General features: G+C 43.6%; 1 protein-coding gene across 1 annotated transcript; it reads left to right on the forward strand.

The window, feature by feature from the left end:
• The first annotated feature begins 22,709 nt into the window (after positions 1-22,709).
• Positions 22,710-195,880, forward strand: GLDC (glycine decarboxylase). The gene is made up of 25 exons (XM_030193778.1): positions 22,710-23,110; positions 24,893-24,971; positions 63,067-63,202; positions 86,290-86,454; positions 87,845-87,922; positions 97,480-97,627; positions 99,363-99,559; positions 106,476-106,572; positions 117,431-117,536; positions 121,212-121,351; positions 126,135-126,215; positions 134,251-134,348; positions 139,684-139,768; positions 139,870-139,911; positions 141,479-141,621; positions 143,315-143,390; positions 151,940-152,065; positions 154,046-154,195; positions 163,285-163,397; positions 164,222-164,363; positions 165,867-165,978; positions 175,572-175,667; positions 185,489-185,661; positions 192,031-192,111; positions 192,991-195,880. Exons 1-25 carry the CDS (start codon positions 22,814-22,816, stop codon positions 193,132-193,134), a joined length of 3,105 nt encoding a protein of 1,034 aa, XP_030049638.1. The 5' UTR covers positions 22,710-22,813; the 3' UTR covers positions 193,135-195,880.
• The last annotated feature ends 8,854 nt before the right edge of the window (positions 195,881-204,734 follow it).

Raw genomic sequence — 204,734 nt, forward strand, 5'->3', positions numbered from 1 at the left:
TTCACATATGTGACACATTAGACACTACAGTTTTCAGCTGAACAAAGGATAAAACCCTATATATCATTGAATTGTTGCTAACAATGTTAAAAGGGAAATACAGACGCAATGGTGGCATCTGCTAGGTTGCAAGAAAGGGGGAGCTGCAACATTTGCATTTGAGGCCAATGACAGAAGAAGGGACCAGTTGTGGGATTTTCAAATACTCAACTTCCTGGTTCTCAACTCTTCATGATCCAGGGGCATAGCTAGACACCCAATTTTGGGTGGGCCTAGTATCAAGTTGGGTGGGTAGAACCCTGCCCCACTGGCAATCTGGTCTCTCCCTCTCCCACACGCTCACCTGCAGATGATCTGGTCTCACAATCCCACCCCCACTCTGCAGGCAATCTAGTCTCTCAAACTCTCCCCCCCCCCCCCCCCCCCCCCCCCCCGTGTACTTTTTAAAGATCAGATCTTTTCCGGCAGTGAACAGTGTGACTGATACACCCTGTCTGTGCCAGCTCCACAGCCTTCCTTCTGATGCTACTTCCTGTTTCCACATGGGCAGAGTACGTCAGACGGAAGGCTATGACACTGGCACAAACAGTGTGTATCAGTCACACTGCTTGCTAACGGCAGATCTGCTTTTTAAAAGGTACATGGGAGGGAGAGGTGTTGAGAGTTTTCAGCTGACGGAGTTTAGGGAACCCCCGCCAGCAACATCATAGGTCTGCTATAACTGGGTGGGCCTGAGCCCTAACCTGCAGCAGACATGGTTGTTAAGAAAAGCACAAGCATGCTGTCTGTGAAATTTTCAGTGACACATCTCCCAGGTGTTGATGACACATCAGTGTGTCCCAGACACACTGGTTGAGAACCACTGGCTTGGGATATTCCATCAAAGCCTTCAACCAGTTAGCGTAATCATTACGAAGAGCTGCAGACACTGTAGAATACATCATTTAGACTCCTGCCCCTCGCACAATGAAATGGCCTAGTGGTTAGAGTGGTGGACTTTGGTCCTGGGGAACTGGCTTCAATTCCCACTGCAGGCACAGGCAGCTCCTTTTGACTCTGGGCAAGTCACTTAACCCTCCATTGCCCCAGGTACAAATAAGTACCTGTATATAATATGTTAGCTGCATTGAACCTGCTATGGTGGGAAAGCATGGGGTACAAATGTAAGAAAAGTAAATAAATTAATTCCTTAGCCTCCAGAGAAATCTCAAAGCAATCTAACCATTTGGAGCAGTTCTGAGCTTGGTTCTTTGGGCTGTAGTTTAACTTTAGTCCATCGCTACTGACAGGCAGCACTGACCAGCCAAAAGTATTGGTGTAACGCTGATTGGCCAAATAGAACTCCTAAGGTTAAGGCGGCAGCTCTGTCCATTAACATTAACGGAGAGGGTGGTGGACGCTTGGAATGCCCTCCCGTGGGAGGTGGTGGAGATGAAAACGGTAACGGAGTTCAAACATGCGTGGGATATGCATAGAGGAATCCTGTGCAGAAGGAATGGATCCTCAGAAGCTTAGCTGAAATTGGGTGGCGGAGCAGTTGGGGGGAAGAGGGGGTGGTGGTTGGGAGGCGAGGATAGGGGAGGGCAGACTTATACGGTCTGTACCAGAGCCGGTGATGGGAGGCGGGACTGGTGGTTGGGAGGCGGGAAATACTGCTGGGCAGACTTGTACGGTCTGTGCCCTGAAAAAGGCAGGTACAAATCAAGGTAAGGTATACACATATGAGTTTATCTTGTTCGGCAGACTGGATGGACCATGCAGGTCTTTATCTGCCGTCATCTACTATGTAACTGCATGTGGCAATCATCAGCGGTCTATATTCTCAGTTTATATTGCAGACGCACACACACTCCCAGAAATGCTTCTTTGTAACCGGGTTAAGAACGTGTGTGCTATGACAAAAAAAAAAAACAACAACAGTACGACACTTATACCTTGTTACATTTTTCTAAAATTCTTCCCAAGCTCCAGCTCCCACTACCAAGGATGGATTTGTCTTTAATCCTGACGTGGCTCATGTGGAACGATTTTCTTGGGGTAAGAATGCAGGGGAAATGCCTCAGATTATTGTGGGATTGATGCTGCAAACAAATACAGCAGCCATATTTTCCTCATTTTTTTTGGAGGCAAAGATGTTCAAGCACAGACAAAAAGAAAAAGAACTTATGACAGTTTGTAACAAATAGCTTGAGTGGTGAAACAGTGTCCTCGTGTAAACTTTCCTGCAGTACGCTGTTATATATATTTTACGTGTAGCAAGATTGACATCTAGTGGTTAATTACATTCATTGCAGGACTCTTTATGAGTATTTTTATAAAACATTGCTCCTCATGTCAAGATTCACACAAGCAAAATGACTATTACATTTCAGGAGTTCAAACATGTGAAAATCAAGCACACAGAAACCCAGTACCTACTTTTATGCAGTATACACATAGGCATTCCTGGAGTCCTAGACTGGGCAGAACTGGGCAGCAGTTCCATGTACATACAGTATGTACTTTATAAAACACTGACATGGAGTAATTTTACTACACAAAAAAAGTAGGGATGGACAAGTAGCCATCCAGAAAAGGAAAAAAGGAACACTCTTGGAGGTAGATATAAGATCAACAGCTGGGGTGCCCATTTTCTAGACCTCAGTGGGTGTGATCATCCAAGGTGACTCACTGGTCAATCAACAGGCTGGAAACTAGAGCAATCTGGTTGGCACAGCTAACCTTTCAAGGCCTACTTCACGGAAAGGCTGTGTGTGTTCTGTTGGCTAATGCTATGGCAGTGGCATATGTGAATCTTCACTGGAGGAGGAGACAACCAAGACTCAGCTGTAGCACTGGAGGTGACACTGATACTGATGGCCTGGGCAGAACAGCATGTGATGGCTCTCTGCAGCACAGGTGGTAGGTGTGAACAATGTGCATGCGGACCCTGGACAACTCACCCTTCATTGCTCCGGGTACAATATACTACTTAGATTGTGAGCCCATGAGGGACATTGCCAGTACCTGTAAAGAAAAACTGTAAACCGCTTAGGTCTAGGCAGTATATAAATAATGAAACCTAAATAAATACATAAGATCAACTTTACTGATGTCACCAACTATGTCAGGATTCTACATGCAAGCAGACTTGACACGGGCCCGTGTTTTGGCGCCTAAGTGCCTGCGTCAGGAGTCGTTCAATCTATGACATCAATAAAGTTGATCTTATATCTACCTCCAAGTATGTCCCTTGGGTCCTTTTCTGAAAGGCTACTTGTCTATTTGTACTTTTTTGTGATGCATGTTCATCTGTATGGCTGCTTTGTCTTTTTGCTTCTGTGATGGCATAATCTTACAACACAATGCCTACATGGAAAGTCCAAAAAGCAGTTTTCATAAATACAGTGTGTAGTAGATGTCTGTGTGCTTCTCTGAAATAAGCCTCTTGATGTAGACCCATACCCCTGGATTCTGTATAGCACACCAAGAGATCCACACTGAAATCCAACCATATTCTGTAACAACCCTGGGGTAGCGTAGAAGGATTGGCCGACAGCATTGTTCTCTCTAAGCTGACCAGGAGTCCTCCATTTACAGTCCTGCCAGTGGGGGGGGGGGGGGGTGCTGTTTCACTATCACATTTTCAATAAGGATGGATAGGCAGGCTCTGCAAGACCCCAAAGAACCCTGCTTGTCTCCGGTGGTTCAAAACGTAATATTGAAGCACCCCATCCCACTGGCAGCAATGTAATTGGAGGACTCCTGCTCAGTTTAGAGGGAACAGTGGTCGAGAGGATTTAGTGCCAGTCTTTTGTGGTTTAAATAACAGTTTTGTGCTTTTTTTCAGTGATTGGAACAAGCACCTGTGACTTTTAAAGACAGACAGGAAGTAAGGGCTCATGTGTATACATTCAAAACAAAAATGAAAGTTCCTGCATACATCTATGTATGAATATCAGCCTCATAATTTTATGTGCAATACATTTTTGCAAGGCTCATATTTATGTGCTGAACAACAGGCCCAGATGTGTGCTGACATTTTTGTTTTCTTTAGGTAGGCATCAAGTGAGCCGGCCCCTGAGTGCATGTGTCTGGCAGGTTTCCCCTGATTATCACTCAAGTTCTGTGCACTTGAAATTAGCATTTCATTGTCTTACTGCATCATAGGGTTTTCATTCTGTGGTGGTGCATTGAGCCATCTGTGCACAGCTCTGCTTTGTGGCTTTCTGCCCCCCCCCCCCCCCGAAAAAAAAAACTAGTATAAAGCAATCAAATATAATACTTCAAAAAGTGCTCATAATTAGAGGAAAAAACTGCTGGTTTGAATGCAGAGTCTTAAATATCAGGAGACTATCATTCCAGATAAGTGTTGCTCTGCTCAGTATTTCTCTACTTTAAATGCTTTCATTGAAAATTTAGTGCTCTTTGGCTGACTTTGCTATAACTCTGTGGCTTTTCTTTTTTTTCCTTTGTTGAAGTTTTGCCATTTAAAAATCAATTTAAAAATAGCTGTGAGTGAATTGCAGTGGTTTACTGCAATGATTAAAACCTGTTAGTGCTGTTTTTTCAGTCACTTATTATTAACACTTAAACCGTTTTTTATATTATATTTGATTGCTTTAATACCAGTTTGGGGGCTTTTCTTTGATGGTGAGTCCCTCTAATTACAGTTTATTTATTACTCACAGTTCAAAGCAGTCTCTTGAATTTTCTTCACAATAAACATCCCTTTTTAAGCAGTCTTTAAAGTGTGCTGGGAGCCTCCACCTTCCCTTCCCTCTTTTCCTTCAAAGACCCATCCCCTCAGCTACTCCCCCTCAATGATGCTGCTGGGAAACACAGGGGTAGATATTCAACCTGTGGAGCTCAGCATTTTCATGGCTGCTGTCAGCTTATATATCCGGATATTCAATGCTGGGCCATGTCCAGGCCAGAAGCGTAGCCAGGTTGGGACACCGGGGGAGCGGAGAGGCACGCGTGCGCACTGCGTAGGTGTGACAGACTACCTGAAAAACAAGCACTAGCATTATCTGAAGTCCTTTTTGGGGAGCAGTTGCTCCTCTGGCACCCCACCTATCTACACCTCTGGTCTGGATACTGAATATCCAGGCATGCGCAACCGGAGAAAGCACAGCCAGTTAAGTGCAATATTCAGTTAAGTGCAATATTTATTTATTCATTTATTTATTTCTGACATTTATATCCCACATTATCCCAAATGAGTTTGAGTTCAATGCGGCTTACAATAAACAGTATAGGATACATAACAAAGAATAATGCATAAGAAAGTAATTTGTTGTAAGAATCCAATTTTACAATACAGTATCGTAAACATACTGGGATAGCTATGGATGTTTAACATTTAGAAAATCTATTATGAATGAGAAATTGTACATGAAGCAAGTATTTATTTTGTACATTTGATATACTGCAAAATTGAGCCTGGGGAGGCAACTAAGCGGTTTACACCATGACTAAAATGCACTTGAACAGTGCTGACTAATGTTGTAGAGGATCCAGAGGGAAAAGGATAAGCAGAGCGGACAACAAAGTGTAGAGTGGAAAATGAAGGGTCGTGAATGAAGAAGGAGGCTGAAAAAAAAGGCAAAACAAAGAACCATCCCCACAATTGAAGGCTTCTAAGAATAAATGAGTTTTAAGCAGGGCATTTTTTGAGGGGGTACTTGGGGGTACTGAGTACCGGCACCGTTTCCATTGTCTGCCAAAATTGACCCATGGACCCCAAGTTTTAATGAAAGAACTCAGGCTCTAGACACCAATTCTGCCTTGTCCTAGGTTCTGCGACTGGTTGCAGGGGGCCTGGCTATGGTGGGGTAGGTCCCTCAGTGATCACTGCAGCCCTGAAGGGTGGCCTGGCATTTGAGTACCGGCACCTTTTTCGCTAGAAAAAAATGCACTGGTTTTAAGTATCAACACTTAAGCAGTGAAATGCCCAACTCAACCCTGGGAACACCCACAAACTAGCTGGTTATGGCTTAGGTGCTAACCAGGTATTTTTGTCAGCACCACTGTCCAGTTAAGTGCCACTGAATATGTCCAGTTAGCCCCAGACAAGTGATTTAAATGGCCAGAAGTCATTTGTGGCCACTTATATTGCTTTGAATATCCACCCTATATTTTTTTCCCCAATATTCCCAAATGCATTTGATATACCATCTTTCTATGGAACAACCAAAAGCACAAATGGCCCTTCAGGAACAGGATAATGGGAAATTCAGAGTTATTCCCTCAGTCCTGTGGACACGAAAACAGCTGTCAGAAAAGGCTGTCAAAGCAGTAAGACAGCAGTTTTCGCGTTCACAGGACTGAGGGAGTCGCTCAGATCAGACGAGCATATAGTTCACAATTAGCAGCAGGTGTGCATTGCTGAGCCCTGTTAGTGGCAGATCTGAAATTTCCTTTATAAAGAATTCTGCATTGTCACAACTGTCAGGAAAGGTCCAGAGTAGTGAGCCCTTGGGCCACAGCCAGTGATCGGCAGCAGCAGGTGAACCATCCAAACAGGAGGCAAGGCTGAACACGGACAGGCTGGTAAAAGATTCAGGACTCTTAAACAGGATCCAGGATTCTCAAACAGGCTTAGTTGGAGCATAAATCTGGAACGGACTTGACTTGGCTAGAACCGGATGCTAGAACGGACTTGGCTTGGCTGGAACCGGATGCTGGAATGGACTTGGCTGGAAGCGGATACTGGAACGGACTTGGCTTGGCTGAACCGGATGCTGGAACGGACTTGGCTTGGCTGGAACAGGATTCAGGATTCTCAAACAGGCTTGGCTGGAACAGGATTCAGGATTCTCAAGCAGGATTCAGGATTCTCAAACAGGTTTGGCTGGAACAGGCAGAGTTGGAGTAGAAGTTGAAGACTGGCAAGACAAGAACTAGCAGGGCTGGGACTGCAACAAACACACACAGACGAAAACTCATCTGAAGACCTCTGTTGCAAAGGCAAGCCTGAAAGTTCAGGTGCTTCATAAAGGCAATTACAGATGAGGTCACAAGCAAGAGTGAGGCTTGACAGCAAAAACACCAGAATACGGCTTGGCTGGAAGAACACCACAGCGAGGCTTGGCAGCAGGAACACCAGGGTGAGGCTTGGCTGCAGGAACTCCAAAGCAAGTCTGGAATGCTGGAAGATCAGAATAGGACTGGAATGAATACTGGAACATGTTTGGGAAACAGGAAGAAGACAGTCCACAGTAGCCATAGGGCCTGGTCACCCAGAGGCGAGGTGAGTATAGGCATGGGATACAGTCACAACCGTGACATGCATATTGTTGTGAACCCTGATGCAGGCACAGAGTCACTGAAACACGGCCATGTCGGGTCTTTCCAAAAAATAATTTCCCATTATCCTGTTCCTGAAGGGCCATTTGTGCTTTTTGTTCTGCTTTGTCTGATTGGTATACTTTGGACCCTCTCTTTTTCTTCTTATGGTACCACCAAAGCAATTTACATATTACATACAGGTACTTTATCCCTGGTGGGTTTCCCCTCTAATTTCTCTATTTCCTGTCCTTAGGGACTCTCTGTTCCAAATATCTGATACACCACAGTGCACATATCTATAGGAACATCTCATTTGAAGCCAGCTAGAAGAACACACTTATTTTCAGTAGAGTAAATGAGACTGATTTTCAGACAGTTTATTCCACAATAAAAACTGGACTTGACATGAATCGTGGACATTTTTACCCTGCACGTCAGCAGACTGACTTTGTGAATTCTGTGCTGTTCAGCTTGTACATTTTTAGTGCATTACTTTTATTGGTTTGATACTTCTTAGACATTGTAAGATTTTCAGCTACCAAACCACAGGGGCTCGTGAGGCAGGCCTCTGCGGCCGAAACACTATTTGTGTCGAGTCCGGTTTTTATTGTGGAATAAACTTCTAATGTGAACTCTTTGAGTCCGTTGGATGTTTTTTCATCATCTTCATTGTCTCCTTTGCTGTGTTTGCTTGACTGTTGCAGAGGAATTTTAGTTCTTCTGTACTTGTTGATTTTTCAGACAGCCCAGTTTAACAAGTTAAATACCTCTTTAGCTGTAAAAAAAAAAAAAAAAAAAAGGCTTTAAAAATTGTCCTCCAAACCTTTTCAATGATGTGATCTAAATTTTCAATGAGACTTGTTTATACAGTTCTCTTGCTTTGACTGGATGGCCTAATTGTTGTGAAACCTCTTTTTTAATTTGCCAACAGTTTCAGATGTCAATGTTAACATGTCCTTTTGACTTTATTCAAGATGAGAGTTCAGTACAATGCATTATTGCAAAATGTAACACAGATAACAGCCTTTTACTGAAGAAATGAGCCTACAAGACTGGCAAGATGAGAGAATAAAATTCAGATTATGGCCAAAGCCAGGAAAAAAAGAGAATTTTATCAGCAAAATTATAAGTGACTGGAAAGCAGTACTAGGAAGTGGACAAAAATATACATAGAAAGATCTATTTTCCACAAAGCCCCTAAATAAGTGGGTATGCACATACCTGCCCAAGCTGTGTGTTGTTCTCAAAATCTGACTCTGTCGAGCCATAAATGTGCATGTGTACTTTAAATCAGCAATGGCCCAAGGGTATCTAATGCCCTAGGCAAACCTTCAGACTTGTGCCTGCTCCCTCAGAGATGGCTCAAGGCCCTATTCCCCACCTCCACCTCCAGAATTCAGTATCTCCTCTTCTTTTGCTTATCCTTCAGAATCTCCCCTTCCCTTCTCTTCCCTACCCCTTCAGGTGTCCGGTATCTCCCCTTTCCTTCCCTGAGCCCACCCCCCAAGATGTCCAGGATCACATCTACCTTTTCCTTGCCTACAATCCATAGTCCTACCCCACTAAGTGATCAATCTCTGCCGTCTTAGTTATTCAACATCTCATTTCCACTTTCGTACCCGCTCCTGTGTCCAGCATCTCCTTCCTCTTCCATTCCCCCTGCCTCCATCATTGTCCCTACCATCACTGTACCTCCTCCCAGATAGAAGAAGCATAAGCAAATTAGCATGGCATGAGACATTCCAGCACAGGCCCCACAAAATGTTTCCACATCCCGCCCCCTCCTCCAATGTCAGAGAGAGTGGAATGCAGTAGGACCTGTGCTGGAAGACTCCATGCCATACTGACAACAACACTGCTGATCACCTGCCTCACTAGAGTTGGGTCATCCCCTTCTCCTCCCCCAGATTCTGATGCTCTAGGTAGGTGCCTGGTTTACCTAGTGTCAGGGCCAGCCTTCTAGAAATAGAAATGTATGCTACATACAGAAAGGACTCCAGAGGACGGCTTGTTTGACAAAACATGACCTGTGTAGGGTCCATCTGTACAACATATGTTTACAGAACTGTGATTGCGCATCTGCTGGATTATTACATGCACTGACATAAATATTTGTGAATAAACTTTTTATCATCATCCTGGAACAATATTTCTGATGGGCCAGGAGCTGGACCTCAGTAAACAGACACAAATAGAGTGGAAGTGACATAGACCTAGAACAATTTTCAGAAGTCAAAGTGACGGGGCTGGATAGGATGTATTATAGGGTATTGAAGGAACTCAGGGAGCTCCCTTTGATGCTTCTTTAGAGTTGAGAGAGGCACCAGAGGATTGGAGTTGGGCTAATGTGGTTCCTCTCCTTAAAGTGGAAGTAAGGAAGACACTGGAAACTACAGGCTGACCTCCATGATGAGTAAATTAATGGAAACACTTCTGAAAGAAAGGATAGCGTAATTTGTGGAATCCAGTGGATTACAGGATCCAAGGCAGCGTGGTTTTACTAGAGGTAGGTCATGTTAGACAAGTGATCAATTTCTTTTGAGTGCATGAGTTGGACCAGGCTTTTGCATAGCTCTGCACAGTGACTCAAAAAAACTGAGTGTCCTTGGTTTGGGCTCTCAAGTGACTGGGTTACAAACTGGTTGAGTGAGAGGTGAGAAATGGTAGTGGAAAACAGTGTTCTCTCTGAGGATAGGTGCTCTACCATTGGTGTCCCAAAAGGACATGTTCTTGGTCTGGCTCTCAGCAATTTTGTAAGCAATGTTATGAAAGATCAGGAAAAGTTTTCCTCTGCATGCGATACCAAAATCTGCAACAAAGTAAACACCCTGAAAGGTGTGGACAACCTGAGGAGGGATCTTTCAAAATCTGAGGAACAGTATAATACTTGGCAGCTAAACCTGTCGTTTCTTCCTTTATAACATCGCCAGAATTCGCCCTTTCCTTTCTGAACACGCTATCAGAACCCTCATCCACACTCTCATCACCTCTTGCTTAGACTACTGCAACTTGCTTCTCTCAGGTCTTCCACTCAGCCATCTCTCTCCTCTTCAATCTGTTCAAAACTCTGCCGCACGACTAATATTTCGCCAAAGTCGTTATGCCCATATCAGCCCTCTCCTGAAATCACTGGCTCCCTATCCGTTTCCGTATACAATTCAAGCTCCTCTTGTTGACCTATAAGTGCATTCACTCTGCAGTCCCTCACTACCTCTCCACCCTCATCTCTCCCTACACTCGATCCCTAGAACTCCATTCACTAGGCAAATCTCTCCTAATTGCACCCTTCTTCTCCATCGCTAACTCCAGACTCCGCTCCTTCTATCTCACCGCACTTTATGCCTAGAATAGGCTTCTTGAGCCATTACGTCTAGCTCCATCCCTGGCTGCCTTCAAATCCGGGCTAAAGGCCTACCTGTTTGATGCTGCTTTCGACTCCTGACTTGTAACTTTTATCTTATCCTTATGTGTCCTTCTGTCTGTCCTTCCCTTATCCTTTTTGGTCCTGTCTGTTTGTCCTGATTTAGATTGTAAGCTCTTTTGAGCAGGGACTGTCTTCTTCATGTTCAATTGTAAAGCGCTGCGTACGACTGGTAGTGCTATAGAAGTGATTTATAGTAGTATTAGTAGTAGCTAAGATTTAATGCTAAAATGTAATGCAAAAACCTAAGGGAACAGTACAGTATAGTGGGGTCAAGTAATTCTGTTTACAAAAGAGCAGAACTGCAGGATAATCATCATATCTTAAGGTAGCCAAATAGGTAGAAAAGGTGATGGCAAAAACCAAAAGGATGCTTCGGTGCACAGGGAGAGGAATGGCCAGCAGAAAAAGGAGGTGGTAGTGCCTCTGTATGAGTTTCTGGACAGACCTTACTTGACATATTGTGTAGAATTCTGAAGACCACACTTTCAAAAGGATATAAACAGTCAATCCAAAGGGAGGCTACTAAAATAGTCTGTGGTCTTTGTCATAAAGAGTAGGAGGGCTATATTGAAGATAGAAATAAATAAACAAACAAACAAACACTTTGGCAAAAAAGACAGGAATGAGGAGCTATGAGACTTGTACATACATAAATATATATATATATAAGCATCACTCCATGGGATAGATGAAAGGTCTATCAAGCCCTGTACCCTGTTTCCAACAGTGGCCAATCCAGGTCACAAGTACCTGTCAAGATCTCAGAACAGTAAAATGGATTTGATGCTGCTTATCCAAGGCTTATGGACTTTTCTTTTAGGAATGTGTCCAAACCTTTTTTAAAACCTGCTAAGCTAACTGTTTTTTCCACATTCTCTGACATCAAATTCCAGAGTTCAGTTACACATTGAGTGAAGAAATATTTCCTCAGATTTGTTTTAAATTTACTACTTACTAGCTTCATTGCATGTCCCCTAGTCCTTGTATTTTTGGAAAGAGTAAACAAGTGATTCACATCTACCCGTTCCAATCCACTCAGTATTTTATATATCTCTATCAGATATCCCCGCAGCCATTTCTTCTCCAAGCTGAAGAGCCCTAGCCCAGGGGCATTGAGCGAGCCCTGCAAAATGCCCAGGGCCCAATGGTAGGGGCTGCCTGAAGCTGCACTCGCCTGATCTCCCCCATGTACGCAGGTCTGGCATCATGCCAGCCCCCTCCCACCCACTGGGCCTCCACCTGCTGCAGGTCTGGCATCATGCCAGCCCCTCCTACCTGCTCGGTCTCCACCTGCTGCAGTAGGGATCCTTGTAGAGAAAGCTTGAAAGCTGCTGCACTGGCCGGCGGGCCTTTCCTCTGCTGCATCATGCCTCTCTGATGCAACTTCCTGTGGGCAGGACGTGGCAGAGGAAAGGCTCTAGTGGCCAGTACAGCAGCTTTCAGGCTGTCTGTGCTGCGAGCGGGAGCAGAAACTAGGATATAGAGCCCTGCCTAGCTCTGCTGCTGGAGCTTTCTCCTCCAAATTTAGAAATGTATAGCAAAGAATATTGATTGTGCTCAGTCATCCACAGGACTGGTCTCTATGTGTACATGCCTATGTGTGCACATAGGTGCAATTTTAGCTTGTATGCATTTAAGTGCTACTCTGTAACTGCACGTGTATCTTACATAGCATGTGTTAGACAGCTAGATGTACACCTGGGTGGAGTCTGAGAGCAAGAGTGGGTCTTACACTTAAGGGGGTAAATACTATATATGGTGCCAAAAAAGTGCTATTTTACAAAATGCACTTAAAGTTAGGCGAGACTTATAGAATAGCGCTTATGCCCAGGAATCACGCCTAACCTTAGGCATTGCCATTTGCACCAAGTAAACGTGATGCAAATACACATGCATAAATTTATATGTGCGGATGTCCTTATTCTCTAATTATGCATGTAACTTAAAGAAACACCCCCGATGCACCTATGACCTGCCCATTTCCACACCCGCTTTTTTGACTCACACTTAAAATTTAGGCATGAATCCTGTGCTTAAATTTATGTGCGTACATTTCAATTAAATCTAATTAGTGCCAATAATTGCTTGTTAAAAAGTCAATTATTGGCGCTAATTAGATTGTTATTCAATTCAATTGCGCATGCAAATTGGGCACACGCCCAAATTTGTGCACACAATTTTTAGCAACTTTTATAAAATGAGGGGTTTGATGTGCATAACTTATATTATTCTATATCTCCTGCTTAAATTTTAAGCACATATCTAACTTATTACACTACCATTCTAGAAAAGGAAAATAGACACCTAAATACAGGCACACGGTTACAGAATTGCCCTCTGAATGTCCAAAGTCAACTAGTGTGAACAAATCCAGCCAGTGAGAAAAGAGTCCAATGGGGGTGACCAGAGGACTATTCCAGTGAATGAAAGACGCTGTCCAAAAGAGGCTACACCACCTAGTTCTAAACTGTATTATATCTCATCAAAATGTAAGCCTCTAGATGTAAAAGTTGGTCAAGGAGCTGCCCAGGTTCCAGAAGTGGAAGATATATCTCGGGACAGTCTTGATTTGACAGTGTTTCAGGAAAAAATCAGATACAGTGACTTGTGCAACTCTCCTTGTAACCTTTGTGTTTCCGCAACATAGAGATCATATTATGAAACTTTATTTTTGCCATAGACAGAAGCTCTTATGAGGACAAAAGATCTGAATATTTCCTGATTTAACAAAGTAGGAACATAGGAAAAAGTTTCTACAAATGAGTCAACAGGCTCTTTTGCTTGGTGCCAAATGTTTATTATATTTTCCATGTCAATGTTATGTAACCTATTCCTCAAAAAATATATATCTTTTTTGACTCAGAGCAATTGAAATTGAAACTGTTTGTGGATGCAAAGAGGTCACAACTTTCCCTAGCTTTGAGGGTAGAAGCTCAGTAGCTTATGTAGTGTGTATGTGTTAGCTTATCTCAGTCTTACCCCCACCCCCACCTTTTTTTCAAAGCCACGCTAGCAGCTGCCGGTGCGGTAATACCAACACAGCCCATTCAAAGTGACACAGTGAATGGACTGTGTCGGCATTACCGCACAGTAGCAGCTTTGTAAAAAGGGAGGGGGAGAGGTAGTTTACATTTATTTAATTTCCTGTTATTTACTTCAGGCTTCAGGGATTTTATTTCTTTGTACTTGAATCTCACTCTCTCTCCCCCCTCTTGTGGACTGATGAGACCTGTTTAGTTTCTTTGGGTGTATATAAGATAAGTACATGCCACACTGGGAAAAGACCAAGGGTCCATCGAGCCCAGCATCCTGTCCACGACAGCGGCCAATCCAGGCCAAGGGCACCTGGCAATCTTCCCAAACGTACAAACATTCTATACATGTTATTCCTGGAATTGTGGATTTTTCCCAAGTCCATTTAGTAGTGGTTTATGGACTTGTACTTTAGGAAACCGTCTAACCCCTTTTTAAACTCTGCCAAGATGAAGATTCATTTTCTTTCTTTCTCTTTTTTTTTTTTTTTTTTGTGTGTTGATACAGTATTTCTATTATGAAACAGGATAAAAAGAAGCGCCAGCACCTCATGAAGAATGCAAGAAGAACAAACAGTGAGGAGATGCAGTCAGTTTCCGAAAAACAAGCAGGCTTTATTCCTATCAGCATAACACAACTCAAGCACAAGACCCGACATGGCCGTGTTTCAGCAACAATAATGTCATCTGAGTTCTCACGATGGATTGCTGGGATGTAAAAACTTACCCACCAATCAGAGGTATTCAAATGGCAAGCACTGGCAATAGTGATCTCCTAGAATGCTGAACCTAACCAGAGCGTTGCACCTCAGTTTACAGCCGTGTCTGGTCTTGTGCTTGAGTAGTGTTATGCTGTTCGAATAAAGCCTACTTATTTTGCAAAAGCTGACTGCATCTCCTCACCGTGTTTGTTCTTCATATGTCTATTATGTGCCTTATCTTTTTTTCTGCTTGTTATAATTTTATATGCAAAAAAAAAAAAAAAGATGCTGTAAAAAAAAACAAATAGAGCCATAACCAGAAAGGCAGATGCAGAATACAGTGCCAGAGAGAAGCTGTGTGCAAAGACCACAGAAATTGAAGGAAACCAGCACAAGACCACTGAGCTGCTTCAACTTGAGGCTTTCTTTCCTTTTTTTTAATTTATTGACAGGACGTCTATGAGACTCAAGAAGATGAAGGAGAGCCACACCTGCCTCCAACTTTGCTGGAACTTCACAGCAGAAGGGGCCCAAGAAAGCATGAGTTCACCTTTAGCAACCACACATACTCCTTTGCGGTACACAACTTATGGCATCTTTGGATGATTTACCAGAGTTCTGGCAGTAAGTGTAACAGTGCATTCTTACACTGTAAGCATGATTGCATTTTGGTGAGGGACACCATTCTAGGGGACCAAAGAGTGAGATAATTTGGGGAAATTAATTTTGAAGTTAAAGATTATAATACAGACGTTTCAATCTGGATTGGATGAGAGCAGTTATTGGGTTCAAAAGTATCTAAGGGGCCCTTTCACCAAACTGTGGTACAAAGTGGCCTTAGCTATGTGCTTATGCGGGTCATTCCCAGGTACTAAGGCCATTTTTACCACATAGGTAAAACGGTAAATGTTTCCATTTTTTTAAATGTAATATTTGCAACAATTTTCCCATTAGCACGAAAGCCTCTATCGCCACCTATTTTGTAGGCAGTAAGCAGAGGCGGTCCTACCATTAGGCCAGGGTCCTCAGGTGACACTCTTCTGAGGCAACATCACCTCCCACCCTTACTTCCTCAACCCCTTTCTACCAATTTACCTTTTCTTTCTTGTTTTTACAAAGGTGGCAACAGCAATTCTGAGAGGCTGCCCTGCCACCGGTCCCAGCCCCTTCTGTCTACTGTGGCCCACTTCTGAGGAAACAGGAAGTTATGTCAGAGAGACGGCAACAGTAGAGAGAAGGGGCTGGGACTGGCAGCAGGGGCAGCCTCTGGGAATCGCTGCCACTGCCTTTGGAAAAACGAGAAAGAAAAGGTAAATTGGTGGAAGGGGCTGGGGAAGGAAGGGGGAGATGGCAAACCGTGGTGGTGGGGGGGGGGGGGATGGCAGCAGCAGCTCATTCCATGCCTCGTGAGGGGGGCGTGGAGTGGTGGTGGAGCGGCGGCTCATTCCTCACCTCAGGGGGGTGGCAGCAGCTGCTCATTCCTTGCTTCAGGGGGGGTGGCAGCAGATCATTCCTCGCCTCAGGCAGCACATTGTCTAGAGTTGCCCCTGGCAGTAAGGGCTCACATGCTAACCACAAGCTAATCAGTTACTGCACAGAGATATAGCCACTGTTCCTTCTAAGCTGAGTGGGTGTTCTCCAACTACACTGTGTCATGTCCCCTACCTCAACGCAAGCGGCGTCCTCGGGCTGCACAGGGGCCGTCGACATGCACACTTGACTGGCACAGCCCTGAGCCATGTGTGTGTAGCAGTGGTGTAGCTACGTGGGGCCGGGGGGGCCTGGGCCCCCGTAGATTTGGCCCTGGACCCCCCTGCCGACGACCCTCTCGACCCCCCTCCCGCCATCGCCGTCACCTGCCTTTGCTGGCGGGGGACCCCAACCCCCACCAGCCGAGGTCCTCTTCTTCCCGCAAAAGGCTTCCTTCTGTTTCTGATGTCCTGCACATTGTATGTACAGGACGTCAGACTCACAGAACGAAGCCTTGCAGATCAGCTGATCTGCAAGGCTTCATTCTGTGAGACTGACGTCTTGCACGTACAATGTGCAGGACGTCAGAAACAGAAGGAAGCCTTTTGCGGGAAGAAGAGGACCTCGGCTGGTGGGGGTTGGGGTCCCCCACCAGCAAATGTAGGCGACGGCGGGTTGGCAGCGGGAGGGGGTCAAGAGGGTCGTCGGCAGGGTGGGGGGCAAAGTTGGTGGTGGCGGCGGGGTCAGCGGCGCCAGCGGGGGGGGGGGGCAAAAATGTGCCCCCTCACCTCGGGCTCTGGACCCCCCTCCCGCCAAAGTCTGGCTATGCCCCTGGTGTGTAGTTCTTCTATGGCTGCAAGCTCCTTGATTGCTTTGCTTCCATGCACCTGGCTCTGCTCTCTCTCTCTACCTGGCTTCCAGGCTCCTTGATTGCTTTGCTTCCACCCACCTGGGTCTGCCTGTACCTGGATTACTCTTGTGTCTGCTGCCTGCCTACCATCCTTGCCTGTACCTGGATTACTCTTGTGTCTGCTGCCTGCCTACTGCCTGTACCTGGATGATTCTTGTGTCTGCTGCCTGCCTACTGACTCTGCCTCTATCTGGATTATGCTCTTGAACTGCTGCCTGCCTACTGACTCTGCCTGTACCTGGATCACTCTCTTGCCTGCTGCCTGCCTGGCCATCATGTTCATCACCCTGCTTCCTGCTCCATCTCGTAAGCCCTGCAGGCCGCTCGCACCTAGGGGCTCAACCTCTGGGGAACAGCGGTCAGCGCAGGTGAAACCCGGGGTTGTCCGGCCGCCAAGCAGAACCTGGTCCGAGTACCGGGCTCGGCAGCGCTCTACTTGGTACAAGAACTCACAGGTCTGACACATTGCCACCAGGAGGGGATGGTGCATCAATATTGTGTTTTCAGTTGGTAGGGACAGTCAAGTTCCCTGGAGTCATGCACAGCTTGCCTGTCCCTCGCTATTGAAAATATGATGGTGAAACAGCACCCCCTGCTGGCAGGACAGTAGTGGAGAACTCCCGCTCCGCTTAGAGGGAACAGTGGATGTAGCTGCGCTAACAGATTAGCACAAAATGTGCCCCCAACGCTAAAGAAGAAATGTTATTTTTTTAGTGCTAGTGCGCACACATACAAAAATTACTGCGGGACGCCTGAGCATGTCCCAGAGTAAGAACGTTTTGCTGCAGTTAGCACGCGTTAGCGTTTTCCGCAGCTTAGTAAAAGGACCCCTAAGTGTGTTATAAGCTCTGATACTACAGTTTGAATAGAGTTGATTAAACAAAAAACCTTCACATTCACCTCGGAACTCTCATTCCCGTAATATCACATCATTCATACCTTCAATCACAGAAAGATATATATCATATGTCTTTATGCCTCCTTATCGCCCTCTAAGCTCCCATTGTTTCCTTCCAATGCTTCAATGTTTGTGCTCCATTGTTACACTCCAAACGACACTTCAATTGTTTCGCATAATTATGCAAAATGTAATCCACAACCAATCTGTAACAAATTGTATTTCCAACATCTAACTCATATTGTAAGCCACACTGAACCCGCAAAAAGGTGGGAAAATGTGGGATACAAATGCAATAAATAAATAAATAAATATACATTCCTAATTGTATTTGCTGAATTCCTTTTCTATTTGTTTGAAATGTAATATTTGCAACAATAAAAACTAGAAATACAGAAATGAAAAATCAATAAACTATATGAAAATCATGCAGTGAAAATTAAAAAAAAAATTGATTGATGAATCGAATCCTTGAATACAGTCCAAAGTTCTGTTTTGGTTGAATGACCTACAAATAGAGTTACACTTATTGCTTCCACGTCAGGCTGTTGTCCTGCTACACTGTATCCAGATGGCATTATGGATTGCCCTAGCTATCTAGCAGTGGGGTGGAAGGAAAGAGAATAAGCCTCTTCCCCTTGCCTTGTACACATCAGCAGAAAAGGGCTATAAAAACATCTGCATTGAAAACACCCTGGACACTGGCAGGAGCAGGGATGCTCTAGCTTTCCTGAGGGGGACAGACCTCATCAAGCTGCTTCTGTTACTGACTCTCCTCCTTCAGGGCCGCCGACACAGCCAGGCCTGGAGCAGGATCGCCCCCCCCCCCCCACCTGGGCTACCACCATGCCATGCCCCCCCCCACTCGGCTGTCCCCCCCCCCCCCCCACATTCTGATCGCCGCCTCCACCCTCCTCTTTACCTTCCAGCGTCTGATTGCTCGTCCCTCAGTCTGTCTTCTCCTGTGCCTGTGTGCCGGGACCTCAATGATTGCATTAACAAGATAACCCGGGTCACCCAGGTTATCGTGTTAAAGCAATCATCTGGGTCCTGGCACACAGGAGCAGGAGAGAGACAGACCCGGAAGCAGGCAGACAGGAAGAAGCTTGATGGCGCTGGGCCCCCTCTGGGAATTTTGCCCCCCTCTCAGTAGCCCTATTCTCCTCTGGCTACAGTCCCTTTCTTCTGTCTCTTATGTCTTACCAAATTTCCCATTCCTGCTCACTTTGATCTCCTCCACAGCCCATTTGCATACTCTGGGGCCAATGCTGAGAACCAAACACGGGCCCTAGAGGTGATTAGCACTGGACTAGCACCTGTATGAGTGAGTGCAGAATGCTCAGAGGATCTAGCGTGGGAGACAATGTGCGGGCCAAAGATTAGCGCAAATAGCATGCTAATGCTGTCAAACGGTTGTTAATGAGGTCATTTTCTATTCCTTCCCAATGCTCAAAGAATAGCGCACAAAACTAAGCTGCCTTACCGCTGAAAAAATGCCAGCTCGGAGCAGACTTTAGGGTGTTTGAAGAGAGGATGTCTCATGATTCTTTCTTTAAAATCTGCTTGTTTTTATATCATTTGGAAGCAGAAGGAAGCCCATGCAAGCCCCTAAGTGCTGGTAGTGAGAGACGAATGTGTAGGAGTCAGAGCAAACACAAAAGTGAAAGCACACACTGGCGTCTGTTTCCAGAATTGAAATAATAAGCCAAGTAAAAAAATATATATTTAAATAAATAAAAATAAATTGAAACACTAATATTTAAAGGCAAAAGAAACAGACGCCAAGGTATTTTTCACTTTTGGGTTTGTCAGGTGCATGCACATAGGAGCTGAGCTTACTGCAAAATTCTTCTGTGCATACACCAAACATGTCCCCCCCCCCCCCTGCTTTCACTTTTACAACGCACATATAATTTGAATACCATTTTCTTTGAGCATTGGCGAGCTAAATTTCTGCACTGTTCCAGTGGTATGGTTTATGCCGCAGGAGTTCTGAGCATCAGTCTGTCTTTTAGCTTTTCCCCCGCCTCTCACCTCTTCCTCAGTTTTCCAGATCCTTCACACTATCTCCTGCCCTCTCCCCACCTTTCAGTTCCCATGCAAATCCCTAGCCTTGACCCCACCCTGTTGCTAATGCCCTCTTGGTCCCTCACCCCCATTCAAATATTGTACAATATTCCCAACTCACACTACCAGCTCCCTGCTCCACCCTTACATTCTAGCTTGCAGCATCACACCCTCTAGATTTACAATCTGATCCCAGCAAAAGTCCGCTTGCTCCACCCTCCAAACCTTCTTCCCACCACCTGCTCATGCTCCAGTTGCTACTCCTCCCAATCTTGAATCCCTCAGTCAACACTAACCCCATCTCCCAGTTCCTGCTTTCCTAACTCACCCACCAACCCATGGTTCTCAGCCCTCCCCAATTCATTCCTGTGTGCTGCTCAGTTCCACCCCACCCCCACCTCTAATGGCCTAAGTGTTGCTGCTTTCCTCCCCTCCCTCCTCTGCTCAACCAATACTGAAAAAAGGTGCAGAGCTGCGCTTTTGTCCTTCTCCTATGTATTTTTGAAAGTTGTTTGAACTACATTGGAGGAAGAGTGCTGGAGCCTGGAGGGAGAAAAATGATAGAGGTCTATAAAATAATGAGTGGAGTGGAACGGGTAGGCATGAATCATTTGTTTACTCTTTCCAAAAATACTAGGACTAGGGGGCATGCAATGAAGCTACAAAGTAGAAAATTTAAAACCAATTGGAGAAAAAATTTTCTTCACTCAACGTGTAATTAAACTCTGGAATTCTTTGCCAGAGAATGTGATAAAGGCAGTTAGCTTAGCAGGGGGTTAAAAAAGGTTTGGATGGCTTCCTAAAGGAAAAGTCCGTAGACCATTATTAAAATGGTAAAAATCCACTGCTTATTTCTGGGATAAGCAGCATAAAATGTATTGAGCTTTTTTGGGATCTTGACAGGTATTTGTGACCTGGATTGGCCACTATTGGAAACAGGATGCTGGGTTTGATGGACCTTTGGTCTGTCCCAGTGTGGCAAAATGTACTTATGAGAAAGTGCACAACATGCTTCCTTGTCTGGACAGACCACAACAGGAGAAGGTGTTCAGAGTAGCAACCCCAGATTCTTTCAGCCCCCCCCCCCCAGACTGGTTCGAGGGAGTGTGGGTGACACATTGGCTTTTCCTCACAGCCCCTTCTACCACATTAGAATTGAGAACGATGCATGGTGGTGGTCTGATAGTGCTCCTGCCTAAGTTATAATGTTAGAGGCAGGTGCTTTGATGTCACTATGGGATGGAAGATGTTACCCCTAAACAGTGCTGGGCAGCTCTAGCGTACCAAGGGCAGGGAGGAGGGGGTGGTTTGCCTGAGTGCTGGCAGTGAGGGGGTACATGGAGCAGGTGTGCACTGTTGGCTCTGCCGGTCCCCTGCCCCGGAACAGGAAGTTGATGTCTGAAGGGGGTAGGGGACCGGCAGAGCCGACAGTGTGCACCTGCTTCACGCATCCCCTTGCTTGGAGGAGGGGGAATGCGCTGACCGCGCTCTGCTCGGGGGGGTGTGCTCTGCTCTGGGTGCCACATAAGGTAGGTACACCGCTGTTGGGTAGTAATATGTTATTAAGTAATATATTAGCAGTAATATATTACTTTTAAAGGTAACAAGTAATTGTGACTATTACTTTTGTGCAAATGTACTGAAATAGCTTTAATCATTACTTTTTCCACTAACGAGTAATATAATGTCTCATTACTTTACGTAATCATAGTAAATTTATTAAACAAGCAACTAGTAACTGTAATATATTACTTTTACAAAGTAACTAGTACCTGAAATGTATTACTTTTCATAGTTATTCAACGTATGACTTTTATTAAACAAGTAAATAGTAAGTGTAATATATTACTTTTACAAAGTTGGGCAACACTGCTGCTAAAACATGGTTTGCCATCTCAACCAGAATCAGCCCACACCTGTATTGGCTGGCACTGTGGCTCCTGTTCTCCTCCCTCCTACCAACTTATGATTGAAACATGCTGTGCAGCTCTTTACCTATGTTGCTCTGAACAGTTCAAACATCAGCACAGGGACTTATGTGGTTCAAACTGATCATGTAAGGCTCCCTGATTCAAACACAACACGTTTCAATTCTACAGTTGTTGGAGGAAGGAAGTGCCCTGTTACAAAAATACACAAGTAACAGAAGGTGTTTTTGAGATGAGCTAGTCTGGGAATATGAAGTGTGTTACCAAAGTTCGAAAGTATGAGGTTTATATTGAGATTCTAACCTATTCCATACAGTCTCTAGATTTCACTCTCGTGTTGAATAATTCACTGAATTATAATCATAAAGGTAGTCGTACTGGGTGGCTGAAACTGCCTGGGCGTTTCTTTGTATGTAAAGAACTGTTGATATATATTTTTTTTCTGCACTATTTTATACATCTGATATAAACGGGAGGAAGGGGAAGTCTGTGATGTCACTCTGGTGTCCCTCCCCCCATACCTGGCTTGCCCCCTCTATTGCCTCATCAAATACTGTGCCCTATGCCTAGAGACACCTCGGCAGGCGCCCCACTTGCTTTATTCCCTCCAGCAGCATTTAAGGAGCTGCAGATAAAAGCCCCGACTCCATTCTCCTGCCTGCCAGTACTTTGCGCTCGAGTTCCATTCAAACCAGTTCACCAGGTTTGGGGGACGCTCAACCACCCTAAGGCAGATGGCTTTCCTGGAAAACTAAAGCAACCTGCGGCAACCTGCACAAGGCGCGAGCACACTGTCACATGTTAAGCCCCAGAGCAAGAAGAAGCGCGCGTGTCTAGTCTCTCCGCCTGTGGCAGGCTGGGGCTGAAGGTGGGAGGGGGTCAGGGGGGGCCAATGCCAGCTCCCCATTGGCTGCCTCATGGGGGCTTGTCGGGTACGTCATCCCTCTCCACTGAGTCTATTGGTTGGGGTGGTTATAAGGAGGCGGTGGCGGGAGTCGCAGGATTAATTAAGAGAGACGCTAGGAGATCTACAGGTGCTTTATGAGGAACTTTCCCTCGAGTGTGGGAAAGAAAGCGAGCGCCGCTACCTAGCAACAGCGCGCATCTCATCATGCAACGCTACACCAAGTCCTGGGGAGTCGCTACGCGCAGAGTCTGGCACCGACCGCCTTGCGCGGGCAAACTGCTTTGGGACCGGGGCACCGGTGACATCCAGGAGCCCTGTAGGAGCTGGTGGCAGGCGGCGTTCAGAAGCTGTAGCAGGGGTGTGGGGTCGGCGGCCGGGGCTGGCTGCTCCACCTCTAGGCACATCGAGCGGCTCTTGCCCCGGCACGATGACTTCTCCGAAAGGCACATCGGGCCCGGAGACAAGGAGAAGCGGGAGATGCTGCGCACCCTAGGGTTGGAGGTAAGCTGGTCCTATAGCATCACTTCTGGTTTTAAAGTAAAAAAGAAGTTGGCTTTGGGTGTACACGAGGGTCTGTCTCCCTGTGGCTCGATGTAATGAATGGGGGTCAGGCTCTCTGAGGGCCATTTTTTTTGTTTAAGGGACTTTGCACTTAACGTTTGTACAAGATTTGTTCTCCGAATCAAAGTGCCTTTCTGACCTGTTGCTGTGCCCAGAGCACACAATGTGAATCTGTGGGAGAAGTTAGCCAGCCTGAAAAGATGCGGCTTAGAAATTGGGAACTGCTGCTGCTTTGATCGCGATCTTTTTCTGCAGGCTGTGTTTCTTGACCAGTGGTGTGCTGCTAATTATCCGATGGAGGAGCTCTCACCAACTCGGTACCACCTGATGCTCTTTGTTTAAGTGAAATAATCGAGGCCAGAGGCTCCCTGGTCCCCCCTTTCTGGCCATTGCCCAGTGAATGCTGGTGGACCGCCTCCTCGGCGGGAGCTGAGTCTTCCGAAGTATGTTTACTGTGAGATGCAGGGTGTTCTGTCCTCCGACAGCCTTGCACTAGTTTATAATGTGACCCTAAAATGTGTTTAATGTTTTTACTGTTATTCTCACTTCTAAGGATTTTCAGTACTGCTGCGGTTCTTACTGCAAAGATATGTGAGCAATGCATTGTAGTTCACAGGCAATGCAGCCACACTTGCCTGTCTGTGTTCTTACTATCTCTGTCCTGAGAGGTCAGCCAGGTATGACCTTTGCCTCCAATCGAGGGCTGTCCTCTAGGACCACCCTTGCTACCTGATGGCAGGCTCTGTCCCCATTGGTCTCTTTACCCCCTCCTCCCTGGGCCTGTGTGAGCCTTCATGGCCTCTGTCTCATCTTCATGAGGCATTCTCCATCTTGCTTCAGACAGCACTTATCCTGCTAAACTCCTTGGAACGAACTTGGTTTTTTACCTTGAATATATCCTCCTAATGAGATATTGCACTTTCCAGTCACCCAGCTCTGAGCTACTTCTACCTGTTCAACTATTTTCCCACCTCTGCAATAAAGCTGCCTTTCTTCAGATTTCTACCTCCAACCACTGATACAGCTCTCAGAATTATGGAGTCTCTGTGCAGGGCCGCTGACAGACTGGGCTGGGCCCAGGGCAAGGCTGCCCCCAGGGCCCTGTTTTCGCTGCCCCCGAGGTCGCTGCTGCCGCCACTCCCCCCTGAGGCCGCCGACCCCCCTCCGCCTCCGGGCTGGGCCCCCTGCATTGAAATCACAGCGCCTCTCACCTCCATGTGAAAGTGCTGCAGGCAGCAGCAGATCGCCTCCCTTCGGGCCTCCTTCCCTCCCTGTGTCCCGCCCTCGTGGAAGTTATGTCAGACGAGGGAGGGAAGGAGGCCTGAAGGGAGGCGATCTGCTGCTGCCTGCAGCGCTTTCACACGGAGGTGAGAGGCACTGTGATTTCAATGCAGGGGGCCCAGCCCGGTGGCAGATGGTCAGCGCCGGGCCCCCTTGGAGGCCCGGGCCTGGGGAATTTTGTCCCCCCTGGCGGCCCTGTCTCTGTGCCCTGGGGCAACACTTCTGAACATCTGACTGTGAGTAAATTACCTATATGTATGCAATAAAGGAAACTTCAGAAAATAAAGAGACTTCAGGTGTGTTCTGGTGTGCCAAGGTTATACTTCAAGATATTGAGACTTTACAGTTAACAAGTCTTGAGAGACTTGACACAGGGTGCAAAGATTTGATTTGCCCATGATAGCGGTTTGATGTTTGGTTACCTTGTCTTTAAATCTTTAGAGTATCGATGGCTTGATTGATCAGACAGTTCCTGCCAGTATCCGGTTGAAGAGACCTTTGAAAATGGATGACCATATCTGTAAGCAATCTTTGCTTTTAAGATCTTGCAGTGTAGCCAAAAAAAAAAACAACAAAACAATTGAACTGAAACGCTGTTTTCCCTTCCCCCACTGAAAACAAATACACCATTAAATGCCATTCTTATTTATAGGTATACTTGCTTCTGGTTTCTTTAATGTAGCATGTGAAATGAGTTCCAATGAGGCTTATTTTCGAAAGAGAAAAACGCCCAAATTCCGACCTAAATCGGGAGATGGACGTCTTTCTCTTGTGGGTGCCCAAATCGGTATAATCGAAAGCCGATTTTGGGCGTTTCCAACTGCACTCCGTCGCGGGAACGCATAAAGTTGACGGGGGCGTGTCGGAGGCGTGGTGAAGGCAGGACTGAGGCGTGGTTATCGGCTGAGCAGAGATGTGCGTGCTCGGCCGATAATGGAAAAAAGAAAGGCGTTTTCAGAGAGAATTTAGGTCACTTTTGTTGGACCCGTTTTTTTCACGAACAGGTCCCAAAAAAGTGCCCTAAATGACCAGATGACCACCGGAGGGAACCGGGGATGACCTCCCCTGACTCCCCCAGTGGTCACTAACCCCCTCCCACCAAAAAAAAACGAATGTTAAACACTTTTTTCCCAACTTGTAAGCCAGCCTCAAATGTCATCCCCAGCTCCATGACAGCAGTATGCAGGTCCCCGAAGTAATTTTAGTTTACTTAGTGCTGTGCGGGACCCATGCAGAGAGGAAAAATCGGAAGGAAAAAAAAAAACAAGCAAGTGCAGTCAGGGACGTCTAAATTACCAGGATAGTAAAAGGGGAAATCGAACCAGCAACCTTCTGATTACAAGCTCAGTGCTCTAGCCAGTGAACCACATTATTCAGGTGCTTAGATGTCCTTCCCTTTCCATTAAGTCCCTCCAAATTTCTGTCAGCCAATCATCGCTGTTTAGCTGACACAGATGTCAGCTAAATGAGCTGTGATTGGCTGACAGAAACTTGGAGAGACTTAATGGAAAGGGAAGGACATCTAATCAGTGGTGCACTGGCTAGAGCACTGAGCTTGTAATCAAAAGGTTGCTGGTTCAAATCCCCCTTTTACTATCTTTTAATTTGGACGTCCCTAACTGCACTTGCTTGCTTGTTTTTTTTTTCTTCCGATTTTTCCTCTCTGCATGGGTCTCGCGCAGCACCAACTAAAGTAAAATTGCTCTGGGGACCTGCATACTACTGTCATGGAGCTAGGTATGATATTTGAGGCTGGCATAGAGGCATCTCAGGGGGACCAGTGCACTATGAATGCTGGCCCCTCCCACGACCAAATGCCTTGGATTTGGTTGTTTTTGAGCTGGGACGCTTCGGTTTCGATTATCGCTAAAAAACAAAAACGCCCAGCTCAAAAAACGCCCTAATCCAATGTATTTTCGAAAAAAAAGATGGACGTCCATTTTTTTTGAAAATACAGTTCGGCCCGCCCCTTCACGGATCCGTTCTCGGAGATGGACGTTTTTACAAATGGGCGTTCGCGTTCTATTATGCCCCTCTATGTGTCACAAGCAATTTACTGGTCTTGATACGTTTTGCAAAGAGATGTCCCTTGGATACAAGTTAATCTGAAACCAGTTATTTGGGCATCTATTCCAACATTGTTAATGGCTTGTCTTAATCCTGAAAATGGTTTTCTTTAGGAATAATAAGAGAGGGCTGATGATGTGATTATACAAATAGCTGCCATATGTACAAAAGAATCATAATGGTTATGATGAGATAGGAGGGCTTTTAGGCTGTGTTCCTGTGAAAAGTGAGTATGGTTGAAGTAGTGACCTTTCTATCTACTTGCATGTCCGTGATGGTACTGGACCATGTGCTAATTCTGCCAGCAGTTTCTATTTTAGGCTCTCCCTCCCAGTTATTTAAATGATTTCCAGGTATTTAAATGACTTCCAGGTTACAGTTTAACACTATCATAAAAAAAAGCTGGTTTGCTTCATGCATGCCTGCTGTACTACAATATAGCTCAGCTGTGAGTTTAAACTTTAGACCCTGCAGCTTCTGTGCAGTTCGTGGCCAGTTCAGTCTGGTTATTTGGAGATTACCAGTTGCAGCAGGGATGTAGGGGTTAGAAAAAAAAAAAAGCTGATCTGGCACACAGCCAGCCCTCCATGCTGTACAAGTTTCTTGGAGCCCGCCGCTCAAAGGTTCATTCAACTATGAACCTAGCGCAGGAAAATTACTGTGGTATGTTCAGAGTAATGAGCAGCATGCCAATTAATGCTGTGTTAAATTCATGGCAGTAATTAGCTGCTCTTTCCTTTGCACTAACTTTCCTGTCTGTACCTGAAAGCGGCAACACCTGACACCTGTTCCCACCCCAAACGTATGCCTGGTGTCTAGCAGTACCCACCCCAACCTGACTTGACCCCTTCTCCCCCTCCCCCAACCACCAGGAAATTTCCTTAATCAGGGAAAGAGGGGCCGATTCGGGTCGGCAAAATTGGGTTGGAGGGAGGGGAAAGGGGTGTCACTAGACCCTTCTACGCTGACCTGGACCTGACTTTAATTTTCTGGTGCTAAATGTGTCTTGAGAGCCTTTTTTTTTTATTATTTAAGAATTGCTACGGAGGCATCGCCCTCAGGTGAAGCTCTCTGAATAGAATCTTCCAGAAGTTGCAACAGTGGTGGTCTTGTGCTATTGTTATGCTGCCACTGTTCCTTTTTGGCCACAATGTCCTGGGCTACCCTGTCCCACGGGGATATAAGTGTTTCATGTGAAGATCTCAATTGTTTGTACCAGGGCCGTAGCCAGACTTCGGCGGGGGGGGGGGGGGGGGTCCAGAGCCTGAGGTGAGGGGGCACATTTTAGCCCCCCCCCCAGAGCCGCCAACCCCCCCACCACCACCGCCACCACCACCACCACCTTTGACCCCCCCCCAGTGCCAACCCTTTCGACCCCCCCCCCTTCCTGCCGCTGCCAACTCTCCCCCGCTGCCTTCGTCGGGTACCTTTGCTGGCGGGGGTCCCCAACCCCCACCAGCCGAAGTCATCTTCTCCGGCGCAGCCGTGTTGCTGATCTGCAAGGCTTCTGTTTCTGTGAGTCTGACATCCTGCTAATTACTGCCATGAATCAGCAGATCAGCAATGGGGCCGCGCCGGAGAAGAGGAACGTGCAGGACATCAGACTCGCAGAAACAAGCTTTGCAGATCAGCAACGTGGCCGCGCCGCAGAAGAGGCCTTTGGCTGGCAGGGGTTGGGGACCACCGCCAGCAAAGGTACCTGACGGCGGCGGCAGGAGGGGGGTCGAAGGGGTTGGTGGCGGGGGGGCAGGGCCAAATCTACGGGGGCCCATTCTCCCATGGCCCCACATAGTTACACCCCCTGGTTTGTACTTAAAAACAATCTTATTTGCTTGGCTACAGCCTGAGCCTCCTGCGCCTCAACATTGGAGGGCTTATATGCTTGAGCAGTTGCATATGGAGAGCTGAGATTTAAATAGCTCTATGGGTGAGACCTTTGTAGTCAGCTGGGAGCCATTTTGGCTTACCATACCACATGAAGCACGCAGTGGACTTTTAAACTTTTAAACAACTATCTTGCAAAAATTGTGACCTTTCATGGTTTTATTAGGACTTCCCAATTTCTCCTAAGAACATTTTGCTGGGGAGGGTTGTACGGAGTGGGAAGGGAATGGGATATGGTTTTTGCACTTTGTTATATTCAAGTTCCCGCACAGGGCCTGATTTAATATATGGCACCTAAAATTAGCATGCGCTAAACAATTACGTCTAAACATATTCTAAATACTGCACGTAAATCTACACACGGTATTTACAATACACTTAGGCGTAGTTAATGTGACGGAACCTATGCACATCCATTTACGCCAACGAAAAGCTGGTGTAAATCCCTGCGTGTAGATCTAGGCGCAGTAGCCCATATTTTATAACAACTTGCGTAGATTTTGGAATGCCCATTTCCACGCCATTTTTGCCTACGCACGTTAGAATTTAGGTGCAATACATTACAGAATACGCTTAGCAAATGTACATGTGTAAATTCTGATTTTTGCCAAATTTCTCAACCTGCATTACCCCAGCTGCAAAGGACTTAAATACAAGCTGATGCACGCCACTACCTCCTCTTACAAGAGCACGCAGATATGGAATGCATTACCTACAGACCTGAAAGCAATCAAAGAAACAACTATCTTTCGAAAATCTCTGAAAACATTCTTCTACAAGGCCTACAATGAGAACCTATAACCTCACTAAGTCCATTCAATTATGAACACACACCTTCTATAACTACCCTAACAACTCTCTTCCTTCTTCCCTCTCCCCTTCCTTAATCGCTACACATTACTAACTGTATCTGATATCCTGTTATGACAATGTCTATCAAATCTATGTAAGCCACATTGAGCCTGCAAATAGGTGGGGGAATGTGGGATACAAATGCAATAAATAAATAATAATAATCATTGCTTAAGAGCTGTTAGTGCTTAACAGCTTGTTAAAACAATTAATCTATGCATGTAATTATAAAATACATCTAAGCGTGCTATATAGAATCCAGGGGACAGTGACTGCTAAACTACTGAAAAACCCTTTATGTGGTTGTGCGCTAGCAGCGCATTAACCCCTCCCCTTTTATGAAGCTGCGCTAGTGAATGGGCTGTGTCAGCATGGCCACATGGCAGCCGCTAGCACAGCTTTGTAAAAGTGTGTGTGGGGGGGGGGGTGAGTAAGTGCATTTAGTGCACATTAGTAAAAAGGCCCCGTCTGAACTACTGTTAGTTTCAACATGTTTGATCATCCAAATCCTAACTTCAAAGGCTGTTTCCATTCTTGTGCACTTCCTTTTAATGACCTCAATTTATAATGCCATTGACCTGTCATTCTAGAAAACTTGCACACCCAAATTTAGGCTTGGTGTACAAATTTGGTAGCCCTCATCTACCATCCACTGCATCTCATCACCCTATCAATCCCAGATCCATCCTTTTCTTCCTTTCCCTGCCTCCAAGCCATTCTTCCATCTCTTACCCCACATTCCATGTCCTATTGCTTCTTTCACAATCTTGTTAACCCCATTTCTACCCTCTCAGCCCCTTCAGAGACCTATCCCCTCCCATTTACCCACTCACACCCCCTAGTCCCATCCATCTTCTATCTGGAAAACAGTATCTCCTGTCCATTTGACTTTTCTTCTTTTGTGATGTCCACTGTCACTCCTCTGTGTCCCTGTCCCTATTCCCTATTCTTCCCATATTCAGTAGCTACCCTCATCCCTCCCCCCCCCCCCCGTGTCCATGTTAGTCCCCGTATCCAGCTTCTTCCTCTTCCTCCTGCACCCCCACCCCAGGGCCAGCATATCTCACTGTCCCCTCCATGGATCCAGCATCTTTCCCAATCTCCCCAACACCCCTGTCCCAGCATTTATTGCTCTCCTCCCCCCCCCCCCCCCCCCCCCCAGTCCAGCATCTCTTCTTCTCTTCCTCACCTTCTTACCCAAGGTCTGGCATCACTCTCCCATACTCACCCTCCTGTTGTGATGTGGCATCTTTTTTTTACCCTACCCTCCTTTTCCCCCATAACTGTGGGTGCGACATCTATCTCTCTCCTTTCACCCCTGTGGGGCCTGGTATCAGTCTTTGCCCACCTGCAGTCCTCCCATCTTCCAGCTGTCAGTAGCCTCAGCAATGAAAACACGCTGCCTTCAGCCTGCCCTGAAAGCCTTTCTCTCCCCATGAACTACTGTTCCTGTGTAGACAGGAAGCTGTAAAGAAGGGCTTCCGGGGCAGGCTGAAGGCAATGCGTTTTCATTTTTGAGGCTGTGGGCAGTTGGTGAGTGATACCAGGCCTTATGGGGGGTAGAAGGAGAGAGGGGGGATGCCAATTGTGAGAAAAGCAGAGTGGCGAGCCACGTTTTCTGAGGCTTCAAACTAGGTAAAGGCAGCTCGTTTTGGGAGGGGGGACGACAATGCCTGCCTTGCCCCCCAAACTACACCCATGCCCATTCCACATCTATACCCCCTAGCAGTTATGCACTAAAGAAATTTCATGGTAAGGTTATAAAATACTTCAACTAAGTGTGGTTACACAAGTAACTGAAAATTAGTGCTAACTCCAATTCTAGCCAATCATTGATAATGCCAACTAGCACCGAATTTAACAATAGATATGTGAAGAACTGGCAGTATTCTATAACCTGGATGCATAATTTTGTGTGCTAAGCAGGAAAATAGGTGTAATAAGATTATAGTGTTGCGGGGATATAGTATGTGCACACATCTTGTGTTAGGAATATGTGAATTTGTGTGCACTTATCTGGGAGCCTGTTTTATTAAGGCTCATAAGAACTTGTGTTGCCTTATGTTTCAATCTTATTTTTATTATAACATAGAACAGTAACATGAAACAGAAATACTAGTATCAATCATATAAACGTTGAAAGTTCCTCCCCTTTCTTGCCTTACCCACCCACCCTCTCCCCCTTACTTGAGCTAACAAGACAGTCTTAAACATTCAAAAGTCTATTGCGTGCAGTCGGTGACAACGCGTTCCAAAAATGGTCCCAACTCTGTTGAAATTGTAATCCTGGTGGAGATTGAGATATCTTTGATTGCAAAACATTCCATGCATACCAGGGCAATCATATGGGCCCGCCATTGGGACATATAGGGGCATTGTTGAGAGAACCAATCCACAAGGTTAATTTTCTTTGCCATGAGTATAGAATGGGACACAAAGGATTTCATGCCCTGAGGTACTGGAGCAGACTACCCCACCAAAAAGGAGCTCAGGTTGGGCATGCCACCCACAGGACCAAAGATAGGAAACCCATCGCAAAAGTCTACGCCAAAATGCAGCAACCACAGGGCATGTCCAAAACATATGGCTCAGTCACTCCAGGAGCCCCACACTTCAAGCAAGCTCCAGTTGCTGAAAGTCCCATAGGAAAGGCACATCACGGTGCCATATAAAGGCAAAGAGCAAATTTGTTCAATAGTTCCCAATGGGCAGATGCTGTAATTTGGCGTCATATCGAGAGAACATGAGTTTTAAACAGAGCCACTGATATTTGAGTGGAGAGGTTTGTACTCCATATAGCTGACAAGCGTGCATAATCAAGTTCAGGTATGGCATCTCTGATGTGTTGGTGATGGTAAGCAAGGGGAACTTTTTGTTCTGCCCTCATGTAAGCAGTAGGAATCTCTTCCTGGACATCTTCTGCAAGGTCCTCCCAAGACAAGCCTTCTACATAATAGTGTAGTTGATGATGATAAAAAAGGTCTGTGGCACAAAGTGCAAATTCTTGTTGATGAGTTGAGAGAGATTTCATGTGCCCCTCATCCGTCACTACCTGAAGGAGATAAACAATGCCCAATAGTCTCCATCTGCAAAAAGTTGAGTAAAGGTTTCCTGGTGGAAAGGCAGGATTACCACATATTAGCCAAAAATAGAGTGACTAGAGGAAAAGTGGTGGTGTTAGCAAATCCAGCGTCACACCGGTTTAGCAGAAGGAAATAGTTACAGAGGGAATCCTACCTCCAGAAGTATGGAGAAGACAACTAAAGTCAACATCAGCAGCCAGGTGAGTTTCCAAGTCTGTAGCAGAGAAGTCATGTGTAGATTGAAACCAGTCATTGATATGTCTCATACCACTAGCTACAGTAAGATGTCTAATGCTTAATATACCTAGCCCTCCATACTCCACCATTATTTGCATAGTGCCCACAGGTAAACGTGTCCTTTTCCCTTGCCAAAGGAATCTTTGTAAATGCTGATTTAAACATTTGTCATCTGAAACTGTCAGATACAATGGCAATAAATGAAACACATAAAACCGGCAAGATATTAGAAGCATATAGTGCATTCTGGCCCAAGAGAGAGAGAGGAAAAAGCATGCCATTCCTGAAGTTTCACATGCATATCTGCCATCAATCTCGCAACATTCAACTCATAAAGTTGAGATAAATCGGAGGTGATATACACTCCCAAATACTTAAGGGGGCCATCTAACCATTCCAAAGGGAACCTTCCCTCCTAATTGTGTCTCATAGTGGCCAACACTAGGAGTGCCCACGATTTGTGCAAATTCAATTTAAATCCTGAAAATTGGCCATAGTATTGGATTTTGTGTAAGACAGCAGGAAGGGAGATCTGTGGGTTAGTCAATATCACCTACAGGTCATCCGTGAAAGTGAGTGTTTTGATGTGATTGTTTAGCACCTGTACCCCAGAGATGTCCCTGTCTAGCTTTAGGGCATGCAACAAGGGCTCCAAGGAAAGCAAAAACAAAAGTGGAGAGAGAGGACACCCCTGTTGTGTTCCCTGCAAAATAGGGAAAGGGCAAGTCTACCCCATTCACCAACAGAGAGGCACGTGGCCCTGTGTAATTCATGAAAATATCTCTGGAACTCAGGATCTTTATATAGAGAGGTAACGCCAACCCGAGGTGGAGTGGTACTACACGGGAGCCTCCACATCTATCTACACTAGTGCAAGGTCTGAGATCTCCACTGGTCCAATAACAACTGAGGCTACAAAAGTGAAAAGGGAACGATCTACAAAAATATAATCCAGTCTCAAAGTACCATTGGTCTGAGATAAGTGGGTGCAATCTTCTGGGTGAAGGGAGCATTGGGCATCAACCAAATTCAGTGCCAGTTTCTGAGGGCCATTTATAGAATCTGGCCCTAATTGCCTAAATGTGTGGTAAATACGCCAATATCTTATATACTGTATATTGTACAGGGAGGCGCACACACATGGACAGTCTAGCGGGACATGGGCAGGACTCGCACTTACATACATAACTTACTCAGCTCTAACAGGATCTTTTACGAAGGCGTGCTAAACGTTAAAGATGCCAGTGCATTCCTATGGACGTTTCTAACGTTTAGCGTGCGCTAAAAACGTGAGCACACCTTAGTAAAAGACCCCCTAAGTTAGGTGCAAACACATCAGCCATAAACACATTCTTGAGGTTATGCTAATTTTCTATCAAGGAACCTATGTTCCTCTACAGAATGGGCGCATACCAGGTGTACAGTTACACCACTGCCCCCTAAGATGTATGATCTACATGCAATATATTGGTGATCGCACTTCTGTTCTGAAAATACAGCTGTCCCTGTCACAAACAGCACCACAATTTGGCTAGCTGGCCTTACTGTTGACAGTCTGAGTTGCTGTAGTCTCCACAGGCTTGGAGACTATTCTTTTGTCCTTTAGGGTGGTCCATTCCCTTTGCAAAGCTTGCTCTCGCATTACTTGTACTATAGCTGTTCTGGGTAACAGGCATCTTTTTGGAGCACTGGACTTGATTTGAATTCTTTACTTTTCCAAAGGCAAGTACAATCTGGTGTATTAGGTAGTCTGCAAGCCCTTTTGAGCAAGGTCTAAGTTTTGTACCTGAGGCAGGAGAAAAGTGGCTTGCCAAAGCTCACGAGAAACATTAGTGGGAGAAGCAATGAACTTGAGCTTAAGTCAGTTCTCACATCCCCAGTCAAGCTAGCACCTTCTTCCAAATTCGCTCCATGGTGCGACCGCACCTTGAGTATTGTGTTCAATTCTGGTCACCGCACCTCAAAAGAGATATAGTGGAATTAGAAAAGGTGCAGAGAAGGGCAACAAAGATGATACAGGGGATGGGACAACTTCCCTATGAGGAAAGGCTGAAGAGGCTGGGGCTCTTCAGCTTGGAGAAAAGGCGGCTGAGGGGAGATATGATATAGGTCTATAAGATAATGAGTGGAATGGGTCGATGTGGAGTATCTGTTTACGTTTTCCAAAAATACTAGGACAAGGGGGCATGTGATCAAGCTGCAATATAGTAAATTTAAAACGAATCAGAGGAAGTTTTTCTTCACTCAATGCGTAGTTAGACTCTGGAATTAATTGCCGGAAAAAGTGGTTAAGGCGGTTGACTTAGCGGACTTTAAGAAAGGGTTGGATGGCTTCCTGGAGAAAAAGGCCATAGAATGTTATTGAATGGATGTGGGAATAATCCACTATTTCTGGGATGGGCAGGACAAATTGTTTGTTCTTTTGGCCGCTGTCGGAGACAGGGTGTTGGGCTCGATGGACCCTTGGTGTGTCCCAGCATGGCGATGCTTATGTACTTATGTAGAAGTAAAGTTTTAGAAAGATGAGGCCTCCTTGTGCAGAGTCGGTGCATGGAACAGTCTCCCACCCCTTGTTACATAGTAACATACTAGATGATGGCAGATAGACCTGTATGGTTCATCCAGTCTTAGGGTTACCATATGGCTCCAGAAAAAGGAGGACGGATTGAGCCAGCCGGGTTTTACTTCCATTGCTTTCAATGGAAGTAATTGAGCCAGCCGGGTTTTACTTCCATTGCTTTTAACGGAAAGCAATGGAAGTAAAACCCGGCTGGCTCAATCTGTCCTCCTTTTTCTTGAGCCATATGGTAACCCTATCCAGTCTGCCCAACAAGGTAAACTCATTTCACATGGTATGTGATACTTCATATATCTATACCTGGTCTTGATTTGTCCTTAATGTGCGACGTATACACAGAAGAAACAACTCTCCAAGGTACACAATGTACAGCGAAGATGACACGAGGATGAGTGGACAACGTTCCAATCAGTAAAAAAATCTATTACAGATTATTCTGGACTCGACATAGCTGTGTTTCGGCTGGCTAGGCCTGCGTCAGGAGTCTATTAAAATAAACAAACATATAAAAAACTTGATTTCTCCTTACCATTTTAAGGACATGGACTGTAGAAGTCTGCCCAGCACTGTCCTTGTTACATTTTGTTTCATGTATAAACCAGCACATCATGTATTGCCTTATTTTGGGCACTGAAAGTTTGGGCTAGGTTTTCAAAAATAAGCTATGCTAGCTTGAGGCAAAGCCATAGGAAAACTCCCTTCCGCTCTCCTCCCCCCCCCCCCCCTTAAAGTTGTGATGGGAATGTGCTGGAGGGCTGCATAATTGTAGCTCTGATGGTGGAGGGGTGGCAGTGTTCCAGTCCCTCATGTTCTTGTTTGCAATCTAACTATGTGATTGATTCAGGACTTCACAGCTTAGGCATGCTGGCATTTGTGAAAAACATGTTTGTGTGGAGCAGGGTACCTGCTAGACCTCATTAATACTGCTTGTTTAAATCCTTCCACAAAGCCAAATCTTTCACAGTAGGAAGCAGAGGCCATAATACTTCAACGGAAGAGAAGTTGCCTATGCCGTGAAACTTGTGACAGCTAAGAGAAGGAAGACTGCGTTAATTGGCATGAGAAATCCTCTTGGCAGATTGAGCTTCATAAAGTGAGCAGAACCCTGCCCAAGCTCTATATAGAGAGAAAGTGTCCTAGATATACAAGCTGATACTGTTATCTGGACCTAGGTCACTTGGCAGTAAAAGCTTGAATTATGTGTATCTTAAGCTTTAGGTTTGGCCATACAGAAAGCTTTTTGGCAGTTCTATGTGCATTTCAGCAATATTCCGACTATATAGGCAGTTATTTCTCTGAACAATTCTGGCCATTTCTATCCATGGGTACAGAATCCTATGGCGGCTGAGTTTGATGTATGACACCTGTGTAAATTTGAAAGGAATTTCCCACATTTCCCTGCTGTATCTAAACTTTGTCCCTTCTGAATTACGGTGAAATGTGAGGTACTAAAGCAGCATTCTAAGCCTGTAAAGTAGAGAGGTGTGGTAGCCGTGTTAGTCCACTCTTAAAGGTTATCAATAGAAATCAAACAAAATAAAACATGGAAAAGAAAATAAGAAGGTATCATCTTATTTTCTTTTTCATGTTTTATTTTGTTTGATTTCTATTGATAAGCCTGTAAAAAAATACTCCCCCCCCCCCCATCCCAAACACATTTAAACCCTGGAAAAGCAAAGCAGGCATGGAATTTTTCTCTCCAAACAATTTTGCTGAGTATTCCAATATTTTTATATTTTTGGGTCATATTGGGGAAGAGACACCTGCTTAAGCGACAGTTTATAAAGAAAAGGCATCTAGTTTCCTTTATAAATACTAGTCTAAGTAGCAGCTATAAATATCCATGCAAATGTTTTATCATGTACATGCATACTTGTGAGCTTCACTCATGAGCTGCCCAGAACTCTGTCTCTATGCATGCGCATTAGCTAAGTACATGCCATATCATATGTCAACTAGTTTGTATAGAGTAAGGGGTAAAATAGCCCAAAGTATATGCCCCCTTATAGAACTGCCCCCGTTAAGTCTCCAAGTTCATTTAATCCACTTTCCAAGCTTGCCCAAAGCGGAGATGAGATTAGCAAAACCAAAACTCAAACGTCAGTAGGGCAGAGGTTTATGCTAAATATTTGAACAGCATATAAGTAGTGATATTTATGAATATTACTGGGCTGAGTTTGACACAAGGATATGTTCAAGTTCCAGAAACAATATTCGTTTGATTGAAATGGTCTTGGGGTATAAAGTAAACAATTCTTGAGACACAATGTACAAAACAATGTTCCTTCATTTTGGAAGCTCTATTTTTGTTTTTGAATATTTGAAAACTGGCATTTAGATATCCATTTTGCATGGACATCCAAATCCTGATTTTTATAAAGCCAGGATATGAATGTCTATAACTTTAATACATCCAAGTGGTTTGGGTGTGTTTTAGATGGGACTGGGGAAGGGTCAAAATATGGACATCTGACTTCAAAAGTGGAAGAGACATCTATGTTTGAAAATACGGATGTTTAGACCTGGTACTTGGCATGTCCATGTTATAGAAAAGGTGCTCTGAATGAGCAACTGTCCATTTTAGAGACTAACAGGCTTATTTTCGAAAGTGATCGCTGGCGATCTTCCGACATAAATCGGGAGATATCCGGCGATCTCTCAAAAGCGGCGAAATCGGTATAATCGAAAGCTGCTTTTTTGACACCATCGCCGCTTTCCCGTCGCTGAGTCGGCAAAAGTTCAAGGGGGTGTGTCGGCGGCGTAGCGAAGGCGGGCATGGGCGTGGCTACCAGATGGCCGGCTTTTGCGGATAATGGGAAAAAAAGCAGCGTTAAGCAGTATTTTACCGGGTTTACTTGGTCCTTTTATTTTCACGACCAAGCCTCAAAAAGGTGACCCAACTCACCAGATGACCACTGGAGGGAATGGGGGATGACCTCCCCATAGTCCCCCAGTGGTCACCAACCCCTTCCCACACTAAAAAAATAAAAACCTTTTTTGCCAGCCTGTATGCCAGCCTCAAATGTCATACCCAGCTCCCTGACAGCAGTATGCAAGTCCCTGGAGCAGTTTTTAATGGGTGCAGTGCACTTCAGGCAGGCAGATCCAGGTCCATCCCCCCCTACCTGTTATACTTGTGGTGCTAAGTGTTGAGCCCTCCAACCCCCCCCCAACAACCCACTGTACCCACATGCACCCATAAGGGCTATGGTAATGGTGTAGAGTTGTGGGGAGTGGGTTTGGGGGGCATTTGGGGGGCTCAGCACCCAAGGTAAGGGAGCTATGCACCTGGGAGCTATTTGTATATTTTAAAAAAATTTTTACAAGTGCCCCCTAGGGTGCCCAGTTGGTGTCCTGGCATGTCAGGGGGACCAGTGCACTACAAATGCTGGCTCCTCTCACGACCAAATGCCTTGGATTGCGCGGGGTTTGAGATCGCCAGCATTTTTTCCCATTATCGCTGAAAAACAAAACCAGCCATCTCAAACCCGGCAAACTCTGGCATTTGGCCGGGCTAAACCGTATTATCGAAAAAAAAGATGGCCGGCCATCTTTTTCGATAATACGGTTCCGGCCAGTTGTTGCGGCGCCGCCAAAATAGAAAGCCAGCAATCTATTTCGCCAGTGCTGTTCGATTATGCCCCTCTAAAGCAAATCATTTCCTTAATCCCCCAGTGGTTGCTGTCCCCCCTAGCAAGGGATAGAAGGGTCTGACAGCTTCAAGAATGATGGAGGTTCATGGTACTGAAATCTATTAACTTCTTAATAGAGCTCCATGTAGACTTGAGAAACAGCCTAATGGTTAGTGAACCAAGAGACCCAGGTTGAAATCCCACTTCAGCTCTTTGGGCCTGATGCTCAGAACTCCTGCGGTAAGCCAACAGCGCCGAAACTACACTGCCAGAACAGCACAGAAAATTAGCTCACCAATGCTCAAAGGGAATGATATGCAAATTATATGCGTGCTGTTAAAGTAAAAGCAAAGAGGGAGGGAGGACAGGCTTGGCACATGCGCAGAAGTTTTGCAATAAGCCCAGCTCCTGTGTGCACGTACCAGGCAATACTGAACGTGAAGCATACATTGGTGTCACCTTTAAATATAAACTTTTCAAAAAAATTTTTTTTTACTTGAAAGCATTATATGTAAATGCAGGAAAGAGGCACCAATGTGTGCTTTCACTTTTGGGTTTGCTCAGAGTTGTGCACATTTGTTTCTCACTACTGGTGCTTAGGGGCTTGCATGGGCTTCATTCTGCTTCAAAATTAAAGAAAAACTGACAGATTTTAAAGAGAATCATGAGAAAAAATCTTAATGCCTGCTCTGAGTTGGCGTTATCTTTTCAGTGTTAAGGGCAGCTCTGTTTTGTGCGCTGTTTTGAGCATTGGCAGGGAATAGAAAATGACCTCATTAACATCCATTTGACTACATTAGCATGCTATTTGAGCTCATCTTTGGTACACTTGTTTCCTGTGCTAGAGCCTCAGAGCATTCTGCACTCACTAATAGCCTCTAGTGCCCGCATTTGCTTCTGAGCATCGGGGCTGCTGATTTTTCTTTTACGTTGAGTCCTCCAGAGACAAATACCTACTGCACCTGAATGTATAAGAAACCTGCAAGCTTGAAGACTGTCGAAGCTCTGTATATTTGGGTACAGTAGGTATTTTTCTGTCCCTGCAGAGCTCACAATTGAAGAAAAAAAATCACAAAACTGAAGTGGGACTTGGAACCTGTGTCCCCTGGATCTCAGGCCACTACTCTAACCATTAGGCTTACCTCTCTGTTCTGTATGGCAGTCTGTGGCCACTTGAATGCTTCCCTGCTGCTACAGATGTCCATGTCCCTTGTTTGTCCTGTTCATAATTTTGGACATTTCAGTTTGTAAAATGGATGTTCATGCTGGATGTCGCCAGCACGTGGACATCAAGAACAGGTTGTATGTTGGCAGATCTTGTTTTAAAATACTTGAGAAATAGATGTCCATATTCTAAGTTGGGCGCCCTTTCTAAAATTTATTTATTTGTCAATTTGTTATATTTATATCCCACATTTTCCCAGCTATTTGTAGGCTCAATGTGGCTTACATAGTACCGTAGAGGCGTTACAGACTCCGGTGTAAACAAATACAAAGTGATGTTGTGGTAAGATAAAGTTCATGTGGCACAGCCACACTAAGGAATCGTACAGCAGAAGAGTTGTGTTATGTCCATTACGTTCTTTAGTTTTGTTGTGTTGCACAGATCAGGCATTTATGTTGGAGTGGTAGGGTATGCCTTTTTAAACAGGTTAGTTTTTAGTGTTTTCCGGATGTTTAGGTGGTTGTTCGTAGTTTTCAAGGCTTTTGGTAATGCATTCCACAGTTGTGTGCTTATGTAGGAAAAACTGGACACGTAAGTTGATTTGTATTTGAGTCCTTTGCAGCTTGGGTAGTGCAGATTTAGGTATGTTCGTGTTGATTCGGATGTGCTTCTAGTTGGTAGGTCGATCAAGCCTGTCATGTATCGCTTCACCTTGGATAATTTTGTGAACCAGAGTGCAGATTTTGAAAGCACTGCGTTCTTTGATTGGGAGCCAGTGTAGTTTTTCGCGAAGGGGTTTTGCACTTTCAAATCACGTTTTTCTGAAGATAAGCCTAGCTGCCATGTTTTGAGCGGTCTGAAGTTTCTTTAAGGTTTGTTCTTTGCATCCCGCATAAATTCCATTGCAGTAGTCTACATGGCTTAGTACCATTGATTGTATCAGGTTGTGAAATGTTCCCCTTGGGAAGAATTGTTTCATGCGTTTGAGTTTCCACATTGAGTGGAACTTTTTCTTTATTGTGGATTTCACTTGGCTCTCAAGTGTTAAGTTGCGGTCCATTGTAACGCCGAGGATTTTCAGGCTGTCTGAGATAGGGAGGGTGTAATCTGGGGTGTTGTTAATTGTGGGGTTATCTGCGCTGTGTAGGGATGAGAGGATGAGACAGTGTGTTTTTTCTTTGTTTAGTTTTAGTTGAAATGCATTTGCCCAAGAGTCCATGATATTCAAGCTGATCTTGATTTTGTTGGTGATTTCTGTCAGTTTAGATTTGTAAGTAATAAAATGCTGTTTAAAGACTGATTCAGATTCAGTGTGTGAAATAGTAAAATGTGGTAAAGTTGTCGGTTTTACTGGAGGGGTTACTAACCTGTAAGCAAGCGTCCCAAGTGCTGCTCATACCCACCAGCCACCCAGCTATATACATGCCTAATGATTGAATCGCCAATGAAAATGGCCGTCCTAACCACTTGACCTGAGGAGAAGCCCCTGACATTTTCCATGTGAGAGAATATTGCGTTCCCTGGAGGACAGGGTCCTGGCTATAGGATCAGTTCTGTCATACCAAGGTGATGCTGTCTTTCAAGGTGACATCTCCTAGCATAGAGAAATATGAGGGGATACGTCATATAGAGCTCAAGCCTTAAACTGAAAACAGTAGGCAGAACTGAAAACAGTAGGCAGCCAGTGAAGTCTCTTAAGGATTGGAGGGATGTGATCTAACTTGGAGTCCTTGCACAGAAGCCAGGCTGCCATGTTCTGAAGTTGCAAGTGCTTGAGCTGGTACTGCAGGATTCCTGTGAAGACCACATTACAATAGTCTGAGCAAGACATGATCAAGGCAAGAAGCAGCAAGTGCAGAGTGTGAAAATCAAAATAACTCCAAACCGATCACAATTGCCCAAGTACCAAAAGATCTAACTGCACAACTGAGGAAATATAACCTAGGAAATCTTATATACCGTATCAACCGCAAGACTCAGAATGGTTTACATAAAAGGATCTCATGGTATATAATAAAAAAGCATCAAATGATAATCAAGAATCCAAATGTACAGTGATACATAATAAAACAAAAATCACAAATTTAAGTATAACAATGAGAACCAAGTTTTTACTAATTTCCTATATCTTTTAACGGTTTTTATTCAGGATCAAAATAAACATACAGCATACTGCTGAACAATAATATAAGGCAAAATCAACTATCAAGTACTCAACAGACAACACAGAAGCAAAAATATATAACAATAAACAAAGCACCATACAGCATGAGGTAAAAGAAACTTAAGGTCCCAATTTTTGTAAACAGCCCGCTACCACCCATCTCATGACCCTGAGCCTTTGAGAATACAACTATGATGGCCTGTTTTCTTGACTCTTATGACTCCAGGCCATCTTATTGATATGAGCATGCCCAAGATTCCCTAACCTCAACTTCTCCCCCCCCCCCCCCCACCCCGCCAGACAGGGGACCCCCAAGACAGCCTATTGTAGGCGATAGCCAAATTATGATATGCTCTGGAATTTCAGTACTGCACTTCTGGCCATGTGTGAGAGAGTGTGTAGATAGACTACATGCCTTGTTATGGAATTGCTTTCTCCAATACCAAAAAGAGGGAGGCACATCTTGCAACCAATGGTTAAATATAAACTTCACCAATGCAAAGGTTTTGCTAAGAAATAAATGGGAAGGTTTATCAGGAATCCCATAAGCTTCCCATTTAGCCAATAGAACTCCCTTCCAAGAAAAGACTACATATTGACCGAAAAGAGTCTCCAAGTATCTATGAATTTTTCTCCAAAAAGCCTGAATACTACTACATCTCCAGAAGGCATGAAAAAGTATTGTCACTCCCCACTGACACTTGGAGCATTGTGCAATAGGCATGAAATATGCGGTATTGACACTCTTGGAGTTCAGTGCTAAAAACCTGTTTCAGGATAACCCTTTATCAATTTATGAAAGTCCACCCCCTCTAAGTCATATCCAAGGTCTCTGCTGCATTCTTCTTTGAGAGAAGAGACTAAAGCCTTATGTAGCTCAAACACTGAGATCAATTCAGAAACATCTCCTTGTAAAAAGTCTCTAAGCTTCCAACCTCAACCTGTTTATAAAGCTGCCTGATCTAAATTGGCATAGAAGTGATGCAACTGCTGATAAGCAAAATAATCTTTCTGAATTAGTCTTTGCTGTAATTCTAAGAATAGAATCTTCTGTTCTCATTAAGGAGCTGTTCAAGCATCTTTCCTTTCAAATCACTGGTGATTTGACATGGAAGAGATTCAAAGCATACTGAACAGTTTCAGCTTATCAGTGTGGGTTCCTTGAAACAGCCACAGTGAAACATGGTTCACTTTGGGACCCATGAAAGGCTGCAGTGGTGAACAAGCTGTTAAGATAAAATTTTCTACTAATTTATTTATAAATGTTCACAGTATTTTGGGGGGGAGGGGGGAAAAGATTTGAACAAAAATTTCAGTTGGTAATGAGCACACAGGTATGTCACAATGGGGCTCATTTTCAAAACATTTACATAGTAACATAGTAACATAGTAGATGACTGCAGAAAAAGACCTGCACGGTCCATCCAGTCTGCCCAACAAGATAACTCATATTTGCTGCTTTTTGTGTATACCCTACTTTGATTTGTACCTGTGCTCTTCAGGGCACAGACGGTATAAGTCTGCCTCGCACTATCCCCACCTCCCAACCACCAGCCCCACCTCCCAATCACCGGCTCTGGCACAGGCACAGACCGTATAAGTCTGCCCAGCACTATCCTCACCTCCCCACCACCAGCCCTGCCTCCCAACCACCGGCTCTGGCACAGACCATACAAGACTGTCCAGCACTATCCCCGCCTCCCAACCACCAGTCCCGCTTCCCACCACCGGCTCTGGTACAGACCGTATAAGTCTGCCCAGCCCTATCCCCACCTCCCAACCACCAGCCCCGCCTCCCGATCTTGACTAAGCTCCTGAGGATCCATTCCTTCGGCACAGGATTCCTTTATGCTTATCCCACGCATGTTTGAATTCCGTTGCCGTTTTCATTTCCACCACCTCCCGCGGGAGGGCATTCCAAGCATCCACTACTCTCTCCGTGAAAAAAATACTTCCTGACATTTTTCTTGAGTCTGCCCCCCTTCAATCTCATTTCATGTCCTCTCGTTCTACCACCTTCCCATCTCCGGAAAAGGTTCGTTTGCGGATTAATACCTTTCAAATATTTGAACGTCTGTATCATATCACCCCTGTTTCTCCTTTCCTCCAGAGTATACATGTTTAGTTCAGCAAGTCTCTCCTCATACATCTTGTAACGCAAATCCCATACCATTCTCGTAGCTTTTCTTTGCACCACTTCAATTCTTTTTACATCCTTAACAAGATACGGCCTCCAAAACTGAACACAATACTCCAGGTGGGGCCTCACCAACGACTTATACAGGGGCATCAACACCCCCTTTCTTCTGCTGGTCACACCTCTCTTTATACAGCCTAACAACCTTCTAGCTACGGCCACCGCCTTGTCACACTGTTTCGTCGCCTTCAAATCCTCAGATACTATCACCCCAAGATCCCTCTCTCCGTCCGTACCTATCAGACTCTCCCCGCCTAACACATACGTCTCCCGTGGATTTCTACTTCCTAAGTGCATCACTTTGCATTTCTTTGCATTGAATTAAAATGCCAAACCTTAGACCATTCTTCTAGCTTCCGTAGGTCCTTTTTCATGTTTTCCACTCCCTCCGGGTGTCCACTCTGTTACAGATCTTAGTATCATCCGCAAATAGGCAAACTTTACCTTCTAACCCTTCGGCAATGTCACTCACAAATATATTGAACAGAATCGGCCCCAGCACCGATCCTTGAGGCACTCCACTACTTACCTTTCGCTCCTCCGAGCGAATTCCATTCACCACCACCCTCTGGCGTTTGTCCGTCAACCAGTTCCTAATCCAGTTCACCACTTCGGGTCCTATCTTCAGCCCATTTATTTATTGCATTTGTATCCCACATTTTCCCACCTCTTTGCAGGCTCAATGTGGCTTACAATACATCATGAATAGTGGAAATAAGAAGAGAATAGACATTTGGTATTACAGAAGGATTTTGGGTTACATGATAATGAAAAACATGATAGTAATATAACAAGAGAACATTTTAAGACAGTTTTGGATACATGTGGGGGAGTTCACATGTGTTAATCTTTATTGTGTGTCCTGAGATGGGTCTTCAGTAGTTTGCGAAAGTTGGTTAGATCATAGATCGTTTTTAGGTTGCGCGGCAGCGCATTCCAGATTTGTGTGCTCATATATGAAAAGGTTGATGCGTGCATTAGTTTGTATTTTAGACCTTTACAGTTGGGGAAATGAAGATTAAGGAATGTGCGAGATGATTTTTTTTAGCATTCCTGGGTGGTAAGTCTATCAAGCCTGACATGTAGGCTGGGGCTTCGCTGTGGATGATTTTGTGAACTAGGTTACTTAGACTTACAAAGTTCCCTAGTAACCTAAGTGCTTTGAAAATACACCTCAATGTTAACTAAGTGTGCAATGATTAAATAAGTTCTGTATGGACATGCAATGGACCTGCTTGGTCTGTGATGGTCCATTTCAAATGATGAGCACATCTGGTAATATTTCATTTAAAAGTCTGATTGATGTATAGCTGTGTTCTACTGTGGGATGACTGATTTTTACATATTTTCCTTCAGTTTTGTACTGATTTTTGGTTCCTCTCCTGCATTTGATTTACAGGGCAAACAGTGCCTGCTCCCATTGTACTGGTGTAAATTGATCAGACACAAATATCCAGTCTCTAAGATGCCTTAATAAACAGGCCTGATCATATTTTTTTTTGGGGGGGGGGGAAAGGGGGGATTTATTAACCGCTTTTATGAAGAGATTCACCCAAGGTGTGGTATACAGCAGGTACAGTTTAACATAAAATTTACAATTTTGTTAACAGCATAACAATAGTAAAATAACCAAGTATAAACATAAATACAATAAATGAGGCAAACTTGAAAACAGTAAATTGAAACCTAATAATAAAACTACCGTGAAACAGTATCAAGAATATACACATTTAATGATACTGAAATTCAAATACCATACAATGTTAGCATAATACTAATAAGCATGCATTAGAACATTCAACTAACAGGTATGTTAATAATTTTCTACAATACAGCTTATCATATAGCTGAAGGACCAAGTACAGAGATATGGGAACAAGATGTATGGTACAGAGTCAGTTGGGATAATTTGATGGTTAGCTAAATTCAAGGCAAGTTCTTTGTATAGTTAAGCAAGAGATAAGGAACTGAGCTAAGTTAGGGTGTGTTGCAAAGTAGTCCAGGTGCAGAATGAGTGTATAGTCAATCACCCTATGTATTAAAGGCTTGGGGAAAAAGCCAGGCTTTCACCTGCTTCCTGAAGTAGAGGTAGTTTTGAGATATACATAGTCCCCCTGGGAGTAAATGCCAGAGTGTGGGGGGTATGAGTATCGCATCATACAATTTCTTTTGAAGAGGGTACAGATAGTGATGATCCTTGAGAGGATCTTAGAGGTATTAAAGGTGTGTAAAGGGCTAACTTATTCTTTAAGCATTCTGGCCTGTTTTATCTGAGAACCTTGAAAATTAAACAGTAAATTTGGCCCCGTAAGGTACTGGTAGCCAGTGTAGTTTTTGCAGGAAGGGCGTGATGTGGTCACACCGCTTGCAGCCTTCTATCAGTCATGCTGCAGCCTTCCGATTTAGTTGGAGCAGATACAAACTCTTTTTGGTTTGGCCAATATACAGGGCATTACTAGTCATGATGTTATCATGGCATGGTTTAAACAGGGTAAACGAAGACCTCCTTGTGACCAAGAGGGGCATAATTGAAAGGGGCGCCCAGGTTTTCCTGAGGACGTCCTCGCAGGACGTCCCGGCGAAAGGGCGGAGAAACCCGTATTATCGAAACAAAGATGGGCGTCCATCTTTTCTTTCGATAATACAGTCGGAGACGCCCAAATCGGGAAATTTAGGTCGTCCTTAGAGATGGTTGTTCCCGATTTTCGGCGATAATGGAAACCGAGGACGCCTATCTCAGAAATGACCAAATCCAAACCCTTTGGTCGTGGGAGGAGCCAGCATTTGTAATGCAGTGGTCCCCCTGACATGCCAGGACATCAACTGTGCACCCTAGGGGGCACTGCAGTGGACTTAATAAATTGCTCCCAGGTGCATAGCTCCCTCACTTTGTGTGCTGAGCCCCCCAAAACCCACTCTCCACAACTGTACACCACTACCATAGCCCTTATGGGTGAAGGGGGGCACCTAGATGTGGGTACAGTGGGTTTCTGGTGGGTTTTGAAGGGCTCACATTTACCACTACAAGTGTAACAGGTGGAGGGGGGGTAGGCCTGGGTCCGCCTGCCTGAAGTGCACTGCACCCACTAAAACTGCTCCAGGGACCTGCATACTGCTGTCATGGAGCTGGGTATGACATTTGAGGCTAGCATAGAGGCTGGAAAAAATAATTTAAAAAATTTTTTCTGAGGGTGGGAGGGGGTTAGTGACCACTGGGGGAGTAAGGGGAGGTCATCCCCGATTCTCTCCGGTGGTCATCTGGTCATTTAGGGCACATTTTTGTGGCTTGGTCATAAGAAAAAAGACCAGGTAAAGTCGTCCAAGCGTTCGTCAGGGACGCCCTTCTTTTTTCCATTATCGGTCGAGGACGCCCATGTGTTAGGCCTGCCCCAGTCCCTCCTTCGCTATGCCTCCTATGCCCCTGTGAACTTTGGTCGCCCCCATGACGGAAAGCAGTTGAGGACACCCAAAATCTGCTTTCGATTATGCCGATTTGGGTGACCCTGTGAGAAGGATGCCCATCTTGCAATTTGTGTTGAAAGATGGGCACCTTTCTCTTTTGAAAATAAGCCTGATAGTATTATAAAGATATTCCATGTGCATTTCTGGCTTCTTTCTACCCCCAAAAATCTTCCTGTGCAGTCTAACAACCTCAAATCTTTTTGCAAGAGATGAATTGGTAAAAAAAAAAAACTAACAAGACATAAAGCCAATGAGGAAAAAAAAATCACCATTTTAAAGATTAATCTACCTATTAATGTTAAAAGTAAATGTCTCCATTTTTCAAACTGGTTTAGTGTCCTGTAACAGCCTATCTACATTCAAACGACAGATATCCTTTAGCTCCATAGATAACACCCCAAGGTAATAGAAAGATCTTCCCGCCCACTTCAGTAGAAACGGTTCACGCCATCCTAATCCACATACCTCTTCCCTCTGCATGGCCTCTGATTTCTCCAGATTTAGCTTAAAACCTGAAAAATCCCCTTACTCAGTCATGCATTCTAACAGCGCAACAACTGAAGCAGCAAGTCATCAACGAAGGCCACTATTTTAAAAGTATCTGTGCCTAACGTAAGGCCTTGTATGTCAGGATTCCTATGAATGTCTCGAATCAAGAGGTCCAAAGTAAGAACAAACAATAGGGGTGATAATGGGCAGTCCTGTCTGGTACCATGATGTATAGAGGGGGGAGAAAGCAATCCATTCACCCACACCCAAGCCTGAGGAAAAGTATATAAAGTGCGGATCACATCTTGGAAAAATCCACATATCCCATATATATCTAAAACCCCAAACAGAAAATCCCTTGTCATCTGGTCAAAAGCCTTCTTGTTATCCAAACTTATTAGCATGGAGGGGGGTAGGTTCACCATGTGTTAACTCTAGAAGTAAGAACCTTCCACACATTCTTAGTGATAATGGAGATGTTTAAAGATACTCAAAGAACACACTCAAATCCACTTCACTAATAATATAAGACTGCTCAATTGCAAAAAAAAAAAAAAAAAGTGAAAGAAAACACAACACTGAAAAATCTCAAAAAACTCAAAGAAGGCGGAAAAAAAGAACTCATAAAATTGTGGCAATAAGCATTACAGCACACCACTCCTTCTGCAGCTCTTTTTTGCCTAGAGTGAAAAAGTAATCATGGCTCAAAAACCTCCTTAAAAAGTTGTTTGTTCACATTCTAAACCTGTGTAAATCTCACTAAGGCTGTAATAGTAGTTTTGGTGCTGAAACCTCTCCTAAAGCTGGACTGTCTAATGTAAAATAAACCTGTTCAAGGAAGGCACTAAGCTGTTGAATAACTCTTTTCTTTGTATAATGCTGCCAATTCCAGAGTGGAGGAGTGGCCTAGTGGTTAGAGCACTGGTCTTGTCATCTAGAGGTGGCTGGTTCAAATCCCACTGTTGCTCCTTGTGATCTTGGGCAAGTCACTTAAACCTCCATTGCCTCAGGTACAAAATTAGATTGTGAGCCCTCTAGGGAAATATCCAGTGTACCTGAATGTAACTCATCTTGAGCTAGGGTTACCATATGTCCAGATCATGTCGGGCAACTGGGTGGGTTTTGCCAATCTGCCCGTTTGTCCGGATTTCTGGACGGGCGGGCCATCCTATAGGAAATCCGGACAAACGGGCAGATTGCTAGCCTCCCCTTCCCTTACTTACTACTGCCCTGGTGGTCTAGTGACCTCTTCCGCCTTCGGGGCAGGAAAGAGCCCCCTCTTTCCTGCTCAGAGCGCTGCCCTGCATGCATCCTTCCTGTTCGTGATCTCTGCGCCGATTCAAAATGGCCGCCAAGAGTTGACGTGCGCGCTTCGTAAAGGCAGTGCGATGATGTCACGGGGGAGGGGTCTGCATATGCTGGATGGTCAGATTAGCAAAGGCCGGATAATTGAGACTGTACTGTATATGAAGAATTGTGAACAGATATGAAGTGATTTTATAAAAGGACACCCAAATGATCCCTAATAGCGTGCAAATTCTCACACATTTACACCTGCTCTAAAGATTTAAATCTGCACATACATTAGTCCCACCCATACTCTGCCACTGGGAATGCATACCTGCTGGCCAAATAAGTACATGCTCTCTCCTCACTGCACATTTTAGTTGCCAGTGCAATTATTTATGCAAGCCCTTTTCCTTGTAAAAACCATGCAGATAAAAGCTTTATAAAATTACTCCCTTAGAGGTCGGCAAAATGTGGGAGTAACCCCCCCCCCCCAATATACCCGGTGTATTACAGCACTTGATTACACCATACCTTCACTCCTAGACTTAAACTGTATCAGGACTTCCCCTGTCCTTGGAAGAAGCATTATATGGGCAGGGCAGGACTCTGGGGTGTTGGTTTCTAGTTTAATATTTATTTAATGATATTTGTATCCCACATTATCCTAAACAAGCTTGGGTTCAATGTGCCTTACATTCAAGAAAAACATCAAAAATGTAATAGTCAATTATACCATTTTAACATATTAATTGTGTGTTTGTCATGAAGCTAGGCTAGAGTATTAGTTATCTTGAAACATATAAGAGACGGCAATATTAGTTTATTGTCTTTTGATAAGATATGTACTTAGAAGATTATCTGAGATTCCGTAAATTACTAAAGGCTTTTCTATTAAGTACCTTAATTGCTTGGGTAGAGAATTCCATAGTTTGGTACTCCTGATATGTGAAGCCTGCGACAAGGGTTTGATTTGTAAAAAAAAAATAGCTATGCAGTTTGAATAATGGAGCGTGAGGTATTCTCTAGATGTACCTCCTGTAAGGGTGTGGCTGCAATAGTGATTGGTTTGAAGTTTAGGCTGTACTGAATGTGTGCCTGGGGTGCTAGGAGCAAGGCTGCTTTAACCACTTATGGGCCCCCTTTTATTTTTTCCATATTAAACTGCCGTTCCCTCCCCCCCCCCCCCCCCAAAGTAAATCCTGTAGACACAATCCTTTTTTAAAAAAAAATGTTTTGCTTTCATATCAGGATATCAGGCACCCAAGAAATGGAAGCACCCAAGCAGGACAAAGATACTGGGAGGTATTATGCAGTTTTATTACTGCATGACATGGATCCATACTTGATTGGACAGAGCACGCTTTTGATATTTATTTAGTAGATAAATCTCTCTTATCTGCCCCCTTCTCCTCTACTGCTAATTCTAGACTCCGTTCCTTTTGTCTTGCTGCACCTCACGCCTGGAATAGACTTCCCAAACCTGTGCATCTAGCCCCGTCTTTGGCCGTTTTCAAGTCCAAACTTAAAGCCCACCTCTTTACCACTGCTTTTGACTCCTAACCACTACTCACTTGCCCTGTCCATATCCTCACCTGTTTATTCCCTTACCCTTAATTGTTCTGTCTGTTTACCTGTCTTATCTAGATTGTAAGCTCTTTGAGCAGGGACTGTCTTTTTTGTGTATGGTGTACAGCGCTGCGTATGCCTTGTAGCGCTATAGACATGATAAATAGTAGTAGTAGTAGTAAGATGAGAATACATTAGCTGCTCTGCACAATACAATCTTAGTGGAAGATGGAGTATTCATTGTGGTGTAACTGATTCTTGGGTTGAGTGTTTTAGGGGTTGAGGGACCCTTTTACAAAGGCGTGCTGAAAAATGGTCTGTGGTGGTGTAGATGCGTGTTTTGGATGTGCGCAGAATCCATTTTTCAGCACATCTGTAAAAAAAAAACCAAAAACCTTTTAAAAAGATTTGCTTAAAATGGATGTGTGGCAAAATGAAAATTGCCGTGCGTCCATTTTGGGTCTGAGACCTGCCAGCCATTGACCTAGCGGTAAGGTCTCGCACGGTAACTGGGCGGTAATGGTCTACGCACATAGAATGACGATTACCGCCTGAGCGCCGGAAAATAAAAATATTTTCTGGCGCACTTAGTGGATGCGCATCAAAAATGAAATTACCGCAAGGGCCATGCAGTAGCCGGGCGGTAACTCTAAATTGACATACATTGGGTGCACATAGACGCCTACTCGGCTTAGTAAAAGGGCCCCAGAGCCTTTTAGGTTTTTCCATCATGTTAATGGAGTTCCTTTGTGGGTTTTTTTTTTTATTGTATTTTATATTCAGTGTAAACTGCTTTGTTCTATAGTTAAGTGGTATATTTAAATTTTTAATAATCATAAATCTCATTATAAACCCAGCAAATGCACTTCTATAACTTTGGCTTCAAGCCAAACATTCTAATAGTGTGCACAGGGCATAAGGGCATTTTCCCTTACTACTCGCCATGCAAAAAGTTTCAAATTCTTGTATTTAGCAATGAGCGCAAGCTGTTGTCTCTACCAGGCATGTTGTAAAGTAGTCAGAACAGCACTAACTGCTAGGATTTGAACCTATCAAACGTTGCTAAAACTTCAGCACACCTATCGGGAAAACAGAGCAAGCTGCACTGTTATAGATCCTGAACAGCAGAAAAGGAAAGCAGACCCACGTGATGAAATAGAACAAAATGTATTCAAAGCAGATACATAAAATCAGCATACAAGGCAGTTAGAGGTCAGTTGAATGCTGATTTTTATGTATCTGCATTGAATACATTTTGTTTTTTCACCACATGGGTCTGCTGTTCTGGATCTTGGTGACGGCTTGCCTGGGTGCTTGTTGGGACTTATCCTTACATAGAAACTACACATAAACATAAACTTTGAGGTAGCTGTGTTAACCTAGGGCATCCAAAATGCTAGATAGATGACACATGACACTTAACACTAGCTAATTTAAGGCTTGAGCTTTCGAGGACCAGAACTCACTGTCATTTTCTGGTAGTAATTAAGTGCTTATATAGTACAAGGTTAAAGAGCCTCGCAGCCACATAACTGAGTGGCAGATTGGGAATAAGACTGGACTGACCAATGCAGTAGAAGAAAGGAGGTGTTAATGTCTTTGTACAAGTCATCAGTGAGCCCTCATTTGGAGTATTGTGTCAAGTTTTGGAGGCCATATCTTTCTAAGGGCATCAAAAGACTTGAGAGGGTTCAGAGGAAGGTGACAAATTGAGGCTTGTGCCAAAAGACATAAGAAGAGACTCAAAGACTTAAATATGTATATCCTTGAGAAAAGGAGGGATAGGGGGGATATGATAGATGTTTAAATACTTAAGGTATTAATATACAAACTTTTTCTGAGAGTTGAGGTACGATGGGCTCTCACTGTGTGGTATTGGGCTGCCCACAAGATCATTTCCCAGTTCTAGAACTGCCTCCTTTATATCTATGGACTCTGCACTACATAGCGTGTGCTAATGCTGTTAGCAAATACAAGCAGCATATAAATAATCTCCGTAGTCCAGATGCAGGGCCTGAGGGACTGCAGAAGTTAGCCATGTTTCATAAAAAGCAAATTAATTGTGGAAGGCATCTTAATGCATATGCTTGTTAGAATCTACAATGAATATTGTTTTAGTACAGTTAATATATCCTAAATGAAAAGCTGAGTTTTCTGTGCCAAATAGCCTTTTATTGAGTCAAAGATTAGGATAGAATGAGTCAATCCATTAATCATATCTATTGCAGGATATTTCCTGTTCCTTATTTCACTGGCATTTTTACTTTCATTCAGATGTATAATCAGTTCCATAATAAACACCCTGGGTTTTGCAAAGTCACATTTTGAAAATTGGCATTGTTAGATGGCTCTGATTTCTTGCACCTCAAATTCACCTTAGATTGTGTCGTTAAGTCCTGGATCTACACTGAAAGCCTTTTATCTTTTTGTAGGAAATCTATTTAGTTTATTCATATTACAAGGTTAATGTATGTAAATACTGTAACAAATTTGTACATGTATCAGATAGACATGGGCTACCTGTAACTGTTCATCTCATGCAATTCCCATGTGCCATGAAGTTGATTTTGTATTCTGTTTTTCTGCCATTACTACTTCATAGCTGTAAGCACACAGTGCTCCACCAACTTAAAGTAATAAATCTTACCAGCTTTCTGGTTATATAATAGACCTACGCTACTCAACAGGCAGCTTGCGTGTCTTCTTGCCTATCTGTCATCCAGGTTGTCTTCCTCAGCTGTGGAAATGTGCTGCTGTCTGCCCCCAAAGACAACACCCTCTTCAGATCTATGCTGTTTTAATAGCTTCAGCCCAATCTCTGATCTCCCTTTCATCTCTAAACTCCTGGGGAAAGCATGCCCAATTATGCACATTTTTGATAGAACATTTGCCATCCAAGGCAGGCAGGCTTTTGGCCTGGCTAGTGCACCGTCTTTACTGGTTTGTCTGACCAATGAAATCAGATGTCAACTGGATGAAGGTGAAGCTGCTTTTGTTGTCCCTTTGGATTTATGTAGAGCAGTTGACCTTCTAGACTATTCTCTTGATTTCTCATCTTCCTAACCTAGGTCTTGGAGCTCTGGGCTTAACTGGTTTACAACTAAACTGAATGGCCGGCACATTTGAATGCCTCCAGCTAGCTCCCCTGTGATTATCCGTGAAGACGGTAGAATTTAAGGCCATAGAACCTTTCCAAGACCCTTCCTGTTTTCAGAGGAAACATGGTTGACTGAAGGTCAAAACAGCAAAAAGGAAATGGTATGACATTGTTGGAATACCAATCCTTTAATTTTGCATTGCCATGGTATACCAGGACCCATAATATAGAAAGTTCATTTGATCTCTCTCCTGTTTTATTCCCATGTGCTAATCTGCCAAATGGCATTTAGTTGTTGTTGTTTGTGTGTTTGTACAGACTAATATTATTTATCCAGGAATCACAATAGTAAATCTGCATGTCGATCCGCTAGCAACTAAATTATTCAGAGACTCAGTTGTGCTTACTGTTCAGTTGCCTGGCTGTGTAAGGTTGATGGAAACCTCTTTATCTGTTCACAGATGCTGCATAAATGAGTTGCCATGAAAATCCCTAATACTTCAGTCAAGGGACTCAGTTTTTAGCCCATTGGCAAATATTTTAATACAACATTGCATCAGTTTAAAAACTGTTTTAACAAAACTATCAAAAAATAAATGGGAGTTTAAATTCTTTTATATACTCTTCCTGGTATAAATACATCAAATAAATATCAAAACACAAATATTTAAAACGTAGCAGATAAGTGGAACTAGATTTTTGGAATAACGGTTCTCATCCCATTAGTAGTGTATATGATATATTTATATACACTTTTTGATAGTTTGTACCCCTGATGCAGCGTGAGGGCGAAACGTGGCCACGTCGGGTATTGTTCCAATAAATGCAGTTGATTCCACTGCTTTGTTGTTTTTTATCTACTGTTTTGTAAGCAGTTGTGTGCCTTTTTGTTTTAAAACTACATGTACACCTCTCTACTTAAAACTACATGTAGAAATTGCCTGATTGGAGCATATTCTGTAAAGGAAAGTAGGCAGCAGTTTTCCTTCGTAAACTACTAGGGCAACAGGTTACATGTGTATAATTTAGACACGAGCACTGGCCATAGAGCTGGTTTTAAGTGCTCATGATGTCTAAACATGCATAACTTAACTATCTTTTTATCTGATATACTGCTAAGGAGAATATTATCATAGCGGTGTACAATATAAACAAGAAATCTCTAATAAAAGAACTGCAATAATTGATATAGCACAGCAACAGAAATAAGTAAGAGGGCAAAGCAAAACAAAGAATACATAAAAAGTTAGCTGTTCCATATCTGAGTAACAAAACAAAAATCCTAAGCCCTAGAGATCAAAAAATGATCCATATATTTGCTGAAAAAGTGAGTTTTGAGAGCCTTTTTAAACTCCATATGAGAGTGCAATTTACAATTTATGTGACTGCGGTTATGGCTGGTATAACTGTATAAGGCGTACTGATGCCAACACAAAATGGGTTCACCCTTGGCATTGGAGCACCTCACAGGAGGCACCCACTTGTGCCTCCCCTCCCCCCCCCCCCCCCCCCCCCCAGTGCTTCTTAACCTTCAGCTACCAAGGTGAATTAAACTTACTCCTCCTGCCTGTCAACCTGAATTGGCCACTGTTGGAAATAGGATACTGGGTTAGACAGACTATTGGTCGGACACAGGATGGCTATTCTTACGTTAACCTTGCAAGCGTTCATCTCTTGTATCAGTGTAGGGTCGGACTGATCATTGGAACACTAGGGCAGTGCCTGAGGCCCCACAGCAGTAGTGGGTTCAGTCCATCTAATTTAATCACTTTTGATAGGTAGGTAGGGGCCCATGGCTCTTATTGCCCGAGGGCCCAGAACACTGTCAGCCTGCCCCTGCATCAGTGTGAAAAACTGCAGGCTCCAGTCAGTACTAGCTGACAACGCCCCTTATGGTGAATAAGTAATAGGCTTAATTTTTAGTTTCCCAAAGTACTCGAGAGAAGGTGATTATGAAATCCCTAAACTGAACTGTAACTTCTTTCATGCTGTGATAATGAGTTCAGCAAACTCATTCTTGCTGCCTCTCACCGGTTTGTTCAAGCTCCTGAGTTGAAGAAGGAAACCAGGTCAAGTGCTGGCATTGGTTTTGTGGGACCAGAGCGGCTGACGTAAGAGCATGGAAAGCATTGTCAAACCGGTTGCAGTGTAAGGAGCCCTGAATAATACGCTTTCCTTATCAAACCCCATTTCTTTCTGTTCTGTAGAACATGGAATGGGATTTGGATTCTTTAGTCCAGCTTTCTACATAAACAAGGCAGCTAAGAGCAGAGTAGAATTCACACACTGCAAGTCGCTTTTGCAGCGTTTACAGTTTAAGAGGGTACCTGAAGCAATGGGAGATTAAGGGAGGTAGTTAACTTGGGAGTAACACACTTTATTTGCCTCTTGACATACATTAAACAGCAAAGTTGTGTTTTCCTGTAATGCATAGTTTTTAATGTAAAGCACATTAAGTACATAAGTATTGCCATACTGGGACAGACCAAAGGTCCATCATCCTAGCATCCTGTTTCCAACAGTGGCCAATCCAGGTCACAAATACCTGGCAAGATCCCAAAAAGGTACAAAACATTTTATGCTGCTTATCCCAGAAATAGTGGATTTTCCCCAAGTCCAATTTAATAGTGGTCTATGGACTTTTCCTTTAGGAAGCCATCCAAACCTTTTTAAAACTCTGGTAAGCTAACAGCCTTTACCACATTCTCTGGCAACGAATTCGAGTTTAATTACACATTGAGTGAAGACAAATGTTCTCCGATTAGTTTTAAATTTACTACTTTGTAGCTTCATCGCATGCCCCCTAGTCCTAGTATTTTTTGAAAGCGTAAACAGACGCTTCATGTCTACCCGTTCACCTCCACTCATTATTTTATAGACCTCTATCATATCTCCCCTCAGCTATCTTTTCTCCAAGCTGAAGAGCCCTAGCCGCTTTAGTCTTTCCTCATAGGGAAGTCGTCCCATCCCCTGTATCATTTTAATCACCCTTCTCTGCACCTTTTCTAATTCCACTATATCTTTTTTTGAGATGCGGCGACCAGAATTTAACACAATATTCGAGGTGTGGTCGCACCATGGAGTGATACAAGGGCATTATAGTGTTGCAGTCGTTGCATCTCCTAATGCATGGAAAGTACAAAATTATGCAACTGGAATAATGCAGCTTTGTGCTGAACTTTGTGAGCTGTCGTTTTTGGGGAAAAATAAGAGCAGTGGGATGCTAAGAAGCAGCCCAGTGCTCCAGAAAACTGCCTTAAAGGGGCTGGTGCAAATGTTTTTTTTTTTTTTAGTTACATTTGTACCCCGCGCTTTTCCCACTCATGTCAGGCTCAATGCGGCTTACATATACAGGTACTTATTTGTACCTGGGGCAATGGAGGGTTAAGTGACTTGCCCAGAGTCACAAGGAGCAGTGCCTGAAGTGGGAATCGAACTCAGTTCCTCAGTTCCCCAGGACCAGAGTCCACCACCCTAACCACTAGGCGACTCCTCCATATATATTGTCATATGGACCTCTTTCCCTCCCTCCCTCCCTCCCTCACTCACAGGACCTACCAGAGGGGTTCCCTGGCATCTAGGGACTAAGGGTAGGTGTGATCCCCAGTGGCTCTTGCCTACTCCTGTACCCCTAGCAGTAGTCTTGTGGTATTACTGGTAGGTTTTGGTGAGGGTGGTATTGTGTGTGGGGGAGTGGAGATGACCAGTTTAGGGGGGTGCTCCACATGCTAATACCTTTTACATTGGCTCCTTTGACGAAGAAGCTACAAAGTAGTAAATTTAAAACAAATTGGAGAAATTTTTTCTTCACTCAATATGTAATTAAACTCTGGAATTTGTTGGCAGAGAATGTGATAAAGGCGGTTAGTTTAGTGGGGTTTAAAAAAAGGTTTGGACTGCTTTCTAAAGGAAAAGTCCATAGACCATTATTAAAATGACTTGGGGAAAATCCACTGCTTATTTTTATTTATTTATTTGTTACATGTGTATCTCACATTTTCCCACCTATTTGTAAGCTCAATGTGGCTTACATAGTACCGGAGAGGCCTTTGCAGGCTCCGGTATTTCTGGGATAAGCAGCTTAAAATGCATTGAACGTTTTTGGGATCTTGCCAGGTATTTGTGACCTGGATTAGCCACTGTTGGAAACAGAATGCTGGGCTTGATGGGCCTTTGGTCTGACCCAGTGTGGCAATACTTATGCACTAACAGGCAGATGATCAAAAGCAAACGCCAGCGCTAGAGGCTGTTAGCGCCATACTAGCACTGGCGTTTGCTACCGCCCCATGATCAGAGCCCTCGAGTGTGTGAAACAATGCGCTCGAGGGCTCTTAGTGCAAGTAGCCTGCAAATGCATGCTAATCAGCGCTTAATGCATTCATCCCCAATGATCAGCGTCCAGCGCGCCAAAGATTGGGTCACTGGCTGCGACAAACCCTACGCCAGCTCTGAACTGGCATTAGGGTTTGCAGATCATTGGAGAGGAATGGTGAGCCGTGTCCAGCATGCATTTGCATGCTGGCAGGCCCCCATTCCCCCCTACAGCAAACCTGCCAGCGAGGGCAGTTGAGGACGTCCAAAATGTGGACGTTTCGGCACTGGGCAGTTAAGGACGTCCAAAATTGGATGTTTCTATGAGAAAGATGTCTTTCGTAGAAACATCCAATTTTGGACGTCCTTAACTGCCTATTGCCGAAACGTCCACATTTTGGACGTCCTCAACTGCCCCGTCGCTATACCTCCGACACCCCCTTGAAATTTGGCTATCCCTGCAACAGGGCAGTTGAGGACATCCATCTTCCGATTTAAAGATGGGCGTCCTTCTCTTTTCATTGGTCTCCAGCCCAGACCAGTCAAACCAGTGCGGGAGAATTGTGCTGAGCGCATGCTGAGGCACAGTTCTCCCGCACTTCTACCCCATAATCAGAGATAATTGCGCTGCTTAAATTTGCATGCATTATCTCTGATCATAGGTCTAATAGCGCCCCGCGCTGTTCCAGCGCTATTTTAGAGCGCTGTTTGGAACAGTGCTGGGCTTTTGATCATCTGCCAGTTAATGTAAGGTTCTGTTAGCAGCCTGATGCTCTGAAGAGCGGCAGTAACACAGCTTGCATGGTTGGTCAGAAGCAGTTACGAGTAGCTATCTACATTAAATTCACTTGCAGTAAAATGTGATGTCTTACTGCACCTTAGTCACTAGCCCCATATAAATGACTTGCTCAAAAGCATCAGTGGGGAAACCAGTTGCTTTCTTTTAGTCAATTGCTCTAATCACTACTTCCTTTATAGAAATTGCATTTAAACTGAATCACTATTGCGATGTCTACCTGAAGCAATGCTTTTATATAGTGAGACTGTATGTTAAAATTAACAAGCACACAGGCTGTGCAATACTAAAGTCCGGAAGGCTGATAACAGCGTGCTACTAGGGAAAGACTTAAATTTACTGCGACATAAAACCCAACTTGGTCATATTTAGCCCTCAGGTTGCATCAGGGGTAACGCATCACATACTGGCACATAATCGGTTATTAAACATAATTTACTTGTTACAGTTGCATAAATAAATGACAAATACATGAATAAATAACTAATTTCATTTTTACAGACTTATGAAATGATGTAGTGGCCTAGTGGTTAGGTTGGTGGTCTTTGGTCCTGGGGAACTGAGTTCGATTCCCACTTCAGGCACGGGCAGCTCCTTGTGACTCTGGGCAAGTCACTTAACCCTCCATTGCCCCTTGTAAGCCGCATTGAGCCTGCCATGAGTGGGAAAGTGCGGGGTACAAATGTAATAAAATAATGTAACTGAGACGCTAGCAGTTCTATGGAGAAGGTGAACAGAAGTGGGGAAAGTGCACAGCCCTGCTGTGTCCCCCTGTGTAATTCAAAGGATACCATATATGCTCCATTGATTTTTAAATATGTCTAACAGCTATCGATATAACAGTTGTATACAGTCCAAATAACAGCCCCCAATCCCCACTTCCTGAAGGGCCCCAAACATAAAGAGCCATTGCACCTTGTTGAATGCTTTTTCCACATCGACCAAAAGCAATAGTGCAGGATCTCTGGCTGTCTTAGCTTGCTCTATAATATGTAGGGCCCAACGAATATTATCAAAAGTTTGCTTCCCTATTATAAAGCCTGCCTGATCATTATGTATGATACGGGGCCAGGATTTTGGTAAAAAGTTATTCTCTCCCCCCCTCCCCCAGCAGATTTATGGATGATGGTAACAGCTGCAAGTCGACAGGAGTACAGCAGCACTGTATTATCATAAAAAGAATTAAAAACTCAGAGCAGAATAGGGCCTAGGTGTTTTCCAAAACGTTTAAAAACGATTAGTGTACTTATCTAGCCTTGGGGCTTTCCTGTTAGGGAAGACTCTTAATCAGCCACATTACCTCGTCACTCTCTATAGGTCTAGATAATTGGTTGGCCTCTAATTGGGTCTAATTGCAACTCATTAAGATCTAAGCTCAATTTATGTAGCTGAGCCCCTACTGCCTCAGAAGGCTTTGGACTCTTATGTAGGAGTTCAAGGGCTACAATCTGGCTGCAAAGGGTGTTTTCTTGAACTGTGCGCTTTCTACGTAAGTAACATAGTAAATGACAGCAGATAAAGACCTGAACAGTCCATCTAGTCTGCCCAACAAGATAAACTCAATTTACATGGTATGTGATGCTTTATATGTATACCCGACTTTGATTTGTCCATGTCTTTTTCAGGGCACAGACCGTAAAAGTCTGCCGCACTTTTCCTGTACTAAAAGTTCTGAAGCTAATGTCGAAGCCCCTTAATATTTACACTCTAGCCCATCCATATCTATTCAGCCACAATCAGGGCGCAGACCCTCTCAAAGAAGACTGGTTCAATGCCCCCCACATCATTCAAGGAGAGGTACTCAAATTATACACCTTTTCAGCTGCTCTACAGGGTCAATTCAGACAGCGAAGTATCATCTAAACACCAATGGCGCTGCCCATCTTGCTCAAGATGTAAAGTGAGCTCAATAGGTGCATGGTCAGACCACGATCTTCTAATATGGATACTTGAGTGGAGCACCTGAATATCCCCAAACCACATATCTATGATGTATTGAGGAATAAAAAGTGTAGTTTTGCTGAGTAGGATTTGCCTGCCTCCACAGGTCGAGCAGGCCCCAGCGGAGCAAAAATTGCCCTCAGGTGCTCTCTGTCTTGACAGACATAATGTATCCGAGTGTTAGAATTATCAAGGGGATGGCTGAAGGGTGAGGTTAAAATCCTTACCCCCCCCCCCCCCCAAGCAAGAGTCTGTGTAGTCACCAGCATCGCCAGGCCTTCTGTATTGTCTGTATTCTTCCTCCCTCCTCCACGAAGATCGCAACAATAAAAGGTGAACTGTGCATTAGGCTGTCCTCTGCTGGCCTAGTCCTCACTGTTCATTTGAATCATGGGTCTAAACAGAGGCCGATGCAATTCAAGTGAACAATCAGGCCTAGGTCAGCCCAGGAAGAGGATGCAGCCCAATGCGCATCTGTTCACCACAATATTCTTACTACTGTGATTGAGGCAAAGAGGAAACACTAGACAACCTGAGGTACCTTGTAGGGTGTAGGAGGAGGGTCAGCAAGAGCAAGATGGAAGAAGCCCCAAGGTGAGGGAAAACATGCCATAGTGGGGAGTAGGGGGTTGCAGGAGCAAGTTGCAGGGAGGGTGGGGTTTTGGATCACTGGAGTCAGGTGAAGGCATATGTGCCATGGAGGATAGGAATAAGCTAGGACTGTGTTCTGGTGTTAGAGATTGCTGGAAAAAAATGGAAGGGTGTGTGCTACTAGGTATGAGTCACTGGAGCTAGCTGGGGAAGTGTGCTACAGGGTTAAGAGGTCACTTGAGCAGGGTGGAGTAGGGGTTGCTAGATCAAGCCAGGGGTTTTGCCACAGGGGTGGGAGTCTATGAAGAAAGCTAAATATATGGTTGGGGAAGAACAAAGGGAAGGTTGAGGTATGTGTGAGAGATGAGGAGGAAGGAGCACTAAGGTAAAATGGGAGTGTGGTGGAGAATAATGATGAATTGTGTGCATTGTATTTTAAAATTGTAATTCTTCTTGCAGAATTCCACCCTAAGACCTGATAACACTACCACCCTTTCAGGGCTTCACCCTCCTCACTTTCTCCAACTGCAGTTCTCTACCCCTCAGCTTTTTCCGTACTCCTCCCCCCCCCCTTATCTCCCTCCAACTCCCAGCAAAACCCCCAATCCTGTATGTCCAAGGTTCCCGCACCAATGCACATATCCTCATCTCTTTTTCTCAAACCCCAGCACATACTCCCAATTGCTTCTTCTCCCCACCTCTTTGAGGCCAGGAAAAAGCAGAGTTGGAGTTGGATCAGAGACCCTGTAACAGCGGCAAACTGGCTAGTAATGCATGAGTAATGGGTAAATAACTATTCCCATTTTAATGAACTCAGCTTCACAGCTTTTTTCCCATATACAGTTTAAGTTAGGCTTTGGCCCTAAATGTTCTGATAAACTAATTTTTGCAAATAGTTTGTCTCAGAGTAGCTATAATATGACCTTCTCAATATCCTACAGTTTGAAACAGTAAAGGCACAGACCTGGAAGTTTTGCTGACAAACTGTGATGCATTTATCAAGACGCAGACTTATTCAACTGTCTCCTCATCCATCCGTGGAAAAGGCTTTGAAGTTTGATTATGGTACTAGATAAGGTTTTGTATTTATAAATCTTTGTTGCAATTTAAAAGAACTATACTGACAGAAAACCAGTGGAGTGAATTAAAGGTCTCTATTGTAATTTGCATCTGAATATTTTTCAACTTGTCCTTCATTCATTTCTTTGAACAGGTGAAAACGAACTACTTGAAACTCTGCATAAAATTGCAAGAAAAAACAAGATTTGGCGGTCCTACATTGGCATGGGATATTACAACTGCTCAGTGCCTCAGGCCATCTCGCGGAATTTGTTGGAGAATGCAGGATGGTAATGAGACTTCTGGAAACTGTCTTTTTTTTTTATATAGGAATTCAGAATCTCTCCCTAGAGACAATGAAAAAGTGCTCGTTCACTCACTGCTCTAGGGTCCCAGTGCTCAGAACCTAATGCCAGCATTAGAGCTGAATAGCGCTGGACTATTGCTGGCATTAATCTGCATGAAATGCTCAAAGGGCTTTAGCACAGGAAACACTGTGTATAACAGAGATGGCTGCAAATTGTATTTAAATGTAGTCAAAAGGATGTTAATGAGGCCATTTGCTTTGCCCTCCCACTGCTCAGAACAGCACGCAAAGCCTGCACTGCTGGAAACTGTCTCTAGCTGGGAGCTGCTGTTGGGATTTGAAGAGAGGATTTCTTGTGTGATTTTCCGTTTAAAATCTGCTGGTTTTGATTTGTTTCAGAAGTCGAAGAAAGCCCATGCAAGCCTCTAAGTGCTAGTACTGAGAAACAAATGTGTGCGAGTCTGAGCAAACCCAAAAGTGAGAGCGCACATTTGATGCCTGTTTTCTGTGCTTAAATATAAGCCCTTTGAGAGAAAACTTTTTATTTTTATTTTTTTTAAAGCTTATATTTAAAGGCACGGAAGACCGGCCCTGATGTGTTCTTCACTTCAGGGTTTGTCTGGGCATGCGCACAAGAGCGGTGCTTACTGTGATACTCTTGTTCGCATGTGCCAGGCACATTCCTCCTTATTAGCTTTGAGCATTGGAGGGCCACGTTTCTGTACTGTTCCTGCGGTATGGGGCAAGCGCTGTTCACTTTAGCACCAGAGCTTTGATCATCGGGGCCTAGGTGCTAGCCCACAATGTGCTTCAAGGATCTTAAAAGACAATTTTAAGTTAGTCTGACTCCCCCTGCACTACAGAACTCAGCCCCTTGCCAACTCAATGGCTTCCCCCTGACCAAGTGAACAGAACTACTGGTGTGGCTCACCCATAGGCTGCTAATCCTTCCTAATGTCTTAGGTCTCTCCTCCCCCTTCGTTCCCTGAATTGGCTTGAGCTGTTTAATTGTCAAGTGGGCATAAGATCTTAAGCTACCTGAACCAAATGTTCCAGAAGGCTTTTCTTCAATGTGGCTTTACAGTTTACATGTTCTGAGCTGAAAGAAAGATCTTAGGTACCATATGCACTCTTAGAGTAGTACCTAATACCCTGTGAGGCCGAAGTGAACCTTCAGTGCTGTGTGCTTTCCCTCCCAATTACTTCAAGCCACTTGCGCACATACTAAATTTTGAAACTTAATAGGTTTAAGGTGACCCCGGGGCCTCCCACACAGGCAAATGGCTGTAGATTACGCAGATTCACACGCTTGGCATGTGACTAGTTAGGCCAGTATGACCACGTTCAGTCATTCTACCTGCTGGCTGTGTTTTAATTTTCCATTTTAATCATTTGCCATAGTCTTATGATCAGCTCAGCTGATCTTTAATATTGATCAATAATGGAACAAATTGTTCTGAACCCTTGTGGGCTAATGACAGTTAATAGTTGATTAGCAGTATGCTGGACTTTGATGCTGAAATGGCATGAAATGATAAAATGGCATGAAGTGATGCAAAAGCTCTACTTAACACAGCTAATCAAACCATGGGTCATGCCCCAAATGGGGTCAAAACCTGTGTTTGGGATCATAACCTATGCGGGTTCTCCATGGGTGCATCATTCTGCATCTCAGGAGGGGGGGGGAGGGTCACACAATTTTATTTGACTGCAATCATGGGGTTAACAGCCACAAAAATATTGGGAAGCACTGACCTTACCCAAAGCTGTTTTTTTTTTTTTTTTTTTTTGGGGGGGGGGGTTCCCCCATGACCTGTGAACACTAGAACTTATCTGGAGACCAAATAATGCAGATGAATATGAAAAGTAAGAGGTGGGATGGGGGGAGGGCAGGGAATTGAGAGAATGAAGGCTATAGTAAGCTGATTAAAAAAAAAAACAATAAACCCTGAAACTAAAGTAAATTAAAGATCAACTAAAAGTTGGAATGGCAGTAAAAGCAAGGAGGAGATGCATAACATGGTCTAAAATACAGGGTGGAAAGGCAGGGAGTAAGTACCAGGTACGCTGCTATAGCTGAATATCTGCTAGTCTTTAACTAATATGGACTAATTTTACATCAGCCAAAGCAGGGGTTTCCAACCAGTATGGTACAACACAACCTGCACAGAGAAGACTAGGGCAGGTCATAGCTGTCCCTACCCTTGCCATTTTTTACCCATCCCCTCTGCCATGGCTTCCTGCCAGCAGGAGGAATCAGTGAGCAGCATGCCTTCTGTAGGCTTCTGGTGGGAAGCCAGTGAGCATGAGATGTGGGGTCCCCATGTGATCTATCTTCAGGAAACTGACAGAAGGCAGTAGCAAGAGATCCACTTGTGGCTGGTGAGAGGTCATCAGCATGGTGGAAGTGAATGTAACTCTTGCATACTTTTCTTAATCACCAGCTTAAGCACCAAAGTGTATAAGTTCCAGGCTACATAAGTTGCTACATTTGAGTTTAACCAGCTGTTCCAAAGTTTTACTATATATCTTGGGAATGTTGCATTTTTTCTTGAAACTATATGGTCAGTGTTCTAAGTGAATGGGGGGGGGGGGGGACAACTTTTTGAGGGTTATGAGAAGTGTGATTCTTTAGTGCCTAAGGCATCCCAGCATTTACTGATCTTTCCTAGAACCTGATTCCAGACACTGCAAAACTTGAACCTGTGTACTAAACCTACCAGAATGCCTTTGCCAGCACGACCTCAGCAGTTCATAAAAGATCCAGAGGGTGACTACTTCATCGCCTTTAGTCCTTTTGTGGACTGGAGTGTCCTTGCAGCAATGAGCCTTGCTTGATATGCCCTCTGCCCTTGCTTTGCCTGGTTGAGTATTGGTGTGACCTTGGGTCCATTGGGGTACAGTTAGCTGCCAACCTCAGGAGGTACACAAGGAATGAAAAATATAGTAAACTGAATTCCATTCAACTTAATACAAACAAACAAATGCACAAGCTGTGTGCTTTTAAACCTTTTGTGGTGAGACCTTTAATTTTAAGTGGATACTGCAAAAATTCAACATTTTGAAGACGTCACTTCATTGGCTCCCTATCCGTTTCCACATACAGTTCAAACTCCTCTTATTGACTTACAAGTGCATTCACTCTGCAGCTCCTCAGTACCTTTCCACTCTTATCTCCCCCTACACTCCTCCCAGGGAACTGCGTTCACTGGGTAAATCTCTTATCTGCACCCTTCTCCTCTACCGCTAACTCCAGACTCCGTTCCTTTTATCTTGCTGCACCATATGCCTGGAATAGACTTCCTGAGCCTGTATGTCAGGTTCCATCTCTGGCTGTCTTCAAATCTAGGCTAAAAGCCCACCTTTTTGATGTCGCTTTTAACTCCTAACCCTTGCTCGTTTGTTCAGCACCCGTTTTTATCATTCCCACTTTTGTAATCCCCTTATCGCTTATTTGTCCTGTTTGTCTGTCCTAGTTAGATTGTAAGCCCCTTTGAGCAGGAACTGTCTCTTTATGTCCAGTGTACAGCGCTGCGTACATCTAGTAGCACTATAGAAATGATAAGAAGTAGTAGTAGTATCAATTGTTAACTTAAATGTTCTCCATTTTATTCTTTTAAAATCTTTTATGTAATTGAGTGGACCACCTCTCAAATTGATACTCTTCTTGCTCTAAATCCTGGGCTGGGTACCCCCCACTTCTTACTTTGCTTTAAATACACTCTAAGCAGTCTTCGTTAGTTTACGCATTGGCGTTGATGCCATAGACCTTCCACACCACAAAACCCAAAATTGGTATGCAGAGAATAGGTACCCTTAGCTTAAGTGCGGTCAATTTTATATCCCCAAGTCAATTAGCAAAGCTCATGTTTCTCCTTACTGTGTGGATTTGAGATGTGAGATTTTTATTATTCACATACATGATATACCACAATTCATACAGATATTAAAGTGGTCTGCAACTCAAACTACAATGAAGCAAGGGAGGGGAAAACAGAAAAGCAAGTTGCGTGCTGGTTATCCCAGAGACACAAGCTGAAGACAGCTTTCACAAAATGCCTTGTTAGATAAGGCTTAATGGTCAAATTACATCTTGGTAGAGTAGGTTCTATACAGATATACGTGAGAAGGGAATTTCACAACAATGGGGCCTGAATATAAAAAGGTGGAGTCCCTGGTCCATTCCTATCAAGCTTGAGAGGATGGGGGAATAGGAGTCATCATATGAGCAAAGTTAGCATGTAGAAGTAAGTGGGATTAGAGAATTAAAGGAGCAGGGAATCCAATCATTAGAACTCTGAACACAATGACTGTGATTGTGTATTTAAGTCGTTAGTTAACAGGTGATATTACAAGAAGAGTGGAATAGCATAATCCTAGAGACGGGAACAGTAAAACAAGCAAATGGCTGTTTCTGAATCAACTGTAAATAACAAACGGTTCTCTGACATGCCCTGTCTGATAGGCAGTTACAGTAGTCTAATCTACTGGTGTATTATGTTTTGCACAGCCTCTTTCATTTTGCTAAGAATGAAGCAGATAAATCTGCTGGAGAGCATAGAAATAAGACTTTACAATAGACAAAAGTGTAAGCCTCAATGGGGTCATTCTTGATAAGAGCTCAACAGGGTTTGAAAAAGGTTTGGTTAATTTCTTAAAAGAAAAGGCCAGAAGCCTTTGGGAAAATCTACTGTTTATTTCTAGGATTAGCAGTATAAAATCTTTTTTACTGTTCTGGGATCTTGTCAGGTACTTGTGACCTGGATTGGCCACTGTTGGAAACAGGATACTGGGTTTGATGAACCTTCGGTCTGTCCCAGTATCGCAACGCTTTTGTTCTTGTGTTACGTTCTTATGAGCTTTCAAGTGTCTTAAGGTGCAATGTCAAAGAGCTTGTCCTATAACAGTAAGTTAGACTGGAGTAATAGCCAGTTAGCTTCAGGGCTTGATTTGGTGGGCAGATATCTTAGCAAGTATAATACAAGTGTTTTTGCCCACTCTTTTACAACTTGCAGAGGCTGTGTGAGATGCATCTTATAGCATGTGGGGAATTTGACATGGTCTTCAGAATTTCCACTTCAGCCATTCTTGCCAGGTGCCATCTTGATTATGTGTTTCCAGTTTATGTGACTTCACATCAAGTTGGAGGACACTGCCTGTACTGGAAATGCCTTATTTAGAGAGAAGGGGAAAAACATTCTTATAAAAGATCACTGCTCTATTCTACAGCCTCACTCTGTAGGCTCTGTAAATAGCTCGTCCTCTAGCTTTATCAGTTCATCCCATTACTGCTAAAAGTGGAGTGGAGGAGTAGCCTAATAGTGCAATGGGCTGAGAACCTAGGGAACTGTGTTCAGTTCCCACTGGAGCTCCTTATGACCCTGGGCAAATCACTTAACCCTTCATTGCCCCAGGCACAAAACTTAGATTGTGAGCCCACTAGGGACAGAGTGCCTGAATTTAATCTGTAAACCACTTTGATTGTACCACAGAAAAGTAGTATATAAAGAATCATCTAATAAATAATATAGTTAGATGCACGCCCTTGGCCTCACCAACCTCTCGGGGAACACAAAACTCAATAGTTGCAGCTTACATAAGTACATAAGTAATGTCACACTGGGAAAAGACCAAGGGTCCATCGAGCCCAGCATCCTGTCCACGACAGCGGCCAATCCAGGCCAAGGGCACCTGGCAAGCTTCCCAAATGTACAAACATTCTATACATGTTATTCCTGGAATTGTGGATTTTTCCCAAGTCCATTTAGTAGTGGTTTAGGGACTTGTCCTTTAGGAAACCGTCTAACCCCTTTTTAAACTTTGCCAAGCTAACCGCCTTCACCAAGTTCTCCGGCAACGAATTCCAGAGTTTAATTATGCGTTGGGTGAAGAACAATTTTCTCCGATTTTGTTTTAAATTTACTACACTGTAGTTTCATCGCATGCCCCCTAGTCCTAGTATTTTTGGAAAGCGTGAACAGACGCTTCATATCCACCTGTTCCACTCCACTCATTATTTTATATACCTCTATCATGTTTCCCCTCAGCCGTCTCTTCTCCAAGCTGAAAAGCCCTAGCCTCCTTAGACTTACTTCATATGGAAGTCATCCCATCCCCGCTATCATTTTAGTCGCCCTTCGCTGCACCTTTTCCAATTTTACCATATCTTTCTTGAGATGCGGCGACCAGAATTGAACACAATACTCAAGGTGCGGTCACACCATGGAGCAATACAATGGCATTATAACATCCTCACATCTGTTTTCCATACCTTTCCTAATAATACCCAAAATTCTATTCGCTTTCCTAGCTGCAGCAGCACACTGAGCAGAAGGTTTCAGTGTATTATCGACGACGATACCCAGATCCCTTTCTTGGTCCATAACTCCTAACGTGGAACCTTGCATGACGTAGCTATAATTTGGGTTTTCCTTTTTCCCACATGCATCACCTTGCACTTGCTCACATTAAACGTCATCTGCCATTTAGCCGCCCAGTCTCCCACTCTCGTAAGGTCCTTCTGTAATTTTTCACAATCCTGTCGTGAGTTAACGACTTTGAATAACTTTGTGTCATCAGCAAATTTAATTACCTCGCTAGTTACTCCCATCTCTAAATCATTTATAAATATATTAAAAAGCAGCAGTCCTAGCATAGACCCCTGAGGAACCCCACTAACTACCCTTCTCCATTGTGAATACTGCCCATTTAACCCCACTCTCTGTTTCCTATCCTTCAACCAGTTTTTAATCCACAATAGGACATTTCCTCCTATCCCATGACCCTCCAATTTCCTCTGTAGCCTTTCATGAGGTACCTTATCAAACGCCTTTTGAAAATCCAGATACACAATATCAACCAGCTCCCCTTTGTCCACATGTTTGTTTACTCCTTCAAAGAATTGAAGTAAATTGGTCAGGCAAGATTTCCCCCCACAAAAGCCGTGCTGACTTGGTCTCAGTAATCCATATCCACGGATGTGCTCTGTAATTTTTTTTGATAATAGCCTCTACCATTTTCCCCGGCACTAACGTCAGACTCACCGGTCTATAATTTCCCGGATCTCCCCTGGAACCTTTTTTAAAAAATAGGCGTTACATTGGCCACCCTCCAATCTTCTAGTACCACGCTCGATTTTAAGGATAAATTGCATATCACTAACAGTAGCTCCGCAAGCTCATTTTTCAGTTCTAGCAGTACTCTAGGATGAATACCATCCGGTCCAGGAGATTTGCTACTCTTCAGTTTGCTGAACTGCCCCATTATGTCCTCCAGGTTTACCGTGAAGTCAGTAAGTTTCTTCGACTCGTCCGCTTGAAATACCATTTCCGACACCGGTATCCCACCCAAATCTTCCTCAGTGAAGACCGAAGGAAAGAATTCATTCAATCTCTCCGCTACGTCTTTATCTTCCTTGATCGCCCCTTTTACCCCTCGGTCATCCAGCGGCCCAACCGATTCTTTTGCCGGCTTCCTGCTTTTAACATACCGAAAAAATTTTTACTATGTTTTTTTGCCTCTAATGCTATCTTTTTTTCGTACTCCCTCTTGGCCTTCTTTATCTGCGCCTTGCATTATGCTGCTTCTTGTTATATTCAGACGGTTTCTTCTTCTATTTTCTGAAGGCGTTCCTTTTAGCCCTAATAGCTTCCTTCACCTCACTTTTCCACCATGCCGGCAGTCTTTTGGACTTCCGTCTTTCTTTTCTAATTCGTGGAATATGTTTGGCCTGGGCCTCCAGGATGGTATTTTTAAACAGCGTCCATGCCTGTTGTACAGTTTTTACCCTCTCAGTTGCCCCACTAAGTTTTTTTTTTTTTCACCGTTCTTCTCATTTTATCATAGTCTCCTTTTTTAAAGTTAAACGCTAACATATTTGACTTCCTGTGTATAGTTACTTCAAGGTTGATATCAAAACTGATCATATTATGATCACTGTTATCAAGCGGCCCCAGTACCATAACGTCCCTCACCAGATCATGCGCTCCACTAAGGACCAAGTCTAGAATTTTTTCTTCTCTCGTCGGCTCCTGCACCAGCTGCTCTATAAAGCTGTCCTTGATTTCATCAAGGAATTGTACCTCTCTAGCGTGTCCCAATGTTACATTGAATCCTTTTTTGGGGGCTCTGGTGAGCTTCTGATAATTTCTTCTTTCTCTGTTTACAGTTGCAACCTCCTTGCTGATGAACCTCGTCTTCCTTTTATTGCTCCTCTTGGGTGGTCAGGTCAAGCCAGCCTAGGGAGATTTTTATTTCCCTACTTCAAGGCCTAGTCAACCATGGCAAGAGGCAGATCCTGCTAAATCCCAGCAGCCTGGAACCCCAAAGTGCTCCAGCTTTATTCTGTAGTGGGCTGCCTCTCCCACTAAAAAACCTCCAGCTCCTTAAGTACATAAGTATTGCCATACTGGGAAAGACCAAAGGTCCATCAAGCCCATCATCCTGTTTCCAACAGTGGCCAATCCAGGTCACAAATACCTGGCAAGATCCCAAAAAAGTACAAAACATTTTATACTGCTTATCCCAGAAAAAGTGGATTATCCCCAAGTCCATTTAATAACGGTCTATGGACTTTTCCTTTAGGACGCCGTCTAAACCTTTTTAAAACTCCATTAAGCTAACCGCCTTAACCACAGTCTCTGGCAATGAATTCCAGAGTTTAATTACACGTTGAGTGAAGAAATATTTTCTCAGATTCGTTTTAAATTGACTACATTGTAGCTTCATCGCATACCCCCTAGCCCTAGTATTTTTGGAAAGCGTGAACAGATGCTTCACATCTACCCGTTCAATTCCAGATCTCGTGGTTTGAGGAACTCTAACGAGGGAAGCACTTTCTAGCAGAGATGGATACCCAGGCCCCATCCTCAATTACTTCACTTTAACCACACTGCAGATCAGTAGCAAGCTCCTCAGTTCAGGTTAAGTATAGTGGCGGTTTATTTCTGGCTTTCCTACCATTCTAGTGTTAGCATAAAATGCCCCGTCTCCTCTCCTTCTGCCATAGAATTCAGGTGCTTGGGGGGGGGGGGGGGGAGGGTAGGTAGGGCTCGGGGTCTTTACCTTAAGCACAATCATTTCCATAGCTGGTAATTGGTTTCCTAGCCTCACAGCAGATCACTGTCTGCTGCAGAAACAACTTCCAAATATCTCAAAAGCTTTGGGAACAGAAGTGGACATCAAGTCGGTTTGCTTTCATCGTGGTGGCTCTAAACCAACATCCATTTATCACCTCTTTGCTGCTGTCTTGTCTCTTTACAAGTGCACAATTTAGGCTAAGGGGCAGATGCACTAAAGCTAAATGAGCCTTTAATGACTCTCCAACGAGGAAAATTTGATCCGTTGCATGCATCAAAGAGCTTTTACCGAGGAAGCCAGCAGCTAACGAAAACGGAATGGAGATGAGCAATTAGTGTGAAAACCCCATTGAAACGACATGCACTAACCTTTTCCGATTGCCTTTACGCAGGAAAAAGGCAGGAAAACTAACGACAGGTCTGGACCACTCGTTAGGACAGCTCTGTGCCAGGAAAAATCATTAAGAGAAAAAATAAACAAACTTTGAGCCAATCCCAGCGCATTAGCAGAGCTAAAAGCGCTGTGATTGGTCCAAAGGACGTCAGAAAAACATAAATAAATAAAAATAAAAAAAAAGGGTCGGGAGGGGGCAAGGGCGCTCATCAGGAGCGTCCTGTACGGACGGCCTTGCCCCCCCCCGCTGCTCCCCACTTTCCGCCGCTCCCCCCACCCCGAAAAAGCAAAATTCGAGCAGCCCCTGCCCCCCGCCCTTCCTCACTACTCTCTCACCTCAGCTCCGCCTCCCGACATCCTCCGTCCTGTGCCCCGCCCCCTTTTGGGGTCGTCGCCGCCATTCCCCTCCTCCATCGGGCCCCCCTCCCTCTTACCGGGCCCGTGCAGCGCCTCTCTCCTCTGTCCGAAGGCGCTGCACGGGCAAGAAGAAAGCCTGATGCCTGCCTTCGCCCAGCTTCGATGGCGCGTCTTTCTCCTGCTGGGCCCGCCCCTGTCTGACGTCAGTAACCTACGTAGGTAACCGACGTCAGACAGGGGCGGGCCCAGCAGGAGAAAGACGCGCCATCGAAGCTGGGCGAAGGCAGGCATCAGGCTTTCTTCTTGCCCGTGCAGCGCCTTCGGACAGAGGAGAGAGGCGCTGCACGGGCCCGGTAAGAGGGAGGGGGCCCGATGGAGGAGGGGAATGGCGGCGACGACCCCAAAAGGGGGCGGGGCACAGGACGGAGGATGTCGGGAGGCGGAGCTGAGGTGAGAGAGTAGTGAGGAAGGGAGGGGGGCAGGAGCTGCTCGAATTTTGCTTTTTCGGGGTGGGGGGAGCGGCGGAAAGTGGGGAGCAGGGCTGCTTGAATTTTGCTTTTTCGGGGTGGGGGGAGCGGCGGAAAGTGGGGAGCAGGGCTGCTTGAATTTTGCTTTTTCGGGGTGGGGGGAGCGGCGGAAAGTGGGGAGCAGCGGGGGGGGGGCAAGGCCGTCCGTACAGGACGCTCCTGATGAGCGCCCTTGCCCCCTCCCGACCCTTTTTTTTTCTTTTTGTTTTGATTTGGGAGCCATGTGCTTGTGATTTGACTGTGTTTGTGGCATGCGCAGAGCAGCTAACATAACGCTTGGCTGCTCTGCGCATGATTTGGGGGCCGATTAACGATGTGTATTGTGATTCTTTGATACATTGTACGTTTCTATACCGATCTGAGCATGTGTGACTTTTTTTTTTGGTGCATTCTTCGTTTTTTAAAAATCGTTAGGGCCTTTAACGATTTTGATTTTTTTACGTTTGCTTGATGCATCTACCCCTAAGTGTTAAATGCTGAAATATCTAGTGCTGTAACATGAGGATATTTGCTGCTTCATTTCAAATGTTAAATTTCTATTTGAGTAGCTTTTGTCCAGCAAATAAAGCATTGCTATGCACGTGCAGGTCTGCACCCCAAATGCAAGTCTAAACTAAATGTAAATGTGAGGATGCAGAATGTTCTGTCACTTACTGGTGGCTTTCATTGATTTTCCTGTCACGTTGCTGGAATTTGTTTTGTTTCTAGGGAGACCTGTGGGGAACTCCAAGAATGTGTAGAGGGGTAACGCAAAGAGTGCAGTGCCTTGCTGGAAACTCTTTAGCCAAATAGATGTACAATTGACAAAGCTTCTTGAAGTCGGAAGCACAGAGCAAAATATATAATTTTAGTGAGGGGAAGTCTTTCTAGCCTTGATAGCATAGACCAAATTCCTTCTTGAGGGCTGCTATTGCCACAAGTTCGTTATCCATTGTGTTCTGCAGGGCTGCTGTACTAACCCAGGAGATTTTCCTGCAGGTTTTGGTGGCCTGCTTTTTGCTAAAAATTTGCTATGGATACAAATGAGCCTACTTAACAAACTCACATAAATTTGTGTGAGGCCTGACCCAAAAACTACAAATTAGTGAGGTGTAGCTATCTTTTTTTTTTTTTAAGACATCTTTGCAAGCATTTGAAGTAATGAGCCACTTTGCATGATATTGTAATAGCTCATTAGTGAAAGCCGAGTTGAAATGTGCATGTAGTGAGGGGCCAGTTTAGCAAATCTCTTTGCAAATGGCTGCAGGTGAAGAATGCAGACAAAGCTAAGCATAGATTCTGTATCTAAGTATCATTATAAGATTCCGTTGTGATTGACAAGTTTATAAATCAGATGGATATTTGAGAAGGTATGTTCTGTTGTAAGGGTGGAAAATTGGGGTGTTGACCACAATTTTTAAGAGAGGTGGAAATTTTTCATTTAATTTTTAGCTCCTGTTCTTGCTTAATGCTACTTATTTTTTTGTTTCAGTTTGTTAGCTTTTTATATACCACCTTTCAAAACGAACATCAAAGCAGATTGCGACAATCACCAAATCAACAGAAAGAAGGAAAAAAAACACTTCTTGTTTTTGCTCTTTCTCCCATCCTGCACAGACTGGCATGAGGGGCCAGTGCATTTGTAGGTGTCACCAGTTCATTTTGGGTTAACTAGACACCTAGGACATATTGTCCATTTTGGTGTGTCTGCATTCCAGTAACAGAGCAATGATAGCGAGTAGTGGTAAACAGCTCACTCTGCGGAAGAGCGTTCACTAGTGGTAGCCACAGGGATCTGTCCTTGGTCTAGGTAACATTTTTGTAAGCCGTACTGTAGAAAGGCTGTCGGGTAGGTTTGCCTCTTTACAGATGCCTGCCTGATCAGTGCTGGACATTTTACCATCTCCGTGTTCTGATTCAGCAGCTAGTTTCTGGTGCAACCTTTACCTTCCTGTGAGTTCCAGCTCTGGCTCTGCCCCCTGTGAGCATTTGAACAGGAAGCCAGCACCGGAGGCGCTGTGCCAGAGGTCGCATGCCAACTGTCGTGCTCCTTTATGTAGAATTTTGGCGTTTTTCCCTTCCCCCTCCCTGGAACTTTTATAGACAATGAGTGTTATTCCTGTGATCTTAGGAAGGAGAAGATATGGCTTGTTTGTCAGGCGCTAAGCCACATAGAAGGCCTCCTCATACTTTAACTCCTGTCAAAACTGAGTCAAAGGTCTCTTCTAATTATCAGGCCCCCAAAGTTGTTTTTATTACTTGTGAATGCCCTGTCAGTCAGGAACAAAGTTGAAGTTCTGAGCCAGCGGTTAACCAGATAGTGGTGATATTTAGTCACTATCCTGTCAGCTACCTGGATAAAGTTAGGACAGTAAAAAAAAAAAAGCTAACCAGGTAGGGGGCTAAATATTGAGCAGCTTAGGTTTGCTGATCCCCTCCCATCCCGTTTGTAGGCTCTTCAGGCCCTCCTAAAGGCATCCCTCGTGGTTTAGGTCGGTGTTTCCCCAAGTTGGTCCTAGAGTACCCCTCTTGCCAGTCAGGTTTTCAGGCTATCGACAATAAATATGCATGATAGAGATTTGCATATAATGGATGCAGTGTATGCAAATCAATTTCATGTATATTCATTGCGGGTATCCTGAAAACCAGACTGGCAAGGGGGGTACTCTAGGACTGACTTGGGAAACACTGGTTTAGGGTATTTTGGGCAAGTGCGATCTCCATTTATTCCTACCTGTGCTGGCTCCATGTTCAAAATGGCTCCTGCAACCTCTAGTGACAGTTTTTTGGTACTAACAGTAGGGCATTCAGAATTCTGTTAGAGGTTGCAGCAGCCATTTTGAACACTGAGCCAGAAAAGGCAGGAGCAAGTGGGTATCGCTCCTGCCTGCACTACCTGAAAACACCAGGGATGCCTTAAGGTAGGCCTGTAGGGGACTAGGAATGGGTCATTGGGAGGGGGGGAAATACTCCTGAAGGTCATACCTTCAGTAGGGGAGGATGCTGTTGTGGCGGAGGGCTTTAGGGGGGAGGATCAGCAGTGAAGCAGCTATATATATGAAGAGCTGAGTGCACAAAACAGGGACCTTGAAGCTAACCGAATTATCAAATGAATGACATATCACACATCACTAGGGTGCCCAAACTGAATTCTGTGAGGACTTTCGTTACTAAATGCCCTCTCACACTGACTTTTCATGGATTCAGCCAGTGTGTAGTGGTAGCTGCTGTACTTGTGTGCTGTTCCTGTTTGGTCTGGTCACCTATACTGGAGTGGTCAGAACAGTGTTTATTGCAGCATTTTTTTTCTTGAAGTGCTCTGCTAAATCAATCTTTGTGTTGATTTTGCAGTTGTATTTATGCAATAGTTTAAAGGCCACACTGAGAATGATCCCCCTCTTCCCCACCAAAATAACTTATTTTTTTCCATTTTTTACAAGAGGGATTTTCCACAGGTTAGTAGCATCCTTGAGCAAACATGTGCAGGACAATATTTATTTTATGTGAAATCTTTTTTTTGTCATCACGTGCAGAGAAAAGAAATCCAAACATTTCACCACAGAACAGTAAAGAAACATTTTTCACAACTGAGTAAGCTCGGAACAGTTTTGACATAATCCCCCCCCCCCCCCCCCACCTTCCTCAACTATCTTCAAAAACTATTTCCTCTATGTGCAGGACAATATTTATAAGAGACTGCCAATGTGTGAAGGACAGGTAGGCGTCTATTTTTATTATATTTTATAAAGATCCCCCCCCCCCACCCAATATTCAAAACATTTAACTGGCCAGGAGTGGCACCCAGCCGGTTAAATGGTGCTTAGCCGTCTATTCAGCAGTATTCAGCGGGGGATAGCTACCTTTGCATATCGACTGAGCCAGTTAACATTAAACTGGATATTCAATTATGGCCACCAGAAACGGCCTGGCACTGAATATCCAGGCTGACCACCAACCACAGGAATTAGCTGGGCTTCCCTCCTGTGGTCTGAATATCGGCTCCATAGGACATCTTCATAAAATACCAGGATAAACTGGTAGAAACTGTGCCCCTATTGGAGCAATGAACATTTGACTGCTAGGGGGAAGGTATAAATAAGACCTAAAATACATAATTTAGGTGGGTAAACTTTGATGCTTCCCCTGAACACATGTGCATGCAGGTCAAGTAAAACTTCATGTCTTGTCATCATTATATGTACTTAAGCATGTAATCCCTGAGGTTATTTTAGAAAACCTTTTTAGGTATATTAAAGGACTTCTTGTGCATAAAGACCTTATATAAAATTACTTTCATAAGGCCCTGTTCACCAAGCTACCTTAGCAAGAATTAACATGCATTTTTATTTCCTACAGATTTAGTCACTAAACATTGTTTTATTACAGGTTAGTGGTTCTGGTTCTTTAGGCTCCAGTGTCACATTGCTCTTTGAGTGATCACAACTAACAGTAGCTCAGTGATGTGTTACCCTGTTTCCCCGAAAGTAAGACATCCCCCGAAAATAAGACCTAGTAGAGGTTTTCCTGAATTGGTAGATATAAGGCCTCCCCCGAAAGTAAGACCTAGCAAATTTTTGTTTGAAAGCAGGGCCGCCGAGAGCTGGACAAGGCCGCCCCCCTCCACCCACCCTGCGTCGCTCCCGGAACTAACCTTAAACGCCTCCTTTCACCTTCGCAGCAAGCAGCAGCAGGGCAGACCTCTCCTTCCTTCCGTGCCTCGCGGACGTTACATCAGGCGAGGGCGGGATACGGAAGGAAGGAGTGGCCTGCCCTGCTGCTGCTTGCTGCGAAGGTGAAAGGAGGCGTTTAAGATTAGTTCTGGGAGCGACGGCGGGCGGACCAACCCCAATCCAACCCCAGTGTTTCCCCGAAAAATAAGACAGCCCCTGAAAATAAGACCTAGCACATTTTGGGGGCAAAAATTAATATCAGACAGTGTCTTATTTTCGGGGAAACACGGTAGATTCTTGATATACCAGCTTTCTGTGGTACAAACAAAGTGGTTTACATATTACATACAGGTCCTTTCTCTGTCCCTAGTGGGCTCAAAATCTGTGTTGTGCTTGGAGCAACAGAAGGTTAAGTGATGAGAAGCCACAGTGGGAATCAAAACCAGTTCCTCCAGTTTTTAGCCCATTGCACTAACCGTTAAGTTACTTCTCTGCCCCATAAAAGCCTGCCATTTCTACACTTTGAAACAAAGGTGAGTAGGAGGCCGTATAGTAGACATTTTACATTGCTCCATGGAATAAATGCATAGGAAGTGGGCTCCTTTTAATTGAAAAGCGGGCTGTGCAACCAAGGGATCATAGGGTGGGAGTGGAAGGAGGTAGATTCAGCCCAAAATACTGCAGCTAGACTAATATACAAAGCCAAAAAATACCAGAAAGCCACTCCTCTACTATAAATTCTACACTGGCAACCAATAAGGGCAGAATATACTTCAATCTATCAACTCTCATATTCACTATCCTGCAGGGGCTGGCCCCAGGCTACATGTCTAATCTAATAGATCTCCCATTAAAAAATGCTCTGAAAGATGTCAGGAACTTTGTCCTTCTCCACTCTCCCAGCTGCAAGGGAGTGACGTATGAGTTCATCTTAGCATTGGGTTCCCCTACCTGGCAACAAAAACCTGGAACGCTTTACCTACTGAAATATGATGGTCGACTGATTATTTATCCTTCAGAAAACACCTGAAAGCACACTTCTTGAAATTTCTGCCATAGAAAGGTTAACGCAACTATGGGAAAACAAATTCATGAGCCAAGCTTGATACACTCCACCTCTACGCCAGGATTCCTTCCCCCTCCCTGACAAAAACACAATCCTCACCTCCATCACCAGATCCAAGAAAGTTTTCTACCAATCTCTGCCCACCAGTCATCCACTAAAATCACAAGAAATATTTGTCTTCCACAGCCCTCACAATGCGCCTGTTCCTGAGTGAACTCCACTCTGTCGCTAATCTTCCAACCAATTGACAGTGACCTCTAATCCAGCAATCCTAACTGTTAAAAGATAGCTCATCATTCCAAACACTTGCACTGCTCCAGCCTTACTGCCAGGGCTTATATTGATATGACCTATATCATATTCACATTTACCTATTATATTTTTGTGTTATTTATATTGAATTACCTATAGTATAGATGCATGTTTATTCTGTTATATTCTTGCAGTACTCTGTAAATATTCTGACCTAACCCTGGATATCTCTTCCTGTATACCATAAGCACATGCTTATCCATTATTTATTTATTTGTACAGTCTTATATCCCACAATTATCCAAAAACAAATTTTGGTTCAATGTGGCTTACATTTGGCGAGCGAAGGGTTACAATTTGCTGGGGGATTAAGGATGAGTTAGGGAATTAGATTGTTGACGAGTCATTGGTGATGTTTGAGATTAATCATAGGCTTTCTTAAATAGATAACATTTTCAGTTCCTTTCTGATTTATAATTGTTGATGCTTCTTATGGTCTTCGGGATTGAGTTCCACCATTTGGAGCCTAGGTAGTTGAACCTGGTTGTGTAGATGGATTTGTAGATGATGTTGCTGCATTTGGGTAGGTGTAGTAAGTAGTTCCTGGTTCCTGGGTTTGCATTTCTTGGTGATAAGTCAATCAGGTCTAGCATGTAATCGGGAGCCATGCCGAACCGTGTTTTGAAGAACCGTCTAGCCTTCACTGGTAACCAATATAGCATTACAACCTTCAATAAAGTTTTTTTATTAAAGGACATCCTCCAGTTTCTGGCATCCTTGGTCGCTCTCCCACTTTTTGTACATTGCTCTATCGTATTTCAACTTTTTGAATATTAGTCCTGCTACTGTGTTTTGGACTGTCTGCAGTGATTTTAACTGATATTTTCACTGAACTTATATTGAAATGACCTACAGCATAGACTAGTGAATAAGACAAGTGTACTTGTAGCTGTGAAGTATTGGAAAGTTTAAAGTTTGAATATTCTCTACAGAAGTGCTACTGACTGGTGTGGGTACAAATAAGAACGTCAGTGAAAATTATAAACAAAATAAGAAAAGTCAATGGGTGACAGATTTCAATTAATTTTTTCATTGAATATTGTTCTCTCAGTAGTTGGATATATTTAGGGACGTGGGGCTCGTGGGTCAATGGTTTTTCCTACTAGGTTTTGAGGTTTTTTTTACATTGACCGGTGACCTTCCTTCTCTCTTCCCTTACTTAATCTTTATACCCTACTAATTGTATCTGATATCCTGTATTGACTATGTCATAACAAACTCTGTAAGCCACATTGAGCCTGCAAATATGTGGGAAAATTTGGGATACAAATGCAAATAAATAAATAAAATAAATAAATCACTGGGTCCTTTTTGAATAAAATGGACCAATGATAAGATTAGCTCCAATAATAGCGTTGGCGCTCACTTAAATATTGAGCAAAGTGTGATCTCTTGGAGACCAGTCAAGCTTGGAAGCATTGAGGTCCAATTGGATAAAAGTAATCTAGACATCTGCTGGGAGAGCAATACTCAAGTACCAACTGGGATATAGTACACTACTTATGATGTCAACACATAGGTAATAGAACATTTTAATACAGCATAGGGTATAAGCAAAGATGGAACATATAGATAGGTAAGAGATTAAGAGCAGTTAGAAAATAAGGGAGCTAATTTAAAGGAAGTTGCACATGAGATCAGAGAGATGATTAAATATCTCAGGGTAGGAGTAGATAAACATGTCCTGCTGCAGTATGTGCAGCCCGTGTCATTCCTTATGTGTGTGAGACTAAGCAGTTAGTTACTACTTCCATTAAAGGCCTGGTTGAAGAGCCAAGATTTCGCCTGCTTCCTGAAGTAGAGATAGGCTTTGCTTAACACAGGGAGTGCATTCCAGAGCATGGGAGCAACTCCAGAGAAGGCTCGCTTGCGGGTTTCACATTGTGTAATATCTTTTGGAGAGGGCATGGTTAGGGATACCCCTTTGGAGGATCTTAGTGTCCTTGGAGGTGTGTAAAGGGTCATCTTGTACAAGTACTTGGGGCCATTTCTTTTAAAGACCTTGATCAGGCCTGCTGTACAATATTTTTCACTTTTTTTGTTGCTGATTAGTGTTAATAAACAATATTTTTTAAAATTAGAGACCCTGTGCCTTTTCTTTATAAATAAAATGTTTCCCTCATTGTTTGAGGGGTTACCCATTGTGTTCTGTGTCATTTGACTTTTCACTTATCTGACAACAGGTCGGTCCCATTTGCATCAGATAATTGAGACTGTACTGTAGTAGTTTTTAGTATGTCCACCCAGCGATTATTGAGCATTCAAAAATGCTTGTGCTGTAAAATTATTCACAATAGAAATTATTCACAATAGCAATCTGGAGGCACTACTTGTACTCAAAAGTGTAACGCCATATAGTAACAGTAAGTCAAGTATATCACATACAGTAGGTGTGTATTGTCATACCACAAATTTACAAGGAAAAATACCTCAAATACCCAGACTCCTGGAACTCCTGTGTTTTTTTTCTGGGGTTGTGAATAAAATCAGTCAAACAAACAAACAAACAAAAAACCTTTGTTGCGCCATGTAAAAACATGACTATTTCAAAAAATTTTAGAATATTTTCTTTCAAATCACTATTAAAAGCTTTGACCAAATTCTTGTAATATATCAATGCTTCAAATTTACATCTATGTGATGTGATTTACTTGGCTCACTGTTATATATGGTGCACTGTAAAACTACCATTATTTGGAAAAAAAAAAGGGTACCAGCTTAACTATTAATGACATCACAGTGACAGACTTTTGTCTGGGGAGCAATGCTGGAGGCATATCACAAGCTCCACTCAAAGCCACATCACCGAACTTAAGGAAGCATTGCAGTTGACGGGGACCAATCGACAAGGCTGTTAAGAACTTCCCAAAGCAATAAAAGGCATGTGTTAAAGCTGGGGTGGACACTTTTTGAGCAATGAGACTGCAGAATTCTGACACATTGCTAATTGTATTGCTTGACATTATTTTACTGTCTTAGCGCGACCATTTTTAACATGCGAAAATTACTAGATAGCAACAGTAAAATGTCAGTAATATCAACATAAGATAATTTAAATGTTGTTTAATAGTAATATGTAAACATGATGACTAAAATTTCTTGTTGAAATTCAAAGTGGCTGCTGAGTAAATGGCAAACTCTAGGAGGTTCCTTTTTTTGCCTGACCCTTTATACAGCACCCTCTTGCCACATCCTTAATCACGACAGCTCATGGTCAGGATCCAATCATTTTTGTACCAGTTAGTACACATTGATTCAGTGCAGGGAGACCAGTCTAAGAATTACATAAAGATTTATTCTATTTTCCACTGATTAGCAGGGTCTGTTTGTAAACTATGATGAATAAAAAAAAATTGTCAACCCTCCCCCCCCACCCAAAAAAAAAACAAATCCCACAGGCTAGAAATCTCAAATGTTTCTACAATATAGCCTCTTGAATGATTCAAAATGCTAACCCCCCCCCCTGCTTCCGTGCACTAATACCGACAATCCATTCACTTTCAGTGGGCTATGTCAGCACTGCTGTGCGGCATCCGCTAGTGCGGCTTAGTAAACGGGGGGGCGGGGTAGGTATTCAAAATGTATAGTATGATCATAACTATGGAAATGTGGTGGGTTTGTTTTTTTTTTTAGAGGGCATGAAAAATGAGACCTATAGTTTCAAGTCTGAGGCAGTTTACAACTTGTTTGGAATCACTTATTTTTATTTCTTTTGAATATTGTATTTTAAAAATGTGATTTAAGATACGGTTAAGAGGGAGATGACTTTATTGTAAGCCTCCATTGTCCAATGTGCTCAAGGGACCTTTTTTTTTTTGGGGGGGGGGGGGGGGGGAATTTACCACACTAATGCCACTGTTCAACAACATAGGAATTGGTGGTACAGTGGCAACATGGTTCATTGGCTTCCTAAAGACGTAAAGATGTCCAACCAAACATTAGCCTCATAGATCACTGAGTGCAGGGTACCACAGGGATCGCCAATATCACCAGTACTGTTCAATGCAATGATGGTGCCTCGGGGGGGGGGGGGGGAACTGGAATTTATGGGTTTCAATCCATTTATATATGCAGATGATGTCACCATCTTCATACCTTTCCAAAACAATATCACAAACATACAGGACAAAATAAAAATAGGATTGCACCTCATGGAAGAATGGGCAACAACTTTCAAACTCAAACTGAACACAGACAAAACCAAATTCCTAGTACTATCCATCCCACACAACTCCACATCCTACAAAATATTCAACCAACAAACATACCACATCAAAACACAACTTAAAATACTAGGAATCATTCTCGACAAACACCTAACACTGGACAAATATCACCAGTAACATCAAAATGCTTCAGAACACTATGGAAACGGAGAAGAATAAGAGACTATTTTCCTAGACAATCTTTCCGGATACTGGTCCAATCAACAATACTATCATAACTAGACTACTGTAATGCAACATGCGTAGGGTGCAAGGAAAACCCACAAAACTTGCTGCAAACAGTCCAAAACATGGCAACAAGACTGATTTTCAAGAAATCGAAATAGAAAAGAGCAACCCCACTGCTTGAAATGCTACATTGGCTACCAGCCAAGGCAAGAATATTTTTCAAAGTGAGCACCCTAATCTTCAAGATACTATTCAGAATGGCACCCAAATATTCTTACTATAGATTCAGAAAATGCCCACTGGTTATAGCGTTTTATCAGTAATCCAATATAATTGTAAAGTACACAGCTTAGCAAATGATTACTGTATTTTGTTTTTCTTCAGACCATCAGAGGTAGATCTGAAGTCACTTATAAATCACCATAACATTATTTTTCTATGGTGATTTTTTTTTGTTTGTTACATTTGTACCCCACGCTTTCCCACTCACGGCAGGCTCAATGCGGCGGGCAATGGAGGGTTAAGTGACTTGCCCAGAGTCACAAGGAGCTGCCTGTGCTGGGAATCAAACTCAGTTCCTCAGGACCAAAGTCCACCACCCTAACCACTAAGCCACTCCTCCCTTTTTGTCATGGGTCTCAAATATTTATATATTCAAGTATTCATGTTGCCCTATAGTTTTTTTTCTTCTTTCTATCTTATGAAATCTTTAAACAAATTATCCATAAGAAAATGAAATAAACTACTTTTATTTAGCTTGTATAGATTCGTGTGAAGCTGAAACGTGGGGCAGCATACCAACACTTGTTTCACCAGCAAAGCTTTTCAAGGTATGCTCCTATAGAAAAAACAAATCAGACAGACCTTAGTTTGAGAAATAATTACCCTATCTCCTTAGACTATATCTTATTGGTCTGTTACCTTTATGCAATGGTGTGCCTTAACAATGGAAGGGAATAGTTGGATTGCCCCGCATAACAACTTTAAAATTCAGCCATATAGGAACACCGATTGTTACACAAGAAATGTTGTTTATATCATTCAATGTCCCTGCGATAAAGTCTATGTAGGGCGAAGTAGCAGACCAATGAAAGTTCGGTTAACCAAACACAAATCCAAGATCACTACGCAAGCGGATGACGCACCATTAGTCCAACATTGGACACAAATGTACTACAGCTATTTTCGCTGGAAAATTATTGATACTGTTACCAAAAATGCACAGGGTGGTATTGTTGACCAGGTTTTGAATTATAAGGAGCAAAACTGGATCTATAAATTGAACATAGTTGAGCCTTATGGTCTCAATAGAGAAATCGAATGGCAATCCTTAATTTGACGGATCCTGCTATTGGCTGGGCGGGTCATGTGATTGTACCTTTAAAAAGTAAAAAAAAACGCCGCAGCCATGTTGAGGGTCGGGGCTTTTGAACAGTGGGTACTCGTTTTTGAGACATAAAGGCAGTGCTGGTGGTGAGGGGGGGAGGGAAGATCCACGTCACAGGGGTCTCCAAACCTGCCTGAAGCTGAAGGAGGCATAGCTTGCAGAATGGCTTTGGGACACCCTCTGCATTCTGCCCTGGACCCCAGCATGTTGAATACAGTCCCTGTATTTCCTACCTCCCAGTGGGTTAAAATATCAGGGGTCATAGCCAGCAGCACATTTTTGGTGGGACCCAGGGGTGGACTGGGGGACCACACATTTTATCTGCTCTCTCTCCCCCCCCCCCAAGGTTAAAATCATACCTTTGCTGGCAGGGATGCCCAAGCCCTGCCAGCTGAAGAGATCTGCTGCAACACTGCATTCCCTGCGCATGCTCAGTTTATGTGCAAACCGAGCATGTGCGAGGAATGCCAGCATCAGTAGCTGAAAGCACACAGCCCACTTTAGCACCCAGGAAAGGGGGTCTGGGGTAGCAAAATCTCTTTGGCTGGTGGGGCTTGGGCTTCAACAGTGAGGCAATTTTAGAGGGGGGACTAAGGCCAGAGTGAGGGGGAGGGCCAGGCCCTCAAGGCTTCCCCATGGCTGCGCCACTGAAAAATGCACATGCTGATTGCATGTGTTTTACCCTTATTGAGTGGAGGCTTTCTTGAGTGTGGAAACTGCTTCAACCTTCATAGTTTTGGACTTACTAATTGCAGAAAAATACTTGCATGAAAGGTGTGAATGTCTGCAGGGAAATTTTCAAAGCTAAAATATGCATATGGTGTTACTGGAAAGGGTAAAGGCTGTTTTCCAGAAAGTGATACACTGTTGGGAAAATGTTGATCTCTGAATACTTTTGTCTTCTCAGGGTTACTCAATATACTCCTTACCAACCAGAGGTTTCCCAAGGCAGACTGGAGAGCCTGCTCAACTATCAGACCATGGTGTGTGACCTCACTGGCATGGATGTGGCCAATGCCTCCTTGTTAGATGAAGGAACGGCTGCAGCTGAAGCCATGCAGTTAAGTCACAGGTAAAGAGAAGAATAAATACCTGTGAAGAGCTCTCAAGCCTTTCAGATGGGCTGCTTTGCTTCACCTGGATTATCTTATGCAGAGCTTTGCTGATTGCATAGTTAGGACGTAATTCTACAACTGGGTGTCTCCATTTAGTTGCCCAAAGGATATGCGGTAGGAACCCTATTTGATAACCTAAGCTACTAGGTGTTAATAGAATATTAGTGTGACCCAGTATCAGCACATGTAACGTTAAGTGTCTGCAGTTACACCAGCCTTAGAGCTAGGGTAAATGCATGCTTACTTTATTCTGTAACTTAAGCATGTAATTGTTAGCCCCGCCCATGTACCATCCATGCTGTGCCTCTGTGTACGCTCCCTTGCAAATACCTGCTATGTAAGGCTGACCTCTAGTGGTAGTACCTCAAGACTACCACTAAAGCTGGTGGCAACCATTTTTACACAAGCATCCACTAGAGGCAGGAGTAGAGGAGATTGCCGATGCTTGCGGTACTCCTCCCTACCGCTGTACTACCAGGGATATAGGAAGGCCCTATGGCAGGGGCCTTGTCCTTGGAGGAAGGGAACTGCTTAGAAGTGGGGGTTTGGGAGAGAGGGGATTGCATCTATCAGCATCAGCCACTACCCAGAATCTATGTGGATGCCAGCCGTATTTAGTGCTGTGCAGTTCTATTTGGTTGGCTAGCCATACGAGTGCCTGCACTGAATATTGCTGGCAGTAAATATAGCTCCCCGTTCCTCCTCATCACCACCTCTGCAGCACCCTTCTCCTGTCTACTTATCAAATGGCTAGTCAGAGGCGATATTCAGTGGGACTACCCAGTTAAGTGCTACTGAATTTTGGTGGCCGGCCTGCTCAGTGCAGTTTAAGTGGACAGGAGCCTTTTCTGCTCACTTAAATCGCTTTGAATATTGACCAGTACAATTTTTCCCCTGTTCTAAATCCAGCCATCTTGCCACCCACTTTTTATGCTCTTAAATTTAAGAGTTTAGTGAAATTTTGAGTAAATTAAGCACTCAGCTGCAGCAAAATTTCAGAGAGGTCTGTTTAGGAGGATAAATCCTTTGAATATTGGGCCCTTATTTGTTATATAACACCTTTTAGTTCTATCTGATACTCCTCAGTCTGTTGATTTCCATAGGAATTGTTTAGACAGGTTCATTGATTTAATTCTTTTAATGGAATAGACTCCTGCAGCCCATTTGTCCCTCGGATATCTGCTGTCCTGATGTTGGTACGATTGTGTTCCTGTTTCTCATCTTGTGTAAATGGATTCATCTCATTTTGATGGAAAGATGGCCTTTTGTACATAAGACAGTTTTATTATTAGTGACTACAGCTTATCCTTTGCTGCTGCATAACTGTGGTTGACTTCTGTTTTCTAGGCACAACAAAAGAAGAAAATTCTATGTGGACCCCCGATGTCACCCTCAAACAATAGCTGTGGTGCAGACAAGAGCCAAGTAATGCTTCCCTTCTTTCATTTCTGTCAGCAACAGGTTAATGTGGTACAACAGAAGTAATGAGGCCACTGTTCTAAATCCTTATAAGTGCAAAACTGATGAAAGATAGGTTATCCAAGTGTATCTACTCAAATCCTAAGTGCATACAGGGGTAATTCTGTAAGGAGTCGTCTGCTTCTACGCAGCAGGAACATGTGTAAGTGGCACTATTCTAGTCATTTACTTGTGTATGTGGTTACTTATGCACGTAAATGACTCATATAGAATACTGACTAGTACAAAAGTATTCACCATATTTTGGGTGTACTTTGCTGGTAGGCATGCACAAGGGCAGAGCCAAGGAGGTTTAATTGACAGGAGATGGCGTCAAGGCTCAAGCAGTAGCCACCATCTTGATGCACTCAAAACAAAGCAAACTATTGGTCCATTGTTCAGGTAGCCTAATGGAAGGGCCGCTGATGTTCAGGAGTATTGATAGTCATAAGGGAGTGGAGGAGTGGCCTAGTGGTTAGAGTGGTAGACTTTGGTCCTGGGGAACTGAGGAACTGAATTCGATTCCCACTTCAGGCACAGGCAGCTCCTTGTGACTCTAGGCAAGTCACTTAACCTTCCATTGCCCCATGTAAGCCGCATTGAGCCTGCCATGAGTGGGAAAGCGTGGGGTACAAATGTAACAAAAAAAAAGTACATGTACCATAGACTGACTCTAATTGGCTGTATTCCTGCTCCAGTGAACACCCCCCCCCCCCCCCCCCCGTCCCTTAAGTGTGCTGTCTATTGCTCTGGGGACTGTAGAGGAGGGACTGGAGCAGGGTAGAAAAGAACCACTCAGCTGTGTGTAGCATGCCCTTTCTATTGCCCTGGCATTAGGATGCATTTGGGAAAGGGGGGATAGAATAAGTCCAACCGCAGACCAGCAACCCTTTGTGTTCTGTGACTCAGGATTCAACTGATAAGAGTCATGGCAGAGTCCCTCCTCTGAGTGATCTGAGGAATGAGAAGAGGAAGGATACAAGGGGTGAATACTACAAGTGGTAATAGAATGTATATATCTGTGCAAGAGAGCAGGTGGTATTGTGGGGAAGGAAGTGTATGCAAGGAGATGACTGGGGCCGAGAGTGAATCGGAGAAGGTTATAGAGCATGAATTGGGTAAGAGTAAGGGGATAGTTAGGGGAGAATCAGTGCAGGGAGTATGGAGTAAAAGGTGCAGAGCAGGGGTGATAGGGGATAAGGAAGCAGGATTGGACTTCTGGGAGAGGAAATTTAATGATGGGGACAGTTGAAAGCAAAGTGTTGAAACAGAGTGAAGGAGAAGGGTGGGATCCAGATATGAGTGGATAGAGAGAGTGAAAAGATGGTGCTATAAAGGAGAGAGTTGAGAGACAGAGATGATGGAATGAAAAGGAAACCTGAATATCAGGTTAGGAAGGGAGAAAGTGGTAGAGAGAAATTAAAATGTAAATGGAGACCCTAGTAAACAAGTTAATAAAAAACAAAATGGAACCACAAAGACTGAGACCAACACAATTAGAAAACTCCACACAGAAGACATTGGTAGAAAAACTGTATTTTCCTTTCAGTGATTAGGTTGCTAAGTACATATTCTAACACCTCTGCTTTTTAGAGTACACTGGATTCCCTGCAGGTTATGGTAGCTAATGAGTGAATGGAAGTATACAAAAATATTATACATGAGCTATCGAGACTGCATAGATCTTCTGAGTCGAATCCCTGACATATGAATAAGGAATATATGTGATCTCTAATAATTGTACATGGAGTTTAGAAAATTCTCAAGCTGATCCAGGAAAAGAATTCTTGGAAGATTGAAACCTATGATTTTGAATATAATTTTTAATATTACTGAATTTTGTTCTATGTAGTTCTATAAAGATGTGGTGGTGGGTTAAAATTTGTGGAATTAAGGAGTGTCTCGCTGACTGGAACAAAAGAAACTGGCAGCAAATTACTAGTACAAGACCTAACTAGTATGGTGCATCTCCCTGGCTCTTTGGTGTGTTTACCTGAGTGGTTGGTGCACATAAGGTCAGGCAGATCTGTTACTTACATCCTGTGTGTTATAGGCTTGTTTTCTAGAGGGGTTTGATTGGATAGGGGGGGGGGGGCGCTAAGTCCCAAGTCCTAAAGACCTGATGATACCTTTGGTAGTCTTCATTTGTAATTTAGTAGTGCTTGATTAAATCACAAAAAGTGGTAGCAGTAGACCCATAGCACTCTAGATTTTGTATAGCATTTAGCTCATGCCTTCACCAAGGTGATTTATATCGATGTACAGTAGGTGTTTTCCCTGTCTCTTTTGGGTTCAAAATTTAAGGGGGCAATTCTATAACTTGGTGCCAAGATATAGGCGCCACAATGGGGCCCAACTAGGTACAGTGGTGGAAATAAGTATTTGATCCCTTGCTGATTTTGTAAGTTTGCCCACTGACAAAGACATGAGCAGCCCATAATTGAAGGGTAGGTTATTGGTAACAGTGAGAGATAGCACATCACAAATTAAATCCGGAAAATCACATTGTGGAAAGTATATGAATTTATTTGCATTCTGCAGAGGGAAATAAGTATTTGATCCCCCACCAACCAGTAAGAGATCTGGCCCCTACAGACCAGGTAGATGCTCCAAATCAACTCGTTACCTGCATGACAGACAGCTGTCGGCAATGGTCACCTGTATGAAAGACACCTGTCCACAGACTGAGTGAATCAGTCAGACTCTAACCTCTACAAAATGGCCAAGAGCAAGGAGCTGTCTAAGGATGTCAGGGACAAGATCATACACCTGCACAAGGCTGGAATGGGCTACAAAACCATCAGTAAGACGCTGGGCGAGAAGGAGACAACTGTTGGTGCCATAGTAAGAAAATGGAAGAAGTACAAAATGACTGTCAATCGACAAAGATCTGGGGCTCCACGCAAAATCTCACCTCGTGGGGTATCCTTGATCATGAGGAAGGTTAGAAATCAGCCTACAACTACAAGGGGGGAACTTGTCAATGATCTCAAGGCAGCTGGGACCACTGTCACCACGAAAACCATTGGTAACACATTACGACATAACGGATTGCAATCCTGCAGTGCCCGCAAGGTCCCCCTGCTCCGGAAGGCACATGTGACGGCCCGTCTGAAGTTTGCCAGTGAACACCTGGATGATGCCGAGAGTGATTGGGAGAAGGTGCTGTGGTCAGATGAGACAAAAATTGAGCTCTTTGACATGAACTCAACTCGCCGTGTTTGGAGGAAGAGAAATGCTGCCTATGACCCAAAGAACACCGTCCCCACTGTCAAGCATGGAGGTGGAAATGTTATGTTTTGGGGGTGTTTCTCTGCTAAGGGCACAGGACTACTTCACCGCATCAATGGGAGAATGGATGGGGCCATGTACCGTACAATTCTGAGTGACAACCTCCTTCCCTCCGCCAGGGCCTTAAAAATGGGTCGTGGCTGGGTCTTCCAGCACGACAATGACCCAAAACATACAGCCAAGGCAACAAAGGAGTGGCTCAGGAAGAAGCACATTAGGGTCATGGAGTGGCCTAGCCAGTCACCAGACCTTAATCCCATTGAAAACTTATGGAGGGAGCTGAAGCTGCGAGTTGCCAAGCGACAGCCCAGAACTCTTAATGATTTAGAGATGATCTGCAAAGAGGAGTGGACCAAAATTCCTCCTGACATGTGTGCAAATCTCATCATCAACTACAGAAGACGTCTGACCGCTGTGCTTGCCAACAAGGGTTTTGCCACCAAGTATTAGGTCTTGTTTGCCAGAGGGATTAAATACTTATTTCCCTCTGCAGAATGCAAATAAATTCATATACTTTCCACAATGTGATTTTCCGGATTTAATTTGTGATGTGCTATCTCTCACTGTTACCAATAACCTACCCTTCAATTATGGGCTGCTCATGTCTTTGTCAGTGGGCAAACTTACAAAATCAGCAAGGGATCAAATACTTATTTCCACCACTGTATGTGGGTGTGGGGGGTCAACTCAAAGTGACATTTCTGCACATCATGTCTCTCCCTCTACCTTTCCCTTCCCTTTTTGTGCAGCATCTTTCTCTCTCCCTTCCCTTTTGTGTGCAGTATGTCTCTCCCTCTACCTTCCTATATAGCACGTCTCCCCTTCCCACCTCCATTCTGTCCTGTGGGTCTAATCTCCCTACCTGCTTCCTCCTCACCCCTGGGATCCGGTTTCTTCCTGTCAACCACGAGTTTACTAACTTATATCTGTTGCCAGCAGCGATTATATCAGGCTTTCCTCTGGCCACCCTGATCCTTTCCCTCTACTGTGCCCTGCCCATGTAGCAAAAGGACGTTGTGTCTGAGGGAAGGACCCTGGGGCTGGCCAGACGAAGGCCTGATATAATCATTGCTGGTAATAGCTACAACATAGGCAGTTGGTGACTCAGATGTTTGGGGAGGTTAAAGAGGGGTGGGATGGGGAGGAATTTGGGGGTGACACCTATATTGGCAGTAAATGGGTCACTTTTGAACACAGCAAGGAAGTATCCCTCCACTAAGCCGCTAAATCAGCTGCCTCCCTTGCTAGTACCTCTATTACTGATGGTAATATGCACATTGAATACACTCCAGGGAATTATGTGCCAAAAAAAATAATGAAAACAATGTACCAAAACAATACAACATATTAAACAGAACAATATTGCAATATACATGTACGTTAACATTTGGCTCACAGTCGAGCCTAGCCCCCAAGTCCAGCATCTTCCTGTTGTCCATGTTAGCCATGATGTTCAGCAGCACTATAACAGAAATCCTGTGGTTACTGACAGCTATAACATGAATTGCCTATCAGTGATTTTGGTAGGCTGCCAAATGACCACCAGGCTTCAGATCTGCTAGCTTTTAGTTTATTGTTGAGCTACTAAACATGCTTAGTTATATGCATTACCTGTATCTAATAGAGCAAAAGGGTGAGAAACAGAGAAGCCAGGGTTCAACTATCAATGTCACTTGGCAAGTCACTTAACTTTCTATTACCTCAGGTACAAACTTAAATTGTAAGCCCTCTGGGGGCAGGAAAATACCTCCTGTACCTGAATGTAGCTCACCTTGACCCACTACTAAGAGACAGCTAAATCCAAATCCAAATTCTATACAAGACAATATGAATCAATAGAAAACCCTACAAAAATCACTTAAGACCTATAAGGCATTCTACCTAAACATAATGCACTAACTTCCAGAAGTCACATGACCAAGGGCCTACCTAAGAAAAGGCAGCACACTAAATATTGCAGTGGGCAGTAGAACATACATCTTTAGGAATACTAATTAAGCCGGATCAATAGATATTGATACTACAAGGACGGACAATACCTATTTCACACAAACAGAAGAAAGATACATCCCTTGCTACCTATAAAATAAGAAACTACAAACTAAGAATAGAAATATGTACACAAAAATTATACTGAATCCCCAAGAAATCAGACTCTGCATATAGTGCAATGCTAGAGAAAGAGAAACAGTGATGTATGTCTTGTACTGTGCATAATAAAGAAAACCGATATAACTTTCGGAAACTGATACATTCCAATCACTAAATTACAAATTAACAAATGTAAAACAAATAATTATAAATAGTCATACCTTTTTGACTGTCTTTGAGGCCAAAACCTCCTTCCTCAGGTCGGGTTTTATCCTTACCTGAGAAAGGAGGTTTTGGCCTCTGAAAGTGCTAGCTAAAAATGTATATATCTAGTCCAATGAAAAGATATCACCTTATTTTACATTTTTTGCTTTATTTTAATTTATTAACCTATAAAGTGGACTAACATTACTTCACCCTAAATTAAAAATAACATATTTTTCTTACTTTGCTGTCTGGCCATTTAATTTTTCTAATCGTGTAGGTCCCAGTCTCAGATTACTGCTTTCCTGTCTTTTTTTTTTTTTTTTTTTTGTATCGATAAATGTTTATTAAACCATCAAATTAAACATATTCCAAAGCACTCCTCAACAATCAAATCATCTATGGTATTCATAAGAACATTGCATTATACAGTGCAGAAATGCTCCAGCAAAGTCCCCAAAGTGTCAGGTCTTCTGTTCTACATGTGGCCCCAGTTGAGGCCGTCTCCCAGGAACCTTGTGCCAGCCTTCTACAGACCCTGAGGCCAGGGGTGAGGACCTCTCCACCCCAACATTCCGCTTTCCCAGATAAATCCTTACTGCGCAACTCTGTTAACACTTTCCAAACTTCTGCATATGTAGATACCTTTCTAGATCACCCATCCACTAAGCAAAAGTCCAAATTGAAAAAGCCATTGATATCTGAAATTAGCAGATTGCAAATATCTGGTCACCAGGTCCAATTCCCGGCAACGCTGTAAAGTCACTCGCGCCAATTCTTGGTAAGTAGAAATCTTATAATTGTTTCAAGTCACCTCCTTCCTGGCCTGATCTCTACGTAGCATATCTTCTTTTAATGTGTGGTCATGAAAGCACACCAAAATGTTTGTGAATATTTACAAGGACCTGTGCACTCTATCCAACTTAATCGGGGGGGGGGGGGGGGGCTGTAGTATTATCTGAGTGCAGTAAAAATCTGCATACATCAGTGACTGTGCACAATCTCAGTACTGATCCACTTCCGGTATGTCCCGAAATCATAGATTTGTCTCCGGGATCTTTTTTTCTAAGTCTTCAATCAGGTCCATTAGCTCTCCTTGCTCCTGACGATCACGGGTACCCGATTTTCTCCAAAGCCACAAGCCACCTCTCCACCAACCTCCTCTCGCTCATCCATAATATCCACTCTAGTACCAATTTCACTTGCATCTCTCTGGACCTCCGCTAGAGCCCTCTGCAGATCTCCTCTCATCGTCTCCATTTGTTTTCAAGTCCTCAAATCAATTCCCCATGTCTTGTTTTGAGATCTCCTCCTCCACTCGTTCCGTACTACTCACCGAATCTTCATCCTCCGACTTCATCCAATCCGCCGCCATATTGGCCATGCTGTCTGCTGCTCTAAGGCTCGCCAATCTGCCTTGCTCCTTTCTCTCTGGCAAATATTTAAAATTTTCAAGACGCTTCCGAGTATGCATAACTTTCTGTGCTCGATCCACACCACAAATCACCCGTTGTGTCAGAAGAGGGGTACAACAATCTTAATATTCACTCTTTCTATGGAGCTTCAGTCTTATGCTGCCATGCTCGAGCAGAGATGTCACTTCCCTCCCCTCCCCTTTCCTGTCTTCTCTTAGCTGTCTTTCCAGCATCTCCTGCTTTTTCTTCTCTCTCCTGTCATCTTCACTTCCTCCACTACATCCATCTTTGACACTGATCTTTTCCTTTCAGCTTTCTTCTATTTTTCTGCCTTTGTCCATTTAAATTTCATTCACTCTTACTATCCAGTCTTCAATTTCTCTTTATTAATTGCATCTACCTAAAGCTTTCCATATCTTTCACTCTACCCAGGGCCCTCTCATTCCTTTCCTCTTATTCCTCAGGTCTCTTCTCTCCCATCCAGTATTACCTTCTCTCTTTCTCTTTTCCCCCATCCACCATTATCTTCTTTCTCTCTATCTCTTACTTTACCCTGTACAGTATTGTCCCTCTCTCCAATGCAGCAATACCCTGTCTCTCTCTCCCTCTCTTCCCCCCATCCCATCCATCCAGCCAGCACCTCTCCTTTCTCTTTCCCTCTCCCGCTTACCTTGTTGCTGTTTTCCAGATTGGGCCATATCATTTCTACAAGCAAAGTTGTGCGGGATCATTTTCCTGCGTGCCACCACAAGCTCAGCTGCTCCCACCTCTCTGATGTAATCTTCCTGTGTTGGAGGGGTGGGAGCTTCTGAGTTAGTGGCAGCATGTGCAGGAAAATGGCCCTGCGTCTTTGTAAAAATGATATTGCCCAACCGAGAAAACAGCAACAGCATGAGTGGGAGGGAGAGGGTGAAGTGCAGATTTGGGTTTGGATGGCAAGGCAATTTTTGGGGGTGGCATTTGCCACTCAGTAGCAGCGCTTATGCTAAGCATTATAGAATAGTAATGTAAAGCTGCGTTGCTGTGCCAGTATTTAGGCACACCCACTTACGACAGGTGCAACCAATAGTATTCAGTAAGTTGCGCATGTTGCTTGGTGACATGCCCATCCATTCTCTGCCCACATGTTTGTGTCTCTGTTATGCTCTTACTGAATTTTGCACATACTTTATAGAATAGCATCTAGCACTTATATTACCTCTCCACTCTCATCTCTCCCTACATTCCTCCCCGGGAACTCCGTTCACTGGGTAAAACTCTTATCTGCACCCTTCTCCTCCACTGCTAACTCCAGACTCCATTCCTTTTATCTTGCTGCACCATATGCCTGGAATAGACTTCCTGAGCCGGTACGTCAAGCTCCATCTCTGGCCGTCTTCAAATCTAAGCTAAAAGCCCACCTTTTTAATGCTGCTTTTAACTCATAACCCTTATTCACTTGTTCAGAACCCTTATTTTATCACCCTCACTTTAATATTCCCTTATCTCTTGTTTGTCCTGTTTGTCTGTTCTAATTAGATTGTAAGCTCTGTCGAGCAGGGACTGTCTCTTCATGTTCAAGTGTACAGTGTTGCATACGTCTAGTAGCGTTTTAGAAATAAGTAGTAGTAATTATTGGCACCTCTGATGCGCACAAGTGCTAGCCTTCTATAAATTACATGCACACTTGGCGCCAAATTATAGAATGAGGGGTTAAAGCTTGTACCTGAGGCAATGGAGGGGTAAATGACTTGCCCAAGGCCACAAAGAGTTGCAATTGGATTTGAATCAGGTGCTGGTTCTCATCCCACGTCACTATCCCTTAGACTCCACCACTCTACAGATGCACTTAAAGGAGGACGTGGAAATATACTGCATCCCAAGTGTACACGTTCATGTTTTAGTGTCTTGTCCAGAAACAAGATTTTCAGATATAGTAAGTACTCAAAACATTGTAGAATTGCTACCATTTGATTTTGGTTTGGCATCATGGAGTCTGTAAACTGTGATGGGGTCTCTGTAGCATTTGAAGAAGTTCAAAGGCCTAATAAAAGCCTGAATTTTAAACAAAATGGTTGAAACTGCTGAAAAATGCAAGATTTATTTTCGTTTCATATTCTATCCTCTTAAACCTACAGACTGAAGTAGTGAAATGGATAAATGCAGTTGTAAGAAACAAATATAAGGATGTTGCATAAGGAATTATTGACCTCATACAAGTTCTGTTCAGCTTTACTCTTCACTTAATTTCACCTTGCTTTTGTCATCGGTTTACATATTAGATGTGCCTTGCTTGAGAGTGAATCCCTGTTGGAGGTTGTCTTGTGTCTGTACTTGTGTATGTGATGATTTAAAAAAAACTTAGTAAAACATTACAAACCAGGCTATTACTTTCTAGAATTGGGTTCCACATTTTGCCAGCAGTGCTTAAGTTTTAGAATGGTACAAGACAACTTTGCATTGTGATGGACAGATGTATATAACAATTGTTTGGCCTGTTTAAGAGATTGGGTTCTGTGTTTTTTTTTTTTCCTTTGACTTTAGTTACATTGGTGTCCAGACTGAGCTGAAGTTGCCCCACGAGATGGATTTCAGTGGTAACGATGTTAGTGGAGTGCTGTTCCAGTACCCTGATACAGAGGGGAAGGTGGAGGACTTCTCACAGCTGGTTGATACTGCCCATCAGAATGGGGTAGGAGCAGCTTCCATTGAAAGGGAATTTTCTTTGCATCTGTATATCCTGTTCAGTGTCGAGGATCTGCTTGAGCAGCATTTAATGATATGAAGGGTGACAATTGCACGCATTATATTATAGAATGGGTGCACTTACTCTCGTGAATGTCACAAAATAGGATTTAGGCGCCTATGGGCTAGATGCTATTCTGTAAAATTGGGGCATGGCACTCAACAGCAAATGGGCTGTACCAGTGGGTGGGAGTCAGGGGTGTTCTCCCTCACACCTTATAGCATAGTGTCAGATGCACGTAGGCACGCCTGCTTATGCATGCCATTGAGCTGGTGTAAGCTGTCACAGCTTTGCGTTACTATTCTATAACGGGATAGGTGCACCTTTATGCTGCGCTAGAATTGGCGCTAAGCATGCTTTCTATGCTACACTTACATTTAGGCATCAGTTTATAGATTTGCCCCTAAGCAATTTAAAAAAAACTTATTCTAACATCAGTACTTTTTCCAAATAAATATTATATAAAAAGTTCCAAAATTAAAGATTTATAGACTTTTTTTTTTCCTCTAGAAGGATTTGACTGCCTTAAATATTTGGTTACACTGTCTTCAAGTGGACTTCCTCCCCCCCCCCCCCTTTCACATTAAGGTTTATCACAGCAACCCACTTCCCATTTTCCTCCTAAAACAAATGAGTGCAAGCAACAGCTGAAACTAGTAGGCCGCAGTTTCTAGAAACTGGGCTGACAATGGCTGGTATCATTCAAGATCTTGGGGACCTAGGTGGTGGATTTTTGGGTAACTGCCTGATTTTTAGCAGCTGGTTAGTTAAAAAAAATTTGGTGTGGGAGAGGGAGGTGGGAACTAGATTATGGGAATTTATATGCTCGTATGCTACTGTAACCAGGACCGTAGAAGCACAGAGTAAGACCCCAGTAAGGAATGACAGATGCCAAGTTACCCAGTTCTAGGCTAGAGACTTTCGCCAGTCCTTATTTTGAACTTACATCCCAAAGTAGTGTGGGATGTGTAGTTCGTGATCCTGCCTATTGAAGTCCCATAATGCACCATGATGGGGATGGTCAGAAATCCAGGACTGGCCTAATCTCCAGCCTGGAACTGGATAACTTGGCATGTCTGGGAACGATTATGCTACAAGCACTCAGGCTTCTAAAGCTAGCACTTGAAATATCTCCTTTGCAGTGTAGACTGTACTACTTGAGCAGACTGGATGGGCCAATTGATCTTATCTGACATTCATTTATTTAATGAAACTTATATTCTATATCGTCTAAAACAGAGGCCTATTCTTCAGACACACCAAGCCAGTCAGGTTTTCAGGATACCTGCAATAAATATGCATGAGATAAATTTGCACATTTGTCTCATTCATAATCATTGTGATTATCTTGAAAACCAGAATAACTTGGTGTGTCCCGAGGTTGGGAAGCACTAATCTAAAAATCAATCTCATTCGATTATATCAGAACAATGCGTATAAAATCAAAACACAAAAGCACAAAAATAGCTGAAAAAAAGAGTGACCAAAAGGCTTCCAGGAAGTTTTTCAGTGTCTTCCAAAAAAGAGAATTCAATTCCATCTTCACCAGAAAGAGAAGTCCACAGAGGGGCTTTAACAGAAAAAACAGCATTTTGAGTAATGAGCCAGATGAATCAGGGGAACTCGTAACTACTTGTCCTTGTGAACCTAAGAGAACATGTTGCGGTTTTTGTTTTACTAGGCTTTGGCCTGCTGTGCTACTGACCTGTTGGCGCTCTGTATTTTGAGACCTCCTGGTGAGTTTGGTGTAGATGTTGCGCTAGGAAACTCCCAGAGGTTTGGTGTGCCGCTTGGCTATGGGGGACCTCATGCTGCCTTTTTTGCTGTTAAAGAAAAGCTGGTCAGGACGATGCCTGGAAGAATGGTGGGAGTTACAAGGTAATGTCTGTGTTGTTTTCTTTATATTCCCTTATAAGACATTGTCCAATCTTGTGTTTTTATGGGGACTTTGAGCAAATGACTTATCCCAGGATGATTTTTGGAAACGGGTGATGAGCATCCCTGTGTTTGGATACTTCATATCTGTTTTAACGCTCCTAAGCAATTACTTTCCACAGCTGGATCCCTGTTATTTCACCTGCTTTTCTTCCATTCTCCCTGCTCTTTGCCCTTTGCGAGTTAAACTGGAAAATGATTTCATCTGTTCAGTCTGTTTTATCTTGTGGAATAGACCAGAACTTTTTTTTTTTCATGTTGGCTGGGACCATGAAATGCTTACTGACTGCACTAAGCCCCTACTGCAAATTTTCTGTGGGAGCCTGCTGTGTGACCTTATGTACTGTTTTCATAGATCTGGTTGTAAACGCAGTTGAAAAGAAAACAAGCAGTGCAGCTGCAGACCCCTCTGTACTGCTGGAGTGTTGTTTTCTCGTAATGTGTTTGATAAAGAGCTGTCAATACACCCTGCTCTGCACATGTGAATGCTTTCTCATATGCACTGTTGAGGTTGTAAAAGCTTTCAGTTCTGTAATGGGTATTTGCTACACATGAAGTATGCATGCAAGGGCAGTCTGGTTCTTGCATTTGTGAAAGGTAGGGACTCTTAACTCTGCAAAATATACACCCAGAAATGCATGACCGCATGGAACACAGAAATGAGCTTTAGGGTGTTAAGAGTGTACAAGTACAAAAACAGAACTGAGATGGCCCATTGGTGCACTCAGTTTTGTTGCAGGCTACTTTCCTGTCACAGATCTTGATCCATGTTAATTCTCCCCCTTCTGACACTAAGGTCCCTGTGTCTGCCACATGCATGCTTGAATTCTGCCACTCTTTGGTTCCTGCTACTGCCTGGAAATATGTTCTAGGTGTCCACTATCCTCTCAGTGAGTGCTCATTCTATTCCTGCCTTCGCTTTCTTATAATTCCTTGCCCTTGTGCTTTTCTGTCTCCGGAAAATGCTATAGCAGTGTTAGTTCTTATTCTTTAAGAGTTTAGGGACATCAGTTTGGAACTTAAAATCAGAATATACCCCGGTGTAAAAAAATCATAGGGGTGTTTGGACAAACGCCAGAAAAGCCCTACTTTCCCTAGTACTTCACCCCTCCACCTTATCTGCCTTAGATCCTCCTCCTGTGTAGCTGAGGAGACATCAGCAGAGAAAAGGCATGGAAACAAATATTTATATTTGATTCCACTGGAAAAGATACCCATCAAGGGAACCTGCACTTAATACACTAGTAAATGATTTTTTTTTCTTTCTGCATTCTCTAATAACCCCTAATTAGCTGGAATATAAACACCTAAATTTACAGTGTATAGATACCTAAAAATAAACACAGAAAACATGAGGCAACAGTTAAAGACCATCCGGCCTACTTATTCTGCCCATCCATATCAACAACTAAGCTCTACAATCTCCATCTCCTCAGAAATCCTCTGTCTTTGTCCCATTCTTTCTCAAATTCAGACAGTCTCCGGCTGATATTTAGTGCTATTTGACCAGCCAGGAAGGGCTCCTGGCCGGTTAAGTAGCACTTAATGGCTAAGTGCTATTGTTCAGCATGAGAGAGCCAGTTATCTCCACTGAATATTACTGTTCAGTGCATAGCAGCTATCCAGCTAGCCATGAAGCGCATTGCTGGTTAAGCTGGGTGGTGAAATCGGGCTGCCCAAATAGGCCTAACTTTGGTCACATGAACTTTACCTATCTCAAGAGGCAATACCACATGAACTTTATCTTATCCCTATATCACTCTGGATTTGTCTACACCGGAGTCTGCAATCGCATCTCCAGCACTATGTAAGCCACATTGAGTCTGCAAATAGGTTGGAAAATGTGGGACACAAATGTAACAAATAAATAAATACTATAAACTTAAACTTAAATAAGGCAGGTACAAATCAAGGTAAGGTATACACATATGTTTGTCTTGTTGGGCAGACTGGATGGACCATGCAGGTCTTTTTCTGCCGTCATCTACTATGTTACTATGTTAACCAGCTAGTGCTGAATATGGCTTGTCTTGGCCAGTTAAGTTTAAATAGACCAAAAAAAACCCCCAAAACGGATATTCAGTGCCGGTCACCGGAAATGGCCCAACATTGAATATCTGGCCTCAGTGCCAATTGCGGGATTTAGCCAGCCTGCCTCCCACGGGCTGAATATTGGCTGGCCCTTGTCTCCTCCACCTCAGTTGGGAGGCTGCTCACACATCCTCCACATTTTCTATAAAGAAATATTTCCTCGGGTTACTCCTGAGTTTGTCCCCTTTCAGCTTCATCCTATGTCCCCTCATTCCAGAGTCTTTCAATTGAAAGAGACCCAACTCATGTGCATTTATACCAAGGAAGTACTTAAGTGTCTCATATCTCCTCTATCTTATCTTTCCTTGTCTCCTCTATCTTACCTTTCCATATGCTTTTATGAGGAAAACATTTGACCATTTTAGTAGCCTCCCTCTGGACAATCCATCCAGTTTATACCTTGTTGAAGGTGTAGTCTCTAGAATTGTAAATAGCATTCTAAATGTGGTCCTACCAGAGTCTTTTACCAGCCTCAATTACTATGATTACAATAACGTTCAGATTATGGCATTTCAGAAGAATATGTATTGCTTTTAAATATTTATATCCTGCCCATCCGACCATTTTGTGTCTAGTTACAAGATTTTCTTCACACCAGAGATCCAAGGGAAGATGTAGAATTAGGCCTCATTCAATGTACTCTCCGTGTTCAGTCATGGGCATAAAACTGGAATTAGGAATAACCAGATACAGCAACGTAATGGCTTTTACGTTCCATGAGTTGGCAGCAAACCAAGCTGTGTCTTATATGCTGGGGAGTTCTCCCACTAGTCTGCGCCCAGGCTTTGATAGATTACTGCAAAATTCCTTGGTATGTTTTTTTTTTTTTTTTTAATATATTTATCAAATACCAAAAAAACTCTGTTTGTAATTAAAGCTACAAAGCCTTCATGGTTCCCTGTTAATTATCAATGCAAAATTTTTAACAAATGAAACCTCAAAACCTCCCAGTGGGGATATTCAAACACGAAACAGAATAGATTATTATCTGGTTTCAATAATGTAAGAGGATGGGGGGAACAAATCAGTGTGAAAAAAAACAACTCCACAACTTGGAGAAAAATGATTGATTCCAAAAAATCCACCCTTAACTAAGAAACCAGAAAGGTTGTGCATTAAAAAAAAAAAAATCAATGATGGTGTTTAAAAATCAACAGATTTCATATCAAAGACTGAAATTTTAAAGCAACTGTCCAAAAGAAACCAGTACTTATCCTCATCATCGACCCGATTCAGTAAAACCCTCCATAGGATCTTTCTGTAGTCCAAAATTATATCGCAATGATTTTCAATCGGCCGCTTCAATAATCAGATCATATCCACCAAAGCACTGTTGAATCTTAGATGGAGTTCTTCATCACTCTTAAATCTCTCAACCCTCTATTGCCCCAGATATAAAATAAGTACCTGTATGTAATATGTAAACTGCTTTGATTTTATAACCACAGAAAGGTGGTATATCAAATCCCTTCCCCGTTCTCTGAATGTGTTACGAGGACAGAACAGTGAAAAGAGATTATTCTATCAAGGAAGAGACTTTATAGCAAGTAAAATGAGGGAAAGAATGATTAAGAGAACATTTAAAGCTGATGAAATAGGTGCTTCCTTTGAAAAACTCTTTAATTCTATTCTAAGCTGCCTCCTGTAAGCTTACTGGGACAAACTGTGTAGAAATTCACTGGTGAATTATTCAGCTGGTGATAGTCAAGGGTTTTTTAAACACTGACCACGGTGGAAAGAATTATGCTCCAATATTCAACACGAGGCCATAGAGGCCATATGTGGGCACCAGCATTGAATCAATGTCTGTCCAGACTCAAGCTATAGGTTCTTATGTGGATCCTCCTGGCTGAATATCAGCAGGGACCTGCATAAGCAGTGTGCAGGCCCCCCTTCCTACCCTTCTCCCCCTCCAAGTCAAAACAGAGCCCCACCCCAATCTTAGTCACTGGTGGTCCAGTGGAATGATGGGGGAAGGCACAAAAGCTACTTGCTTCTGCTTCTAGCAGTTCCATTGTAAAAATGGCTGCCATGACCTCTAGTGGTAGTCTTGTGTTACTAGCAAGATAACTTTGGTATCATATCCTGGCAACCACTTCCCCACCCCAACAGTCATTAAGAGCTGACATTTTAGGCATTTTGTAAAAATATATTTTATTAGAGAAATTGACTCAAAATGGCAAGGATACACAATTCAATCCAAACAATTGTGGGAAACCCCCCCACAAAGAACTAACAACAAATAGGATGCAAACATCGGCAGAATAAATACAAGTTACATCCTTGTAGGCTAACAAAGCCCCCCCCCCTCCTCCCAGTGCCAAAAAATGCTTGACAAGAGAACTCCTTCTTCCAGGTACTAAACACTCTGCTCTCCCGCTCTGGGACAAAAATTACCATTACCACATATAGGCAATAAAGAATTACAACTAGCACTGCCTCCCCACCCTTTAATAAAATCCTTCCAAAGCTCCTTGAGGGGTTTCAAGAGGCAACAGTCTAACCTCCTTGGGGAGGAGCCAATATGGAGCATGAAGGAGATAGGAATTCTCTTCATTTTGGCCTTGGCATTTTAACTATGTCCCTAGACATATAACCATGAGTACCCAACAACTGTCTTTCAAGTGTTGAGCCAGACACGCCTGATTGTATCTCCTCAGATCTAGCAGACCCAACCCCCCACTTTCCAGTTTCCAAAAAGGAAAGACAGCTGTAATTTAGGTCCCCACCACAGCAAAATGTTCTAACACCATGTAATTTCCTTATATCCCGCTTGAGCAGTCTGATGGGAAGAACCTGGAAAACATACAAAATTGTCATTTGATATAAATTGATAGACCACTCAGAGAAAGGGGCAGCTGAGCCCTTGCCAACAGATGTTTTTTTTGTCTTTGTAAACAAACGTTGAAAATGTAAAAAGTATAATTGATGTAAATATGAAGGCAACTGGATCCCCAGGTATTGAAAGGACCCCAAAGCCCAACGATAAGGAAACACACCCCTTAACTCTTAGAATGTTCTAATACATCCCCTAGGGCCAACACCTACAACTTTTGGTAGTTAAGTTTGAAGCCTGAAAAGCTCCCCTATTCAGTAAAGCTTTCCATCAAGGTAGCCAAGGATTAACGAACCTCTGTAAGATGAACCAATAAATTATTGGCAAATGCCACAATTGTTAATTGAGTCTCAAACTGAATCCCCTGAATACCAAGGTCCTCCTGCACTTCTCGCAAAAGCAGATCCAACTTCAAGACAAATAGGGGACAGAGGGCAACCCTGCCTAGTGCCCAGGAAGATGGGGAAGTCCTCAAACTCACCCATTAACCAGTACCCTAGCCTGAGTTCTTGAATACATGGCTTGAATGGCCTGACAAAAGTACCCCCCAATCAAGAACATGAAACATGCAATCCTACTGGACCCAGTCAAACATTTTTTCTGCATCAAAGCTGACCAAAAGCAATGTCTGATTCTCCTGATGAACCTTCTCAATAGAACAATATATATAGAGATAGGGAATATACAAAATATAAATATATAGGAGTGGCCTAGTGGTTAGGGTGGTGGACTTTGGTCCTGGGGAACTTTGGAACTGAGTTCGATTCCCACTTCAGGCACAGGCAGCTCCTTGTGACTCTGGGCAAGTCACTTAATCCTCCATTGCCCCATGTAAGCCACATTGAGCCTGCCATGAGTGGGCAAGTGCAGGGTACAAATGTAATAAATAAATAATTCAACACAAATTCAAGATATCTATAAATAATAATTCTTATATACCTGCTATTGTGGTTTACATTGACCATCAATTTTTCTTTTTTTCTTTTATCAATTATTATATATATAAATTTTATGAAAAGTGCTCAGTTCGCCCATCAGTCATATTTAAAGTGACTGGCTGATTAGAGAACCATCATTGCACTTGGCGTTCTCAAATGTTGAGAGACTTAATTAGCTCTCCCACAAACATTTATTTGAAGATTAACCCCAACTAGTTACGGATACACCTGCATCTAATACCTAAGATATCAACCTACTGCTTAATCATTGTTTTGCCTACTGATAAAATAACCTTTTCAAAGTTGATAAATCCCCTAACGAATAAATCGCATCTCAATTAGGCAATGAACTTACAATGAGGTGTTTCTTAAACATGTTAAGAAATCTTATATGAAAGTTTTTGTCTTGATGCCCACTACTGATCACTATTCTGATCCATTGTGGTTGGAGTTCCCATTTGCGGCTTCCTCCTGAAGAAGACATAATGAAACTCAGCTGATTTGTGCAATAAAATGACCATCTAATAATACGCACCAGCAAGATTGAGTCGAGGACTAAAAGCAAGGGCTGTTAGGATTTCACAGAGTGTGACACTATTTTTTTATATTCCGTTTGATTTGGTGATATTGCATGAGGAACTACACACTGGACTGAGTTAGAAACAACAATCAACACATTTGTGGGACACGAAAATTTGCAGATAAGTAATTCATCTCTGTTGTTGATGGGTACATCTTTATGTGACTGGATAGGCCTGCATTTGGCTACTGCGGCATCAAGACAAAAACTTTTTCATATAAGATTTCTTAACATATCCTTCCTACTCATAGTAGTCCTTTTTTTTTTTTTTACTAGTTACACATGGAGATGCGTTTAATAATCTTCTTACTAAGTCTCTACCACCCAAGTGCTCCTTGTGAAAGATGAGTATGTTACTCTACATGGCGTAAGTTTTGAAGCACCCGTGAACCTGGTGTGCTTTTTTTTTTTCAGGGATGCAGCTGGAAAGGAGGTATATCGTCTTGCATTGCAAACCAGAGAGCAACATATCCGGCGAGACAAAGCAACCAGCAACATCTGCACAGCACAGGTGAGTCTCCTTTACAGTGGCATAGCCATGGGTGGGCACAAGCCCACCCACATTAAACTCGGACCCACCCAGCAGTGGCACATCTGTTATGTGTCTAGCAGGAATTCCCAAGCTTTGCTAGCTGAAGATACTCAGCATCTCTCCCTTCCTTCTTCCCACAGGTGATTGGGGGTCTCAACTCCACTCTCCCAACCCTTCGGTTGTGTCAGAGGGAAGACTTGAGGTTGGTGCCAGTGCAAGCAGCAGATATGAGTCACTGCTGCCAGCAAATAACTAAAGGACATAAATAGTATTGGGGGATTAGGGGAGTGGAGTTGAGACCCCCAATCACCTGAGGGGAGAGAAGGGAGAGGTACTGGGTAGGGTTTTCATGCCCACCCACTTTGGGCTCAGGCCCACCTAAAATTGGGTGTCTGGCCATTCCCCTTATCCTGTAGTCCTTATTTACAGGCTTCCAGTATAAGTGAGAAGAGCTGGGATGAATTAATAAATTCATGTCCTTGGAGATTAGGAATACTAAAATTAAGACTGCAGTGTAACCGTATGGTTTGCAGCATGGGACCTGCATTGTCAAATTGCTCCCTGATTGATCAGTTGCATCCACATGTTTGCTAATCCCCAGTCTGTTGAACAGTTCCTTGAAGATCAGAAGAATTTTATTGATTAGAACCCGACATGTCAGTCTATGTAGGATTTGTCTAATGCAGCAATTGTGCTGCACTGTATAAACTTATCCATAAATACACATGTGGAAGTACTTTAATGTCAATGAGGGGCATAATTGAAAGGGATGCCCAAGTTTTGCTGAGGACGTCCTCGCAAAACGTTCCGGTGGAAGGGCGGGGAAACCCGTATTATCGAAACAAGATGGACGTCCATCTTTCATTTCGATAATACGGTCGGGGATGCCCAAATCTTGACATTTAGGTTGTCCTTAGAGATGGTCATCCCTAGACTTGGTCGTTTCTGATTTTCAGCGATAATGGAAACCAAGGATGCCCATCTCAGAAACGACAAAATGCAAGCCCTTTGGTCGTGGGAGGAGCCAGCATTCGTAGTGCACTGGTCCCCCTGACATGCCAGGACACCAGCCGGGCACTCTAGGGGGCACTGCAGTGGACTTCATAAATTGCTTCCAGGTACATAGCTCCCTTACCTTGTGTGCTGAGCCCCCCAAAACCCACTACCCACAACTGTACACCACTACAATAGCCCTAAGGGGTGAAGGGGGGCACCTAGATGTGGGTACAGTGGGTTTGTGGTGGGTTTTGGAGGGCTCACATTTACCACCACAAGTGTAACAGGTAGGGGGGATGGGCCTGGGTCTGCCTGCCTGAAGTGCAGTGCACCCACTAAAACTGCTCCAGGGACCTGCATACTGCTGTGATGGACCTGAGTATGACATTTGAGGCTGGCATAGAGGCTGGAAAAAATATTTTTAAAGATGTTTTTGAGGGTGGGAGGGGGTTAGTGACCACTGGGGGGGGAGTAAGGGGAGGTGATCCCCGATTCTCTCCGGTGGTCATCTGGTCAGTTCGGGCACCTTTTTGAGGCTTGGTTGTTATAAAAACAGGACCAGGTAAAGTCGTTTCAAGTGCTTGTCAGGGACGCCCTTTTTTTTTTTCCATTATGGGTCGATGACGCCCATGTGTTAGGCACGCCCAAGTCCTGCCTTCGCTACGCCTCCAACACACCCCCGTGAACTTTGGTCGTCCCCACGACGGAAAGCAGTTGAGGTTGCCCAAAATCGGTTTTCGATTAAACCGATTTGGGTGACCCTGTGAGAAGGATGCCCATCTTCCAATTTGTGTCGAAAGATGGGCGTCCTTCTCTTTCGAAAATAAGCCTGAATGTGTTTTTGCAATGATTGATCTGAAATGAAAACATAATAGGGTATTATGGTGCATATATTGATTTTCAGTATATGTATTAATATCTTTGACTCCGAAGAGAAGTATTAACCTTGATGTTGCATGTTAAGATTGCTCTATCGGTTTTGTTCTTCCTCTCAAATCAATAGTTGCTTTATTTTAAATATCTTGCAATCTTTGTAAAGTCTGCCCACTGTAAGGTGAGGTATTATATATCAGTCTGACCTGTCAGCAGAGCTTAATGGTATGAAACTGAAATTGGAATTTTGTAATCACATGGTTTCAAGATTTCTTCAACTCGCATATTAAAGTGTAGAAGTATTGATGCAATGAGCTGGGAGAATATATTCAGTTTGGATGTGGGAAGGAAAGGCACTGAAAGCACAGGACATTGTGGCCAACATGGAAGTGCTTCAGCTAGTCTACATGAGTGGCTGCAGCTACTTGCTGAGAGAGGAAATGGTTTAGAAAACAAGAGACTGTACTGTGATTTTTCTAATTTCTATCTGGCTGTTCCAAAGCAGATCAAAAGTAAGCTACTGGCCAGCACAAGAGCCAAGCATGAGTCCAGTTTAATTGCACATCAAATGGGGAGAAAATGAGTGATATTAAGCAGCCGGTCACTCAAATAAATTACACCACAAAAAAAATGTTTTCAATGTGGAGACTCAAACGAGTAAAACCTTATTTTCCCTGTGATGTTTTCCGCAATTTGATACAATCTATGGTATTAAGCCAGATGGACTACTGTAACGATATCTATGCAGTCTGCAAAGAACATCTACTCAAGAAACTTTAAACTGCTCAGAAGACTGCGGCAAGACTGATCTTTGGAAAATCTAAATTCGAATCTGCCAAGCCCCTTCGTGAAAAACTGCATTGGCTTCCCATTAGAGAACGAGTTGCCTTCAAGGTCTGCACCTTGATTCACAGGATCATTTATGGGGAAGTTCCAGGCTACATGCTTGAATTGATTGACTTACCACCCAGAAATAGATCCAGTCTCTGACGATCGTACTTAAATTTGCACTACCCAGATTGTGGTGGCCTTAAGTACAAATCCACTTATGCCTCCAACTTTACATTCATAGGCACACAAATGTGGAATGCTCTACCCAAATCAGTTAAATCTACCCAGAACAACTTAAGTCCGTCCTGTTCAAGAAGGCTTATTCTCCAGGTTCAACAAAATTCTGATTAACTCCCAGTTCAACAAGATTCATGGACACTAATTATCTTTATTATCTTCTACATATTGTTGTTTAAATGATGTTTACTATCTTACTTTTACACTGTTTAATTGTACTTTTCTGTTCTGTAGCCTTCCTACAGATTTGTGTAAGCCACATTGAGCCTGCAACTAGCGGGAAAATGTGGGTATAAATATATTAAATAAATAGACCACTTAGGTTTTATTCAGTGACAATTATAGATGCTGTTCAGCTTCCTCAATCTTCCTTTTCAAAATAGAAAGGAGTCTTTGGAAATATTGTTTCAAGAGCGGTTGTGTTGCTGTCAGTATTCAGACAGCAGTTCACATCAGTGGCGTAGCCACAGGTGGGCCTGGGTGGGCCAGGGCCCACCCATTTAGGGCTCAGGCCCACCCATCAGTAGTACATGTTTAGCAGTAGCTGGTGGGGATCCCAAGCACCGCCAGCTGAAGACTTCCCCCTGATGGTAACGAAAATGCTACTCTCCATGATACTGGCACCTGTACGTGCTCAGTTTTCAGCGTAAGCCTGCTGCAGACTGCCAAGGTGGAAAGAAGTGTTTTCCCACCAGCTGAGATACTTTTTTTGTGGTGGTGGTGGTGGTGGGAGAGCACTTGGTGCCCACCCACTTCTTGCCCAGGCCCACCCAAAATCTGTTGTCTGGCTACGCCCCTGGTTCACATTTTCCACTGTATTTTTTAATATACCCAGGGGCCTTATGTGTATAGTGTTATGGTGCATGTTGCACACCTAAGTGCTTGAAGCACTGTCTTATAAGAGTATGTGTAAGTTCTATAGAGCACAATTGCAAGCGGGTGTACCAGGGGTGTAGACAGACCTCACGGTGGGAGGGGACCAGAGCCCGAGGTTGGGGGCGCATTTTGAGTGCCACCTTGCCCCACCTTGCCTCACTCCCTCACAGACAAATACCTTTGCTGGCAGGGGTCCCCAACCCCCGTCAGCTGAAACCTTCTTCAGCGCGGTCTTCGGAGCAGCTGCGTTCGCTGCCTGTCCCCTGCTCTTCTTTCTTCTTGCTCCCCCTGTGCACGCTGACGGAGACCGCGCTTAAAAAGGCTTCGGTTGGCGGGGGTTGGGGACCCCTGCCAGCCAAACCAGGGGCCCGGACAAAATTTGTGAGGGCCCAGGCCCCCATGGCTCCCCGTAGCTATGCCCCTGGGGTGTGTACACATGAGGGGAGGAGTAGCCTAGTGGTTAGTGCAGTGACCTGAGAACCAGGGGAACCGTGTTTGATTCCCAGTGCAGCTCCTGGTGACTCTGGGCCAGAGGCATAGCCAGACTCGGTATTTTGGATGGGCCCAGAAGTAAATTGGATGGGCCTGTGCATGTGCTGCCACCCCCCTCCCCCCACACCACCGCACCCATCTTCTTGGAGGTATTTTTTAAGAACACAGATTTTTTTTTTCTTTCGCCTATGCCACATCTTCTCACTCTCCTCCACAGCGTCCCCACATCTGCGCTCCTGTCTCTGAACTCCGTCTCTCCCTGGTGTCGGTACAGGTATCCCTGGCACCTGCAGCGATTCATTCTTGCTGCTTGCGCCGGCCCTACAGGCTTCCATCTGCCGGTGTTCTGTCCTCGCTGATGTCATTGCTTGTTTCCTGTGTGATGGAACGCAGCAGATGGAAACCTGCGGGGCCGGTGCAAGCAGTGAGAATGAATCGCTGCAGGTGCCAGGGATGCCTGTACCGACATTGGGGAGTAAAGGGGTTCAGAGACAGGAGTGCAGATGCCAGGACTCTGCGGAGGAGAGGGGGGAAGAGAGCAGTGTGGCACTGCAGCTGGGTGGGCCTGACCCAAGAATGGTGGGTCTGTTCCCACCTGTAGCTACGCCACTTCTCTGGGCAAGTCAGTAACCCTCCATTCCCTAGGTACAAAATAAGTACCTGTGTATAATATGTAAACTGCTTTGATTGTAACAAAAGAGAGGTGGTATATCAAGTCCCATCCCCATCCATGGGCAGGCAGGTTCTATAAGTGGGCACCTCATTTTAGGTGCCCTGATGCCATGCAAGCGAGTTTGTTCTATACCCCACTTTCCATTATAACATAATAGGGGAACTTGGTATTTGTGTGTTTAATATTTGAGCCTGTGGTTACATTCATAAATCTGGCATAATTGTGGTTCGGGCGTATGTAACTAACAGCATTCTGTACGTTGTACGCATAAGCACATGACCCTCCATGTTACGTCTATATGAATATCCTCGTTGCATTTATGTGCTGTGCCACTGAAGCACACAGTCGCAGAATTGCACTTAGGAGTTTTGCTGCTACTTATTTTATTTTTATTTATTTATTCTGCACACTTGAACAGGCGACTAAATGGTTTACACAAATAAAAAACAATCCTTACTATGCTGACGAAGGGAAAAAGGGAAAGTGGGTGTGACACATGTAAGCTCACACTTACCTGCAGAAGTGCCAGTATCCGGTACAATTGTTACCACCTCTGGGAAAAGAGGAATAAGTCACCAGAAAAAAAAGAGGTTTTCATGAATTCTGTTAGAGCAAACGATTTGTACTACAACAGTGCAAACCCCCATTCTTTTATGTGAGAATATAGTTGCATAAGTTCAAACATATGTAACTTTTCAGACTGTTTATGGACCTGTGACATGAAAAATCAGCCATTCTCAACATTTTGGATCTGCTGCTTTAGTCACCATTTCTCAGAGACGGTCACATATCTGCAAATGTAAATGCAGACACTTGGTTATGAATTGCCCTTCACAGGTACGGGGTAAATTCTAAAAAGGTCGCCTAAAATTAGGTGCCAAATATTTGGATGCTAAGTGCCAATTCTGTAACAGCCACTATGCGTGTAATTACTGTTGTGGATTACTAGCACAACAAGTCAAGTCAACCTAACTTCAGGCGCAAGCACATATGCCATGTGAAAGGCCTGGTGTAAATGCTCGTGCCTGTTTTATGTTCTGCGCACAAGTGATAGTATTCTGTAACTTACATACGCTGCTGGAAGACACATCCCCTCTGCGGTTGCATGCTATAGTGTTTAGCTGCTGTTTATAGAATTAGCACCTAACTGCAAATCAGTGCCAATTAAGGGAAGGGGAAATGGGACTTGATATACTGCCTTTCTGAGGTTTTTGCAACTACATTCAAAGCGGTTTACATATATTCAGGTACTTATTTTGTACCAGGGGCAATGGAGGGTTAAGTGACTTGCCCAGAGTCACAAGGAGCTGCAGTGGGAATTGAACTCAGTTCCCCAGGATCAAAGTTCACTGCACTAACCACTAGGCTACTCCTTCACTCCTGTTCAGGGCTACTGTTGATACCTAAGACTACTTAGTCCCTAAGGAACCCTTTTACTAAACTGTGGTAAAAGGGACCCTGCACTAGGGCCCCGTTTACCACAGCAGGTAAAAATGGCCAAAAAAGAAATGGCCGTGTGGTAAGTTCATACTTGCCGTGCGACCATTTCAGAGGAGGAGCACTTAATCACCATCCATTGAAGTGGTTGTAAGGGCTCCCGTACTAACCCAGTGGTAACTGCATGGCGCCTCCCAATTACCGCCCGGTAAAACTCCCTGTGGAAATATTTTTGAAATATTTCCGCTAGCGCCAGAAATGCCGTGTGCTGGGGGTGGAACTGCTGCCAGCGCCCGCGTTGGGCCAGTGATAGTTCCGGATTGCAGCTTGGCAAGCCTACAGTGGGCTTACCCGCTGCTTGGTAAAAGAGCCCCTAAGTTAACAGTTGTTAGGTGCATACATGCTTACACTAATCGATCTGCCCTCTAGGAATGCCCAGAGCTCTGCAAGGACTTACCTCCACCTTCATTACCCCACCTGTAGGCATGTAAAATACAAGACTCTTTATGCGTCGTCGTCCCCCTTCATCAGCACAAAATCCTGGAATGTCCTGCCACGACAGCTTAAGGAGCTCATCGACTATCAGCAATTCAAGACGTCCTTAAAGACCTTCTTATTCGCCAAGACTTATTCCCCTGGCTACTCCTCTGTTTAATCTCTACCATTTGTTGGCTCTTCACCCCTGTCCTTTGCCCGTGTCATCCTGTGTACCTTCCCCTCCTGTCACATTCTGTCTCTGTGCCATCTCTATATTGAATTGTATGACTCTTGACTCTTACTGTAAGCCACATTGCGCCTGCTTATGTGGGAAAATGTGGGGTACAAATGCACCAAATAAATAAATAAATAAATAAATAAATAAATAAATAAAATAACTGGGACTATTCTGTCACCTTCATACGCAATATTGCATTCTATTTGCAAAACTGTGCACATAGAGCAAAAGGAGTTTGGTAAGGCGTTCTGGAGCAGGGCCACAGATACATTGAGGGTAACTTTATGAAGTGGCACCTAAACACGTGCTTTCATGTGTCTATTTTGTACCTTTTTATAAAGTCAACTGCACACCAACAATGTAAAAGACCATGTGAACATGCAGATGCTACAACAAATACCACCGGCTTCCAGGTTAGAGAAAATGCCAGCATGTAATTTCCACACAAATACGTGCATAAATTATGGATTTTTCTGATCTATGCATGGAAGTGTGGACTCTGCACAGCCAAGGTGAAATCAAAAGCCATGACATTTAAGAGCAATTCTGTAAAGGGTGTTGAACTGCAGGGCACTGAGTGTGAGCTCTATAACGCCATCTGGGCACAGAATACAGCGCAAGTCCATATTTGCACGGCAGCAGTTAGGCACTACCGCTTACGCCATGAAAAAAGCAGGCATACAGGTGAGCATGAAAATGCCACACTTTTGTATGTAACTTAGGGACCTCATTTTCGAAACAGAAAAGCATCCAAAAAGCGGCAGATGTCCAAAACGTCCAAATTGCTATTTTCGAAACCCATTTTGAAGACTTGTTTTTCTATGCAGTTCGTCTGCAGTGTGTCCAAATCACAAGGTGGCAGATAGGAGCATGTTGGGAGGTGAAATTTGGGCATTCCCAAAACTTGGACGTTTTTCTGCCATACTGGAACAAAGCAAAAATGTCCAGGACAAAAACTAAGATGTTTTGGTCTAGACCTGTTTCAATCATGCCTAAGTCACAAATAGGTACCCTAAATGGTATGACCACTAGAGGGATTAAGGCATGACCCCCCCCCCCTTATTCTGCCAGTGATCACTGATCCCCTCCCACCCCCCCACCCCCCAAAGATGTGAAAGAAACAGTATATACCAACCTCTATAAGAGCTTCAGATGTTATGGCCATTCCTATTAGAGCAGCAAGCAGGTCCCTGGAGCAGTGGCGTAGGAAGGGCGGGGCGGTGGTGGCGGTCCGCCCAGTGTGCATGCTGCTGGAGGGTGCAGAGAGCAGCCGCGTGCTTGTCAACTTCGCTGGTTCCCTGCTCCCTCTGCCCCGGAACAGGATACTTCCTGTTCCGGGGCAGAAGGAGCAGGGAGCCAGTGGAGCCGACAGGTGCTTGTCCGCTCTCTGCACCCTCCAGCAGCCAAGAATGCACCCGGGGTGGGGGCTTGATGCGCCAGGGAGGGGGGTGTCATTGTGCCGGTGGGGGGTTGTGTTGCACCCTGGGGGGACGGATGCCGCTGCACCCGGGGGGGGGGTGTGCACCGGCGAGCCGCCCTGGGTGGCAGCTGACCTAGGATTGCCACCCGCCCTGGAGTAGCCTAGTAGTTGGAGCAGTGCACTGTGGAGAAGGGGACCCAGGCCATAATCCACTCTATAACACTTGTGGTGGAAAGTGTGAGTCTTCCAAAACCCACCAAAAGCCATTGTATGCATATATAGGTGACATCAGCCATAAGGACTATTTTAGTGGTGTACAGTAAGTTTTTGGTGGGTATTGGAGGGCTCTCCATATAATATAAGGGGGTAATGGTGAGATGTGTACTTGGGACCTTTTTGTGTGAAGTCCACTGAGTGTCCCCTAAGGTGCCCCACTGCTCTGCTGGGCTGTCTTATGTTTGTGTATGCTGGCACCCCATACATCCCAATGGTCTGTTTTTGTGTGTTTTTTTCTTTGGGTGTTTTTTTCAAAAACAGTCACAAAAGAAAAACACACTGAGCACAAAATGTCTAGAAAACATCTAGGAAATAGCTATTGTTGAAACAAAAAGCCGCACGCTCACCATATCTATACGCATTTTTAGATATGATGAGCGTGTGTTGGAAAATGGACTGAACCCCTGAAGCAGCTATTGCGAAACATGCTGCATGTTGGCTAGCGGTCCCACATAAAGTGAATCTTCATGCTGAAGCTAAGTAGCACTGATTTACTATTTTAATTGAAATGATAAAAACAATTTTTGAAAAAACTCCCAAGATGATTGGATATAAATTATTAAAATGTAAGAAAGTTTAAATTGTCATTGACCAGTGAAGAGGCAGGTGAATCAAGGGTAGCTTGGCCCTTCTGAAACAAGTTGCCGCTGAGGTCTAAATAGTAATTCACATGAGCCTACTTATTCTTTAATATTTAAATTAACCTAAAATCATTTTGAGCTTTGGATTGTTCTAATTTGTATTCATCTGGCACTTACGTGCAAGACTGTAGCATTCATGTGTATAGGCGCTAGTACTCTATAATAGCATTACAAAGGGTGCTGACATTTAGGGGCTAAGGGTATAGAAGGAGTTTGGGTTGAGCATAAATGACTCAATTACCAGCATTTACTCTCATTCTTTTCGTCTTAAAGTGGGCAGGTCCTAGTAAAGTTACCCTCTTATCTAAAGGCATGCTTTTTCAGCCCCTGTTTTGCTGTGTTAATAGCAGTCGTGCACCAGCCAGCCTTGAATCTGCGAACTTTAAGTCAGAAGGTAGTCACTTTCCAGGAGAACCTATTCTGTATCTGTATGTTTGAGTCAGACTTGGGAAAACCAGATTGAATTTGGGCCATCTGAGCCAAACATAAAATTTATACCCATGGTGGTAATTCTGTAAAGGGATGCATGCTGCTTAACGTAAAATACACATCCTCTGTGGGGTGCATTTAATCATTTACATGCAGATATGGTAACACATGTGCATAAATGACCCCTTAGTTAAAGTAAGTCTACAAGCCTTCAGCTCTGTCTAAATTATCACCTTCAAGTGCTTTGATTATCCCTTCACCACACTCCAACCCTGTACCTTGCACGTTCCCCGTCCCTATGTCGCCCTCCTTCTCCTCATTTCCCCCTTGCATTACCCATCCTTGTGTTTCCTATTTGAAGCCCCTCTATGCCTTTAAAGATATATGTACTGTTGTTTCTTGTCTCCATTGTAGTTATTTTCCTGCTTTGGAATTTTATTGTTACTTTTGATTGTAAACTGCCTAGATCAGCGAGTTAGCCCAGGCGGTATAGAAAGTTCTAATAAACTATAAGAGACATGGCCACCAGATCATTGATGCCCTTGAGGGTCCTGCTCTGGCATCTGCTCAGGCTTTGTAGCTCCTTATCAGGTTTTGGTGGGAAGATGTGGTGGCTGCACCAGTGAAGCCCAGACTTTCTATGAGAAGCACGTGAGCTCTGAGCACAGCTTGCACTGTTGTACTGTTATCATGCCCGGCCCGTTTAATAAATGCTGTATTTGCCTTTGCAACTTGTATTAACTTACATGCGAAGAGTGCCAAAATCATATACCTGGAAGTTCATTCACTGGTGTCTAGTGTTGTAAAACTAACATTATAGTCCAGGGTTCCCCAGAATGTACTATGTTCAGTTGCTTAGCCTTGGAGGGTTTACAGTGTGTAATTCAGTAACATCTTTATCTGGGAGTGAGGCTTCTAAAGCACCTGCTTTTCTGTTGTAGGCACTTTTGGCTAACATGGCAGCCATGTTCGGAGTCTATCATGGTCCAAATGGTTTGAAGTACATTGCAAAGAGGGTCCATAATGCCACACTGATCTTGTCAGAAGGTAAAGCGCTTCCACCCTTTGCACAGAAATGTGACTTAAGAGTAAAAGGGGGAGGAGGGGAATGGTTGCCAAATTCAGGGAGCTGAGTTTTTATGTAGATTCTCTCTCACTGTTTAAGTAGCCACATGGTAGGAGTAGATGGACAAATCTCATTCCTGCAGTTGTCAAACTATTGGGAGACCACCACAATATTCAAATGATCAGATAACCCTTTTTATAATGCAGAGCAGCCTCGTATTTTCATGAGGACTGAGCATGACCAGATTAAAAAAAAAACAAAAAACTACTTCAGTCACATAATATAACACACAAATCGGGTACTACAGAAGTAGATAAAATGTATTCAGCAGCTGATTGGACTGAACTGACTGCCAAAATGCACTTACGATAACCCATTAGAGTGTTGTGGGAATAGACCTTGGGGGGGGAATCTTCTAATTGATTACATCTTTTATAAGCAGAAACTATTCTCTTATATAGTTGTGCAGGGGGATATGTGCATAAAAAGTAGGCGCATTAAATGCCCAGACATTCCCGGAGGTGTAGTTTGGGTAGAGCAGGTGCACACAAACACACTTAACACGTTCCCTGCCTCTGAGCAGGAGTAAATTTGTGTAAGAACATTTATGTTCTACAGGTGATGGTTCTGGCTGCCTATTCTATAAAAGGCACATAGACATCTGTTGCCTGCATAAAATAGGCATGTTTGAAAATGTTTATGGGCACCCTGTTTGAAAAGAAAAAAGATTGCAATTTGAAATTCTTAACCGTTTATATCTTAGTGTGGTGGGATGAGAACCTGGGAACTAGGTTTGATTCCCACTGCAGCTCCTTATGACTCCGTGCAAGTCACCTAACTCTCTACTGCCCTAGGTACAAGGCTTAGATTGTGAGCCCACTAGGGACAGAGAAAGTACCTGCATATAATAAATTGGAATAGCTTTGATTGTGCCACAGAAAGGCAGTATATGAAATCCATGAACTTTTACATGTACAATAATAAATCCATCTATCTGTCCAAATAAAATAGAACGAAAAAACTAACAAACATGAAGCACATAATACATACAACAATATAATAAATGCATACAAATAAAACAAAATGTGAAAACAAAGTTAATACAGAAGCAGTAGAGCATTAACACCCCTCATGCTGTAGATGCTTGAATAAATAGTTGCATTTTCACCTAAAATGTAATAAATCTGCTGCTAAGCACAGCTCGATCATCAAATGATTCCAAAGTAGTGTGAATTTAGGAAATGAAATATGAATACAAATATTGGGGTGCTTTTCTACATGCTGTCCCTCAGGTTCCTTGTTTCCTATCCACTTCCTTCCCTGTTGAGAGGGAAGGCAGCAGAACAGAGCTGTTGAGGGGTGGGAGGAAAGGGGGTACAGGCAGAATTTTATGTTGCCTCTTGGTTGGGAGTGGACAGCGTGGGTCTTTAGCTTCTCATGTGACTCACTGTTTCTGTCGTGGGCCAGCCACATTATTTTTGATCACCAAATCAGTCCTTTCTGGTTCATAGTATTTACAGTTTGTTAGCCCAGTAATGCACAGTATTTCAGTTGGACGGACTCTTTCAACAGTCAGAAATTCTTTCGCAGCACATTGTTTAAATCATACTGACGAATGCTCACTGCACGCTCCCATTTCACAAGCAATAGCAAAACAGCCTCTTCATACAGACAAGTGAGGTGAAGAGATTTCAAAGAACAAGTGAACAAGTGTACCACGTTGGTGCTGCCATCTGTTGATGAATTGTGGAAGCGGAAGCATTACTTTTATTCAGTCCTTGTAGTTGCACAGCTGACTATGTATATGTCCATTTTAACAAGTTTCTCAATCAATAGAAATATATAAGGTCAGATGGGTTACTTGTGGCATTCCATTTTTTTGTCTTAGGAAAATACTGTGGGCCAGATATTAAGAGGGTTTCTGTGTTTAGTGATGGCCACTAAGTGTATAAACCTCCTATTTTAGATAGTGCTGAAGTGGAGCAAGGGTGAAATGTGGGTGTTCCTATAAGCAACTGACAATATTTAACCAATTTCCATTTAGCTGTGGGATTTAATTTAGGACTGCAAAAAAGGCTGTCCTGACTTAAACAGCCTGGTTATAGATATAAAGCATTCTGTAAATGGGTACCACATTAGTACTAGTTGTGTGTGTGAACATGCAGAATACCTGCACTTTTGTGGATAAGTGTGTACTTGTGTGTAAGTGGCAGCTAAGTGCTATTCTATAAGGGTGCATGTAACAGTGGCATAGCCAGAAGTCCATTTTGGGTGGGTGGGGGGGCCCAAAGATGGACTGAAGGAACCAAATATTCTTTCCCTCCCCCTCGCCTGCATGAATTTCAGCATGTGCTGCCAAAGCAGCTCTCAGGTTGGCAGCGTGCTCTAGCTGAGACAGAGTTCCTTGTGGATTTAGTTTTTTCAGCGTTCTTCTGTTCATGCTTTGTTAGCACTTCTGCTTTTCATTTAAGTTGTGCTGAAGTTTCACATTACCCGACCCCTGAAGAAGGCTTTTTGCCGAAACACGGACCATGTTGGGTCCTAATAAACTTGTTTGAAGCTCCTACTCATTTGTTGGGCTGGTCATTTGGACTTGGTCTTCTTCCATCCTTGATTTGCATTGCTTGTGTTTCTGTGGAAGGTATGGACCCCCTTGTCTCCTGTTTCACTGCGTGGCATCAGGGCACCCACTTATAGCATTCCTCCCAAAGCAGCTGAACATCACTATGATCTAAACAGCCAGTGGCAGTCGGCAGTCTGTGTATGTATTTTTAGCATCACTGAATAGTTTCTTGTAATGTCGCATTAATCTGCGGCAGTCGGCAGTCTGTGTATGTATTTTTAGCATCACTGAATAGTTTCTTGTAATGTCGCATTAATCTGCCAGTTCATATCTATCTGTTTAAAAACCTTTCTATATTGCAAATCACAATTATTTCTATGTTGTTCACAGTGTAAACATAGGAATTTAAAATAATAAACCTTACAACCTCCCTCACTAATTCAAATGCTAACATAAGAACCTCTTCAATCTGTGTAAATCAGTCCTGTGAAACCCTGAGCAAAATAAAGGGCTTCACGTCAAATTATCTAACTTCTGCAGGCATTGGATTTCAGGCTTCTACCTGAACAGTATATTTAGATAGATCTGAATTCCCTGAATTGAGTTCCTTTGACTAAAACTATCATTTTATTTAGTAAAACATAGTAATGAAAATGTGTATTTTTCATACATTTGGAGGGTTTGTCTCTTTTCTCAAGTTCTGTGAAGCGATTAGCCTGCAATCAATTTTATCTGTTTAGTTTTCACTGACAAGCAACCTGGCAGATGGTCTGTTTAAAAGGAATATAGTATTAAAGAGCTTTAAATAGATTGAATCTTCCATCTGGTACAAGCATGTCTGAATTTTGATGTGTCGTTTATAAAGAGCACGTATGTGTAACAGCAGGGACTGCAATCAAAGGCCATGTCATGATTATGTGGCCAAATTTTGCTAAATGCCTGGAATATATTCAGTAATGGCTGCCCTGTGCTCACCATCACAAAACACTGAAGCAAGCTTAAGGTTACTCTTCTGATATATTTAACGAGAGGCACACCTTCCAGTCATTGAGGGAGCACAGAAGTAATGGACTAAACGTATTGCTTTGTGCAGGATTGAAGCGTGCCGGCCACACATTGCAACACAGTACCTTTTTTGATACCTTGAAAATCCGCTGTGGATGTGCAGCACAGGAGGTGTTGGAGAGGGCAGCACAGCGTCAGATTAACCTGCGTGTTTACGATGATGGCATGGTGAGTGGTGCTGGTGTAGTGCATATCATGCTGTATGGTTGCAGTGATAGAACAAAACTTCAGGGCTCCTTTTTACAAAACTACGCTAGCGAGTCCAGCACGGCAAATACGACAAAGCCCGTAGTAATTGAGTGGGATTCATTGCATTTGCCGCACCGGAATTGCTAGTGCAGCTTTGTAAAAGGAGCCCTGAATTTTGCTTCTTTCTCGAATACTTCTCTCCTAGCTTAATAGGTTTTGGTGCTCGCTGAAATAGACTATGACACTACATTTATTGCAAGAATTTTTCCATTTACATCATACTCTGACAGGAGCTCTGTCGCCAGGTGCAAAGTTCATGTTGTGTCCTGTTGAAATTTTACACAAATGCACATAAATTAACCCAGGAAATTCTGAGCCTGCCAAAGAGCAAGTTTAAACGTAAGCACACAGATTCCCTGGGATAATTTTCAAGCTGGAAGTATGCACCTGCTTTAGTATTTGAAAAATGCCACTTCTCACAGTGTGCCTACTATGTATATACGTGTGTGTGGTGTTAAAATTAACTGCAGAAGGGTGCCTATGGAAAAAGCTAACCCCCCCCCCCCCCTCTCCCAGTTTATAAAGGCAACATAGGTCTCAAAGAAACGGTTCATAAATGACATCCGCTCTGGAGATTGTGTGTACAGGTGGATCTTATAAAATATCTTTGTACATAGCGACACTGCTCCCAGAAATATCTGTTCATGATCTGCATAAAAGTATGCACAATCTCTTGTCATGCCTAATTTTTATGCTAGTATACCTGTACACAATGTTATAAGAACCCTTTTCTGTATGTAAAACATGTTTTATATCCGGTTTCAGTTTTGGCTGTGGCAACTTAAACCGGCTAAGCAAATATTCAGCGCTAGCTGGTTAAGTTAATAGCGATTAAAGATAGGCCACTTAAATAGCAGGCCTATCTTAACTGCTCAGCTTAGTCGGTTTAGCGCTGAATATTTATGCTTAGCCGGCTAAGTTGTGCAACATAGCTGGTTAGTGACTAGCCACTAAGGGCCTAATTCTGTATATGGTGCCTAAAATTAACGCGCACTAGGCAATTACGCCTAAGCGTATTCTAAATACACGCAGTATTTAGAATGTACTTAGGCATAGTTAATGTGACTGAATCTACGTGCATCTATTTACGCCAGTGAAAAGCTGGTGTAAATCCCTGCACGTAGATAATGCACAGTGGCTCATATTTTATAACAACGCGCATAGATTTTGGAACACCAACAAAGCGCCCATTTCCATGCCCCTTTTTGCCTGTGAGTGTTAGAATTCAGCCGCAGTATATTACAGAATATGCTTAGCAATGTACGCATGCAAATTATAATTTTTGCCAATTAGTGCTCATTATTGTTATTTATAGCTGTTAACAAAACTTATCAGCTTGTTAAAACAATCTACACGCCTAGTTAAAAAATACGTCTAGATTTATGCATGAATCGCAGGTAACTCTAGGCGTGCTATATAGAATCCGGGGAGTAAGTGCTAAATATTCAGCAGAGATAACCGGCTATCTTATACTAAATATTAGCACTTAGTCGCTATGCACAATTTAACTGGCCAGGAACTTGTTCCCTCCTTTATGTAAGTGTGACACAATCCCCTGCACTATTTGGCAGCTAATTCAATACCTACATAAGTACATAAGTACATAAGTAGTGCCATACTGGGAAAGACCAAAGGTCCATCTAGCCCAGCATCCTGTCACCGACAGTGGCCAATCCAGGTCAAGGGCACCTGGCACGCTCCCCAAACGTAAAAACATTCCAGACAAGTTATACCTAAAAATGCGGAATTTTTCCAAGTCCATTTAATAGCGGTCTATGGACTTGTCCTTTAGGAATCTATCTAACCCCTTTTTAAACTCCGTCAAGCTAACCGCCCGTACCACGTTCTCCGGCAACGAATTCCAGAGTCTAATTACACGTTGGGTGAAGAAAAATTTTCTCCGATTCGTTTTAAATTTACCACACTGTAGCTTCAACTCATGCCCTCTAGTCCTAGTATTTTTGGATAGCGGTGAACAGTCGCTTCACATCCACCCGATCCATTCCACTCATTATTTTATACACTTCTATCATATCTCCCCTCAGCCGTTCTTCTCCAAGCTGAAAAGCCCTAGCCTTCTCAGCCTCTCTTCATAGGAAAGTCGTCCCATCCCCACTATCATTTTCGTCGCCCTTCGCTGTACCTTTTCCAATTCTACTATATCTTTTTTGAGATACGGAGACCAGTACTGAACACAATATTCCAGGTGCGGTCGCACCATGGAGCGATACAACGGCATTATAACATCCGCACACCTGGACTCCATACCCTTCCTAATAACACCCAACATTCTATTCGCTTTCCTAGCCGCAGCAGCACACTGAGCAGAAGGTTTCAGCGTATCATCGACGACGACACCCAGATCCCTTTCTTGGTCCGTAACTCCTAACGCGGAACCTTGCAAGACGTAGCTATAATTCGGGTTCCTCTTACCCACATGCATCACTTTGCACTTGTCAACATTGAACTTCATCTGCCACTTGCACGCCCATTCTCCCAGTCTCGCAAGGTCCTCCTGTAATCGTTCACATTCCTCCTGCGACTTGACGACCCTGAATAATTTTGTGTCATCGGCGAATTTAATTACCTCACTAGTTATTCCCATCTCTAGGTCATTTATAAATAAATTAAAAAGCAACGGACCCAGCACAGACCCCTGCGGGACCCCACTAACTACCCTCCTCCACTGAGAATACTGGCCACGCAATCCTACTCTCTGCTTCCTATCTTTCAACCAGTTCTTAATCCATAATAATACCCTACCTCCGATTCCATGACTCTGCAATTTCTTCAGGAGTCTTTCGTGCGGCACTTTGTCAAACGCCTTCTGAAAATCCAGATATACAATATCAACCGGCTCCCCATTGTCCACATGTTTGCTTACCCCCTCAAAAAAATGCATTAGATTGGTGAGGCAAGACTTCCCTTCACTAAATCCGTGCTGACTTTGTCTCATCAGTCCATGTTTTTGTATATGCTCTGCAATTTTATTCTTAATAATAGCCTCCACCATCTTGCCCGGCACCGACGTCAGACTCACCGGTCTATAATTTCCCGGATCTCCTCTGGAACCCTTCTTAAAAATCGGAGTAACATTGGCTACCCTCCAGTCTTCCGGTACTACACTCGATTTTAAGGACAGATTGCATATTTCTAACAGTAGCTCCGCAAGTTCATTTTTTAGTTCTATTAATACTCTGGGATGAATGCCATCAGGTCCCGGTGATTTACTACTCTTCAGCTTGCTGAACTGACCCATTACATCCTCCAAGGTTACAGAGAATTTGTTTAGTTTCTCCGACTCCCCCGCTTCAAATATTCTTTCCGGCACCGGTGTCCCCCCCCAAATCCTCCTCGGTGAAGACCGAAGCAAAGAATTCATTTAATTTCTCCGCTACGGCTTTGTCCTCCTTGATCGCCCCTTTAACACCATTTTCGTCCAGCGGCCCAACCGACTCTTTGGCCGGTTTCCTGCTTTTAATGTATCTAAAAAAATTTTTACTATGTATTTTTGCTTCCACGCTAATTTCTTCTCAGTCCTTTTTTGCCCTCCTTATCTCTCCGCTTTGCATTTGGCTTGGCATTCCTTATGATCTATCCTGTTTACTTCAGTTGTTCTCTTCTCCACTTTCTGAAGGATTGTTTTTTAGCTCTAATGATTTCCTTTATCTTACTGTTAGCCACGCCGGCTGACGTTTAGTCTTTTTCCCTTTTTTCTAATACGTGGAATATATTTGTCCTGAACATCCAGGATGGTGTTTTTAAACAGCATCCACGCCTGATGCAAGTTTTTACTCTGCGAGCTGCTCCTTTCAGTCTTTTTTTCACCATTTTTCTCATTTTGTCGTAATCACCTTTTCTATAGTTAAACGCTAGCGTACTTGATTCCTAGTTTCACTTCCTTCAATGCCAATATCAAAACTGATCATATTATGATCACTGTTATCAAGCGGCCCTCGTATCGTTACCCCCTGCACTAGATCATGAGCACCACTAAGGACTAAGTCTAGTATTTTTCCTTCTCTTGTCGGCTCCTGAACTAGCTGTTCCATGAAGCTGTCCTTGATTCATCAAGAAATCTTATGTCCCTTGCGTGTACAGATGTTACATTAACCCAGTCTATATGCGGGTAATTGAAATCCCCCATTATTATTGTGTTGCCCAGTTTGTTTGCGTCCCTGATTTCCTTTAACATTTCCGCATCCGTCTGTTCGTCCTGGCCAGGCGGACGGTAGTACACTCCTATCACTATCCTTTTCCCCTTTGCACATGGAATTTCAATCCACAGTGATTCCAAGGAGTGTTTTGTTTCCTGCAGAATTTTCAATCTATTTGATTCAAGGCTCTCGTTAATATACAATGCTACCCCTCCACCAATCCGATTCACCCTATCACTACGATATAATTTGTACCCCGGTATGACAGTGTCCCACTGGTTATCCTCCTTCCACCAGGTCTCAGAGATGCCTATTATATCTAATTTTTCATTTAGTGCAATATATTCCAACTCCCCCATCTTATTTCTTAGGCTCCTGGCATTCGCATATAGACATTTCAAACTATGTTTGTTGTTCCTAAGTACATCATGCTTAGTACTTGACAGTATTAATTGGCAATCTTTTGTCTGATTTTTATTGTTATTTAAAGATACCCGATCTACTACAATCTCTTTTGCAACCTCTACCTCTTTGTCTCTCCCTAGCTTGGAGTGTCTCTTGATGAAACAGTGACTGAGAGAGATTTGGATGACCTGCTGTGGGTCTTTGCTTGTGAATCTTCAGCTGTAAGTAGCTGCCCCTGTTCCCACTAGACCATTAAAAGCTGAACAAATGTCTTTGGGCTACTGCTGTAGCAGTGGCATGGCCAGAAGGCAGTTTTTGGGTAGGCCAACAGGTTGGATGGGTGGACACTAGATTTGCCAACTTTTAGAAAGAGAAAAAACAGCAAACTGATGCACCCATGCACTGTCCCTACCCCACTCCATGCTTAACCTCTACCTCACTCCCAATAACTTCAGTGAGGATAGCAGTGCAGGCTTCAGTGGCTGCAGGCCAATTGAGAGGTAAGGGAAGGACAATAGACTGCACTCTTCAGCCCCATTGAGCCATTGGTCCTCCAACACACACATGCTATTGAAACCAAACACATTCCGCATCCAGAGAACCTCCTGTCCCTCCACCCAGGCCCACCTGTTACTATGCCCCTGTAAGGTGGTGCACATTTTTTGGTTTCTAAAAACACTGTGTGCTCTTAGTTTAGCTTTGGACTTCCCAAACATGTGACCCAGAGCCAGTCAGGCTTTCAGGATATCCTCTGTGAATATGCTGGGGCACCCTGAGACTGTCAGAGCTCTACTCAGTCCTTGTGACTGCTTCTCCTTCACTTTTATAAGAAACAGCTATCAAGACTAGGAGCAGAGCACTCCATAGGGCACTCAAATTGCTGGTGGTAAACTTTATGCTTTTTAGGAAATGTTGCAATAAAGAATGTGTCTGGGCCTAGTGTAGAATTCTGCCTTCACTCTTAGCGGCAGTTGCCTGTCCGTCACACCTTCACACCTCCCCCTACCCAAGGACACAGTTATTCTGCTCTTATATCCACTCTCCTCTGTGCTTTTGGTTCAATCAGAATAAGGGATAGAATCTGGTATCACTACCTGGGAAGTTCACTTCACCACCTTTCTCTTCCCTCCTTCCTTCCCCTCCCTTCATTAGCTCTCCTCCAGATCTTTCTGTCTCATGAAGCAGCTCCCTTCCCTGCAACCCTTCTGGCTCTTCAATAGCTGCCACTGGATCACCTGAAGACGTGCAGGAGGCGGTAATGTCATCCTCGAAAGGCAACATGGGATCTCCCAGCTGTATACACGCTCATAACTCTGCAAGGTTCCGACCAAGGAGGTTTAATGGCGGTCCCGACCTCATAGAAACAGGAAGTTTGTGTTCTAAGGGGTGGGACACTGCAGATTCGTCAGTGTGCATGTAGCTAGGAGATCCTCCACTGCTTTCAGAGGTCATTGCCCCTGCCTGCAGGTCTTGGGGTGATCTGGCGCAAACAGTGACACAGAGGTTGGCTTCCCTTGTTTTCCCTTCGCAAACAGTGACTCCAGCAGAGGAGGGAGTGACACTGGCAGTCGGCAGGAAACCAGAACTTACAGTGGGGTGGTTTTCTGTTTGCTGGCTGCGCCCTGTGAAATCTGGCCAGACCAGCCGCTGTTGGGTGGGCCTGGGGCAAATCTGGACAGGCCCGGGCCCACCTGTGGCTACGCCCCTGCATCTAAAATTAGTTTCAATGAGGCAGAATTTAAGGGACAGGACTTCACCCAGAGAAGCTGATTTCTCTGCATGTGCTTTCATTTAGTTCTCATCCAATTAGCTACCACTAGCTGGCCATTGCTAGATTGATTAAAATCTTACTCCAGACACAGTTTGGGCTATGGGGATATATTAATTACCTTTTAATGAAGAGATTCACCCAAGGCAGCATGCAGCAGGTACAGTTCAACATAAAACTTACAATTTTGTTAATAGCATAACAATAATAAAATGACCAAACATACAGTGGTGGAAATAAGTATTTGATCCCTTGCTGATTTTGTAAGTTTGCCCACTGACAAAGACATGAGCAGCCCATAATTGAAGGGTAGGTTATTGGTAACAGTGAGAGATAGCACATCACAAATTAAATCCGGAAAATCACATTGTGGAAAGTATATGAATTTATTTGCATTCTGCAGAGGGAAATAAGTATTTGATCCCCCACCAACCAGTAAGAGATCTGGCCCCTACAGACCAGGTAGATGCTCCAAATCAACTCGTTACCTGCATGACAGACAGCTGTCGGCAATGGTCACCTGTATGAAAGACACCTGTCCACAGACTCAGTGAATCAGTCAGACTCTAACCTCTACAAAATGGCCAAGAGCAAGGAGCTGTCTAAGGATGTCAGGGACAAGATCATACACCTGCACAAGGCTGGAATGGGCTACAAAACCATCAGTAAGACGCTGGGCGAGAAGGAGACAACTGTTGGTGCCATAGTAAGAAAATGGAAGAAGTACAAAATGACTGTCAATCGACAAAGATCTGGGGCTCCACGCAAAATCTCACCTCGTGGGGTATCCTTGATCATGAGGAAGGTTAGAAATCAGCCTACAACTACAAGGGGGGAACTTGTCAATGATCTCAAGGCAGCTGGGACCACTGTCACCACGAAAACCATTGGTAACACATTACGACATAACGGATTGCAATCCTGCAGTGCCCGCAAGGTCCCCCTGCTCCGGAAGGCACATGTGACAGCCCGTCTGAAGTTTGCCAGTGAACACCTGGATGATGCCGAGAGTGATTGGGAGAAGGTGCTGTGGTCAGATGAGACAAAAATTGAGCTCTTTGGCATGAACTCAACTCGCCGTGTTTGGAGGAAGAGAAATGCTGCCTATGACCCAAAGAACACCGTCCCCACTGTCAAGCATGGAGGTGGAAATGTTATGTTTTGGGGGTGTTTCTCTGCTAAGGGCACAGGACTACTTCACCGCATCAATGGGAGAATGGATGGGGCCATGTACCGTACAATTCTGAGTGACAACCTCCTTCCCTCCGCCAGGGCCTTAAAATGGGTCGTGGCTGGGTCTTCCAGCACGACAATGACCCAAAACATACAGCCAAGGCAACAAAGGAGTGGCTCAGGAAGAAGCACATTAGGGTCATGGAGTGGCCTAGCCAGTCACCAGACCTTAATCCCATTGAAAACTTATGGAGGGAGCTGAAGCTGCGAGTTGCCAAGCGACAGCCCAGAACTCTTAATGATTTAGAGATGATCTGCAAAGAGGAGTGGACCAAAATTCCTCCTGACATGTGTGCAAACCTCATCATCAACTACAGAAGACGTCTGACCGCTGTGCTTGCCAACAAGGGTTTTGCCACCAAGTATTAGGTCTTGTTTGCCAGAGGGATTAAATACTTATTTCCCTCTGCAGAATGCAAATAAATTCATATACTTTCCACAATGTGATTTTCCGGATTTCATTTGTGATGTGCTATCTCTCACTGTTACCAATAACCTACCCTTCAATTATGGGCTGCTCATGTCTTTGTCAGTGGGCAAACTTACAAAATCAGCAAGGGATCAAATACTTATTTCCATCACTGTAAGCTTAAATATAACCAGTGAGGTAAACTTGGAGACAGCAAATTGAAATCTGGTAAAAGGACTAACATGATCCAGTATCAGAAACATAAACATTTAGCAGCACTGTAGAACAATCATATAACAGAAATATGACATGTCAGCAGGGTACAATTAATGCAACATAATAGTAATAGGCAGCTTGGAAAGAACATTCATGGCGCAATGTTTTACTTGCGATATCCATGCAAGTGTGTGGTGAGACATCAGTCAAACAAATATGTATTTTTTGATCCGGCTCAGTTAATAGCATTTCTTACCTCAAGGCAAAATAGGGGTTCTTAGAACATCTTTGCCCTTTAATTGAAATTGTAACACTGTATAATGCTGGCTGTTATCATTTGTTGCTCTATCTTTGATAATTTTAGTTATATTATACATTCCATTTCTTATCATTTTGTTCCTAACATGTGGACTTGAGCAAGAAATTTCAGTATTTCTCCTGATTTGTATTTTCCTTAAATATGTTGAAATGTATTGCTTTTCAAACAAGCGTTTGCTTGATATAAATGTAAAATCTTAAAAAAAAAGGAAAGAACATTCATATAGCATTGATATGATATTCACAGTGTCACCACAATACAAATTATACACCTAATAGGCACGCATTAGAACATTCAAATAACAGATATTACACTAATGCTATTTGTACAATACAATGAAACATTTTAAGTTCAAACAATTTTATTAAATATTTTCATAACTTACAAACAAGATGGTTATATACCAATGAACTGAAAACAATTGCCACCTTTTCCAAACCCCCCTATGCATTCCTTCCCCCACCCACCCACCCATACAAGATTACTAGAACAACTTATATTTATTCTCCAGAAGGCCTTGGTTCTTATGGCCCCCTGAGTCTTCAAGATCCCTCAGTCGGCCCCGTCCCCTTTGTTCACCTACAATGCTCCAGGAGACAGTCATATTAGCACACCCATATGAAGCAACAGCTCAAGACAGTTCTAAATCATAAGGTATTCAAAATAAGGCTTCTTCCAAGTGTGGTCAATGACTGTATATAGGAGTTTCAGATATTCAAAAACTTTTCTTGCATTTGGGGCAGCCACAGCCCACGAGCTTTCCAGGCTTCCCAAACAATCAACAAATGTAATTGATTTTTCCATTGCCAATATGCAGGGGGGGGACTCTAGTGTCCACGACTGCAAGATGCATTTTCATGCCAGAAGACACATTTTTCAAAACAATATCATTCCCCTTTTATCTTTCCCCCCCGAAAAGACCCAGATTTATCCAATAACAGTTATTAGGTGACCCCCTCAATCCTACATGCCAAAGTAGTGGCCATGTAACAGGTTACCATTCTCCAAAACCCCTGAATTTCTGAGCATTCCCAAAAAGAATGATAAAAGTTGTTGTCAACTCTATGGCATTTGGCACAGATTGATGATAACACTCTGCCTGCCTTTGAGCCGTGCCTGAGTGAAATAGGCCCGTTAAATACCCTAAAATAACATTCCCTATACCCCACATTGGTGGTCAACCCAGGAAGGCCTTTAATATTATTCACCAGATCCCGGTTCTCCAAATTTCTAAGTCTTGCTCCTAATGCTGTTTCACTAGGGCCATATATTGTCGCCTTGTAGCTTATATAAAGCCTTATGCAACCTAGAAATGGAAATGGCGAATTCAGAGATTTCATCGAAAAAGGCTCTAACTCGTTTACCAAGTTGAAGTTAAAGTGAGTTTCTATTTGGGGAGTTTACATAATGTTTCAACTGACAATAAGCAAATTTATCTCCCCAATGAACACCCACACACTGCTGCAGTGCATCAAAAGGTAAAAGTAATCCCTCTTCATCCAATACCATGTTCCAAAAGGATAAAGCCCTTTGTTTCCCATGCTAAAAAAGTAGAATTGGTCCAGGTCCAGTACAAAGGCTACATTCCCTTGCAGGAATAGCTAATCTGTAGCAGAGGATCCCCTCCCTATGCTTCCCATATTGGGCGTAAAATAATGTTCTGTCCCAAATGATAGGGAAGCAGCCCACTCCTAACTTGCAGAAGAGAAGTAAAATGATATGGTGCATAATATGCCATCTCCAAATTTAGCAATATGAATTGATATTGAGTAAGAACCCAATCCCTGATATGTCTTAACAAACACGCAATGTTATAAATTTTCATGTTGGGAACCCCAGCCCCCCCACCAAAAAAGTTAATTTCCCATTAAATATTGCAAGTGCAGTTTAGCCAACAAAATTTAGAGATCGATTATAGCACCTCAAATCTTTTTGCAACAAAAGTACTGGCAATGTCTGTAGCATGTACAGCCACGTAAAAAAAAAAAAAACCCATACAAATTAAACTAATGTGCCCCACCAGAGAGAGCAGCAGATCTCTCCAACTTTCCAACTGTCTTTCGTTTTTTCAAGCATCTGGGCAACATTGATTTAATGCAGTCAGGTAGTAGATGGCATCAGCAGTATACCTAAGTGCTTAAATGATACCGATGCCCATTACAAAGGGAATAGTTCCCCCCCCCCCCCCCAGGTATGTTTTACTATGCCAAAGGCAAGACTTCTAATTTTGAGAGATTTAAATGATATCCTATATAGTCACCATACTCCAAAATGCACTCTAATAGTTCTCCCAAAGACTTTCTAGGTTCTGTAATATATACCAGGATTTCATTAGTGAAAGCCACAAGCTTGAAAGACTTTTTTGCCAACTTGTATACCCTGGATATCTGGATCAGCATGTATATTCCTGATCAAGGGATCCAAGGTCAACACAAAAAGCAAAGGTGACAATGGGCAGTCCTGTCTTGTTCCCTTGAAAATGGGAAAGCTGTCGGAAGTCATAGACATTCATTAACAATTTAGCTCTGGGTGAGGAGTAGAAAGCTCAGATCATAGAGAAATATCCTGGCAAATCCATATTTTTCTAAAGTGGCATATAAAAATTCCCAATGGACGCAATCAAATGCCTTCTCTGTGACAGTTTATTAAAAAAAAAAGATGGTTGCTCCATTCTCTCCCTATATTCCAATAATGTCAAAATTTGTCTTTAGATTTTTAGCTACTCATGACAAATCCAACTTGGGAGACATGCATAATTGATGGTTAAAGGGAGAAGTGAAAGTATATTAGAGCCAAAAGAACATCTTTCAGAATATGGAAAAAAAGATACGAATGAAGAAAACAAGAAGCAAAATAAGTGCATTGGCAAGTGAAATGCAAAGAATTGATAAAGAAGGCCAAAAGAGAATATGATGAGAAACTTGCCTCTGAGGCAAATACTCCTAGTAATAACTTTTCAGGTATATCAGAAGCAGAAATCCTGTGAGGGAATTTGTGGGACCATTAGATTATCAAGGAGTAAAATGGACACTTAGGGAGAACAGGGCTATAGCAGAGAGGCTGAATGAATTCTTTGCCTTGGTCTTTACTGTAGAAGATTTAAGAGATCTACCTGTACTAGAGATGTTTTTCAAGGGTGATGCAGAAGAACTGAAAGAAATCTCAGTGAACCTAGAAGATATACTGAGCCAAATAGACATATTAAAGAGTAGTAAATCACCTGGACCAGATAGTATACACTACTTTTACTATTACTTATTTCTATAGCACTACTAGATGTACACAGCGCTGTACACTAAATATATAAGAGACAGTCCCTGCTTGACAGAGCTTATATCTAGTAAGGCCTCTTCTGCCTACACCAGGGCATTAAACACGTTCATCAATGGCATGACTCTCTCCTTCCCCAATAGCTTATAAAATTCAGCTCTGTAACAATCAGTCCCCAGGGTCTTCATGAGGGGGCTCCATTTAATTGCCCTATGTACCATTTCAGGTGTAATGTGAGAATTTAACATCTCTTTTAGCTTGAGAGGTGTTCGGGAGGTTAAGGCCATCCATATACATTGTACTAGGCAAGCCTTCCTCTTCAGGAGGTGCATATACATTTTTGTACATTTTGATAGAGTTTTCAATTGTCTTAATCAGTATATCATCTCCCTCTCAATTGATCTTGCATTGCTGTCATTTTTGTTTCTGACACTGCTTAACTGCTACCAGTCACACAAAGAGCCTTCTGCTCTTGTTTCCATGTTTGTAAAGCCAAAGTTTATAATAAGCAAAGGATTTAGCAGTACACTGATGGATTAATTTGTTTAGAGCTATTTATATATTCAGTAGCTGTTTATGGGCCTCACTAAGTATCTCCTCAAAGCGCTTGTGCTGAGTCTGTAGTTGTCATACCAAGTGTAAGCTTTTAATCATGCGCTTTTTTGGCGTAGCTAGAATAACTAATTATCTCTCTACTTAAAACAGCTTTCAAGGCTTCCCATTAAAAGACAGGGTTGGTTTCAAAAGCTTAATTAGTAAGCTTGTACATTTTCCAAAACTCCATCGTTCCTTAAATTTGGAATCCCTATACAAATGTTGTGGAAGAGTTCATCTACAATGAAACATTTTAATAGGTAGTGAGGGGACAAGTGTACTTGAGATATATAGACAGGACAAAGCAGGTAGTACAAAGTCCTTTTCCAAAATAAGCCTTGCCTTGTGGGTGTAGATGCCCTCATTGTATGGTGGGAGACCAGAACCTTCCTCTGTAATGTCACTTCCACCCTAGAGCCTCATGTTTTTATTTTTGCTCTTCAACAGGAATTGGTGGCTGAGAGCATGGGGGATGAGGCCAGAGGCATCCTAGCCACTCCATTCAAAAGGACAAGTAAATTCCTGGCTCATCCTGTGTTCAACAGGTATGGCAAATACAGCTAAATGTATTTTACAGTCTTACAATACATTAAGAACTCATTGGTAATCTGGATAGAACTTGTTAAAATATTGAGTAACCTCAAGGTCTAGATTCTTTGAGGGTGAAAATGCTTTTGAGTTGTTGCAAATTACACACTTTCTCGGCCAGCTGTGCAGACACTTTTTTTTTCCGTGTTTAAAGAGCCGGCAAATTTTTCATTGATAAGGTAACTGCAAGCTTCCTGACAAAAGCAAGCGTGTGTTATGTTATGCTGATGCTACCCAGCAACTAGACTTGTTTAAGGGCCCTGTTTACTAAGCCGAGCTGTAGGCGTGCTATCGTTTTTATCGCACACTAATGTTAGAGTCGCCCATAGGAATATATGGGTGTCTCTGGCCTTAGTGTGCGCTTTTAGCGCATGCTAAAAACCCTAGCGCCCCTTAGTAAACAGGGCCCTAAATATAGAATTTCTAAATTAAAGCAGGCACAGCACCCCTGCCTCCTTCCCCAACTAAAAACAAACACCACAAAAATGGAACTGCATTTGCCGTAGGCTTTCTAATTGGGTACCTTCTGGAAGTATAAGTGAATTTAGTGGTGCTGGAAGGTGCCAAACCAGTGGCACCAATGAAATCGGTCTTCCATTAATTCATCATAGTGGTGCAATATTGCCAGCAGCAGTGGCAGGCTTCCCCATACTCCTTGAGGTGGAAGGAACTCATCCGTTTCCAGGCTTTAGCTTCTTGTGAGACTGCATTTGCTGTCTGAGAAGTTAGGTCCCTTGCTACGACAATGTTTTAGTTTGCTCGCTGAAAACATGCTGTCAGAATAATGGCAGATCGTGAATGAGCACAAGATACAAGCAGTTTGGTCCCTTGAAAAAGCCAGTGGGCGAAACATGTCCCTGTTGGGCACACTGCATCAAGTTAAGTGCTTGAAGATTTGATTTTTATTACTACTACTACTATTAAACATTTCTGTAGCGCTACTAGACTTACGCAGCGCTGTACAAATTAACATGAAAAGACAGTCCCTGCTCAACAGAGCTTACAATCTAAATTGGACAGACGCACAGACAGCTAGGGGTGGGGAAATTGCAGTGGTAGGGGTGATAAGTGAGGGTGTTGAGTAAGAGAGTCATGGTTAGGAGTTGAAAGCAGTAGCAAAGAGGTGGGCTTTAAGCCTAGACTTGAAGACAGCCAGAGACTGAGCCTGACGTACTGGCTCAGGGAGTCTATTCCAGGCATAGGGAGCAGCGAGATTTTTATGTGATGTTTTAATTGCAAAAAGAAAAAAATTTAAAAAAATGGAGGTTTTGACCAATGATTGAGCAGGGTGCCTATGTGGTACTTAAAACTGTCTGTGCTGTGGCACAGAGCACGGTAGGCTTCAGAGGTCTTTCCTCCTAGAAAATCCATAAAATTTCAAAAATAGAAGTTCCTGAAGGAAAAGGTTTTGCATATTCATTGTGTTGGCACCACAAGAATTCAAGAATTATTGTGCACAGTTTAGGGGTGAGTGTGTTCTTTACATCTGTGCCACAGTTTTTGTATGAAATGTTTTAGTTTGACAATTTTTTTTTTTTGTAACTTTATCAGATTCTTCATTTTTCTCACACTTCCTCATTGACAGCTCACACAATAGCAAGATTGCATTCTTCCTCGGAGTTTAATTTCTCTCCTGGCTGAGAATGGGGTTGGAGACTACCCCTGAATTCAGGCAGACTGTCTTTAAAATCATGAAATCTCCGTAATCCATAAATGTAACTGTCCTGCCCCACAAAGTAGATTTCAGTGTTGACAGGCAGCTACACCTTGATTTTAACATCACCAGATAAACTCAAACTCTTGATCCAATTCTTCTTTAAGGCAGTTAATCAAAAACAAGGAAAACCAGGACTTGCTACCAAGATGTACTGGAATAAGAGTTGCTGCTTCTATGGGCCAATGATCAAAACTTTGGTGCTAGTCTAAATAGCGCCGGAACAGCACAAAACAGTGCCCTAATGCTCAAAGCTAATGAGATGCAATATAGACGCGCTCATAGATTTGAGCATTAGGGAGTTCGGCGGGAGGATTGTGCTTGGCGCATGCACAGAAGAATTCAGGGGTAAGCTCGGCTCCTGTGCGCATGCGCCTGGTAAAACCCGAACATGAAGCACACATTGCACATTGGCATCTGTTTTCTGCAGCCTAAATAAGCATTTTAAATGTTTTTTTTTCTGTATGCTTATACTTAGATGCAAGTAACGGATGCCAATGTGTGCTTTGGGTTGTTTTTTTTTAAAGCATGACCACTTTAAATTTAGATACAGGATAAGTACGACAATGTGTGCTTCATGTTTAGGTCTGCTGTTTCTCACAACCGGCACTCAAGGGCTTATACAGGCTTCCTTCTGCTTTCAAAAGCAAGCAAAACGGTAGATTTTGCAGAAAGAATCATAGGAAATCCTCTCTTGCAATACCCTAACCTTGGACCTGGCATTATTTTATACAGTGGTAAGGCACCTTTGTTTCGGGTGCTCTTTCCTGATCATTGGGGAGGAATACCAAATGACTTTATTTAAAATGAACTTGACTACATTTGCATGCTATCTGTGCTAAAGCCTGGCACACTCATTGTTTTACTGTGCTAGACCCCTCTGATCATTCTGAGCTGGTAAATGCGGGCGCTAGTACAGCACTAATGGCCTCTAGTGCCCGCGTTTACTTTTGATCATCTGCACCCAAGAGTCCATTCTTAAACACCCTCTCCAGGCAAGAGGGGGCGGGAGAATCAGCTACATGCTGGCTGGCAATGCAGTCAATACATATGCACACCTGCAAGTCTCCCACATTTGGCGGGAGACTCCTGCACTCTCACCAAAAACAGAAAAGTCTCCCGCTGAGCCAGGGGATCATCTTTGAACATTTTTCCCACACTGCCACCGCTGCTACTGCGACCATGGCAAAGCAACATAAAAAGCAACCGCGGGGCCACAGCAGCCTTCAGGCATGCACTGTTGGCTCTGCCGGTCCTCTGCCCTGGAATGGGAAGTTGACATCAGCAGGGGCAGAGGACTGGCAGAGCCAACAGCGCATGCCTGAAGGCTGCTGTGGCCCCACGCTTGCTCTCTTTGTTGTTTTGTTGTGGCCACTGCTGCTCATTGGGAGAAGCAGCAGTGGCCAGGAAACAAACCGGGGGGGGAGAAGGGGGAAAGGGTGTGGAGAGGGAGGCAGGAGATGCTGAATGGAGAGAGCAGAGGGGAGAAATGATAGAAGAGTGGGGGACACTGGATGGAAGAGGGGTACAGAGAGATGAGTGGAAAGATGGGGAGAGAAAGAAGGGACATGGAAAAGAGCAGGAGAGAGGGAGAAGCTGCTAGGGAGAGAGAGAGAAACTGCTGGGTAGAAGGATGGGGAGAATGGGGGAGACCCTGGCTAGTTGGATGGAGAGCGAAAGAGGGGAGATGCTGGATGAAAGGAGAGAGACACTGGAAGGATAGGGAGAGAGGAGACATGCTGAATGGGAAAAGGTAGCGAGAGAGAGAGAGACACTGGATGGAAGGAAGGGAAGACATTTTATAGAAAGATGCAGAGAGAGAGGGGGAACAGGATGGGGAGAGAGAGAAGGGACAAGCTGAATGGAAAAGGGTAGCGAGAGAGACACTAGCTAGAAGGATTGGGAGAGGGTAGGTGGGTGGGGAGAGAGAGGGAAGTTGCTGGATGGAAGGTCCAGAGAGAAAGAGAGGGGAGACACTGGATGGAAGGATTGGGATAGAGAGAGAGGGGAGAAGCTGGATGGAAGGATAGTGAGAGAAAGGGGGAGACACTGGAAGGATGGGGAGAGAGAGGGGGGATACGCTGAATGGAAAAGGGTAGAGAGAGAGAGAGAGAGACACTGGCTAGAAAGATTGGGAGAGAGGGTAGATGGGTGCGGAGAGAAAGAGGGAAGATGCTGGATAGAAAGTCCAGAGAGAAAGAGGAGGGAGACACTGGAAGGATGGGGAGAGAAAGAGGGGAGATGCTGGATAGAAAGGGGAGGGGATAAAGTTAGTGAAAGACTGAAGAATAAGAAGACATGAGGAGAACAAGGGTGAGGAAAAGATGAAAAGCCATTGGTAGATGTAGTAAAAAGAGGGAAATTAAAGGCTGGATAGTAAGAATGAATTAAATCTGGGCACAAAGAGGCAGAAAAATAAATTGAAGAAAACAAAGAAAAAGGAGAGAGAAAAATGACAAATGGACAGGAAATCCTGACAAGAGAGTTAAGAGATGATGGAAATCGGAATCAAGAGACTGGGACCAACACAATTAGAAAAAGTAAATGGCCATACAAAGGTACAGAGAATAATTTTATTTTTAATTTAGGATAAAGTAATATGGTAGCTGTGTTTAATAAAGGTTAATAAATGAAAATAAAACACAAAATAGAAAATAAGGTGATAAATTGTTGGATTGATTTTAATGCATTTTTGATTAGTCTTCAGAGACCAACACTTTCCTCAGATCAGGAGAGGATACCATAACAGCAGAATTCAGTCCTGACTTGATCTCAGGCAGGAGGTTTTGGCCTATGAAAGCTTAAGAGGTATTAGGCTAGTACAATAAAAAGGGGGTATCTTATTTTCCATTTTCATGTGCCTGAAATGAGCATATGCGGGAGGGCTGGCATCAGCAGCTGAAGCACTCTACCAGCTGCTGCACTGCTCAAACAGCACGGTAGAGGGCTCATGCAGTGGACCTCTTCAACTAGCGGGGCTTGGGTAGCTCTGCCAGTGATTCAACCAGTGCCACAATTTTGGAGTGGGCTTAAGCTCAAATTTGCTCAGCACCTTGGTCTGCTCAATAAAATATTTTCTGGAATAGCCATGGGATTGAGGAGATCCAGGGGGTGGAGCTAAGAGGCAGCATGGGCAGAGCCAAGGCAGAGTGGGGCGGGGCTGGGGCATTTACTAAAATCTCCCTCTAAAAAATCGGGACCCCTTGGCAGCTCTGCATATGTAGTGTGGTGAAAACTCAATAACTTCATAAGGAAAGGCTGAACAGTCAGATCCACAGCATAGGCAGCTTTTTCTCAGGAAACATGCTGCTTGTTTGACATGAGGAAAGAGAGGAGCAAACCAATAGGGAACGCCTACAAGGCACTGGGAGCAATGCACATATGCAGAAAGAGCCAGTGACAGAAAAGTACAAAACTATAGGAACTTGTTGTCCATAATACACAGTGCTTAATATATACAACAATATAAACTGCTTCCGTGCAAATGGGGGCAGAATAGTAACTTTCAGACTTTTCCTAGTTCACGTCTGGACGGTCTCTTTTTTTTTTTTAACCCTCCCCCCCTTTTTTTTCTCCAGTTATCACTCAGAAACCAACCTTGTTAGATACATGAAACGACTGGAAAACAAAGATATTTCCCTCGTACACAGCATGATTCCCTTGGTAGGTATTGCAAAACGTTTATTTTGAACAACTTTATGGTGACCATGATTGTTTGGAAGGTGCTGAGAAGATGAAGTAAAACTGAATGTCTTGTTTTATAGGGATCCTGTACAATGAAGCTGAATAGCTCGTCTGAGCTTGTGGTAAGTTCATTAGTAAACTTTGGCTTTAAGATACTGTTAGCACAGTGTGCCCAAAGGGAAAGGGTGAGGACCTCTATAGCCCTTGCAGTATACTCAAAGAAGGAAGTCTACTGGAAGGGCTGTTTTCATTTAGTGAATTTTGCTTTTCTAAATATACATTTGAAGCTTTTTAATTCTTCACTTGGCTAAAATGTTAGGCATTACTTTGGTAACCATGGAATCCCATCAACTCAGATGAGGCTGAAGCCTCCTCTTACCTCCAGGAAGACTTCTGTTTATTTTCCAAATATATATCCACAAAACTGATGTACAGTTAAGTTCCCTAGAACAGTGTTTCCCCATGTCCGGTCCCGGAGTACCCCATTGCCAGTCAGGTTTTCAGGATATCCACAATGAATATGCATGAAAGATTTGCATATAATGGAGGCTGTATGCAAATCAAGTTCATGGATATTCATTGTGGATATCCTGAAAACCTGACTGGAAACGGGGGTACTCCAGGACTGGACTTGGGAAACACTGCCCTAGAATCCAGCTACCTCATACCCTCCTGAATCTGTCTTCCTGTAGTATTTCCACTGACTAGATGTTTCCCTCTTTCTTCCTTTATCAAACTGAGTCCATGATTCTGTGTATGTATGAAAGCACGTTGGGGGGTGGAGGTGTTAATTCTATAAATATGCACTAACACAGTTAGATACCAGGATATGTGTGCAAATACCAAAAATGCTCCTAAGTGCTATTTTATAAATATGTGCATATTTTCCAGGTAAATGTACATATAGGTGGAGACAGAGTGTGGGTGGGACTCTCATGTACATAATACTATGTTACTCACATATGTCCAATCCAATAAATCAACCATATAGTTATCAAAAAAAAATTTGTGGACGATCAAGACGGTGAAACACAAGCAAAAGTTTTTGTAACCACACCTATATTCCTCATCACTCCATTCTTATGGCACTTAGATAATAATTCAGTTTTCAGTCTTTAAATAAACAATCTCCAAATATATTCCCCCAATATTTTCAGCTTTAAACCAGTACTTATCTTCAAAATGTTAAAAAACAAAACAAAACCCTGCATCCCCAGAAGACAGTCATTATTTTCAAGCAGCTTCCATTCTCCGCTTTTTTTTTTTACCAACATAGGTGCATCTCCGACATAGCACTGTGTTTTGCATTTGCTGCATCAGGGAAACGTTCTTATTGTTTCTGGCACAAATACATTCACATCAAATGCCATGCATCCAAAATGGTTGATTTATTGCATTAAACTAATTGTTCTCTTGGCTTTAGCTATATACACGGCACAACATTCTCACATATGTCCTCCATTTAGATACAAGCACTTAAGCCATCTCTGTGGCTGGTGGAAGTGCTCGAATTTAACAGCAGAATTGGCATATCTGACATTTTATGTTGGTGTTCTATAAAGGAACGTAGGGATCTACTTTTCCTTTATAGAATAGGTGCCCTCCGGATACCTAAGTAAGACACGATCTTATAGAACTACCCCCTGCATGTTAATGGTGTGCATATATATATATTTTTTTCTTCCCTAGTCTATCACTTGGCCGGGGTTTGCCAACATTCACCCTTTTGTACCTTTGGATCAGGCTCAGGGATATCAACAGCTCTTCTGGGAGCTGGAAAAGGATCTGTGTGAAATCACAGGTTATGACAAGATCTCATTCCAGCCAAACAGGTGAGAAGCCCCTACTGATCCCTCTGGCCTCTCCAAATTCTACAGAACATGACCTTAATGACGCAAGGCAGAGTAGTACTCCTGTCAGCAGAGCGCTGGGGTTGCGCATGTCCATGTTTATTTCAAAATACTTTAGTGTAAAGAAAACCAGAAGCTGTGCTTCGTGTATACTCAATGAAGATGCTGGGAATAAAAGGAGATTCCTTTCTAGAAACTTTCCAGATGGTACAAATTTGTGGCAGTTATGAATTTACTAATAAAATCTGTACAGTAAAAAAAAAAAAAATACTGGTTACCCAACTAGATGTTTGGGGTCACACTAAGAAACATAGGGGTCGATATTCAAAGCAATTTAACCAGACAGGAAAGGCTCCACCAGACAGGAAATGCTCCTGTCTGGTTAAATGGTTTGTGCCCAGCTAGCTGCTGATATTCAGCAGCAGTTAAACCAGGTAGTGCCGCTGAATATCAGCATTGACCACCCCCGTACTTAGCACTAGCAAGGTAATGCTGGGGTGACCTGGGTTGAGCCAGCACTTATCTGGCAATATTCCGTGCTGGTGCCTGGCTGGCTACCCGGCAGGTAGAACCACATATAAAGCAGGCCTATCTTTGGCCGTTTTAGCTATCTAGGCACCGGCACTAAGTATCAGCTGGTGCCTGGATAAATTCCAGATGGTGGCCTGAAGAGTCTTGTTGGCTCCCTTCCCAAGAGCACTGTCCTCCCCATTGTGATCCCCTTCCCTCCCAAAAGCATTGGCTCACCAATTGCAATTCTACTCCCCCCCCCCAAAAGAATTGTTTCTTTCAATTTGCACCCCCTTCCCCATAGGCCCACCTTTAAAATCTATGGTGGTCTAGGGTGCAAAAAGCAGGAAGAATCCCTACACGCTCCTGCCCATCACAGCTCCAGATTCAAAATAGCTGTCACGATCTCTAGCGGCAGCCTCGTGGTACTACCAAGAGGGACCTAAAGGGGGTGGGGTGGGGGGACTTTGCTCTTGGGAAGGGGGAACCAGAATGGGGAGGTGGGGAGCCTGGCCAGATACTGTTATGTGGGTGCTTGGCTAAATATTGGCTGGGATGTGCATAAGTACTGGTGGCTAAGAGAAGTCCAGTCAGACCAGGATATTCAATGCTGGTGCCTAGACATGGCCCAGTATTCAATATCTGAGTCTAATTTAGCCAGTAAAGATCAGCTCAAATACTGACTTACTGCCAGCTGAATGTTGACTGGGCAGTCCCTCTGATGAGAAGTTTTGTAGTTGCTGTGTTTGTTCTGTCAGAAATGTTGACATCAAATCAATAAGCACATTGTAGATAACATTCTCACTGGGTGTTCAACATATTTATTTTTTTTATTTATTTTATTTTTGTTACATTTGTACCCTGCGCTTTCCCACTCATGGCAGGCTCAATGTGGCAGGCAATGGAGGGTTAAGTGACTTGCCCAGAGTCACAAGGAGCTGCCTGTGCTGGGAATCGAACTCAGTTCCTCAGGACCAAAGTCCACCACCCTAACCACTAGGCCACTCCTCCACTCCACTCCTTTATTTTAGAAATAAAGGTCAATCACTTTTACAATGGAATAGTCATGCTAAACTTGTACATCACCAGGAACCAGGAACCATGCTGTAGCTGATGTACATAGTGCTCTGTTCTGACTGTCCTTGTATGTGCTTGGAATTTTCAGTGGCGCCCAGGGTGAATATGCTGGCCTGGCTGCAATCAAGGCCTACTTAAATAAAAAAGGAGAGAGCCACCGGACTGTGAGTGTGACAAAAACCTCTTATTCAAAAATAAGACAATTGTGTCAAGCTGGTCTGTAAGAAGGATCTTCATTTTAATAGTTTAAACTTTTAAATTGCATTTCTTAGTACAGTATATACCAATTAAACAGCTCAATTTCACATATGATGGTGCTGTTCACTGTTGGAGGGGGGAGGAAGGGTGTCGAGCAGGTGAGCATAATAGCAGTCCTATGCAGAAGTAGAATTCCTGGAAGGAGGGAAGACAGAAGCCACAGTAAGAGTTAGCAGCAGAAGCGCTTTCAGGACAGCCAGGGAAGAAGTTAGAGGAGTTTGAAGGGAGATAATGTACTGCTGGTCACTTGGCCAGAGGGATGAGGAACAATGAACGTGGAAGTGATGGTGAAACACAGTTGATGAAGGGTGTGGTGGGAATACTCCAAAATACAGCCAGTAGAGAATATAAAAAAACAAACAAACCTAAAATCCTCTGGGGAAACATGCTGAGGAATGTTGTTCTCTTATCCGCCAATCTTTGCTAGAAAGTTTTAAACTGGTGGGTCTGAGATGGTCTGAAGGGCACTGGGTAGTTTCCATACTACTAGTGGTGGAAGGGCTGATGCTTTTCATTAATGGCAGTGGAACAGCAGCAGTGGTAATGGCTCTGAGGGGAACTGGGCCAGGAATCAAAAGCTCCAGGTTCTTCCTGCCTTTCCCCCCTCCCCACCAATTTCCTTTTTTTTAAAAAATTTGTTTTGATTTAACAGTGGTGGAGATAGTGTGCTCTGAGTTAGGTAAGTGCCTCGCTGGGGTTGTGGGAGTGGGAGGAAGTACTGATTAAGCGTTTGCAAAACTTTTGTGAAATTGGCAACAAAAAATACCCCAAAACAGTCCAAATAAATGTGATGTGTGAAAAGCCAAACATGGGATTATCTATAAAAAATCTACTCCCCTATTTACTAAGCCTCGCTAGTGGCCATTGTGCAGCAGTACTGACACAGTCCATTCAAAGTGAATGGGCTGTGTTGGCAGCCGCTAGAGTGGCTTAGTAAACGGGGGGGGGGGGGGGGGGGCTAATTAGCTTAAAACAAACAAACCCAAAACACTGACATTTGTATGTTATAAACTTCTACTAGCAGAAGCTATAAAATTAGGGGATGCTAGTTAATGTATGATCCTTCACCTAAGGAGTGGAGCAAGGGGAAATTATTTCTTTGGGAGTAAATGGAGTATTGGGGATTTGAGGCTTGCTGGTACTTAAGGCTAGGAGTTGGAGTTAGTGTGTTCATATCTGTACTGTGATGCAGTTAATTGTGTTATATATTATTGATGTTTATATTTTTTGTGTGACCCAGGTGTCCCTAAGCCTTAACCCTTGTTCTGGACATGCTGTACAATGCAGGAAAGATCTGTGCTCTTGAATCAGAATGAGTCCACAGAGCAATTATTAAGCCCAGTGGCGTAGCCAGACAGCCAATTTTGGATGGGCCTGATCCCAAAGTGGGTGGGCACAATATTTTCTCTGCCCTGCCCTACTGCAAAATATAAATACATTAGCTAGTAAGGATCCTTAAGCTCTGTCAGCTGAAGACTTTCTCTGAAGGTGGCCAGAACTCCCTTCTACCAAACTTGGCAGGCAGCAGCAACATCCGTAAGCCACTGATGCCAGCACCCTATGCGTGCTTAGCTGTTGGTGACTCAAGCATGCTATCACCTACTACAGAGCTTGGTAGAAGGAAGTTCTGGCCGTCTTTGGAGGAAGTCCTCAGCTGGGGAGGCTTGGGTTCCCTACCAGCTATACAGCAAGGGTCAGAACTGGTGTTAAACATGGTAGGGCCCCCTCCCTGATCCCCTCTCCTCCCTGCCTTCCCTCCAATTTTCCAACCTGCCGTTACTGTCACACCAACAGACCCTCACCAAATACAGAACAAGGAATCATGTATCAGAAATAAAAATATTTAGACAAAAATTGAACTCGGAACCCCAAAAAGTTAAACTTAGCATGTACTTCAACACTGGAGAAATAAAAACAGAAATGCATTTCCTTTCTCCTGAACATGATACAAACACATTTGCTATGTAGATTTCCCAAAGCCCAACATATTCCATGTAAAACATTCAAAATACATTGCTTTTTTCTACCTTTGTGGTCTGGACATTGTATTTTTCCATCATGTTGGTTGCAGTTACTTTTCTGCGTTCCTGTCTGTCGTCTTCTAATTCTCTTTCAAGCGGCTGCTGTCCATTTGTCTTCTTTTACCTTCACTACACCTGCTTCTGACATATTGACTGTTCTTATTTTTAGCTCTTTTCTCTCTTTTTTTCTTCTTTCTGCCTTGCTGTTAACTCAAATTTCATCCTCTCACTGTTCTCCTCCTTTTTAGATTACAGCTACCTGTCAGATTTTTATCTTTTTCTCTCACCCACTAGCTTTTCCATTTCCCCATCTCACTCCTTTCTCAGCCCTCCATTCCCTTTCATTACCATATTTCTATCCTCTGTAATCACTATCTTTTTATTTATTTATTTATTTATTTATTTATTTATTTATTTATTTGCCACCCTCTTCCTCTCCCTCCTGGCCTCTCCCACATGGTTCCACCATCTTCCTTCCCTCCACCCCACTCTTGTAGCCTTACATCTCTCTGCCCCTTCTCTCTTCCCTCCTGCCCTCTCCCCCATGTTCCAACATTTCTCCCTCTCTCTTCCCTCACTCCCACTGTCCGGCATCTCTCCATCACCCTTCTGCTCCTGAATCCAACATCTCCTCCTTTCTCCCCTCTCCACCTCCTGTGTTTCTCTCGCCCTCTCATTCACCCCCAGGTCCAATATATCTCCCTCTCTCCCACTTTCTACCATTTCTCCCTCTCTTGTGCCATGGGTCTAACACTTCTCTTCCCCCTCCCCCCATGCAGCATTTTCTCTCTTCCTCCCTTCCACTGCCATGTCCAACATTTCTGCCTCTCCCTTGTGCCCCATCCAACATCTCTCGCTTCCCCCTACAACATCTCTTCCTGCCCTCCACCATCATGTCCAATTTTTCACCATCTATCTTCCTCTCCTCACCACCCCCTGTCCAATTTACCATCTCTCCCTCCCTACTACCCCTATGTCCAACATTTCTCCCTCTCTTGTCCCTCTCCCCGCCCCTTGCAAGATTTTTTTCCTTTCTTACCCCTCTCTATCCTATGTCCCACAATTCTTTCTCTCTTGCCCCTCTCCACCTCATGCCTCCCCCATGCAGCATCTATCTTTTGAAAGGAGACCTCCCCCCCGGGCCCCAACTCTCCCTCTCTTCAATGGGGCACCACCCTTAACAGCCCCGGTATTGGAGGAAGCAGGTTGAGCTCCGATCCTGCATCTGCCTCCCTCTCTCTCATGGCAGTGCTTCCCAGACGCTGCCTATCTACCGCCGACAAGATCCTGCATCTACCTCCCTCTGTCTCAGTAGCAGCGGACCAGTGGTAGCGATTCTTGCTGCCTCCTGCTTCATTGTAACCCGGAAGCGTCTCCTCTGCTGCGCGCCTGCGTCCTGCCCCAGCAGAAGCAGGAAGTTGTAATAATGGGGGCGGGACGCGGCAGAGGAGACGCTTCCGGGTTAGAACGAAGCAGGAGGCAGCATGATTCGCTACCGCTGGTCCGCTGCAGCTGAGACAGAGGGTAGATGCAGGATCATGGCGGCGGTAGGTAGGCAGCGTCTGGGAAGCGCTGCCGTGAGAGAGAGGGAGGCAGATGCAGGATCGGAGCTCAGCCTGCTCCCTCCGCTGCCGTTCTAATGAATTTGTGAAGCACTGCTCCACTGCTGCTACGCCCCTGATAGGAGAGACTGGGAGGGCAGTTGGTGAATCTATATATATTCAAAATTTTGGATCTTTTTTCTGAATCCTGAAAAAAAGCCAGAAGGGAGCAGCTTGCCCTGAAAATTGAAGCCAACCTGTCTGAATCAACAGGCCTGGGAATAGGAAAACAGTCTGCTGTAAGCTGACTTGCACATTCTGCCTCAGCTCTCCCACCCAGCTTCTGTGCCTGGGGTAATGCTGAGCTGAGTGTGAGACCCAGGTCAGCTTATAACTCTTATTGGAATAAAGTATTTCTTATTCCTGATACCTGAGTGAAGTAGATGAAGCAGTTGGCTTGCTCTCTTTTGGCTTTTAGGATTCAGGCAAAAGATTTTCCCTCCAAAACCTTGAGAATATATAGTCTTGCCACATATCCTCCCAGTCTTCCTCCTGGTGTTGGCTTACTAAACGCTGTATGGAAAAATTACCAGATACAGAACTCAGTTTTATAGAAACCTATTTTACACAGAACATAGAATTTGGAATGGAGATGTCCAGGTCGGGACGTGTTCAATTCCAGTAGTAATTTAGGGTCCCTTTTACTAAGCCGCATAGGTGTGTACGTGCGTCCTATGTGCGCAGGTGGTCATTTTTATTTTTTACGCATGTCCATCAGGCGCGCTGGAAAACGTCCGGCACGTGGCACTAATCAGGTGGTAATCAGCATTGTACGCATGTAGACCATTACCACCCATGAGCGTTAGACTTTACTGATAGGTCAATGGGTGGCAGTAAGATCTTAGGCCCAAAATGGAAGTGCACCAATTTTTATTTTGTCACATGTCCATTTTCGGCCAAACAATAAGGCTTTTTTTGCAGGTGCACTGAAAAATGGACCTGCACACATCCAATACATGTGTCTACACCAGCACAGGCCACTTTTCGGTGCACCTTAGTAAAGGACCCCTTAGAAAGGTTCTGCTAGTGCATGTGTATGTGTTGACATGTACAAGCAGCAAACAGCGGAGTTCATGAAAATGACTGGTGATCTTTTATTGTCAAATGTTCAATCTGACTCGACACGGAGTATGTTTCGGTGACAGGGCCTGTGTCAGGAGTCTACAAATAACATGGAACTACAATATGTAAATATGGAATAAAAATATCGAACACACAAAACACAACTCAACCCAAAGCAAAGCAAATTGTAAAAATACCAAGATGCTACCTCACAAAATGACTCTAAAAAGAAAGTGGCAAAGTACAATTATGTACTAAAAAATATATACACAAATGATAAAAAATATAAATTAATATTAACATTGACAAACAATGGTGTGCCCAAACGACATGCGCAATTATGAAAAAATAAAAATGAAAAAGAAATGTGTTGTATTAACCAAGATAGGTGTGTACAAAAACTAAAAGGCATACCTGTCTCTGTGACACAAAGAATATAGGTATAGAATCAACTAGATCTTTAACAAACAAATCATAAACCTGTCAAAATATGAATTCCATCAAAATGTCAGATTTCTTCAATCACACAGCTTGAACTAAACACAAGGTAATAATTCTGCACCAAGAAATCTAATGAGGAGATAATATGCCCAAAGGAATTCTTCACTCAGCATGTAATTAAACTCTGGAATTCATTGCCAGAGAATGTAGTAAAAGCAGTTAGCTTAGCGGGGTTTGGATGGCTTCCTAAAGGAAATGTCCATAGACCATTATTAAAATGAACTTTGGGAAAATCCACTGCTTTATTTCTAGGATAAGCAGCATAAAATGTATTGTACTTTTTTGGGATCTTGTCAGGTACTTGTGACTTGGATTGGCCACTGTTGGAAACAGGATGCTAGGCTTGATGGACCTTCGGTCTGTCCCAGTATGGCAAAATATATGCACTTATGAATACCCAAATGTGAGAAAATGCAGATAGCACAGAGGATGTATGGAAATGTGTATGAAAAACTTACTGGCAAATCTGTCCAGGCTGGATAGTAAATATATCTTATAGAAATACAAGGCTGTGGATGAAGCTTAATATACACAGTACGAAATTGGCTTCCATTTATCACCATAAGATGTCATAGTTGCGCATATGTCTTTTGTATACACCATTGTTTGCTAATGTTAATATTTTATTGTGTATATATTTTATATTTTTTAGTATATAACTAGTAAAAAAGGCCCATTTCTGACACAAATGAAACTGGCGCTAGCAAGGTTTTCCTCGTAGTGTGTATGTTTGAGAGAGTGTGTGTGTGAGAGTGACTGTGTGAGAGAGAGAGTGTGCAAGTGTGTGTGTGTGTGACAGAGAGAGAGTGAGACTGGGTGCGACTGTGTGTGTGTCAGAATGATAGTGTGTGCGAGTGCATATATGAGACACAGTGAGTGTGAGAGAGAGTGTGTTTCACACAGATACAGTGTGTGTTAGAGAGAGCGAGTGTATGTGTGCGATACACAGACTCTTTGTGAGACTGAGAGTGTATGAGACCGAGAGTTTGCAGAACCCCCCTTCCCCCCATCCGAGTTCCAGAAACCCCACCCACTTCTTCCCATCCCCCTCTCCCCTTCCCGCTCCACCTCTCCCCCCCCCTCTCTGAGTTCCAGGACCCCCCTCCCCTTCCAGTGGATTTCCAGGAATCCCCTCCCCCCGTGTCGTTTCAGGACACCCTCCCCACCTCTCTGGCCCTCCCCCTCGTAAGAGCCAGTTGTTGCTTAAAAGTTTTTACCACCTGCACGCAGGGATGCCGCTTCAGACAGCTTTTTCTTTCGCTTGTGTTTCAGCTGTTCCTGTGGTCCCGCCCTCAAGGGGATTATTAGGCACTGATTGACCTAATAATTACATAAGAACACTATGAATGTGAACTAACTATATCATTGAGAAATAGATATAATTGAGTAAATATCAGGAGGCAGGCAGGGTCATAGTGCAGTGATGTTGTTTTCTGCATACTGCTAAGAGCATTTTATGCCGGAGTAATACGATACTACTGAGCACTATCACTTTACAAATATAGCATTATTAAAGGTGCACGTGTAACATTGGGAAACTCACTGTAAGAGCATATATACAAAAAATTAAAAAATGGTTTCTATTGGGCTTATTAAGTGATTAAGAGTGAAACCAGAACGACTAACTACCCCAGATAGTGATTAAATTTTAACTGCCAGACCCTCAACCATTCTTCTAAGGTTCAGAAATCCCTTCTCATCGTTTCTACTCCCTCCAGAATATCCACTCTATTGGCTATTTTCGTGTCATCAAATGAATAAATAACTCCAAAACAAACAAATAATGGCTAAAGCTACAACTACAACTACATCTTCCTCATCAATTCTATTCATTCATAAACTCTTGAATAATCACTCAAACTATAGATGTCATAAACTCTTGAACAAACACACGAACTTCAGCTATCCTCCCACACTGCAAAGCATGATTGTAACGTAACTCCACCAAACTGTAATCTGTAAGCCACTTTGAACCAAAACTTGTTTTTGGCTAATACTGGGATACAAGACTGCATGCATAAATAAATAACCAATGTATAATAACTTGAAATAGTCCAAATTACAAACCTAGTGAGGAGGTTAATAAAAAAAAACAACTCAAACCTGCCAGTTGTTATATTAAAAGTAAATGTTCCCTGGTTTCTTGTAATACTGCTGAGCATTCATAAGTTACAACTTAAAACAGTCTTTTGTAAGTTCACTAATTTGATCACTAGATCCCTCACTTTACATATGTTTTTATGTATTGACAGCTTTATAATTTATTCACAAATGTATTTATTATTTGCATGTTTTAGCACTGATCCCTGAGGCAGCCCATGAGTGGGTAAAACGTGCACCACGTTGGGTGTTTAAGATTATTTTTTCTTGATCTTTTGTGATTTTTTTTGCATCATTTTTGATGCAGATCTAAAGAGCCTCTCTGTTTCTGACTGTGATATATACATATAAATGTTATTTACTCATGGACATTTTCATGCAATGGCCAATCTCACACTGATTCCAGGGCACAGACTTCCCTGCAATATCCAGCATGTCAAAGCAGCGGCTGACACCAGGCTTGGTAACACATTGAGTTGTATAAAATTACCCTCAAAGTGGTCATGGTCTGCTAAGTGTGACCCCCACATATGTTAGGTCAGCTTTAAAATACAGCCAACTGAGACTATATAAAACCTTTGTGGGGAAGCATGCTGGGGAATATCTGCCCTTATCTAGTAATATTTGTTGAAAAGTTTTACACTGATGGCTCAGTGACTAATTATGCAAGGCTGTAAACAGTCAAGCCAGAGAGCCTATAACTTGGGCAACAAAAGCCACAACCCAGCTTGGCTTTCAAAAGTTCCACAATGAATATGTATGAGATGTCATTCATATTCATTGTGGAACTCTTGAAAACCCAATTAGGTTATAGCCATGGAGGATCAAGTTTGGCATCTCCTAAACTGAGTCGTCCCTAGGTTCATTCTCTTCCTCTGTTTAGATATTAAAAGGGTACAGAGAAATTCAGTACACTAGGAGCCAAATTTTCAGAGGCTTAAAGCTTTCCCAGATTGTAAGCTCTATTGAGCAGGGACTGTCTCTCTGTGTCAGGTGTTCAGCGCTGTGTGCGTCTGGTAGCGCTATAGAAATGCTTATAATAATAATGTCCTAGAACTTTTAGTTTGGGATACAAGTTCAGGTGGGAGATATTCGTAGTATTTCCTAAACTATGCCCATGGATGATTTCTTTTTCTGTATCTTAAGCTGTCAGATGATTTTCATTTATAGGTCTGTCTTATCCCAAAATCTGCTCATGGAACTAACCCTGCCAGTGCCCAAATGGCAGGCATGAAGATCCAGCCGGTAGAGATCGATAAAGATGGAAGCATTGATTTTGCCCATCTGAAGGCCATGGTAATTGATGTTACCTGTGTCCTGTAATTTTCTTTCCCTTTGTATTTAAGGCTTAAACACTGCAAAGAAACACATTTGAAGATTGAGGAAAGACGTCCCTTGTCTAAATCTATCTTGATTTTGTCCCATTGAAACCATGCTTGTTTGTGTTCATTAATTTTGTTCTTCATTATAGTTTCCACTATTTTGCCTGGTACTGATGTCAGCCTTTTTGTAACAATGCGATATGGCTGGTGGGGATCCCCCAAGCTCCACCAGATGAAGACTCCTGGCATTTCTCCCTCCCCTCCTCCACAGGCAATCAGGCATCTTTTTACTCTATCCCCCCAACATCTCGGTACCTTTTTAGAGCCTTCAGTTCTTTGCCGGCAGCAAGCAGTGATTCATAGCTGCTGCATGCACCAGCCCCAGTCCTTTCCTTTGACCTGGCTCTGCCTATGCGGAAACAGGAAGTTTCATTAGAGAAGGCATGAGGCTAGCATGAGCAGCAAGTATGAGTCGCTGCTCGGTGTTGGCAAAGAACTGAAAGCTTTAAAAGGTACCAGCGGCTGGGAGAGGTGCCTAGACATGGCCTAGCATTGAATTTCGAAGTTTAATGTTGGCGGCGGGTAATGAAACACTGATTGCAGCCAGCTGAATTTTGGGCCCTTAAGTTTATTTGGGGTTTTTCTGTTTGTGTGTTTTGCCTCTAAAGCAAACTTCTTTTCAAATTCACATCATTCCTTATCAATGCTTTGCATCTAATTTTCTTTTTTGTTACATTTGTACCCCACGCTTTCCCACTCATGGTAGGCTCAATGAGGCTTACATATACAGGTACTTATTTGTACCTGGGGCAATGGAGGGTTAAGTGACTTGCCCAGAGTCACAAGAAGCTGCCCATGCCTGAAGTGGGAATCAAACTCAGTTCCCCAGGACCAGAGTCCACCACCCTAACCACTAGGCCACTCCTCCAGTGCTTATGCTGTTTTTTTTTTATTTGGATCCTTTTTCATTTTTTGAAAGATGCTTTCTTCTAATAGCCTTTTTCACCTCACTTGGCTGGCCTTCTTTCCACTTTAATATGTGGAATACATCTGGTCTGGGTTTCCAAGGTATTTTTTTTAACAATGTCCATGCCTGATTTAAAGTTCTAACCTTTGCAGTTGTTCCTTTTAGATTTTTAAACCATTTTCTCATTTTATCATAGCTGCCCTTTTGAAAGTTAAATGCTAATACAGTACATTTCCCCTGAGTCTTCACTCCAGTTGGTATCCTTGGATTTTTCAAGCAAAGATCATTAATGTTACTAGGTGTCCCAGATGTGATATTAGAGATGGCTACTCTTGACCAGATATTCTGGACCTCCCTCATTCTTTTTGAACTCCGTTATATCTGTAATTCCTCAAGCAAGTGGACATCATGCTTTTTGCTCTTGTAGGAAAGGGACTAAATTGTTTCTTGGGAAGGTGTTTCTTTTGGCCTGTAAATGTCCTTATATGCTGGAAATCTGACCCACTATCCTTGACCCAATGGAAATCACTTCTTATTGATTTATAGAATGAAAAATAGCAGGTAACCTGCAGTTTGTACGCTGAAAGTATTTTCAGTAATTTGGCAAATATACTGCAACTCATTACTGCATAGATTCCTTAGCTTGATCCTTAACAGCTAAAGTGTCTGGTTTTATCATGCACATAATGTTGAGTTGCTGATTGAGGGGTGGCTGGGTTTTTTTTTGGGGGGGGGGTCTACTTAGAGGAACTTAAATAGTTGGAAATGTTGTTGTAAATAAATGTTAACAGATCTCTCATTGTCAGAGTATAAAAGGAACATCTGTATGTTGATCATTTTCCTATTTGCTGATTCTTTTCGATTAAGAGATTTGAATACATTTACATATACAAGTTTAGATGTGCAGAATGCTTTGAATATCAATCAAACTGTTTAACTTCTTTCCCCTATCTACCTATTCCAATCCCTCCTCCATTCTTTCTATAGGTGGATAAACACAAAGAGAACTTGGCGGCCATCATGATCACATACCCCTCCACTAATGGTGTGTTTGAAGAGGAAATTACAGATGTTTGTGACTTAATCCATAAGCATGGTGGGCAGGTCTATTTGGATGGAGCAAATATGAATGCGCAGGTTTGGACATATCACACATTCTTTCACATTAACCTGTCCTGTCTCAGAGTAGTGTTCTAAACTTTTTAATTATTCCCAACTTCTGCTCCTGTCTGCCTCTCTGACCTCATCACTTGCTCCTATTCCTTCATCTTCTGCCACATCATGTCCCCTTCCCCATATATTTGCCACTGTTTGACAAACTTTCTTCTGTTCTGTCCCTAAAGGGGATAATTTTCACAATGACAAGGGTACTTCAAGCCATAAGCTTTGCACCAGTTTTCCTCCCTTTCAGAACCGCCTAGAGGACAAATTAATGTAGGGATTCTCACCTGCTTTTTCCTTAGAGTGAGTAATATGCACTTTATGGAATTGCAGGTAACTTACAGGGAGGGTGGGAATGTTTCAGGTAACCAGTTCATTTACCCACCTAGATGGCTCTTGAAAATTGCTCTCTAAGAGGGTAATTTTATAAGAGCATAAGCGATATAAGTCTTAAAAGATGCCTGTCCAAGCATTTTTTTAAAATAAAGGTAACATTGGTGCTTGTAGGCCTTCTATAAAATAAGCATCTAAAACCAGCCCCAATAGCATGAAAACGCACATGTTTACACCTGCTTTAAGAAAAGGTGGAAATGTGTGCATGTACTCAGCATCAATATAGGGGTCCTTTTACTAAGCAGCGTAAATGTCTACATATGACCAACGTGCGCCAAAATGGAGTTACTGCTCAGCTACCACGTGGCTCTTGTGGTAATTTTATTTTTGCTGCGCATCTGATACGCGCAGCTGAAAAATCATTTATATTTTCTGCCACACATATCATAGGTCATTACCTCCCGGTTACCACATGAGACTTTACCACTAGGTCAATGGCTGGCTGTAAGGTCTCGGACCCAAAATAGAAGCGCGGCAATTTTGATTTTGCCGCACATCCATTTTCAGCAAAAATTTTAAAAAAGGCCTTTTTTTACAGGTGCGCTGAAAAATGATTCTGTGCGTGCCCAAAACTTGCGCCTACACTACTGCAGGCCATGTTTCAGCGCACCTTAGTAAAAGGACCCCACAGTGTATAAAATATGCATGTACATTGCAACTGCAGCTCTGTTCCACCTAAACTACAGCCCTGGGGAACACCTGCCAGCAGATGCACCTAAAATGTACTCCACACTCAATACAATACAGGCTGAAGTTTATCCAGTCGATCAAACCAAATCTCAAAAGTCCAGTATTAACAACTGATGTTATAATTCTAACTAATTAAGGAAGGAAGAAGACTTCACTTGTACTATTGCTTTATATTGATAGCGTACGATTAACCATCATAAGTCTAAAAAACCTCCGTCCACCTTTATATTCTATTTTTCAAACCATACAACAAAACTTTTTATCTTTTTCAAATTTTAATAAAAAATGGAAAATGCTTTTAGAGCAGAGGTAACTTAGTTTGTGTTAGAGGGCATGCTCAATGGAGCTTCTCTGTTTCACGTTGGAGTTTCATCAGGAGCCGTCTCGCTGAGCTGTTTTCTATCTTTGAAAATACAGAAAAGCCTAAATCAACAGCCTAAATCAATTGAAAAATTCATTATAGGCCCACTGCAAAATATAGCATCAATGCTTGCCAATATATATCTCTGTTTTGCGTTCTGCAGTCTCTTGTTTAACTTTATAAAGATGGTGGCGGTGTTTTTAAACCACTTGCTATCAAATTTACCACCAATCCCTACACAAAAGATGTCACACATAGCGCACTAGGTGGATAAAGTTATACATTTGTTATCAAACATCTTTAAAAAATGCTCTCCATTCTATAATACTGTTCAATCCCATTGGTTGAATGCTTCTCAGTTTGGATATCCATTTTTGTTCCCTTTGTAGTAAAAACAATTTTCCAACAGTAAAATTAATTTTTTTTGTATGTGAATATTGAACAGAGTTGTGATAACACCTTAAGAACCACAGTTTATGTGAAGCCCATGGATAGAACTACAATGCTTAGTTTTGATAGTTGTCACCCTATAGCATTAAAGAAAAGTTTACCGTTTTCACAAATATTACATTTTAGATGTATCTTCACAGAAACGGGTGACTTTAAAATCAATGCTAAAAGGGGGGGGGGGGGGGGGGCCCAAGATGGCGGCACACACTGATCATGCTTGAGCTCTCTCATGTTCAGTTACAAACAAACTGATTCCGCGTTAACAATTATGCCCCATACTAAAAGAAAAGGTCTGGTCAAGGCTGGAGCCTCGGCGACTAGAACCTCTTCACCATCGCAACTGACCATAGAGAAGGTCGCGGTGAGAACACTTGACCAAAAGCCTGGGAGGAGCCCCATTGTCCCAGGAGGAGGAGACCCCTGCGACCAGGGATATCACGCTTTCACCCCTGGAAATCAATCCATCGCCTCCGCCCGCAGCTTTCCTATCCCAGCTGAAGTCATCTGATTCGGAAGACAGCGAAGAAAGGCCTCAGGCAAGAGGCTCTGCTGATGGGAAGGCTTGCAGAGGTCTGGGGCCTTCGAACCCCTAGTTACTGGATAGATCTTTGTCATCTAAACTGGAGCCAGTTACTTTGGAGAGCATTTGGCAAGCTCTCCAAAACCTCAAAATTAAACTAACTAACTCTACACAAGAGATTTCTATTCTGGTAACTACTTTCTAAATCTTTTGACAAAATTAAAACAGACTCCGCTAATCAAATGACTGAAATAAAAGAAGTGAGAAAGCTACAAGATTTTTCTTTGGTGACAATAAAAGATAAAACTTAATTCATAGAAAAATTGAACAAATTGAAAATTATAATCGTAGACTGAATCTTCATTTCTTAAACTTTCCCAGAACTCTGGGGTTTACTCCTCTTGAAGTCTTTAAAAAATATTTGGTAGAAGTTTTGAACTATTTTTCAGATCTTATTCCTCCAATTAATCAAATATATTATATTCCAACTAAAAAGATTCAAGAAGGAGAAACCTCGGATATTATATTACCAGTGGCGTAGCCAGACTGCCAATTTTGGATGGGCCTGAACCTAAGGTGGGTGGGCACAAAATTTTCTCTCTACCCCCCTTCCCCAGCAAAATTTAGTCACACTAATCAGATGCATTTGTTACACAGGGGTAAAGTACTGCTTTTCAGTGCATCAGGTTTCAGAAAATAATTTAATAGCCTAACACCCTTTTCAATGAGCTTTCAGAGGCCAAAACCTCCTGCCTCAGGTCAGTATAATGCTGTTATGGTATCGTCTCCTGACCTAAGGAAGGAAGTATTGGTCTCTGAAACTTTATTAACACAGGTACCATATTACTTTATCCTAAATTAAAAATAAAATTATTTTCTTTACCTTTGTTGTATGGCCATTTACTTTTTCTCATTGTGTTGCTCCCAGTCTCTAGATTCTGCTTTCCTTCGTCTTTCTCTTGCCAGGGTTTCCTGTCCATTCATCACCTATGGCTTTTCATCTTTTCCTCACCCTTGTTCTCCACATGCCCCTTCCTCTTATTCTCCAGTCTTTCCCTACTCTGTCCTCTCCCTCTTTCCATCCAGCAGCTCCCCTCTTTCTATCCCCATCCTTCCAGTGTCTCCCCTCTTTCTTTTGCATCCAGCGTCTCCTTTTTCTCCCTACCCTTCCATCCAGTGTCTTCCCTCTTTCTCTCCTCATCCTTCCACCCATCTACCCTCTCTCCTGATCCTTCCATCTAGTGTCTCTATCTCCCCTCTCCTTATATCCAGTGTCTCTCTATCTCTCTACCCTTTTCTGTTCAGTCTCCCCTCTCTTTCCACATCCTTCCAGTCTCTCCCCTTTCTCTCTGCATCCTTTCATCCATCTCCCCTCTTTCTCTCCCTATCTTCCCATGTCCAGCAGCCCTCTCCCCTCGCGTCCCTTCTTCCTCCCTTGTCAAGCAGCTCTCCAGCCCCTTCCTCCTCTCCCTCCCATGTCCAGTAGCTCTCGCCCTGCCATCCAGTCCCTTCTTCCTCTCCCTCCCATGTCCCAGCAGCGCTCGCCCTGCCCTCCAGTCCCTTCTTCCTCTCCCTCCCATGTCCCAGCAGCGCTCGCCCTGCCCTCCAGTCCCTTCTTCCTCTCCCTCCCATGTCCCAGCAGCGCTCGCCCTGCCCTCCAGTCCCTTCTTCCTCTCCCTCCCATGTCCAGCAGCGCTCGCCCTGCCCTCCAGTCCCTTCTTCCTCTCCCTCCCATGTCCCAGCAGCGCTCGCCCTGCCATCCAGTCCCTTCTTCCTCTCCCTTCCATGTCCCAGCAGCGCTCGCCCTGCCCTCCAGTCCCTTCTTCCTCTCCCTCCCATGTCCCAGTAGCTCTCTCCCTGCCCTCCAGTCCCTTCTTCCTCTCCTTCCCATGTCCCAGCAGCTCTCGCCCTTCCCTCCAGTCCCTTCCTCCTCTCCCTCCCATGTCCCAGCAGCTCAGCCACTTTCCCTCCAGGCCCGCGCATCCACATCCTTCCCGCGCTGTCGCTGCCCTTTTGTCCCGCGGAGGCAGCGTTCAGCGTTTCCTTCCTGCCCTGTCTTCTCCCCAGGCTCCACTGCATCGTGGAATCCTTTTCCTTTTCGGCCGTCGCACTGCGCTGCCATACACACAGGCAGCTTCACTCTCCCCCACCGCGTTCATCCGGCCCTAAACAGGAAGTGCATCATAGAGGGTCAGAATGGACGCGGCAGGGAGGAGCGAAGCTGCCTGTGTGTATGGCAGCGCAGCGCGACGGCTGAAAAGGAGAAGGATTCCAAATTTCCACTTGCAGGGACCGATGCAGCGGAGCTTGGGGAAAAGACAGGGCAGGATGGAAACACTGAATGCTGCCTCCGCGGGACAAAAGGGCAGCGACAGCGCGCAAAGGTTGTGGATGGGTGGGCCTGGAGGGAAAATGGGTGGGCCTGGAGGGAAAATGGTTGGGCCTGGGCCCGTCCAGGCCCACCCGTGGCTACGCCCCTGTATATTACAACAACCTCTACAAAAAGAGCAAGAGAAACATAACCTTAACTTTACAGAAATTTTAGAATCATCCATAACTGAGGATTCCGAAAGAATGACTTTGTTAGTTTTATTTATATTTGAACAAGATATGGAAGCAGTAAAACGTATGTTTTTCAAGAAATCACAATCTTTATTCTATGGGGAAAAGATATGGATGTACCCTGGTGTTACTAGACAGACACAGGAAAGGAGAAAAGCTTTTTTAGCTTTAAGGAAAGAGACCCTAGCATTAGGGGCCTCTATTTACTTAAATTACCCAAGTACATGTGTGATAAAATATCAAGGACTAAAATATATTTTTTTCCTACCAGAACATTTAACAGCTTTTGTAAGTAAAAAAAAAAAAAAAAAATTATGTAAAGTTTAATGTCAGATATAGAGAGATTAAGATATAGTTAGGATTAGGTGCAGCGTGCAATGCTAAATTGATCTTCATTTATTCCTTAATTTCTCTCCTGAATATGTAGCCCCCTCCCAAACTTTTAGTGTCTAAAGAGGGCACAACCGTTTTTCTTTGTTATATTATTGTTCTAATTTTGATGGGAAAATTTCTTAGCCTGTATTATTACCTAATTCAAGTATTGTACTTGGTGAAAACTTGTTATAAATCAATAAATAAATAATTTTAAAAAATCCATGCTACTACTACTACTATTTAGCATTTCTATAGCGCTACAAAAAATATCTATGGAAAAATTGAGTCGGAGGTTAGCCCAAAAAATCTTTAAAACAAGCATACAAATGAGCAAAATTCAACCACAGGGAAGTCCTGTTAAGACCACAACACCATAGAATGGAGATTCAGAAATTAATACTTTTGTTATGAAATATACTATAAGCTCCGTCAAGGTGGCTCCAGTTATAAAAAAACATTGGAGAATAATAGCCTTACCCTCTTTTTGAAGATCAAGATATTCAACAAAATTGAAAGAACTATTATTTATTTAGATTTTGCTTACATTTTTTTTCAGTAGTCATTCAAGGTGAGTTATATTCAGGTACACTGGGTTTGTATCTGAGGCAATGACTTGCCTAAATCACAAGGAGCAGCAGTGGGATTTGAACTTTCCACCTCTGGATGTCAAGACCAGTGCTCTTACTACTAGGCCACTCCTCCACATGGAAGATAGTTCTAGGACTGAGGGAAATCAATTGATTGGCCATTACAAGTGCAGTGCTTGTTAAACATGTTCAGTAACATTGGAAATAATGGCGTTCAAAAACCCAGTTGAGAGAAAAGTATATAAAATCAAGGACTATGTAGATTGCATTGTCAAATGCCCAAAAATTATACGTTGGCAAAACTGTAAGAGCGTTCAAAATACGTTTGAACGAGCATAGACATTGTGTGATACAGGGAAAAGAAGAGGCTCCATTAGTCAGACACTAACACAAACGCACACCTTTGATGAACTAAGATATTTTGTAATCAATTGAATTGTTGGTAATAAACATGGTGGGGATAGAGGGAGGCTTTTACTACAAAGGGAACAAAAATGGATATCAAAACTGAGAAGCAGTCAACCAGTGGGACTGAACAATATTATAGAATGGAGAACATTTTTAAAGATGTTTGATAACTAACAGATGTGTAGCTTTACCCACCCAGTGTGCTATAGGTGTGACATCATCTTTACGTGTAAGGATTGATGGTAAATTGATGGCGAGTGGTTTTTAAAAACGTCACTGCCATCTTTATAAAGTTAAACAAGAGACTGCAGAACGCTAAACAGAAAAATCTCGGTAAGTGCTGTATGCTATATTTTGCTGTGGACCTATAATGAATTTTTCAACTGATTTAGATTGCTGATGCTTTTTTGTATTTTCACAGTTAGAAAACAGCTTAGCGAGGTGGCTCCTGATGAAGCTCCAATATAAAACAGAGAAGTTCTGTTGAGTTTGTTCTCTAACACAAGCTAAGTTTTATCTCTGCAGTAAAAGCATTTTCAATTTTTCATAAAATTTTGAAAGATAAAAAGTTTTGTATGGTTTGAAAAATAGAATATAAAGGTGGACGGAGTTTTTTTTTTTTAGACATGATGGTTAATAACTGTATGTTATCAATGTAGAGCAACAGTACAGCTGACGTCTTTTCAAGTTTCAGTTATTTACTGTCCCACCCTATGGGAGACTTGGACAGCTTACAATCTAAGATAAGGAGAGAAAGGCAAGAAGTGAAAATAATAAAACGATAGACATTTAGACATGAATTAAAGGAAATGGGGTAGAACTACAATATTAGGACAGATGGGGGGGAGGGTAAAACATGAGGGAAAAACACATAGTTGAGAGTTTTCCAAGGTGCCATCTGAAAGATGTTTAATGGTATGCATCTTTCTTAAATTTCTCAAGTGATGTTTGTAAGCAAAGGGAAACTGGAAGACTGTTCCAAAGTTGGGGGCCTTGTACACTAAAAATACTGTCTTGTGTGCTCGTGAATTCTCTCGATAGCTTGGGATGACTAATTGATTTTGTTGTGCTGATCTTAGTGTTCAAGCCGGGCAGTAAGGAACAAGGTAGCGAAAGAGATAGAGGGGTTGTTCTGTTTGCAATGTTTTGAAGACAAGCAGTAAAGGTTTATAGGTAATATGGTGGTTTACTGGAAGCCAGTGGGCTTCCTTAAGATATGGAGTAACGTGGTCATATTTATGTGAATTGGTGATTAGACAAATAGCAGTGTTTTGAATGTTCTGAAGACAGCGGATGTCTTTGACTCAAAGGGCTTTGTAAAGGGAGTTACAGTAATCGACTAATGAGTGGATCAGTATATTTAGTGCAGTTGGGAGAATTAAAGTACATATAGAGAGAATTAATCGCATCTTGAAGAAGCAGCGTCTAATGACCTAAGAGATTTGTCGACCAAATGATAATTTGGAGTCTATAAGTATTCCAAGAATACGGATGGTTTTGACCTGGGGTATGGAAATATTAGTTAGAAGAATCGGTGTAGGTAAAGTGGGGCCAGGTTTATGATGGAAAAAGTATGGTTTGGGATTTATTTGGGTTAAGAGCTAATTTGTGTTGTGTAAGCCAATCAGTGATCTCAGCAATTTTATGATTAACAGTAGAAATTTCAGTCGTTGAGCCGGTGTCAAGAGGAACAAGCACCTGAATGTCATCAACTTATATGAATGCAGTCATGTCAAGGGATTGAATAAGAGTCAAAAGAGGAGCCAAAAAGATGTTAAATAGCATTGGAGATAAAATAGACCCTTGTGGTACTCCTGAATTAGGACTGAAAGGGGTGGAAAAAGAGTTTTCATTCAATACTGTATAGTGATGATTTTGCAGGTATGAGATAAACCAATCTAGCACTGTACCCGAGATCCCAATAGATTGAAGACTGAGCAAAAGAATCTGGTTATCCACCAGGTCAAAAGCTGCAGAGAGATCAAGGGATAGAAGTAGGATGGATATAGTTTGATCTAAAAAGTGATATATAAAGGAGACAACTCTATTAGGAATTACATCTTCCTTTAATTAATTAGAATCATAGCATCAGTTGTTAATACTAGAGTTTTGAGGTTGGTTTGACCTAAAAGTAGGCACATTTTTATGCATTTGTAGTTGTACAGTTTTGTTAAAGCCCTTTGATATGCATATCAGATGGGCTTTACATACAAAAGTGTTTATACAGTTATCCTCCATCTGTGCAACTGCCCCCTCCCTTATGGGATTGATTACAATTCAAGGCATAAGAACACAAGAATAACATATTGGATTAGATCAATGGTCCATCTAGCCCAGTATCCTGTTTCCAACAGTGGCCAATCCAGGTCACAAGTACCTGGCAGAAACCCAAATAGTAGCAACATTCCATGCTACTAATCCTAGGACAAGCAATGGCTTCCCCCATGTCTGCCTCAATAGGAGACTATGGACTTTTCCTCTAGGAACTTGTCCAAACCTACCTTTTTCAAACCCAGATATGCTAACCACTGAATTTGCACCTGGGATCCAAAAACCTACAGGACTGATATTCAAACGGTTATGACTCCACCAGTGACCGGTGAACTTACAACCCTATCCATGCTCTTGACAATTTTCCTGTCTTCTCTGTTTTTTTGCTGGTTTGCCAAACTTGCTTTTCAGATTTATTTAATGTAATGAATTAATGTGTATTTGTCAGGTGGGACTGTGTCGGCCTGGTGACTATGGTTCAGATGTTTCACATTTAAATCTTCACAAAACCTTCTGCATTCCCCATGGAGGTGGAGGACCTGGCATGGGACCAATTGGAGTGTTAGTATAGGCTGCATAGCCACTTTCTTTTTGGATTTTGATTTTGGGTATAGATTAAATGCCTTTCCAAACACAAGCTCAAGGCAAGTTATATTCAGGTACAGTAGGTATTTTTCCACATTGGGGGAAAGTTTTACTATCTTAATGGTGTGCCTGGCCCAGTAGTACCACCCTCTGCCATGTGGAGCACCAGAGTTAGTCCCAGCTCAGGTTCTCCATTTGTTGTCAGCCAGGGCTGGAAATGCTGAAGGGGCAGAGATCACAATATGGGGAAGGATTCCTGGTCATTGCTTAATGGTGATATCTAGTGGTCGCATTTAAACCCATGATTACAGGGTTCCAGAAACAGCCCTGGCACATGGCTTCCCAGCCTGGGATAGTTACAACTGTGGGTGCTTAAGCACCCCCAATATTGAGAACATTCCTTGTATATGTCCAGGGAGGGGTTATTTCCACTGGGCTTAGCACCCCAATAATTTTGAAAAGTTGGCTCCCATGGTTACAATAACTGGTCTAAAATGACCTAGAAAGAGAGCATGAGGGAAAATTAGGGTAACTCTTAATGAAGACTTATTGGCAGCGGATTCCACCAATAGCTCTGATTGAACTAAAGGCCCAAAGGAGCACAAGGAAGGAAACTGTTGGATTAAATGTGCTCTAGGTATTTACTTGAGGGCCAGAAAGCATATGGTTAGCTAAGACACCAGGCATCATACAATTATTTGTAAATGAAGTGAAGCCCATTTAAGGCTAATATTGTATGGTCTTGAAGCTAGGGTTAGAAAATTGCTTATGATACTAATTTCACTTGGTTTGTATTTTAGGAAGAAGCATCTTGCTCCATATCTACCTAGTCATCCAATCCTTACAGTCCAGTTAGATAATGCTGCCAGTTCCTTGGGCACAGTGAGTGCTGCACCATGGGGCTCCAGTGCAATTTTGCCAATCTCCTGGGCATATATCAAGGTACAGTTTTCTAAAACTAGTTGCTGCTTTGCAGATGCTGACTAACAGATTTATGCCACATTTTCTTGTTAGTAATGGAGAAGAAGTAATTTGTCATTAAGCTGGCATGCTATATGGTAATGTCCTTCACCATTAAAACTTGTATTTTGCCCTTTCATCGGTAAAGCTGATACACATTTACTGCTTATGGTTTATTAAAATTTACTAAAGCCACCTTTATCATTAAAGCAAATCAAGGCAGGGTACAATAAAACAGAAATAAATATATATAACCTGTGGTTTGAAAGAAAATAAAACTATTTTTTTTAATCTTGGGGAACCCCTGAAAGTCAGTGCACCGGTCTATAATTTCCTAGATCACCTCTGGAACCTTTTTTAAAAATTGGCATTACATTGGCCACCCTCCAATCTTCTGGTACCATGCTTAATTTTAAAGATAGATTAACAATAGTTCTGCAAGTTCATTTTTCAATTCTATCAGTATTCTGGGATTAATACCGTCTGGTAAAGGCGATTTGCTACACTTCAACTTGTCAAATTGCCCCATTACATCTTCCAGCTTTATAGAGATTTCACTCAGTTTCTCTGACTCGTCAGCTTTGAATATCATTTCTGGTGCAGGTACTGAATCCCTCCCAAATCTGCCTCGGTGAAAACCAAAGCAAAGAATTCATTTAATTTCTCCGCTTTGGCTTTGTCTTTATCTTCCCTGACTGCTCCTTTTACCCCTTTAGTCATCTAGTGGTCCAACTGATTCTTTTGCTGGCTTCTTGCTTTTAATATACCTGTCGGGCTCATGGGAGCTGCCATTTTGGTGTCAGAAGGTCAATTCCACTCCTGATCCTTACGAGTGGGTCTCACATCAGCCCAAACAGAGTCACTGCTGCTCCGCTTTGATCTCGAGGGACAGGAAGTCATAAGACAGAGGTAGTATGAATCAAAAGCCGGCAAAATTGCAAGGTTTTAGAAGGAGGGTAGCGGTAGAGCCAACTACCTGTGTCCTCTCTCCTGCATGGCGTCACATGATCAAAAATCTGCAATCTTAAATCACAAATAAGATAACACTACCTTGTAACATAGTAGATGATGGCAGAAAAAGACCTGCACAACAGGACCTCAGAGGAGAGGTTTAAGCACCTACACATGTACTTTAAATGTCTTAACTCCCTTCACTACTTTAAATATCTCAGAGGAATGTGTGTGAGGGTGCTGCGCAGGACCGTGGAGGACAGGTACTTTTTAGTGAAAAGAAGCTCTGAAAGGAGTCATGGAATGACTCAGGGGTTTCAAAAAGATAATGAATAATTGCACCTTTTTCCCAATCCCTTCAGCAAAGGTGGTCACAAAAGCAGATCCAGATGGATGAAAGCATAGAAAAAGCTCAAAGACGGAGTGCAGAGAGATGGGGTGAAATGTGTAGTGAGATGGAGAAGATGGACACATTAGACAGGCCTCACAGCCTTCATCTGTTTTGTTTTCATATTCTTGCCTTCTCCTTTCCAGATGATGGGAGCTAAAGGACTTAAACATGCAACAGAGATTGCCATACTGAATGCAAACTACATGGCGAGAAGGCTAGAAAAGCACTTCAAGGTCCTTTTCAGAGGAGCTAGAGGCAAGTAGAAAAACATGGAACACTTTGTGTCATTCAGAATACAGAATTTAAATTGTACTGTTTTATTATGGTAAGGACATCTATATTTGTGCCTCGATGAGCAAGAAAAACGTTTTGTGTCTTGTCTCGGTGGGTATTGATATGATGAGTTCTTGCTCATTGAAAGCAGAAATGAGTCACGTTTTCCCCTCTATACTCAGGCCTTTTCATTTATTGTGGAGCTTCCTAACCTGCATTTGGGGACATGATCTTGGCAGGCCCTGCATAAAGATAACATTGACCCGTGCCTTTGAGGGGGCCTGCACTTTCTGTAATTGCATGAATGGAGTCACAGCCAGAGAAAGATTGATGTGCTGATTTAAGGTCTCATATACCACATTTCCTTCCTTGACCATGACTAGTACCCCCAAGCTTCTGCAATTCTGTGACCATGGTGTAAACAGCATCACTGGAGGAGTAGCCTAATGGTTAGTGCAGTGTGGGCTTTGATCTTGGCAACCTGGGTTCAATTCCCACTGTAGCTCCTTGTGACCTTGGGCAAGTCACTTAACCCTCCGTTGCCCCAGGTACAAAACTTAGGTTGTGAGCCCTTTAGGGATAGAGAAAGTACCTATATATAATGTGTGCAGCACTCTGTACATATTGCTATAGAAATTATTACTACTAGTAGTAGTAGTATCACTAGGTTATGCCATAGAATTTACATTCTGCCACACAAGCAACAAACGCACATGTAATTCAACAAAGTGCCTGCAGGACACCACCCATCTCACTTTTACATGCTGATTTGCTCTCTAACAGCCAATCAACATAGCAAACTAACAGTCACTAGGGCACAGCTAACAAACTCTCCATCCAGACCCAATAAGTGGCACCTCCATCAGTCTCCTGTAATTGTACAGCCTTGGGAAGGCCCAAAAAAATCAAGATCTCCCCCTGCAAAATCTCTGCAGAAGACTGGAGGACTGGTGTAAACAGCAGCAGTGGTGGCAACCCATAAATGATTCTGCACCAATCAAGGCTTCCTTAAATTTAAAGTATAATAGCAAGGGTGCTGTGCCTTGGCAGCTTCTCCATCTTCCATGCAGCATGTGGCCAAAGTGTTGTGTTTTGAATTACACCCCACCATGGTGACCTGGGCTGGAATGTTGAACTGTGACCTGCTGGAGACAAACAGGAAGCAGTCTCAGTTGTCCACTGCCATCATGTTTTAAGTTCAAGCAAGTCCCAATTGGTGTAGGGGCAGGGCTGACCAAAGTATATCTGACTCCTTAGGTAAAGCTTTAGCAATGCATCCCCACCAATATCCAGCATCTTCCCTTCTGTAGTCCATCATCTCCCTTCTCTACCTCCCTCCCCAAGGCGTTCAGCATCTGCCTTAATTTACCTTCCCCCTCCTCCACTGAGAAGCACATCTAAACACTCATTACAGCTAGCACAAGGCCCCACACCAACTGTGATGCACCTTCTGTAGCACACTGACTTCTGCATTGGTGCCATCCTAGACAAATACCTAGTCTGCCTAATGGTTGGACAGGCTTTGCATTGAGGCTAGGCAGAGGAGAGGGATTCAATTAGGGATGTAGCCAGACACACAGTTGTGGGTGGCCGTACACAATAACCCTGCCCTCCGCCCGGCATCTCTCCTGCTCCTTTTCCCAGGCGATCAGAGTCTCATCTCCATTCCCCCAACTTCTGGTACCTTTTAAAACCTTCATTTCTTTACCGGCAGTGAGTAGTGACTCATACCCGCTGCTGACACTGGCCCTGAACCTTCTCTCTGCTTTCCATATAGGCTGAGACAGATCAAAGGGAAATCTTGGGGCTGGCATATGCAGTGGGTATGAGTCACAGCTTGCTGCAGCAAAGAACTGAAGGCTTTACAAGGTACTGGGGGTTGGGAGAGCAGCATTAAGGGGCGCCTGATTGCCTGGGGGAGGGAGAGATGCTGGGAGTCTTCAGCTGGTACAGCTTGGGGATCCCCACTAGCCACATCACAGCTGTGCTGCTGCTGGGTAGGCCTGTGCCTACAGCAAATGCTACATACCTGTAGAAGGTATTCTCCGAGGACAGCAGGCTGATTGTTCTCACTGATGGGTGATGTCCACGGCATCCCCTCCAATCGGAATCTTCACTAGCAAAAGCCTTGGCTAGCCCTCGCGCGCCGATGCGCACCGCGCATGCGCGGCTGTCTTCACGCCCGAAACCGGCTCGTGCCGGCCAGTCTCATATGTAGCAAGACAAAGAGAAGGGAAGACACAACTCCAAAGGGGAGGTGGGCGGGTTTGTGAGAACAATCAGCCTGCTGTCCTCAGAGAATACCTTCTACAGGTATGTAGCATTCGCTTTCTCCGAGGACAAGCAGGCTGCTTGTTCTCACTGATGGGGTATCCCTAGCCCCCAGGCTCACTCAAAACAACAACCATGGTCAATTGGGCCTCGCAACGGCGAGGACATAACTGAGATTGACCTAAAAAAATTTACCAACTAACTGAGAGTGCAGCCTGGAACAGAACAAACAGGGCCCTCGGGGGGTGGAGTTGGATCCTAAAGCCCAAACAGGTTCTGAAGAACTGACTGCCCGAACCGACTGTCGCGTCGGGTATCCTGCTGCAGGCAGTAATGAGATGTGAATGTGTGGACAGATGACCACGTCGCAGCTTTGCAAATCTCTTCAATGGTAGCTGACTTCAAGTGGGCTACCGACGCTGCCATGGCTCTAACATTATGAGCCGTGACATGACCCTCAAGAGCCAGCCCAGCCTGGGCGTAAGTGAAGGAAATGCAATCTGCTAGCCAATTGGATATGGTGCGTTTCCCCACAGCCACTCCCCTCCTATTGGGATCAAAAGAAACAAACAATTGGGCGGACTGTCTGTTGGGCTGTGTCCGCTCCAGGTAGAAGGCCAATGCTCTCTTGCAGTCCAATGTGTGCAGCTGACGTTCAGCAGGGCAGGAATGAGGACGGGGAAAGAATGTTGGCAAGACAATTGACTGGTTCAGATGGAACTCCGACACAACCTTTGGCAAGAACTTAGGGTGAGTGCGGAGGACTACTCTGTTATGATGAAATTTGGTGTAAGGGGCCTGGGCTACCAGGGCCTGAAGCTCACTGACTCTACGAGCTGAAGTAACTGCCACCAAGAAAATGACCTTCCAGGTCAAGTACTTCAGATGGCAGGAATTCAGTGGCTCAAAAGGAGGTTTCATCAGCTGGGTGAGAACGACATTGAGATCCCATGAAACTGTAGGAGGCTTGACAGGGGGCTTTGACAAAAGCAAACCTCTCATGAAGCGAACAACTAAAGGCTGTCCTGAGATCGGCTTACCTTCCACACGGTAATGGTATGCACTGATTGCACTAAGGTGAACCCTTACAGAGTTGGTCTTGAGACCAGACTCAGACAAGTGCAGAAGGTATTCAAGCAGGGTCTGTGTAGGACAAGAGCGAGGATCTAGGGCCTTGCTGTCACACCAGATGGCAAACCTCCTCCACAGAAAGAAGTAACTCCTCTTAGTGGAATCTTTCCTGGAAGCAAGCAAGATGCGGGAGACACCCTCCGACAGACCCAAAGAGGCAAAGTCTACGCTCTCAACATCCAGGCCGTGAGAGCCAGGGACCGGAGGCTGGGATGCAGAAGTGCCCCTTCGTTCTGTGTGATGAGGGTCGGAAAACACTCCAATCCTCCACGGTTCTTCAGAGGACAACTCCAGAAGAAGAGGGAACCAGATCTGCCGCGGCCAAAAGGGAGCAATCAGAATCATGGTGCCTCGGTCTTGCTTGAGTTTCAACAAAGTCTTCCCCACCAGAGGTATGGGAGGATAAGCATACAGCAGACCCTCCCCCCAGTCCAGGAGGAAGGCATCCGATGCCAGTCTGCCGTGGGCCTGAAGCCTGGAACAGAACTGAGGGACCTTGTGGTTGGCTCGAGATGCGAAGAGATCTACCAAGGGGGTGCCCCACACCTGGAAGATCTGCCGCACTACGCGGGAATTGAGCGACCACTTGTGAGGTTGCATAATCCTGCTCAACCTGTCGGCCAGACTGTTGTTTACGCCTGCCAGATATGTGGCTTGGAGCACCATGCCGTGACGGCGAGCCCAGAGCCACATGCTGACGGCTTCCTGACACAGGGGGCGAGATCCGGTGCCCCCCTGCTTGTTGACGTAATACATGGCAACCTGGTTGTCTGTCTGAATTTGGATAATTTGGTGGGACAGCCGATCTCTGAAAGCCTTCAGAGCGTTCCAGATCGCTCGCAACTCCAGAAGATTGATCTGCAGATCGCGTTCCTGGAGGGACCAGCTTCCTTGGGTGTGAAGCCCATCGACATGAGCTCCCCATCCCAGGAGAGACGCATCCGTTGTCAGCACTTTTTGTGGCTGAGGAATTTGGAAAGGACGTCCCAGAGTCAAATTGGACCAAATCGTCCACCAATACAGGGATTTGAGAAAACTCGTGGACAGGTGGATCACGTCCTCTAGATCCCCAGCAGCCTGAAACCACTGGGAAGCTAGGGTCCATTGAGCAGATCTCATGTGAAGGCGGGCCATGGGAGTCACATGAACTGTGGAGGCCATGTGGCCCAGCAATCTCAACATCTGCCGAGCTGTGATCTGCTGGGACGCTCGCACCCGCGAGACGAGGGACAACAAGTTGTTGGCCCTCGTCTCTGGGAGATAGGCACGAGCCGTCCGAGAATCCAGCAGAGCTCCTATGAATTCGAGTTTCTGCACTGGGAGAAGATGGGACTTTGGATAATTTATCACAAACCCCAGTAGCTCCAGGAGGCGAATAGTCATCTGCATGGACTGCAGGGCTCCTGCCTCGGATGTGTTCTTCACCAGCCAATCGTCGAGATATGGGAACACGTGCACCCCCAGCCTGCGAAGTGCCGCTGCTACCACAGCTAGGCACTTTGTGAACACCCTGGGCGCAGAGGCGAGCCCAAAGGGTAGCACACAGTACTGGAAGTGGCGTGTGCCCAACTGAAATCGCAGATACTGTCTGTGAGCTGGCAGTATCGGGATGTGCATGTAGGCATCCTTCAAGTCCAGAGAGCATAGCCAATCGTTTTCCTGAATCATGGGAAGGAGGGTGCCCAGGGAAAGCATCCTGAACTTTTCTTTTACGAGATATTTGTTCAGGGCCCTTAGATCTAGGATGGGACGCATACCCCCTGTTTTCTTTTCCACAAGGAAGTACCTGGAATAGAATCCCAGCCCTTCTTGCCCGGGTGGCACGGGCTCGACCGCATTGGCGTTGAGAAGGACGGAGAGTTCCTCTGCAAGTACCTGCTTGTGCTGGAAGCTGTAAGACTGAGCTCCCGGTGGACAATTTGGAGGTTTTGAGGCCAAATTGAGGGTGTATCCTTGCCGGACTATTTGGAGAACCCACTGATCGGAGGTTATGAGAGACCACCTTTGGTGAAAAGCTTTCAACCTCCCTCCGACTGGCAGGTCGCCCGGCACTGACACTTGGATGTCGGCTATGCTCTGCTGGAGCCAGTCAAAAGCTCGTCCCTTGCTTTTGCTGGGGAGCCGAGGGGCCTTGCTGAGTCGCACGCTGCTGACGAGAGCGAGCGCGCTGGGGCTTAGCCTGGGCCGCAGGCTGTCGAGAAGGAGGATTGTACCTACGCTTGCCAGAAGAGTAGGGAACAGTCTTCCTTCCCCCAAAAAATCTTCTACTTGTAGAAGTAGAGGCTGAAGGATGCCGGCGGGAGAACTTGTCGAATGCGGTGTCCCGCTGGTGGAGCTGCTCTACCACCTGTTCGACTTTCTCTCCAAAAATATTATCCGCACGGCAAGGCGAGTCCGCAATCCGCTGCTGGATTCTATTCTCCAGGTCGGAGGCGCGCAGCCATGAGAGTCTGCGCATCACCACACCTTGAGCAGCAGCCCTGGACGCAACATCAAAGGTGTCATACACCCCTCTGGCCAGGAATTTTCTGCACGCCTTCAGCTGCCTGACCACCTCCTGAAATGGCTTAGCTTGCTCAGGGGGGAGCGCATCCACCAAGCCCGCCAACTGCCGCACATTGTTCCGCATGTGTATGCTCGTGTAGAGCTGGTAAGACTGAATTTTGGCCACGAGCATAGAAGAATGGTAGGCCTTCCTCCCAAAGGAGTCCAAGGTTCTAGAGTCCTTGCCCGGGGGCGCCGAAGCATGCTCCCTAGAACTCTTGGCCTTCTTTAGGGCCAAATCCACAACTCCAGAGTCGTGAGGCAACTGAGTGCGCATCAGCTCTGGGTCCCCATGGATCCGGTACTGGGACTCGATCTTCTTGGGAATGTGGGGGTTAGTTAAAGGCTTGGTCCAGTTCGCCAGCAATGTCTTTTTTAGGACATGGTGCATGGGTACAGTGGACGCTTCCTTAGGTGGAGAAGGATAGTCCAGGAGCTCAAACATTTCAGCCCTGGGCTCGTCCTCCACAACCACCGGGAAGGGGATGGCCATAGACATCTCCCGGACAAAGGAAGCGAAAGACAGACTCTCGGGAGGAGAAAGCTGTCTTTCAGGAGAGGGAGTGGGATCAGAAGGAAGACCCTCAGACTCCTCGTCAGAGAAATATCTGATGTCTCCTTCGTCTTTCCACGAGGCCTCACCCTCGGTGTCAGACACAAGTTCACGGACCTGTGTCTGCAACCGTGCCCGACTCGACTCTGTGGAGCCACGTCCACGATGGGGGCATCGAGAGGTAGACTCCCTCGCCCGCATCGGCGAAGCTCCCTCCGCTGACGTAGTCGGGGAGCCTTCCTGGGAGGCGGCGGCAGCCAGTACCGCACGCGGCACCGATCCCGGAGACCTCACCTCGGGCGATGGGCCAGCCGGCGCCACGCTCGACGGTACCGGAGGGTTAGGGCGCAACAGCTCTCCCAGAATCTCTGGGAGAACGGCCCGGAGGCTCTCGTTCAGAGCGGCTGCAGAGAAAGGCATGGAGGTTGATGCAGGCGTCGACGTCAGAACCTGTTCCGGGCGTGGAGGCTGTTCCGGGCTGTCCAGAGTGGAGCGCATCGACACCTCCTGAACAGAGGGTGAGCGGTCCTCTCGGTGCCGATGCCTGCTGGGTGCCGACTCCCTCGGCGACCCAGAGCTCTCGGTGCCGACACGGGAAGGGGACCGATGACGATGCTTCTTCGACTTCTTGGAACGAAGCATGTCACCGGAGCTTCCCGGCACCGACGAGGAGGACGTAGAATCCAGCCGTCGCTTCCTCGGGGCCGAGACCGAAGGAGGTCGGTCTCGGGGGGTCTGTACCGCAGGAGCCCTCAGGGTAGAGGGAGACCCACCCGAAGGCTCACCGCCACCAGCAGGGGAATGGACAGCCCTCACCTGCACTCCAGACGAAGCACCACCGTCCGACGACATCAGCAGACGAGGTCCCGGTACCACTGACGTCGATACAGTCGTCCGATGTCTCAGCGCCGATGCAGAGGGCCGATGCCTCGATGCACTCGATGCACTGGCAGCCGAGGATGAAGGTCTGGACGCTGAAGACGTCGATGCACTCGATACCCCCGGTGCCGATGCCGACGAAGAGCCCGAGAACAAAATGTTCCACTGGGCTAACCTCGCTACCTGAGTCCGCTTTTGTAAAAGGGAACACAGACTACAGGCCTGAGGGCGGTGCCCAGCCCCCAGACACTGAAGACACGACGCGTGCCTGTCAGTGAGCGAGATTACCAGGGCGCACTGGGTGCACTTCTTGAAGCCGCTGGAAGGCTTCGATGTCATGGGCGGAAAAATCACGCCGGCGAGATCAAAAGTCGAAATGGCGAAATTTGGCACCAGAAAAATAGCGAGAAGGAAATTTCGACCGGGGCCTAATTAAGGCCTACCCCGACGACGAAAGAAAACTTACCGGGGCGAAAAAAACTCGAAGTACAGGAAGGGAAAAACCAAAAGAGGTTTTTCCAAAATAATTTTCAAAGTTTCTCACGGAAACGAGTCGAAAACGACGCGCGAGGTCGACTTTTCGGGGCACGAACGGCAAAACACAACCGTACCGAGCGCGGAGAAAAGAAGACTGGCCGGCACGAGCCGGTTTCGGGCGGTAAGACGGCCGCGCATGCGCGGTGCGCATCGGCACGCGAGGGCTAGCAAAGGCTTTTGCTAGTGAAGATTCCGATTGGAGGGGCTGCCGTGGACGTCACCCATCAGTGAGAACAAGCAGCCTGCTTGTTTTCGGAGAACCATGGCTACACTGCTGAATTCAATATGGGTGCAAGTGAAGTGATCAGAAGGAAATGAAGGGGGGGCTTGATGGGGAGATGTGGAATGAGGCAATGATGGTAGAGTTGTGTGATTAAGGTAGGGAATTATCAGAGGGATTGTAGAGTGCATGAGAAGTTAGAGAAAGAGATGGGATATATGTGAGGTGAGTTTGCAGGGGCATTTTGGGGCTTGGTAGTGGTCTGGATGGAGGGACATCCACAGTATAAATTGATATCACAATTTGATCCACACAGTACAAATGAAATGTGCTTACAATGCCAAACTGCTGTGAGCCTCATATGGTGAATTAGTGGCCATTTTGTTTTGAGAAATAAAATCTTTGTAAATCTTATTTTCTCCGTTGGATCCTCTCTTGTTCTTTTCTCCTTGAGCCGATCAACAGGATCCTCAACTTTCAAAAGTGGTTTTACTGGCTACTAGAATGTGATACTGCAAATCTGCAGCCCCCCAAAAAATGAACACAGGAAAATAAGGCTGGTTATATAAAAACCAGAAAAGCTTAATAAACTCAGCATATAAATAGGTGTGGTATGGCACTCAGAACAAATTTTGATCTAAATTCATAAAATAAATTTTAACTAAGATCATAATCATTAACAAATTAAATGGCTAGAAAGAAGGTTTCAATGAAGTAGAACAGTATCCTGGTGTGAGTCTAATGTTTCGTTTTCATTACATATAAACAAACCAAGGTTGTTTATAGTTAATGCAAACTATACATTGTAATCTATGAAACTGTAAATTTCATAATCCCCCAATACACCAGATTGATATTCTAATTTAATCCTTTTCAACCATTCTTTCGAAATTGTGAATTAGATCAGATTTTACTGTTGCATGCTTTCAGGGTTGCAGGCTCTATTATCTATCATGTCGGTATTGGTTTATTTTTATTTTTTGGTTTATATTGTGGTATCAATTACATCTGTTAACTTCTTACCGACTGATTTATGTGCTTTTTTGAAGAAATTTCATCCAAGGTGCTATACAGCAAGAATAAGATGGAAATAAAGAGTTACAGCTCTAAAATATATTCAAATAGCATTATAGCATAGTATGCTATTTACAATGTAAACACAATACACATTGAAACATATTTAATCGACAGCAAAGGGTGTAAGTGGAGGTGAAACATGTAGTCAGATAAGAGTTACACTTCCATCTTAACTTCTGTTATCCTAACTTAAGAAAAATTACACCAGAAGTCAGAAAAGGTGCATGAAAATGACCTAGAGAGATTATATAGTTGCGAGTATTTGACAGGGTCCCGTAGCTACATTTGGTTCACTCTTGGGTGGAAGAGATTTTCAGTTAAAATAGCTGTTAAGACTGTTTATTCAACAATATCCCTTTACAGGTTATGTAGCACATGAGTTTATTTTGGATACAAGACCCTTCAAGAAAACAGCCAACATTGAAGCTGCTGATATTGCTAAGAGACTTCAAGATTATGGTAAGGCATCAGTTTCCTTCAGGAACTAAGCATGGACCTTAGCCTTCAATAGACAAACTTTAGAGAGCATAGTATTGCTCAGATGCTAATTCATAATAGTATAAATGTGCCATAGTTATATTGATCATGGAGAAAAATGTTTGAATTGTGGTATTTTTGATGAACAAATTCTAAGGAGTAGAGGATGACACATTACTTCATCTGATTAGGAGAACCCAAATCCTTCATTTGAAGCACCAGAATTGACCCGACACGGGCATCAGTACTTGAACCATTGTCTATCTTTGTAAACAAATTCCTCATCCATTAGTACCTTGAATTACGTCATATAATAGGGACTCAGGTCCTACGCTAAATCTTTTTGAAGAATTTGATGGAAAATTGACTGATATATTAGTTACCCTTGACATAATATCCTTCTACACGAATATAACATAACTTGAAGCGATCCATATTAGAAAGTTCTTTAGACCATACAACAAATTGTAGAATCTCCAATTGGTTTATTTTGACTCTTGCAAAAATAGCCCTTACAAAAAACTACGTCTGCTTTTTAGATAAGTTTTATCTTCAAGTATGCGTTACTGTAATGGGGACAGCTATGGCCTCCAATATAGTAAATGTGTACATCACCCACTTTGAAGAGATACATCTGAGCAATTTTACATACAAGCAAAATGTGGTTTTTTTATCAACATTACATAGACAACATATTTTTGTTGTTGAAAGGAGATGAAGTAACTTTAGAGGCTTTCTATGTTTGGTTAAATCAGAGAGACCCCCATCTATCCTTCAAGATTCAGCATGATGCAACTCAGATGAATTTTTTTGATTTACTTGTCAAGAAGGAAGAGTTTGGTTTTACAATTACACTTTATTGGAAACCCACTGTAAGGAATGCATTTTTATTCTTCTCTAGTTTCCATACTTCAGCATTGAAAAGGAATCTACCGTACTGTCAGTTTTTGAGACTGAAGAAGGATTTTAAGAAAATCAGCTGTGATATCTGAAAGATTTAAGAGAATAGGATACCCATCTACATGTATTAAAGAGGGTTTTGCGAAGCTAGCTCAGGAGTGACTTTTGATAAATCATCAAGAAAGAAAAGCCCCAGATATAGTATGTACTCTGCAATATTCACATATTGTTGTTAAAAATCAGAAGATAATCAGAAGAAATTGGCATATTCTTGAGACTGAGTGTTTTAAAGATAAACGATTGGTGGTTGCATATACTAGAGAAAAGAACCTCAAAGAACGTATGGTATCATCCGCTCTTCCAGCATTACCTACTGATCTCTTGGTGGATCTTCAGTTAGGTCAGATGACGTGGGAGATGTAGTGTCTGTCACCATGCCATAAATATTTTCATCATTTATACATCCACATTCTGGCAAACTTTGGTGTTGAAACATATATCTGATTGCACTACAGCACAAGTGATTTATATCATTCAGTGCCCATGTAAACTTTTATGTGGGGAAAACAAAAAGACCAGTAAAAACTTGCATAATTGTGAACATAGGAGTTGTATTAGTAGAGAAATCAGAAGTGTGCCTTTAGTGGAACACTGGAACATCAGCAATCACACAACTGATGACCTGAAGTTTTTTGTTTTTAAAGTTTTAACAAAATCATGGAGAGGAAGCAACATTTACAAACATCTCCTCCAGGAAGAGCAAAGGACCTTCTTTATGAGAACCTTTTCACCATCTAGAATCAATTTCTGAATTGAGGCCAGACCTTTCTTGTCATTATTAGTGGAGGAGTGGCCTAGTGGTTAGGGTGGTGGACTTTGGTCCTGAGGAACTGAGTTCAATTCCTGGCACAGGCAGCTCCTTGTGACTCTGGGCAAGTCATTTAACCCTCCATTGCCTGCCGCATTGAGCCTGCCATGAGTGGGAAAGCGCAGGGTACAAATGTAATAAAAATAAATTATTTACAAAACTTTGTATGCATTTATATTCATAATTTATACTTATGCTTCCACATGTTTTAATCTTTTACTAGCCAGCCCATAAGTACATAAGTGTTGCTCTACTGTAACAGACTGAAGGTCCATCAAGCCCAGTATCCTGTTTCCAACAGTGACCAATCCAGGTCACAAGTACCTGGCAAGACCCAAAACAGTACAATACATTTTATGCTGCTTATCCTAGAAATAAACAGTGGATTTTCCCAAGTCCATTTTAGTAATGGCTTAAGGACTTTTCTTTTAGGAAGCTATCCAAACCTTTTTTAAACTCTGCTAAGCTAACTGCTTTTACCATATTCTCTGGCAACGAATTCCAGAGTTTAATTAAATGTTGAGTGAAGAAATATTTTCTCTGATTTGTTTTAAATTTACTACTTTGTACATTCATTGCATGCCCCCTAGTCCTAGTATTTTTGGAAAGAGTAAACAAGCAATTCACGTCTACCTGTTCCACTCCACTCATTATTTTATATACCTCTATCTTATCTCCCCTCAGCCATCTTTTCTCCAAGCTAAAGAGCCCTAGCCATTTCAGCCTTTCCTCATAAAGAAGTCATCCCATCTCCTTTATCATTTTTGTCGCACTTCTCTGTACCTTTTCTAATTCCACTATGTCTTTTTTGAGATGCAATGACCAGAATTGCTGTAGCACCATGGAGCAATACAAAGGCATTATAATATCCTCATTATTATTTTCAATTCCTTTCCTAATAATACCTAACGTTCTACTTGCTTTCTTTGCCGCTACAGCACACTGAGCAGAGGGTTTCAAAGTATCATCAACGATAACTCCTAGATTCTTTTCCTGGTCGTTGACTTCTAATGCAGAACCTTGTATCATGTAGCTATAGTTTGGGTTCCTCTTTCCCACATGCATCACTTTGCATTTGCTCACATTAAATACCTGCCATTTGGATTCCCAGTCTTATAATGTCGTCTTGCAATTTTTCACATTCCTCTTGCAATTTAACAACTTTGAATAACTTTGTGTCATCAGCAGATTTAATTACCTCACTAGTTATTCCCATATCTAGATCATTTATAAACATGTTAAAAAGCACCAGTCCCAATACAGACCCTTGTGGAACCCCACTATCTACTCTTCTCCCTTCAGAATACTGACCAATGTAACCCTACTCTGTTTTCTATCCTTCAACCAGTTTTTAATCCACAATGGAACACTACCTCCTATTCCATGACTTTCCAATTTCCTCTGGAGTCTTTTCTTGAGGTACTTTGTCAAATGCCTTCTGGAAATTGAGATACACAATATCGACCAGCTCACCTTTATCCACGTTTGTTCACCCCTTCAAATAAATGTAATAGATTGGTGAGGCAAGATTTCCCTTCACTAATTCCATGTTGGCTTTGTCTCATTAATCCATGCTTTTGAATATGTTCTGTAATTTTGTTCTTTATAATAGTCTCTACCATTTTGCCAGGCACCAACATCAGGCTTACCGGTCTGTAATTTCCTAGATCATCTCTGGAACCCTTTTTAAAAATCAGCGTTACATTGGCCAACCTCCAGTCTTCTGGTACCGTGCTTGATTTTAAAGATAAGTTACATATTACTAACAATAGTTCTGCAAGTTCATTTTTTCAATTCTATCAATACTCTGGGATGTATACCATCTGGTCCTGGTGATTTGCTACTCTTCAATTTGTCAAATTGCCCCTTTACATCTTCCAGGTTTACAGAGATTTGATTCAGTTTCTCTGACTCCTTTCTGGCACCAATATCTCTCCCACACCTTCGTCAGTGAAGACCAAAGCAAAGAATTAATTTAATCTCTCTGCTATGGCCTTGTCTTCCTTGAGTGCCCCTTTTACCCCTTGGTCATCTAGCGGTCCATCCGATTTTTTTGCCAGCTTCTTACTTTTAATATATCTAAAAAAGTTTTTACTATGCGTTTTTGCCTCCAACGCAATCTTCTTTTTCTCTTTGCCTTCCTTATCAGCCCCGTTACATAGTAACATAGTAGATGACGGCAGAAAAAGACCTGCACGGTCCATCCAGTCTGCCCAAGAAGATAAATTCATATGTGCTACTTTTTTTATTTGTACTGTCCTCTTCAGTGCACAGACCGTATAAGTCTGGCCAGCCCTATCCCCGCCTCCCAACCACCAACCCCGCCTCCCAACCACCAGCTCTGGCACAGACCGTATAAGTCTGCCCAGCACTATCCCTGCCACCCACCACCGGCTCTGGCACAGACCGTATAAGTCTGCCCAGCACTATCCCCGCCGCCCAACCAACAGCCCCGGCACAGACCGTATAAGTCTGCCCAGCACTAGGCCCCCCTCCCAACCACCAGCCCCAGCACAGACTGTATATGTCTGCCCACACTAGCTCCGCCTCCCAACCACCAGCTCTGCCACCCATTCTAGGCTAAGCTCCTGAGGATCCCTTTCTTCTGTACAGGATTCCTTTATGTTTATCCCACGCATGTTTGAATTCCGTTACCGTTTTCATCTCCACCACCTCCCGCGGGAGGGCATTCCAAGCATCCACCACCCTCTCCGTGAAAAAATATTTCCTGACATTCTTCTTGAGTCTGTCCCCCTTCAATCTCATTTCATGCCCTCTCGTTCTACCGCCTTCCCATCTCCGGAAAAGGTTCGTTTGCGGATTAATACCTTTCAAATATTTGAACGTCTGTATCATATCAACCCTGTTCCTCCTTTCCTCCAGGGTATACATGTTCAGGTCCGCAAGTCTCTCCTCGTACGTCTTGTAACGCAAATCCCATACCATCCTCGTAGCTTTTCTTTGCACCGCTTCAATTCTTTTTACATCCTTAGCAAGATACGGCCTCCAAAACTGAACACAATACTCCAGGTGGGGCCCCACCAACGACTTGTACAGGGGCATTAACACCTCTTTTCTTCTGCTGGTCACACCTCTCTCTATACAGCCTAGTAACCTTCTAGCTACGGCCACCGCCTTGTCACACTGTTTCATCGCCTTCAGATCCTCAGATACTATCACCCCAAGATCCCTCTCCCCATCCGTACCTAGCAGACTCTCACCGCCTAACACATATGCCTCTCTTGAATTTCTACTCCCTAAGTGCATCACTTTGCATTTCTTCGCATTGAATTTTAATTGCCAAACCTTAGACCATTCTTCTAGCTTTTTCAGATCCTTTTTCATGTTTTCCACTCCCTCTGGGGTGTCCACTGTGTTACAAATCTTAGTATCATTCGCAAATAGGCAAACTTTACCTTCTAACCCTTCGGCAATGTCACTCACAAATATATTGAACAGAATCGGCTCCAGCACCGATCCCTGAGGCACTCCACTACTCACCTTTCCCTCCTCCGAGCGAACTCCATTCACCACCACCCTCTGGCGCCTGTCCGTCAACCAGTTCCTAATCCAGTTCACCACTTTGGGTCCTATCTTCAGCCCATCCAGTTTATTTAAGAGCCTCCTGTGGGGAACCGTGTCAAAAGCCTTGCTGAAATCTAAGTAGATTACGTCTATAGCACGTCCACGGTTCAATTCTCCGGTCACCCAATCAAAGAATTCAATGAGATTCGTTTGGCACGATTTCCCTTTGGTAAAACCATGTTGTCTCGGATCTTGCAACTCATTTTCTTCCAGGAAATTCACTATCCTTTCCTTCAGCATCGCTGCCATTACTTTTCAAATAATCGAAGTGAGGCTTACTGGCCTGTAGTTTCCAGCTTCTTCCCTATCACCACTTTTGTGAAGAGGGACCACCTCCGCCGTTCTCCAATCCCTTGGAACCTCTCCCATTTCTAAGGATTTATCAAACAAATCTAAGAGGACCCGCCAGAACCTCTCTGAGCTCCCTCAATATCCTGGGGTGGATCCCGTCCGGTCCCATGGCTTTGTCCACCTTTAGTTTTTCTAGTTGTTGATACACACTCTCTTCCGTGAACGGTGCTATATCCACTCCATTCTCAAATGAACTTTTGCCAGTCCATCGTGGTCCTTCTCCCGGATTTTCTTCAGTAAAAACAGAACAAAAGTATCTATTTAGCAAATTTGCCTTTTCTTCATCATTATCTACATAGCGGTTTGCAGTATCTTTTAGTCTCATAATTCCCTTTTTAGTCATTCTCCTTTCACTAATATACCTGAAGAAATTTTTGTCACCCCTTCTTACCCTTCTAGCCATTTGTTCTTCCGCTTGCGCTTTTGCCAGACGTACCTCTCTCTTGGCTTCTTTCAGTTTCCTCCGGTATTCCTCCCCGTGTTCCTCGTCTTGAGTTTTTTTGTATTTCTGGAATGCGAACTCTTTAGCCTTTATTTTCTCAGCCACTTGCTTGGAGAACCATAGCGGTTTCCTTTTTCTCTTGCTTTTATTTACTTTCCTTACATAAAGGTTTGTGGCCCTATTTATAGCTTCTTTCAGCCTGGACCACTGTCCTTCCACTTCTCGTACGTCCTCCCAGCCCATCAGCTCCCTCCTTAGGTATTCCCCCATTTTACTAAAGTCAGCACGCTTGAAATCCAGGACTTTGAGTTTTGAGTGGCAACCCTCCTCTTCAGCCGTCATATCAAACCAAACCATTTGATGGTCACTGCCGCCCAGGTGGGCACCCACTCGGACATTTGACAAGCTATCCGCATTTGTGAGCACCAGATCTAGCTTCGCTCCCTCCCTCGTGGGTTCCATGACCATTTGTCTGAGCAGAGCACTTTGGAAAGCATCCACAATCTCTCTACTTCTTTCCGATTCCCCAGACGGAACCTTCCAATCTACATCCGGCAGATTGAAATCTGCCGGATATATTGTATGCATTAGCTTTTATATTCGTTATTTTAATCCCTTGTTTGTTCATTTTATTATTTTACCTGTCTGTTTTACCACTATGACCGGCTGTATTTATTATCCAGTTTTATAATAACTGGTTTTTCTTTTAACCGTCTTTTTATAACCGGTTTATGTATTTAACCGGTTTTAATATTCTTTAAGAGTTTGTTTACATGCCACCAGCCATGGGTTTTAGGTATAATGTATGCATTATTCATATTTTACATAATTACATTATTGTTTCGTCATTGGCGTCTGTTTTCGCGCCTTTTTCCTGACAGCATTCAGGAGAGTAGCGGTTTTGCTTTGTCACGGAGGTGAGTTGTTTACATTTTTTATAGAGAAAAGAGTTTTAGTCCTGACACATACTAGCCCCCTCCATTGCTAATGCGTTGGACAGCAGAGCCTCTTTTACCGAGCAATGCGAAGAAGTTTTGTCTGCAGAGCTTTTTTATTAGTCTTAACTGGTTTTAAGTCATAACCGTTTTTTTAAAGAATACTTGGTTTTAAGTATATCTGGTTATTTTAGGTGATTAGTGCTGTGAAAGTTTGTCTTTCATATATGTTCTTTTAGTTCATATAAGTTATGGCTGGCAATACAAACATTCTTTTTGTACTTTTTACTTTTTTTATCATATAATATACATACTTGCTTCTTTCTTTTAGTTGTAGTGATACTGTGATTTATTTGCATTTGTCTGCTTCTTAGTAGCCTTTCCTGTTTTAGCACCATACACCAGAGCATTGTCATCTAGAGGTGGGTTCTTTTAGTGTGTCACTTAGAAACACCATATTCAAAGCATCTGACCTTTAACACTTGGTAGATTTACATTTATCACTAGTCAGGGCTAGGTCTGTTATCAATGTATATTTGTATATTTTATGATCTGCAGAGAGCATGATGCTGTCCTAGAGTGTAAATTCAATTATTTATTTTTTTAGTCTGTTTTTATTTAACACGTTTTTATAATATTTATGTATTTTAATTTTTTGTTTCTTCTGTGTAGCAATTTGCATATAACCCCTGATGGCAGGTGGTGCTCGCCACCGAAACACAGACCCGTGTCATGTCAATTCTGATGCTTTATAAGGATTTGAGTTCTAATCACTTGAAGTTGTGTGTCATCCTCCCTGCTCCTTGGAATTTGTTCTGACCTACGTAGAGGTTTTCTCCTGTTTTCTTTTTCTGACATAGTATTCTTGATAACACAATATTTTTGATGAAACAGATAATTGTATGAGCTTATAGACCCTGTCTTATGTCCAGGGCTGGCCTTGGGTATCTGACCTCCTAGACAAACTTTCAACTCTGCGCTTCCCCAGGGGCAACTCAAGGCCCTATCCCTCCACTCCTTCCCATGTCCAGCATCATTCCTTCCCTATCACCTCCATAGCCATGCATCTCCCCTTGTCTTCCTTAAGCACCATCTCCCCAAGCCCTCCCTATGTCTTCTCCTCTTCCCAGGGTTTCAGCATCTTTCCTTACTCTTGTTTGGCTTGGCTCAGCATCCCTTCTCCATGCTGCTGCTAGCACTGCCACTCTGCAGATCTTAAGAGCATAGGCGCCAACTCCGTGGGTGCTGTGGGTGCTCGAGCATCCCCAATATTTCACCCACCGGAAGTTCGTTCCCTCCCTCCGAGTTCCACGGTCATCGTCCCTCCCTTCCTCTCTTTGAGTTCCAGGCCCCCTCCCTCCCGAATTTTAAAAGTCATCTTGACTTACCTCGTCGAGGTTACGGCGGCCAGCAGCAGCAGTAAAAAGCGTGCAGGCTCGGCACTGACTTCAGTTTTCCCTTCTCTCTCTCTCTCAGCTCTGGTCCCGCCCTTGTGGAAACAGGAAATGAGAGCAGGAGGGAGGGGGGACAACCCTGGAACTCGGAGGGAGGGAGGGACCCTGTGGAACTCGGAGGGAAGGAGGGGACCCTGTGGAATTGGAAGGAAGGGAGGGGGAGACCCTGTGGAACTGGGAGGGAGGGAGGGGGAGGACCCTGGAACTCGGAGGGAGCGACCCTGGAGCTTGGAGGAAGGGGGGAGGGAAAGGAGAGAGCAAGGGGAGGGAGGGGGCCTGAAACTTGGGGGGGGGACGAGGGAGGGGGACAGGGGGAGGGGGGACAAGGGGGAGGAGGAGGGGGAATGCACCACCTGTAAAAAAAAAAAAATTTCAGCACCCCCAATCAGGGCCGTGCCGATGCGGTAAGCGGGGTAAGCGCCACAGGAGGGCGCTATCCTCTGGGGGGCGCCGCCGCTGCGTGCTTACCCTGCCCTCCCGCTCCCATGTAGGAACTGCCCGCCCTCTTCTCCCCCCCAAGATCCCGTTCCTTTTTTTTTTCTTTTAAATTTACCTTCCTCCGGCAGCGCAGCGTCAGTGAAGGAGGCGGCGCTCCCAGTCCCGACGTCTCTAGCCTTCCCTTGTTCGCTGCTCACTGCCCCGCCTTCTTCTGACGTCAAGGATGATGTCACTCCTTCACTGACGCTGCGCTGCCGGAGGAAGGTAAATTTAAAAGAAAAAAAAAAGGAACGGGATCTTGGGGGGGAGAAGAGGGCGGGCAGTTCCTACATGGGAGCGGAAGGGCAGGGGAGAGAGGGGAATCGCTGCCTTGGAGCCAGGCAGGGGGGGGGGCGCCAACTAGTAGTCTGCAGGGGGGCGCCAGAGACCCTTGGCATGGCCCTGCCCCCAATCATTTTGAAAAGCTGGCTCCTATGCTTAAGAGGGAGCAAGTGGTGCAGGACCTTGAGTGCATGCTAACTCTCTAAGGCCTGCTTTCCTGCTCTCTCTAATGCAAACTTCCTATTGAAGGAATGCAGAAGGCCTTTGAGCTCTGGTATGTGCTTCACACCTTTCATGGTCAAGGTTTAAGTGCCCCAAATGTCCTCCAGAATTCTGACACCCTACACAGATGCAGATGGCTAGCTTGCCATGAGAATGGATTTTTAGCATTTCCCTTAAGCTGGATTCTAGCTGTTAGTTGAAAGACTATATTGTTTTCTTGGTTCTCAAATTAAATTATACTTAATAGCCTTCCTTAAATTTTTAATATATGTGTTTTCTCTCTCAAGGATTTCATGCACCAACAATGTCCTGGCCAGTGGCAGGGACTCTCATGATTGAGCCAACAGAGTCTGAAGACAAGGCAGAACTGGACAGGTTCTGTGATGCAATGATCAATATAAGACAAGAAATTGCGGAAATTGAGGAAGGTAGAATGGATTCAACAGTTAACCCACTGAAAGTGAGTGTTATCCAGAGCACTCTGGCAGTTTTAGAAATTGTAATATTTGGATTAGTAGTTGCAGTAATGTAATCACTTTAACATTAATGAAGTAATTTTGTTACGCTTTCTCCACATGTAAATAGTTTTATACATAGAAATGGCTCTTATTAAATTACACGGATGTCTGCATAGGTAAAAAGTAGGCATGTGAAAGGCGACTCTCTAATCTGGGTGCCTGAAGTTCTATGCTCCTTGCATATGTAAATGTGTATAATATTAGTACCACATATACATACATAGTGCCAGCAGCGTACCTAAGGACTATTCTGCAAATACCTGCTTAATTTTACACAGTGCATATTTGCATGGGGATGCTACACAGGGGCAGAGATGAGTGAGACATGGGTGGGCTTCCCACTTAAGTGCATAACTTACAGAATACTGTAAGATATGCATATTTATGCTGCATTTAGTCATCTGCACTTATGTCAGCTCTATGGCAGGTTTAACCGGGGGCAAACACAGAGAGCGCACATGGCTGCAGTGAGCACGAATCTGGAGGAGACAAGAACCCCAGGAAGTGGAGGATGCCTGATGCAAGCATGGTCAGACAGCCTGACAACATAGTGTTTTATAATGGTAAATGTTGGGTTACAGTAATATTCTCTAATGGCACCTGGATGCCTAAGTGCCATTATAAAACACTCCTACTGTGCAGCCCTGGGGGCACCTAAATGGAGAAGCCCAGTTGTAGAATTGCCCCTAAAGGGGTAAGAAGACACCAACACTTAGGCGCAAGGATGTGTGTAAATGACAATATAGCAGCATAGCAGTAGTGATCTTCAAAAGGTTTGGTTTGATATGACAACTGAAGTGGAGGGCAGCCACTTGAATCAAAGTCCTAGATTTCAAACATGCTGTCTTTAGTAAAATGGGGCATACCTGAAGAAAGAGCTGATGGTCTGGGAGGACATACGAGATGTGGAAAGGCAGTGGTCCAGGCTAAAAGGAGCTATAAATATAGCTACTGACTTTTATATGGGGAGTGTAAATAAAAGAGAGAAAAAAAGGAAACCGATATGGTTCTCCAAGCAAGTGGCTGAGAAAATAAAGGCTAAAGAGTTGGTGTTCATGAAATACAGAAACATTCTAGGAGAGGAACACAGAGAGGAATACTGGATGAAACTGAAAGAAGCCAAGAGACATACGTTTGGGGAACGAGGAAGAACAAATGGCTAGAAATGTAAGGAGGAGAGATGAGAATTTTTTCAGGTATATTAGTGAAAGGAGGAAGGCCAAAAATGGAATTTTGAGATTGAAAGATGCCGTGAACCACTATGTGGAGAATGATGAGGAAAATGCAATTGTGCTAAACAAATACTTCTTTGTTCATGGAAGAAAATCCTGGAGAAGGACCACGATTGACTGGCAATGGTAAATATGAGAATGGAGTGGATATAGCACTGTTCATGAAAGAAAGTGTTTATGAACAACTTCAAAATCTGAAGGTGGACAAAGCCATGGGACCAGACAGGATCCATACCAGGATATTGAGGGAGCTCAGAGATGTTCGGGCGGGTCCTCTTAGAGATTTGTTTAATAAGTCTTTGGATGGTTCCATGTGATTGGAGAAGAGCGGATGTGGTCCCTCTTCACAAAAGTGGTGATAGGGAAGAAGCTGGAAACTACAGGCCGGTAAGCCTCACTTTGGTTACTAGAAAAGTAATGGAAGCGATGCTGAGGGAAAGGATAGTGAATTTCCTGGAAATTTGCAAATGTGTCAATGGCAATACTCCAGATACACACTATTATGTAAATTGGCACCTAAACTCAATCATGAGAGTTTTGAAGGTGGGCGGAGTCTGGGCAGAATGTGTAAAGTGCATGTAAATGATAGGATTCTATAATTTCTTTTTTTTTTTTAACAATCTAGGTGTGAGCTTTTACACTCTTCTACTGCTGGTGTAAGCAGTCACAGCAAAATTATACATGTGTTTTACCTATTCTAATATTCTATTTTGTATTTTATTGAATTTCAAAACTATTAAATCAAGATCTCTTGAAAAAAAACCCCAAATGTTTTGTTCACAGTAAAGTAATTAAGGAAATATAAAATAAATCACAATAATCCCAAACCATTCCTCAAGTCCTCAATTATGGGACAAACAAGAGATCAAACTATATGAGGAAATGTACAAGTATAAAAAAGCAAGAATAATCCATAAGGTGCAGACATAATGACCAAATAAAGAGAAAAGGACAAGCCTGTGGGCCTGGTTTCTCAACTGGTTCAGGTCTCGGCTCATGGGCCCTGGGCTAAAGTCTTATTACTCAGAAACATCACTAATTGTGAGGGATCAAAAAAGATATAATTCTCATTATTAAACTTAAGCATACATTTACAGGAAAATTTCGAAAGAAACAGAGAGCACCCAGGGACTGTACCTGGGTCTCATGAGCAGGAATGGCTTGCGACATCTTTGAGTAGCCTTGGCTACATCTGGAAACATACGGACCTTTAGGGAACAAAATAAAGTATCTCTGTGACGAAAATAAAGTTTCAAGAGCCAGTCTCTATCATAGTCAAATGCCATGGTAACAAAGTAGATGGGGGTCACTAATTCCTCTTTTGAAGACTCCAGAAATGCAGTTAGATTTAAACTGACTTCAGATATAGGAGAAAAATGGTCCATTTCACTATCCTTTTGTTTCTTAAATGGAGGAAGATAGAAAATTCTAGACATGGGGCATAGATTCCTTAGGAACACAGTCTTTAAAAGATACTTCTTAAACATATCTTGCACTGATAACTACTGGTATCTTCGAGAAATTAAATGAAGATTCCTCCTTTGTACCTGGTTTCCAAACTCTCATATTTAAGCCCCAAATTTCCCTGACCTTCAACTAAGTTAGTGGAAAGGTTGTCAGCTCGCTGAACTGAGGTTGATAAAGAGTCAAAAGAATTTTGTAATACAGTCAATTGTGACTCATGAGAATCCACTTTCTGCTCCAAAGATGTCATTGCAATTGCCTGGTTAGATATCTGAGAAGTAATAGTCTGACAATTTTCTTCTAAATTTCCTTAAGTGCAAAGGATGCAGGCCTTACTGGCTCAAACACTGCAGACTGAAGAATCTTGGGCAGGTCCTGTACCTTGTGAGAACCAGCTGCCACTACTTGGATACCAACATAGATGGTATCTGTTTCTTCCACTCCACCGGACGCCATTGCAGGTCCCGTGTCATGCTGTTCAGACACCACCAAAGTCGGTTGCTTCCATCCCTTGGGTTTCGCCTTCCAGTCTCTGCAAGCCTGGATTCAACGGGGGAACTCTTAACGTCAGGGGAGAGTGAAACACTACTGCCCAAGGGAGAGGAGGACTGAGCTATATCCTGCCTCACACCAAGCAGTCTAACCTCTGGTGGATGGAATATGCACAGGAATAAGTTGAGGACTAGTGGCCTGGAATTTAGTTTGCTTTAGACCAGTCGTTCTCAATTCAATCCTTGGAACACACTCAGCCAATCAGGTTTTCAGGATTTCCCACAAGGCCTCTTTATTAGATCTGTGTATAGTGAAGGTACTGCATGCAAATTGATCTCATGCATATCTTACAAACAGCCACTCAGTTTTTTTTATCTTGAGGACTGAGTTGAGAACCACTGCTTTAGACCTTCTCTTAAGAAAATCAACCCATGGCAAACATACAGGCATGTGCATCTTATAGAATATATACACAAGTCTAAACCTTGCTCCCAGGAACACCTCTCCCAAGTCGAATGAACTTGTGCTTATACAGAGTGTATTTTTTATTGATTTTTAAAGTTTATTCAGAAATTATATACCGTCAATCTGTATCTGCTCCCAGTACAGTAATTAAACATTAGGCAAGGACTGCTTCAAATCTCTTTATTAGTTTGCAAGAATAAAACACATAATACCAAACTATTAACATAACTTAAGTAAGCAGAATTGTACTCCAGACATAATGCTTTAGGTATTGAGACTGGATATAGATATATAATCTAGCATTTTCCATTTCTTTGTAAAATGGATGCATACTGGATATTTAATTTCTAAATCTTTCTCATATTTCCTGTATGAGTGTCTCATTCCACCACGATTACAAAACTCTGCTGCCCGTCTCATCTTCCGCCAGGGTCGCTTTACTCATACTACCCCTCTCCTCAAGACCCTTCACTGGCTCCCTATCCGTTTTCGCATCCTGTTCAAACTTCTTCTACTAACCTATAAATGTATTCACTCTGCTGCTCCCCAGTATCTCTTCACACTCGTCCTTCCCTACACCCCTTCCCGTGCACTCCGCTCCATGGATAAATCCTTCTTATCTGTTCCTTTCTCCACTACTGCCAACTCCAGACTTCGCGCCTTCTGTCTCGCTGCACCCTACGCCTGGAATAAACTTCCTGAGCCCCTACGTCTTGCCCCATCCTTGGCCACCTTTAAATCTAGACTGAAAGCCCACCTCTTTAACATTGCTTTTGACTCGTAACCACTCGCCTCCACCTACCCTCCTCTCTTCCTTCCCGTTCACATTAATTGATTTGATTTGCTTACTTTATTTATTTTTTGTCTATTAGATTGTAAGCTCTTTGAGCAGGGACTGTCTTTCTTCTAATGTTTGTGCAGCGCTGCGTATGCCTTGTAGCGCTATAGAAATGCTAAATAGTAGTAGTAGTAATTTAGTTTGGATTATCTTTCCAGTGGGTAATTTGATCAGTTTTAATGCTATCAAAATTGGGAAGTCAAATGTATCAGATAACTAGGAGGATAAAACAAGAGATTTCCATATTATAACTGTAGGTGATAAATTGTTTATATATTACATTTAACAAGAAGATTATATTGTGCAGCACTGCGTACACTTTGTAGCGCTATAGAAATGCTAAATAGTAGTAGTAGTATATTCCATACTTTGGACCAGAAGAGGTTTGCATTGGAGCATTCTTAAAGTAAATGCAGTAAGAGCCAGGAGATTTATTGACCAGCGTAGGATATCAGTTGAGAAACTGCTTTTGAGAGATTTGATAGGTGTCCACAGGGACCTATGATGTAAGAAATATAATGATTGTTATAGAGGCAGGGAGTGAAGCTTGAGCTTTATATAACCAGAAATCTTCCCAGTTTTTATCATTAAAAGATGTTTTTAAAAATTATTTTTCTCATACTTTTGGTATATTACGATATGTACAGAATTCAGTTTGAAAGAATTTATAACCATGCCATATGGGTCAATTACAATAAAAGTAAAATCAACAAATACAGCAGCTGTCCCTCCCCAGCTCACAAACCCTGAACCCTCAACCACTGGACCAGATCATTAAAGCTATTTATCTAGGTGGTAGGTGCTGCTACCTGGACAAACAGTGCTGACTATGGCCACTTAGCAATTTTCAGCACCACTGTCACTGACCACCCATGAGCTATTCTGATGGTCCAGGGCAGAGCTGAAGTGGAGCTAGGAATTCTCCAGTTGGCAGTGATATTCACTCCACTACAGGATTACTATCCAGATAGTTAGGACAGTAGAAAGGCTAGCCTGCCTTTTATCCAGGTACTTATATCTGGGTATGGTCTGAAAATCACTGGTATCCGGATAAATGTCAGTGGTTGGTTGCTTTTATACCTGAATATACAGCACCAGTATCCGAATGTGGCCCTCTCTGTCTGCCCTAGCTTCAGGCAGGTTGAGGGCTCAGCTCTGTACGCAGAGGAGGCTTTATCTGCAAGGCAGACAAATCCTTTCCTTTCCGGTTTTACTCCAAACACGGAAAGAAAACTTGGTAAGGTTAATACCCTATTCTTCTTAAGCTCAAAGGGATAGGAACCTCCTTTTAGTGAGTCCCTCACACTTAGATATCTAACATTTGGAAGCCATTCTTAGGGCTCACACTAATCTTTTTAAATAGCTACATGCTAATGACAACATTCACATGTGGCCATTAATGCTGAAAATTGTAAATTGGCCATTTTCTGGTGGCAGGAAGAAATGGCCTTAGCATACAGGAAAGACCCACACTAAAACCACTTTTACTCACACTTTTTAAAAGGAGCCCTTAAATTGGTATGGATGGCAGGAGAATCAAACACAAGCTGTGACTCCTTCAAACATGTTCCAGACAATTGAGTACAATGACTTTCTAACATTTAAATGTGTTCCTCTTAATTGAATGGACTTTTCCAGATATTTGTGTGCTGGACGTGGAGGGGCAGGGCCAGGGCCAGGATTTTGATCTTAGTTCAATAATCGTCAGTTATATTTAACACTTATTTTGTAAGAAACAAACCTACTTGGCACAGATTTCACCACCCTATTTATTAGGTTGTTGAACAGTTTACCTATTCAAATTTTACTTTCCTGTTTAGATGGCACCACACACCTTGACTTGTATTGCTTCCTCTAACTGGGATCGTCCTTACTCAAGAGAAGCTGCAGCCTTTCCTCTTGTAAGTACAAAGCTGATGGACAAAATTCCAAAAACTCTTTGGTACATTTCTACTAATGATTGTGAACAGAGTGTATGGCTGGCTCAGGCTAGAAAGAAGCTCCTCAAGAGTAACATTGCAAATGTTTCACTGTTATCACAATCGTAGCACATGGTTATCCATCCGTCTTTCCTTCATCTGCGACCTGAGCACAAACCTTACTGGGCTGTACTGTACAGGCAACAGTAACCACATGGCCTTTGTGATAGCTGTCATTGGTGTTTAAAAAAACAAAAATGAAAAGTGTAGCTGACTCCTAAGAGTATTTCAATATCACATAGCAAATCTCTTCTGTTCTATCAATTTTTGGCCCATCACCCTCAAGACAAACTTCACTTAATTTGTGGTCTTCTGATGAATCAGTCTAAAACTACTCACTTTCTCTTTCAACTTCGGTGTGTTCGAACTGTGTCCAGAAGGCACACCTAGGCTGTTGGACTCAGAATTACCACCGTGAATAGGCACGAGGGGTTTGCATACATTGAAGATCTGGCAAACCTGAAAACTCAGCTGTCTAGGTGTCCCTTCGGGACAGGATTAAGAAACACCACCCTAATTTCAGCAGTATGTGAAACGGAATTTAGCATATAAAAACAAGTGCTGTTTGAATAAAGTTGCTGATGGCTAGACTTGCTTATATGGAGATCAGTGAGTTAATAATCCGTACTCAGTCTGACTGCTTCAGTTATGGTAAGGGCCTATGGCTGACTGGTCAGTTTTACAGTCTGGCATTTGAAACAATGCTACTAAAACCATTTATCTCCATGTGCAAACTTAAAAGAACGGTTTAAAAAGTATATATTGTAACTCATTAATATATTTTTTTCCCCTCCGGCTCAGCCTTTTGTGAAACCAGAGAGCAAATTCTGGCCCACAATTGCTCGAATTGATGACATCTATGGAGATCAGCATTTAGTTTGTACCTGTCCGCCAATGGAAGTTTATGAATCGCCCTTCACAGAACAGAAACGAGCTGCATCCTAGTCTCTTTGTATCCAGAGGACTCCACTGCGTTTGGTTCAGCAAGAAGTTTGTATCCCATTCCTGCCCAGACTTAAAGGAAGGGATTTATATACTGTGTATATTTAAGATCTATAAACTTAAATAATTGCTGCTAAGCTAAATTGTGAATACAATCCAATATTAGGTGGAAGCAGTTCTTGGGAAAGCTGATGTCGTTCAGTGCCTCCATTTCCACATGAGTTAATATTAACATTGACTTGATTTCATCTCCTTATCTTATGATTAAAACACATTTCCCAAATTGATCTTCTAGAACAGGCCTTTCCCACATCTTTTTGTAAGAAGGGCTATGTAAAATGTTTCAAATATGAATAGAATGAATACTAATAACATCTCCTCTTATTGATGCCAATACAAGTCCAGTCTCCTTTGCTTGGAAATCCTGAGGAAGAGCATGGCAGGGTCCCAAGCTCCAAAACTTGATAGCCAGTAAGCTTTCCTACATGCCAACTAAGGCAACATCATGTTTCATTTATATGGTCAATCAGGGTGCTTATTACATATGGAACATTGGGTTCTTGTTCATCTATACATACAGCTCATTTACTACCCATACTGGAATCTGGTACCAACAGCCTTTATTGCAACCACCCAGCGATGTCCCTCCCCCCAATTTTATATTCTCCCACTCAGCACATCTAGACTTTTTATGGTAATGATCTTGAGCTGGGAGCCATGTGCCAGGCCTGCTTCTGGCACTCTGCACACTAAGGGGGTAATTCTGTAACTGTGCACCTATATATGGATGCCTAGAGGGTGCCTGATAGGACAATATTCTATAAGGGAAAGTAGGTGCCTACTTTTCTTTAACATCTCATAGAACAGTAGCATAACCGGGCATATGCATGCATAAGCAGTTAGGCACCAGCTCTATGACTGGCCTAAATGCTCTCACTTAACTCCCAGAGATACGCACGTAACATATTCTATAAGTTACGCACACAAGCGGGAGTTCTGCCTTTGCTCCACCCATGCATTAACCAATCTGTGAAATACATGCTTTGTAAGATATGCACGTATTTACAGAATAGGACTTTGGCAGATTTTGGGCATTTAGGTACATATGTGCTGGTGTTCTAAACATTTACATGTGTAATTGGTGCATAAAGGTCAGGGCCTACTTTATAGAATTACTCCTGAGTGTTCACCCCATCCAAGTTGACCTGGAAAGCAGACTACCTGACTCGGGGATCAAACAGGGGCACTTTCCACATGGTAGTGCACAGTTGTTGCCTCCGCCACAACAAGCCAACCCCTACATAATTGTAAAATTCAGAATCGATGTAATATTGTACTGTTGTTCAACTAACTACCAAAAATAAATGGTTTTCTGTCTGAGGGCTTTCCATGGTAAGGTTTGTTCTTTTTCACATCAGTCTGACATTTTCTTCCAGGTTTTATTTCCATTTACTTTCTCTCTTCTTCATCTTGTCCATTTCTTACATTCTCCTATCACTTTCATGTTGGCCATCTTGCTGTTGCTCCCTTTCTCCCCTGTCTTCATTTCACACCCTTTCAACCTGTCCTTCATATCCTCCCTTATATTTCCCTCACTTTTGAGCTTACTGCTTGCCTTTCCTAAACTCTCACCTACATCTAAATCCACTTTACTTATAGGGGAACTGTGCTTATTTTCAATCTTGCTTTGGTGAACCACAGTCCCTAGGCTGACACCATCCCTGGCTCTTCATTTCTCTCCCTCCAGCATGCCCATGTCATTCTCCCTTGGCCATGTTTTGTGATCAGTAGTTTAACAGCATGTACATACTGCCCTGCCTTACTCTGTATGCAGTACCAACTGCTGAAAACCAACACGTACTTGAAGGAGAAGCAGTGACGGGCAACAACGGGGTATCAGATCAGTTGAAGAGTCAACCAAATATTTATTAGTACTACTACAAGACATAGAACAATTAAAAACAGTGCCTGACACAGCAATGTTTGCCCAAAAATTGATTGGGAAGATTCATCATTAAGGTAAACAGCGTATCAGCTCTCAAACCTTCGTGGTGAATCTTCCTAACCGCACGATTTTGGTTGCTTTGCTCCTGTTGCAGTCCAATGATTGGGCAAAACATGGCATTGATTTTTAATTGTTCCATACATTGTAGATATTTCACATTTCATCTGGTCTGCTACCCCTTTGTTGTCTAGGCTTTGTTTTCTTGAAGCAGTGGCAGAGCCATACTGGAGCTGGTGAACGAATGTCAGCTGAGTTCTGCTGTCATGGAGCATGTTTTGGGACCTCTACTATAGACCCACCAATGGGGCTGGTTTTCAGGATATCTACAATGAACATACATGATATTTATATTTAGTGATAGTCAACTTAAGATGCTTAGTTTTGATTATCCTGAAAAATCTACCCTTTTTGAGAGGTAGAAAGGAGGATTTTGAAGAACTGAATTTGGGAGCTAGTTTAAAGGAATAACTCCTCACCGAAGGATTTTAAAATATCTTTTCATCACATATTTTTTTAAAGATTTACAGTATTTGTATGAAAAATACATTAATGGGATCCATCTATATTATCTGCAACACAAAAAACGTGTCATGCTAAATGTTTACATTTTTTGTATAAAACCCCCCAGACTTTGTGTTACTAATGCTCCTTCAATTACAGCCAGCTTTGCTGGTACTAAACACAATTTAATTAAACATTTTTAAACTGTTTCAGCATTCCAATAAAATCCTAAGTTTCCAATAAGCTGTCTTTGTGTTTGTTTTGCTCCTCCTATCTAGATCTCATTAAAGTAAATATCCTGCTGACCTTCTGCTTTGGTTTCCCCACATTTCAACCTATATATAGTTAGAGCTTCACTGGAGAAGAGCATGATTCAATTCTACTAAGGGTCTTTCACTAAGGCACACTCACGTTTTTGGCGTGTGCTAAAATTGTGGGCACACTAAACGTTAGAGAAATTAGCATGCGCTAAAAACGTGAGTGCTCCTTAGTAAAAGACCCTCTTATTGATTATTAATTCAGGTACAGTAGGATGTGTCCAGGAAAAACAGATAATTGCATGTAATTGTTTGGGTCCTTTGGAACTGGGTCACAAAACCAGAACCCAGCTCCCTGCCCCCCAAACAAATTATGCCAACTGTATTTCTTGGAACTACAGGCCTGGTAAGTCACAAAAAAAAGAAGAAAACTACAAACAAAAGAATCTTCTCTGTTGGTAATACTTATTCTTAACAACAATAGGAAAATACAGCAGCAAAACAAAGAGGGTAATTTGGAAACACAAGCAAAAAGGGGAAAAGCCAGTAGAAGGGACATCTATCCCACATGGAGATCAACTGTGCGAGGCTTTCAGTGACCTCCAGCAAAGCAGAAGGAACACCTATCCCACAGTCAGTGGAGATCAACTGTGTGAGGCTTTCAGTGACCCCCCCCCCCCCCCCCCACTTTCTAACAAGAAACTTACATACAAGTTTTCTTATCTCTGAGTACAAAGATGCTGGTTCTGGAATATATGATTTTTTAATTACATGATTGAGAAGGCATATAAAAGACATTTTCTGGGTCTTAATTAGGCACATTCTTGCTAAGGCTTCTTATTTCACTTATACAAAGTAGGGGGTCATGGCCGTCAGAAAAAGGGCACATTCTCAGGAACCAGTTTGTTTTTCTGTTCTGTATTTTTTTCTCTCTGCCTTGATGCACCATGATGATCCTGTTTCCTCCCTACAATGCTCTAGCCATTATTATATTGCAGATGGAAAAACACGAGGCACCTGCCTCTCACCTTATCATTGGATGGCTGCTTGATAACACACAGCATGGACATAATTGTACTATAGCTTGGTGCCATTCCTTGGGGCGGAGGGTTGTATGTGTTAGGTAATTGGCCTGCGCAGGGAACTGAATTTTTTTAAATCCACCTGTCTTTGAGGCCTCCTGCTGTGCAGGCCCCTCGGGACCATCCATCTTTGGATCTGACCCTGAGGCAATGTGTGGATTCGACGTTGTCCTCGGCACCAAGAAGCCTTTGTGACATGCTTCGGGCGAAGGCCAAGAAGCATCGTCATCGGTCACCCTTGACACATGGTGCTGGGAGCTCTGGAGCGTCAAAGGATTTGGCACCTGAGAAGTGTCAGTGCTGGGAGGATCGCTCTCCCTTCATACAGGAGCTACTGATGCACCTGTCTCCAGGCAGCTGAGATCCTGCTCCTGCATCAACCCCAGCTTTTCCCGGTGTTGGCCCTCGATGAGCACATCTGGGCCTTGCTCTCAGAGCTGCTGGATGGCCTTATGTAGTTGTGTGCATTGGTATCGGGGGTGCTTGCACCTACCATACCTCCTGTTGCGGCCCCACCTGGCCCTCAGCCTGTAGTGCAGACTCCTGTGCTGCTTGCGGCTCCGATGTTGACTGCCACCCAAGCTGGTACCCCCTCGACATTGGTGAAGGAAGCTTTGCTGAAGTCGAGACAGGAGCCGGCTTCTTGATGACGCTCTTGAGGGCATGGTTCATCAGCATCAAGGCAGGTTCAGTCTCGGCAATCCCATAGGGAGATACTGTCCAAGGAGGAGCACTCAGGGTATTCAGAGGAATATGCCACATACTTCTCCTCAGATGAGTCTTATGGGATTCCCTCTGAACCCTCCCCTCCACCTGAAAGAAGATGGTCTCCACCGGAGAGCCTTTCATTTCCATCTTTTGTTAAGGAAATGGCTAATGCCATTCCATTTCCTTTGGAAGTGGAGGATGAACCCAGGGCTAAGATGCTCGAGGTCCTGGACTACACATGTCCTCCTAAGGAGGCTGTATCTGCCTGTCTCCATGAGGTACTCAAGGAAGTCCTTGTCAGGAACTGGGAGTCCCCTCTGTCCGTCCCTGCTGTGCTCAAGAAGATTGAAACCCAGTATCGGATCCACAGTGAACCTGGTTTTGTTAGGCCTCAGTTACCTCACAATTCCATGGTGGTGGAGTCTGCTCCCAAGAGAGCCAGGAGTACTAGGAACTATGCCTCAGCGCCCCCTAGCAGAGAAGGTAGAATCCTGGATTCTTTTGGGAGGAAGATGTACCAAGCTTCAATGCTCATCTCCCGTATACAATCCTACCAGCTCTTCATGCGCGTCTACTTGTGAAACTTGATGCAACAGCTGTCGAACTTGGTGGATGCGCTCTCTCCGGAGCAGGCTGAGCCTTTTCCCAAGTTGGTAAATCAGCAGAAAGACTGTCGAAAGTTCTTGGCCAGAGGTACTTACGACACTTTTGATGTGGCATCCAGGATCTCTGCTCAAGGTATAGCAATGCGCAAACTCTCATGGTTTCATGTTTCTGACTTGGAACACTCTGTTCTGCAGCGGTTGGTGGATGCCCCTTTCTGGGGGGGAGGGGGGAGAGGGAATAACCTTTTTGGAGAGAAGGTTGAAGAGGTCTCTGACCAAATCAAGAAACACACTGATACAATCTCTTCTCTCTCCCTTCGGACGCCTTCTGCATCTACCTCCTCAGCTAGGAGGGTTTTTGGCAAGCCAAGGAATGCTCCCTACTACTATTCTAGGCATAGGTACAATCCTTTGGCTCGCCAGCCTAATCAGGCTCAGCACCAGCATACTTGTTCACATCAACAGCGTGCCCCTAAGGCCCCTGCTGCTACCCAATCAAAGCAAGGGACGAACTTTTGACTGGCTCCAGCAGAGCATAGCCACAGAAAAAGTGTCTGTCCCAGATGACTTGCTAGTGTGCGGGGGGAGGGGAGGAGAGGTTAAACTTTTTTCACTTAAGGTGGCCTCTTATAACCTTCGACCAGTGGGTTCTTTAAATAGTCTGTCTCAGATATACCCTCAATTAGCATCTCAAACCAACAAATTGCCCACCAAGAGCTCATTCATTCAGCTCTCAGCACTGGCAGGTACTTGCAGAGGAACTCTCTGCCCTTCTAAAGGCCCATGCAGTCGAACCCGTTCCACCAGGGGGAAAAGGGCAGGGATTCTATTCCAGGTATTTCCTTGTGCAGAAGAAGACAAGGGGGATGTGTCCCATCTTACACCTAAGGGCCCTGACCAAGTTTCTAGTCCGAGAAAAGTTCAGGATGGTTTCCCTAGGCACCCTTCTCTCAATGATCCAGAAAAACGATTGTCTATGCTCTCTGGACTTAAAGGATACATATACTCACATCCCAATACCTCCAGCTCACCGACAGTATCTTTGATTTCGACTGGGAACATATCACTTTCAGTATTGTGTGTTGCCTTTTGGCCTTGCGTCAGCTCCCAGGGTCTTCACCAAGTGTCTAGCGGCAGTTGCAGCATTGCTACACAGACTAGGAGTCCATGTGTTCCCGTATCTCGATAATTGGCTGGTGAAGAGCTCGGGAGTCCATGCGGATGACTATTCGGGTGCTAGAGCTACTAAGGTTCGTTTTAAATTACCCCAAGTCCCATCTACACCCTGTCCAGCAATTGGAGTTCATAGGAGTCCTGCTCGACACACAGAGGGTTCGAGCCTATCTCCCAGAGACAAGAGCAGACAATCTTGTCTCACTGGCGTCAAAGGTTCGTGCCTCTTAGCATGTCACAGCTCGGCAGATGTTGAGATTGCTGAGCCATATGGCTTCCATAGTGTACGCTACACCCATGACATGTTTTCATATGAGATCAGCTCAATGAACCCTGGCTTCTCAGTGGTATCAAATCACAGGGAGTCTAGAAGATGTAATTCAAGTGTTCCCAGAGCTTGTATGCTGACTTGAACAATTCTATCCAATTTGACTCTGGGACTCCATTCCAAATTCCTCAGCCAGAAAAAGTGCTGACGACGGATGCATTTCTACTAGGATGGGGAGCTCATGTAGATGGGCTTCACACTCAAGGAATTTGGTCTTCCCAGGAAACGAATCTTCAGATCAAGCTCCTAGAGTTTCGGGTGATCTGGAATGCTCTAAAGGCTTTCAGGGATCGGCTTTCTCATCAAATTATGCTCATTCAAACAGATAATTGGGTTGCAATCTATTATACCAACAAGCGGGGGGCACTGGATCACACCCTCTGTGTCAGAAGGCTGTCTGGATGTGGCATTGGCTCACCAACACAGTATGTTCCTTCGAGCCACTTATCTGGCAGGTGCAAATACCCTGGCAACAGCGCAAGTGGTCTCTCAATATAGGCATAGCCTGCAAGATCTTCTGAGTGTGGGGCACCGCCTCGGTAGATCTTTATACCACTCAGATCAACCACAGTGTCCCTCAATTCTGTTCCAGGCTTCAGGCCCATGGCAGACTAACGTCAGATGCCGTCCTCCTCAGTTTGAGGACAGGTTTTCTGTATGCGTATCCTCCAATACTTCTAGTGGGAAAAACTTTGTTGAAACTCAAGCAAGATCACGGCACCATGATTCTGATTGCTCCATACTGGCCACGGCAGATATGGTTCCCTCTTCTTCTGCAATTATCCTCCGAAGACCTGTGGAGATTGGAGTGTTTCTGACCATCATCACACAGGACGCTTCACGAGGACGCTCCACATCACGAGGATTCGCTTCTACATCCCAACCTCCAGTATCTGGCTCTCACAGCTTGGTTGTTGAAGACCTAAGGAAGTGAATTCTAGGCATTTTGGAGGGTGTCTCCCGAGTCTGGCAGGCTTCCAAGTAAGATTCCAATAAGAAGTGTTACTCTTTTAAGTGCAGAGGTTTGCTGTCTGGTGTGACAGCAAGGCCATAGATCCCCTTACTTGTCCTACGCCAACCCTACTTGAATACCTTCTACACTTATCAGAGTCTGGTCTTAAAACCAACTCCGGAAGGGTTCACCTTAGTGCAATTAGTGCTTATCATCAACGTGCAGAAGGTAATAGGAAGTACCTGTAGTGATGTAACCAGTTTTTATTTGAAACGTGACTGTTCTAGGTTCTGATTGGCCTGGAGTTTTGAAATTAGCCAGCAGATGCTGGCTGTTGCTTCAGTTTCAGCCAGGGAGAAGGAGAGATAGATCTCTTTTGCTGAAGCTCTGTGAACAGATATATATTCTGACCTTCCCAGGTACTGTTTAGACAGTATTTAGATGTTTAATGTTATACTTGATCCATATTTCACTTTCTTGTTACTGTTTGCTTTTTGTACATTTTTTTTTGTCCACTGGTCCAAGTTCTGAGAACAAACACAATTGTTTATTCGCCCTGCTTGTCTGGACTGATTAAAAACAAAAAATCCTGGTGGTTTGTGTGTTGGGTCTATGAGTGATTTCTGGGAACTGTGGGACCACTGGGAGTGTGGTTCCAGTAACCTAGAAATCACTGGGGATAATTTGAGAGTGGGAGACTCGCCCAGAGGCAGTTGTAACCCAGTCGGTGGGAGGAGGGTGCTAGTGTAGAGAACAAGTGGCAGGTACAGGTGCACCTGAGTTGGGGATAGATTTTCTAAGTAGCTGCAGGGTAACCCCAGGCAGGTGACAGAAGGTTTAGTAGTCAGCTTATGGAGTTCCTACAGGCCTTTTCCATCCTTCACAGTACACAATTGGGATTCTGGTCATCCTTTAGCAGTAAGGCAGTACTCACCACCCTTATTGCAAATTTCAAAAAAAGAGTTGAGCATGGGGGGAAAAATCATAATTTTACATTTTGATGTGTCCGCCTTTGACACCGTTGATCATAATATATTAGACCACTTTGGTATTAGTGGAACTGTCTTAAAGTGGTTCCACGGTTTCCTGGTATTAAGATCCTACCAAGTAAACAATCTATTCATAGCTCCTCACCCTGGGCTCTCCTTTGTCACCGATACTATTCAATATCATGATGGCACCAGTGGGTTACTTACTTGGAGGCTCATGGATTTAATTCCTTCATCTAGGCTGATGATGTCACCAGTTTAGATCTGATGGAATCTTAGGTGTCCAGTTTGAAACTCAAATTAACTTGGAAAAGACTAAATTTCTCATACCAAGTTCTATCAACCCATTTCATTAAAGAACTTTTATCATATGCTTTAGATCAATCAATGAAAATCCTGAGCATCACCATTAACCAGCATTTAACATTCTCAAAGGTGGCTCAAGCGTCTTCCATACACTATAGAAGTTAAAAAGGTTGTGCCCTTTCTTCCCAAGCTCTACACTTCGTACTATTACCCAATCTCTGGTACTATCCAAATTTGATTATTGCAATGACATATATGTGGGAATTAAAATCTTGCTTCTTAAAAAATTACAAATAGCACAAAATGCCGCTGCCCACCTTGTATTGCTCCTCACTTTGAGAAGTCTTCCCCTCTCTTGTTAAAACTTCACTGGCTTCCCATAAGCACAAGGATCACCTTTAAAATATGTGACTGTTTACCAAATTATATATGGTTTATCACCCTCTTACATGCAACAACTAATTGATTTACCCGCATGTAATACAGTAAAAACATCTACAGAAAACCTCACACTCCATTATCCAAACTGCAAAGGTCTTTCTTACAAATCAATCCTTGTTGCAGGCTTTACATATCAGAGTACCAAGCAATTAAGATACTTAGAAGATAACAGAAAAGCCTTTAGTAATTTATAAAGTACATATCTTATCAAAAGACAATAAACTAATGTTGCCTTCTCTCTTATGTTTCAACTAATACTCTTGCCTAGCTTCATGACAAACACACAATTATTCCTAATATGTTAATCTCTCTATATAAAACGCACCTCCAACGTTCTAATGAAGCCTCACTTTCCCAACGTTCTAAAAGTGAGGCGGCAGACACCGATTTTAGTCCAGGAGTGTCTGCCCCGCCCATGCGTCAAATGTGATGACGTCGAGGGCGGAGCTATGACACTCACCGACCGTGTTGCACTGCTGATTGGCTGTGCCTTGGGTGAAGCCTCGGATGATGTAAGCACAGACGCAAAACAGAAAATCTCCCAGGCAGGGGGAGGAGTAGGGAAACACGCAAAGCGTGTTTCCCTACTCCTCACCCTGCCTAGGAATCAACTGTCAGTGCCCCCCCTCCCTTGGCGACAAACCGCAAAAAAAAACCAGTCACTGAGTCGCTCCAGGCCAGCCAGAAAAAGTCTATCACACTCCTCCACAGTGTACCAGCACGGGGATCAACCGCAAAGAAAGCGCAGGCGAAGACCACAAGTAACCCACCTCTACATCGCCGCCCTTACTCTGGGAGCTCTGTCTTGATGCGGTGATTCTCCAAGCTGGCGTTCACGTGACCCAGGAAGGAAATCAGCTGACAGAGATTCCTGCAAACGCCAGCACTACCAGCTCGAGCCACCGCATCCACACCCAGTTCAGCTCCCCCTCCCAAACACTCACACGGACTTCTAAACCACCTTGCTTTAATCGGCGCCGCAGAGGAGCAGGAGGACAGGAAGAAAAAGCAGCAGCGGCGTTTAGATTAAAAAAACAAAACAAAACCACAAGTCCCGCCCCTTCAAACAGGGGAATGCACGGCTCCACTCCCACATCTGATTCAAAATTCGCTGTCCAGAGACGGAGGAAGTTTCGATGGCCCCAGCACTACAGCAACCGAACCAGACCCGATGTACAGCAACGGAGCATGCCCATCTGCCGGGCCGATACAAAGAATTCAGTACAGAAGCAACAAAAGAGAAACAGCTCTCCCAAGCCTGACAAAAATAACGATACTGTCTCCAAAATACATCCAAGACCACCTCAAGGTCCCAGACAGTGCCAGACACAACCAAGCAGCACCAACATGACTGCGTGACAGAAGAGGGAGGAGGAGGAGGGGGGAGGGGTACTGAGACCACAGAGAGGGAGGGGGGGGGGGAGGTATCTCTAGAAGCAGCAAAAGAGAAACAGCTCTCCCAAGCCTGCAAAAAATAACGACACTGTCTCCAAAATACATCCAAGACCAGCTCAAGGTCCCAGAGAGTGCCAGACACAAACAAGCACGAACATGACTGTGTGAGAGAAAGAAGAGGGGGGAGGGATACCGAGACCAGAGGGGGAAAGGGGGTGTCCAGAAACATTGAAGGAGTGGAACGCCGGTACTACCTGAATACTACTGACCAACAGAACAACCTCATGTTTTGTGCCTACTGATGGACTTATACTTATGCACTCTACCTCTGCTTGTGGCTGTCTAGCCACAACTTATTACTGCACTGGACATTTGTGCCTTACCTAGTTTTACTGTTTACTAACAAAAGAAGTTTGCTGTGTACTAATGTAAAGACGGAATGCAGGGTTATTAGACATATAGCTTGTAACAGTAGTTTGCAAGGCCTGTACAAGACCAGCTTGCACGTAGCAACGCCATTTGAATAGGCGACCTTGGAGGGTGCTGACACCCCCCCCTGCATTCCTGAGCCGAACCTTATCTCCTGTGCTAGAAAGGAGCATTGTGTGTGTGTGAAGAATAAGCTGCTAAGTTTCGTTTTTCTTGCCAGTATCATTTCAGTGTTATGACGTGTGTACGTACTGGGACTACAATTTTGTACTGTAAGAACTACAAATGTTTACTGCGCATGTCGGGTGTGACGTGTAAGGGGCCAAATGCGCAGGCCCAGTAGGGAAGTATAAATGTAAGTGTCAGATGACACACAGTGTCCCGAGACTACTCGGTGCTGTTCACTTGCTAGCAATAAAGTTGCCTTGTTTG

The sequence above is a fragment of the Microcaecilia unicolor genome, chromosome 2 (assembly GCF_901765095.1).
Source record: "Microcaecilia unicolor chromosome 2, aMicUni1.1, whole genome shotgun sequence".
NCBI lineage: Eukaryota > Metazoa > Chordata > Amphibia > Gymnophiona > Siphonopidae > Microcaecilia > Microcaecilia unicolor.

Coding starts and splice junctions, on each gene's coding strand:
- GLDC (XM_030193778.1), top strand. CDS start 22,814: ATGCAACGCTACACCAAGTCCTGGGGAGTCGCTACGCGCAGAGTCTGG. Junction 164,364..165,866: donor TCTCCTGGGCATATATCAAG/GTACAGTTTTCT, acceptor TCTCCTTTCCAG/ATGATGGGAGCTAAAGGACT. Junction 165,979..175,571: donor CCTTTTCAGAGGAGCTAGAG/GCAAGTAGAAAA, acceptor ATCCCTTTACAG/GTTATGTAGCACATGAGTTT.